This window comes from Spermophilus citellus (assembly GCF_964194105.1).
Source record: "Spermophilus citellus genome assembly, chromosome: 11".
Taxonomy (NCBI): Eukaryota; Metazoa; Chordata; class Mammalia; order Rodentia; family Sciuridae; genus Spermophilus; species Spermophilus citellus.
Window position 1 is genome coordinate 38,518,993 of NC_138192.1, and position 288,358 is coordinate 38,807,350.

Consider the following 288,358-nt stretch of genomic DNA (forward strand, 5'->3'; position numbering starts at 1 on the left):
TCTAGAACCAAGTTCTCTCCTGGTTCTACTATCTATATCAAGCTCCATAATACCTTCTCTTTCTCATAAATACAGCATTATATAAGGCCACAATACTCTTTTAATGTTATACGATCTTCCTAAATGGATTAAGGTACTATGGCAGTTCCAATTATCATCATCGAAGATGTTATATACACAGGGACCTCTCTGGGCTTTATACTTGTATTTCCACCTGCTGCACCAATCCCCATAGATGTCTTACAAGCCCTTTGAACTTAACATGTTGAAGACCTTCATTGATTTGGCTCACCTATTTATTTCTGATTTCTGGTTAGTGGCCTCACAATTCTTTCCCTTTTCAGTATAATACTTGTTTCACACTCTTTCATCTTCCACCTGTTTTCCAATCATTTACACAGTCTTGGCTCAAACCTTCATTATTTTTTGTTTTGCTTTTGTTTTTTAGATGGGAGTCTTGCTGTGTTGCTTAGGCTGGTCTCTCAAAGTCATGGGCCCAAGTGATCCTACCACCTCAGCCTCCTTGCATAACTGGGACTACAGAGTTGTGGCACCATACTGCTCAAACCTTCATTATTTTTTTAATTCGGATTGCAATAATTCAGCTCCAACAAATCCCTTCCTACCCTTAATCTGTCCTCCATGGAACTGTTTTTCCAAATCACTAATGTGAATCTGTCTTTCCTATCCATGGTGGTCCAATAACTCAGAATATATTTTAAACCCCTAACTCCAGTATTCAGCAATCTAAAAAATTTAGTTCCTTCTATATCTCCATACACTGGACACTCTCTTAACAACAGTTTCTCTTCACAGTTTGGCTTCAGGGGTTTTGCTCTAGCCTGAAATTCCTTCTATTTATAGGACCTAATCCTTGGCAGTCATCTAGTAGATGCCTTAACTGAAAAGAAAATAATTTCTTCAAGAAACCTTCATCAGGGCTGGGGATGTGGCTCAAGCGGTAGCGTGCTCACCTGGCATGTGTGCGTCCCGGGTTCGATCCTCAGCACCACATACAAACAAAGATGTTGTGTCCGCCGAAAACTAAAAAATAAATATTTAAAAAATTCTCTCTCTCTCTCTCTCTCTTAAAATTTTTTTTTTTTTAAAAAGAAACCTTCATCAAACCAGATAGTTTGGCGCATACTTGTAATCCCAGCAACCCAGGAGGCGGAGGCAGGAGGATTGTAAATTCAAGGTTAGCCTTGGCAACTTAATGAGACCCTTTCTCAAAAAAAAAGGTGGGGGGGAAGGTTGGGGATGTAGCTCAGGGTGGAGAGCCCATGGGTTCAATCCCCAGTACTAAAAATATAGCCTTAATTAAGCCAAGTGCCATGGCATACACTTGACAGGAGGATCATAAGTTTGAGGCCAACCTGGGCAACTTAACCAGACCTGTCTCAAAATAAAAATAAAAAAAAGGTCTGAGAATGTAGTTCTGTGGTCCAGCACTTGCCTATATGAGGTCCTGTATTTAATTCTTAGCACCATTAAAAATAACAATAAAAATGGGGGGAAAAAGCCTTCCTTGAATTATTCTCCATCTATAGCCTTCTAGAATGCTTCCATGAAGCTTCTTAGGTATTTCTATTATAGCTGTGGTCTGTGTTTATATGTATTCTCCCTGGAGCAGGCAGAGAAGGAAATTACTCATTTTTATATCTTCCATCCATGGGATTTTATATTCAGGCAATAAATGTTTGCTGAATGTAATCACAAACACATCCAGAGTACATGAATGAAATATGTTTTTTAAAAAAATTTTCTAAGGATAGTCTCTACTGCCTTATTCATCCATGTCTATAGTGAATACTTAAACAAGAACAGATGCCTCATCTATCAACGTATTGCTAAGATTTAGAGTTCTCATCCACTGAACTTGGTGTGCTGAAGACAAACCTTATGCCCCAGTTAGGCTGAACCTTTTTTTCTCCTCAAATGTTCAAGCCTTTTGCCAGTTTCAGGGGCTTATTAGTCTCTTGGGTTTTTGAAGATGATGTTTTCACCCAAGATAGTTTGAATGTATTAAGCAAAGATATCAACAGGCACCATTTGTGCTGGGTGGTGTTCTAGAAAAAAGCAAAAACCTACTGCCCTTTATGCACAAGAAGAACTGGTTCTTCATACAGTGTCCTGTGCTTAGTCAAATGTTAGCTAGTGGTCTGTAAGTATTGGTGAAGTTCTAGAGGGCCCCTCTGTCACTAGACCCAGACGTTTCTCTCTCTGTCACAGCCTGAGTGGATTTAATGATATTGATTCTGTGAGTTCTTTCTCTCCAAATACTCCCCTTGGCCTACTTTTCCAATTAGAGAACACCTTATCCCTTCTTCTAGTTCACTCATCTGTAAGATGAGGATACCATGGCATATCTCCATGTTATTGTATAGATTAAATGAGCTACATCTACAAAGGAACTTGCCCATTGTTTTTATGACTTTCATCTCTTCAGTATCCAGGCCAAACTCAGCATCTCTCTCCTCCCAGCACATTCTATTTTGGGGGTTGTTTTTGTAATATGGGGGAGGGGCAATCCCAGCGCCTGTGGATGATAGGCAAGTACTCTACTACTGAGCTACATCCCCAGAACAAGTACCACATTCTAACACTATCCCCACCCCAAGTGCAGCTTTGCTGGATGTGATGGGAAAACTCTAGAATGGTCTCTCAAGATCCCTTTCTGGTATTCATATCCTTGAATCATTCCTTTCCCTTGAGTGAGGGTAAGGCCTGTGACTTTCTTCTACCTAATGGCATATGACAGAGATGCTGAGATTTTCTTTCTTTCCCTTGTTTACTGAAAGCTCTGTCTTGCTACCCAGATCATTATAGAGACTCTCCTTACTAGCTTGATGAAGCAGTGATAAAGCCCACATGGCAAGAAACTACAAGTAGCCTGTAGGAAGTGCAGCAACATGTAGGAGTCAGGGCATCCTCCCACCAAATACCTGCAAGAAACCAGGACTCTCAGTTCTACAACAAGGAAATGAATTCCGCCAACAGTCAAGTGAGATTCAAAGTTGTTTCTTCCTTAGTTAACCCTGCAGATGACAACACAACCCAGTGGATACCTTGCAACTTCATGGGATCCTGAGCAGACACCTAGCACACCTGGATTCCTGACCCACAGGAGCTGTGCCATAATAAATGTTGTTTTAAGCCAAATTTGTGGTACTTTGCTCCACAAAATATGGCTAATACACCAAGTATAGAATCACATCCGATCCTCAAGACCCACAAGGCTCCCATGTGATGAGGGGGTCCTTCTGGCTTACTAATGGGTGTTTTATCATCTCCTACCTACTGACCTCTCTCTGTTTCTGCTTTTAGAAACTGCCTTTGACTGACAGTTGTCTCTGAAAACTCCATGCTGCCCTTTTCTCTTTTAAGGTTTCTGCCAATTCTTGACTCAGCTTTCTTATGGCTTCCATGGAGTTCAGGCTTCTCAGATCTGTTCCTTCAAGTCTCTCCACATCATTTTCAAATTTCTCCCACTTTGGGTCAAACTTTCATTCCAGACAGCCATATTTTCTGTCTCATCTCTGACCCACCCAGGAAAGGTTCTCTGATTTTAAGGACTCATGTGATTAAACTGGACCCACCTATATAAATTAGGATCATCTCCCTAATTTATCTCAACTACCATTCTCTTCATCAATCTATAGACTCTCGTTTTCCATGGAAGGTGATTCAATAACAGTTTACAGGATTGGGATATATGCATTTTGGGGAGAGGGTATTATTCTATCTGTCACACTGTATGTCTGATTCATTCCTGGGATTCATGGGACCTGATTTCTCTTTCAACTCTGCTACTAGTTAGCTTTCTGACACTTGTCAAATACTTCTATCTTTATGCTAGTAGGTCACAAAAGGAGTTCATGTCCTGGGAAGCCACGTGGACACTGCCTGCAATACAGCTTGATAGAGAAGCCTATTAGCTGTTTATGTTAGTTAACTTTTTTATTACTGTGACCCAAATACCTGACAAGAACAACTTAGAGAAGGAAAAGTTTATCTTGGGCTCATGGTTTCAGAGGTTCAGTTCATGGTTGGCTGACTTCATTGCTCTGAGCCTGAGATGAGACAGAATATCATTGTGGAAGGGAATGATGGAGGAAAGCTTCTTAGCTCATGGAAGTAGGGGGAAAGGAGAGAGAAAGAGAGTATATATTCAAGGGGCCAGAGATAATATATAACCACCAAGGACATACCCCTAGTGACCTACTTTTACCAGCCATGTCTTACCTGCTTTCAGTTACCACCCAGTAATTTATTCAAATAATCAATTTATTGAAATGGATTAATCCACTGATGAGGTTATAGCACTCTAATTGTCTCACTCTGAATATTCCTGCATTAATTATCGTGAGATTTTGGGGGGACATTTCTAGATCCAAACTACATCACTATTATATGGTAGGGCTAAGCCTAAAGAGGTAGAGTAGGAGCACTGGAGCTGGGGGATTTCCACAAAGGCCAAAAGAAGCTGGGCTATCAGAGCTCACCATGTTGAGGCAACCACACTGTGAGTGACAACTCAGTCAGCAGGACAGAGTCTCAGGCTCACACTCTGGGCCCTGATTCCCCTGCAAACTCTAGGAGTCTTTTGAGGTGCCCAGGTTGGCCCCTTTTGATTTGTAGTTATCTCATGGACTCAGGCCCTCAGAACAGTTGGATGTGATCGATTCCTGGACATGCAGACCATTTGTCCCTATAAAACCCCAGTGGATGCTTCTGGTCTGTCTCCTTTCCTATAAGCCATTGCTTGGCAAACTCCCTGGGGCTCCCTGATGGCTAGCCACATCTGCTGATCATACCTTTGGTCAGGAATGCCATAAATTCCACCTCTTCAGGAGAAAAACAATTCAAAAATAGACCTAATAGTCACAGGACCTGAGATAGGAAAAGTATAGATGGCTGGTTAGACAAGTTCAGACTGTTTGCCCCTGCTTTGATCCACATACCTCCAAGTCACGCAACAACTTCTCTCAAAAGGTATACCTTGATATTTCCTTTTTAAAATCATGAAACTTTTATCTACCCCGAGACACATGTTTTTGTGAGTGTAATGTCATTAATTTAGACATTGGTCAGCCTCTTTTTTATCTCTTAACTCAGTCTCCAATCTCTCTGCCACTCACCTAATCATCCCTGATGCTCTTCTACTTCCTTGGTGTCCTCCAACTTTGACAATTTCCCAGCCTCCTCCCTGGCACCCACCACCACCTCCACTATTATTCATAAAAAAAAAAAACCAACAACAACAACAACAAAAAACAGGGTCCTAAATAGGGACCCAACAGAGGAGTCCTCTGGGGAAGGGGTGTTGCCAGAATATTTCAAAAGCCAGACTATGTCCCAGCTTGGTGAGAGAGAAAGGGAAATGATTGCAGTATAGTCCCGACTAGACTGGACTTGCTGCCCAGAGATAGTGCTTCAAAACCCTGCACTGGGGGAAGCACTATATAGCAAAAAGGTGGAGGAGAAGCCACCCAGGACACCAGAAGTAGCACTCCCAGGAGTCTCTTGGGTGGAGGAATAGAAGGTAAAGGAAGCATCAAAGTGTGGAAAGACCAGGGAAACATTTTGTAATATTTACAAATGTTTGTATTTGAAACAATTTATTTTCTCATCTTAGGAATTCTGTACACTCAAAATACAATGCCATTTCTAGCTCTGGTGCTCCTGTCTTTAGTTAAAATGACAATACAAGACTTGACCTCTATTCCACCATTGCACTCACTTGGTCACTGCAGGTTTGCAAAATTAGTTCACATGGGATGAAAGAAGCTGCCTCCTTCAAATATGTTTGGAAAACCAACTGGGCCTGAGTGCTGGAGAGCTGGAGAACCAGAGAACAATGACCCTGTGTCAAAAAAAAAAGTTCTAAAATGTACATGGAAATGTAATATACTTAAAAGAGCCAAAACATCTTCATAAAGGAGAATAAAATCTGGGCTGGGGATGTGGCTCAAGCGGTAGCGCGCTCGCCTGGTATGCGTGCGGCCCGGGTTCGATCCTCAGCACCACATACCAACAAAGATGTTGTGTCCGCCGAGAGCTAAAAAAATAAATATTAAAAATTCTCTCTCTCTCCTCTCTCACTCTCTTTAAAAACAAAAAAAAAAAAAAAAGAAAAAAAAAAGGAGAATAAAATCTGAGGACACACACCATCTGATTTCAAGTCTTTAAGACTTACTTCAGAGCTACAATAATCACAACAGTGTGATATTCTTGCAGTAAAGATGTTGGGCTAGGGCTGGGGTTGTGGCTCAGCGGTAGAGCGCTTGCCTCACATGTGTGAGGCCCTGGGTTCCATCCTCAGCACCACATAAAAATAAAAGTGAAGATATTAAAAAAAAACTCTTAAAAAAAAAAAGATGTTGGGTTAGTAGTGTAGCTCAATGGTAGAGCCCTTACCTAGCATGCATGAGGCTCTGGGTTCCAAACCCAGCACCACAACAAACAAAATTAGGCATGTTGATCCATGGAATAGAGAACTTAAAAATGCACCCCTCCATATATATGGTTGATTTTCAAAGTGGCACAAAGATAATTTAATGAAGATATAACCATCTTTTTGATAACTGTTGCTGGAACAACTAAGTATTTGTGTGGAGAGAAAAACAAAGACCTTGACCCGTACCTCAAATTATTTGCAGAAATTAACTCATGCTGAATTTGTGGATAAACCCTTCTAATATGTTCAAGGAAAGAGAAATTTGTCTTTCCAATATCTTGTTGTGTGAATATTAACAAAATACTGCTGGTGCATGCCTGAAATCCCAGAAACTCAGGAGGCTGAAACAGGAGGATAACAGTTAGAGGCCAGCCTCAGCAACTTAGCAAGACCCTAACCAACTTGAAGAGACCCTGTCTCAAAAAATTAAAAAGGCAGGGGATGTATCTCCATAGTAAAGCACCTAGGTTCAATCTCAAGTACTTCCCAAAATTAACAAAATACCTTGTAAGTGTCATATATGATGACATAAAGTATGGCATATAGCTCCAGCCAGGTGTGCTGTTGTACACCTGTGGTCCTAGTGACTCAGGAGGCTTGGAGGCAAGAGGATCATGAGTTAGAAGGCAGCCTCAGCAACTTAGTGAGACCCTGCCTCAAAATTAAAAAAAAATAAATAAAGTAAACAAGGCTGGGCATGTAACTCATGGATAGAGCCGCCCTGGATTCAATTCCCAGTACTGAAAAAAAAATGTTTTTTCCAAAATAAAAAATAAAACTATGTAAATAAATTAAAAAATGTCTTCTATCATGCAATTGACTTTTGATAAGTGATAAATTTAAAATACTTTCAAGTGGGCTGCAGTAGTAGCTCAGTGGTAGAGCACTTGCCTACCTGTGTGAGGCACTGGGTTCGATCCCCAGCATCACATAAAAATAAATAAATAAATTATAAAGATTTTTAAAAATTACTTTCAAGTGACAATATATTTGATCTAATCTATGCCATTAACAAACATTGACAGGAATATTTATAGAATTTGCTGTTCACCTTGATGGTGTAAGTCTTGCAACCCTTTAATTCTGATATGTATACTAACACTATCAGATACAGTATTTGTTATTTTACTTATCACATATTTATTTAGTGCCTAATATGGACTAGGCATTATAACAGTGGTAGAAACATAAGATGAACAAAACTGACCTCTATTTGTGGCACTTATCATTGGTGGGTCTAAAATTAGACTCCAATACAAATAGACATTTATAGAATTGGAAAAATACAATGTTCAACAATGTAAGTCTAATATGTAAGTGAAGAATTCAAAGAGACAAAGTAGTAAATCTGACCAGAAAACAGCACAGAGCATTAATATATGCACGTTGCCAATAGCAGTGCTGATTAGAATCATTATTTTATTCGTCTTGAAATTCTGATGTCCAGAGAAATTTTGCTAATTCTCATGAAAGTTACTGAAACATTTAATGAAAGTTGTTCGTTCTATTTTGGTAAAGTTAATTTGCCAAATAGCCACATTCTAGACATGTACTATTCAGTGGCTAGGGCAAATCAGATCCACTTTCTGTATCCTACTGATGTTCGTGCTAGGAATAGCCCTAAATGTAGATATGAATGTAAGGATGAGAGTCACATTTTTCCAGTTGGAAAGCAATCTCATCTGGCAAATATTTTAAAGATTCTATTTGGGCAACAAAATTGGCCTCTTTAAATAAAAAATTTTCAGACATTTTTAAACTAAACTTGCAGTCACAGGGGAAGCATAATTTCAACACAGTCAGGCTATATAAGGGCTCAAAAGACATTACTATTACAGCAAGTTAAAAAAAAATATTGCCCCAGCTACAATATAAAAAAATATTACAATAAAGGTAGTTTTAACAAACAAAATTAGAAATATTGTTGCATCGTACATATATCTGAAACGTTTGCTAATAAACTTCCATAAGAATATTCGCAACATTAAAGAAACATGTTTATTTATTTATTTGGTACTGGGGATTGAACTTAGGGGTGCTTTACCATTGAGCCACATCTCCTGTCCTTTTTATTTTTTATTTTGAGACAGGGTTTTGCTGAGGGTCTCAAACCTGCAATCCTCCTGCCTCAGCCTCCCAAATCACTGGCATTATAGGCATATACCACCATACCCAGCTAAAGAAACATATTTAGATAAAATATTTATATGTTGATCATGGCATTTTACGGAAGGTGATTTTTTTATTTACATTTAAGGATGATTATAAAACATTAAGCAAAATGAAAAAATATCAACTGTCTGGTATGACTGTTGTTATTTCACCATACTGAGGGTTGAACCTAGGGCTACTTTGTCCCTGAGCCACATCTCCAGCACTGAATATTTGTGTACTGCTATCCAAATTCCTGTGTTGAAGCCTGAATCCCCGGCATGAAGGTGTTAGGATGTGGAAACTTTGGGACATACTTAGGTTATGAGGGAGAGGCTCTCATAATCGGATTTGTGCCATCATAAAAACAGACACAGGAGAAATGGTTCATGCTCATTCTTCCCCACCTCCCCCTCCCCCTCTCCCTCCTATCTGAGGATCCAATGAAAATTGGTTAAAACAGGAAGAGGAACTTTGCCAGACACTAGAGCTATCAGGGCCTCTAATCTCAGTCTTCCAGTTACTAGAATAAATGTCTAGAATAAATGTCTTGTTTAAGTCACCCTAGGGTGACTGTTACAGCAGCCCAAATGGGGACACTTTGTATGTAGAATGTATACATTCATTAATTGATATTATTATAGTTGTGGCACTGAAGATTGAACCCAGGGATGCTGTACCACTGAGCTACATCCCCAGCCTTTTTATGTATGTATGTATGTATGTATGTATTTTTTGAGACAGTGTAGTTAGATTTCTGAGGCTGGCCTTGAATTAGTGATCCTTCTGCCTCAACCTCTCGAGTCACTAATATTACAGGCATGCCTACTTCCCCAGCTGACACTGTTGTATTTAAACTCTAGTAAATCATATTTTATGTGTCATTGATTTTATTTTATGTTATGGGATGGATTGTTTTCTTCCTAAATTTGCATGTTGAAGTCCTAATTACAGAATTCTAGTACTTCAGAATGTAAATATATTTGGTGATAAAATGAAACTTCCAGGGCACACCCTAATCCTATTAATTGATATCATTTGCTGAGGCTGGCTTTGAACTTGGGATCCTCCTGCCTCAGCCTCTTGAGTCACTGGAATTACAAGCAGACACCACTGCTCCAAATATCTAGCATCCTTCTTTTTTTTTTTCAATTTTTTAATATTTATTTTTTTAAGTTATCAGCGGACACAACATCTTTGTTTGTATGTGGTGCTGAGGTTCGAACCGGGGCCGCACGCAAACCAGACAAACATGCTACCGCTTGAGCCACATCCCCAGCCCTCTAGCATCCTTCTTAGAAGAGAAAACTTGAATACACAGACTCCATTGGCATGCTGGTCACAGAGGATAAAATGCGTTAGGACACATGAAGGAGGTAGCCACCTGCAAGCCAAGGAAAGGCCCCTTGGGAGAAACCAGTTCTGCTCAGATCTTGAACTTTGGACCATGAGAATAAATTTCTGTTATTTAAGATGTATAGGCTGTGTATTTGATTATGGCAGTCCTAGCAAATTAATATATGATATGGAGTAGAGTTTCACCTTAAGAATTTGTGGTTTCAGTTATATGTACGTATATTAAAACATGGGTCTCAATGTAAGATGAATTTCCTGTTATGGACCACAGGTTAAAATATGTGAAAAACACTGAGTAGAAGAAATGAAGGATTTTGCCTTTCACCCTGAAATAAGTCAATTGACAAGAAGCTTTCACAAGGTAAACCTAGAGATATTCTGGGCACACATTATCTGGGGGAGGAACGAAGGAAAAGATATGGCCTGTATGACTTTGGATTCTGTATGAAAAAGACTTTAGAACAGTGTTATTTTTTAAAATATTTTTTTTAGTTGTAGATGGACACAATATATTTATTTTGATGTGGTGCTGAGGATTGAACCCAGTGCCTTACACATGCGAGGCAAGTGCTCTACCACTGAGCTATAGCCCCAGCCCTACAGCAGTGTTCTAAAGTGGACTTTGGGTATAGAATTTAGAGACAATCATCTTTTAGAATTCAGGGGGATTGTGATCTTGGATGGGAAAAAATTAGAAACTTTCATTAATATCTGTATGAAATTGCTACTTCTTTTCTTTTTTTTAAGAGAGAGAGATAATTTTTTTAATATTATTTTTTAGTTTTCGGCGGACACAACATTTTTGTTTGTATGTGGTTCTAAGGATCGAACCCAGGCTGCACATATGCCAGGCAAGCACGCTACGGCTTGTGCCATATCCCCAGCCCTGAAATTGCCATTTCTGTAAATGACAAATGGAAGTAACAGATTTCAGTCATATTAGCAGTATCTGCAACTTTGTCTCAGTAGAAATCACGTGTTTTCAAGTCACATTACAGAAACTGTACCTCAAATATAAAGTGCACCACTGGATCAAAGTTATATTGGTTATTAAATTTACTGATAAGGGTTGGTATTCAATGAGTTAATAAAGAAACACAGGTATACTATGCACTGAGTTATTTTTATTTATTTATTTTTTAGAGAGAGAGGAGAGAGAGAGAGAGAGAGAGAGAGGGAGAGAGAGAATTTTAATATTTTATTTTTTAGTTTTTAGCGGACACAACATCTTTGTATGTGGTGCTGAGGATCGAACCCCGGCCACACGCATGCCAGGCGAGCGTGCTACCGCTTGAGCCACATCCCCAGCCCCACTGAGTTATTTTTAAAATATATTTTGATAAAACCACATAAGTATTCAAATTGTTCCCTTTGGAGCCCTAGGTATATTATCTTATGCACTCAAAAACATTTTTGGGGATCTGGGGATGAAACTCAGCAGTAGTGCCCTTACCTAGCATGCATGAGGCCCTGGGTTCAATCCTCAGCCCTGAAGGGAAAAAAAAGAAAAAAAACGAAGGAAAAGGAAAAACAGCATTTTTTTTTGGGGGGGGGAAGGCTCCAATAGCTTCATGAGGGTGTCAAAGGTAGTCTGTGGCAGATAAAAATTTGAGAACATCTTCCCTATTGCTAACTTCTTATAGACTCAGGCCTTGCCTCCTCTGTATTTGAAGCTCAATCTTTTCTTATCTGCTTTTTCTAGCTTCTGTCCTTTTAACTATTCTTTTGATCAGTCTCTTCTAACTGAGGACTTCTTTGGTCCTAATTTTGACATCTTCGCAAACCTGCTTCTCCATTTACCACCTCTCCATTTACCCAAGGATAGAGGCCCTGTGCTGGTAGGTCCAGGAAATTACCCTCTGGGTCTGAGTTCAGGACAGTTGAAGACCATCCAAAAGAAAGTATGTTAGCCACTCTGGGCCACCTAAGTAACTGATGACCCTTAGAAAACCAGCTAATGTCATCAGCAGTATGAAATGGGTACTCCTTCCGTTCTAGGTCCTATGGAAAAGTGTTGGCTTTTTTTTGGCGTCCCTGACTGTCCCCCTGCCCCCAGTTCATAATCTGAATTTGTAGGATCACACAAGGTCCTACCCACCAAAGGCATCCTTTCCATTGCCCACTTTGCCCCACCAATGGTCAAATAGAATATCTCTATTACCTACAGAGTGTCCATGCATACCACTTTTGTCAGCCCAGGGTGGTTAGGATTGTCACTCCCTTGGTGTCCCCATGTACACAGAACTCCAATCCTGGCACCAGGCAAACATTTGAAGGCATTTCACGCTTCCACAGAATAGAATATTCCTTTCTGTCATGGGTAAGGACCTTACTAAATCTCCAACCAACTCCCCAAGTGGGAGAGGTCATACAGAAGAGAGCCATGTGCAGCAGCGGCCCCTGCACCACCCATGAGTCAGTGGCTCACATTGGCCTCTAGAGGGATCCCCAGGAATGGGGAAGAGGAGAGGAGCGGCCCAGCAGCCTGAGGGACTGAATGGGATCCAGAAACTTGAATCACCAGCTATTCTTGAGAATAGAGCTCAGCTCTTGGCCACACACCCTAAATGTACTGATGTCCTTTGCTATTTTTTGGGCAGGAATGCCCACTGTGATGTGCCCTGTCTGCTCTGTTTTCTCACCAGTCTTCACTTAGCACCACTTTAATCAATATCTCTCTCTCTCTCTCTCTCTCTCGTCTTTATTTTATTTATTCATTTTTTTTAACGTGGTTCTGAGGATTAAACCCAGGGCCTCGCACGTGCTAGGCTTTACCACTGAGCCACAAACCCGCCCCCCCACCCCCCCACACACACTTTAATCTTTTTTTTTCTTTTTTTTATTGTTGGTTGTTCAAAACATCACATAGTTCTTGACATATCATATTTCACACTTTGATTCAAGTGGGTTATGAACTCCCATTTTTACCCCGTATACAGATTGCAGAATCACATCAGTTACACTTCCATTGATTTACACTTTAATCTTTCTTTCTTTTTTTTTTTTAAGAGAGAGTGAGAGAGGAGAGAGAGAGAGAGAGAGAGAGAGAGAGAGAGAGAGAGAGAGAGAGAATTTTTAATATTTATTTTTTAGTTCTCGGCGGACACAACATCTTTGTTGGTATGTGGTGCTGAGGATCGAACCTGGGCCGCACGCATGCCAGGCGAGCGCGCTACCACTTGAGCCACATCCCCAGCCCTACACTTTAATCTTTCTGATGGTGACAATGCAGATAGATTCTTGATTGCAGAGGCTGAGCCTGGCCTATCAGTAAGTGCCCCCTTAATGGAAGCTCCAGATTTTGGCAAACAGAGCAGGGGGTGTATCTAGAAAGCAACCAATTGGCTGGGGTAATCCCAGCTACTTGGGAAGCTGAGGCAGAGGATTGCAAGTTCAAACCCATCCCTGTCTCAAACTAAAGGGTAAGAAGTGGCTTAGTGATACAGTACTAACCTAGCATGCAGGAGGCCCTGAGTGCGACCACACGTACAAAGAGCGACCAGTTGGGGGCAAAGACATACCTTCAGTTTCATCAAGTCTCCTGTCTAGAAAGAAACAATGCTCTGTGTGGCTTAGTTTTAATTTTCCGCTTTAAACTGACTGTAAGAAGCACTTGCATTATTTTTTCCCAGCTTTTTTTGAAAATTTTCAAACATTACAAAAGTTGAAGGTATCATATAATGAACAGCTATATCTCCTCCTCTTAGATTCAATAATTTTTAACATCTTGCACATCTGCTTTCCTTGTGCCCTCAACTGTTCCTCAATATGTGTGTGTGTGATTGTGTGTGCTTGTGTGTGCTATTAGATTCCCCCCCCCCTTTTTTTTCTGGAGCATTGGAAAGTAAGTGCAGCATAAAGTTGTTTCACTCTAACATACTATTCTATGTAATTCCAGTGGCTCAGGAGGCTGAGGCAGGAGGATCACAAGTTCAAGGTTAACATCAGCAACTTAGCAAGGCAGTAAGCAACTTAGCAGGACACTGTCTCAAAATAAAAAATAAAAAGGGCTGGGGGTGCCACTGAGTAGTAGAGAGTCCCTGGTCTCAATCTTCAGTATCCCCAATAAATAAATAAATAGAACAAAATACTGCATTAGGCATTCCCTAAGAATGAGAATTTTATCCTACAAAATTTATTTACAAAAAATTGACCTTGATTTGTTGTACTCTTTACTACTTTAATCTGTTTAACTTTTGCTATAAAGTAACATTTTCTAAAGCAACATAGAGCATCCCAGTCTGTCACATCTGTACCAGTCACAGTCCAATTCTGTCTTCAATTTAGAAAAATAGTCCCAGAGCCAGTGATACACGCCTGTAATCCCAGTTACTTGGGAGGCTGAGGCAGGAGGATCACAAGTTCAAAGCCAGCCTTAGCAATTTAGCAAGACCCTGTCTCAAAATAAAAAGAAATGGGGATATGGTTCTAAGATAGAACACTCCTGGGTTTAAAATCTAGTACAAAAAAAAAAAAAAAAAAAAAAAGATTCCCTGATGCAGAGGTATTCAAGGAATGTTCAATAATAGTCTACAGTTTTTAATTTTTTTTTTAAGTGTGGAGATGCGTGAAAGGTTTTTTCTTTTGGTACCAGGGATTGAACCCAGGAACATCTAAACACTAAGCCTCATCTCTGATCCTTTTTATTTTTTGTTTTGAGACAGGGTCTTGTAGTAGCACCCCTCCTCCACAGAAAATCTTAATTAAACTTCTCTAGAAATCTCCACCATAATTGATTTTAGGACTATCAGCAAAAGAGTCTCTACAATGTGCTTAAACTTCCTGTTTTCCCGTTGCTCTATCTTGCTTGGCCCCTTGCCTGGAAGAAATCACAGCTCCAGGTGCTGAACACCCCTTTAGTAGTTTTTCACAAACGTTTATACAGTATAGAATAGTATATACATAGTATCCAGTGTGTATGTATGTATGTGTGTGTATATATATATATATATATATATATATACACACACATGCACACACACACACATAGTATTCAGTATAGTAGAAGTGTGTTTGCAAATACCAAATGTGATTAAAAATTTTTTAAAAAGACAAATCCTTTAGCAAGGCCTCTGGCCTTAAGCTGAAGAAGCTTCACAGAGATGTCTACATTTCCGAGATAGAAGAAGTTACTAATTGGGCTCCATGGTACCAGCTGGCAGGGGGAGGGAAGAAAGGGGAGAAGAAGCTCTCACCTTCTCAGGTGTTGTCCTTGAAGGGTTGACTTGCCCAGAACAGTGAAAGAAAAAGCTGCTTTTATGTGAACTTCTGCAGACTGTGAACTTCTGAGCTCCTCCCCTTACACTGGGTATGAAGTTTTGAAACTACCTGAACTTGGGGTTCAGGCGATTAATTGATTACAGAGAAAACTGTACCCTCTAATCCTGGCTGCAGCCAAATAAAACTGTTTCCTGCTATCTTTGGTGCCTTGCCTCGTCTGTTCCTCCCAACAGTCTCACTAAGTTGCTTAAGACCTTGCTAAATTGCTGAGGCTGGCTTTGAACTTGTGATCCTCCTTCTAAGTCTCCCAAGTTGCTGAGATTAGGAGAGTGTGCTACCATGCCTGGCAAGAATAGTCTATAGTTTTTTAGTCTCTGCAATAGAAAACTTACAGCTGTAAAAGAATGGATAGCATTGGGACTGAAACTTGTCTCTGTTTTTGAAAATTGTGCAAGAAAATATATCCTTGCTATATATTTTTTATTTTTCCAAACAGAGTCTTATTATGTTGCCAGGCTGGCCTCAAACTCCTGAAATCAATGGATTCTTTTGCCTCAGTCTCCAGATTAGCTGGGACTACAAGGGTGCACCACTGCACCCATCTTATAATTTGGATCTGGAATGTTCTCCACAGGTCCATGTGTTGAAGGCTTGGTCTCTACCCTGTTGGGAGTTGGTGGGGCCTTTAGAAAATGGGGATTAATGAAAGAAATTAGTTCAGTGGGGCCCAATGAAGGGGATATTGGGGCCCTGACCACTTTCTGACTCTCTGCTTGCCAACCACCATGAGGAGACCACGTTGTACTCACACCATGATGTATTGAACTGATATGAGCCCATAGACAACCAATCCAAACAACCATGTACTGAGACCTCTGGAACTGTGAGCCAAAATAAACCTTTCTTCTTATGTTGATTGTCTCAGGTGTTTTGTCACAGTGATGCAAATCTAACAATCTCTCTCTTTTTTTTTTTTTAAAGAGAGAGGGAGAGAGAGAGAGAGAGAGAGAGAGAGAGAGAGAATTTTTTAATATATATATATTTTTTAGTTTTTCGGCAGACACAACATCTTTGTTTGTATGTGGTGCTGAGGATCGAACCCGGGCGGCACGCATGCCAGGAGAGCGCGCTACCGCTTGAGCCACATCCCCAGCCCACAATCTCTTTTTTTTTTTTTAAATGTGGATAATTACAATCTAATGCCTAGAATTACAAAGAATAAAACGAAATCAAAGATTTCTTGCTAGTAAAATGAAGTGTCGGTAACAGTATTAAAATATAGATCCTTACCCCAAGGATACTTACATGGAGCACAGTACAGTACCTATTAATAGGACACACAGTTTAAGGAGGAACCACACAAAGTTTTAATACCATTAAGTTGCTATGATGAATGCCAGGGTCTCCAAAGTACCTGGGTCATTATGCAGTCACCCAGGCCTCTTCTCGGAAGTTGGAGTAGCCTTCCCAAGTACTAGGTGCCAAATTGTTGTGTCTAGCAGTCTAGCAAGGGTCAGGCACTGGGCCTCTCTTATAATGGTTTAGCTGGGCCTTATCCTGATTCTGATTAAGAGGCCAGGTATTTGGGGTCTTGATTGTCCAGGAATAAATAACCCACTATAAAGGTACATACAGGCAAAGTCCCGTTGCTCCCATCTCTCAACTCCTCAGTTCCCCTCCCTGGAGGAAACTAGTTTTTTTTTGTTTTGTTTTGTTTTGTACCAGGGGTTGAATCCAGGGATGCTTAACCACTGAACCACATCCCCAGCCCATTTTATTTTTTATTTTAAGACAAGTTCTTGCTAAGTTGCTTAGGGCCTTGCCAAGTTGCTGGGGCTGGCTTTGAACATGCAATCCTCCTGCCCCAGCCTTGAGAGACACTGAGATTACCGGTATGTGCCATTATGCCTGGTGGAAGCCAATCTTAAAATTTATAACTAAAAGACAAACACACTCTGGTATTTGACTTCCAAATTGCTCTGTTGTTAAACTTAATCAAGCTTCCACAGCTAGCATTATATCCAAAGGTGAGAGGTTTCTACTACTGTAGACCGTCTATTGGTCACAGAAGATGGCATTTATTTGCCCAGGGAGCTTCATTTCTTACAAAGGGGATTCCACAAGAGAGTCCTGTCAAGCACTGTTGACAGAAATCAAACCCTGTTTAATGTGAAAGACAATCCTGTCTAGTTCCAAACATATTCCTAAGCATTATAGTACTGACACGCTCTTTACACATAGAAAGGCAGTTCAAACTTGTAGGATTTTGGAGCAAAGTCAAACCAACTTTTGAAATGAGCTATTCTTTATTTTTGAAATAGATCTCCCGAGTTTAATTATCACCCAGTTTTATTTGCGTATCCTGATCTGAGTGTTTTTGGATCCATGAAGCCATAAAGTTGATCATGCATACCAGTAATTCAACATCAGGTAGAAACAGTATATATGAAATTGTGCCTGAACATGTCCTGATGGCACAGGTGAGTTGCAGGAACAAATAGCCTTCCATGGTTGCTACTCCTGCTGTATGGATACTCCTCTCAACCCATATGTGGCTTCATGGAAAACTGCCTATGACTAATTGGCTGAAAAATACTTGTCTCTTTCTCAGGCCTAGTTTATAGATGGTTCTGCATGAGAAGCTATTACTTACCTTAAATCAAATTTGTTAATTATTAACTTATAATTTGGGCTTTAGATGACTATATATCAGAAGTAGGGTGAGGGTGTAGTTTGGTGGTAGAATATGTGCTTAGCTTGCTTGATGTCCGGGTTTCAATCCCTGGCAACCCCCAAAAGATGAATAAATAAATGAATGTATGTGAACTAGGAAAGGAACCTAGATTTAGAGTGATTTATGAGACCTGGGGGGCTCTTACCTTTTTAGGGAACCTGGGAGCATCTTTGATGGGTAGGGCTAGTAGCACGATGTTAGGCAGAACCTGGATGATGAAATTGCTGTTGATTGTTGGCATTTCTAAACGTGAGTGGAAGTGTAGGTGTGCATGCTGAGTTTTCAAAGCGGGGAACGTGCTAGATGGTCTGTTGTAAGCTTGTCATCACTATTGCCCCCTCCTACAGTACTCTCTCAATCACAGAGGAAAAGTCTGGAATTATGTGACCAGCATCCCTTTCCCCATGTTGTTCCACGTTAGACTCTGCCAGTGTACATTGTTTCAAAAAACTTTTGTTCTCTAACTTGTGTTTCTTGATTCTATTTTAATTTATTATTTATTTCCTTATCTTTCATGACCTTGACTTTTGATGAGTAATGGTCAGGTTTTGTTTTGTTTTGTTTTATGTTACTGGAGATTGAACCCAGGGGCATTTAACCACTAAGCCCATTTTATTTTTTATTTCAATACAGGGTATTGCTAAGTTGCTTAGGGTCTCCCTAAATTGCTGAGGCTGGCTTTTTTTTTAACTTCATATTAAATTTTTAAACAAATTATTTGCAAATTTGTGTTTTTTATAGTAACTGAGCAAAAAAATATAGATTAGGACAAATAAACATGTTGGGATATAATGGCTGAGACCTGCTGTTCTGAAGAATTTAACCCTGGATGGGTGGGTGAGAAGGAACCCAGGGTTTAAATACATGCACTAATGGTGCTATAAGTATGACTGCTCTGCTGGTCCTTCCTGGCCTATTATTGGATTTTTCATCTCTTGATACCACACATCAACCTTGGACCTGACCTCAGCAAGGTCATTTTGACCACATGCCTCAGGGCAGAATCCATGGATGCGGAGTTAGTTAGTTATATACATGGGATACATCATCCCCGTGGGTGGTTGTACCATTTAATTAAATGGACTGACCCACCTACTGTCCACACTCCAGAGTGATCAACATTATTGTATAGTGGCCATTGTAAGACAGTCAGGTATTTGGGAGAGTCTCTCTCCTATTTGGTTTTGTTTGATGTTTCCTTTATATTAGATTGAAGTCATGCATGCATTTTTTTTTTCTTCTCAGTGCATTTCATCACCACTTGGTTAAAATGGTGTGTTAGTCAGTTTCATGTTACTATAACAAATATCTGAGATAATCAACTTATATAGAAAAAAAGGTTTATTGTATTTCACAGTTTGGGACATTTTAGTCCCCAGTTGGTTAGCTCCATTGCCTTTTATGTGTATGTGTATGTGTGTGTGTGGCAGCGGGGGACAGGTCATCATAGTGGGGAGTGTATGGCAAAGCAAATTTGCTTAGGGGCTGGGGTTGTGGCTCAATGGTAGAGTGCTTGCCTAACATGTGTGAGGCACAGGTTCAATCCCAAGCACCACATTAAAACAAAACAAAACAAAAAACTAAACCAAATAAACAAAATTAAAAGTATATTTAAAAAAGATATTGTGTCTATCTACAAGAACAACCAAAAAAAAAAAAAAAAAGCATATTTGCGGTCCAGGACATAACAAAAGAGGATAGGCAGGGCCTAAGTTTCCATCATCCCCTTCAAGGAGGGCACCCCCAATGGACCTGAAGACCTCTCACAAAATTCCACTTCTTAAAGTTTCCACCATATCCCAATAGCACCAAGCTGGAGACCAAGCCCTAAGACACCGGCCTTTCCAGAATATTCCAGATATAAAATACAGCAGATAGTATTACCTGAAGGCCTCCAATGTAAAATTACTATTTTTCTTTTTCACAATTGGTAACCTATCTTGTGAGAGAATTTATAGTAATATTCTGTTTTGCCCACTTATTTTGGTATCCCTTGGTGAATTTTGCCATGATGTTTGCCTAGTTGTTATTGTACACTTCTCTTATTTCTTCTTCATTTATAATTGGTATAATACATTAAGGAAGAAATGTTCCCTCTCTGTGATTAGTTATGTTTTCAGTTATTTATTTTTATCAATATGGATACTTGTTTTTATTCTATGAGCTATTATTTACTACTAACATTTTTTACTTTCTTTTACTTTTTTTTTCTTTATTTGCTGTGCTGGGGATTGAACCCAGGGCCTTATGCATGCTAAGCAAGTGCTCTACCACTGAGTTATACTCCTATTCCTTAGTTTTTCAAATTGTTCCAGCTTTGGATGTTAAGAACTTCTCTGATTGGCTCTGGTTCTTTTTGATATTCCCCTGTATTTATTTAAGCATGTCTGTATTTTATGGTATCACAAGATATTTCACACTCATCTTGTATTTCCCTTGCATAATTTTTTTTTTTTTTTTGAGTACCAGGGATTGAACTCAGGGGCACATCCCCAACCCTATTTTGTATTTTATTTAGACACAGGGTCTCACTGTTGATTGGCATCTCGCTTTTGCTGATGCTAGCATTGAACTCGCGATCCTCCTGCCTCAGCCTCTGAAGTGACTGGGATTACGAGCATATACCACAGTGCCTGGCCTTGCATAATATTTTGAAGGTGGAAGATGGGTGCTCAGTAGTGGAGCCTTTGCTTACCGTGACTGAGGCCTGGTTTTGATCCCTAGCATCACACACATGAAAAAGTATTGAAGGCAGAAGTGAATCTACAGTAGCAATTTCTGGCAGATAAAGGGGAAATAGTAAGTTCTTAACCACTGTGGTACTGCAAATGGCTAAGATAGTCAGTAACAGCCTCCTAGACATTTACTCTTTGAGCCTTTGAATAATTGTTGTATTAGTTTTCTAATTCTTAAAAAAAAAAAAGGACCACAAACGTATAGCTTAAATTATCTCACAGTTTCTATGGGTCAGGAGTCTGGTCATGGCTTGGCTGGACCTCTGTTTCCAGTCTGTCACCAGACTGCAATTAAGTAGTTGGTCAGGGCTTCAGTTTCTTCTGAAGCTTTGATTGGGAAAGGACCTATTTTCAGTGTTAAGTGATTGTCATAATTTAGGTCCTTGTGGTCTATTGACTTAGGGCCCCAAGTTTCAGCTGGTGCTGGGCTGAAGGGCCACTCTCTGTTCTGTGCCTTGTAAATCTTTCCAATATGGCTACTTGTTTAATCCACATATGCAAAGAAAGAAGACAATAGAGGGAGTTTGCTAACAAGAAAGTAGTCTCAATCTTTTATAACCTACTCATCAAGGTAACATTTTTTTTAAATGTCACTAGAAAATGACATGTCTTTGTTATATTCTGTTGATTAGAAGCAAATTGCTAGGGTGGTCCACATTCATGAAAAGGGGGTTGCATGTGATGTGAACACCTGGAGATGGGCATTTCTGGGGCCATATTACTGTGCCTACACTACTTGACTTTTTTTGTGGACTATTTAGATGGCTTCTGCTTTCCTGGTGGAATTCTGATTGACCCAGCCACCCTGTCAGGATGCAGCTGTATCCCTTCTGTGAACTAGGAATTCACTCTCTGGCCTAGTCGAAACTGTGGCTATTGTAAAACCTTGTGGCTTCTGTATTACACACTCAAATAGCCTTCCCCAGCAGACCAGGCTGCTTGAATTTAAGCCCTACACTGTACTGCAACTACCCTACCTTGACATTCTTCAACTTCAAGTGGTGTTATAGGATTTGACCCAGACCTTCCCTGGGGCCAGTTTCAACACATACCCCTGAGCAGAGTGTGAAGAGGAACTCTTCTCCTAAGTCTTCTTATGTAAGGATTTGTGAGTTATTGACATCTTGCAAGGGAGGCTGGATGTCCACACTATGTATATCCCAGTGTATTTTCTAACAACCATATAAACCACACGAATGAGGTAGAGGCATAGCACCTAATGGGAAAAAAATTGAGAAGAGGTAGCGACTACAAAGGAAGAGACAAAGGTCTTTTTTATTCTTGATGAAAACTGCTGAAGTTCTGCTTGAGGTCTCATGGTTGCAGGTCTGAGAAGCCAGCACATGGCTAGGTTGAATAATAACTAACACAGCTGTGGGTTCCCATGGGACCAGAGGGACAAGAGAATACATGCCAGCAGAGCCACCCACAAAGGACATGGTGACTTGTGGGATGCTCCTGCAGCTTCAGCCCCATTGCTCTGGAAGAGCAGCAAAGAGATGGGATGCTCAGGGCCAGTCTGACAACCTCACATAACCACCACTGAAATAGAAAGTTGATGGTATCTGATGTTAATGAAACTTCTTACCATTAAAAACACCCTGAAGTGGGCTGAGGTTGTGGCTCAGTGGCAGAGCATTTGCCTAGCATGTGTGAAGCACTGGGTTTGATCCTCAGCACCACATAAAAAATAAATTAATTAAATAAAGATATTGTGTCCATCTACAGCTAAAAAAACAAAAACAAAAACAAAAACAAACAACAACAAAAAAAAAAAACCCTGGGGGCTGGGGATGTGGCTCGAGCAGTAGCACGCTCGCCTGGCATGCGTGCGGCCAGGGTTCGATCCTCAGCACCACGTACAAACAAAGATGTTGTGTCCGCCGATAATTAAAAAAAAATAAATATTAAAATTATCTCTCTCTTTAAAAAAAAAACTCTGAAGTATGTCTCTACTATCTTCTATTGTGCAATGGTAGGGAACCACTGATCAGGCCTGGTATATGTATATTTTTTATGTAGGAAACAAAATTTTAATAGGTAATGACTCTTATTGCATTAGAGTACAATAAAATATACCACAAACTTAAGACTCCCGGAGAGAGAAAAATAAAAGTCAGGGAAATTCAATTGAACTAAATAATTATTACTGTGCACAGTAAAAGACAAAGGTTCAAATTGACAAGTTAATCTGATCAGAAAAGAACAGAGGAGGGGAAAGATGAACTCAATAAAGACATTAATTACATTATCAAATTTCAGAGAAAGAAGAAAAGAGAACTTCTAAAACAAATACAAGAGGAATAAAGACAAGAACCATATTATTGCTTCAAATGAAGCAATTACTTTGCTAGAAACCTTTCTAGTGAAGTATATTTAAAATAGTTTATTTATTCAACAACTATTTTATTATGTCTACTTTAAGCCAAGGGGTGTTCCAGGCATAGGGAATGCAAGAATAAACAAAATAAACAAAATCCTTAGGCTCAGAAGTTTAAATTCTTAGAATAAATGAGTGGAGACAGAAAAGAAACAAAATAATTCACAGGTATAGCGTGATAGATAGTGAAAGAAAAAAGTAATAAAGGAAGAAAGGAGAATTGCTAAGAATAACTTGAACTTCATTCCCTTGTGTTTGGATAAATGTATCTATGATCACTATCATATAGTTTGCTAAGAATTGATCTGTGGGATAACTTATGGTCTATCCTGGAGAATGTTCCAGAGTGCACTTAAGAATGTGTATGTTGTGCTGGGTTCAGTGGTGCACGCCTGTAATCCCAGTGGCTCAGGAGGCTGACACAGGAGGATCTTGAGTTCAAAGCCATCCTCAGGGATTGGGGCTGTGGCAGAGGACTTGCCTAGCACATGTGAGGCACTGGGTTTGATCCTTGGCACCACATAAAAATAAACAAATAAAATGAAGTCATACTGTCCATATACAAATAAACAAACAAACAAACAAACAAAAGCCTCAGTAATTTAGCAAGGCCCTGAGCAACTTAGTGAGATCATGTCTCAAAATAAAAAATAAAAAGAGCAGGGGATGTGGCTCAGTTGTTAAGCATCCCTGGGTCCCTTGATACCAAAAAACAAACAAAAAAACAAACCCCACAAAAACAAAACAAAACAACAACAACAAAAGTGTATGTTGTTGTGTAGAGTGTTCAGTATATGTATATTTGTTGCTTATTGTGTTGTTCACATCCCCTATTTATTTATTTGTCTTTTATCAGCAATGTTTAAGTGTGCCTTTTCCCCCCCATCCTGGCCAACACTTATTGTTGTCTGTCTTCTTGATAGTTGTCATTCTGACTGGAGTGAGATGAAATCTTAAGAGTAGTTTTGATTTGCATTTTTCTAATTGCTAGAGATGTTGAACACTTTTTCATATGTTTGTTGATTGATTGTACATCATCTTCTGAGAAGTGTCTGTTCAGTTCCTTGGCCCATTTATTGATTGGGTTATTTGCTTTTTTTTTGGTGTTAAGGTTTTTGAGTGTTTTATATATCCTAGAGATTAGTGCTCTATCTGATGTGCTTGTGGTAAAGATTTGCTCCCATTCTGTAGGCTCTCTATTCTCTTTATTGATTGTTTCTTTTGCTGAGAAGAAGCTTTTTAGTTTGAATCCATCCCATTTATTAATTCTTGGTTTTAATTCTTGCACTACAGGAGTTTTATTAAGAAAGATGGGCCCTAAACTGACGTGATGGCGATTTTGGCCTACTTTTTCCTCCATTAGGCGTGAAGTTTCTGGTTTAATTCCTACGTCCTTGATCCACTTTCAGTTTTGTGTATGGTGAGAGATAGAGGTTTAATTTCATTTTGTTACATGTGGATTTCCAGTTTTCCCAGCACCATTTGTTGAAGAGGCTATGTTTTCTCCAAAAGTATGTTTTTGGTGCCTTTGTCTAATATAAGATAACTGAAGTTATGTGGGGTAGATTCTGTGTCCTCTATTCTGTACCATTGGTCTACAGGTCTATTTTGGTGGCAATACCATGCTGTTTTAGTTACTATTGCTCTGTAATATAGTTGTAGGTCTGGAATAGTAATGCCAGCAGCTTCATTCTTCTTGCTAAGGATTGCTTTGGCTATTCTGGGTCTCTTATTTTTCCAGATGAATTTCATGATTGCTTTCTCTATTTCTACAAGGAATGCCACTGGGATTTTGATTGAGATTGCATTGAATCTGTATAGTGCTCTTGGTAGTATGGTCATTTTGACAATATTAATTCTGCCTATCAAAGAACTAGGTAAATCTTTTCATCTTCTAAGGTCTTCTTTAATTTCTTTCTTTAGTGTGTTGTAGTTTTCATTGTAGAGGTCTTTCACCTCTTTCGTTGAGTTGATTCCCTAGTATTTTATTTTATCTTTTGAGGCTATTATAAATGGGGTGGTTTTTCTAATTTCACTTTCAGCAGATTTGTCACTGATGTACAGAAATGCCTTTGATTTACGGGTGTTGATTTTATATCCAGCTATTTTGCTGAATTCATTTATTAGTTCTAGGAGATTTCTGATGGAAAGTTTTGGGTCTTCATATCATCTGCAAATAGTGGTAATTTGAGTTATTCTTTTTCTATCAATATCCCTTTAATATCTTTCATCTGTCTGATTGCTCTGGCTAGAGTTTCAAGAACTATGTTAAGTAGAAGTGGTGACAGAAGACATCCCTGTCTTCTTCCAGTTTTTAGAGAGAATGCTTTCAATTTTTCTCCATTTAGAATGATGTTGGCCTGGGGCTTAGCATAGGTAGCCTTTACAATGTTGAGGTATGTTCCTGTTATTCCTAGTTTTTCAAACATTTTGAACATGAAGGGGTGCTGCATTTTATCAAATGTTTTCTCAGCCTCTATTGAGATGATCATATGATTTTTACCTTTGAGTCTATTGATGTGATGAATTACATTTATTGATATTTGTATGTTGAACCAACCATTCCTGGGATGAACCCTACTTGATCGTGGTGCACTATCTTTTTGATAAGTTTTTATATTTGATTTATGAAAATTTTATTGAGAATTTTTGCATCTATATTCATTAGAGATATTAGTCTGAAGTTTTCTTTCTTTTTTAAAATTATTATGTATTTATTTCATTCAGTTATTTTAAAAAGAGACAGAGAGAGAGAGAGAGAGAGAATTTTTAATATTTATTTTTTTAGTTTTCGGTGGACACAACATCTTTGTTTGTATGTGGTGCTGAGGTTCGAACCCGGGCCGCCGCATGCCAGGCGAGCGCACTACCGCTTGAGCCACAAGCCCCAGCCCTGAAGTTTTCTTTCTTTGACGTGTCTGTCTGGTTTTGGAATCAGGGTGACATTGGCCTCATAGAATGTGTTTGGAAGTGTCCCTTCTTTTTCTATTTCATGAAATTGTTTTAGAAGTATTGGTGTCAGTTCTTCTTTAAAGGTCTTTTAGAACTCAGTTGTATATCCATCTGGTCCTGGGATTTTCTTGATTGGTAAACTTCTGATGGAGACCTCTATTTTCTTACTTGAAATTGATTTATTTAGGGCTGGGGATGTGGCTCAAGCGGTAGCGCGCTCGCCTGGCATGCGTGCGGCCCGGGTTCGATCCTCAGCACCACATACAAACAAAGATGTTGTGTCCGCCGAGAACTAAAAAATAAATATTAAAAAATTCTCTCTCTCTCTCTCCTCTCTCACTCTCTCTTTAAAAAAAAAAGAAATTGATTTATTTAAATTGTGTATATCATCCTGATTTAGTTTATGCATATCATATGCCCCTAGAAATTTGTTGATGCCTTTGATATTTTCTATTTTGGAGTTCAAATTTTCAAAATAATTTCTAATTATCTTCTGTGTTTCTATAGTGTCTGTTATAATATTTCATGTTTCTTTTTTTTTAAAGAGAGAGAGAGAGAATTTTAATATTTTATTTTTTTAGTTACCGGCGGACACAACATCTTTGTTTTGTATGTGGTGCTGAGGATCGAACCCGGGCCGCACGCATGCCAGGCGAGCACAATACCGCTTGAGCCACATTCCCAGCCCCAATATTTCATTTTTTATCATGGCTGTTAGTAATTTGAATTTTGTCTCCTCTTTATTAGCATGGCTAATGGTTTATCAATTTTATTTATTTTTTCAAAGAACCAACTTTTTGTGTTTTCAATTGTTTCAATTTCATTGATTTCAGTTCTAATTTTAATTATTTTCTGTCTTTAGGGGTTGATTTGTTCTTTTCTTTCTAGGGCTTTGAGATGTAATATTAGGTCATTATTTGTTAACTTTCTCTTCTTTGAAGGAATGAACTCCATGCAATGAACTTTCCTCTTAGCACTGCCTTCATAGTGTCCCAAAGATTTCAATATCTTGAAGTAATCTCTTACAACCTGTATTTACTCTCTTATCTTTTTGTTGGTGTGATGGATGGTGTCCTGAATCTTCTCTCTTATCTCTTTGTTGGAGTGATAGATTTTTGCCTGTATCTGCTCATTTAGGTCATTTTTTAAATTCCCAAATAATTTTAGTCATGTATATTCTGAACTCCTTCTCTGACATTTCACCTACTTCACTATCCATGGATTTTATTGTTTTAGTGTCTTAGTTTGTTTGGGGTATTTTCCTCCCTTGTTTTTTCATGATGACTATGTGTCTTCCTCTCTTGCAGACTAGATCTGATGTATTACAGCTTCTGCCCTATTGTCTTATAGTGTGCATACAGGTTACCAAAACTTCACTTTTAAGGGAGAAATCAATATTATAGCACTCAATATACCCAATGTGCAGCCATATATCAGTTAGCTTCTATTTTTACATTTACAGTTTTGTCACTATACACAGAAATAATGAATTTGGTTATCTTCAACCATATAATCAATAAGTTTGCATAATGGTTTACAGTTTCTGATGGTGGAAGGGGACCTGGAGGTTGGGTGAGGTGTTTATGAGGTAGGCTGTGGGAATATGGAGGTATTAGATTATATGACTAGTGAGAGGGTAATCATAGGAAGTTGACCATTAGGAGAAACGAGAGATAAGCAACCTTATGCAAGATTCCCTGTTACCTCAGCAACAGGATAGCTGTTAGCATCCCTGGTAGACAAACCTCTGGTGCAGCCAGACCACAGGGACCTTGGTGACATCTTACGGGGACCTTATTGTTGTCTCTTGATAGAAGCGTTGATATCCCAGTTTCATGGTGGTGGTAGCCTCAAGCCTGCATGTTTCCTGATGTTGGGCTGTGGAGCCAGGCTTTGGTTCAGGGTGGCTATCCCTTGGGTGCAGGGTGGCTCTGCCCTGGAACTCTGGGCCGCTGTGGTGCGGGGCAGGGGGGCCACCTTCTCATTTTCTTTTGAGTATTCTATAGCTTTATTGTTTGTAACTACCATGGGGCTTACACAGGTCATCCTAAAGTTGTAATACTGCAATTTGGATTTTTGCTAGTTTAACTATAATAGTATACAAAAACTCCACTCCTGTACAGCTCTATATTTACACCCTCTCAGTTACTGATATCATGAATTACATCTTTATAAATTGTGTAATCCACATGGGCTAATAATTGTTTTATGCATATGTCTTTTATTTTTTTTTATTTTTTATTTTTTTAGTGAGAGGGGGGGGAGAGAGAGAGAGAGAGAGAGAGAGAGAGAGAGAGAGAGAGAATTTTTAATATTTATTTTTTAGTTCTTGGCGGACACAACATCTTTGTTGGTATGTGGTGCTGAGGATCGAACCCTGGCCGCATGCATGCCAGGCGAGCGCGCTACCGCTTGAGCCACATCCCCAGCCCTGCATATGTCTTTTAAATTACGTAGAAAATAAAAATGGAGTTAAACACCAAAATTCCAATATTGCTAGATTTTATAATTGTTCAAGTATTTAACTCTATTTATTTTATTTATTAAGGGGCACTGGGAATTGAACTCAAGGGTGTTCTATCAGGAAGCTACATCTCCAGTTCTTTTTATTTTTTGAGACAGGATCTCTTTTTTTTTTTTTAAAGAAAGAGTGAGAGAGAGTGAGAGAATTTTAATATTTATTTTTTAGTATTTGGCGGACACAACATCTTTGTCTGTATGTGGTGCTGAGGATCAAACCCAGGCCGCACGCATGCCAGGCGAGTGCGCTACCGCTTGAGCCACATCCCCAGCCCTTGAGACAGGATCTCAATAAATTGCTGAGGCTGTTCTTGAGCTCATGATCTGTAAAGAATAATAATAAAGGGAGATACAGAGACAAGGAGCAGAGGCAGGAAAGTGGTTCCTCATGAAATGTCTTACCTACCTCCTCCCAATCTTTTGAATGTAATGAGTCACTTTCTGGGTACCAAGGACAAGATGAATCTATTTCTGTCAGCAAGGCAGCAAGGTTATTATTGCTTATGGTATGTCCCACCTTGTGAAGGAAAAAGGAAAGCTCTGCCCGATGACGTCGTTGAGTATCCGATAGAGAATTTCCCATAGTTACTGTAGTTACTGATTAGGGATTGGTACCAGGTGATGAAAGGCGAATCAAAAGCCTATTCCAGGCATAAGTGACTATTCCCTTCCCCCATTACCTGACATGTCAACATCTGGAAGGGTCTCTATCGAGGCAGTTTTTGTTATCCCAAACTCTCTGTGGAGTAAGTGGCTATGTGGTGAGAAAAGTCTTCTCGGGCCCCATGTTGGGCACCAGTTGTAATGTTAGGAGCTTTGTGCAGTTCTCAAGAAAGTCCATTGTCTGAAGTTACTGTTAGGAGGGCAGATCCAGGAGCTTGGCGAAATATCGTAGTTATCTAGCAAATAAGTTCCTTTATTCCCAGGAGCTAAGTGCCTGCAATCAAGGTTGAGACTTGATGAGGCTCTAACACAGAGGCTTCTCAGGGCCTTTACCAAAAATAATAATTCAAAATGGCTGTGGGTAGCTATTCCACTCCTGGGTATTTTCCCCAAAGATTTAAAATCAGCATACTACAGCAACATATCCACATCAATGCTTATAGCAGTACAATACATAATAGCTAAATTTTAGAATCAACTGAGATGCCTGTCAATAGATGAATGGATTAAGAAATTGTGACACACACACACACACACACACACACACACACACACTGGAGTTCTACTCGGCCACTAAAAAGAATAAAATTATGACATTTGCCAGTAAATGGATGGAAATGGAAAATATCATGATAAGTGAAATTAGCCAAACTTAGAAACTCAAAGGTCAAATATTTTCTCTCATATGCAGAGGCTAGAGTAAAATCAAGGAAAGGGGTATGGAAGGATAAGTAACATAAAGAACCAATGAAATACAAATTAATAGATGAGAGAAAGAAAGTCTAGTAGAGAAAAGAGAAGCAAGAGGGGGAGGACAGGAGGGAAAAGGGGAGGAAAAAGGGTATATCATTAACTGAAATTGATTTTGATGCATGTATGAAACAACAACAAACAGGACTGTGGGTATTGTTAAGTGGTAGAGAGTTTTCCTAGTATGTGAGGCCCTGAGCTCCATCTCCAGTATAGCAAAAGCAAACAAAACAAACAAAACACCCCAAAACCAAACCCAGATTACCTATATACTTGAGTTTAATAGTATGGCAAGTCTGAAAAATCATATTCTTTACCTTCCTTAGGTTTTATCCTTTAAAACTTATTGTAGGATTTCTCTGTGCTGGATATAAGCCTACAATATAAATTTAAGATCTTCCTATGGCTTTTCTGAGCCTGTGTTTTTCCCTGGGCATGTAGTCACTTTGGAATACTCTAATCCTTAAGTGTCTGATGTGTAAAAGTGGAGAAAATGAAGGAGGGAAAAAAAATGCAAGACTGGTATTCCAATTCTTGGAAATAACTTTAGCCAATATAGCTACAGTAATGATGGCCTACCTTTGGGTTATATTTCTGTAATCCAAAGGAATCATCTGCCTGGCTCTTGTAGGCTGTTCTGGGAATGTTGGTATGGTGTGTTTGTCAGCTTTCCATTGCTGTGACAAAATACCCGAGATAACTTAAAGAACAAAAGTTTTATTTTGCCTCGTGGTTTCAGAGATTTCAGTCCATGGTTACTTGTCCCTGTTTTGGAGGTCCTGTAGTGAGGCAGAACATCATGGTGGAGGGTGTGGCAAAGGAAGCTCCTCACTTCTTGGCAGCTGGAAAGCAAAAAAGAGAGGGAGGTGTCCAGGTCCCAGTATCCCCTTCAAAGACATGCCTCTAATAGACTAACTTCCTGTCACCAGGTCCCACCTCCTATCATCCCCAAATAGCATCATAGGCTGGGGACAAAGACTTTAGCACATGGGCCTTTGGGAGACATTGAAAATTGAAACCATAATGTTTTCCTACCATGAGGCTGGATAGTTGCTACCCTGCTAAGAGTGGAAATTAAACACAAATAACTGTAGTTTATCAAAGCTTTTCTTAGGAAGCTGCAGGCCCTTCAAATGAACTCTAGAGTTCGACACTTGTTTACGTCAGAGAAATTCTACAGTATAGTTGTTGTTCAGGTGGAGACATGGATTCTTGGAGCTTCCTGCTCCACCATCTTCCCTGACATTTTCTCTAGCAAGTGTAATTTCATATAGAGTTGCTGATGAGCACCTTATTGCTTACCACTTGACAGGCATGGTGGTGCATGCCTGCAATCCCAGCGGCTTCAGAGGCTGAGGCAAGGAGATCATGAGTTCAAAGCCAGCCTCAGTGATTAGCAAGGCCCTAAGCAACTCAGCGAGACCCTGTCTCAAAATAAAATATAAAAACAGGCTGGGGATGTGGATCAGTGGTTAAGCACCCTTGGGTTCAATTGCTGGTACCCAAAAATATAAAAATGAAGGTAACACTTGAAAAACCTGTAGGTAGTGAAAAAGTGGGCTATGCAGGTAGACCAAGGGAAGAGTGTGTGCAAAGATCCTAACATGGTCATTGCCTATTAGATGGGAGGAAGAGCAGAGGAGACCAGGATAGGTGGGCCAGAGTCAGTGAGAGAAGAATGGTAAGTTCGGGCTGGGGATGTGGCTCAAGCGGTAGCGCGCTGGCCTGGCAAGTGTGGGGCCCAGGTTCGATCCTCAGCACTGAAAGAATTCCCCACGCAAAGACACTTTGCCGGGAGAATTCCAATTTTATTGCAAAAAGCTGTGTGCTTATATAGAACTAAAGGGGAGATGGTAGGGCTTAGATAAATGGCAGGCCACCCGTTTATTGGCAAGTTCTTCCAGATATCAGCTCCCGCGCCCAGGAATTAGCTCTCATTGGGGCTAAGGTTCCCCGCCAGCGAGGTTTGAAATTGGCGCCGGCGGGAGAGTTCACAAGGGTGGGAACTTTTTGCGCCACTGCAGAGAAGAAGAAGGTAGGAAGAAGTCCTTAGGCGCCATGTTGGGGTTTTTTCTCTGGGGTACGGCTGCCATTTATACTTTTCCCAACATTCCTCCCTTTTTGTTTTCTTAGGAATTGGGGCGTCGTTAGTCAGATCCGGCTGCTTCCAGCTGGGTGGGGGCGCCGTAGGGCCTAGAAAGGGAAGTGGAGGAATGTTCGGGGGGGGGGCAGGTCTGGGGATATCATGGCAGCCAGAAATAAAACCCAGTGGCTATAGACAGCTACTTCCATAGGGGTGAAGTCTATGAAAGTTCCCTGAAGCCACAAGTCGTCGATGGCATCGAACCAGTCCTGGATGGAGGAGATTGTTGGTATCAGCCACTGGTCCTGTAACAGAGACTCTAGGAAATACTGGAAGCATTGCCTGGACATGGCGTCACCAGCACCTGAAGAAGATCAGAGCGAATAAAAACAGAATGAAGATAAAAATTAAAGCAAAGGTCAATTTTTGGCAGAAGTTCCATGTTGGGGGACTGACAGAGAAGAGGCCAAGGGCCATGAGGAGGCTTAAAAGGACATAAAGACTTATGGATCCAGGATGGCAGATTAAGAGGTTCTTTGGGCTCGTTGTCTCCCGCTGTCTGATGTCCGTTGCATTCCATCGTGCCTGGTAGGGAGCTTCAGCATTGAGTGAACTGTTCTCTTGGAGATGTCGGGGGTTCATCGGTCATCAGAGGCTGGTAGTGCCTAAGCAGAAGCTGGTTGAAAGTTTGATTAGAAATTTTCTGCAATTGGGTTTGAAGGAACTTCATTATGCAGGGCAAGAGAGCACAGAAAAGGAGCATCCCAATAAGGGGCCCCAAGATAGGTAGTAAGTACGTGGCAAGAGAGGATTGAAGAACCCTGTTATGGGATTAGAGGAGGTGAGTTTGAGCAATTGGGTCGATAATTCCTGCAATTTAACAACATTTTTTTTTCTATTAGCCCAGACTCATTAACATAGTAGCAACATTCCTCTCTGAGGAACAGGCATGTACCCCCTTTTTCTGCAGTGAGAAGATCAATCGCTCTTCGGTTCTGTAAAGTCACTTGTGCCAATGAAGTAACCTGCCGCTGCAAGGAGCCCAGAGACTCAGCAGTGGTATCGAGTGCTTCCTGCAGTTTTTGTTGCAGGTCATTGGATGCCCATAGAGCATGACCTATAGCTCCACCGGAGAGTCAGAGACTCGCCACTGAGGTTGTTAAAGTGAGGCCTACCAGAACCGGCAGAAAGACTGCCCTACGGGTGCGGGAAGGTAGGGCCAACTGTCGGTATTCGGTGGGAGTATACAAAGACAGCTGAGGAACTACAGTGACCAAGAAACAGGTGCCAGAGACATTGATTGTTGAGGTACTTAAAGACCCGTTACACCAGAGGAAATGTCCAGGTTGCATAAACGCAGGGCTCGATGGGGTGCTATAGCTCAAGGAACAAATGGGTAAAGGATTCATTGTTGGCAGGTGGAAACAGATGAAAGGAAATGAAGTATTGGTGGAATAACTTTCCCATAGTGGGATATGTGTCACGTGTAGGGGTTGTCCTTTCTTAGAGAAATTGTAGGTTTCTGCTGAAATATTTCCTGCTGCTAATGGGACCGCTGCTAGAAGTGGACGACTAAGTGAAGCACAGAGAAAGCACTGAGAAGTAGGCACAGAAAGAGGGGTGGAGTTTAATAATCGAAGAGTTTGGTGTAGCAAATTGAGCCATGTGGGGGGGAGGCCTGAGGGGGTTGAAGGCTCTGAATCCTCTTTGGATGGGCTATGGATAAGATCTTGAAGTTTTGATTCTGACTCCTTGATGTGCTCGACTACCTGGATGGTGCCTTAGGTGGCGTAATCAGGGTGCAGCCAACAGTCATCCACCCTGTGGGTCTGGCTGAGGTTGTCTGAGCATAGACAGCAAACTCAACATAGTCCCAACGTTTGGCCTTGGGGTCAGGTATGTCTAAAGTATACCATCCATGGTTATCGGATGAAGAGCCTTTATGCCATTTTAGGTAACTAGAAGTCCATCCTACAGGGTAACCAAGTGAGTGGTAAGAATAGCTACCACGTTCATCATGGAACCTGCATGACCAATAGGGGCACCCATTATATATCTCAGGCCACCAATGGCAATAGCCTTTGGTTTGATCAAAAAGGAAGCAAATGAAAGGCCAGTTCCAGCTACCAGGGACGAAGGTCCTGGAAGGTGACAATTTTAGGGAAATAGAGGTGCAGTTGTGGATGAAGCAAGTAGTTGCATCCACTTCGCGGACCTTCAGCATGCCATGTTCTGAGTATCGTTCCCGAAGAGTGAATAGATACATGGTAGGAGAGGAGGGTAAAGACCGGTCCTGACAGAGCACAGAAAAGAAGCAGAGCACAAAAAGCAAGCAGAAAGAGAAGACTGAGGTGTTGGGAAAGCTCATTGTGCCTTCTTTAAGAGGAATTGGGCTGCGGGGAACACCGTGTGAGCCGCAACTTAAAGGGGTGAGATGGGTGTGGAGAGCAGGAGTAAAGGGGAGGTTCAGGAGGTGATTCTTGGAGTTCCTCTGGGGTGGTCCTGTCGTCAGCAGGTGGGGCCTCCTGGTGATATGGCTTCAACCTAGAAATGTGAATCCAGGGAGTGAGACGGTTGTCTGGTAAGGAGAGTTTGGCGGCGGTGGGGGTACAGAGAATGACAGGATAGGGGCCTTTCCATTTTGGGGTAAGAGGCCCTTTCTCCTCTGGGGAATTATAGTAGACTAGACTTCCAGGTGTTAAGGGGGGAAGTGTTTGGAGAGGAGACTAGGTCCGGAAGAAGCCAGTCTTGATATTTCCAGAGTTCCGAGCGGAGATGAAACAAGAGAGGCAAAGACAAATCTCGGGTGAGAGGTCCTTGTGAAACGACCAACCCAGGGGGTATAAGAGGTGTTCCATACATTATATCAAAGGGAGACAGTAAAGATGGTTTCTTAGGGAGAGCTCTGATTCGAAGCAAAGCCAAGGGAAGGAGTTTGACCCAGTCTAAGTTTAATTCCATTGTCAATTTGGTAAGGACTTCCTTTAGAGTCCGATTTACCCTTTCCACTTTCCCTGAAGCCTGGGGGCGATATGGACAGTGGAAATGCCACTTGAAGGAGAGGGCTTGAGAGACCTTTTGTGTGATCTTAGAAATAAACTCAGGACCATTGTCAGATTGTAAGGAAGTGGGCATACCAAACCTAGGGATGATGTCTGTCAGTAAGATTGAAGCTACAGTGGAAGCCTTTTTATTGGAAGTGGGAAATGCCTCAACCCAACCAGAGAAGGTGTCCACAAAGACAAGGAGGTATTTAGTGTGCCGTACTGTGGGCATGTTGGTGAAGTCTACCTGCCAGTCAGCAGCAGGAGTGTGTCCCCGAGCTTGGTGGGAGGGGAAAGGTTTAGGCCTTAAAGGAGTATGAGGGTTGGTCCGCTGACAGATCTGACAATTAGAGGCTATATTCTGTAGCATGGCTTTGTCAGAGGGGGTGAGGGAAAAGAAGCTCTGTAAAAAGAGGGTCAAAGACTGAGAGTTGGAATGGAATAGAGTATGAAGGAACTCGAAAAGATCCTTGTTCTTACTGGAAGAAGTAGGGGCTTCAGATGAGCTGTCTAAGGTGGCCATTATATGTCCCCCAGGGGGGCCATAATTGGAAGTGGTAGCAGCCATTCGTGCCACCTGGTCAGCCTTGGCGTTGCCCTCAGTGATAAGAGAGCTGTCCTTCTGATGGGACCTACAATGGACAACTCCCAACTGGGTGGGTAAGTGGGAGGCCTCTATCAGATTGGTTATAAGAGCCGAATTAGTGATCGCATTACCATTGGTGGTAAGTAGGCCTCGCTCCTTCCACATTGCAGCATGGGATAATAGAATATGGAAGACATATTTTGAGTCAGTATAAAGGGTGAGGGAGGGCTGGGGATGTGGCTCAAGTGGTAGCATGCTCGCCTGGTGTGCGTGCGGCCCGGGTTCGATCCTCAGCACCACATACCAACAAAGATGTTGTGTCCGCCGAGAACTAAAAAATAAATATTAAAAAAAAATTCTCTCTCTCTCTCTCTCTCTCTCTCTCTCTCTCTTTCTCTCTCACTCTCTCTTTAAAAAAAAAAGGGTGAGGGATTTGCCTTGAGCTAGAAGGCAGGCATGAGTGGCTGCTATGAGTTCAGCCTGCTGGTTGGTAGTTCCTGAAGGCAGAGCTTTGGCCTCTATAATCTCAGTGGCTGAAACTACAGCGTATCCAGAGTAATGAGTGCCGCTCTGTCTAAAGGAACTGCCGTCAGTGAACCAGATAAGGTCAGGCTTGGTGAGTGGTCCCTCAGAAATGGAAGGATGACAGGGGAGGAAATCATCTAAGGTTTCCAAGCAATTATGAGTTGGTGTGTCAGACATGGGAGTTGTTGGGAGCAGTGAGGCAGGGTTCAGTGCAGAGCAGGGGAGGAACATAATATTAGGGTTTTCCAGAAAGGAAGTGAGGAGTGACAGAACTCTGGATGGAGGAAGGGTTTGAAGGCCCTTATAAGCTAAAAGATCCTTCAAGTGATGTGGGGAGTGGATAGTTAAAGGGGCCCCAAAAGTCAGCTTAGAGGCTTCTTTTTGTAAAATTTGTCCAGCAGCCAGAGCTCCTAAGCAAGGGGCCCACCCACGGATGGTAGGGTCTAGTTGCTTGGACAAATATGCCACAGGTGCAAATGTAGGCCCATAGTTTTGACCTAAGACCCCAAGTGCTTGCCCCCTTTTTTCATGGACATATAGATGAAATGGTCTTGAAAGATCAGGAAGGTGAAGGGCAGGTGCCTTTAAGAGGAGTTGCTGAAGCCTGCGGAAGTGGTAGTTGGGGGAAGAGGCAAGAGATTCACTAGGGGGTCCCTTTGCTAGGTCATACAGGGGTTTGGCTAGAAGAGAATAATTTGGGATCCAGGCCCTAAAATAACCTGGTAGTCCTAGGAATGGTAGTATTTCGGCTTTCGTATGGGGCACTGGAAGATTAGAGAGGAGTTGCCTCCTATCCAGTGTTATTTCCTTTTTCCCGGGTATAAGGCGAAAACCAAGATAGATGACAGAAGACTAGGAAACCTGGGCCTTGTGGGGAGACACCCTATATCCCTTGTCTGCTAGGAAATTAAGAAGCTGGGCGGTGTGGGATTGAGAGTGTTCCCAAGAGGGACTACATAGAAGAAGGTCATCGACATATTGAAGGAGAGTAGAGTCAGGACAGGTGGGGTGAAAGGATGTGAGGTCCTGGGCAAGAACTTGGCCAAAGAGATGGGGGCTACCCCTGAATCCCTGTGGGAGGACAGTCCAGGTAAGCTGACGAGAATGGCGGGTGTGAGGGTCAGTCCACGTAAAAGCAAAGATATCCTGAGATTCTGAGGACAAGGGAATAGAAAAGAATGCATCTTTCAAATCTAGGACCGAGAAGTGGGCAGTAGTGGCAGGGATCTGAGAGAGGAGGGTGTAAGGGTTGGGCACTAGCAGGTGGATGGGGACCACAGAGGAGTTGACAAGGCGAAGATCTTGAACCAGCCTGTAGGACCCGTTAGGTTTTTTAACTGCCAGAATGGGGGTGTTGAAAGGAGAGTGTGTAGGCCTAAGATATCCCTTTCGTAATAAATCTTGGATGATGGGTTCTAATCCGAGGAGGGCTGTGGTTGTGAGTGGATATTGTGGTTGACTAATATATCTTGAAGGGTCCCATAAGACAATATGAATAGGACTGCATTTAGCCATAGAGGGTGTAGTTGTGTCCCAAACCTCAGGGTTAACTGGTTTAGATAGTTGTGGAAGAGTGTGTGAAGGAGGTGTGTCTGCCCCTAGGAACATCATGAGGAAATGAGAGGTAGGAGAGATGTGGGGTGATATGTGAATGGTGACTTTCAATAGTGAGAGTATGTCCCTTCCCAGAAGGGGAGTGGGGCAATGGCTCATAACGAGAAAGGAGTGTGTGAAGGACAAAAGGGATCCCTGCATATAACATGATAAGGGGGGGGGGGTTCGAGGGAAAATCTGTTTACCTCCTACCCCGACAATAGGAGTTTTTGAGGGTGTGGTAGGACCCCAATACTCCCTCAAGACCGAAAAAGCGGCACCAGTGTCTAAGAGGAAGGTAATGAAGCGTCCATCCACCAGGAAGGTGACCCTAGGCTCTTGCTTCTTGATGGTAATAGTCGGGAGGGAAGGCCCAGGGCTCCGTCAATCCTCCTCTGCCAAGCCCAGGAGAGGCTGGGGTTGCTGGGCGGCTGACCAACCTCCCTTCCGGGTTGTTGGGAAGTCCACCCCCCAGTGTCCCCTTTGGTGGCATTTTGGGCAGGGGGTGGAGGGTGTCCTTGGTGAAGGACAATCCTTGGCCCAATGTCCCTCCTTACCACATTTGAAGCAAGCTCCAGGGGGTGTCTTATTAGGACGGCGTGGTGATGACCTTCTCTGAATGACCTGGGCCAACATTTGGAACTTGGCATTTTCAGCCCTCTGCCTACGGCGTTCGCTTTCATCCTCTCTACCATGAAAAACCTTGAAAGCGACAGCGAGGATTTCGGTCTGAGGAGTAGCAGGGCCCTATTCAAGCTTTTTAAGCTTGGCTTTAATGTCAGGGTAGCTTTGGGCCAGAAAATATGTCATTAAGACATGACGGCCATCAGGGGTTTCTGGGTCGAGGTTTGTGTACTGTTGAAGGGCCTTGGTTAGTCTATCCAAGAATTCTGAAGGTGTTTCTTCCTTTCTTTGAATGACCTCCTGCACCTTTTGAAAGTTAACAGCCTTGCGGGTGGCCTTTTTCAGGCCGCCAAGAGGCAGGATGTAAAAAGGTCACGAGACTGCAAGCCTCCAGGGGTATTGTAATCCCATAGAGGATCCTGCTCTGGGACAGCATGAGAGCCCGTGGGGTGGTTGGGATTGGTCCTATGATTTTCATCAGCATGGGCTTGGGCTATTTATATGTGGTGCTGAGGATCAAACCCAGTGCCCCAGTGCTTGCAAGGCAAGCTTTCTACCACTGAGCCACAACCCCAGCCCCCTTCTGGAGATTTTTGAGCCAAGAAATGGCATGATCTGATTTTTTAAAAATTTAAAATATTTATTTACTTTTTTTTTCCTGTGGAAAGAATAATCTATTACTCACATTTTCTATGAGCATACCACGGAGGGCCACATGGGGTAGTACCAGGTTTGGGTCAGGTGGTAGAAGCAGGAGTAGGGCAAGCTGAGGCCATGACCTTGCTGGGGATTTCCATGGGAAAGGGAGGGTGGGGCAGAAATAGGATTGCTTTGTTTGAATAATTTCTGCAGGTTCTGGATTATAGGGGTGGATAGTTTCTAGTTGCCTGATATTTGTCCCTGGGATAACTTGGAGGGGAATTATAGGTTTTGTGTGTGAGTTGGAGAAATGGAGAGGTTGGAGGTAAAGTCTTGCAGATGAAAGTTGCATTCCAGTTAAGCCCTTGGCCATCTCTGAGAATTGGCTAGCCCTGGCAGAGCCAGTCTGTCTCCCTGGCCAGCAAAATTTCTGAGATGTCAAAACATGACATGGCACAGAAAATAAAAACTGTGGCTAATACAGTGGGGTCAGCAGAGGGAATGGAGGCTTTGAGGCCAATCCTAGGTACTCTGGTTCAGGCTCTGGGGTGAGAATGATGTTGGTTGTGGCCAGGGGGAGGTCTCAAGCAAGGGGGACTCTCATGAGTGAGTCATTCACAGAGGCAGGGTGGTCCAGGGAGATTCCCTGGGGCCAACCATTGAAATCCATGGAGATTAGGGTTGGGACAGGCCAAAGATATGGAAAGGGGTTATATTTGTATTGGTCATTTAAAATTACTATCATAAACTCCCTGAGGATGTATACCTTATACAAAAAGAGATTTGTTTTGACTCACTATTCAGGAAGTCCAAGGCCAAATGGCTGTATGTGGTTATGGCCTTCTTGCTGACTGATCCTTGAGTCAGGTCAGGGCATCAAGAGCCGGGAGTGTATGTGTTGTTTGGTTGTTGTTTTATAAAATTCACATAATATGAAATTAATAATCTTAAAGTGAAAAATTCAGTTTCATTTAGTACACTCACAGTGTTGCACAACCAATACCTTTACCTAGTTACGTAGTTTCATTACCTGTTCAAATAAATTAGGACTAAATAAATTGAGCCCAAACCTTTATCACCAATCACCTTCTGCCTCTATAAATGAATGTATTCTGGGTATTTCATATAGGTGGTTTTGTACAATATATGACTTTTGGTATCTGGCTTCTTTGTTTAGCATGTTTTTGAGGGTTATTTATTGCTATGGTTTGAATGATAAGTATTCTTTCCAAAAATCATGTTAAAAACAATCTGTATGGAGAGATCCAAGATGCTGGAATAGAGGAGTTTTGGATCCTGGCTGCTCTGTGGCATGAAACCAAGAAAGTAGACAGGCAGCTTCTCTGCAAGGTGGGTGAATAAAAAAAAGTGGCGGGAAGTGGGGAGGACTTTACTGGAACCTAAAATGACATTCAAACCAGACAGGGGGGAGGTTGGATATAATAAAATAAGAAAAAAATTCCTAGTGGCACAGCTGCTGCCACAGGTGGGCCAGAGATCCAGCCAGAGTGGTTCCTCCATGACCAGAGTAGAGGGATAAGGGGATTAAAGGAACCTGCATTTTTGGGAGGCTCAAGGCGTTCTGGGTCTGGAGTGTTTAGAGACCAAGGACATTGCCCAAGAACCTGAAGGACATGCTGCATGATATCTGTGTGTGGGGAAAGAAGCTGCCATCTCTCCAGGCCTATAGAGGATGGAGGAGGGAATCATTTTGCAGCTGTGGCATGGGTAGGGTACCAGCAACAGAGAAAACCAATTCCTGGCAAACTCATGTTTGTTCCAAAATATGGGCCCAGAAAACAGACGCTACATGACATAGGATGTGCTTAAGTGAGCAGGAGAAAATCAAATGTGGAGAGAGGTTCACACAGGGGACAACTGGTCTCAGAAACCCACCTGGTTCTACCCATCCCCTCCAATCTGCTGCTTGCAGGACCAGCTGGGAGAGATGCATCTGGCTGGAACTAGGAAGGGCAGGGACAGGAGAAATTGCTTGGAGACTGAACCTGAGACCAGGAAACCTACAGGTGACATAGGGAACTAAGTATTGGCTCCCTCACCATGTGAGTTGAACCCAGGGGAGATCCCTTGAGTAAAGTTCCAGAATGGACCATCAAGTAAAATCTCCAGACCATTTAGCATTCAGCAAAGAGTCTGGAGCCCACCTAAGCCTAACCCCCGCCTCCAGGAACTCTACTTTTCTCACTCCAGCAATCCAGAAGGTAGAGCATCACACTCCAGAAGACTTCACCTAAAACTATTATAGGAATTTGCAATAAATCACCAAGTCACTCTTAAAGCAGGAGACAGAAACTTTATTCACCAGCTGGAGGTCCAGATTTCACCAACTAATGAGCCAGGTGGCAGGCTGCAAGTCTACACCCTTCAACCCCCTCCTAGGGTTTGAGTACACCTTTTATAATCCAAAACCATGTTAATCATAAGTGGCTGTTGCTATGATTCAAAATATAAACAAATGTCATGAGATCTAAAATCATAAGCAGAAGGGGAAGTGGGTCAAAACGACCCTAGTTGATTACAAGTTAAAGAATGGTTACTAAAGTCTAGACAATCATTCTTTGACAGGATCCATTGTCTAAGAAAAGTGGGAACCAAAAATAGAACAATTTCACATTATATAAGAATTGCCATTTTGTGTTGCCAAACGTGCTATGCTAAGCAACTGTTGATGGGTACAGAGGTGGGGGGCTTCCCATGGGAGAAGCACTTCTTACTTGACAAGGAGTCTCAGAGCAAAATGGGGTCTGGTCATTGCCCATATAGCCTGGCCCATAACAAAACTGATGAGAAGAGAAGCTGAGAATATTTTGAACACCAATGGAAAGAATTCTTTAACTTTTCATCAAGGTTTTTATTCTTTTCTTTAAATTATTTTTAACTGTTTAATTGCAACCTTATTGGTACATGGACATTTGTACAGTTTCCTATTCCCCCCCCCACTCATCTCTAGGATTTTTGAAGCCCAGTTATTTTACATGGATTAGGTTTTTTTGTAACTAATGTGAACTAATCTTTGATTAGTATATTTTAGGTTTTTTTAATATTTATTTTTCAGTTTTAGGTGACACAATATCTTTATTTTACATTTATGTGGTGCTGAGGATCAACCCAGGCCCTTGCACGTTCTAGATGAGCACTCTACCACTGAGCCACAACCCCAGCCCTTTAGTTTTGTTTTATATTCTTTATTTTTATTTTTTTGGAAATTGCTTTATGTATTATATATTCTCCTACTAATCGGTCTCCCTTGATTCTCCCTTTTCTTCTGCTAACAGCCAATATCATTTGTTCTCTCCTTCACTCTTGCTTCAATATTTTACTTCTGTTTTCTCTCTTCCTCCCTCATAATCATCACATTTTATATCACTTCTGTTCTCTTTCTGTCCACCATTGGAAAATGTAAACCCTTTTGCAAACTTGCTGTTTTTCTTATAGGCAGTAACTGATCATATCATTTCTGTTCATTGTGATAATTAACATTGTGGATGTCATAGTAGAAACTATTTGGTTTAATGCTGTAAAAAGTTTGCATTCATTGTTGTTATTATTTATCTCCTCCTAAACAGTGAGGGACTGGAAACCTTCAGGGATAATAAAAGTCCACAGGCTTTACTGCATCAGATCCATACTGTTAGATGGGAAGACAGTCAAACACCATGAAAAACTAAGGGAACAAATCACCTAAGTAAACCAAGATAAACCAATAACAGAATCCATCGACACCACAGTGGAAGAAATGTCAGAGAAGAAGTTTAGAATGTACTTAGTTAAACTGATCTGTGAAGTAAAGGATGATGTAGAAATTAGGAAAACTACCCCATTCACAATGGCCTCAAAACAAACAAAACAAAACAAAACAAAACAAAACCTTGGGAATCAATCTAACAAAAGAGGTGAAGGACCTTTACAATAAAAACTACAGAACACTAAAAAAGAAATTGAAGTAGACCTTAGAAGGTGGAAAGATCTCCCAAGCTCTTGGATATGCAGAATTAACATTGTAAAAATGGCCACATTACCAAAAGCATTATACAGATTTAATGCAATTCCTATAAAAATCCCAATGGCATTCTTCATAGAAATAGATAAAGAAGCAATCATGAAATTCATTTGGAAAAATAAGAGACCCAGAAGAGCCAAAGCAATCCTTTGCAAGAAAAATGAAGCAGGAGGCCTCACAATACTAGACCTTAAATTATATTGCAGAGCTATGGTAACAAAATTGGCGTGTATTGGCACCAAAATCAATATGTACACCAATGGTATAGAATAGATGACACAGAAACAAACCCACATGAATACAGTTATCTCACACTAGACAAAGGTGCCAAAAACATACATTTGAGAAAAAGGAAGCCTCTTCAACAAATGGTGCTGAGAAAACTGGGAATCCATATGTAGCAAAATGAAACTAAACTCCTATCTTTCACACTACACAAAAATCAACTCAAGGTGGATCAAAGACCTTTAGGCACTAGAACATAGACCCTGAGCCTAAATTTCCAACATGTAGGCCCAAATCTCCACCATGTTGGCTTAGTAACTGACTTCCTTAAGACTCCTAAGGTGCAAGAAGTAAAATCAAGAATAAATAAATGGGATGGAATCAAACTATAAAGCTTCTTCACAGAAAAGGAACAATCAATAACATGAAGAAAGAGCCTACAGAATGGGAAAAAAATATTTTCCACACCTACCTCAGATAGAGCATTAATCTCAGGATATATAAAGAACTCAAAAAACTTAACACCCAAAACACCAAATCAATAAATGGGTAAAGGAACTGAATAGACACTTCACAGAAAAATAAATAACAATCGATTAACAAATATATGAAAAAAATGTTCAATGTCTCTAGCAATTAGGGATGTGCAAATTAAAACTACACTGAGATTCCATCTCACTCCAGCCAGAATGGCAATCGTCAAGAATATAAGCAGTGGGGCTGGGATTGTGGCTCAGCGGTAGAGTGCTCGTCTAGCACGGGCGGGACCCGGGTTCGATTCTCAGCACCACATACAAATAAAGGCATTGTGTTGTGTCCATCTACAGTTAAAAAATATTAAAAAAAAAGAATATAAGCAGTGGGGCTTGGAGTTGTGGCTCAGAGGTGGTCTAGCATGTGTTGAGACACTGGGTTCAATCCTCAGCACCACATTAAAAAAATAAAATAAAATAAAGATATTGTGTTCACATATAACTAAAACACAAATATTAAAAAAAAAAAGGAATACAAGCAGCAATAAATATTGGAGAGGATGTGGAGAAAAAGGTACACACATACATTGCTGGGGGCACTGCAAATTGGTGCAACCACTCTGGAAAGCAGTATGGAGATTCCTCAGAAAACCTGAAATGGAACCACCATTTGACCTAGCTAACCCACTCCCAGGTTTATACCCAAAGGACTTAAAATCAACATACTACAGTGACACAGCCATATCAATGTTTTTAGCAGCTCAACTCCCAATAGCTATTCAACCAACCTAGTGTCCTTCAACAGATGAATTGATAAGAAAACTGTGGCATATATGCACAATGGAATATTACTCAGCCTAAAGAAGAATGAAATTATGGCATCACAGGTAAATGGATGTAATTGGAGAATTGTATGCTAAGCAAAATAAGGCAATACCAGGGAACCAAAGGCTGAATGTTCTCTCTGATATATAGATGTTAATTCACAATAAGGCGGTGGGTAGAATAGAGGTATTTTGGACTAGACAGAGGGGAGTGAAGGTGGGGGACCATGCGTGTAGGAACGATAGTCAAATGAATCAGATATTACTACTCTATATGCATGTATGATTATATGACCTGTGTAACTCTACATCATGTACAACCAGATGAATGAGAAGTTACTCCATGCATGTATAATGTGTCAAAATGCATTTTACCTTCATGTATAACTAATTAGAACAAATGAAAAAAAACAATCTGCAGCATCAGTATTTAGAGGTGTGGAGAGGTGGTTAAGTCATGAGGGCTCTTGGCCTCAGAAGTGAATTTAATGCCCTTATAAAAGAAGCTTCAAAGTCTGCCTCTCCTGTGGTGTTGCCCTTCTGCTATGCGAGAACTGTGTTTCTTTCCCTTTGCCCATCTCTCTGCCGTGTGAGGATGCAGGGGCCGTCCTTTTTTTTTTTTGCCAGGTGAGGATAATGTATTCCTCTCTCCAGAGGCTGCAGCCACAAGGCAATTTTCATTCAATTCCTGGTGGATACATTGTTATAAAAGCCTGGAATCCTTTCTCAAGTTGGGGAAACTCTGAAGGATTGTTCTAGTTCCATATCTCCTTAGGAGATAACCTGAGTCCTCCATCATATCTGTATTGTAGTTAACTGTTCCTCTTCCCAATCCTACTTCCTCATTTTCTCAAGAAGCTGATCCCTGGGACACTTCCCCCAAACCTTTCCACTCCAAGGAATAGGATTAAAAACATCCAGACTAATACCATCTATTGATACAGATTTCTTTATTTAATAAGAACTCTATTACTGAATAAAATCATGGCATTTGCAGGTAAATGGATGGCTTTGGAGAAGATAATGCTAAGTGAAGTTAGCCAATCCCCCCAAAACAAATGCGGAAGTTTTCTCTGATATCAGGAGGCTGATTCATAGTGGGTAGGGAGGGGGAGCATAAGAAGAATAGACAACTCTAGATAGGGAGGTGAAGGGAGGGGGCAGGGGGTTAGCAAGGATGGTGGAATGTGATGGACATCATTATCCAAAGTATATGTATGAAGACACGAATTGGTGTGAACATACTTTATATATAACCAGAGATATGAAAAATTGTGCTGTATATGTATAATAAGAATTGTAATGCATTCTGCTGTGCCGCAGTCTGGCTGGGCACAAAATAACCAAGCCGCCACACAGCCTTGTAGGTTCAAACAGCAACTCTTTATTCCCGAACTCTCACCAGCACTCTACACACATTTCCTGGGAACACACTCCCTCCACTGGGCTCCGCGTGCCAATTCTCCCAGAACCCTGCAAGAACTCAATGGGAACTCCAAAGTAGCGGGTGCCCGAGGCTGTAGGATCCGCCCTAATCCTGGAGCCGCCCTATTCCCAGCAGGATCCACCCTAATCACAGAGCTGCCCTAATCCCAGAGCAGGGTCACCTTTCAACCATTCCCTCTAGCAAAATGCCAGGCATCATTCCGACTAAACTGTGGCTCTCAACACTGCTGTCATTTGTTTTTTTAAAAAATCAATTTAAAAAATTAAAAATAAATAAATAAATAGCTTTATTACTGCATGTGGGTTCAATAAGCAATAATAAATAAACAATAATAACTATTCCACGTGAATTTAGCATATATGGACCTCATAATTGTAAGCCATTTTTATAGCGCTGTGTAAAATCATAGAACCTTTAGCTGATTGGACAGATTCTCTTTACCTACTAAGTGCATAAATAACCCTATGATAGTTGCTTCAGAGAATGCAAAAAAAAATTTTTTTCATTAGATTTTCTTATACTGTCTGGTGGGAATAACACACACAAACATGGGGAGACAGATTACATTATGACACCTAATAGAAATATCTCAAAAGTTCTGTGACTTTCAAGGAAAATTATAAAATACTTGAAACCAAATGATAATCTATACACTATATAAAATTTTGTAGTATGCAGCTAAATAGTGCTCACAGTTGGGGCTGGGGTTGTGGCTCTGGGGTAGAAGGCTCACCTTGCACGTGTGAGACCCTGGGTTCAATCCTCAGCACCACATACAAAAATAAACAAGTGAAATAAAGATGTTGTGTCAACTAAAAAAATAAATATTAAAAAAACAGTGCTCACAGTGAAATTTGTAACACATGATCCTTTTATTAGAAAAGGAATAATGTTTAAAATCAATAGTCTAGGCTTCTACCTGAAGACATGAGAGAGAACTGCAAAATAAGTACAAATGGTGTGAGTACAAGAGAAGTCAAGGGCTGGGGATGTGGCTCAAGCGGTAGCACGCTCGCCTCGCATGCGTGCGGCCCGGGTTCGATCCTCAGCACCACATACAAACGAAGATGTTGTGTCCGCCGAGAACTAAAAATAAATATTAAAAAATTCTCTCTCTCACTCTCTCTTTAAAAAAAAAAAAAGAGAAGTCAAAATTGTGCTCCAGAAGCTGAGGTTGTGGCTCAGTGGTAGAGTGCTTGCCTGGCATGCATAAGGCACTGGGTTCAATTCTCAGCACCACATATCAATAAATGAATAAAATAAAGGTCCATCAACACTAAAACATATTTAGAAAAAATATTGTGTCCACCTAAATCTAAAAACTAAAAAATAAAAGTTAGAAAAAAATTGTGCATCATTTGCAAAAGAGCATTCTGCTGTCATATATATATGATTAGAATAAATACATTTTAAGAAGATTAATAAACTCATAAATCTTGAGCAAAACTCATTAGAAAAAATACAAAGAAAAATAAATATATTTTTAATAAATGGTACAGAAATAAATAGTTGTTTGTGTGGAAAAACATAAGCCTTTCTTTCTTTTCTTTCTTTTTTTTTTTTTTTGGTAGTTGGACAGGATGCCTTAATTTTATTTATTTATTTTTATGTAGTACTAAGGAACAAACCCAGTGCCTCACAAGTGCAAGGCAAGTGCTCTGCCACTGAGCCACAGCCCCAGCTTGGAAGAACTTAAATCTTTATCCCTACTCCCACCAGTCATGAAAAATAATCTAAGACGGTTCATAGACCTAAATATAACAAATAATTCTATAAAGCATCCAGAAATGTATAAATTTGGCATAAACTAAAGATTTATTACATAGAGTATAAAAAACTCTAACTAGAAAGTTAAAAAACTGAAAAATTGAGCTACATCAAAATTTACAACTTCTAATCATTGAACGACATTAAGAAAGTGAAAGTGGAATTTCTGACTGACCTAGAATAATTATGATTGCCCAAATCTGTATCTCCTCATATTCTCAAAAATAATAATAATGTTATTAATGAGCTATTGCTAATGTTTCCAGCTCAAACTTTTACAGAGAGAAGCTTCATTTGAGAGGGAACAAAGGTATTAGTGAGCTTCTGACTGATCAAAATCACCTCACAAAAGAAACTCTCATTTTTAGTGTATAAATATTGAGAAATTCATTCAATATTTTGATTGAATTCAGGGGCACTCAGCCACTGAGCCACATCCCCAGCCCTTGTTTGTATTTTATTTAGAGACAGGGTCTCACTGAGTTGCTTAGTACCTCACTGCTGCTGAGGCTGGCTTTGAATTTGCAATCCTCCAGTCTCAGCCTTCTGAGCTGCTGGGATTACAGTGTGCGCCTCTACGGGCTCATTCAATATTGATTTGAACACTGATTAAGAAAGAGACACCCCTGCCCCAATGTACTGGAATTTAACTGAAGGATGTTTTACCACTGAACTTCATCCCCAGCCCTTTTCATTTTTGTTTTGAGACAGGGTCTTGCTAAACTGCTTAGGGCCTCACTAAGTTGCTGAGGTGAGCCTTGAACTTGTGATCCTCCTGCTTCAGCCTCCTGAGTCACTGGGATTAAAGGCAGGCGCCACTGTGCCTGGATTTTATTTTTATTTTGAGACATTGTCTTGCTAAGTTACTGAGGCTGGCTTGAACTTGTGATCCTCTTGCCTCAGCCTCTTTAGTTACCGGGGTTATAGGTGTGTGCCAGAGTGTCAGAGTCAAGAAAGAGAATTAAAGGTCGGATGGTTTTTGTGGTAGCTATCTTCACAAAGTACCATTTTAGGAAGAAAGAAGTTAAAAAAAAAAAAAAAAGAATAGGGGGTTGAGGGTGCAGCTCAATGATGCAGCTCTTAGTTACCACAGGCAAGGTCTTGGTAAATTCCCCAGCACCCCCACCCCAAATTAAAACAAACTAAAAAGCTCTGGGGCTGGTAGAGATGCTCAGTGGTAGAGAACTTGCATTCTATCCCCAGCACCTAGGGGGAAAATAAATAAGGTGTGTGTGTGTGTGTGTGTGTGTGTGTGTGTGTGTGTGTAATGGGGGTGGAGGGAGGCAGTTATTATTGATGATTGGGTGATGAGGGGGAAAAGAACCGAAGGAAAATTTTACAATAATGATAGACAAAGACACCAAAAAAATTCAGAGGAACACTGAGGGGAAAAAAGTTATCTATTAAAGAAATTATACCATATTAAACTGATAGGAAGGAATGTCCTTGGACTAAGAATCTTGTAAACCACCCTAAATGGATGAAATGGACAGACAAAAATAAACTAAATCTGTATATAGCTATTACAGAAAGAGAACAGAAAATGGGAATCAAAATAGTTTAACCCAGCATGGCTACTTGTGCCTGTAGTTCCAGCTACTCAAGAGGTTGAGTAGCACAACTCAGGGGGAAATTCAGAGAACTAAGAAGAAAGGTCTCAAATTAATGATCAAGGTTTCCTCCTTCAGAAACCAGAAAAAGAAAGGCATATTAAATCCAAAGCATGCAGAAAGAAGAAAATGAATATAAAAGCAAATTTGAAAATGAAAACTGAAAATGAATAGAGAAAGCCAATAAAAAAACAAAGCTGCTTCTTTGAGAAAAGCAATAAAAAATTGATAAATCTCTAAGTAGACTGAGTAGGAAAAAAGAGAGAATATACAAATTACCAATACCAGGAAGGCAACATCTTTATAGAATCGACAGGCATTAAAAGGACAAAAAAGGAATATTATGAAATTTATGCCAAAAAAAATATTTAGAACAGGAATCACCAGATTGTGTCCCATGGGCCAATGGAGATCATGAACTAAAAATGTTTTTTTTGTGGATTTCTTTCCTTTCTTCCTCCCTTTCTTTTCTTTTTTCTTCCTTTTCTCTCCTTTCTTTCCAATATGGGGAATGAACTCGGAGCCTCATGCATGCTAAACACATGCTTAAACACTGAGCTACACTCTCCAGCTGGTCTTTACATTTTTATGTATGAAAACAAATACTTAAAACAAAATATAAATGAATGCTTACCATAGCTCTATTTATAATCAGTAAAACAACTCAAATATTCAAAAACTGGTGAATGGATAAACAAATTGCAATGCATCCATTCAATGATGAGAATGAATGCACTGCTTCATGCAACACATATGAATATCACATATATTTTTCTAAATGAAAGGAGCCAGATTCGAAAGACTACATATTGAAAGATTTTATTTTTATGACATTCTGAAAAAGACAAAATTATACGGACAAAAGAGTGGGTAAGGGTGGTCAAAGGGTTTGAATACAAACAGGCATGAAAATTTGGGGAAACTGATGGGACTGATATGCATCTTACTTGTAGTAGTCATTATATAACTAAATGTGTTTTTCAAAATACACAGAATTGTTCTTTAAAAAGAATGAATTAACCAGACATGGCAGTGCAAATCCCAGCAATTTGAGAGGCTGAGGCAGGAGGAATACAAGTTTGAGACCAGCCTCAGTAACTTAGTGAGACCTTGTATCAAAAGAGAAAATTAAAAGGGCTGAGCCTAGCATGTGCGAGAACCTGGGTTTGATCCTCAGTACCACATAAAAATAAATAAATAAAAGCATTAAAAAAGGGGGTGCTGAGGATGTACCTTAGTGGTAGAGTGCCCCTGGATTCAATCCCCTATATGACCACCACCACCACCACCACAATAAAACACATAGTCAAGGAATTTGTATGAAGTAGTGATGTCACATGGATTTCCAAATCTATGTACTGATGATCAGCTAAAGTTTTAAGGATTGGAAGATGGGGTTTGCATGTAAAATTTGCATGTTAAAATGAAATCTCCTCAAGAGAAAAAATGTCTATACATAGAAAAAAGAATAGAAGTATAGAATAAGGAAAAAAGAAGGAAGTGTCTTGAAAATTTAAAATGACTTGTGGCTAGTCTTAATTGAGTTGTGCTATAAGCATGGGACACATACCAGATTGATAAGATGTAGCATGGATATCTTATTAATAATGAGATTACTTTTATGTGATGACCTACTGAAATGATAATTTTAATGTACTGGGTTAAATAAAATACAGCATTAAAATAAAAAAATTAAATCAAAGATATATTTGGACCATGAAGGCATAGATAATGTTTTCTATATCTGATTTTTCCAAATTTGTTTTTTACCAGTGAGTTAATTTTTTTTATAATGAAAAGCATTACCATATAAAAGAAAGGTACACAGTGAACTGCTTAGTAGCTTTCAGTGCCGGCATTCAGTTCTTCCCAAAGCCCTCCCTGCCTCTACTAGCTGGCCAATGCTCCTCCTCAATGGGTCACCAGAGTCCAAGGTAACCTTTATCCTGGCCTTCTATTTGATAGCATCTGTATCTCTCTCCCTATAACCTTGGCTCCTTGAAGGCAAGCATTGTTTCTGACACAGAGTAAGCATCAGTTTACTACATGAATGAAAAAACTAGAAATACCATCCTTCTACCAAAAAACTAGAAAAGTGGGATAATTCTGTGGTGACAATGGATTTGGAGTAGGAGCCAGTGATATTGCTTCTGGATGTGAGTGGTGGTCACAGAGGCCAAAAGACTATGACGAAGCCTCACTTAACCTACCTTGTAACAATTGGCCAGTGATTGGGTTGATCTCTAAACAAAGGGTTTGGGGAACATGAGTCACCAATGCTAGAAATTCTGTAGAAAGTTTCTGTACAAGATGGCTTGGGGCCCCAAAGAAGATTCTTTGTGTACTAAATAAACAGCTGACTTTTTGACATCCCTCAGGTTCTTCCTTTCTAAACTGGACTCAGCAGAATGGCTCATGCAAAGGCAGGAGTAAGAAGAAATGCCAACTGTCCTCGATGAGGTGGTGACTCGAGAATATATCATCAATATTCAAAAATGCATCCACGGAATGGGCTTCCAGAAGTCTGTGGGCTGGGCTCAGGGGTAGAGTGCTTGCCTAGCATGCATGAGGTCCTGGGTTTCCGTCCTCACATTGCCAAACAAAACAAAGTCAAAAAGTGTATCCTTTAGGCACTCAGATCTGAAAAAGATCTGGAAGTCTACCAGGAGGGTGATGGAGACTCCAGATGTGTACAATGATACCAGGCTCAGCAAAACTATCTGGGCCAAATGATTAAGAAATGTTTCATATGGTTTCCATGTGTGTGGTTGTCCAGGAAATGTAATAAGTATGAAGATTCACTAAATAAGCTGTATGTTCCCTTCACAATTTTCATTTCCAAAAATCCACAGTCCATGGGGTGGAGAACTAACTGCTTATTATCAAAGTTGTAAAACTACTGAAAAACACACAACCCCTCCCTGCCCCCAAACCCCAACTTTCCCATTCAGGAGACTAAGTCTCTCAATATGACTAGGTGGTAGAGAGGAAATTCAGCCCAGTCTGATGCCATAACCTGGGGCCACGTCCAGGAAGATTTATGGTTAGATTCACAGTTAGCAATCTGGAATGGAAGAGCCGGTTTGTAATGGAAAAGAACTCAACTGATACGAAGCCCTTTCAAGACTGTGCTAGTAAGTTCTTAATCACTGTGATAAACTACCTGAGTTAGGGCTGGGGATGTGGCTCAAGAGGTAGTGCGCTCGCCTGGCATGCGTGCGGCCCGGGTTCGATCCTCAGCACCACATACCAACAAAGATGTTGTGTCCGCCGAGAACTAAAAAATAAATATTAAAATTCTCTCTCTCTCTCCCCCCCCCTCACTCTCTCTTAAAAAAAAAAAAAAACCTACGTGAGTTAAACAACTTAAAAGGAAGAAAGGCTTATTTTGGCTCACAAGTCAGAGGTTTCAGTCCATGGCAACTTGATCCCATTGCCTTTGGGCCTGTGGGAGCACAGGGCACCGTGACAGGAGAGATGGTGAAGGAAGCTGTTTATAGCATAGGGCCAGGAAGCAGAGAGAACTAGGAAGAGGACAGGATCCCAATGTCCCCTTCCAGTGCACACCTCCAATGTCCCAACTTTCTTCCACTAGCCTGTTGTAGTCAGATTTTTCACTGCTGTGGAAGTGCCCCCCCCCCTTTCTCCACAAAAAAGTCTTAACTGGGCTTCTCCAGAAAACTTCACCATGGCTGGACACCCCCTGACTAGTTTTTCACAAACATATTTAGTATAGTAGTTTGTGGAAATGTGCAAACAAGGCCTCTGGCCTTGAGCTGGGCTTCACAGAGATGTCTACATTTTTTAAGAAAAGTTACTCCATGGTAACAGCAGCAGGGGGAGGAAAGATAGAGGAGAAGAAGCTCTCCCCTTCTCAGGAGTTGTCCTTGAAGGGTTAACTTGCCCCAAACAGTGAGATAAAAAGCTGCTTTTATGTGAACTTCTGCAGACTGTGAACTTCTGAGCCCCTCCCCTTACATGTTGGGTATAAAACTCTGAAACTCCCTGAACTCGGGGTTCAGGGGATTGAGTTGTTACAGCAAAAGCTGTGCCCTCTGAACCTGGCTGCAGCCAAATAAAACTGTTTCCTGCTATCTTCGGTGCCTTGCCTCGTTTGTCCCTACAACACTGTGACTAAATGACCTGCCAAGAACAATTAGAGGAGGAAAAGTTTATTTGGGGCTCATGGTTTCAGAGGTCTCAGCCCTCAGAAGGCCAACTTCACTTCCCGGGGCTTGAGGTGAGGCAGAGCAGCTTGCTAGAACAGTACAGTGCCTCAGGACATGATCAGGAAGCAGAGAGAGAGAGAAAAATACTCCACTCTCCAAATACAGTTTTTTTTAAGAGAGAGAGAGAGAGAGAGAGAGAGAGAGAGAGAGAGAATTTTAATATTTATTTTTTAGTTTTCGGCAGACACAACATCTTTATTTGTGTGTGGTGCTGAGGATGGAACCCAGGCCGCATGCATGTCAGGCAAGCATGCTACCACTTGAGACACATCCCCAGCCCTAAATACAAAATTTATGCCCAAAAGATATGCCCCCAATAACCTGCTTCTTCTAGCCACACCCTACCTGCCTTCAGTTACCACTCAGTTAATCCTTACCAGGGGATTAATCCACTGATTGGTTAAGAATCTCATAACCCAATCATTTCACCCCTAAGCCCTCTTGCATTGTCTCATACATGTGTTTTTGGGGGACACCCACATCCAAACCATAACAAGGCCCCACCTAAATGTTCCATCACCTCCCAATAGCTCCATAGACTGGGGACAAAACCCCAACACATGAGCCTTGGGGGGACATTCAAGATCCAACCACAACAATGGCCCTCTGACCAAACAGCTACATTATTTTAATTCTGTGTAAACATGTCTTTATTCCATTACAGAAGACTGAGAAAAACGCACCTCATCAACACAGTATAGAGCTCAGTCACAGTTGCCCAGGAATAAACTGTAGCCGAATCCCAACATTAGACCACAGATTTTCTGTCTGCCACTTGAGGGTTTTTCTTTTCACGTCTACTGAATTACAAGTAAAGACTGGTTGAGGTTTGGCTCTTTTTTATCTTTGGTATTCCTCTGTGTTTACACCTAAACATGAGTCCTGTGTGTTATTGTGTGTACCCAGATTTATGCATAGACATTAAAACACCATCTGGAAGAGCAAATGACTCTTTGAAGCCTATGGAGAAAGTGCCAGATGGAGGTTTCTAAGGCTCTTGTTCTTCAAAGTCCTGGATCTAAAACATCCTCAAGTGTGATAAAAAAAATCCATTCAGTAATCCTAGTCTTTGTTATCAATAAAATGTGCATATGTAAGCTTACATCTAAAAACAAAGAAAAAAATCATTATTGTTGTTTTTCCATGTTGGGGACTGAACCCAGGGCCTTGCACATGCTAAGCAAGAGCTATGCCCCTCCCTGCCAGCCCCATAAGCTGACATTTATATGGCAATGTGATCTGCAGAATAATGGTACCCAAAGTTGTCCATGCTCTTGTAAGGGTCCGGCGGACGACGGAGGAAGAGACCACCAAGAGACCGACTCATGCAACAGCAAAAGGGGGTTTATTGAGGATCCAGCGTGCTGGGGCTCCAGGCTCACTCAAGAAGGGAGAGCGGCCAAGAGCCCCGAGCAGGGGTTGAGCAGTGCTTAAGTACACTTTTTGGGGAGGCCGGGGGCTTTGCATACATCAGAGCAAATCATCATGAGGCGCGGGAAAATCAAACAACAACTCTCAAACAGGATTAGCACATTCATTGGCGGGAACAGGTCGGGCGAGAGTGATAGGTCAGTCCTAAGGAGGGGGATACATTCAAACTGATTGGTTTGGGCCCTGAGGTGCCTATGTGCCGAGCTGCACTGGGTCCAAGTTGTTAAACAACTAAGTGGTCAGGGGGGATTATCTAATGGGCAGTCCCGGGAATTGTCCTGACAGCTACAGGAATTTCAGGCTTTGAGTGTAGCAAAGAAACATAACAATACCCGGTCCTTTACATTTTAACTTCAATTTCTTTTACTCTTTCACTCTAACTCTTGGAATCTTTGAATATGACCTTACATGACAAAAGTGACTCCTTGTGAGATTTAAGGGTATGGAGCTTCAGATAGGGACATAATCCAAGTGGGCACAATATAAACACATAAGTCCTCGAAAGAGGAGAAGATTTCCAGGAGCTACAGCAAATTCAAAAGTTCTGTGAGGGTGATAGTTGGGAATTATGTGTCCAGTGGCTATCTGAAAAGTATCAAGTGATGGCCTTACTTCCTGTGATGGGAGAACTTTGAGGTTGATTGCTGTACATGTGTCCTGATAGAGATGGTTTAGAAAAAATGGAGGGATCATTATGGTTTGGAGATGGCATGTCCCCCAAACACTCATGTGTTGAAGCCCTGTTCCCCACAATGTTCAGAAGTGGGGATTTGGAGAAATGAATGAACCATGAAGGGTCTAACCTCATCAGTAGATTAATCTCCTGCTGAATAAGTAACTGGATGTCATTTTGGTGAGTCCATTCTATACCTGGAAAGCTTGCTTAACTCAGGAGTACCAGCATGAAATGCATTTTAACAGACTGGTGCATATGGAGGTTGATCCCTGAATCCTTGGAAATGGGAGAACTGGTTCACCCTGGTTCTGTGATTATCCTAAAGGTCAGGCTTGATCAGAAGCAGCCCTGAGGGGCTGATGACTAGTCAGATTGTATAATCAGGGCTTCTTGAGTAGAGGAGGAAACCAGTACATGTGGAATTTATCACTCAGCATTGCTGGCTGCAGACCAGTCAGGCTTATGCCTGGTCTCACAGATGTGCTATGTAGCTTTGCATCTCTATAACAAAATACCTGACACAGGATATTTATGAAGTAAAGATAAGTTTATTATGGTTCATGGTTCTGAATGTTCAAGTTCAAGATTGGGAAGCCTTGCACTGGGGTAACACATTCCCACCTCTTCAAGGTCCATCACCTCAGCACTGGGGACCAAGCTTCAGCATGAAACTTTTGAGAACAGATTCAAAACCATATCCAAGCCATAGCACTTGCCCTACAGCCAATATTATAAAAACTCTCCACCATTTATGCAAATTGGGAATCCCAGCCATGACTCCCTTTGGAACCAGGTTTCTGGCCTTACCATCTGTATGAATATTGCTCATCTCTCTTTTTCTTGAGCATGTTCTTTTTTCCCCACTACCATTTTTTTCATCATTGCAGCTCAAATATTTAATTCATTTATACTTTTAAACCAGTCTCATATCATTCTCTAACAATTTGGCAAAATTATGAAGCTCTGTGGTACTATCTAGTGGTAGTTAAATAAGTAGTAGAAATAAACTGGGTGTGGTGGTCTATTCCTGTAACCCCAGAAGTAATTTTTTTTTTTTGTTCTGAGGATTGAACCCAGGGGTACTTTATCCCTGAGCTACATCCCCAGTCCTTTTAATTTATTTATTTATTTTATTTTTTGAGGAAAAGTCTCTCTAAGTTGCTGAGACTGGCCTTGAACTTTCAATTCTCCTGTTGCAGCCTCCCAAGTTGGATTCATTCAGGCAACCTAGGAAGCTGAGATAAGAGGGTCACAAGTTCAAGGCCAGCCTCAGCACACTAGCAAGATGTCTCAAAACAAAAGGTGAAAAAGATCAAAAAGATCGGGGAGATAATCTCAGTGGTAAGTGGTTCCTGGGTTCAATCCTCAGTACCAAAAAAAGAAAAAAGAGATGAGGCAGATACAATGAGTGCTGAGGGTTTAGAAGATAATGTGGACTAGACTTCCTCAGGAATAAGTGGGCACTGTCCTGCAGGGGCTTTGGGATGTTACAGTAAATGTGTGTGCATATTTGTGCAAGGAACCAGCAGTTATAAAAGGAGGCACAAGGGTTAAAAGAGAGATTATATGGCAGAAACAGGCCAGATGCTGCCTAGCACTTTAAATGTTAAGATGAACAACTGGAAATCCTCAAGAGAGTTCAGTTCCTTTTTCTACATTAGGAGCCATTATGGAACCAATCACCAAAGATGAAAGAGTAAGGCACTGGAATTTTTTTGGTAGAAAAACATGAATGGCTAAATTGCAGGGAGGAAAGTCAAATTAGTGTAGTCATAGAAAAAACAGTGTGAAATATTATAATATGTATTTATGATTAACATAGATGTCTATCTTTAGATACTCTATATTTACTATGCTTATAAAGTTACTTGCCAGAATTTTCTTCCTGAGAAACTCTAGCAAGAGCTTGGTTGGCTTAAAGTGTTGATGGGCTGGACCTGACTGCCCAGTAGCCCTGAAGGATCTAAATCTTCCATTGGGTCCATCTACTCCTAAGTCCACTTTTAAAAGACAATAGTCAATTTAAGTGTTAGTTTTCTTTCTTTCTTTTTTTTTTTTTTTTTTGTGGTGGTGCTAGGGATTGAACCCATGGCCTCATGCATGCAAGGCAAGCACTCTGTTAACTGAGCAATATCCGTATCCCAAGTGTTAGTTTTCTGAATAAGAAACAGCTTATAAATTGGGCATGTAATCTCAGTGGGGAGGCTGAGGCAAGAGGATCACAAGTTCAAAGCCAGCTAGCAAGTTAGTAAGGCCCTAAGCAATTCAGCAATACCCTTTCTTAAAGAAAGAAAGAAAGAAAGAAAGAAAGAAAGAAAGAAAGGAAGAAAGAAAGAAAGAAAGAAAGAAAGAAAGAAAGAAAGAAAGAAAGAAGAAAGAAAGAGTTTACAAACCTGGAGGATTCAATGCTCTATCTTGCCAGCAGCTCCAGGGCTGTCCCTACCATGGGCATTTCCCTTGTTCACAGGCCAATGGCCCAAGAACAGCAGCAGGACATCTCAGTTGACTGTGTCTCCGCGGATAGAGCAGGTTGCCACAGATATATTGTGCTCATTGGCTGAGCGCCATTCTAGGGGATGAACATGTAGCACTGAACTAAATGATGTCCCTGTTCTCATGGAGTGACACCTAAGGGGGGAAATGCATACTATAAAAAAAAAAGATAGCATGGCAAAAAGAAGGGGGACTTTTGTGGAGCCATCAGGAAGACATATGTTGACATAGACTGGGATGAAGAGTTGAGAAAATTTTGTGGGTAAAAGGGGAGGACTATTCAGGCAGTAGGAAAAGGAACAGTGGTGAGCAGTTAGCAGAGATTGAGTGGTTATTGAGAAACTATTGAGGGATGAATTGAAATGTACTCTACGAGCCAGACATGGTGGCACATATCTGTAATCCCAGCAGCTCTGGAGGCTGAGGCAGGAGGATTCCAAGTTTGAGGCCACCCTCAGCAACTTAGAAAGACCCTGTTTCAAAATAAAAATTAGAAAGGGCTGGGATTGTGAGGATGGCCTTTGGCCTGAGCCTAAGCAACTCCATGTTAAAAACTCCAGTTTGAAACCCACAGTCTCACCAGACACGCCTAATGGAGCCCACCAGTGTGGCCCTCAGCCACAAACAAGTTAATTCTCCCCACCCTGATAAACTCAGAGTGAAGCCCCTGGCAGGCTGTACTTCCCCATAAGAGGGAAAGGTGAAAAGATCTGGGTGGGAACCAGCAGACCAGAAGTTTGAACTCCAGAGTAAATGATGTCACTGAGAGATTGGGTGACAGCTGATAGGGACTGAAAGGGGGGGTCAAAAGCCCCCAAATTTGGTATAAATAATAGAGCAAATGAACAGACATTCAGCCAGCTGATACTGATGCCCTCACATTGAAGGCCTGATGAGGACCTGGACTGACATCCCAACACTTTTCATCATTTGCTGAGCCTCTGCATTTTTCTCACCACTCTCAAACTTACAGCAACTTCTTGACCCTGGGGAGAGCTGCAACTTCTCCCAATGACCCTTCCCCCAACCAGCCATCAGCTCCATCCAAGGAGAAGCTTGCCTTGGTTCCTAACCTGATCACTGAGGTCTGAGTGAGTGTGCATCTGCTGGAGTTAGAGCCTAAGGCTTGAGACTTTTGATCTGACACTTGAACGTAGCACGCAGAGGGAATGTCTGTCATGATTAAGTGTGTTTGCAGTGCTTAGAATTGTTTGCTATGCATTGATTATGTCTATTGCAGTGCCTAGCATTAAGGATTGTCATTTTCTTGATTAAGAAATTGTATTGAGTAATCTGAGTGAATAAAGCATTGACTAGGGGGGCTGGGGATGTGGCTCAAGCGGTAGCGCGCTCGCCTGGCACGCGTGCGGCCCGGGTTCCATCCTCAGCACCACATACCAACAAAGATGTTGTGTCCGCCAAAAACTAAAAAATAAATATTAATATCTCTCTGTCTCTCTCTCTTAAAAAAAACAAAACAAAACAAAACAAAAAAAACCAAACAAAAAAAATAAAGCATTGACTAGAGCAGAAGTGTGTGGACCTTCTTTATTTCTCCCCCTGAGCTACATAAGTCTCACCTTTTGCCATTGTGACAGGGATGTAGTTCAGTGGTAAAGCACCCCTGGTTTAATTCCCAGTACCAAAGTAAATAGATAAATAAAAAATGTAAGCTTACAGTGTATACTAGATTTCAAAGATGTGTGTGTGCGCACACACACACACACACACACACACAAAGAGTAAAATATCTTAACAATATTTTGTAATTATATGTTTAAATGACAAGGTATCAGATGTATTGGGTTTGGGTTGGGGATGTGGCTCAAGCGGTAGCGTGCTCGCCTGGCATGCGTGCGGCCCGGGTTCGATCCTCAGCACCACATACAAAGAAAGATGTTGTGTCCACCGATAACTAAAATAAATAAATAAATAAATTCTCTCTCTCTCTCTCTCTCTCTCTCTCTCTCTCTCTCTCTCTCTCTCCCCCCCCCCGTCTCCTCTCTCTTAAAAAAAAAAAGATGTATTGGGTTAAATAAATTGTTCTCAAAGTTAATTTTACCTATTACTTTGTACTTTCTTAATGCGGCTACTGGGAAACTTAAGATTGTATACGTGGGTTGGGGATATACCTCAGAGGTAAAGAACATGGTAGCATGAGAGAGACCCTGGGTTCAAGCACAACTGCAAAATGATGAAGCTGGACAAAGAGGTCTGTAATCCCAGCAGCTCAGAAGGCTGAGGCAGGAGGATTGCAAGTTCAAAGTCAATCTCAGCAATTTATCGAGGCACTAAGGAACTTATTGAGACCCTGTCTCAAATTAAAAAATAAAAAATGACTGAGCATGTGGCTCAGTGGTTGAGCACTCCTGGATTCCATCCCTGATACCGAAATGAGGATGATGATGATGATAAATAAAACCCAATAATATTGTGTATGGGCCCCACATATTGTTTTTATTGAACAGCACTGGTCTATTTTTTTATTTCTTTTTTTTTTTAAGAGAGAGTGAGAGAGAGAGAAAGAGAGAGAGAGAGAGAGAGAGAGAGAGAATTTTTAATATTTATTTTTTAGTTCTCGGCGGACACAACATCTTTGTTTGTATGTGGTGCTGAGGATTGAACCTGGCCCGCACGCACGCCAGCCGAGCGCGCTACGGCTTGAGCCACATCCCCAGCCCCACCCTTATATTTTTTGAAATATACACATCTCAAATTCAGTCATAGACAAACAAATGGAGAATGGACTTAATCATGAAGAGACATTTCACCAAAGCCTCTACAGATGGTAAATGTGCACTTGAAAATATGTTCAACAATATTAGCCATTATGGAAATACAAAGCAAGACCACGATGAGCCTTACTACAAACCTATCAAAACAACTAAAATACAAAATAGTGATAGTATCAAATGCTGATAATAACTCAAAGAAGCTTGATCTTTCCATCATTGGTGACTGGAATATAAAATGGCATAGCCATTCTAGAAAAGAGTTTGATAGTTTCTTAAGAAACTATCCATATGATCTAGCAATTGCACTCTTTGCCATTTATCTCAGATAAATGAAAATTTACATCTATCTGGAAAACATGCATTTTTAAAATATTTTTTTAGTTGTAGATGGACACAGTTTATTTATTTATTTATTTATTTATTTATTTATTTATTTATTCATTCATTCATTCATTCTTTTATGTGGTGCTGAGGATTGAATCCAGGGCCTCACATGTACTAGGAGAGCACTCTACCATTGAGCCACAACCCCAGCCCCTGAAAAACATGATATTCATAGTTGTGTTTGTTATAGCCCAGAATTATAAAAACCAATGGCCTTTAACTAGGTGTATAGTTAAACTAACTTGTAGGTGTCTATCATAGAAGACAGACAGCAATAAAAAAAGAACCAACTATTGAGACACACAACTTGAATACCTCTGAAGGACATTATGCTGAATGAAAAAATAAAAAATAAAAAGTCATGTGTTATTCCATTCACACACATTCTAGAAATGAAAACTTTTAGGTTTATCTATCAAATTGGTTGTTGCCATTGGCTAGGGAGTCCAGGGGGTAGGAAGACAGCTGTGACTATAATTGGTGTAGCACAAGAGAGATACTAGTGTTGCAGGAATAGTTCTGTGTCTTGGTTTTGGTGATGGTTACACAAATCTATATATGATAAAAATGACAGAAATATTCATATATACATTATACAAAATCAATTTCTGATTTTGCTATTGTACTACAGATATTTGAGATGAAAACATTGGAGACCAGGCTAAATAAAGGGTACAATGGAGACTCCTCTGTACTATTTTACAATTTGTGAATTTGTAATTATTTTTCAAATAAGAAGTTAAAAATATATGTTTCTGTTCAGATAAGACAGCACTTTTAAGGGAAAGGTTTAAAAAAAGAGAAGTACAACTTTCTTAGAAGCTCTGGGTTACTCTGGGTATGATAGGGTAGCCACCTCTTTCTTACTCTGCCTATGGTAACCACCTTTGTGTGGAAATTAATGCAACAAAGAATTCTTACTACCCCCCCCCCATACACAATAAGAATCTCTGCAGTACCATTTAGTTTTGGTTTTGTTCAGTATCATATAACAGACCAAGTCAACACAAAAGAAAAGGAAAAAAACTCCCACAAAACCAATTAAAATATTATTTTTTTTGGGGGGGGGCGGGGTGGGTATTGGGGATTGAGACCATGACTTCAGAGTGTGATAAGCAGGCTACATCCCCAGCCCCTCTTATTATTATTATCATTTTAAATTTTGAGTTAGGGTTTCACCAAGTTGCTCAGGCTGGTCTCTTACTGCCTCAGCCTCACAGAGTCACAGGGATTAGAGGTGTGTGCCACTGGCCTGCAACAATTCCTTTTTTATGAAAGCATCACCTGTCCTGATTTTAAGGGGGGTAGAAAACACACTATGGAAAGCTACTTACACAAAAATTCCCGCAGGAAATAAATTTTAAGACGCTTATATTCAAGAATTTTTTAAACTTCATTTTTTTTTTTCTAGAAAAGCTAACCCAACAGCTAGCTACAGAAGTTCATAAGAACAGTAGATACACAACAATTATGTTGAGCAAAGGTTTTTTAGTCTTTGTTCTGACATTTGCAGGGAAGGTCATCTTTGTGTCATATAATTAATAGTGAAAATTGTACACTTTTTAATGTGGTTTTCCAAGTGTTCTTGGCTTTTAGTTCACTGACTTAATAGTTAAAAATAGACCCTTCAGAGAGGCATTCACTTTTGCGTGCGTAAAACGATCTGTTCGGTGGTCACATATTCTAAAACAATTCCACACTGACTTATATTTGAAAAACAAATTCATAGGACAAAAATTTTCGTTCCTGTAGACTAAGTTGCCACTGCCCCTATGAGATAAACTAAAGGGCTCCAATAATTTAGTCTTTGTCCCTTACGTCTCACCCTAGTCCCCCTGGAACCGAAGCTGTCAAATTTTAGGTTTTCGAATAAAGTCTAAGATGCTCAGAAACATTAAGACAATTTGTCTTTTATCGTACAACAGTGGTTTTAATTAGGAGAGATTGGGTAGGCCACAGAGTCCAGATCGGAAAAACTGAAGACCGAACTCGCTTTCTGGCTTCCCCAGGGGGTAAAGCTTTCAGGTCTCGGCCGCCAGGGGTAGGAACCTTCCCAAGACCTGGCCGACTCGCGGCTGCCTTCACCACTCTAGGGGACGGGGCGGGACTAAGGAAAGGGGCGGGGTCTGCCTGGAGACAAGATGGCGGCAGCGCGACGCTCTGGACCGCCTTGGTCACAACTCGGTATTCGGAAGTCCTCCAGTCTTCGCCTTTAGGAAGCGGAAGTAGAGGGGCGGCTGGCTGCTAGGCTTTTGCTCTGGGACCGGCTCGTGAGCCGAGCCGCGGGAAAGGCGCGTGTCGGCTTCTCACTGGCGCAACCTCTGCCGCTGTCGCTGCCGCCCCGCCCCGGCGTAGTCACCGGCGCTGTAGTGGACTAAACGCGGCCGGTGCGTGGGCAGCCAGGGGGTAGCGAGCAGCGCGTGTGTCGCGGCTGCGCGACCAGTGACAGGTACCCAGGGGCGGCGTGGGAAGGCCTCGTGGATGAGGAGAGGGTCTGGGGCGCGAGGCGACCCTGTGCTCAGGTCACCTTGAGCTTCCGCCTTTAGCCTGACTCAGTTTCTCTTCCTTCGTCTCAGCCTTCCTCCTCCTCAGGAGCCCAGGTTGTCCGCAGTGGTCGTCGGTGCAAGGTAGCTCTTGCTCCGGCGTGGTGGCGGACTCTTGATCGGTCTCAAGCCTTCTTTGAAGAGCTCTCAGACCCACGTACGAAAGTGCAGATGGAGGAAGTGCCCTAACATGAATCTAGACCAAGCCTGACCCTAAGTAGGTCGAGAACCAGCACTTTGCAGGATTCTGATTGATGAACTATTTGGTCTTTTTTATAGGTTTCTGTTTTCCTTACCATGAATTCGGGGGAGGCATATTGGTTGCCGTTTTCATTTAATGCTAGGCTCTGTTGGCTGGAAATTGGATGATCCGGTTTCACTTTTAGTGTGGGACCTTCCAGAAGAATATCTGCGTGCATCGCCAATAAGTTATGAATGTTAACTGTTCTTGTTCCTTGGCCGAAATCTCTTATCTTGTTTGGCTTTTTTTACAGATTTGTGAAGGGACATATTTTGTTTATTCTTAGTCCTGGTGTCTTATACCTTACTATGCTTTGGAATCATTCATCGGTGCACTTGGTGAACAATTTTAGTATAAAGTGCCCTCGTTTCTTGAAATACCTTGTACCTGGCGACACTTGAAGGCATTTTATTTTTATTTTTTTTTTAAAGAGAGAGTGAGAGAGGGGAGAGAGAGAGGAGAGAGAGAATTTTTAATATTTATTTTTTAGTTCTGGGCGGACACAACATCTCTGTTGGTATGTGGTGCTGAAGATGGAACCCGGGCGGCATGCATGCCAGGCGAGCACGCTACCCCTTGAGCCACATCCCCAGCCCTTGAAGGCATTTTAAATAGTTTAACACCACAAAAGTGGAGATGATTGTAGCCTTTCCACTAGGTTTGCTTTTGATGAACTTATTTGAAACTTTTTATTAAGAGAAGTAAACATAATACGTTTTATACCCCCCCCCCACACACACACACACCACTGAGTCATATCCCCAGCCCTTTGTTGTATTTATTTAGAGACAGGGTGAGTCTCACTGAGCTAAATCGGGAGGCTGGCTTTGAACTTGTGATCCTCAGCCTCTGGAACAGCTGGGATTACAGGCGTGTGCTACCGTGTCCAGCTGCACCAACACCGTGTCTTAATGCAGGTTTAACTTCAACGGAATAAGTTTAACTACGAGAAAATTTAGTTATTACTTCTGCAGTTAAACTTCTCTGATCATTTTCAGGTTAAATACAATATACTTTTAGCTGAAATTAGATTTATGTTGTTCACGGCAAACGGCTTTGCTAATTGATATGCATGTATCAATGTAAATCTAATTAGTTGAGAAGTTAATTCTTAGAAGTTGCTTCCTAATAGTTTTTCTCTTTACTACCAACTATGTTGAAACTTAGTTGACCACATAAACTTGCAGATTGCAGGTTATTTTTAAAATGTTTGTTAGCTGTTCTCTCCACTGTAAAAATGGAAGATGAGAAAGTTGGTGATGACTTAACATCACTCTGCCAGTTGTTTTCTAAAAAATGAAGTATTAACCATACATAATTTTTCGTTTTATATACATATATTTTAATACCTTTATTTTATTTATTTTTATGTGGTGCTGAGGATCAAACCCAGGGCCTGCTTGTGCTAGGTGAGCACTCAACCACAACCCCAGCCCTAATTTTTCTTTTATATTTTCTATATCTTACTGTAGATAAATGAGCAAAAGGTATCATTTTAATTTAAGCATAGTAGTATCTTACAGATATTTGATGGTACAGTTGGACTTAGAACCTAAGAGTGTTTTCTATTTAGCCATCATAGTACAAGCATTGTGCCTGTGATTGTGCAGTGCCACACTGCACAGTTTGACAGCTCTTATCACTCAGACTGTTCATCTTTATGAGCAACATTGAAGAACCATTAGGATCTGAATAATAAAAGATCTCATAAGATGAAGACATCCACAAACAAACAAACAAAAAGCACTTGAGTGAGATTCTTCTGTTTCTTTGGACAACCTTTTCCTGTGGTGTTACTTGTAGAAACAATGTGGGGTTAGGCAAAACTCTTTAATGTGTACCTTTTCTCTTGTTCTCATCTCTATTGGTGTTGTGCCTTCTCAAAAACAGACACCTTCTCTTTAAATAGAACAAGGGGACCTCTGGGTAACTCATAGATATGTAGGATTTTCATTTTCATCTTTCTTATAGTCCTAGCCTGTTTGTATGAGCTTTATTCTTGGGGCCACACTCCCTTCTTTTTTTATTTTGTTTTTATTTTGAGCAGAGGTCTTGAACTTCTTGGGCTCAAGCAGTCCTCCTGCCTCAGCTTCCCAAATGCTGGAGCTATAGGTGTACATCACCATGTGCCTGGCAAATTTTAGATGTTGCCAAATAGCAATTTGGAGGGGGATGTGCTGGGGAACAACCCAGTTCCATACTTCTTTCTGTTCTATTGTTTTTTTTTCTTCCTTTAATGAATGAAGCTTGTTTATTTCAGGCCGAGTACCTCCTGTGTTCTAGGCAATATGCTAGGCACGGTGACCATGACAGAATTTCCTGCTTTTGGGGAGCTCACATTCAGTCCCTGAAGCTAGTCTAAGTATGGATTTGTCAGGCTTGTTTGTCAATTTGCTTTCATTCCAGGTTCAGGCCTACTTCCTTGGTTTTGGGTTGAAACTGTTCCTCTCTCAGCCACTTGTGTCCCAGGTTCTTGTTTCATGAAAAATCCTTGGATTTGCCTTGGTTCTCACAGTGAAGCCTTTGCTTATTCTCAGTCTGTGTGGTATGAATTTTTCTTTCTTCTAAAACCAGAGAACAAGGGGAGACAGGATGGTACTTTAGAACTTTAAAAACAGGTAGGTATGGGTTCCAAGGTGCTGTTTAGTAGTTGCCCAGTATGCCTTAGGTAAAAGCCCCTCTGAGCTTTTATTTTCTTGAAGTGGGGATGTTATTATCCATTCATGTAACATTTATGGACTGCCTACCATGTGCCAGGTACTTGTATTGTTTACTATTTTGAAGAAAGCAAACAAGGTTGCTACCCTCAAGGAACTTCAGTTCCCAGATTATTATGTAAAGATTAGGTAACATGGTACCTTTAGAACATCTTTTTTTTTTTTCCAGTTTTTTCTTCTTTTTTTTTTATTGGTTGTTCAAAACATTACATAGCTCTTGACGTATCATATTTCATACTTTAGATTCAAGTGGGTTATGAACTCCCATTTTTACCCCGTATACAGATTGCAGAATCACATCGGTTACCTTTAGAACATCTAACATGATGCTTAGCCCAAAGTCATTGTTCTGTAAAGGCTGAGGTTTCTCAGAGGGCTTTTATTGTGCCCTTAGTTCCCTAACCACAATCTACTTGCTGTCTGCCTGGGGTTACTGCGTAGTGGTGTTCAGTTGTCATCAGGAATCACCACTTTGTGGGTATTAAGCATCTAGGCCCTTTCAGGATAAATTGTAAACATAGCCAGAATCATAATAATGCTTCGATATCTTCATATGCTTTGTCTCCAATTTAGAAATTCAAGTGACTTTTTTGGAGGATTTTTTTTTCCTCCTAGCCACAGAGAATAAATTTCCAGGGCCTATTTTTGATGATATGCCATTCTATAATTTACAATTTGTTATGATAAAATGTTTTACTACAGTGAATGATTCTGGGATAGTAGTTTTTGCACTTTACAAAGTGATTTTCATATTGTCTTTTCATTTTCACAGTGATTCTGTGTGATAGATTGTTATTCCTATTTTATAGTTGAGAGTGATCTAAAGTTGTATGTATAAGTTGGGGTCCTTGCTCACTCTTCTTTGGGATATGTCAATAACTTTACTAGATTCCTGTAGCTGGTAATCACTCCTTTTTGGTTTCATTGTCAAATATCTGCTTTGGTTAGCTCTATTTTCCAAAGATTTTATTTTTTGCATATTTTCTTTGATAGCAGCAGGCATTCCTTGGCTTGCAGTATAATTGAATGTCTACCTGTCTTCACCTGGCATTCTTCCTGTGTCTCTTCATATTGTTTTCTGTTTCTGTGTCCAAGTTTCTCTTTTATAGCATTGGTTATATTGGATTAGCCCATCCTAAAGACCTCATCTTTATTGATCACTGTGTAAAGACCTTGTCTCCAAGTAAGTTCATAGTTTGGAGGTTAGGTTACTGGGGGTTAGGACTTCAACATATCTAGTTTTGGAAGATAAAATTCAACCCATAATAACCATCCATCATTTGTGTTCCATCTGTCTCAGCTTTATTGCCATGTTTTATAAAATCCGGTTACATGCAACCTGCTGTGCCACCCACTGACTTTTATATTTCTGTTAGTATACACTGGAGAAAGTGAACTGGACCCTCAGTAGGGAAGAATAAAATATTCTACCTGCCTTTAGTTATGTATCAGTTACTCAGAAAATATCTATTAGACTATGTAGCTATTAAGTGCTGTGTACCTTTCAAAAATGTTTGTTTCTGTAACTTTAATGTTATTTTGTGGCTCCTAGTATTAATATTGTTTTTTTTTTTAATCTCTAGGTACTAAGATTATTATTTTGTGTCTCCAAGTAATAAGATTTAAACTTTACCTTCTTTTTCCCCTTTTAGGGCTTTGCTATAAAATGGAACTTCTGATTGCACTCACTGGACTATGGCTGTTCTCTTCAGTAAAGGCAGATTCAAAAGCCATTACAACGTCTCTTACAACAAAGTGGTTTTCCACCCCACTGTTGTTAGAAGCCAGGTAAAAAGACATTTTTCTCTTTCACATATTGGAGTGTAAAAGTAGGCTCTGCCATGAATATTCAGGTGTTTTTTAGGGAGTGAGATTATGATCCTCAGATGCATTTATTAAGAGCCGCCCCTTTCAATGTAGACTATAATACCTCCCATAGAAAGCCTGTTAGGATACAGAACCTGTCTTTCCCTAGAACAGGGCTGTATTGATTCATAGAGACATTTAGGAACTTTCTTAAATAAATATTATGAAGTGATTAAATTATCATGTGATTTTTTTTTTTTGAAAAGTTTAAGTGTGGGAATAATGGAAGAGAGTATTATATTTAAAAAAAGTCTTTGTTTATTTGAAGAAATGTTTAATACATAGAATAGAAGAGAGGTTGTTAAGGTAGGGGAATGAATGAAGACACATTTTTCCTAAGAACTTGGAAGAAGACCCCAGGACAAAGGAGAGCAGGGGGAGGGGAAGAGCTGAGGAAATGACCATGCTTTACCTGTTCTAAAATGTACATTGTTTACATTTTAACATTTCTCAAATCAGGATGTGTTTTTATCAAATCAGGAAGTTATCTTTAATTAAAATTGGTAGTATTTTCAACAAAACTCTAGTATGTCTTCAAATCAATAAAATATATAGACAACAATTTCTTGGGAAATCTTGTATTCCCAGTGTGCTTTTTAGCTAGTGTTTATAATATAAATACCATATTTCAGTTACCTTCGTGGTTTATCTTTGTCATCTTCAACTTAGAATTTTGTCTTCTAATATTTTCTCCTTAATTCCTAAAAAAATATGAAAGCAGAATTTTGTTACATTGATTATTTATATGAGTAGTTGCCCTTTCTAAGCACAAAGCAACATTTGGTATTGCTAAGAGGGTCCATGGGCGTGGGGCACATAGAAGCTGAGTTGGACATGTTCAGGGCCTAATAGACTTTGCTTAACAGATTTTCCATTACTTCTTTGCGTCCCCTTTCCCATCAGTGAAATGGCAAAAAAGACAAAAAGCCCCACCAAAACATACACTGTATTTCATAGGATATTGCAATAACTAATTTGATAAATGTATTGAGCTCCTCAAATGTCAGAACTTCATTAGTAGTCATAAAATTGAAGTAACTGAAGGTTATTTGAGTACCTGAGCCAGGACTCTAGTAACTAAAGTTTTTTTGTTTCCTTTTTGCCAATTTAATTTTGGATCATTTGTCTGGTATAAATCTAAGTCATTGAGATTTGCTGTTATTCTCTGAATAATCTTGAAGAATTAACCGTAACAGATGTTTTGTGATATTCTGCTTAACATTCTTAACTGACTTACATCTCACTTTTTTTTATATTAACTAATTTCTTGGTATTTGTACTTTGTCCTAGAAGATTTTTATGACATATACTTGTGGATTTTTGGGAATGCCTGCTAAAATTGCAGCCTTAATTGCTTAATATTTTTTTCTTTTTAGTTTTTTTGATCGCTATGAAATAGGTAGAATATGATGTTTCCTTCACCAACTTCCTCATCACAAACATCTCCCCTTTTCATGATACCCCTGGTTGTTTGCCTTTTGGGTCATTATTTTTAGGCCTTTTCTGTGGCTAATTGCAAATAGATGTCCAAGGTAATGGGACTTATAGGCAACTCAGAATGGAACTCTTCTTATCTGAAACCACTCCATGTTTACCTCCAGAGCTATCTGAGGCCACTATTTTTCCCTCCTGTGTGTAATGATGGGTTATGGCACTTTGTCCGTTTGGTTGAGGATGAATGGTCAGAATCTTTTTCTACACATCAAGGTGTGTAGGTATTACAGACCGTTTTGCTTTCTTAGCCTTTAGCCCTTTGGGACTAAAAATATTCCTGCATATATTTTAGATTATGCCCAGTGTTTAATGAAGGGGGTTGTAGTTTCATGGTCACTAGTGTAATTATATGTATTTGATTGAAGTAAAACCCTGAATATAGTTTTTTAAAAAAAATTCTTTTTAGATGTTGATGGACCTTTATTTTATTAATATATATGTGGTGCTGAGAATTGAACCCAGTGCCTCACACATACTTGGCAAGTGCTCTACCACTGAGCCCTAGACCCAGCCCCTGAATATGTTTTGACAACTATAATTACTAATAGAAATGTTATGTAAATAGTTATTGCTTTAAAATAAATAAATATATATATATATATTTACTATCTTTATTTATATATGTGGGGCTGAGGATCGAACCCAGTGCCTCATGTATGTGAGGCAAGCGCTCAACCACTGAGCTACAACCCCAGCCCTGTAAACAGATATTTTTATGTTTTTTTTTTTTTTTTTTTGAGAGAGAGAGAGAATTTTTTAAAAATATTTATTTATTTTTTTAGTTCTCGGCAGACACAACATCTTTGTTTGTATGTGGTGCTGAGGATCGAACCCAGGCCGCACGCATGCCAGGCGAGCGCGCTACCGCTTGAGCCACATCCCCAGCCCAACAGATATTTTTAATAAAGTTGAAATCAATACTCATTTATTGGGTGCTTAGTATTTTAATGGCCCAAGAGTGTAGCATGATAGAGATAGAAATCAAATAGACATGAATTTATATTCTGGATTTTTTCATTTACTAACTCTGTGCCCTTAAAAAAAGTTTCTGTTGCCTTCAAATCACAGTTTCTTTATTTAGAAAATGCTTATAACTGCTGGTAGCTGTAAGGATTTGTTGACATTGATAGATATGCCAAGTATAATGACTGCTGCATAGCAGACCCTTCTTATACTTAAGTCCTTTCCCTTCTCCTTCTAGTCTTGTGTAGAAAATACCTCTTCTGATCTCCAACAATAACTTTAGAAATCTAAGAAAACAAGTTAACCACCAGTTTGTGCTATCTGATGGATAGTTAGGTTGTTTGCAGGTGTTTCTTTCTTTCTTTTCTTTTTTTTTTTGTCATAAGTGAAAAGCTTTTTATTATGAGATTTCTTTTTTTTTAAATATATTTTTTTAGTTGTAGTTGACACAATACCTTTATTTTATTTATTTTTTTATATGTGGTGCTGAGGATCAAATCCAGAGCCTCACACATGCTAGGCGAGCGCTCTACCGCTGAGCCACGCCACAGCCCCTTATTATGAGATTTCTTAGTAAGTAATTTTTTTCATGTCTTGGACATTTCTTTTATTTTTCCAGACTTTTGTTTTGTTTTTGTGGTGCTAGGGCTCAAACCTATGGCCTCTTGCATGCTAGACAAGTGTTCTATCACTAAACTACATCCTCATCCCTATTTTGAGACTTCAGAATGCTTACAAATGGAGAGAACAGTATAATCTGTTCTCCCTGTACCTTTTAGCAATTATTATTTGAAGTCCAGTAGCTATCACCACCCTTACCACCTTATCCCCTTCTCCACTGGCATATTTTTAAAGCAAAATCTCAGCTATTATATAATTTTCATCTATAAGACCGCAGATTTACTCAGTGAAATGAGTATAAGAAACAAAAGAAAAAGTGAACTTAGTTATGTTGTAGAAAAATGGCAGCCTTCTTTTTAATAATGTCTTCTATTTACCTCTTTCCTGGATTATTTCAGTAGATCCAGTAATTCATTTTCTTAAGACTCTTCTAAGTTAGACCTGTAAGACTTATTTATGTAGTGGGATGTAAAAGAATGTGTATTTCAAGAATTTTTCCTGTAATTGTATGAAAAGCACATATTTAGCCTAACTAAATCTTTGTTCTTATCACAACTGATGAGTATGTCACATACCACCCCTCTGCTAACTTATGAATACAGCTGTAATTCATGAATTTTGTGTTTATTTGCAAATCATGACATATGTTAGTACCTATTTTCTTAGACTGTAAGGTATTCTATGGTTGGTCTTATGTCTATGTCAGTTACTAGAAAGCTGAGAAAAATAGTACCCTCAGGAGGCACTAAATAATTTAATACATTATGATAAGAGGTGTTTTCAGCAACCTATTTTTAGAGAAGCTGTGCATTACCAGGAAATGTTTCTTATTTTTCCCATATTTCTGTGTCTAGCTGTGGAGTAGAGTGAGAGTTGTACACCCCAGTGTTGACAAGTAATGGGAAAGTCTTCCTTTGGCTAGGTAAGCAGAGATACAGATCTGTAGTTTGCTTTAAGACACTGAAAGATCACCACTGCATTAGTTCTGTGGCTTGGAAGCTAAGATAACCAGTTTACATGAATCATTCTTTCAGTTATTACATGCATTTTCTCTTAGGGATTTTAAGATTATTTAATAAAGGGAAATTCAGAGTGGTCATTATTTTAGGGTAATAGTTTAAGGCTGAAAAAAATATTAAGATAACATTAAGTTCTGAGATCTGATTTTGTTAGATCAGTGCTAATTTTAGATTCAAGTTTGATGATCTTGAAAATTTGGATTTTTGGATGTTAGCAAAATTTTAGTCTCCTAAAATTTTTTTAGGGTTCATGTTTTCTGTGGGAGAACCTTAGGCAAAACTTTTTATTCTTTGTAAGGTCTTTCAGAAAATCACAGCAGAACTAGTACTAGAATTATCAATTCCTAATTCTGCTTCTATTACCAGTAGCATTTTTACTAATGAGGTTTCATGAGCTTTCTTTATATTGGGACTTCCCTGTTAACAACATTTTTATTACTCCAGGTTTCTTAAGAAATAGCTGTTAACCTATTAAGTGAAAAAGTTATTAATAAGTTATTAATTGAGCTAATGAGCTAGTAAGAAAATATACATTGTATGTAAAAATGTATAACATATATTATAAATTAAAAGTCAAACTATGGACATTTGGAAACTTCAAAACCTCTTTTTATTCTCTGTAGTAATATATTTTATATTAGAAGATTTTATTAAGTTTTTTTTTCTGACATTTCCCCCTTTTCTCCCAGTGAGTTTTTAGCAGAAGACAGTCAAGAGAAATTTTGGAATTTTGTAGAAGCCAGTCAAAATATTGGATCATCAGATCATCACGGTAAAATTGAAGCAAATGCTTCTTTGACTTTGGTGTCTGGGAAAATATTAGAAAAAGTGATTTCTTCTATAGTATGTGTGACATGACAATTAATGGAAAACATTTTTATCTGTAAGGGCTAGAGTTGTGATGGTAGGCAGGAAGAGCCAACACAGCACACACAGTTATTTATTTTTGGTGTTAGGGATTGAACTTGGGGCCTTGTGAATGCTAAGTACATGCTCTACCACTTAGCCATACCCATAATCCCCATAGACTTATACCAATTATTTATTTATTTATTTTTTAAGAGATGGGATCTCTTACTGTGTTGCCCAGGCTTTGAACCCCCTGAGCTCAAGCAGTCCTCTGACTCAGCCTCCCGAGTGGCTGGGACTATTGGCCCAAATAATAATAATATCAATAATAATAATAATAATAATTATTATTTTTGGGACTGGGCATTTAATCCAGGGGCACTTTAGCACTGAGCTGTATCCCTTTTATTTTTGTATTTTGAGACAGGGTCTCACAAAGTTGTTGAGAGTCTCATTAAGTTGCTGAGACTGGCCTTGAACTTTCAATCCTCCTGCATTTGCTTTCCCAGTTGCTGGGATTATAGTCCTGGACCACTGCATCTGGCCCAAATAATTATTTTTGATGCAGTTTATAAATTTGAGTATAAGCCTTGACTTTTTGTCCCAGTATTTGTATTGTTCTTTTATTAGAGTGTGGAAGTACATTTTATTTTAAACCATTTAGTGTTAATTTAATATCCATCTGACCTGATTCACTCTCTTTTATTATAAAATAATTACACAAGTGATCTATTATCTATTAAGTTTTATCATTAAGTTCCTGCCATCCAGAATGTTTTCCATTATGCCTGCCAGCCACCCACCACTTGAGTGTCAAGGTATCAAATTAGTGATATATCCTGGGTCACTCATTACTGTTTATGATGTGCTTTCACAAACATTCTCTAATTTGATATAAGTGACATAGGATATACAGTCAAAGATGCTGATGTACAAGTATAGTCGTGCACTGCATAATCATATTTTGGTCAATTATGGACCACATATATGATGGTGGGCTCATAAGATTATATTGCCTAATGACATCATGGCTGTCTTAATTTGTGTTAAGTACACTGATGTTTACACAGTGACAGAATCGCCTAATGATGATGATGCAGTTCTCTGAACACATCCTTTCGATAAGTGATATATGACTGTAGTTCAAACCTTGAGCTGGGCATGGTGGTGCATGCCTGTGATCCCAGCAACTTGGGAAGCTGAGGCAGGAGGAACAAAAAGTTTGAGACCTGCCTCAGCAATTTACTAAGGCCCTAAACAAGTTAGCAAGACTCTGTCTCGAAATAAAAATTAAAAAGGGCTGGGTATGGGGCTCAGTGGTAAAGTGCCTCTGGTTTCAATCCCCAGTACAAAAACAAACAAAACAAAACAAAAACACCCAAAAAACCCCCAAACAACCCAAAAACAACTCATACCTTGAATATTACATTTACAGGTGTAAGTCCTTATTAAAGAAGAAATTTTGAAAACTATGTAACTGCTGTTAATTATTAAAATTGATTTTTAACTCTTTTTTTTTTTTTTTTTTTGAGATGTGGGTCTTGCTATGTGTCCAGGTTGGTCTTGAACTCATGGGCCCAAGCCTTAGTCTCCCATGTAGTTGGAACTACAGCCGTGTGGCACCATGCCCAGTATAACTTTTTAATTTCATTAAAATAACACCGATAGAATAATATACATTTTAATAGTTGTCTGAATCTTTTTTTTGGGATAGAAATATATAAAGGTTTTGAATAAGCATTCTTATATATATTTTAGAGTCAACTAGAATTAAGTTATCAAAAATCATTTTACTTCAGGATTTCATGGAACAAATTTATCAAAGTTGATTTTATAATGAGACTTGAAATTTGACATTTGAAAGGAAATTTCCTCAATATATTTGATATATGTTCTTGGTTAAGGTTTCAGGAGTATGAATTCTTGGAAGTGATCATAGAGTATATTAAAAATGTTATTTATTTGAAATATTCATATTTCTACCACCCAAAGATTGACACCATTAGTATTCTGGCAACATTTTGAGGTATTTCTTTCTGTTCTTTTTTTCTGTGTAAAAGATGCTAATATCTAATATTGTATAGAACCTTTTATATTCAGCTTTTTTTTTTTTTTTTTTTTTTTAAAGAGAGAGTGAGAGAGGAGAGAGAGAGAGAGAGAGAGAATTTTTAATATTTATTTTTTAGTTCTCGGCGGACACAACATCTTTGTTGGTATGTGGTGCTGAGGATCGAACCCGGGCCGCACGCATGCCAGGCGAGCGCGCTACCGCTTGAGCCACATCCCCAGCCCTATATTCAGCTTTTAAAAATGTTAATATTTTTCCTTTTAAAATTGAGTAATTTTTTTTTAATTTTTTACAATATACAGACACGTGTGTATGTATACACACACACACATATACACACACAGACAAGACAGATATATATCCTTATTTCTCATTCTTTTGGTAAAAAAACATAGTTTACTATGTACATTATTTAGTACCTTGTAGTTTTTATTTACCTGGGAAATTTTTCATACTAATAGATTATTTTATTCCCGTTCAAATAATTTGGTTCAACTTTTTGTTTAAATGTTTTTCAAACTTTATGAATTTATCAGTTTCTTTTAATGCCTTGTATTTTCTCATCACATTGCTCAGTTTCTATTTTTTTAAAAATTTGTTTTAGTTATTTGAGTAAATAGCATATGCTAGGTAGAAAACATATGCTAGGTACCCAGGATACCCAGATAAATAAGTCATGGCCTCTGCCTGTGAGGCCTGAAGTTTAGTTTGGTGGTAGATAGACAGTGAATAAATAATTTAGTAAATGATGTGAAAGCAAAGAAATATTCTGGGATCCAAGAAATACTGTAACTAGTTCATTGATGCATGGAGTAGAGATCTGGGTGACTTCCTAGAGTAGGTGATTTCACAGTTAAATTCTCCTTTTGAAAGTAGGGAAGAATAAGTCATCCAGGTAAGTGGGAAAATAGTCCAGGAAGAGGGAATAGTTTGAACCAAAGGATGAAGAGAAGAATAATCCAACTGCATTGTATATTCTAGGGAATTTTTAAGCATTTGACAAAAGTTCAAAAAACTATCTTATTTGGATATCTCATGTCAAATACAACTGTTTTGGTTAATTTTCTTCCTCAACAGGTACTGATTATTCCTATTATCATTCGATTTTGGAAGCTGCATTTCAGTTTTTGTCACCTCTACAGCAGAATTTGTTGAAATTTTGTCTGTCTCTTCGTTCCTACTCGGCTACAATTCAGGCCTTCCAGCAGGTAAATCTAGTGCTTCTAGCTAACAGCATTTTGAATGGTATATGACATGATAATTGGATAGATGACAGTTGTCCTGGAATTGAATTACAGAGCTATCACTTTTTTGCCTGACTTTTTCTGGGATTTGTGATTTATTTATAAATAATAAGCAAAACTGATGTTAAGTCTTCAAATCACAGATACTTAAAAATGTAATTTGCACTTATGTTTATATGAGAAAGGAAAAAAAATCTGCACAAAAAAGGGAACCAGATTTTGTGTGTGTCACACTGTCTGGGAGGTGTAATCTTGCTAAACTAATAAACCTAAATCTAATCACAGCCTTTAGATCTGAAAGCAGTTCACAGGAAATACAGGAGACAGGAAGTGTCAAGCAGCATCACAGGGATATAATCAGGAAAATTTATCATTAGGGAAACTTTTTGCAGTCAAGTGATCTGGTTATTTCAATGAATAAATGATTAAAGGAAAAGAAAAAGGACAGAGCAACTTCAGGAGAGAATTTAAAAAATGTTTAATGTAGTGCAGGAATCTTGTTTGAATCTTGACAAAGACGGGAGCAGAAGAGACAAATATGTGTACATTAAGTGGACATTTGATATGAAAGAAAAGTTCATTTAAAAACCATTTTGTAATATTAAATAGGTATAGAGAACCACTCACAATGGATATATAGTATAAAGAATTATTTTTTTAAAACCTCTTTAACCTCTTTTTCTTTTCATTCATTCATTCATTCATTTTAATGTTTTATGCGGTGCTGAGGATTGAACCCAGTGCCTTTCACATACGAGGCAAGCATTCTGCCACTGAGCCACAATCCCAGCCCCAAATGAATTATTTTAAAGTGAGCATTCTTGTGATTTTCACCTAGTCAGAGAAATAGGACTTAACCAGGCACCCTATAAGCACTCCATGTACTCTGACCCCATCACAGCCACCTTCTGTCTTCTGAAAGGAACCACATTGTCATGTTCTGTTGGAATCTTCTTCTATGGTTCTCTATCATTTTACTGTGTAAGCATGCACATCGACTCAATTTAGTTAGTTTTGCCTAGTGTTAGAAAATTTGATATCTTTGGAAGGGGTTTTCTTAATTTATAGGTTTTCTTCCATCCTTTTTCCATTGTATGACTTGGAGTGTTTGCACTGTAGATTTTTTTTTTCATGGACTATATTTTTTGATCACATACTTCGAAGTGACACATTTCAACTTTTTCCTCTGTTGTCTGTTTCCTACAAATTGGCAGTTGAGTCCAGAAGCTTGATCAGAATTGGGTCTTTGTTCAGTCTATAGGTAATGTTTTGTTCTTAGAGACACCTAATAATTGGTTTCTTTTTTTCTGATTTAGCAGTCATTATTGCCCTGTGCTAAATCTATTAATTCTTTGGGGGTTGTAAAGTGGTGATTCATCCTGTCATTTCATATTCATTTGTTTCTGGAATGTGATATATATCCTAATCTGGTATTGTTCGGTGATATTGTTCAACATAGGAAAGGCAGAACACCTACTTGATTCTTTGCCTTTATTTACCAGAATTCAATATCATCTTCTGGTTTAACCATTTAGGTTTTTGTTTATTTTTTCCTTTATTTTGGTAAAATACATATAACATTTATGATTTTTTTTTTTTTAAATCGCTTGTTTGGTTATTTATTTATTTATTTATTTATTTATTAGTTATTGGCGGACACAACATCTTTGTTTGTATGTGGTGCTGGAGAATCGAACCCGGGCCGCACGCATGCCAGGCGAGCGCGCTACTGCTTGAGCCACATCCCCAGCCCAACATTTATGATTTTTGCTGCTCTTAAGTTTAAGTGTACAATTTATTGATACTAGGTGCATTAATGCATCTTCAGAACTTTTTTCACCTCACAAAAAAAGATGTTATTTCACTGTTGGCCACATCGTTTTACATTGCCATTAATAATGCATGAGGGTTCTAATCTCCACATCTTCTTCAACACTTGGTATTTCCTGATTTTTAAATTGGCCATTCTAATGAGTTTGTAGTGGTTTGTTCTTGTGGTTTTGATTTGTGTTATCTTTAAGACCAATGATGTAGAACATCTTTTTATCTATTTAGTGTCATTCTGCATATCTTCTCTGGGGAAATGTCTTTTTAACTCCTTTGCCCATTTTTGAATCAGATTGTTTGATTTTTGTTGAGTTGTAGGAATCTTTATATATTCTGGATAGTAGTTCATATCATAATTTGATATATAAATCAGTTGACCATATATGCAAACATTTATTTCTGGGCTCTCTCTTCTAGTCTTTTGTTCTATCTTTATTTCCAGTACCACATTGATTGCTGTACCTTTGTAGTAAGTTTGGAAATCAGGAAGTGTGTATGTTCCACTATTCTACTGTTTTTTTTTTTTTTTTTTTGGTGTGTGTGTGTGTGTGTGTGTGTTTGTGATACTACAGATTGAACCCAGGGGTTGCCCTGCCACGGAGCTACATCCCCAGTCCTTTTCCTTTTTGTTTTGATACTTTTTTTTGGCTTACTTTAGGCTAACTCATTTCATCTTAGTTCTATAATTATATCTTTATTACTCACCACCAGTCTAGGCAAATGTCTCTAATTATTTAGCTTTTTTGATGTTGCTATTGGCAGATTCCTCAAGAATGGCTCATGGGAATAATATTTACTCAGTTTTTGTATGTTAAGGTAATTGTTTCTATGTGCCCTTTGCACTTGAAGTCTAGATATAAAACTTTGGTTCATATTTTCATTTCTTGGATATCTTAACCATTCATTTCTCTTTCATCATAGTCTTCCACATATAATGTGATAATAATCTCAGTTTCTTTCCCTTGAAAGTTTTTTTGCGCTATTTTTTTTGTCCATAAGTAGTGCTGAAATCAAACCCAGGGCCTTATTCATATGAGTCAGCTTCTTTACCTCTGAGCTATATTCTCAATCCTCTTTTTGTCTATTAAGTCCAGAGGATTTTTTCTTGTAAGTTATAATTTACTAGAATATTGGGGCTGGGGATGTGGCTCAAGTGGTAGCGTGCTCACCTGGCCTGCGTGCGGCCCGGGTTCGATCCTCAGCACCACATACAAATAAAGATGTTGTGTCCGCCGAAAACGAAACAATAAATATTAAAATTCCCTCTCTCTCTTAAAAAAAAAAAAAAAAGAATATAACTTAGTGGTGATTTTTATGGGTCAATATTATTTGGTATACAATATGTGCTTTTAGTACAGAATTTCAAATAGTTTCTTTATTTCAGATTTTTTTTTTTTTACATTATAATTTGTTCTTTCCCCTTTTACATATTTTCTCTGGTGATTCATATTATATATGTTGATTTTTCTTTGCTGATCTTCATTGTTCATCCTATTCTCTTGAATGTCTTCTTTCTTTCTTTCTTTTTTTCTTTTTTTTTTTTTTTTTTTTGTACCAGCAATTGAACTTAGGGGTGCTTAACCACTGACCCTAGCCCTTTTTTTTACATTTTATTTTGAGACAGGGTCTTGCTAAGTTGCTTGGATTCTCATTAAATTGCTGAGTCTTTGAACTTGTCATCTTCCTGCCTTAGACTCTTGAGCCTCTGTGATTACTGTGTGTGCCCAGCTTTTTTTCTTTTTTAAATTTAAGAAAATTGCTTTTGTTTCTTTATTTCTCTGTCTTGTGCTGGGAATCAAACCCAGGGCCTTATGTATACTAAGCATGCACTGAGCTATACTCCCAGCCATTATCTCTAACTTCTTTTTTTTTGGTTTGGTTTTTTTTTTTTTTTTTAAAGAGAGAGGGAGAGAGAGACAGAGAATTTTAATATTTATTATTTTTTTTTAGTTCTCGGCGGACACAACATCTTTGTTTGTATGTGGTGCTGAGGATCGAACCCGGGCCGCACGCATGCCAGGCGAGCGCGCTACTGCTTGAGCCACATCCCCAGCCCCATTTTTTGGTTTTGTTTTTGTGGTGTTGGGGATTGAATCTAGGGGATCAGACATAGGGCTTCACACATGCTAGCCAAGTGCTGTAACCTTGAGCTACTCTTAGTTTCTTTTCTTTTTTTTTCAGTACTGGAGATTGAACCCAGGGGCACTCAACCACTGAGCTACATCTCTAGGCCTTTTATTTTTGAGACAGGGTCTTGCTAAGTAAGCAGCCCAGGCTGGTCTTGAATTTGTGATCCTCCTGCTTTAGCCTTGGAAGTTGCTGAGATTACAGGCATGTGCCTCTGTGCTTGGCTGAGCTACTTTAATTTAAATCATTACTTGTTGTGTTTATTTTCATATTCTTTCTAGCTTAGTTTTTATTTCTAAAATGATTTTTTTAAATCTCTAAAATTCTTTCTTGAGTTTTATCACCTCATTTGTGAGTTTTTCTAACTTAAAGTTATTTTTTATGTCTTGTAATATCTTTTTTTATTATTTTGTTGTAGATTGACACAATGCCTTTATTTTATTTATCTATTTTTATATGGTGCTAAGGATCAAACCTAGGGCCTCACACGTACCAGGCAAGCATTCTACACTGAGCCACAATCCGTTGTATTATCATCTTAATACATTTTAACTTGTTTGTAATAGATTACATCTTTAATCTATCTTCTGGCTGTATATTTCTGACATGGTTTTATTGCCTCTAGCTATATTGTCCAATATGGTAGGCCCTGACAATGTGTGGCCTTTTAAATATAAATCAATTAAAGTTAAATAAAAAAAAATTACCTCTTCACTTGAACTTGCCACATTTCAAGTGCTCAGAAGCCACATAAGGCAAGTAGCTACCACTTTGGACAGTACAGATATAGATAATCGCTCTCTCTTCTTTTTTGTGGTAATAGGAGTTAACCCAGGGATGCTTTACCACTGAGCTTCATCCACCGCCCTTTTTTTAAAAATTTGAGACAGGGTCTCATTAAATTGCAGAGGCTTGAATTTAGGATCTTGGTGCCTCAGCCTCCCAAGTCTCTGGGATTATAAATTTGTGCCACTGTTCTGGGCAGATGTGAATGATTTCTATCCCTGTAATTTCTGTTGTATAATGCTCGTCTATAAATGTTAATTCTATTTCTTTTTATGCCCTTTACAATAGTTTTTTTAAAAAAAAATATTTATTTATTTATTTATTTTGGTTTTTAGCGGACACAACATCTTTGTTGGTATGTGGTGCTGAGGATTGAACCCGGGCCGCACGCATGCCAGGCGAGCGCGCTACCGCTTGAGCCACATCCCCAGCCCCCCCCTTTACAATAGTTTTGTATGGGATTTGATATAGAGACTTTTCTGCTCATTTTGTTGTGAGATTAGTTTTTCTTAGCCATTAGAAATTAACATTGCTCCCCCTGCTATTGATTTTATATGGTGTTAAGAAAATACAATGGCTTGTTGTTTGAGATCTCATTATTGTTCCCTTCCTGCATCTTTTTTTTTTTTATAACCTTAGTGTTTTCTTTTTTTTTTAATATATATATATTTTTTTTTAGTTGTAGATGGACACAACACATGCCTTTATTTTTATGTGGTGCTGAGGATCGAACCCGGGTCCTGCCCATGCTAGGCGAGTGCTCTACTGCTGAGCCACAATCCCAGCCCCCCTTCCTGCATCTTTATTTGGACCTTCTCTTCCATGGTTTCTGTGTATCTGGCCTCCTCAAGTTTTCAGCAGTTTCTCCTTTCAGTGGAGCTCTGTCCTGAAAGAGAGTCTTGGCTCATGAGTTTTGAGAGATTATACAGAGTGGCTATATCTCCCCAGCCCTTTTCAGCTTTACTACTGATGCTTCATGCTCACCTGTTGCTTAGTTGGACAGAAATCATTGGGCCACCTTCCTTTCCATTGAGAAACTATTGTCTGTTTTGGAGTTTTGTTGTTCGAAGGATCTTTACATCCTCTGTTACTTCCCACTACATGACCTCTGCATGTTTGCAGGTCTTATTGTATTTTGTGTCATAGAAATGTCTTCTCATGGAGCTTTGCTGTTTAGTTACTCTGTTTTTGTGGAGTAAATTAGGAAGATTGAACAACTATGAAGCCATTTGTCATCTTTGCAGAAGATTTAAAAAAAAAGTATGATAGTGGTATATTTTTAAAAAAGATCTCTCTTATTGATATAAATAAGAGACTTTATAAATAAAACATTATAAATAAGTTATTTGGGAATTGTGTCAAAGTGGAGTATGGTGGAAAGGTGGATGAAATAAGATTGACAACCAGTTGATATTTACTGAATTTGGGTGATGGGAATGTGAGGATTTGTTATATTATTCTTTTTTTGGTTCGTACTTTTTAAAAAAAAATTAATAAAAATAGAAGAATGTAATGAAAACGTTAATATTTTCAGATTTTTATAACAGACTTTCCATTTCTCCCCGTCTTTCTCAATTACTTGTATTACATATATAGAAAAGGACATCTTAACATTAGTATGTTACATAGATGATACGAGTGTACACACCAGGGCTTGTCATTATATCTTTTCCTTTTCCTATCTGTCCTCTTCAGAGTTCTTCTCCTTAAAGTTGCAGTTCATTGTCTCTTTTATTCCTTTGGTGTTAAATGTGTTTCACCCACTCCACACAAAAACTCATGTCTCATTCAGCCTTGTTCTTGAATATCTTTGTGCAGTGCATATAATTTTCCTTTCCATCTGAAGGGCTTTTTTTTTACTCAATTAATTTTTAGAGTCTGTAATTCTTCCTATTCAGTGAGGGGCTTAATGTTAATTTACATATTATCTTTAATTAGAACAGCATAATTATACCTTGGCACTTAAAATTGACATTTTGAGCTTCATTTTTTACATGCTACATTCTATATTCATTCCATAGATATCTTTCAATGTCTTCCAAGATGTAATTTTAACATTTATTTTGGAGAACTACTAGCACCTACCTCCTGATGTGGGAGGAACTGAGTGTATACGAAGAGCACTGGCCTGGAAAGCTCTTACTTGCCTGGCTCAGAGTGGGTGTTGAGTAGATGTTAGTTTTGCCTTTATTGGTGATATCTTTTTATAATTTAATCACATATTTAGAACATACATGTTTTTAACTTGACTTTGGTAAAAAGCTGTAAAAAATTATCGATATTGTCTTCTACAACAGATAGCAGCTAATGAGCCTCCACCAGAAGGATGTGATTCATTTTTTTCAGTTCATGGAAAGAAGACCTGTGATTTTCATACTTTGGAGACTCTTCTACTTACAGCATCTGAGAGGTAGATTTTGTGTTTTTTAAGTGTCATGCATTTTTTTTGTGTTTTTTTTTTTCCCCTGTACTAAGTCTTCCTTCTGATTTTTCTTTTCTATTTTATAGTCTATAGGTGTAATAGTTTATAGTGTGGATTCTGAAACCAGAGTTACTGGATGTGAATCTTGTTTCCATCACTTAAAATAATTTTGCAAAATGAAGCAAAGTACTATCTTTCCTATTCTTTCTTCAAAATGGAGATAATAACAGTATAAATATTCCTGTTGATTTAGTACTACTGTCTGAGCTATATTAACTTATTGTCATTAGCTTAGCAGGAAAACTGTGTGTATAAAATATAGTGCCTAAAGTAATAGTATTAATGATAATGATCTCTCATGATATTATTAGCTTAAGACAAAGTAAAAGATAATTGCAACCTGATTTTAAAATGAAATTGGTCTGGAGGTATAGCACAGCTCAGTGGTAGAGCTCTTGTTTATTATGCACAAGGCTATAGGTTTGATCCCTGGTACTGTAAAAAAAAAAAAAATCAAAACCAACCTCCACCCCACCAAATTAGGCTTCTTTGCCTAAAGAGGTTTAGGTTTCTGTAATAAACAGCAATAATGAGTACCTACTTTGCTGTCTGGCGGTAGCAGCAAACCCTCAGTACCTCCTCTAATGCTGCTGTAAATATAATATAGTGGAGGTCTGCTCTATCAGAAATGCTAATGACATTTTTGGTGGTGTGAATCTCCTTATGGACATTGTGTGCCCAGCTGTGTCTGCCCACCAAATGACATTAGTGCTCTTAGTGAGGTGACAACCACTGTATTAAGTGTATGTTCTAGGTAGCTCAGGGTCAAGTCAAGAACATTCAAGAATGGCTGCATAGTAAAATGGTGCTCTCTTGAGCAAACAAAATTAATAACTTAAAATTCTTTTAAAAACTTTAATCTGTTATAACCATAATGCAGACCTTTATAAAGAGAGCAATGGTGTCTCCTCTTCTGAGAGGCTATAAGTATTTTTCATAATTTGGCATTTATCCTATTAGATTTTTTTCATGGTAAGAGGCATCTTTCCATTTGGTACATTTAGGTGTACCTCAGTGTTTTAAACACAGGCATAAAACTTTTATAAAAATGTCTTACTGATGGTTTTTCCATTTTTTGTTTTTATTTCTTTCTGCTCTTCTAAAAAGGCTACAATGAACAACTTCATTCATATGTCTTTTCATTCTGTTGAATGCATCGTAGTAGGGATTAGTAGGTAGTACATTAAGATCTATTAGTATCATGATCACCCTTAGGGATTTTTTTTTTTTTTTTTTTTTTTTTTTTTTAGAAATTTTAAAACATGTGAGGAAACAGAAATGTTAGATCCATTAGTGGAAAGACTGTAATAGTTGCAATGGTACAGGAGAGACTTGCTATAATTGGCATCAACTTTGAAGCTTTTTGCAGTATTTGTACTTAGGTTTTTAGACAAAAGAATGATCATTTTTATATGGTTAAAAAATATCCTGCAGAGTTAGTACTGAGAGATTTGGATATGTATTATTTTTCTTGCCTTTACCCCTTCTCTAGGAATTGGTACAATTATTAATCTGTGTTTGTATTTATAGTTAGTATTTATATAATGTATTTTTATTTTTTGTAATCATGAACAAGTCAGGCTTGCACCTGACAATATTCTTACCAAGTGAAGACTAAGACTGTGATACCATTTATATAAAGATTCTTATAATCTTTACTTAAGTCATTTAGCTATACTTTACATTTTGTACCTTTTTTAATGTTTAAAATCTTTTTTAACTTGATAATTTTGAGCTTTCAATATTTATTTCCAGACCCAAACCTTTGTTGTTCAAAGGAGATCACAGATATCCCTCATCCAATCCTGAAAGCCCAGTGGTGATTTTCTACTCTGAAATTGGCTATGAGAACTTTTCTAATTTCCACCACCAACTTATATCAAAAAGCAATTTAGGCAAAATCAATTATGTATTCAGACATTATTTATCTGTAAGTATTGAATTATTTTTTAATTTTTGTATATTAATTTGCCTTCCATGACCTTAGAACATAAGCTCATAATTTCCCTTTTTATGAAATAACTTAGGAGCTGGGGTTGTGGCTCACAGGTAGAGTGCTTGCTTGCTTAACACATGTGAGGCACTGGGTTCAATCCTCAGCACCACATAAAAATAAATAAACAAAATAAAGGTTTTGTGTTCATCTGCAACTAAAAAATATTTTAAAAATAATTTAGTTATTTGAACTTCTTTTTGAAAAATCAAATAATTTTTATCAGATCTATTATTTGTGCATAGACATTGCCTGGCTTACCTTTTTGAAGAAATATAAAACAATTTTACTAAAAAAGTGGCTTAATAAAGTGTGCATTTTATTTCACAATTAATCATGTAAATAATCTTCGTTAAATTTAATATGGCTGTCATACTATGAAATTGATTTTTGAATTCAGTTCCTTTACATACCTTTTTTATTTTCCTTTTTGGCACCTTTTCATTTGTAGGAAAAGGAAGATTTCTAAAGAGGTGAAATCAGGCAGAATTGATTTAAAATTAAGCTTTTTGTAACATTTAGCATTTAAAATATTTTTATGTTAAGATTGTTAGCCTTTAAGGTTTGTATATAATGATGAGTTTGGTGAACATTGGGTGCTAAATCTGTACAAGTAAAATAAAATTTTAAATGAAAATTTAAATGAGCAGAAACAAATTTTATCAAAGTCGAGTTTTAAACAACTTTTCTCCCTCTTTCTTCTTGCTAGACCCTTGTTGGTTTTGAAATTTAAACGTCTGAAGGGGCCAGGCATGGTTCTTCAAGCCTATAATCCTAGCTTATGTGGAGGTTGGGCAGGAGGATTTCAAGTTTGAGGCTAGCTTGTGCAACTTAGTAAGACCTTGTTTCAAAATGAAATAAAAAGAGCTGGGGATGTAACTCAGGGCTTACATAGCCCTGTGCAATGTCCTATGTTCAAACCTTAGTACAAAACAAAACAAAACAAGTTTAAAAGGACCATCATTTATTAGGATGGTGGTGAGCCTGTGGCATTTTGTTAGCTCATGCCCTGCCAGAAGCATTTAAATTTAGTAAAAAAAAAAAAGGCCGGGTGTGGTGGTGCATGCCTGTAATCCCAGCAGCTCAGGAGGCTGAGGCAGGAGGATCTCCACTTCAAAGCCAGCCTCAGCAAAAAGCAAGGCGCTAAACTAAACTCAGTGAGATGCTGTCTCTAGATAAAATACAAAATAGGGCTAAGGATGTGGCTCAGTGGTTGCGTGCCCTTGAATTCATTCCCATTACCAAAAAGAAAAAAAAAATTCAGTAAAAAACATACATATACACATATGGTACTAACAAAGCCCTTCTGGGTTTGAGACCTCACCAGTTTTCAACCCTGCTCTGTATGTAGGTTCTAGAGCTACTTGTTTTCATTCTCCATTTTCTCACATGGTTTAGAATCTTTGCCCTTTCAACTGTCCATTCATCTGATTTTTGCTTCTACATTGGAATTTTAATTCTCACAGTCCTGGAGATGCAATATGTAAAGGAGGCTAGGATTTTCTGGAGAGAGAAACATAAAGTTGTAATTGATTTTTTTTTTCCAAAAATAGAATGAATATTTTAATGGTAGATAAGTGCTTTTATTACTGTTGGTATGTAGCAAACTCTCTTGAACACACAGTTAATATCCTTAAAAAAATAAGCTAAAGATATTTTAAGTACATGATCTTAAGTGATATCTAATAGATGCAATGTTAATGATGTACAGTCAAGTGTGCTGTGACACATAACAAACTTTTTTTTGGGGGGGGGCTTTACTGGGGGTTGAACTCTACCACTCTACCACTGAGCTATATCACCAGCCTTTTAAATTTTTATTTGAGAAGGGTCTTGCTAAGTTGCTGAGGCTGCTCTCCAATTTACTATCTTCCTGCTTTAGCTTCCCGAGTTGCTAGAATTACAGGCGTGTGCCACTGCACCTGGCTTATAACAAGCTAGGTAGTAATGATGGAATACTTGCTTTATCTGCAGAATCCCAGAAGGGAGCCAGTTCATCTCTCTGGTTATGGTGTGGAATTGGCCATTAAGAGCACTGAGTACAAGGCCAAGGATGATACTCAGGTGAAAGGTGAATTTGTAAAATTAAGACCAATGTGTTTTCTTTAAATATGAACTAAAAGGGAATTTGTTTCCATATGAAAAAGAACAGATTTAGGAGTCATTACTGCTGTTTTCTTTGTCCAATAATTCTTTGGAGGTTGACCTTAAAATAACTTCTCTAGGTCCTAATTTTCTCTCACTGTAAATGCAGGTGATGACAATATTCTTCTTTAAGTATTTTGGATGAATAAATAAGTAAAGAATTTAGCATAGTTTTTTGCACAGAAAGTTTAATAAGTATTAGTAGTAGCTGTTTTTTTGATGTTATGATTTGCAAATAACCGTTAATTTGTGATTACAATGTGAAATTTTAAATATTCTTTGATGAACAGTTTTATGTTCTTTATTATTTTCTCAACTTAAATGGTTTACTCTGAATTTTTCTTGTTCTAATTTTGTGGGATTTTGAAATCATTATTTCAACCACAAGTTTTACATGCTGTCTTTTTTTCTTTTTAAGCATAAAAGTTACCAGTTTGGGTAGTGAAGCAAGTAGAAAATAGCCTTGTACTCATTTTGGTTTTTCAATAATTATATTTAGGATTAAGTTGCCTAATTGCAGGTTCTTCAGAATTTTGATTTTGAAGAACCCTTTGTTCATAATATTAAAAGCTGTTAATTTTGAAATTCTAGCATCTGAAATTTTTTACAGTTTATGGGAAAAATATTCTTTTTGATCACAGGAAATGTTAAACACATTTTTTAAAGACATTGCAAAATGTTAATTGGGGTATTTACATTTTAAATGGTTTTATTTCAGGTGTTTCTGACTTATTTTTACATTACTCAAATTTTATCAAATTATAACATTTGTATTTCTAATCTGAACCATTAGACATATATTTACTGTTTTTATAGGAACTGAGGTAAACACTACAGTAATTGGTGAAAATGATCCTATTGATGAGGTTCAGGGATTCCTCTTTGGAAAATTAAGGTATGTATGTATATTCTATTTATTTCTAAAAAAATATCCTTTATTCTCTTTAAATCTTCAGAGTTCCCTGCATTCCTAGTGTCATCTTTTTCATGATTATTTAAGTACAGATCTAATAGCACTTTATATTTGTAGTCTAAACTGGAGAAATGCCCACTTTGCTTCTAATTAAAAGTGAGCAATTTTCAGTTATTGTGAAATTTGTTAATTTTATTTATTTATTTATTTTGCATTACTGGGGATTGAACCCAGAAGTGCCCTACTATTGAGCTACCTCTTTGTTTTATTTTGAGATATGTCTCAGCAAGTTGCTGAGGCTGGCCTTGAACTGGAAGTCTTCCTGCCTCAGCCTCCTGAGTAGCTGGAATGACAGGTGTGTCCCATCACACCTGACTAAATCTCTTTTTTCTTAAATGACCTGCCTGTAGCTTCGGTTAATTTTCTTTCCCTCTCAGTTAATGGAATAAAGTTAAATACCAGTTTTTGATTGAATAATAGGGTGAACCAAATTGTTTTATTTAATTTTTTTCTCATAGATGGGTGTTTAACTTGGAGTGATTGTAGCTATTTGCTTATCCTAAACATAATCTGAAAAAAAGTAAAAGATGTATAATAGATTTTGTACTTGCTCAATTAAAATATATTTTATTAGACTAGGCTTTATGAAAGGGGAGAGAAATTTTTCATTTATTTTATTTTTTTGTACTGAGGATTGAACCCAGGGGTGCTTAATCATTGAGGCACATCCTTAGCCTTTTTTATTTTTTATTTTTTATTTTTTATTTTGAGACAAGGTCTCACTGAGTTCTTAGGAACTTGCTAAGTTGTTGAGGCTGTCCTGGAACTTGCTGTCTTCCCGTCTCTGTCTCCAGAGTGTTTGGGATAAGGCTTGCACCACCATTTCCAGCTAGAAAATATTCTCTTTTTTTTCATACTGGGGATTGAACTCAGGGGCACTCAACCACTGAGCCACATCCCCAGCCCTATTTTGTATTTTATTTGCTTAGCACCTCACTTTTGTTGAGGCTGGCTTTGAACTTGTGATCCTACTGCCTCAGCCTCCCAAGCCACTGAGTTTTACAGGCATGTGCCCCGCAAGAAAATATCCCCCCGGGCTGGGGATGTGGCTTAAGCCATAGCTCGCTCACCTGGCATGCGTGTGGCCCGGGTTCGATCCTCAGCACCACATACAAACAAAGATGTTGTGTCTGCTGAAAACTAAATATTAAAAAATTCTCTCTCTCTTTAAAAAAAAAAAAAAGAAAATATCCCCCCCCGCCTTTTTTTTTAAAGAAATGTAAACAATTTTTTAAAACATTTTTTTAGTTGTAGATGGACACAATATCTTTATTTTATTGTTTATTTATTTTTTAAATAAATGTAAGCTTTTTAAAAAATATACCTTTATTTTATTTATTTATTTTTATGTGGTGTTGAGGATGGAACCCAGGGTCTCACACGTCCGAGGCAAGCACTCTACCGCTGAGCCACAACCCTAGCCCTGTTGTTTATTTTTTATGTGGTTCTGAGTATTGAACCCAGTGCCTCACATGTGCTAGGCAAACGCTCTACCACTGAGCCACAGCCCCAGATCCTAGAAAACATTCTTCTTCTTTTTTTTTTTTTTTAGTTGTAGACACACACAGTATCTTTATTTTTATGTGGTGCTGAGGATCGAACCCAGTGCCTCACGTGTGGGAGGCAAGCCCCTCTACCACTGAGCTACAGCTTCAGCCCCTCCTAGAAAATATTCTTTAAAACAAACAAAAAAATTTTTTGTGTTTATTTTTTTAGTTGTAATTGGACACAATACCTTTATTTATTTACTTAATTATTATTATTTTTTTATGTGGTGCTGAGGATCAAACCCAGGGCCTTGCATGTGCTAGGCAAATGCTCTACCGCTGAGCCACAACCCCAGCCCCTAGAAAATATTCTTAATGATACTATTTAAAGTTTCACAATTCTAAACCATTTTTATGAAAACATCATAGTATTTTATAAAGAAAAGTCTTCTTAGACATTATTTTATCCTTCTATTTATTTATTTTGGTTCTGGGAATTGAATCCAAGGGCATTCTACTACTCAACTACATCCCCCACCTCTTTTTTAAAAACTTTTTATTTATTTATTTATTTTAATTATATTTTCTTTTTCTTTTTTTTTTTTAATTATCAAGGCTCAAGTTCATATAGGTTTTTTTTTTTTTTTTAAAGAGAGAATGAGAGGGAGAGAGAGAAAGAGAGAGAGAGAATTTTAATATTTACTTTTTAGTTATTGGTGGACACAACATCTTTGTTTGTATGTGGTGCTGAGAATCGAACCCAGGCCGCACGCATGCCAGGCGAGCGTGCTACCGCTTGAGCCACATCCCCAGCCCCTAAACTTTTTATTTTAAGATAAGCTCTCACTAAGTTGTCCAGGCAGGCCTTGAACTTGGGATCCTCCTTTAGTTTCCCAAGTCATTGGGATTTCACCCATGTGCCACTGTGCCCATCTTCTAGAACCTCTTTCAAGGGAATAAATCCCATTTATGAAAGTTCTGCCCTCGGGCTGGGGATGTGGCTCGAGTGCAGCCTGGGTTCGATCCTCAGCACCACATACAAACAAAGATGTTTTGTCTGCCAAAAACTAAAAAATAAATGTTAAACTTCTCTCTAAAAAAAAAAAAAAAAAAAAAGAAAGAAAGAAAGAAAGTTCTGCCCTCATGATTCAATCACCTTCCAATGGCCCATCTGCTAATACTGTCACATTAGGGGTTAAGATTTCAACATGAACTAAGGGTGTGGTGGGAACAGTCCATCAGTCTGTAGGCATCATCTATAGATTCAAGATTAAAAAGGCATAATCAATTATCTCTCTCTTTTTTGAAGAAAAAAGAGAAATAAGTGTCACAGTAGAATGGGTAGAGAGAGGTGATGGGAGGGGAGGGGAGGGGAGGCGGGGGATAGGGAGGGCAGCAGAATACAACTGACACTAGGATTACTGTATGAATACACATGGATGTATAACCAATGTGATCCTGCAATCTGTACATGTGGAAAAATGAGAATTCATACCCTATTTGAATCAAATGTATGATATGTCAAGATCATTGTATTGTCTTGAGCAATTAATAAAAAAAAATTACGCTACAGAAAAAAGTGAAGAAAATACCCTCCCCCACCTCCCCCCCAAAAAAGGCATATCAAAACTGGATATGGTGGGGCTGGAATTGTGGCTCAGCAGTAGTACACTCGCCTAGCACATGTGAGGCCCTGGGTTTGATCCTTAGCACCACGTGAAAATAAATAAAGGTAATGTGTCCAACTACAACAAAAATATAAATATCTTAAAAAAAACCAAACTGGATATTGTGGTGTATACCGATAATCCCAACACTACGGAGGCTGGGTCAGGAGGATCCCTTGGGTTGTTTGGAAGGTGAGGGATCTGAGAGAATATTTTAATTTCTTCATTTTGCATTTAAGAAATTTTAAGTTTCTAGCTGGACTCATGTAATTCCAGCTCTTTAGGAGAACTGAGTCAGGAGGATCACAAGTTCAACTTCTACCTTGGGGATTTAGGAAGACCCTCTCTCAAAATAAAAAATTTAAAAAAAAGAGTTGAGCTTGTATCTTGGTGATTAGAGAAGGCTAGAGTACCTCTTGGTTAGGGGAATTGAGTTTTTAGCACTTAACAGAACATAATCTCCCAGCCATAAGTCTCTGATAACTATTTCAGTAGCTTTAAACGGATTGTACTGTATTTCAGTATAAGAATTCATAACTGAGTAGATAATTTATCACTATATATAGGCTGGAGGAAATTCATCTTGGGACTGGAAGAAATTTTTACCCAATTTTCTTTGAGAAATTAAAAAGATCTAGAAAAGTATAGAGAATAATATATACCCATACAACTCACCGCCCAGAATTGATTGTTGGTATACTTGTTTTTGTATTCCAGAGAACTACTTTGTAAAGTTTTCTTTTTTTCCAAATCCTAATATAAGACTTCTTTTACTTAAAAATAAAACAGTTCCAGTAAAAAACTACAGGTAAAGTTGAAGGCCCCATTTTTTTCTTCAAAAAAGAAACTCGTAGTTTCACTAACTTCTGCTATAGTTGGGAATCCCTATTATAGTGCTTTATATTTCAGTGTGTAAATTTTACCGTGTTTGAACTAACTGATTTCCTATCTTATTTTTAGAGGAATATAATTGTACTGTAATTTTTTTTACCTGTATCCAAGAAGGTTTTTTAGAGTTGAGAGGGGGAAATTGTGAAGTTGGAGTCCTTGTACAAGTGTACTTTGAGAGAGAAAAAACAATTGAGAGGAAAGGACTGATTTTATATTTCTTTCAGAGACTTACACCCTGACCTGAAGGAACAGTTGAAAGAACTCAGAAAGCATCTTGTAGAGAGTACCAATGAAATGGCACCTTTGAAAGTTTGGCAGTTGCAAGGTGATGAAAATTTAGAGAGATCGTTTCTGTCCTTATTTTATAAATTTTGTTGTATTAAATGCAGAATTTGAATTTGATTGAATGTATTCACATAATTCTAAGATTTTAAAGACCAAGCAGGTATGATTAGTTGACAAGAAAGCAAGTCCTTTTGTAGACAGAGAACATTAGGCCTTAAGTACAACATAAATGAATGTCAGATCTTTCAGTGATCAGACGTATAAGCTTGGATGTCAGAAATATGTATCTTGTCTTTATGTTCTTATATGTGTACTTTTTTGTTTTTGGTGATACAGAGGATTGAATCTGGTACTTGCTACGCAAGGACTCTATCATTCAACTACAACTCTCATTCCCCATTCATTTCTTAAAATATATACCTATATAATGTGAAGGAATATAGGGGGTAGAACGTGCGTGTGTACTTCTCTGTTCTGAAGAGCAAGTTACCAAGCCCCCCCCCCAATGTAATTTGCTAAATGTCTTAATGTTATATTGTGTGCTATATTGTAAATTCAGAAGAAGGAAAAGAATTTGGGCTTAATTTAGCCTCTTCTAAAGGTGTTAGTATGTGTCCTAGTGTTTTATTACAGAAAGATCAGGATTGGCTCAGTGAACACTCTGGGGATCCATGAGGTGGGAAACCTGAAATTGCACCATGGGCACTTTTTGGAATGGTTGAGTTCTATGACATTCTTTATTATCAAGAAAATAGTGGGAAGAAAAGGTGGTTTTTATGTGCTTCTCATTGTGTTAGGCTAATACTTTCTAACTTGTATCTGGCATTGTTGCAGACCTCAGTTTCCAGGCTGCTGCCCGAATCTTGTCTGCTCCTGTGGAGTTGGCTTTAGTGGTGATGAAAGATCTTAGTCAGAATTTTCCTACCAAAGCCAGGTAACATTGAGTAAGACTTTGATATGTTCTTCTTCTTCTTAGTGATATACCAATTATCTTCATATTTACATGCTAAATGACATAAGTAAAATATGAAAATGCTTAGAAAATATAAATTTTTATTCATCATCACTATTGTGAGTGGAACCCTCTTTGTGAGAAGAGAACAAGATCATGCATGGTGTGGTTGACAGATGTAGGCAACATTCTTGGCTATTTACTAGTTGAAGTGACTTTGCAAATGAACAATTTCTATTTACATCACTATCTCAATGATAGAGTGGGAATAACAATACCTGCCTTTTAGAATTGAGTGAGTCACAGAGTATAACATATGTTGATGTTACTAATCTAGAGTGTGCCACAGACCATGGCTTTCTCAGGGGTTGTACGGGTGTCATCTCATTGAATCTTGAAGAAGAAACTGAGTCAGGGAGATGAAGTGACTTGTTAATGGTGACAGAATAAGTTTTTTTTTTTTTTTTTTTTTTAGATTGTGCTGAGGATCAAACCCAGAGCCTTATGCATGCTAACCAGGTGCTCTAACACTGAGCTACTGCCCAAGAATAACATTTTGATTTTTTGTTAACATTGCTTTCTATTATTAAGATTATTTAAAATTGTTTTAAAAGCCAAATTTTTAGAAAGCGTTGAGATAAATGGTTGCCTGCTTCTTTCTTGAGTCACTGCAGTGTTTTGACTTTTGATGTGAGATGCTTTATAAATAAATTTGTTTTTTACTTAAGTGTTGTTGGTCTAGCATCCTACTTGAAGATAAAGATGGAGAATTCCACCTTCACCATAACTACTTAAAAAGGATGCACAATCTGCTGCCTTAGTTATTTAATATTATCTTTTAGTCTGTGAGCAGTAGAAATCATATATAGGAGCATGGTACACATTTAAGTAAGAACTTGGAAACAACTCCACTTGTTTCAAAGTACTGCTATTTGCTTCTTTTTTTTGTTTTGTTTTGTTTTGTTCTGTTCATTTATATTTTATTTGTTTTTCAGTACTGGAGATTGAACCCAGGGCTTTGTGCATGCTAGGCAGGTGATATATAGTGATTTAAAATTGGACATGTATGAGAGTAGAAGTATGTTTATCAATTGTATAGGTTTAAAATTTTGTTCATTTTTTGTAATTTATTGAACAATATGTTTTATAATTAGAAAAATAGAAACTGAAGATTTGTCTATTGTGAGCGCTGATAATGATTTTGTTCCTTAGAGCAATAACGAAAACAGCTGTGAGTTCGGAACTTAGAACTGAAGTTGAAGAGAATCAGAAGGTATTAACCATTGGAAAATATTGACTGTTTTGTATTGTACCTTTCAAGAAGAAGTCTGAATTTAATCAGTAGCATTTAATACTGCTACTTTTCATTTATCAAGGATGATGATATTTTGTTCATTTCTATCTTATGTTTTTAGTTTTTGACCAAAATTGAATATGAATGTACTTGAAAGATCAAGTGGTTCTACCACATTGTTTAAAAAACAGCATTATCTGATGTTTCACCCTGTTGAGTTCCTAACATGTTCCCTAACAGCATTTCATACTATGTTTACCTCTTCTTAGAGCATCCACTTTCAACTTTTAGCTGATTCTTCAGATAATTTTCTTCAGATTTCTAGTATGCCTAAGTTGGTATTTTATTTTTTAGCTTTCTATTTCAAGGATGATATTTATCTTTCTTCCACTGTCAAAACCCCTTAGTGTGCCATTACTTCTCCATATTGGTACTTGTCCCATTTCCTTAGCCTTCCCTATTGCAATTTTATCCAGTTTTGATCACTCAAATTTGGATAAGTTGCTTTTTATGTCAAATGTGTACAAGGCATCCTGGGGCTTTCCTTTAACCGCTTTTCTCGGGTTCCATGTCTTCTTTGTTTTTCCTCTCTTATTTTGATACAGTATATCCTTCTATGTGAGAAAGTTGCAAGGGAGGTCAATTTTAACCTTTGTAACATAAATTTTTCACTTGTTTTTATTGATCGGTTGCTAGGTATGTGGCTTTAGATTGGGAGTCAATTTAGAAGTTTGAAGGATTACTTCTTGAAATTTTGATGTCCATTGTGGTCGTCGAAGTTTGAAGCCTTTATATGAGACCTCTTTATGCTTCCTGGAATTATTTGTAACCTTTTTTTTTGACCCTAGTAATTTGAATAAACTGATTAGAAGCCTTAAGGATGAGACTTTTTTACTATAGGGTGTTCTGGTGTGGCCATTTCCTAGGGTACCTTGATTTGTAGAGACTGCCCAGGCCTATCAGATTCTTAGTGCTTTGCACTTCAATATGAGCAGTTAGCCACTTATCACTAGACACCTGAGGAAAGTCCCCAATACCAAAGACAAGAGACTGACATCCCAAACAGGCTGCTTTAGAGGAAGTGAGCTGGGCACTGTAGTCCAGCCACTAGAGAGGCTGAGGCAGGAAGTTCATTTGAGCCCAGAAATTCAAGGTGAGACTGGACAACATAGCAAGGCACTGTCTGGAAGAAGTGGGGGTGGAAACAAAAACAACAAAAAGAAGAGGAAGTAGGCATCGCAAAGAGAAGAAAACAAAGGCACTCTTTTCATCCTCAGAGAGCCATGAGAATACCAGCAAAGAAGAATTCAAGAGCATGAAAAACTCCTGGAATTTAAAAATTTGACAGCTGTAGGAAAACTCTCATCAAAGAGACTGATCAGTCTCCAGAAGATTTGTGAATTTTCTGCCTGGAGGGTATAGTCTGGCTGCCAGGGTTATAGAAACTTGGTAGGGAAGAGCATTTGGAAACATCTTCAATCTCCCATTTTCAGCAGGGACCCCTGTGCTTATCTAATTTCCCACAGCCCACAGATTCTCTGTTTTGCTCTTTCCAGGCCATGAGCCTCCATTTTTCTGGAGTGTAGGGTTCAGTGACAATAGTCACCGGGTTGTGTGGGATCAACAGGAGGGCCATGTCTTTTTTTTTTTTTTTTTTAGAGAGAGAGAGAGAATTTTTAATATTTATTTTTTAGTTTTCGGCGGACAAAACATCTTTGTTTGTATGTGGTGCTGAGGATTGAACCCGGGCCGCACGCATGCCAGGCGAGCGTGCTACCGCTTGAGCCACATCCCCAGCCCAGGGCCATGTCTTAAAGAGGCTTTCTGCCAGCCTCTTTTATACATGTGTCCTTTGGGCTGTGAATTCTTGAGTCTTTGGGTGCTCCACAGGGTAACTTGGGTTTCTTATTGACTTTTCCTACCTTCTACCTAGCAATAAGCTTTCTTGGAATTGCTAGTCCAGTTATTACTCACCCCTTTCCCTTCTGCTTCCAAAATTTGTTGGCCTTTTTCTTTTCTGTTCTTTTTGCCCTGTGAACTCATAACTAAAAAAGGTTCTTTTCCTGGCTTTTCAGTACAGTTTCAGGAGGGAAAAAAATACTTGTGTTCAATTCACTGCCTTTACACCAAATTTCCTTAACTTTTATGTGTAGGATACTAATTAATTAAATAGTTCTGAGAAATAAGCAAACCAAGTATTTCTCAAATATTGACTGACTTGACAAAACTATTTAATTCAGGGGCAGGGGATATAGCTCAGTTGGTAGAGTGCTTGCCTCACATGCACAAGGCCCTGGGTTCAATCCCCAGCATCAAAAAACAAAACAAAACAAAACAATAAAAACAAAACTATTTAATTCAAATTTCCAGAATAATAATATCAAATAATACTTAGGCTTTCCCCCACCAAGAAGACAGAACATTAAATTGTGCAGGATATATTGGTGTTTCCTGGGTTCTTATTGCTTTTGAGTAAAACATTTTATTAAAACATAAAGTACATAAAAAATGCATCCCAAAGTATAAAACATACAAAAATGTGCCCAGATCCCGAATCTTCAGTTTGATTAATTTTCCCAAAGTAAACTCATCTGTGTTACTAGTGTCCAGATCTAGAAACAGATAAAAACTGTATTTACCAGCTGAGAGGTAGTTTTTCTGACTCCGGAATAAGTGGACGTGTGTAGTTCTTCTCTCCCATGGAAGAAATGCCAATTCTCAATTGATGCAACTCTGCATTGTCCCCGTACCCCCCCTTTTTTTTTAAATTGGGAAGTATGTATTCGTGGTATACAACCCAATATTTTGAAATATATGTGTATTTTAGTATTATCCCCTTATCTTGCTTACTATTTAATCCTGATGGCCATGAAGCAACAGCTATGGCTTCCTCATTGTTTTGTTCTTTTCCCATGTGACACTAGATCTTAAAAGTATATTTTTTCTTAGTCTGCTGACAATTAGTGGGTGAAGGGAGCTCAGTGGTTCCCTCTCCAGCTGTAGGTTCCTAAGGGATTAAGTTTTGCTTCTGGTATCTAATTTCTTCTGGTTTCCACTATGTGGCTCAGTTTCCTGTGGTATAGAATATACCAATAATAGTTTCTTTTGAGAGAAAGAGGAATTGAATGGAAAGGTCATTATTAACAGATACTTCAACATGAAATCAGAGCAATTTCCATTGGCTCAGGCAAATCTCAGGGACTGCATAGCCATCTGAGTGCAGGACCGTCAGCATCTGGGGACTGGCAGGTGAAAGACAGCATGGAGGCCAGATCTAGGCAGCAGGAGGTGTTGTTGTCCCCAGCACAGCAGCTTAGTTTTTTGGTGTGCCTTGGTTTGATGGAAACCCTTTTTGGTGTGATCCCTGAACTTCATCAAGAGGGTTCAGCTGTTATTATTGACTGCTGTCACAGCCTTAATTGATATCACAGATAGGGAAAACAGCAGAAATGTAAAAAAGATAAGGGTAGAAAGCTTGCCCACTATTGTCTGGCACTGGTGAACAAAAGTAAGAGTCTTTGGGTGCTCCACTGAGTAACTTGGGTTTCTTGTTGACTTTTTTTTCAGACAGGTTTTAGAATTTCCCTTATCATCATTAGAATGAGGGAAGGAGGAAATGGAAGAAAGGTGTATGTCCTATGTATCAGCACTTTCATTTATTATATTGAATTCAAAGAAGATGTGTGAGAGTATATGTGAGAGTATATGGAAGGAAATCTTAACCCCGCCTTAGAATATCAAGATTTGTACAGACAGTAAACCCCAGCAATGCAGAAGGGTTTGTTCAACACTCTCTCACCATTCTCTAATAATTTCCTTTTCTTTTTCAGTATTTTAAGGGAACTTTAGGATTACAGCCTGGAGACTCTGCTCTCTTCATCAATGGGCTTCATATTGATTTAGATACACAGGATATATTCAGGTACAGATGATATTTTTTTTCTCATTTTGTAAGTTTTTATAATGTGTATGTGGCTCCTTGTGATGTGTTGTCCCTTCTTACTGTGGCATGAGGCAAGGACAATTTACCAGGCTGTACTCCCTAACCCCAAGGGTGTGGAGGTGGGCCCATGCTGTCCCTGGGGTGGACATTGTGATCTAGTGCCATCTTGTAACATAATACATGTTCAAGGACTCTGTTTTTCAAGGATGCCCTTTTAGAGCTAAAGTTTACCTGTTAAGGATAGCATCAGAAAAGACCTCTTGCTTTTGGAATAGTGCAAAGGGGTTTATTCAAAATGCTGTCTCTGAAGGCATTATTATTTGAAAACCTACTTTTTTGTTATTCTTAAAATGTAGTTTAAAACTATTTAGCCCCAAATTATCTTTATGATTTTAGTGGGAGGGGAATGGATAGTCAGGTAGAATTCAGATTTTTTCCCTTGGAATTAAAATCAAGACAGTTGTCACTGGCTTCCTAATTGCAAAAATAAAAAGTAATTGTTAATACTTCAGAAGTAGTTTACACAATAAAATATTTTCATATTAGTTATTTTAATTAAACATTTATGCCTTTTTATTGCATTATGGAGCTAGTGATAAGTCAGTTAAATGGATATGAATACTTTAAAAAAAATTGTTTTTATTGAATGGTTTATTAAAAACATATACAGTCCTTTTTAGTATATTAAAATGGTGTACTTGCTCATTAAAACCAATGCAAAATAATACAGAGATAAGGGAACTAAGATGTAAAATTTCATCCCATCTTATTTTATCCAACTCCCTTTCTTCTTCCCCAGCAATTCTCCAGACTTTTTTCTGTGGTCATGTGTGTGTGTGTGTGTGTATGTGTATACATGCCTGTGTCAATTAATATTGATATAAACATTAAAGATATATAATTTAGTATCTTTGTGGTGTTTTTTTAAACTTTATTTTGAGATAATTGTAGACTCACATGCAGTTGTTAGAAATAATGCAGGGAGGCTAGTGTACTGTTTTTAAAAACATGCAGTGTAGTGTAGATTTAGAGTTATTTCATCCTCAAATTGTATTTATACTTAGAGATAATCTATATATACACTGAGAAGTGTAAATAAATAGGAGCCAAGAAGCATGTTCTACCCCTCCTGTCTGCACACTTTGATGGGATAAAACAAGGGGAAAAGTTCCCTTGTTGAGTTTCTCAGTTTAATTTGGCACTGAGTTTGACCTGATGAATCTTCTTTTCTTTTTTTCCCCCCCACAGCAAGGATCTAAATTTTTCTTACTAAATACCTAGGTTTGCTTTTTTAATTTATTTTTCCCCCTAGTTTGTTTGATGTATTGAGGAATGAAGCCCGGGTAATGGAGGGTCTGCACAGACTGGGAATAGAAGGCATCGCTCTGCATAATATTTTGAAGCTGAACATCCAGCCTTCTGAGGCCGACTATGCTGTAGACATCAGGAGTTCTGCTATTTCAGTGAGTATTCCTTTGAGGTATCAAGGGGCATTCTAGTCAGGCATCTTAATTATCTAATTTGTCTTTTTTGAGAGTTCAGCTATTCCCACCATCTTTTGTGTTGCCATCATGTATTTGCAACTGTTTATGTGGAACTATGCATATACTACAAAGTAGCTCTTCTTTTTTTTTTTTTTTTCTTTTTTAGAGAGAGTGAGAGGGGGGGGGAGAGAGAGAGAGAGAGAGAGAGAGAGAGAGAGAGAGAAAATTTTTAATATTTATTTTTTAGTTCTCGGAGGACACAACATCTTTGTTGGTATGTGGTGCTGAGGATCGAACCTGGGTCGCACGCACGGCAGGCGAGCGCGCTACCACTTGAGCCACATCCCCAGCCCCCAAAGTAGCTCTTAAATGCTCCTAAAAGTTGAGTTATTGTCACTGCTTTGGTTGATAATGATCTCTGTCTACATCGTATCCCTAGGATTCAGCTGAGCACCTCTCAGGAAGGAGAGTCTAGTTTGTGTTTTATCAGCTACATATGGTCCTATGAGATTTTGTGGCAATGTGTGTGATTTAAAACTGCTAAATAATTCAGAATTTTGGAGGGGGGGAGGGCTAGGGAAGAATAGAGTTACTTTAAATTAGGTAGAAGGGAGTGAAGGGAGGGGAGGGAGTATGGGAGTATGAAAGATAGTAGAATGAATCAGGCATTATTTCCCTATGTACATATATGACTATATGACTGGTGTAATTCTACATCATGTACAACCAGAAGAATGAGAAATTATACTCCATTTATGTATGATGTATCAAAGTGCACTCTACTGTCATGTATAATTAGAACAAATTAAAAAAACTAAAAAAAGTATGATGTTTCGTTAATAACCTTCCTTTCTAGTACTTTATTACCTACTATGTGATCTCTCTGAGCCTTTGTCACCTTTAAGAAAGAATGTGGGGAGTAGTGTCATCGTAGGTGGTCATGGTAATAATAAGATTGGAGTAGACCTCATATGGCTAGTACATTTTAGCACCCTAGGAATTTTGATAGAAAAAACTGTTATGTGTTTTCATGAATACTGTTATGGCATTTGTTTTTATGATTAAAATGTTTTACTTATATTATGAGTAAAGAGAATAACATAAATATGACATATTTATTAATAAAGGGGTTAACAACTATATGAGCCATCTATATACTTTCTAAATAATCATTTTGTGTCAAATCTCTGGGAAAAAATATTTCAGTATTTCCCTTCCCAGTTTCACTTGTTTCCTCCATGAAAGTAATTATTCTCTGTAGTTGATATGCATTCCCCTGTCCCTTATTTTATTATGTTATTTCCTACTAAATATTTTAAATATTTGGATAGTCTATTCCCCTATCATTGTCCTTCATCAGCTTCCTTTTTTAAGCAAGTTTTTTCAAGACTTGTAGGTTGATGTTGATACATAGTTTTTTATGTTTTACTTTTTTAAAGAAAATCTTTTATACATTTTTAGTTTTAAAATATAAAAGCTTTATGTAGTGCAAATCGTTATCCAGCCATCAGTTTTCTCCTCAGAGTCAGCAAGGATCAGCATTTAACTTACATCCTTCCAGAAATACTCTATGCATCCATGAACAAGGAAATAAACACATAATTCCTTCACCCCTACTCTTTTTAAAGAAACGATAGGTACATAGATACATACTGTTTGTTCATTGTTTTCTCTATGGATATTAAGTCATTTCTAATTTTACTATTGAAACAGTGCTTTAATGGCTCTTTTTGTACATCTTCCCTTGAGCATGTGCATGTGAAATGTCTTTGGGGTAGATAACCTAGATCTGGAGTAATTAGGGGTAGGGTATGAATCAAGTCTTCAGCTTTATTAGGTCTGTTTCTCTAAAGTGAATGTTCCAGACGCAAGCATTGGGTGAGAGTTCATATTGCTGTACATTTTTGCCTGTTCTTGGATATTGACAAAGTTTGAATTTGTTTTCAGTGTTGTTTTAGTTTATATTTCCCAGATTACAATTGAGGGTATATACTTTCCTTGTATTTATTGCCCATTTGGATTTCTTCTATAAATTACTTTCATATTCTTGACACATTTCCTTTGAATTGCTTGCCTCTTTTTTTTTTTTTTAAACTGGTATTTCATGACTCTAGCCCTTTATTGTTTTTATTGGCTGAAATAATTTTATTTATTCTGTGGCTTGTCTTTTAGGCACTTATTTTTCTACTTGATTCTTATGTCTTTGAAAAGGGTCTTGTTCCGTGTAATTCTTCTCAAAATAAAGTCTTAACTGCAATTTTAGTAACTAGTGACTAAAGTATATGTGCCATGTTGTGTTATTTTTTTCTAGTGGGTCAATAACCTGGAGGCTGATAGCAGATATAATTCATGGCCTTCTAGTCTACAGGAGTTGCTTCGACCTACCTTTCCTGGTGTTATTCGGCAGATTAGGAAAAACTTGCATAACATGGTAAATGAAACTTCTACTTATTGTTTGCCTGTGAACTCTGTTTCTCCCTTCCCCTCTTCCTATCTTTTTGTCCTTTACTAGTTGCTTCCCCACAACTACTACCATCATCAGTTCAACTTCTTGTTCAAACAGAAAGGGCTTTGGAATATATGGATCTTTTATTGTGCTGAGATGCTACATCAGCATTGCAGCCTGTATCAGTGTGTGAGGAAATGCTCCGCATGTGTAACACAAAGCTTTAGATTTAGGCTACATCATTTTAGTTTTTTGTTTGTATTTGTTTTTGCAGTGCTGGGGATTGAACCAGACCTCACATATATGAGTCATACATTCTGCCATTGAGCTCCAGCCTCTGGTTTAGTTAACACTATTTTTTAAGAGCAGTTTTAGGTTCATAGCAATTTAAGTTTTGAGACAGTTCTCCTTTTCACTTAGAAGATGCATATTACTACTGGTTTTCTTTAATATCTTTTTTTTTTTTTTTCTGGCAGTACTTTTGATTGAACCCAGGGTTGCTCAGTAACTGAGCTACACACTTTAAGTGTGTGGTCTTTACTAACCACATTCTTTGACAAAGATGGATACAGCTGCTGGTTGTCTTAATTCCTCTTTTATGTGGTTCGGTAGTAGATACAAAAATCTTGGCTTCGTGTAAGATGACTAATTTCTATTGGCCCAGGAATATTTGAATAAATGTCATTTCATGGGTTCTTTTCCTTACCCTCTCCCTACAGGTTATCATAGTTGATCCTGCACATGAGGCCACAGCAGAGTTGATTAACACAGCTGAAATGTTCCTCAGTAATCATATACCATTAAGGTAACACTAGTATTGATTTGATAATCTCTCTATTTTAGCTGAGGTTTTGTTTGTCATTCCAAAGTATAAATCTGGGTGCTACTGAATTGTAGGGTAATTAATAGTGAGGATCATTAATGGCAATTTTACCTTCTACTTGGAATTGAAGCCAGTATCTTTTGGGGCTCAGAATTTGATTCTCAATGAATAGGAGCTTACCACCATTGAATTATTAATAAATACCTGTTTAAAAATAGTTCGTGGTTTCAGCTTGCTTTCCAGTGCAGGAGAGTTTTCCTAGGTTGAGTGACCACATCACAAAGCCAATTTCCACTTTTGGCAAACATATAGAGCTATGCCATAGTTGCTGTCAGACCATCAGGGACTAAATGTTACAAAATGTAACACAGCCTTTTATAGTGCAGACAGACACATTTATTTCAGTCATATCGCCAAATTTTCCAAATTTCTAGTTTTTTTTCAAGAATAAAAAATGTTTAAAGTTTTACATTTAAGTGTTAAGATATTTTTACTTTTATTCTGAATGCTTCTGATAATTTTACATGTTGATGAAATTTGTATTCTTAGAAAATCAAGAAAATAAAGATGGAAAGCACTGTTTAGCCAGCAAGTATTAGCATGTGTTTCGTGTCCAACACCAAACTGTTGTGGATGTTTTAAAAGCTGTATTCCTACCTTCTTGGAAGAAATCTTCAAGTGTATTTTCAAACCCTTAAGACTTCTAGAAGATCAAGTGCTAGATTATATCATACTAGCTATAAGTGCTTTAGAATTCAGGGAAACAAACAATAGACTGAGAAGTTTGGCATGCTCAGATATCTCAATCTGTGGAAGAAGTTGTTTTTCAGAGAGACTTTGAAGAAAACAGAATTTCAAATGCTAAGAAAGCAGAGATTTTTAGTTCAGTTAAAACATTTCATATAAAACGCGAATGTACTTGATAAGATGGAGGAATAAATTACTGAATCACAACCAGAGCTATATTTTGATTAAAAGGGACATCTAAGAATATGGAAGTGGACTCATGGTACACAGTGGGCACTGATGAAATATTTATTGATTGTACTGAGGGACAGGAAAAAGGATTGTGATCTTCAGTTGACAAAGGTAGATAAGAATAAGGCACCCAGACTCTGAGGCAACGAAAAGTGTGATGTGAACAGTTTTGGGGGAGACGTGAGCAGGCAGGCTTTACTTTTGCTCTTGGTGTGGGTGAATGTGGTCCTGCACTAAGGTTTTGGCAGGGGAGAGGTGCCTACAGGTTTTCAGACTACCTCCTGATATCTGTGGAGGGAGGCCCAGAAGATAATTCCTGGCCAAGCTAACAAAAAAACCTTTGAATCCTGTACTCCAAATTGGAAACTCGGGAATGAGGAATTAGTTGTAAGGAGATAGTAAGGTTCTGCTGCTCTAACTTGGTGTTAGCTCATATGTTTGCTTACATAAGAATATTAGACTGCTTTTCATGATTTCAATCAGAAGTGGGATTAAAAAAAAAAAAGACAGTTTTCAACTAAAAAAATCTTTCTATCTCTGTCCACATAAACATCCACCTCAGCAGAGCTAATCAATTTTAACAATTTGATATTTAACTTTATATTTTCCTGTTTTTAAGCTGTAAGCCCTCTATTCTAATATTAATAGATTGCTTTTCCAGAACTATGTTGATTAATTAATTAATATTGGTACACTAATATTAACTAAACTTCAAAGCTTCTATTAAGATTTACTGTTTGTGTGGCACATGGTAAGGGGTTTTGATAAAGGACAAATTTGGAATGTCAAGTATCTGTATTATAGTATCATATGAGTTCAAGTCACTGCTCTAAAAATCTACTGTGCTCCCCGTGTTTGTTTCTTCCTCCATTATCCCCAGAGCCTTGGCAACTATTTATCTTTTAACAGTCTTCATAGTTTCGCCTTTTATAGAATGGCACATAGTTTCAGTCATGCAGTATATAGTATATAGTCTTTTTTGAATGAGCTTCCTTGCATTGAAGATTCTTCTGTAGCTTTTTTTTTTTTTTTTGGTGCCTGGGTTTGAACCCACTGAGCTACATCCCCAGCCCTTTTTTATATATTTTATTTAGAGACAGGGTCTCGCTGAGTTGCTGAGGCTGGCTTTGAACTTGCAATCCTCCTGCCTCAGCCTCCTGAGCCATTACAGGCATGCTCCACTGTACCTGGCCTCCATTTCTTTGTGGGTTGATAATTTCATGTCTTTTAATCCCTTTTATGGATATATCACAGTTTATCTCTTCACCTGTTGAAGGACATCTTTGTGCTTCCAAATTTGGGCAATTATGAATAAAGCTTCTGAAAACGTCTGTATGCAGGTATTTGTGTGGACACAGATAACATTGCTAACATTGGCTAAATACCAAGCAAAATTTCTGGATTGTGTGATAAGCGTATGCTTAATTTTGTGCCCTCTCATTGTTTATCATCAAGGCTGACTCATCACCACTTTGTACACCATCAGAGATACAACTTGTTGTGGCCATTTGTCCCTATGCAACATCCCTCATGCACCAAATCCAAGTGGGTTTTTTGGTATATGTAGCTTTTATCTCGGTATTCAAGTCTTCTATCTTATTTGATTGGGTAATGAGCACAAATCCACTTATCCAAGGCAAATCATGATTTAATTCCACATGAGTACTAAAGAACACTGATGTTATTAACCTTAATATTAAAAGGACATCTGGCAAAATCATTCCTGTGGGCAGGTATTTAGTTTGTATGAATGTATTGTGTATTTTCCGGAGGAAGAGAACATTTTTGGCTCATTTTAATTTGTTAATATGCAGATAAATATTAGTGTTCCTTGTTTCAAATCTTCCATTTAGTGCCTGTGATGACTAAAAGCAGTTAGCCAGAATTCACTATTTATTCAAGTGCCTGTACAACTCAAATCAAAGGGCTGGTGTCTCTGTTGGTCTCCAGTCACAAAACTCTTCTGGGATGCTTTATCCCACCTCCAACCTTTTTTCTCTTTTATTGCCAACCTCACTCTCAAGGATTCTAAAACTAGCCCCCAGTTGACTCTCTCTCTGAAACCTATACAGAGATCACAGAAACAATATTGTGGCCACTGTTAACATTTATTTTGCTCCCAACGAGGCACCAGCGTTCCTCCATTAAAATGCTTCATTAGAATTAAAGAGATATTTGATGGGAAATGTAGGGATTGCTATGCTAGAGGCTCCCTTCATGGATATTACTTTAGGATGGGGCCAAGGAGAGAAGAAAAGGACAGGAGTGAGGAAATAAAAATAGCAAAAACAAATAAAACAAAAGTGTACGCTTAGTTGTCTTACAAAGTACCTGCACTATTTTGCATTTCTACTGGCAGTGAATGAGAGTTCCTGTTGTTCCACTCCATGCCAGTATTTCGTATTGTCAGTGTTTTTGTGTTTGGCCATTCTAATAGACGTGTAGTAATATATCATTATTGTTCTAACTTATAATTCTGCAATGACATAGGATGTTCCGCGTATCTTTTTTGGTTAAGTGTCTGTATAGATCATTTGCCCATTATAAAATTTGGTTGTTTTCCTAATGTTGTTTTCAGAGTTGTTTTTATATTTTAGCTACCAGTCCTTTATCACATGGGTATTTTGCTAAGATTTTCTGCCAGCCTGTGGCTTTTCCTTCTGCTTTTTATAGAGCAAAAGTTTTTAATTTTTTAAAATATAATTTTATTTTTATTTGTTCTTTTTAGTTATATATGACAAATAGAATGTATTTTGACATATTATATATGCAATGGCGTATAACTTCCCATTCTTGTGATTGTACATGATTTGGAGTTACACTGGTCGTGTATTCATGTATGAACATAGGAAAGTTACATCTGATTCATTCTAGTATCTTTCCTAATCCCATCTGTAGATGCATAATAGCATTTTTCTTGTGGTTTATGTCTTTATTTTAAAATGTAATAAACTTAACCTTGGTTGTGGCTTTTTGGTATAGGACAATTATAAATTTTTATCCATATTTTCCTTTTATCTATATTTCTGATGTTGCTTGTGTTAAATCTCAGAAGCTATCCTTGTTTATTTTTAGTGTCCAAAAGCTTTCATTTCTCCAATTTTTTGTTTAAAAGCAGAATAAAATTTCCATCTAGAACTAAGTAAGTAATTCCCTTCATGTCAGTAACGGAATCTCTGTGTGATTAGAAACAGCTTTCTTTTACATTGGAAAAGCCTACAAGAACCTACTCTTATTTTTGTATGTGAAGTGTGACTGCCTCTGTCAACTGGGTTAGAGTGGGGTGTGAACTGTGCTTTTCACTTACTAATTGTATCCTTATATTATCTGCAGTACCTGAGGATGGGATGCTGTTCTTTTCAGCTGGTTTTCATTCTTTGAGATGTTTCTTCTTCTTTCCCCTCTAGAATTGGTTTTGTATTTGTGGTTAACGACTCTGAAGATGTTGATGGGATGCAAGATGCTGGAGTGGCTGTTCTTAGAGCATATAATTACGTTGTCCAAGAAGTGGATGATTATCATGCCTTTCAAACTCTGACACATGTATGTTTTTGTTCAAAATGACATATAGTTTTTTAAGATTTAACTTGGTGTAAAGCATAAAATGTGGTAAGAAGGATTTTGTTTTTCTGTAAATTATTCACATAAACTATGTGTTTTGTATTTCAGGGATTGCTTTTACTATATTGATTTGCTAACATCAATATTAGATTGCTAAGATTTCATCCAAGATGAGATTCTTTAGGAGCCCTGCCAGAGCATCTTAGTCATCTGCCATTTGGTGCTTTGAAATCACTGGTTAATATCTTCTATCAAATATGATAGTCTCTACTTGTTTAAAAAAAGTTTACTTTTTTTCTTTTAAGACTGTCATGATTTTTTAAAATTAGGATTTAGCGTAACATATAACTCATAAAATTCTTATTGATCCTAGTCTTGTTTTTCTATATTTGTTAGAAAATCTGAAATGCTCTGACTTGTATGTATAGTCAAAGGATTTACTTATACAAGTTCAATCAGAATTCTCTGTTTTCTTGTTATTTCTTTTTTTAAAAGTTTTGAATATAAACAACTTTGTAAGTAACAGTTGTTTTGTTTTCAGATTAATGATAACCTTAAATAATACATTAAAGCGTTTATCTCACCACTTCTATCCAAATACATGATGTTAGTCTGCATGTTATTATATTTATTGTTTTGAGTTTCATTTGAGACATTTTTTGTTCATTAGAATGTTCACTTACTTTTTTGGCAAACATTTATTGAAGACCCAGCATGTGCCAGGCCTGGTACTAGCTGTGGCGAATAGAAAGACATAAGACTTCACCCTTGTCTTCAATGACATTACAACTTCCTGGAGGACAGATACAGAGAGAGAGTGTTCTACATTGTGGAGAACATAGCTGGCTATGTGGCACAGGGCCTTTGTTCCAGCTGGGAAGGTCTTGGGTGTTTTTGTGGAGTGGGAAGTTGTCCCAGCAGAGTCTAGGAGGAAAAGTGGTAATCAGTTAAGCAGTTGCAAGTCAGACATGGTGATTCCAAGTTGTTAGTGTGAGCTGGGGATTATGAGAGTAAAGTGGAAGGGGGAGCTATTCCTCAGGGCCTGTGTAGTGTAGGCAGCTGGGGTGTGTGGAACATGGCAGGCAGATTTAAAAACTCGATTCTGCTGCAATGTGGAGATTGATCTCATGCAGGGCAAAGGGAGTAACTGGGATTCTAGTTGATAAGCTGCTCTGTTATCTCCATGAGAAATTATGAGGAAGATAGTTAGCAGTGGGGTTGTGGAGAATGAAATAGAAAAAGAGGCCACTCAGAATAACAAATGTTTTAAAAGTCTGCTTTTCAAAGCCCCTCTCCCCCACCTTCCTGGATAGGCATGTTAAGGAAAGGATAATACAAATTTTATTTTTTTGTTTAATTTTTATTATAAAAATAATACATGTTTATTATTAAAAATTTCAAATAATATTTGTATCAGCTTAAAATTTCTCAGTCTCACCCCTTTCCCTTCCCTGATCCTCTTTAAAAGTAGGTATCATTAAAGGGTTGCCTTGCAGCCTTTTAGATGTTGAACTGTACACATATAGACACAATTTGCTATTTATTTCTTATCTGGTTTTTTTTTTTTTTTTCCAGTACTGGGGATTAAACTCAGGGCACTCGACCACTGAGCCATAGTCCCAGCCCTATTTTGTATTTTATTTAGAGACAGGGTCTCATTGACTTGCTTGTCTTGTCTGAGGCTGGCTCTGAATTTACCATATTCCTGCCTCAGCCTCCTGGGGTATAGGTGTGCACCATATTGCCCAGCTTTATCTGCTTTTTAAACACAGGGATTTAGCCATATATAATTTCTACCTTTTTTTTACCCTAAACATCATGGAAATGCATCCTCATCTCAGTGATTACTTATAAGTGTTCGGATTTTCCTTAATGAATTTTGCATTTGGAACTTAATGTGATTATGAATTGATTGGAGCACTTAACTTTTTAATTTAAACTTTTTTTGTGCCATTTCAAAATTATTTAGTTTCTCACCTAGGAAGGCATTTTAATGAAGTATTTAGAAAAGGGAGAATTCCTACTGTGTTCCAATTTGACCTCTTAATGGTTTTTTTTCTACATTCAGAAATCCTTCATAATGAACATTTTGAAATTTGGGTTTAAAAGTGTGGTTACCTGTTGGTTTCTTTGTTCAGATCTATAACAAGGTGAGAACTGGAGAAAAAGTGAAAGTTGAACATGTGGTCAGTGTCCTGGAGAAGAAATATCCATATGTGGAAGTGAATAGCATTTTGGGAATTGATTCTGCTTACGATCAGAATCGGAAGGTAATAAATTCTTTGATACATCTCATTTAACTGCAATATTGTACTGTCTTCTTTTGGGGAGGGTTGTTAACGGGGGGAGTGTAGTTGAAGTGTTCAGTACTTAACATTTAAAAATTTAATAGCTTTTGGTTTTCTTTTTTGAGCCATGGCCTCACCATGTTGTCCTGGTTGGCCTCAAACTCAAGATCCTCCTAAGTCAGATACTGCAGGCACACAACACTTGACTGTCTAGCTTTTAAAAAATTAGAAATGTGGTATATATATACAGTGGAATTTTATTCAGTTATAAATAAAATTGAAATGATGGCATTTGCAGGAAAATGGATGGAATTAGAGACCATCATGTTAAGTAAAATAAGTCAAACTCAGAAGGTTAAGTGTTGTATGTTTTCCTTTCATATATGCAGAAGCTAGAGAGGAAAAAGAAAAACAAAAATGGGGTTGGATCTCAAAAAAATTCAAAGGGAATTCATTTCCCTCCATGTTTATTATCCCGTTCCCCTCACAACCTCTTATATGTAATTTTGTATAACAATGAGGGTCTCTCTCCATTTCCATGCAATTTCCCTTTTTTCTCCCTTTCCCTCCCACCTCATGTCTCTGTTTAATGTTAATCTTTTCTTCCTGCTCTTCCTCCCTGCTCTGTTCTTAGTTGCTCTCATTATTACAGTAGATGGGGTAGAGAGAGACGATGGGAGGGGAGGGGAGGGGGGATAGTAGAGGATAGGAAAGGTAGCAGAATACAACAGTCACTAATATGGCAGTATGTAAAAATGTGGATGTGTAACCAATGTGATTCTGCAATCTGTATTTGGGGTAAAAATGGGAGTTCATAACCCACTTGATTCTAATGTATGAAATATGATATGTCAAAAAAAAAATTCAAAGGGAGATCTGTAGAAGGAAGAGACAATGGTGTGGGAGACGGGTAGGAAGAGTGGTAATGCTGGGGAGTGATATTGGCCAAATTATGTCATTATATTGTGTGCATGTAGGAATATGTAACAACAAATCCATTAATATGTACAGCTATAATGCACCAATTAAAAATGTGCAAAAAATTTAAAATAAAAAACCCTTAGAAACCAGATCACTTTTTAGTGTTTGAAAAAGTAGTTTATATTTCAGTTTTGTGAAGCTATCATTGATTTTAACTTGCATATTAACTATTAAATTGCAGAATAAATACTTTTTATAATTTAGTAGTAGTGCTTGTATGAAGTATGTTCTAGACAAAAACTTTGAAATGTCCAGCTGGGAGATGATATACAGCTTATAATATATATCATATTGGCTTTAATTGTTTGGGCTGGAGATGGTAATATATTAAGAAATGTGATAAACAGAAGTGACAAAGCGATAGTAAGGATATAATAAGGGAATTTAAAGATAATTATTTTTCTTATGAGACATTAAATACAATAAACGACCCTTACCTGTTATAAGCAGGAACAATTTGGTCAGCTTATTGAAAATGTATGTTAAGGCAAGAAATCAAAATACATTTCTGAAACATTTTAATTTAAAATATATGAGGTGGGGAGGAAGCAAGAGGGTAGGAAAGATGGTGGAATGAAATGGACATCATTACCCTAGGTACATGTATGATTGCACGAATGGTGTGACTTTATGTCCTGTACGGTTGAGAAATGAAAAAGTCTGCTCCATAGCTTTCTATTGTCATGTATAACTGATTAGAACTAATAAAAGAATAAATAAAAAAAAGAAAAAAAATTTTACCAACTTTTTTCCTTTTTTTCAATGAAGAACAAAGCCTTTTATTTCTTTGAGCTATCATTCCTTTATGAACCACAGTCAATGAGTTATTTATAATCTTTTTTCATTTGAGCACAGAATCCTTCTAGATTTTTATAATCTTCTTTCCAAGCATTTTAACTTGTCTGACCCATACTCAGTTTAGCCTCAGTTAGTTTTATCCTTATCTTTTTGAGTTTTCCAGTCATTCAGTTTGTAGGTAGAACAACTTTTTCTTTCTGTACTCATTTTTTGGTTTATGTAGTATTAAATTGTGTTATTTCACTAATGAAATAGTTGATTTGGGAACAGAAACAACTAATGGTTACTAAGCATGAGCCTTCTGGAGAGTTCTTCACTAGTGTTAGTGTTTTGGGTAAGACAGTGTTTACGGTTACTGTATGGGATGCATTGTGATGTATTCTACTTGATGTTCTTTTTTTTTTTTTTTTTTTTAAAGAGAGAGTGAGGGGGGAGAGAGAGAGAGAGAGAATTTTTAATATTTATTTTTTTAGTTCTCGGAGGACACAACATCTTTGTTGGTATGTGGTGCTGAGGATCGAACCCGGGCCGCACGCATGCAAGGCGAGCGCGCTACCGCTTGAGCCACATCCCCAGCCCTACTTGATGTTCTTTGATTTAAAATAAGTGCTTGTCACAACTTAGTAAGTAAATTTTGCAAATCACTAATGTTACAACCCATAAGTGCTCCAGAGCATTATCAATGGTGATATGTAATTTTAGAGAACATGTAGTCTTACGTCTCCTTAGAATTATCTCATGACAGTGTTCTATCTATTCAGACACACACACACACACACACCAAAAAAAATCCCATAATACAGCGTTATTACTACATATTCAGCCTGCACATGGTACTTACTTTTTTTTTTCTTAATAGTTGTAGTTGGACACAATACCTTTATTTTATTTGTTTATTTTTATGTGGTGCTGAGGATCAAACCCAGCACCTCGCATGTGCTAGGTGAGTGCTCTACCACTGAGCCACAACCCTAGCCCCAGTACTTAGTTTTGATGTGTTTTTATCACTTATCTTCTGGACCCAAGAATTGAGGGAATGACTTAGAGAAAAGATCCCTGAACCTTAATGTTTTCTGTCTCTTAGTGGGAATGATATAACTAGGTAAATCACTATACCTCTCTGAATTGTAATTTCATAATCTCTGAAGTGAATCTGATATTTTCCCTACTTACTTCATGGGATTATTTGAGGATCAAATGAAATAATATGCATAAAAAAAGTTTTGGTAAAATGTGCGGTATAGACATAGGTTCCAATTACATAGTTGTATGTTATTCCTTCAACTCCTGGTCCCAGAAGGTAAGTGATTTAAGCATCTTGGGTATAATCTAAACTCAATTTTTTTTAGTACCTCACCCTCATTTTCTTATTATTTATTCAACTTTTTGCAGGATATAACCAAAGACCTAATTCTAAATTTAGATCTCAAATTTATGCTTCTCTACCAATGAATATTCAAGGCCACAAATCATATATTTTTGGGGGAGACACTCTTTCTCTGGCTTTAGTCTAAAGGAACATTGGTGATATTAAAGACCATAGGGCTGGAGTTGTGGCTCTCTGGCAGAACGCTTGCCTTGCATATGTAAGGCACTGGGTTTGATTTTCAGCACCGCATAAAAATAAATAAACAAAATAAGTAAGAAAAATTCAAAAAACGTTTTTAAAAAAGAGACTTTAAAGGCCAAGGAACTTGAAGAGAAGTCAGAGGAAGGGACATAAAATATTAGTGAACTTTAGTTCTTTAATTTTTTTCTTTGGTGAGAGAGTTCAGTGCAGAACTTTAATGTAGCTGAGACTTGAAACTTTTGGAGAGAATGTAAACCTTGATGAGGTAATTTAAACTCAAATTTTTAAGTGCATTATTTTGATAGACCATGATCTTCAAAAACTTTGTGCTCTCCCAAAGTGCTAGAATTTGAATGCCAAAATCAAATTGATTCATATTCTGTCCATTAATGGTCTGTGGGTTTCCTTAAATGAAGTTAATACTTAAGTGTTCTGCAAAGCTGCTGGGGATCCAAGGCTCTAAGAGGACCACCTCACCATACTATAGTAGCAAGTGTTTATTAATCAGGTAATTTAGTTAATTGAGATTTGTTAGGAGATATGCTACTCGAAGGTGATTCAAGTTTTAGAGGGATTGCACAAAATACTATTTAGCAAGAACAAGACACAAGATTGTAACTAGAGAAATTTCAGAACTGTTTTGGAGTAAGGAATAAAGTTTGAATTCTAAAAACAGTAATAATACTGGTCAACCCCCTGCTATCAGCCCTGATAATCCTACTTTGGGGAATTCACACAGCTTCATTGGAAGAGACAAAGAGATGAGAACAGTATTGTTTTGATGATGGTGATGTTCTGAGTGTTCGCTCCTTGTTTGTGAAGGCCCAGTGCAGAAAAGGGCAGTTCTGTCACTTTGGGGCAAGAGGAAGCCTGAAGGTCTCTTGGGAGCACTGGTAAATGAGGTCTCAGAGTAGCCTGAGGATGGCTACCTTGTGTTCAGTCACTTACTTTTCTTTTCTTTTCTTTTTTTTTTTCTCCCTTGGGTACTGAGGATTGAACCCAGTGCGTCCAGCGTGCTAGGCAAGCATTCTGCTGCTGAACTACACCTCCAGCCCCTTTTCTGTTTTTTTTTTTTCAAAATAAAACAATAAAACCTAGTAATTTTTTTTCCATATTGATACAAAAACAGCAGGAATAATATTCTGTAGAAAAAGAGTAAGTGAAGTAAAGGAAAAGTGGGATCACTTTGGGAATATCAAAAATTTGAGAGAATTTATGGAATTTTCCCATTCATAACACTTAGAAATGTTTAACTTTCATTTTCTCTTCACCTATTGAAGAAAAAGTACAAGTGCCTTTTTTTTAATTTCCGATGACTGCTTTATCAAAAGTATTTGCTTTGGGGTTGGAGTGTACATGTCGAGTATATGAGGGTCTGTATTTAATCTCTAACATTACATTAAAAAGAGAAAAAGTATTTGCTTGAAAATTTTTGAATAGAGGAGACAAATTGGGAGAAAGGTTATTTTTACTTGTGTTTAAATCTTGCTTCTGCTAAAGATCTGAAGAGAATATCACAGACCAGGCTCTTAAGTACTTTCCCAGACTTGGCCATTTTCCTCATCTGTCTCAACAGATTTAAGCTGCTTAGTTTCCTAACTATTTAGGTAAAGTTCTCTCAAAGCAAGGATGTTGAGAAGATCTTAGAAGTCCTAAGAATCTAATGATTAATAAGAATTTTTAAACTACAAGAGCTTTACCTACACACACACACACACACACACACACACACACACACACACACATACACACACACGAACACGTGAACAGGTTCTTCTGAAATAATTAGTTTTAGGAAAAAATGACTGCTTTTAGCCTATATAATTGTACTTATGAATATATCTGTGCTTTTTGTTAACAAATCTGAAGTAATAATATCTTTTGTGTGTGATAAGTAGACAATGCAATTTAAGTAGAACTTTTTAGCTGAACAGATTTTTTTCTGATTAGGTGTATATTTATATCTTTCAAAGCCATTAGGAGAAGTTTTAACTTGTACATGCAAACATTTTACTTTTGACATATATAACCATGAGTATTAATCTCATTTGTCATTTGTGAGTGGCTCATTACAAGACTTTGACAGTAATTAATGGTTTTTAGTAATTTATCATTAACATTTCCAGTGATTTGTTTATAGAAAAATCTCACTTGTCATGCTTAAATCCTACTTTGCTAACTGGGTTGTTTTGTTATTTGTATTATAAACTATATACAAGTGGTAAAAAAAGAAAGCAAATTAGTTAAATTGCCTCCTTCCATTCCTGACTGTGACTCCAATACCTTTCTATATATAAGATCCATGTTACTTATTATTATCTCTTGGAATTATAATGTGAGGTTTTTTGTTTTGCTTTATTTTCAAAATTTGAGATGGGATCTTGTTGTGTTCTGCCTTTTGGTTTCTAACGTGGGCTCAAGTGATCTTCCAATCTCAGCCTTCTGAGTGCTGGGACTATAGGTGTGCACCACCTTACCTAACTTTTTTGTTTTAATTGGTAGAGGAGGATGGTATCAAAGCTCAAGTTATATTAAAATTGAGTTTTTAAGGACTTCTGTGATATAGTTGAGGTTTTAAAATAGAATTAATATGGTATGAGTTTGGAAGTGTTAATTTAAACATTTTAAACAATGAATGGTGGCTCATGCCTGTAAGTAATTCCATCGATTCTAGAGGCTGAGGCAGGAATATCGCAAGTATAAGGCCAGCCTGGGCAACTTAGGGTTGGATCCCTACATCAGTAGCCCAGTGGTAGAGTGCCTGTTGGTTCAATCCCCAGTACTGCACTGAATAAATACATACATACACACTGAAATCAACCTAGAAAGCCTTTTTGACTGTACTGTATTATACTCCATCGGTTACTTATTACTGGGCTAGATCTGACTAGAGTCAAATCTATTATTGATGACTAATATTAATTATTAGTTTTTTGTTTGGCCTATCTAAGAAAAAGTTATAAATTGTGCAACTTTCAGAAAAGATCCACTTAAAAGGTATTTGTTACATCTTAGGTAGTAATGTAGTTTTTAGTCAGAAAAGTTAGTTTGAGGGAACAGTACCCTTGTTGATAGGAGAAGTGTTCATTTCAGATCTATTTACCATTTTGTTGCCTTGGTATTTTCTTATTAAGAAACTTCTTTTGTACTAGAAAAGGTGAAAGATTTGACTTAGTATTTCTTGGAGCAATTTTTGAACCCTGTTTCCCCAGAAACCTTATTTTGTTTTCTACAGGTATAATTTTTTGATCGTGATATGGACCCTTATTTATTTTGAATCGGGTGTAAATATTTCAGGGCATTCTGCCCAAGAGTATTATTAATTTATGGTAGAAGCTAGCTGTGCTGAGTGGTTATGGTAACCCCCCAGCTATATGTGGTCTTTTAAATGGAAATTAACTAAAATTGAAGGTTTAGTTACTTAGTCATTGTAGCAATATTTGAAGTGCTCAGTAGCCACAGGCAGTTAGTAACTACTACACTGGACAACACAGAGTATTTACATCATTACAGGAAGTTCTGTTGTACTTATAATGTTAACCATAGTATATGCAATATGTAGCCTGCAATACACACATAACATTTCTAATTTGATTTTTGGGGGGTTTTATACTTCAAACTCATTTATTCCTATTAGAAGAGGTATGTAAGAAAAATAAGCTTTGTTCCATTTGTGTCATGAGGGGCAAAAAATGTACGGTTTTGTGCTCCCTTGTGTTCTAGGAAGGAAGAGGCTACTATGAGCAGACTGGTGTCGGTCCGCTGCCTGTCGTTCTGTTCAATGGAATGCCCTTTGAAAAGGAACAGCTAGATCCTGATGAGCTGGAAACCCTCACAATGCACAAAATCCTGGAGACCACTACCTTCTTCCAAAGAGCTGTGTACTTGGTGAGTAGCATTTCAGGGCTGACTTTGAAAGAAAAGAGTTTGCTTATGTTTTTGTTGCTTCTGTAGTTGGCAGTAAAACTCTCTTGCAAGAGAACAGTTAGCTTTCATTTTTGTAGCTTCTGTAGTATGCAGTAAAACTCTTTAAGCAGCACTGTTTTCTGTGTGCCACTAATTGGTTTGCAGACTCCTAGAAACTCTTGCTATAACTAAAAATATTCATAAAACTTCTGTATAGTATAATTGAAATAACAATTTTTATTGGTTTCAGGATTAAATATTTATTTTATTATTATTATTATTTATTTACAATGCTGGGAATTGAACCCAGTGCCTCATGCATGCTGGGCAAGCATTCTATCACTGAGCTATATCTCTGGCATTAAATATTTAAATTGTAAGAATTCCTAAGGGACTTTTTATTCTATTTGTAAGAAATTTTGACTTTGGAAAGACTGAAACATTTTTACTTATACATAATTATTGATTCTAGTTGTTGATATAATTCACATATCATAAAAACTCAAGTTTCTAACACATGTAAGTCAATGGTTTTGGGTATATATACAGAGTATCAGATGCGATCTGAGGGGCCATCTATGAACAACAAAGACACTTCTATCATTGGATTAAGAGGTTCTTACCTGGAATCAGGAATATAGACTATCTAAATTATTTGCTATGTACTGTCAGTTTTCTCTCCTTCTGAAGATGTGTGGATATTAATATTCTGTTGTGTCCTATATGTCTTTTTGCTTATGTTTCTTAGACAACCTTATTTGATTTATCTTCAAGCTCACTAATTTTGTTGTGCTATTTGCTATTGTTTGTTGGAGTGGCTGTTTTTTGTCTAGTGACTTATCTGAATAAATTCTTTGTCATGTGTGGCCTCTGAAGTTTTTGCTTGTTTGTTTTATTGATCAGCTAATGAAGCAACGGAGATTTTCTTAAATAGGATGTATAGATCTAAAAGTCCCCATTTTCCTCAAGAGTTTGTTTTTGTGTCAAGTATTCTTTCACGACTTAGGCTATAGACAACATTGTTGTTAGCCTTCAGTTCTTGCTTGCACAGTTTTAAGATTATGAGAGTTTAGGGCTTTTTGTAATTTTTCTTCAGTATTCACATACTTTCAGGTATCATGTATGGGGTCTTTTAGATTATAGGGAATAATATGTCAGAATTTTTCATATCCACTTATGGATATGTCATTTTTCAGCTTTTAATTTTTTTCCAGCTTAATATTACCCCATCTATTATCACCTAGGCAGCTGAGATGTTAAACAATTGCTCCTGATTCTTTTGGATAAATATCCCCTGGGCAAAGGCTGTTGGTACAGAGTAAAGTAATATATAAAGAGAACCTCCTGCAAATTCACATATTTTAATTGTTGTTGCCTTTATTATTGGGCTGTTGGTGTTCAAGTAATAGGGTAAGATAAAATGTCACAAAGGCAGCCAAGCATGGTGGCATACACCTGTAATCCCAGGCTACTATGGATACCGAGACAAGATTATCACTTTTCTTGAGGCCAGTCTGGGCAATTTATTGAGACCCTGTCCCAAAATACGAAATTAAAAAGGCTTGGATGTAGCTGAGTGCTTGCCTAGTATGTGTGAGGCGCCGAGTTCTATACCCAGGATTGAGTGTGTTGGGGGCGGTGGGGTCACAAAGGTCACTTTCCTACCGAGAGTCAGTTTTTCTTCAAAAAAAGTTCCTTTGAGTTTTGCAAGCCTTCAGTTAATATCCAGTTTTGGGAAAGGTGGTTGACATTTTTTGGTACTAGAGAGTGAACCCACGGTGTTTTAACATTGAGCTACACCCCAGCCCTTTTTATTTTGAGACAGGGTTGCTGTTGTCCTCAAACTTGCAATCCTCATGCCTCAACCTGCTGAGTTGCTGGGATTATAGATCTGTGCCACCATGCCTGGCTTGACTAGGTTTTCTAGCATTGTAAAAAGAATTTTTTTTTGGAAGAGAAACTTGTCAGAGGTCTTTACTTTGTCATTTCTGCAAATTGTCTCAAATATTTTAAATATCAAATGATGTTGATATAACAGTAACCCTAAGTAAAAATAAATGTATTTAAATTTGTTGTTGAAGTAAAAGTTACAAAATTTACCACTTTAAGTGTTCAAGTCAATGGCATTTAATATAGTCACAATCCTGTGCAACTTTCCCCTCTGTTTATCTCCAGAACTTTTTATCATTCCAAGTAGAAACCATCTACCCATTAAACAATCAATACCTACATTCTCTTCCCCCAGCCACTGGTAACCAGTGTTCTACTTTCTATCTTTATGAATTTGCCTATTTCTCATACAAGTGAAATTATATAATGTATGTCCTTTTGTGTCTAGTCTGTTTCAGTGTTTATCTACATTGTAGCATATATCAGAATTCCTGTGAGAGAGTGTGTGTGTGTATGTGTGTACCATATTTTGTGTGTAGCATACCATATTTTGATTATTCATGGAGCACTTTTCTAGGATGCACAGGTCCTGAGTTTGATTCTCAGAAAAAAGGATATATATATATATATATATATATATCAACATTGGTGTACAAATATCTGTTTAAATACTGCTTTCAGGTATTTTGGTCATAAACCTAGAAGTGGAGTTGCTGGATCATATATAATACACACACACACACACACACACACACACACACACATAGAATCATTCCAATATACATGCAGATACACATGCATGTTTCAAGGGACTGATGAAGGGAAGAATTTCTACTTTTTACTTTATATACTTCATTTTTCCTAAATTTAGCCATTTTTTAAATATGTGTATAAGCATATATGGCTTTTGTCATAATAAAGGAAAAATTTTCCTATTTGCCCAAGCAAGCTTCTCACCAACCAAACAAGTGGGAGCAGAGGAAAATCAGTAATCACCAAGGGGATATTTTTACATGGTTACTCTTATAAACAAAAGATATATTGGTATCTGAAAAACAGAAAACAAAAGCTCTTCTGATTTTTTTTTTTCTTTTTTTCTTTTTGTGGTGCTGTGGTTCAATCCCAAGACCTTACCCATGCTGGGTAAGCATTCTACCACTGAGCTATGTCCCCAACACTCTTCTGAATTTTTATAACTAACACTGAAGAAAAAAATTTAAACTTCTAAAAAGGAGGCTGGAAAATGTTTTATCTGTTTATATCACTTAAATAAAGAAAAATAATTACCATTTCTCCTAGAGGTTCATAACTTTAAGCAACTATGTCAAATTCATTCAAATGAAAACTTGTTTTCATATACCCATTCCAGTAGCTCCATGAAGAGCAATTCCTTAACACAACAACAAAGATCTACTCTGTTTTTTTAAATTGTTTTACATTATTCATTCTAATTTGTATTATATGACAGGAGAATGAATTTCAATTCATAGTACACATATTCAGCACAAATTTTCATGTGTCTGGTTGTACACAAAGTAGAGTCATACCATTCATGTCTTCATACATGTACTTGGGGTAATAATGTCCATCTCATTCCACCATCCTTCCTATTCCCCTGCCCTTCCCTTCCCCTCCCTACCTAAAGTTCCTTCATTCCTCCCATGCTCTCTGCCCCATTTGCATTATGGATCAGCATTTGGTTTCTTGGGATTGGCTTACTTATCATAATATTCTCCAACTCCATCCATTTGCCTGCAAATGCCATGATTTTATTCTCTTTTAATGCTGAGTAATATTCCATTGTGTATATATTCCAAAGTTTCTTTATCCATTCATCTACTGAAGGGCATCTAGGTTGGTTCCACAATTTAGCTATTGTGAATTGTGCTGCTATAAACATTGATGTGGCTGTGTCCCTGTAGTCTGCTGTTTTTAAGTCCTTTGGGTATAAATTGAGGAATGGGATAACTGGGTCAAATGGTGATTCCATTCCAAGGAGTCTCCATACTGCTTTCCATATTGGTTGCACTAATTTACAGTCCCACCAGCAATGTGTGAGTGTGCCTTTCTCCCTACATCCTTGCTAACACTTATTGTTGTTTGTATTCTTTTTTTAAATACTTTTGTTTATTTTTATTTTTTTTTTAATTATAGGTGATTTTATTTTTTACATAGTACTTTTGGATTTTTCAAGTAATCTATAACATATACGTTTTTCATATCACGGAAAAAACAATCACTATCATAAACTAAAGATGAGTTTTGGACTTTCCTTTATGCTTACTTTCACCAGTGTACAAATTATATATCTCCTAACACTCTTTTCTTTCATTTTGTCTGTTGGTATTAAAAAAAAAAAAATCTAAATACATAGGTAATCTGAGTATCCAACTAATGTTTTGTATAGAGAAAAAAAGTATGATATATAAAACATACAAAGCTGGCACTACCTCCCAAACACCATTTTTACTCTATATATCCAATTTATTTAAGTCCCACTTATTCCACTATAAGTGATGTTCATGTTTAACTGTTATACAATCTGATCTTGCATATCATCACTTTTCCAGGAGAGTCTAATATTAAGACAAAAGTTTTAAAAAGCATATACAGTTTCTTCACATATAAACCTGACCTTAATTGAGTATCCTAAAAGGATATGTAAAATAAGAATGAGTAAGGTTTAATATATTTTATAAATATACTCATATTAGAAAATGGCTCATATAAAGAACCTAAGAGCAGATAATTATTAATAACAATACTATGAACATAAATTCCATATATACACTTTCTCCAAACCCTTCTACCTCTAATATTCAATTTTAAACTGATAGAGAAAATAACTGATAAATATTTACTCCCTGATAATTATCATAGCATTCCAGCACAGCAAGCAGTGGTCTTATCAATTCTAGTTTTGTTTGTTTGTTTGTAGTACAAGGGATTAAACCCAGGAGCTTGTATATGTTAAACAAGTACTCTATCACCAAGCTACACTTCCAGTCCTTTTAAAATTTTGAGACAAGTTCTTGCAAAGTTTGTCCAAATATGCTGGGTGCCGCAGTCTGGCTGGGCACAAAATCACGAGCCACTCAAGTAGGAACAAACTTTATTTTTTGAAACTGCCGCCAATGCCCTGTACGTTCCCGGGAAGCTCGCCGATGGACACACACGGCGTTCTCCCGGCTCCCAAGAGGAAGTTCCTCCTCCGGAATTCTCTCCTCCCCAACCAATGGGAACTCTCCAGGAGTCCCAGCAGGCTGAGGTGGACAGCAGGAGTCCAATATCCATATGAATGCAAATCTTAACATAATCATATCATCTCAATGGCTAGCTGGTGTCACCTTTCAACCAAAAATGCCATGCATCATATTACTTGGCTGTGGCTCTTAGCATCTCCCCCCTTTTGTTTAATTAAGCAACAAGCAATGTGGCTAGGGACCGTGCCTGTTAGGTTTGTCCAATTCAACATATGGTTCTTACCCATCATCGGATAACTGACCTCTAGGCGTCAGCCTCCTGTCTTAGGTTGATACCACTGCAATTGGATCATACCTGTCACTGACTACCGGTCCAGCATATAGCCATACTTGTGGATAGGCCTATGTACCAGTGGGGGGGTGAGGTTCTTTGCCTCACCTCTGTTGGCCCCCAAATTTGGCCTTGGTGCCCATGGGGGGGTGAGGTTCTTTGCCTCACCTCTGTTGGCCCCCAAAATTAGACCATCACTAGTAGAAGGGAGGAGGATACAGAAATGCCACGACACCAAGTCAATTGACGGCTCTTTAGGAAAAATTGCAACACTGGCAACACATCAGCAAAGATACGCCAGCACTACCATAATTCGCTGCATCAACAGATAGAGCACAATGCATACAAGTGACACATAGTCCAGGCAAGTTCTGTAAGCAGTTCAAAGCGGAGGAATCTATCAATATGTCCATATCCTCCCTAAATAAATTGACTCCTTGAATGAGCATTACTTGTTGAGTTATTATTCATTGATGCATCAGTTTATACAGTTTGTTGTGATAACTATCGAAGAAACTGTAATTTGTTTTTATCTTTGTCTTCACCGGCACTGGGATGAAGAATGGAATTCTGACAATGATGCGTCTATCTGGCATTGATGCTATTGACATGCTTACTAAGACCGCAGTTGATACCTGCAAACTCTACACCTCTTCCTGTCTTCTTACATTTCAGTCCCCGGAATACTCAGGTCCATAAAACAGAGCATCTTCTTCCTACAAATTAAGTACCTGCTCCTGGAGCGGGCGGAGGGCACCAAAGCCGGAGCCGCGTCTATTTTGTTTATTTTTATGTGGTGCTGAGGATCGAACCCAGTGCCTCACAGGGGCGAAGTAAGCACTCTATCCCTGAGCCACAACCCCAGCCCCTGTTGTTTGTATTCTTAATAGCTGCCATTCTGACTGGTGTGACATGAAATCTCAGAGTAGTTTTGATTTGCATTTCTTTAATTGCTAGAGATGTTGAACATTTTTTCCTATGTTTGTTGATTGATTGTATGTCATCTTCTGAGAAGTGTCTGTTCAGTTCCTTGGTCCATTTATTGACTGGATTATTATTTTTTGGATGCTAAAGTTTTTGAGTTCTTTATATATCCTAGAGATTAGTGATCTATCTGATGTGTATGTGGTAAAAATTTGCTCCCATTCTGTAGGCTTTCTGTTCACCTCACTGATTGTTTCTTTTGCTGAAAAGAAGCTTGTTAGTTTGAATCCCTTCCATTTATTGATTCTTGATTTTATTTCTTGTGCTATGTCAGGGCCTAATCTGACATGATGAGTTTTGGGCCTACTTTTTCTTGTATTAGATGCAGTGTCTCTGGTTTAATTTGTAGATCCTTGATCCACTTTGAGTTGAGTTTTGTGCATGGTGAGAGATAGGGCCTTAATTTCATTTTGTTGCATATGGATTTTGAGTTTTCCTAGCACCATTTGTTGAAGAGGCTATCCTTTCTCCAATATATGTTTTTAGCGCCTTGGTCTAATATGAGATAACCATAATTATGTGGGTTTGTCTCCGTGTCCTCTATTCTATACCATTGGTCTACAAATCTATTTTGGTGCCAGTACCATGCCATTTTTGTTACTTTTCCTACGCCACCTGCTTCACTCTTCTTGCTAAGGATGGCTTTAGCTATTCTGGATCTCTTATTTTTCCAGATGAATTTCATGACTGCTCTTTCTGTTTCTATGAGGAATGTCATTGGGATTTTGGATTGGAATTGCATTAAATCTTTATAGTGCTTTTGGTAGTATGGTCATTTTGACAATATTAATTCTGCCTATCTAAGAACAAGGACGATCTTTCCATCTTCTAAGGTCTTCTTTAATTTCTTTCTTAATCATTCTGTAGTTTTAATTTTGGAGGTCTCTCACCTCTTTTGTTAGGGTGATTGATTCCCAAGTATTTTATTTATTTATTTTTTTGATGCTATTATAAATAGGGTAGTTTTCCTAGTTTCCGTTTTAGAGGATTTGTAACTGGTATACAGGAATGCCTTTTATTTATGGGTGTTGATTTTTGTATCCTGCTACTCTGCTGAATTCATCTAGTAGTTTTAGAAGTTTTCTGGTAGAATTTTATGGGTCTTATAGGTATAGACCATATGGTTGGCAAATAGTACTAATTTGAATTCTTCTTTTCCTATCTGTGTCCCTTAAATTTCTTTCATCTGTCTAATTGCTCTGGCCAGTGTTTCAAGACCTATCTATGTTAAATAGAAATGATGAAAGAGGGCATCCTTGTCTTGTTCCAGTTTTTAGAGGGAATGCTTTCAGTTTTCTCTATTTAGAATGATACTGGCCTGGGGCTTAGCATAGATAGCCTTTACAAAGTTGAGATATGTTCCTAATATCCCTAGTTTTTCTAGTGTTTTGGACATGAAGCGGTGCTGTATTTTGTTGAATGCTTTTTCTGCATCTATTGAGATGATCATATGATTCTTATCTTTGAGTCTATTGATGTGATGAATTACATTTATTGATTTTCGTATGTTGAACCAACCTTTTATCCTTTGGATGAGCCCCACTTGATCGTGGTGCACTATCTTTTTGATATGTTTTTGTATTTGATTTGTCAGAATTTTATTGAGGATTTTTACATCTATGTTCATTAGAGATATTCTCTTAAGTTTTTTTTCTTTGCTATGTCTTTGCCTGGTTTTGGAATCAGGGTGATATTGGTCTCATAGAATGAGTTTGGAAGTCTCTCTTTATTGGTATTCTTCTTTGAAGGTGTTGTAGAACTCAGTTGTGCATCCATCTGGTCCTGGGCTTTTCTTGGTTGGTAGGATTCTGATGGTGTCTTCTATTTCAGTGCTTGAAATTGATCTGTTTAATTTGTGTATATCATCCTGATTCAGTTTGGACAAATCATATGACTCTAGAAATTTGGCGATGCTTCGATATTTTTTATTTTATTGGAGTACAAACTTTCCAAATAATTTCTAATTGTCTTCTGTATTTCTTTAGTGTCTATCATATTTCCTTCTTATCATGGATGTTTGTAACTTGAGTTTTGTGTCTCCTCTTCGTTAGCATGGCTAAGGGGTTATCTTTTTTTATTTTTATTTATTTATTTATTTTTTTATTTATTTTTTTAAAGAGAGAGTGAGAGAGGAGAGAGAGAGAGAGAGAGAATTTTTAATATTTATTATTTAGTTCTCGGCGGACACAACATCTTTGTTGGTATGTGGTGCTGAGGATCGAACCCGGGCCACACGCATGCCAGGCGAGCGCGCTACCGCTTGAGCCACATCCCCAGCCCCAAGGGGTTATCAATTTTATTTATTTTTTCAAAGAACCAACTTTCTGTTTTTGTCAATTTTTTTCAATTGTTTCTTTTGTTTCAATATTATTGATTTCGGCTCTGATTTTAATTATTTCCTATCTTCTACTGCTTTTGGTGTTGATTTGTTCTTCTTTTTCTAGGACTTTGAGGTGGAATGTTGGGTCATTTATTTGTTGACTTTTTTTCTTCTAAGGAATGAGCTCAGTGGAATGAACTTTCCTCTTAGTACTGTCTTCATAGTGTCCTAGAGATTTTGATATGTTGTATCAGTGTTCTCATTTACCTCTAAGAATTTTTTAATATCCTCTTTGTCATCTTTTGCAACCCATTATTCATTTAATAGCATATTATTTAGTCTCCAGGTGTCAAGAAGCTTCTATTTTTTATTTTATCATTGATTTCTAATATCATTCCATTATGATTTGATGTAATGCAGGTTAGTATCTCTATTTTTTTGTATTTGTTTAGAGTTGCTTTGTGGCATAATATGTGGTCTATTTTAGAGAAGGATCCATATGCTGCTGAGAAAAAAATGTGTTGACTCATTGATGGATAAAATATTCTATACATGTTAGTTAAGTCTGAGTTATTGATTGTATTATTAAGTTCTATAGTTTCTTAGTTTAGCTTTTATTTGGAAGATCTATCTAGTGATGAAAGAGGTGTGTTAAAGTCACTCAGAATTATTGTGTTGTGGTCTGTTTGACTCTTGAACTTGAAAAGAGTTTGTTTGATGAAGGTATAGATGCTCCATTGTTTGGGGCATATATATTTATAATTGTTATGTCTTGTTGATGTATGGTTGCCTTGAGCAGTACAAAGTATCCTTCTTTATCCTTTTTGCTTAACTTTATCTTGAAGTCTACTTTATTTGATATGAGGATGGAAATCCCTGCTTGTTTTTGCAGTCCCTGTGAGTGGTATGATTTTTCCCAACCTTTCACCTTTAGTCTGTGTCTTGTCTTATGAGATGAGTCTCTTGAAGGCAGCATATTGTTGGGTCTTTTTTCTTTTTTTCAAATCTAATCTGCCAGTCTGTGTCTTTTGATTGGTGAGTTTAGGCCATTATTCAGGATTATTATTGAGACATGATTTGTATTCCTGGTCATATTTATTTATTTTTGGTATTTAACTTGACTTTGTTTAGTATTTACTTTAGTGTAATACCTCCCTTTGCTAATTTTCATTGTTGTTTTTCGTTTTCTCACAGAATATTTTGCCAAGGATGTTCTGTAGTGCAGGCTTTCTTGTTGTAAATTCTTTTAACTTTTAATCATGGAAGGTTTTTATTTCATCAAATCTAAAGCTTAATTTTGCTGTATATAAGATTCTTGATCTTCTAGATTTCAGGGTCTGGGTTGAACAATCTGTAGATATCTTAATTGGTTTTCCCCTGTATGTAATCTGACTCCTTTCTCTTGTGACTTTTAAAATTCTCTCCTTATTCTGTATGCTAGGTATTTTCATTATAATGTGCCTTGGCGTGGATCTGTTTTGATTTTGTACATTTGGTATCCTGTAAGCCTCTACGTATTTGATTTTTCCATTTCATTTTTCATGTTTGGAAAATTTCCTGATAGTAATTCATTGAATAGGTTGTTCATTCCTTTATATTTTGTCTTCTTTGTCTGAGGGCCTGTCTTCCAAGTGATCTAATCTGTTGGTGATGCTTCTGTTAAGCTTTTAATTTGGTTTATTGTTTCTTTCATTTCAAGGATTTGTTTCTTGTTGAAGTCATCTTTTGCTTCCTATATTTGTTTATTTAGCTCTTTTTTGAAATAATCTTTTGCTGCCTGTATTTTCTCTCTTATATCATCCTTCAATCCATTTTAGCCATGTACATCCCAATTTTAAGAATAATCATCTATTTTGTCTCCTAATATTGTACAGTGCTTCTAGATTTTCACAGTGCTACAGTGAATATTCTAAATGTATATCTTTGTACATTTTTAAAAATGAATACCAAGAATTAGAACTGTGTGTCAGAGTAGTGCACATTTTAAATTTTGGTCTAAACTCACTGTTCAAAAAGATATGCAATATAGATGGTATGAATGTCAAAATACATAAATAAATGTAAGGATATATAGTCACAAACAACATCTAATTGGGAGTTTTTAGATTTGTTTATATTCAATTAATAATTTTTTAAAAAGTGCTTTTATATTGAATATTTTAAGTATGATAAATTTTGCAGATTTCCAGTTACTAACTCTAAGATCACTTTTAAGAAATACAATTATTTCTATAATATGAGATGCACAAAAGAGTTGACTAAATGACAGATGATTTCTCCTCCCTGCAGTGTAATCATGACTTAAGAGATGCAGGATTACTTGAATTCCTGAGATTGATAAAAGCTACGAGCGATTTTATTACAAAGCATATTATGTGATTGATAATAGTGCTTTGAATTTCCCTTTAGAAAAAAGGGAGCTATTAGTAGATCTCAGTGAATTTCTGCTTGTGTTCATTCTATTTTGTGTCTACTTGGTGCTATGGATTGAACCTAGGGATGCTCTACCACTTAACTATGTTCCCAGTCTTTTTTATTTTTTATTTTGAGACAGGGTCTTAATAAATTGCTGAGGCTGGCCTCAAACTTATGATCCCTTTCCCCCAGCCTCCTAAGTTGCTGGAATTACAGGTGTGAGCCATTGCACTGGGCCTGCTTATGTTAACTCTTAACTGATTTGAAGTGCTTGCTTTTTCTCTGAGGAAGCACAGTAGTATGTAGAGAGAACGTTTGCATTTCATACTCTCTTCTTATTAGCTCTGTAACTTTTAGTAAGTTGCTTAACTTTTCTGTGCCTTAGTCTTCTGATCTTTAAAATGAATGTTAATAACATCTACCTCACATTGGTGATGTAGTTAGAGATTCTGCACATAAAACACCTATCTATCTATGCTTGGCAATGACATGTAACTTCTGTCTTTAGCTGTTATCAACACAAAGAAGCTATTATCAAGCTGATAGTTTTTTACTTCCTAGTGAATTATTATCGGAGATATTTGCATAACACCCCTGTCCCCTCTGTTTATTTTTTTACTGTAGGGTGAACTGTCCCACGATCAAGATGTGGTAGAGTATATCATGAATCAGCCGAATGTTGTTCCACGAATCAATTCCAGGATTTTGACAGCTGAGCGAGAGTACCTGGATTTAACAGCAAGTAGTAAGGAGCATTTCAGGAACAACTTTTGGATTTTTGATTTGTGCTTCAAATTCTTTTCATTTATTAGACTGTAATGTTAATAAGATAATGCAAGGTTATAACACAATTTGATTTTTTAAACTCATTGCACCTTGAGTTCATAATATGAGCTTTCAAATTCATAAGAATTCCCTTCTAAAGAAGATGAATTCTTCCTAGGTAAAACCAGAAAGTTTATCATTGGAATATATTCAGTGCCACTTAAATACCAACTTATTGGCATTCTTACAGTCAAATAGCAGTTGAGGTTTCTTAATTCTCTAGATTTAGTCATTTGTAATGTCAACAAATATCTCCAAAGATTTTACTCTGAGAACATAAGAATACCTTTAAAAAATATAGCAGCTTCATTGAGGTATAATGTATATGCTGTAAAACTCAACCTTTTTTTTGGTCTTCCTAAAGATGGAACCCAGGTTCTAACACTTGCTAGGCTATTCCTTACCATTGAGCTATATCCCCATCCCACAGTTTAGCCTTTTGGAGTGCACAACTTTATGGTTTTTAGTTCATTCTCAAAGCTGTGTGGTCATCACCACTATCTAACTTTGGAACGTTATCATCGCCCGAGAAGAACCCATGGGCCACTGTCCACCCCCCACTCCTCCTGTCCCCCAGCAGCCCAGTTCCTATTTTTCCTATTCTGGACATTTTGTTATTGGAAGCCTTTTGTGCTTGGCATTTTTCCTTTAGCATATTTCTGTAGCTCTTCTATGTTGTAGCATATCAGTAAATATTTCATTCCTTTTTAGTGGCTTAAATATTCCATTTTGTGGACTATTCCACCCTTTCCTCAGTTGATAGATATTAGATGTTTTCCACAGCAATACCTTTTAAGAACTTGGTTATGCCGTCATGCAGTTTGTTTCTTATTCTTTCCACTGGGACTCTGCAGGCCACTTCAGCAAACACCTATAAATAAGGTGAAGCTGTCATCATCGCTGGGGAAGGAAAGATAGGTGAAATCATAACCAAGTGTATTTTTTGGTGTATTTGGGTATAATTAAAATGCAAATCTATTTATAGTTCTTATGACTAATCTACTTGAGACTGAATTTCTTTCCTTTTAGGTAGAAAAAAATGTAAATTTATGCTTATTTGAAAAATATAATGTATTTATATGCACAAACATAACACACAGAGGAAAAATAAATATATGCTTATATGTTAAAAAGAAACTGCTCAAAAAGTGAACTGTGTTAGCTTCTTACTAGAAGTTTTTTTTTTTGGGGGGGGGGGTGTTGTGTGTGGTACCAGGGATTGAACTCAGGGCACTTGACCACTGAGCCACATCCCCAGCCCTATTTTGTATTTTATTTATAGACAGGGCCTCACTGAGTTGCTTAGCGCCTTGCTTTGGCAGAGGCTGGCTTTGAACTCAGGATATCCCAAGCCCCTGGGAATACAAGCATGTGCCACTGTGCCTGGCTTTTATCACAAGTTTTAGTAGAGCAAGGCAAGCAGTATTACCTACCGTGCTTTGTCCTGAGCTTTGTTGTTTTATCATTTTTTATTAGATTTGAAGGGTAGTGTTTGGAGTATCTATGCATAAGGAGCATGGTAGCAGTTGGGGGTTTGGGGATTTCCTTTTTCACCAAAGGGTGTAGTGATGAGCTGTAAAAGAGTGCTGGTCTGTAATGGCATAGCTGCAATTTGCACTTTGAAGCAAGTGCAGATATTAGTGAGCAGGCACTGGCATCCTCCTGACCTTCACCTAATCTTCTCTGGTCTTTACTGATTGGGACCTTTTAAGAAGAGTATTAGTCAGATTTCTGTCACCTGTGACCAAATACCTAAGAAAACCAAATTAAAAAGGAGGAATGGTTTATTTTGGCTCATGGTTTCAAAAGTTGTATTCCATGGTCAGTTAGCTCTGTTGTTCTTGGACCTGTAGCAAGCAGAACACTCTATTGGGAAGTGAATGGTGGAGCAACACTGCTCATTTCCTAGTGGCAGGAAGCAAAACAAGATGGGAAAGGCCTGGGGTCCCAATATCGCCTTCAAGTGTCCCAATCATCTAACTTCCTTTCACTTGGCCCCATCTCCTAAAGGTTCCACCACCTCCCAGTTGCACCGCAGGTTGACAACCAAGTCTTTAACATAGAAGCCTTTGGAGTACGTTTTTAAGATTCAAACCATAACAAAAAGGATCCTTGCTTTAAGACTGTGGTGTTCTTTCTCTACCCTGATGTGTGATGTCATGCGACATGTTTGCCAGTATAAGACAATCAGGATGCTTCAAAATTTTTTTTTAATTTGTTCCTCTTAGTTTTACATTACAGTAGAATGTATTTTGACATCATACAAACATATACTACAACTTCCCATTTATGTGGTTCTACATAATGTGGAGTTACATTGTTGTGTATTTATATATGAACATAGAAAAGTTATGTCTGATTCATTCTACTGTTTTTTCCATCCTCCCTTCCCTTCATTCCCTTTTGTCTAATCCAGTGAACTTCTATCCCACCCACACTCCACTGCCCACTTATTGTGTTAGCATCCAAATATGAGAGAGAATATTTGGCCTTTGGTGTTTTGGGATTGGTTTATTTCACTTAGCATGATGTTCTCCAGTTCTATCCATTTACAGGCAAATGTCAGCATTTCATTCTTCTTTATGGTGGAGTAATATTCCATTGTGTATATGTGCTGCATCTTCTTTATCCATTCATCTGTTGAAAGGCACCTAGGTTAGTTCCATAGCTTAGCTATTGTCAATTGAGCTGCTGTAAAACATTGATGTGGCTGTGTTACAGTAGTATACTGATTTTAAGTCCTTTGGGTATATGACCAGGAGTGGGATAACTGGGTCAGGTGATGTTTCCATTCCAAGTTTTCTGAGGAATCTCTATACTGCTTTCCATAGTGGCTGCAGCAATTTGCAATTCCACCAGCAATGTAGGAGTGTAACTATTTCCCCATCCTCACCAATAGTTGTTGTTACTCGTATTCTTGATAGTTGTCATTCTGACTGGAGTGACATGAAATTTCAGTGTAGTTTTAATTTGTATTTCTCTAATTGCTACTGATGTTGAACATTATTTTCATATATTTGTTGACCAGTCATATTTCTTCTTTTGTGAAGTACCCGTTAAGTTCCTTTGCCCATTTATTGATTGGGTTATTTGTCTTGGGGTGCAGGGGGTTAAGTTTTTTGAGTTCTTTATATATCCTGGAGATTAATGCTCTATCTGAGGTGCAGGTGGCAAAAATTTTTTTTCCCCATTCTGGAGGCTCTCTCTTCACGTTCTTGATTGTTTTCTTTGCTATGAAGAAGCTTTTTTAGTTTGAGAAAATCCCGTTTATTGATTCTCGATTTTCTTCTTGTGCTTTAGGAGTCTTGTTGAAAAATTCGGTACCTAATCCAATATGGTGAGATTTGGGCTTACTTTTTTCTTCTAATAGGTGCAGGGTCTCTGGTCTAATGCTTAGGTCCTTGATCCACTTTGAGTTGTTTTGTGTAGGGTGAGAGATAGGGTTCTAGTTTCATTTTGTTTCATATGAATATTCCAGCTTTCCTAGCACCATTTGTTGAAGAAGCTATCTTTCCTTCAATGTATGTTTGTGGCTCCTGTGTCTAGTATGAAATAACTGTATTTATGTGGGTTTGTCTCTGTGTCTTCTATTCTGTACCATTTGTCTTCATGTCTGTTTTAGTGCCAATACCATGCTGTTTTTGTTACGCTAGCTCTGTAGTATAATTTAAGGTCTGGTATTGTGATGCCTCCTGCCTCACTTTTCTTGCTGAGGAGTGCTTTGGGTATTCTGGGCCTCTTATTTTCCAAATGAATTTTATGACTGTTTTTTCTATTTCTATGAAGAATGTCATTGGAACCTTAATTAGAATTGCTTTAAATCTGTATAGTGCTTTTGGTACTATGGCCATTTTGACAATATTAATTCTGCTTATCCAAGAACATGGGAGATCTTTCCATATTCTAAGGTCCTCTTCAATTACTTTAGTGTTCTGTTGTTTTCATTGTAGAGGTCCTTTATCTCTTTTGTTAGATCGATTCCCAAATATTTTATTTTTTTAAGGCTACTGTGAATGGGAATAGTCTTCCTAATTTCTCTTTTAGTTGATTAATCACTGATGTATAGGAACATAATTGATTGATGGGTGTTAATTTTATATCCTGCTACTTTGCTGAATTCATTTATGAGTTCTAGAAGTTTTCTGGTGGAGTTTTTTGGGTCTTCTAAATATAGAATTATGTCACCCCCAAATAGTGATGGTTTGAGTTCTTCTTTTCCTAGTCGTATCTCTTTAATTTCTTTCTTCTATTGCTCTAACTACAGTTCCCAGAACTATGTTGAATAGAAGTAGTGAAAGTGACTATCAAGGTACTTTCTTTTCTTTCTTTCTTTTTTTTTTTAACTTGTTTTAATTATTTATACATGATAGCAGAATGCATTTTGGTTCATTGTACACAAACAAAGCATAGCTTCTCATTTCTCTAGTAGTATATGATGTAAAGTTGTACTATATGTGCCATCAAAAATGTACCTAGAGTTATGATGTCCATCTCATTTCAGAGTACTTTCTTGAGTGAAAAAATAGATGGGTTAGTGGGTGCACAGACAAGTAGATAGGTAAGCAGGCAAGCAGGTGTTCTTGGAGAACAGTAATGGGGAAAGGTGTGTGTATTATGTTGTAATAGGAATTAAGGTGGGGTAGATTGCTTGAGGCAGTCTTTTTATCATAGTAGATAGCAGACCATTTTATGGGAAGAAATTACTGGGTAGTTTACAGCAAGGGAATGACTTGATGAAACTGAGGTCTTAGCAGGAGTGATCTCATTAACCATGATAATAAGAATGCTACCTTTGGGAAATAATTGAAGAAAATACTTACTTAAAAATAGTGAAAATGACTTTTTGTTTCCATTAAGGTTAGAGAAAAAAATGTTATTTTCTTAGACATGGAAAGTAAAAATCAGATTCTTCTTATATCTTCCCCCTGTGATCTAGAGAGGAGTATACTCTAGTGATGAACTAGAATAAGGAGAGATGAATTGAGAGGATCTCTAAGAGATCTCTAAGAGTTGCAAAGTGACAGTGGAAACAGGATGCATTTAAACCATTAAACTGATGCATATGCATACATGATAGATTTGTGGGGCATGTTCATGACTCATTAACTTTGTGTCTTGAAGTTTGATCAATGGGGTAGGGATCATGCTGTGAACTTGTTCAGTAAACCTGGAACTTAATATGTTTCACTCGTGTATTTTTATACATCTTATTGTGATCAAAGCAGGTAATAAGTTGAATATTAGCAGTATATTGAACTGAAGTATATTAATTATACATCTATTTCATTTTTTCTTTTCCCAGATAACTTCTTTGTGGATGATTATGCTAGATTTTCTGCCTTGGATTCCCAAGGCAAGACTGCTGCTCTAGCTAATAGTATGAACTATCTGACAAAGAAAGGTAATTTTTTAGGGGATTTATCTTGGATTTAATATTTTTTTCTTGTTGTTTTGGTATTTACAAACATAATTTAATCTTAATATCTGGGGAAAGAGATCTCACAATTTCTTTTAACTTTTTGAGTCTATAGAAAATGCCTATTTAAAATTTAATTCTTTATATATGTTTAAAAATTCAAATGTTGTCTTTATAAATTTTATATTAGCTATTAAAGTTAAAAGGGAAAAATCCTTTAAGGTTCAAAATGGGAAAATATGATATAAAAATGGGTTAATGGATTGAAAATAGGTTTTTACTTGCCTCTTCAGTGACACCATAGAGTAATTTTATTTTAGAGTTTATAAGATAAACTAGGTTCTAGAAAGACTGGTGTAAATTTTTTAAACTGATTTTTTTGAAAATGTAGAGTTGCTTAATTAAGCTAAGATTGTGTAAAATGCTTTTTCACTAGCAGGGAGATTCTTTCCCTCTCTGTTCATATTTACTGTCCTTTCAAAAAAGCAATGCCTATCATTTAACATAGCTCCATATTTATCCCTGTGATGATCTTCTCTTAGGGAGGATTTCTGGTTCCTCGGGTATATATGAGTATAGGCAACTACCCTACTAGGTTCCTCCAAGAAATTGTTTCAGTGGTCCTGGGACAGTGCTGTAGCACTGAAGAGATTAAAGAACTGAAAGAAGCAGAGATCGTGTTATCCATCATTTAATCTTTTGACTCTTATAGTGGGCGTTAATTATAGAAATGACATTTTGTTTTTCTTCTATTCTTTTTCCTTCACCTTTGTCCAGGAATGTCCTCCAAGGAAATCTATGGTAACTCAAAACTTCAGAATGTTCTATTCTTTTTCTTAATTATCTTCAGAGACTATTGTTATTCAAAATTTATTGACACTTTATATGATGTTGCTGGAACCTGTGGGTAACAATAGGCTATATTAATGCAGAGAAATTTTGCAAAAGTTTTTGCAGAGCATAATAGTTTCTAGTTATCAGTTGATGTGATTAAAGTCTATTCTGTGTTACTCACATGTTTCATTCTATATGTTAACAGATCCCCAGATCTCCTAATTAATCAGTGCATGTTCTTCATTTCTAATTAAGTCACTTGAAAGTTTACTCTGCTTTCATTTTAGTAGAGAAGTTTCACTACTTTTGCTTTCTATCTTCATTAAACTGGTCATTTTCTTACTTTTTGCATGGTTTTTAGAAATTATTTGGCTTCGTAACAATATGCTAAGATGTGCTTTTTTCTTTCAATTCAGTTTGCTGGTTTTTTTTTTGTTTGTTTTTACAGATGATTCTTTTATCAGGCCAGTAACTTTCTGGATTGTTGGAGATTTTGATACTCCTTCTGGAAGGCAGTTATTGTATGATGCTATCAAACATCAGGCAAGTACCTAGGACTTCATTTTGTAATTTTGTTTGAGACTGCAGTTGTCCTCGTAAGTGTCTCTGTGCTGATGTGATCATTCTGATGGGTATTGGGAGCCCTGCTTGCTTAGTGCTTGAGGGGAAAGAGTGTTAGGTCTTCAGAGGTCTGTCAGCTCCTAAGAAATGAGATCAAAGACTGTAGTGTCCTGGCTTTATTTAAAGGAATACATTCTTTTAGGGAAAAAAAGAAAACTAGTGAGACCATATCAGACAAGTTTCTCTTGGGTGACTATGTTCTTGCTCCAGAGATGCTACGGAGATCTTGTGTATCACAGAGAGAGATTCAAGAGAGGCCAACTTTTCAGAAAAGTAGATCAAGTTACACAGAGGAATATTCACAGAGATGCTCTGAAAGATGTTGTTGAGTGAATGACAATGCTGAGTGGTTGACAAGAAGCTTTCTTCTAGAGAGTACTGTTGTCAGAGGATGAGGGGTCAAAATTATTTTACCTGAACTATTTGAATTTGCAGCTTCATTCATTCATTCATTGTGTCTCCTTTCCTTCCCGTGCCCTCAGAAAGGCTACTGAAATAAGGAAGTACATAGATGATTTCAATTTTATTATGGTGCCAAGTACGTCTATTGTGCAAGGTTAAGTCAGAGGCAGTTCTAGTGAAAGGTGATTTATGTATGAGGCACTCTAACAAGCTGATGAACCACTCAGATGGTATTTGAGTGGGAGAACTGGGAAGGAGAATACCGTTTCAAAACATATTTTTATTGAGGTAAAATAAAGATTAATAAGTGCTCAAATCATAGGATACTGTGTCACCCATGTGACCGCTACTCAGATCAAGAAAAAGAGAATTCTTGAATTCCTGAAATCCCTCCCCCACCAATTCCCTGGTTACTACCCACTCTCTTCCCTCTTCTCACATCACAGAACATCTATCTGTGTTTTTCTTTATTTAACTGGAATCTTAGTATATGGATTTGTTTATAATTGGTTTCTTTGCTCAGTGATATTTAGTTCTTTTTCTCTGTGTAGTATTATATCTTAATGGCTGTACCACAAAATTTTGTTCTTTGTGTAAACGGTTTAAGGGGCAACTAAGTTTTTAGTTGGGGCCATTGTGAAGAATGAAGCTATGAATATTCTTATGTGTGTCTTTTGATACATAAGAATTTATGTTGCATATATTCTTGATACAAGCCCATTTTAGGTTTTATGGGTTCCAGATATCTTCTTCCATGTTGATTCCTATCTTTTCACTCAAGGCAAGATTAATTTTTAGTAGGCAGGTAGAAAGACCATATGCATGAAGACAGATTTGAGCAGGGCCCTGAAGAGTGATTGGAACTTATGGGAGAAAAGATGGAATGTAGTTGAGGTCCACAGGCCAGCCTGAGGCATGATGTTTGTTAGAAGAATGTAAAATGTGTTGGGGAAAATCAGGCTCTGATGGTCTGTAATGTCTGCTGTATTACAGGGGTGGTAAGAAATTAGGTTTGAAAGGAAGGTTTGGGCCAGTTAATGTAGGATTTTGAAGATGTGACTAGCATCTGAATCTCATTCTGAACACGGAGGAGAACTACTGAGGACTTTTAAGGGAGCAGTTATTTCACTCTTAGAGAACTTATGATTGGTGTTAATGCTGCTTTTTAAGTCTGAAACATCTGCCTCATACTTCTTTATTCCATTTTGTGAATAGAAATCTAGTAACAATGTTAGGATAAGCATGATCAATAATCCAAGTGAAGAGATAAATTATGAGAACACTCAGATCTCCAGAGCAATCTGGGCAGCTCTCCAGACTCAGACCTCCAACTCTGCTAAGAACTTCATCACCAAAATGGCCAAGGAGGAGACAGCAGAGGCCCTAGCCATAGGAGCTGACATTGGGGAGTTCTCTGTTGGGGTAAGGCTCCATATGTTCCCTCTTCTGCCATAGCTGTTCACTCCCTTGGGCTGATGTGTCCTATTCAATATCAGGATTTGTGATTAGCTCGTGTCTCAAAGGACTTTTTTTTTCTTTAATTTAGAAGAATCTTTCTAAGAAATGATTCTGATGCGACCCTACTGTTGTTTCCCCCCCCCACCCCCTGTTCTGAGGATCAATCCCAGGAACTTGAATAGGCTAGGCAAGCACTCTGCCACTGAGCTACATCTCCTCCCTTTAGCTTTTAAACTTGCCTACATTTCAGAGACAATGCCTTTTATTCAGTTTGAAAGACAGACAATATTTGATTTGTTTATAAAGTAAAAAAAAAAATGGAGATTTGAGCCACTTATGAGTTACAGGCTTCTCTGTTCTTGATATCTTTCTAATAAAAGCCAGCATTTATTCATTTAGTTAATGTTACTTATTTTTGACAGTGTGTGTGGTTTTAAAATTTCTTATAAGATGCTAGATATACTGAGTTCCAGTTAGAGAAAATAGCTCTCTCTTGAAATTAACAAGATTTAAAAATGCAAAGTAAAGGTATGGAAAACAGACTGCCAATTGAACAAATTACATGATAGAATAGGAGAAAGGAATGGGTATTTTATTGGGGGGGGGAGTGGAGAATTGAGACATAATGTTAATTTTGAAATTCACTTGTCATAAAAGAGCATTATATGGTTTATTCATTGATTACTCATCATGGCTTGCTTAGTAACAATGACTTTTCCTTAAAAATGATTACTTCCCTAGGGCATGGATTTCAGTCTTTTTAAAGAGGTCTTTGAGTCTTCCAAAATGGATTTCATTTTATCTCACGCCGTGTACTGCAGGGATGTTCTGAAGCTGAAGAAGGGACAGAGGGCAGTGATCAGCAATGGAAGGGTGAGGATCTGTCAAGCTGAGACAAGCTTGACTTCACATTAGGTCCACGAACACTCTTTGCAGCATGCTCCTCTGACCTAGTAAACTCTTCCAACAGAGCCACCTTCTTTCCAAAGGTGATTAGGGCTTCTGAGGTGCCAGTGATATTTCTGCTCCTGTTTTCAGGGAAGTGTGCTTTTTGGATATAGAACCTTCTGCTGTTTGTGTCTTGACTGTGGGAAGTAGTGAGAGTGTGGTGGCTCTCAGAACCCAACTCAGTACCACTTTGATACATAGAAGTAGGCTTTATTACTGATATTTGGTGAGAATGAGTGAAGACTACATTACATTACTACTTTACTCTGGAATTTGCTTACTGTAAAATAATGTGAAACACATACATGTATAATCTATGTGCCTGAGACATTAATAAGTAAACACATAACTATGAGTTGATTCATGATTCATGCTTTTCTTTTTATTTTTTCACTATTTTTTTTTTTTTTTGGTTTGTACCTGCCTTGGGTCTAAGGCATTTGGTGTATGAGATAGCCTGAGGCCAGTAGAGGGGCTTCTTAGCTGCTGCTCATGAATGGCTTGTCTGCTCTGACCACTTACTCTTCTTTTCCTCATAGATCATTGGGCCTCTGGAGGACAGTGAGCTTTTTAACCAAGATGATTTCCACCTCCTAGAAAATATCATTTTGAAAACTTCTGGGCAGAAAATAAAATCTCATATTCAGCAGCTTCGAGTAGAAGAAGATGTGTAAGTTTAGTCATAGAGAAATTAGTTCATGATATAGAGTTTATATTAATTAGACTTTTCTCACTATATATTGTTCACTACCTAGTCCAAGATGTTTTATTTCTGGCTTTAAATTGTAATAATCCTCATGTTTTAATTTATCTTTCTGTTAAAACAGCTAATTTATTTCACAGGCTGCTATTTAAAGAACTGAATTCTCCCAGTTTTATTTATTTTTGATTCTGGTATGTTGTCAAACTTTTGATATGTAGACATAGCTTATTTATTCTTGGAATATCTACAGAAAGAGAGACTTTCTTATTTAATCTTATTTTATTTTCCTTCAGTTTTATTTTGTTCAGGAGAGGAAGGGCAGGTTAAATACTTCTTTTCCTCCCCTCCCCCCCTGTACAGAATACAGAGTTGTTGCTCTTGCATCCTCCAAAAGTGATGTTGGTTATTGTTGGCTTTTTATTTTAATTATTTTAATGCTTATTAACTAATGTATTTTAGTGAGTTATTTCTCTTAATGAAAGAAAATAAAGTATTTGAAAGGACCATGTACCTGCTATATAACTGGAACTTGTAGTCATACAAACCTGATTTCTACACTAAATATCACATGTATGTGTATTTTGAGGATATAGCTCTATATTTAATTGTTTTAATATAAGTTTTATATTTATTATTATTATTATTATATGTGTGTGTGTGTGTGTGTGTGTGTGTGTGTGTGTGTGTATTGCTTGGGATTGAACCCAGGGCCTTATGCATGCAAGGCGAGCACTCAACCAACTGAGCTATATCCTCAGCTACCTTTTTCCTCAGTGGCTGCACCATTTTATATTCCTACACCTAAGGGTTTCTCCGAATCCTCATCAACACTTGTTAGTCCCTTTTTTTTTAAGTGTGTGTGTGTGTGTGTGTGTGTGTGTGTGTGTGTGTGTGTGGTTTTAATAGCCATGTTAATAGGTTTGAAGTGGTATTTGCTAGCAGTTTGAGTTGCATTTCTGTAATCTTTAATGATGTTGGATGTCTTTTCACATGCAGATTGACCATTTGAATATCTTTGGGAAAATGTCACTTAAATTCTTTGCTTATATTTAATTGGGCTGTTTGGTTTTTTGTTATTGTTTAGTTGTAGGAATTCTTGATATATTCTGATGTCAGTTCCTTATTAGGTACATGTATTGCAGATATTTTATCTCGATTTTAATTTATTTTTTTTTGTACCAGGGAGTGAATTCAGGGGCATTCGACCACTGAGCACATCCCCAGCCCTTTTATTTTTTTTAATAATATTTATTTTTTTAGTTTTCGGCGGACACAACATCTTTGTTTGTATGTGGTGCTGAGGATTGAACCCGGGCCACAGGCATGCCAGGCGAAAGCGCTACCGCTTGAGCCACATCCCCAGCCCTTCTCTCCATTTTATGGGTTGCTTTTTCACTCTTTTGGTAGTATTCTTTGATTCATAGTTGGATGATATAAGATTTTAAAGTTGTCTTATTTTTCCTTCATCTTTTTCATGTACCATCTTGCTGCAGAGTTCAAGATTCACATTTTAGTGACATTTGACTTTGATAACTGCCAGAGTAGTGTATTTTTCAAGTCTCATGTAATCTTCTAGATTACATAATATCTTCTAGATATCTTTTTTAAAAATGATACCTAGGATCAAACACAGGGCCTAATGCATACCGGACAAATTGCTGTTCCACTGAGCCACAAATAAATGTTTTTTTCATCTTGGCCAATACCAGGGCAATAGAGAAAGAAGTTCCCTCCTACCTCCTACCTCAGTGGCTCTTGAGTGATGCCTCTTGTCCCAGGCTATGAAATGCTTCCCTTATGCAAACCAGGAGATACCTCATGCATTGAAGCAACTGTGTCACACCTAGACTTGGTTTGGCATGCCTTTGGAGCAATCCCTCTCTCTGTGGCTGCTTTCTGGGGAGCTCCTTATGTCTTTGTAGACTGTATAATTGCCAGACTCTTCCTATAAGACTCACCTTTTGCCAACAGGAAATGACCCTGGGTCTGTTCATCCCTATTTAGAGAAATAAGGTAGTCATGGAGCTTCTAGGAAATTGATACTAAAACTCAGAGTCTCAGAATTCCCTTGCCGGTGTAGGGTTTTTATTAGCACCAAAGCAGTTTCATTTTGGAGTGGCTGCTCTGTTACAGCCACAGCTTGCATTCATAACCCAAACCTAAAGCCATAAGGCTATTCTGAGCCTTCTGAAGCTTGACTGTGTACTCTTTATCCATGGTACTTTGTGAACCTTTAGGGAATTACTTGTTAACCTTCTCACACCATCCCACATAACTGGGTGTCCCTTGCCCTGTTTTGTGACCATGTTAAAGTATCACAGGCAGAAAATAGCCTGTTCTATCTGTATTCAGAATTAGTATTGAAAAATTAAACCAAAAAAGCTAATCTGATATAGTTCTTTTGTTCAAATAAAAATATATAAACTTGATTACAGTAGAAATATAGTCACAAGTGCTTTTTTTTTTTTTTAAAAAAAGAAAGTCTTAAATAAAAGATTATTTAGGCTCCTGATGTAGTTCAAGATCTTTCTTGGTTAGAAATCAAGTTTAGGGATGGAGGTGTAACTCAGTAGTAGAGTGCTTGCCTAGCATACTAAAGGCCGTGGGTTCATCCACCAGTACCACAAAAATAAAGAAGTCAACTTTAGAAGAAGTAGGGAAAACAAATACTTTTCTAAATTGTTCACTATAGTGTTGATTGCAACAACATACGTGTTTAATAGCTACTTGGTTTAATAGATTATGATATATGTATAGTATATTATAATACAGTTTTTGAAATAAAAATATATCCTTGTATTTATTAACTAATAAAAAGGTTTTATGATGTATTTTTAAGGAAAAGTTAGGTTATCAAATATAATCCCACTTTTGTTCATATGTATTTAAAAAGAATTATGAGTTACAGTATCATAGCTAATTTTTTGATGTGATTATTATGTGTAATCTCATGTTCTCCTTTGTATTTCTCTCAATGTTTTTCCAGTGAATTATTACTCTAATATTCACAGAAAGTAATAACATCATTTAAAAGCCAGTGAAGGAACTTTTTTTTTTGTTTTGTAAATAATATTGACAACCTGTCATGAATCAGGCACTATGCAAAGTGCTTGATATGTTTAGTCAGCACAGTATTTAAAAGAGTCCTGCAGAGTAGGGCTCTGTACTTCATATATGCAAAAAATAAGTAATGTCCTCAAGGCCATCCTCCTAATCACTTACAAAATCAGTACTGTTTTTTAATGCATGTTGGTGTGAGTTCATGCCTTCTTTATTTTTAAGTTGTAGATGGACACAATACCTTTATTTTATTTTTGTGTGGTGCTGAGGATTGAACCCAGTGCCTCACGCATGCTACCTGTGAGCCACAACCCCAGCCCCTCATGTCTTCTTTAAACCATCCTGGTCAGCATTCAGTATTTGGGCTGGTGATGTGTTTAACAATGATTAGAAAACCTATGGTTAAACTAATGGTAAGATTTCCTTAATCTCTTCTTTCAGGGCAAGTGACTTGGTAATGAAGGTGGATGCTCTCCTGTCAGCTCAACCCAAAGGAGATGCAAGAATTGAGTACCGGTTTTTTGAAGACAGACACAGGTATAGAATTAATGTTGAATTTGTACATGTTCTTGCATATTAAACTCTTAGGCTTACCTTTACCTTTATTTTTCTATATCAGGTTTGTGTATAAGTTGTTATAGAAATGGAAGATTTGGTGTACAGTTTTCATATAAACAAATTCATGTGAAAACACACACACACACACACACACACACACACATACACACACATACACATATATATATTTGTGACCATGTTATTTTTTTGTACATATAGGCATATGTGTGTGTGCATGAATCTCCTGAATACAGGAATGTCTTCCACAGTACTGATAGCTACCTCAGAAATTTAACTTTGATGCAGTAATGTTAATACACAATCCTTATTTACATTTCTATAGTGTCTCAGTAATGACCTTTCAGAAGTGCTTTTGTTGTTGTTGTTGTTTTGAACCTAATTACACACGTTGCAGTTAGTTCTCCTTTTAGTCTCTTTTAGTCCAGAAGAGTCCCCCTTCCCCTTTTTTGGGGGAGGAGGGGGGACTATTGTCTTTTATGACATTGGCTTTTTTTAAAATATTAGTTATAAGTGGACATAGTGCCTTCATTTTATTATATGTGATGCTGAGGATCGAACCCAGTGTCCCACGTGTGCTAGATGAGCACTTTTCTGCTGACCCGCAACCCCAGCCCCAACATTGACATTTTTTAAGAATCCAAGTCTTTTGTTTTGTGGAATGTTCTAGAGTCTGGTTGTTCCCTTGTGATTCCACTTAGACTAAATTGTTTTGGGGGAGAACTGTACAATTGCCTGGAAAGTATGTAATGTGATTGCATCTTAGAATCCCAGGAAGGCTTTAAATATGACTCTATATGTGCTTCTCTTGTGTGATTCTGACCTGATTTACCTGGCATGGATTGGTTGGTGTAGTCACTTGTGATTTCTCACAGCCAATTCTGGTGGGGATTAGATTGTCTGATGATGGCAGTTGGGACTGATCCCCTCTCTGCTTGAATTGGATGTGCCTCCTAATTGTGGGTGGAGACTTCTGCAGCTCCCATCTAACCCTCATGGAATTTTGCCACTAGCAGCCAGATTGCACCCACTTTGCACCCATCTTTTCAACACTGCATACGTCTTAATAATAATATATTATCTATATCCTTTTCTCCATGAGTTTTATATAATTAAAGTGCCCTAATTACAAATTTTATTACAATACAAATTACAATTAGAGAAATTCTTATTGGGGTTGTCTTAGCTAAATGAATGTTTTTTCATATTTAAATCAGAAATTTCTCATTTATGCTAGAATGAAAAGGTCTGGACCATAAGTTTGTATACCCTTACTGTCACAGTGTGGTCCATGCTTGTGAATATCATCATTAGTGAAACACAGTATTCTTGGATATTTGCTTTATTCACTCTAAGTGTGTATATATATATATATATATCTCAAAATCTTGTTCCTCTACCATGTTTGGCTTTTTTCCTGGCTTTTCTCTTACTAATACTGCAAGTATATTTAACTGTAATATCATTAGTTTATATTGTTCCCATTTGCACACCAACATTCCTCTCTTCTTTCGTTTTCTCTTGCCCTTTTCTTGTTGTATAGTGTGGGGGTGGCTAAAGGCCCTCACAGGATCATTGGCTGGGCATGCCTGTTGCAGATCATTGTGCTGGTGAGATCCTGTATCCAATGCCTCACACATGCAAGGCAAGCACTCTGCCACTGAGCCACAATCTCAGCCTTATAATGCTATTTTCTAATGAGCTTTTCTGCTAGGATTCCAAAGTAGCACAGAATTGCAAATTATATTAGTGCAGTAGCACTCAAATTTTGGCTTTTATTCAGAAGCTTTTAAAAATGCTGATTGTTAGACCTGCCCCCAGAGTTTCTAACTGAATAAATCTGGGTGGGAGCCAGAAAGTTTGATTCTAGCAAATGTCCAGGTGGGGCTGATGCGACTGGTTTGGAGCCACATTTTGAGAATAACTACGTTAAGGTAAAAATGTTTTGTTGTATTGGAATAATCATTGTAGGTGATTGAATCTGAAGTTGTTAATATTATGAGATTGCAAGCATCTGCTGCATAACAAGCTATTCTAAAGTGATTATTATTTCCAAATCACTTAAAATTTGAAATAACTTCATCAGCATCTAATTATTACCCAATTGTAATAATTATGTTCTGCTTTGTGTTATACTTTTGTTTTCATCCCACTGAGTAAATGCTCTTGCATATAAGAGTAGAGATCAGCATTGAACCACAAGAATATACTTACCAGGTTAAACAAAACAAAACCAGTCATTTTGAAAAATTGGGTGAAGTTTAAATCTATTCAAATTTTTAAACTTCATTAGAGGGCCTTGCTTCTCTTGAGTCACCTAAGTCAGTGTGACTTCAGAGGGAAACGTTGTAACAGGAAGCTTTATGTGAATAAATGTATATTCTTTCTAGAAAACCAAAGAGTGACCAGCTATAAGAACAGACAAAATATGTATAACTTAATTCTAACAAAGATGTGGTGTGATTCATTGTTTTGCCTTGCATATTACTATAGATCTTCAGGAAAAGCAGTTTAACAACGCATATTAGTCACAAAGATATTTGTATCCCATGACCCCATAATCTTCTGTCTAGATCTTCTTTGATTCTAAAGAACTTTGCAGATATGGAGAAGCTGTCTATACAGACTGTTTTTTTTTTTTTAAAGAGAGAGTGAGAGAGGAGAGAGAGAGAGAGAGAGAATTTTTTTTTAATATTAATTTTTTTTAGTTCTTGGCGGACACAACATCTTTGTTGGTATGTGGTGCTGAGGATCGAACCCGGGCCGCACGCATGCCAGGCGAGCGCGCTACCGCTTAAGCCACATCCCCAGCCCCTATACAGACTGAAAGGTTGAAAGCTGTCTAAATTTTCAGCATTGAAGAGTAATAAACTGTGGCAGTTTCACTTGGTAAATAAAATATCATTTCTTATTCAGGATGCTTGGTGTGTAACAATATGTGGAAATATTTATGTTGAAGTGGTTGGGGTTGGAGGAAATTATTTTAAATTTCCTAAGTCTATACTTAGAACTAATTTTCATATAAGTATCTAAAAAGGATTACATAGAAATGCAGCTAGTCATTGGGATAATGAGGTTTTTGTGATTGCATTTTTTTCTTTTTCTCGGTTTTGCATCTAAAAAGGATTACATAGAAATGCAGCTAGTCATTGGGATAATGAGGTTTTTGTGATTGCATTTTTTTCTTTTTCTCGGTTTTGCAGATTTTTGGAATCTTCTTATGTTCTTTTTAATTAATTTATTTTTGTGATAGTAGGGATGGAACCCAGGGCCTCACATATGTTAGGCAAGTACTTTACCACTGAACTGCATCCCCAGCTCTATTACTTTTAAAAATGATTTATTTCTTCTTTCCTCATACTCTTTTTGCCAGGAAGTAAAAATCAGCGTGATGTTCCAATAGTTGTAGAACCTAACATCAGTAGCTTTTAGCAGTTTGGGGAAAAATACTGTTTCAAGCTGGTTTTCTTCTCTTCATATACATCTTTAAAACATTTTGAGTAAGCCTGAGTTATCAGGGTTTTATAAACTTTAGTAATAGATTAATCTTATGGTTGGCCACCATCGTAGTATAGTTGTTCCAGATCTAAAGTTTTTTGAAATGTTGAAAGAGTAATAGGTTATCTTGAACCAAAACAAAAACATCACAATAACTTAAAGTTGTTTCCTGTTTCCTCCGTGTTAATGTTTTATCATTTGTATGTTTCATAGTGCAATTAAACTGAGGCCAAAGGAAGGAGAGACATACTTTGATGTCATGGCTGTCGTTGACCCTGTCACCAGAGAAGCACAGAGGCTTGCCCCATTGCTCTTGGTAAGGACCACTTTCATCAGTTCATATCATTTTTATCTGAAGTAGTCTTGTACTCTTGAATTGTCTGAAAACTTCCTTTATCCCTTTGTCATCTTCAAGGGTAATTGGAAAATGCTACAGGCATCTTCAGCAGAGTATTCATCATAAAGTTTGTAATGGCTTGGAAAACAACTTTATAACTTTAGGAAGCTGGTACAAGTTTTGTTGGCTATTTCATATAATTAAAAAAATTAGTAGCATCCTCATTCAGAGCAAACTATTTTTAAATTAATTTATGCTATATTTTAATTTCTAGTAGCAAAATCATAAATAAGGTAAAAGAATTTTGCTTTTCACTATCCTTTTTTATTATTACCATGGACTTTTTGTTGTAGCTGTCTTTTAGCTTTTATTATAAAGATGTTATAATTTTAAATACGTTTTGAAGGCGCTAACCAAAACACTTCAACATTTTATTTGGATTTTTTTAAGGTAATAATTTTTTTGAAGTATAATTACCTAACTGTGTGTGTGTGTGTGTGTGTGTGTGTGTGTGTGTGTGTCGGGGATGTTGGGGATTGAACCCGGGGATACTTAACTACTGAATCATATCCCCAGCCTTTTTAGTATTTTATTTAGAGATGAATAAAACTTAGCCTTGCTAAGTTGCTGAGGCTGGCTTTGAACTCACAATCCTCCTGCCTCAGCCTCCTGAGCCATTGGGATTATAGGTGTGTGCCACTGTGCCCAGCTATCACCTAGCCCTTACGTTTTCCTTGTGTAGATAGATATTTATCATGTATCTGATATTTGTCATGTATCTGTTGCTTCCCTATGACTTTGTGTTAAACTTCTTTATAAAAGGAGGAGTGATATGTGATAGCTTATTTCCCCCCCTACCCAAGTCATATGTATATGTGATGTAAATTTTGTTCAGGAGTTGTGATTTCCAGAAATTTCCTCACTACAGACATTATGTCAGTTATCTTTTTTTTTTCCCCCCTTTGGTATGAGGGATTGAACTCAGGGTCACTTAACAGCTGAGCCATATTCCCAACCCTTTTTACTTTTTATTTTGAGACAGAGTCTTGCTGAATTGCTTAGGTCCTCGTTAAGTTGCTGAGGCTGGCTTTGAACTCACAATCCTCCTGTCTCAGCCTCTCAAATTGCTAGGATTACAGGCATGCACCACTGCACCCAGCTTTATATTTTTTCTTGAGATATTAAGAAATGTTCTTGAAGAACAAAATCTCTGAAGAGAAAATTTTAATATTTTGTCATTTGATTTGGTCTTTTAGGTTTTAACTCAGCTTATAAACATGAACCTAAGGATATTTATGAACTGCCAATCGAAACTTTCGGACATGCCTTTAAAAAGGTAAAACATACTATTTAAGACAACAATTGGAAAAATGGAACCAAATCCAATAGGAGGATTAAATATTAAGGAGTTTAGTGGGTTTTAGGTAGACTTCATGCTTGAAAGGGTCATTTAATAAATGTTCAGTTGTGCCAAATCTTAGCTCTAATCTGAACTTCTAAGAACATAGTGTGGGCTTGGGAGTATTTAGGTGCTAGTGAAAAACCAGGTTACTTGTACTTGCTTTTCATCTTGAAGGAGTGGTCACTTCAGGTTGCAATGGATATATTAGAGGAAACTTGCTTAGGTTAGTTTACATGTATCTTGAAAAAGAGAACAGGCTTAGCTCTCTATTGTCAAAGGCTTTGGAATGGTTATTTATGGAAAAAGTAATATAAAAAGAATTAATAGTGTAGCATACATTCCTCAATTGCAAATGTGCTATGTTCTATAGGTTAAATTCTGAGCCTTTTGAAAGAGTCTTAGCAAGTGACCAAAGGGTTCCCAGCATTCACCATTGTCCTCCCATAAAGAAATGTTTAAATTATTATAGGTAGTGTTTTTTTAGGGCTAGCCTGAGAACTCAATCACCATTTAGAACTTGTTTGTTTGTTTGTGTACCAGGGATTGAATTCAGGGACTCTCAACCACTGAGCCACATGCACAACCCTTTTTTTGTATTTTATTTAGAGACAGGATTTCACTGAGTTTCTGAGGCTGACTTTGAACTCACGATCCTCTGCCTCAGTCTCCTAAACTGCTGGGATTATAGGCATGTGTGCCACCACACCTGGTTCAGAACTTAGTTTTTAAGGGGAAACTGGATTCTTCCCAAGGGAAATAAAGTGCTCAGGAAATGCTTGTGACCTTGACTGCAGTCACCCATATGAAGAAATGGCTCCCTCCTCAATCCTACTTCTCCTTCCCTTCTTCTGCATCTATAACTGGAAGCATCATTAACTTAAACGATAGTTTGGGAAGTACTTCTCCCAATCTGGAAGGATATTCCTCCAAATCTACTTTGTTTTAAGCTGTGTTTACTTGTATTGATGCTTGCAAATTCAAGGACTATGGTTGCCTAGAAAAAAAATCTTAACACTCTTCTTTTCAATTTCAGCTTTTACCGTTATGTCTTAGAACCAGAGATTTCTTTCACTTCAGATAATAGCTTTGCTAAGGGTCCAATAGCAAAGTTTTTGGATATGCCACAGTCTCCACTGTTCACTCTGAACTTGAACACACCTGAGAGTTGGATGGTAGAATCTGTCAGAACACCATATGACCTTGATAACATTTACTTAGAAGAGGTAAGAATGTCATCGCTTCCAAATATTTAATCATGTATAAAACCCATTTATGATGTTACTAGTGGTGGTTGACTGAATAAAATGAATCAAGGGACCTTTGAGAAATTAGTATCTGAGTAAAATGTATAAGTATTAAAAAAACAAAAAAAGTCATAGCTTTATTCAGATGTATTCTTATGCCCTCAAATTTACCCTTTGAAGAGTATAGGCCAAAGGTTTCACACAACTGTGCAGCCATACCACTAATTCCAGATATGTTTTATCACCCACAGAAGAAGCTCCATACTCATTAGCAGTCAATCCCTGTTCCCTTGGTCCAGGCAACTATTAATCTATTTTCTATTACTGTGCATGTACCTATTCTGACATTTTGTCTATATAGAGTCATGTAACACATGGCCTTTTGTGACTGGCTTCTTTCTCTTAAAAAATGGCTTCAAAGATTCATCCATGTTATCACATGTGTTGGTACTTCATTCTTTTATATTACCAGATAATATTCTTTTGTATATGTATACCACACTCTATTCATTCACAGATGGACATTTGGGTTGTTTCTACTTTGAGCTATTATGGGTAATGTTGCTGTGAATGTTAATGTACAAGTTTTTTACTAATCCATGACTGTAGGATGCCTTTCCATTTATTTAGGTTTTTAAATTTTTTCTATAATGTTAGGAGTATTATTCTATTTTTGCAATGACTTCCATGTTATTTTTTCTCCTTTCAACCCAATTTTTATAATTATACACAATCAGTAATCACCACGATCAAGATACAGAACCTTTCTTCATTGCCAAAAGGTCCTTATTCCCTTTGCAGGCAGTCCCCCATCTTGGCCTCAGGCAATACTGATTTGCTTTCTGTCACTGCAGTTTTGCCTTTTCTTGAATTTCATGCAATATGATCATGTAATATGTAAGTCTTTTTGACTTCTTCATTACTTTGTAAAAATGCATTTTGGACTTATCCGTGTTGTTGCTGAATAGACTCAGGTAATTTGATTTTGATATTGCAGGTGGACAGCATAGTGGCTGCTGAGTATGAGCTGGAGTATCTGTTACTAGAAGGCCACTGCTATGACATCACCACAGGCCAACCCCCACGAGGACTGCAGTTCACATTGGGAACTTCAGCTGACCCAGTTATTGTGGACACCATTGTTATGGCCAATCTGGTAAATAATCAGAGAATCAGGTGGTGAGGTGGCAGTCACATTGAGTTGGGCACTGTCATTTACGATGGAACAATCAGCATTCTGAACCATAAAGTGAGAATGCGATTCATAATCGACAGAATTTGGTTAATATAAAAATCATTAGTTTGCCACAAAGTCTTGGGTTCAACCCCCCATTGCAAAAATAAATAAATAGAAATTTAAAAATAAAATATTAAAATACAACATTGCTAAGGGTTGGAGATGGGAGGTAGCTCAGTGGTAGAATGTTTATCTAGCACGTGTAAGGCCTTCCTGGGCTTAATCCCCAGCACTGAGAGGAAAACAAAACAAGCAACATAAATATCATTAGTTTGGTTAAATTTGGAAAATAGAATTACATGTCAAGTTTTTAAAATAAAGCAAAAAATCAACATGCTGCAATACAATGCTCTAGCTGAATTGGATCCTGGAAATGCATTATTCATGAGCTGTCAACCTTGTTCTTTTCTTTAGGAAGTTTACAGCTTATTTAGTCATCGAACATTGACTCTTCCCTGAAGCACAGCTAAGGGCAGACTTCTTGGCTTGACTGAACTGTATTTTCTAGAGTTTCTAATGTGTAGTTGAATTATTTGGTTTGTTTTTATTTTTTTTGCATTGCCCAATTTTTTAACTATCTTATTTATAAGATAAATATCATATTTTAGACACCCAAAGGAGTAACTGTTCCTAAGAAACAGCATTTTGATGTTTTTAAAAAGGAACTAAAATTTGGCTTTTGTTTTTCTTCTCCTAGGGCTACTTTCAGCTAAAAGCCAACCCAGGAGCTTGGCTTCTCAGACTTAGAAAGGGACGGTCCGAAGATATTTATAGAATCTACAGGTAGGATTATGTGATGCAGGTACATTTTTCCTAAGCATTTTGAAATGAGAATCAGCTCTAATTGGATACTACCCTGGCATTTTGCCAGGCATCACCAATTTAATCTATAGTCATATGTGTGATACTTTTCCAGGAAAGTAAATGTGCTATAATTATTAAGAGAGAATTGAATAATAAGAGGTGTAGAGAGTAATAGTCAGGTATTATGCTTCAGTGATTCCTTTGTGCCAGCACTATCTCAGGATCAAATCATTTTATCACTATGATGCACTCTATAGGCAGATGAGAAATTTAGTCATTTGAAGAAGGGAGAAAAAAAGAAATTCAAACTTCTCTACCTGAAGAGTATATCCGACCTGAGAGATTTGCAAATACATAGGCCATATGAGCCTCAGCCATTCTGTCTGCTCCATTTCTTCCCTGTGGTGGTGTGGAAGAAGTAACTGTTCTAGAACATTTTGTCAGTAGCTGGGTTTTTGCCTTTAAGGTTTATGTCTCATATCTATTAGTTAAAAAATATTATACTGCCTTTAAATAAGTTTGGTCTAAATTCAGCTTAACATGATTTAAATTAGTTTTAGATTATGAAAAAAATTCCTACCGATTTATTTAGAGAATGGTCTTCATTAGAGTTTATTTGAAATACTCCCTTGTGTGTTGCCTTGGCTCCATAGCATTACTAACACACATGAAAGCAATGTAGATTAGTTCATATTTCTTACCCGGGAAATAGAAATTTGTATTATAATAACATTTTATTTTAAATAGTGGGTTTTTCTCCAAATAATGTTTTCTCCAGATAATGGTCTTAGAGAATTTTAATTGTGTTTCTAAATTCTCTCCCTTCTGTGTGTGACTTTCCTGTCTTCCCTCTTCCTTAGGGTTATGGCGTCCCCTTTCTTCCTGGCTGTCTAGCATTTGCCTCTGGGTAGATATTCTCTGATGCTGGAGTGTTTCATACTTCAGGTTTTTCCCTGTCAAAACCTTATTTTTGTCAGAGAACTCTGTTCTCTGCTGTATGGCAGCAAATATAGTGCATTCACATTATTATTGTGACCTCTGCACCTTGAAATTTGGTGTTTCGAAGTTTTAAGCATTACAATTGGTTGGTAGGAAAACCTTATGTAAATTTTTTCTTCCACTGTTGTGTCTGCCTAAAAATTAATTATAGTTCTTCCTGATCATAGTTCTTTTTACTGGAGGCACCAAATTGAGTTCAGGGCCTTGACTTGGCAGTTTATATACCTCCAGACAGAGGGAGAGTAGGCTTCTTTATAAAGCTATTCCAATTAAAAAGTAGAAGTGAGGTAGTTCTCATGATGGTTCAAAGTAGCCAACCCCTTTGTGGTTCTTTACTCAAAGTGCCTTGTGTGGGTCAGACCTGTGAGCACATGCTCTTGTTCAGTGCTCACCACGTGCGTGTTCCATGCCTGGGAACCTCTCAGTCTATGACAAGTGATTCGGAGGAGAACTTGTGAAGGAAGTTTGGGTACTCACCATATAGAGAGCTCAACAGGTGCTTCTGTGCAGCTTGAAGGGGTTTCCTTCAGGTTGTAAGGAAATTACTGGTTCTGAAAAACTCCTTTATGATAAAGGTGATGAAAAAATAGGGCATATTGTTGGCTGACCATCTACTGCATTTTGAGAATTATGGTTTGTAATGTCTGTATTGCTTTTCTCTCTAAGCCACGACGGTACAGATTCTCCTCCCGATGCTGATGAGGTGGTTGTTGTCCTCAACAACTTCAAAAGCAAAATTATTAAAGTGAAGGTGAGTTTGCTGTATGAAAGACAGCCCTCTTTATAGTTGGTCAAAGTAGTAGTACTCTGTGTTCAGAAGATAACATGTAAAAATATGGACAGCAGTTCCTCCTTAACCCTAGGATTCAGTCACCCACGGTCAGCCATGGTCTGAAAATACTACTGTTTTTCTTGATTTGAGAGAGAGAGAGAGAGAGAGAGAGAGAGAGAGAGACACACTACATTCACTTTAGTTTCATTATAATGTATTGCTGTAATTGTTCTGTTTTTTTTAATTGTGAATCTCTTACTGTGCCTTACTTATAAATTAAACTTTATCACAGGTAGGTGTGTATAGGGAAAAAGATAGTATACAGGGCTTGAGATTTTAGGCTCCACAGAGAGACTTGAGTCATTGAACATATCTCCCATAGATGGGGGGGGAGGAATGAGTGCTGAAACCAGCCCAAGGATTCTCTTTGGAATTTACTGTAGCAATATTAGGAATGTCGCTTTAAGCCACAATGTCTTTGTAAATGTGAACTGGTGATTTTCTTTTACCAAGAGATCGTACCTTTTGGGTAGTCTCAGTGAGCAATCATTCCCATTTTATATAAAATGTTTTCAGTAGAGAAGTGTTGCTATGTAGTCACAATTTATAGTATTATTCATGTTTTCATTCTCAGAATATTCGGGGAAAATGACAGTGAAAATTGAACAATGAAATGGTAGTTCTTCCTCAACATTTTGAAGTTCTTTGTGCCTTCAATTAAAGTAAAATGTATTTTGGAATAAATAATCATTACACACAGGAAAACATAGAGTCAGCCTCCATGGTTGAGCAGAAAACCATGCTATTGAGAAAATTCACCCTGTGTTTGTGTTAGTAAAACCTGAAAACAGGTCATGACCTAAATGTCTCTTTCCTAGAATCCACTGTTAGCTTGGTGACTTGTGCCTCTAGTTTTATTTAGACTACATTTTCAATACATCTGAATTTGAGGTTCTTTGCTCATTATACAAATTAAAAATGGTTATTTCATTAAAAGAGATGACTGTCTTCTCACTTAAGGCTCTAATGTAAACATCAGATGAAGGCATTTATGTTGAATTCTGATAGGCTCCATCTGGGGCTGTAACTGCTTATGAGAGAATTCACAGCATACATCCAGTGTAAGTTAGTTTTACGTCTCTTGGACATACTAGGAGGAATATAATCTGCCATGTACATTGCAGGTTCAGAAGAAGGCAGACATGGTGAACGAAGACTTGCTGAGTGACGGGACAAATGAGAATGAATCTGGATTTTGGGACTCATTCAAATGGTAAATTGGCATCATAAAATAATGTTTTTAAGGAAAAACAGATATAAGCACCATCCATCCCTCCTTTTGAGTTAGTATCTGGGACTTTCCATTCTGCTTCTCGTAGCCAGATTTGGAATAGGTGAGTATTCTTACTTTGGAATAGATGAGTATTTTCCAGTTAATTAACCAAAGGAGGTTAGTGTCTCCTGATGGACTTACTTCTGTTCCATGCTTCTTAACTTTTGTTGGGCTGTGCCTGCTCTTTGGAGAAGTGATTGATAATTGCTTAGTTTACTTCTGATTGTACAGACTGTGTCTGTGGAGCCTATGTGCCACCTATTCCTAAAGCAACATAATGCCTTGTTAACATGAGCATCCTCCTTGTTAGCCTGTGGATGGACTTCTCAGCCTTGTGCCTGTTCCCAGAGTGCTGGGTGCTTTGTGACACCTCTGCCCCTTCTTACCCTCTTGGGCAAGAATAGGAATGGGAAGGCACTCTCTTTCCAGCATCTCATGGAGTCTTGTTTTGTTGTTGTTGTTTTGTTTTTTAATAATTATTTTATTTGTTCTTTTTAGATATACATAACAGTAGAATAATGGAATCCTGTTTTTATCTCTTGTTACAGGGGCTTTTCAGGAGGGCAGAAGGCAGAGGAAGTGAAACAAGATAAAGATGACATAATTAACATTTTCTCTGTTGCATCTGGTCATCTCTATGAAAGATTTCTTCGGTTAGTCTTGTTGATTATTTTGTTGTCTGTAAGTGAATTTGTCATGGTATTCCTATTTAGAGGTTTTTTGGGATTCTGCCTGTTGTACTTAAGTGTATTTAGAGAACTCTGAGGACTTTGAGTAGCTTACTATATGCAGTCCTCTTTTTTTGATCTGGTCAACTCCATGAAGCCTAGTAGTGAATACCTCTATGGATATTGTAAGACTATGGATTTTGAATATCATGTGCACACTTTATAGATAATATTGTTTACTTGGCTACTAAATGTTAGGAGATGGACATAGAGAATAGAACAGGACCATGAACACTTCACCTTCTACAGAGTCAAGAGAAATCTTAGTTCATAGGTAAGAAAACTTCTGTTTTATACAAACTAAGACCTAGAGCTGGAAGGGACTTGCCTAGGTCACATAACCAGAGGCAAGAGGGACTATAGGTTTTGACTTGTCGACATTGAGGCCACCAGAGAGGAAGGCACTTGAGAGACTCGGTTCTGAAGACATCCCTTTGCCTGATAATCAGGTCTCTTTTTTCTTTTTTTCACTACAAATCTAGTATAGAAAATAATCAAAATGTCATTTTTATCCTTTAGTTTCTAAAAAACCTCTGACCTAAAATAATGACAATGGTAATGATTTATTTAATTAAATGCCTTGATTGAGGAATCTTGAGCCTGTACCCACTGTCCTCCCCTTGCTCTTCCTTGTTCTCCTTGGCAGGGCTCTCTGTGAAGGAGGCAATGCATGTATGTACATGTTCTCAGGACCAATGCTGCTGTGCCTTGACAGGGGTGTTGAGGAATGATATATTCAGTTACCACAACCTCTAGTGTTTACTTGTGCTGTAATTGATATATCAATTCATGAAGCAGTTTACTTAAAGGTACAGCAGAATTGACATTTTCCTCAGTTAGCTAGGTATATTTTTATAGAGAAATGCCCCTTCTCTCCCATTCAGTGATAACTTTACAAATAAGAATAAGTACATTTTCCATTACTAAGGGTCTCTGTTTGCTGTGCTGCCTTGCTATTGATTTTGCTTAATGTTATTGAGTTAAAAAGCATTGAAACATCATCATCATTATTATTATTATTTGTTTTTGTTTGGCAGCATAATGATGCTATCAGTGCTAAAGAATACTAAGACTCCTGTGAAGTTCTGGTTCTTGAAGAATTATTTGTCCCCCACATTTAAGGTTTGTTTCATAGGGAAAAGAAAACTGTTCTTATTAGGGAGATATTTACAATATTTTTTTTACTGATTTTGTTTTATCTTTATATTTTAAAATTTTTCCTTTTATTTGACTACCCTAATTTAGTTGTGTATGTCTATGTTGATTTTCCTTACAGATTGTTCTATGGGATGAACATATGTTACAAAACTATGACCTGTTTGAAACTTAGATAATATAGGAGAGTCTAATCTTTTTAAGAAGCAGTGTTTTAATGAAATAGCATTCCCTTCCTCTGAAACATGCATGTCTGACTTAATTAGAAAAGTCAGTGATGGTTTATGTGGAGGAGAAGGATTAGTTTTCTCCTGAACCACTGCCAGATGATGTGTGGAGTGATGCTTCATCTATGCAAAACAAAAACACACCTGGGAAGTTTTCTGCTTTATTTGTATCAGTTAGGATTTGTCACCTAAATTAATTTTTCCCCCTTTATCACACTAAACACCTTTTAATATATTCAGTAACATCACTTATAAAGAAATAATTCTGGTCCCCTAAACGTATTTGTATTTAGAATCTAAAAGTTTTATTTATTAATGACAATAAATTTATGTGTGGTTTTGGCTTTGCTATCTTATTCCCTGGTTAGAACTAACCTTGAGAAAAGCTTATAATCAAGCTCAAAAAATATTTAACTGGGAGCTGGGAGTATAGCTCAGAGGCAGAATGCTTGCCTGGAATGCCCAAGGGCCTGGGTTCAATCCCTAGCATCATCAAAAAAACCCAAATATTTTTATTTAAAAAAAATATTTTTACTGAAATCAGATTTAGACAAATGAACTTGAAGTTCATATGTCTTTAAGTGTGTGCATGTATGTATGCATGTGCGCGCCTGCGCGGTTTTAGATCTAAAGCCTTCACCTGCAGATTCTGTCATTTCATGGGGTAACTAAAAGTCAAAAAGAAAGGGTTTTGACAAGAGTTTTACATATATTCTTTAACGTAATCTCAAGTCTGTTGGTTTCCAATTTTTTTTGTTAGACTGCTGTTTTGGTAAATGTGTTTTACTTGTACCATAATCACAGTGGTTGACTTATATTATGAAGTCAGTTTTCTTAATCATAATGAATGATTGTTGTTCCCTTTGTCTAAAAAAAGGAGTTTATACCTTACATGGCAAATGAATACAATTTCCAGTATGAACTTGTTCAGTACAAATGGCCTCGGTGGCTTCATCAACAGACTGAAAAACAGCGTATCATCTGGGGCTACAAGATTCTTTTCCTGGATGTACTTTTCCCACTAGTTGTTGACAAATTTCTGTTTGTGGATGCTGATCAGGTAAGCTCTGAAAGTCCAGATTGTAATAATTTGTCTTAAAGGCAACAGACTTCTTTCTGTTTTTAAAATGTTATTTTCCAGTTATGAAAAAGTGCCTGCTTATGTTTACACTATTAAGAAAATATAGAAGGTATCACCCAGGTGTGATCAATTTTTAACTTTAATTTGCATTTATTATATGTTTTTTTATCTTTTTCTGTGTGTTTTTAACAGTAATTATGATAACATCATGAATGCAGTCTTATATTGTAATTCATTTAACAAAAAAATGAAAAATTAGGAAATAAAGTTTTAACAGTATTTGCCACCATCTTCATTATTCTGCCCCAAAGATAAGGTGTTATTGGTCTGGGTGATAGAAAAAGCTCAAGTGGATGCTTGGCCTTGATAATTAGGACTGCTACAGATATTCTTCCAGTTATCAGGATTTTACTTAATCACAAGGAACACATTTTAAAGCATACAAACTCAAATTGCATAAATGTACTTATGCCCTCCAGCCTTCTGTCTTACCCTCAGCTTGAAACCCAAGTTACCTGAATGAAAGTGATATAATGTGTGCAAAAGTCATGTGGACAAAAAAGTTTCACCACCTCTTTGGAACCTCTTGTCTCAGGTGGCTCAACCTGAAATACGTTTTCCTGATTGTAATATGGCCATATTCTGTCCTTGTGAGCACTTACATTGGAGAAGGCATTGTTCCATAGCTTTCCGTATGTTAACTTATGTCATTCCCCCAACAACACTGTGAGATTGGGACTATCATCTCCAGTTTATAGATGAGGAAACGGACGCACAGTAAACCTAAGCATTTTAAGTTTATTCTACTTCTTTTGAATAGTTAAAATATTATTTTCCATATACTAGGCTAAGTGTCTTCCATGTTAGTGAGAGCATCCTGCTACGAAGTGGAGGAATCTAGGCTTGAAGTGTGTCTGTTAGAGCCTGTGCCATCACTCACCTAACTGCCCTCCCTGTCACCTATCTGATGCACTCTGTATTCTAAGGAAACTGCATTAGAGATGTCTGCATGGTGGCTTAACAAATGACTTTTGATACTTTTTTCTCTAGATTGTACGAACAGATCTGAAAGAGTTAAGAGATTTCAATTTGGATGGTGCCCCTTATGGTTATACTCCTTTCTGTGATAGCCGAAGAGAAATGGATGGCTACAGATTCTGGAAGTCAGGGTACTGGGCTAGTCACTTAGCTGGGCGAAAGTATCATATCAGGTACTGAAAAAAGAAAATGCCTAATAATGTTTTGTAGTTTTTGTTCTTTAAACTTAATTATGTGTATTTAAAATTGCAAATAGGTGATACGTTAATATGGTTAAAAAAATGAAAATTGTGGGGGAGGGGAACCAATGGGAAAAAACCTTCCTATTTCTCTCTTTTACCGAGTTCCCACCCCCACAACAGATAACCTCCCCTAAATTTACTATCTGTTCTTCTGGAGGCTAATTTTTATATGAATAGCTATGAATGTATGTCCTTTTTTTATACAAAATATACCGTCTTTTTTAATACTATTTTGTTACTTTTTTTTTTAAACTAAATACCTTACCTGTAGATCCTGTGTCACTATATAGAGAGGGACCTTTTTCCCCTTTTTAAGCTGTATATTATTCGCATATGTGTGTTATTTGTAGTCTCTTCCTATGACATACCATAATGCAATGAATAATCTCTTAAATATATTATTTTGCATATTTCAGATATATTTATAGGATAGATTGCTAGAAGGAGACTTCTTAATTTAATCATTGTATACATTCATTGCATTTCTAATAAATTCTTCATTGTTTTCTCTGGGAAAAGTGTGATTTAGACTATATGGAGGGCAGGGGACCTACCTGTAGGAAGTGGCACCTACAGGTGATTGATGCAATGTAGTGACTAGTTTCAGTCTTTAGGTCCTGATCCAAAAACACTATAATACTGTAGGTATTTTCCTTTGTACATATGGGAATCATTAGGATATCTTTGACTAAAGGTTCTTTATCAGTTGTTGTAGCTTTATTCCAAATATGCTGTATTTGTAGAAGTCTTTTGCCAGAGATTATTTCCTTGGAAGACAAATAAGGAAGAGTGACCAAGATGAGCTACTGGGACAGAGTAGGAACTTTGCAGTAACTCTACTATAGGGCTGTAATCCACCTTTTCACAGAGAAACCAGAATGTTTGGCTATTCCATTATTTAGTGGGGTTTCTTTTTCTGCCATAAATCCATGGTTGGTTTTAACAAAAGAGGTCTTCTCTGTTTAGTGCACTCTATGTTGTGGATCTGAAGAAATTTAGGAAAATAGCAGCTGGTGACAGACTCAGGGGACAGTACCAAGGTCTGAGTCAAGATCCTAACAGCCTTTCAAATCTTGACCAAGTAAGTGGCCATTTTTTTATGGTTAATAGTTTCAGTGGTGGGTATAGTGTGTTGTGTCAGAAAAACAAAGTATTATTTGTGTCTCAAATCTCTACTCTCAGAGCTGTGTCTTATTTCTTCGTGAAAAGGTGTGTGTGTGTGTGTGTGTGTGTGTGTGTGTGTGTGTGTGTGTATGACATTTACATCTGACCTCAAGAGAAGGCATAGCAAGAGTAAAAAATGTAAGGAGGGAGTTGTCTTTTGGAACCATTACCTTATCTTTTAATTTTGTATTTAACCTCATCTGATAAATTTGTTTCTCTGCCTGTAGGGTCAATCCCCACCCCCCACCCCCCCCAGTTTAGGAACTAGATAGCTCAGGATTCACATAATTAAGTGTAGTATTGCAGTTTCCCTTTTTTTCTGTTAGAAACCATGATATGTTGCAAGAAAGTTAGCTGAATTATTGTTTATTAATGCTAAGCATTTTTCAGAGTTGATATTGGAGTTTTAAAAAGCTGTGATTTATTTATTTATTTATTTATTTATACATACATACATGGGTACAATATCTTTATTTTCTTTACTTATTTTTATGTGGTGCTGAGGATCAAACCCAGGGTCTCACACATGAGAAGCGAGTGCTGTGCCGCTAAGCCACAACCCCAGTCCCAAAAGCTGTGTTTTATTATTTATTTATTTATTTTTAAATATTTATTTACTTATTTATTTATTTTAGTTTTCAGTGGACACAACATCTTTGTTTGTATGTGGTGTTGAGGATCGAACCCGGGCCACACGCATGCCAGGCGAGTGCGCCACCACTTGAGCCACATCCCCAGCCCCAAAAGCTGTGTTTTAAATACATAGTTTCACATACTTGTTTTGCTTAAGTTGCCTTAAAAATTTTGCCAGGTATGGTGGCACACACCTGAGGCAGAAGGATCTCTAGTTTAAAGCCATCCTCAGCAAAAGTGTGGTGCTAAGCAACTCAGTGAGACCCTGTCTCTAAATAAAATATAAAACAGGGCTGGGATGTGGCTCAGTAGTTGAGTGCCCCTGAGTTCAATTCTCAGTAACCACCCCCTACCAACCCCCCCATTTTTTTTTTTTAACCTTGGCTGGGCACTGTGGAACATGCCTGTAATCCCAGAGGCTTGGGAGGCTGAGGCAGGAGGATCATGGGTTCAAAGCCAGCTTCAGCATCTTAGTGAGTCCCTAAGCAATGGAGCAAGACCCTGTCTCTAAATAAAATATTTTAAAAAGCTAGAATATTTTTCAGTGGTTAAGTACCTCTGGTTCAATCCCCAGTATAAAAAAAGAAAAAAAAAATTCTAACCTTTATTGTGCTATGCAGTGTCCATGGAGTGTACAAAACAAAAATATGCATATTCAAATACACCAAAGAATTATTTCAAAGCATAAACAACAACCTCATTTAGTAATCCCAGTGATTTGGGAGACTCAGGCAGGAGGATTGCAAGTTTGAGGTTAGTCTCAGCAATTTAGTGAGGCCCTAAGCAACTTTAAAAAATAAAAAGGACTGGCAATCTTGCTCAGTGATAAAGTGCCTCTGGGTTTAATCCCTGTACCCACCCCCAACCCACTGGGGGCAGGGGGAGCTAACCCTTTGTATTTTTATATAGTCTATATGTATTATGTGCCCATCAACAGATTTATAATTATTTCTTTTCATAGTTGTTTTTTAAACCAGATAGGAGGGAGAAAAGTTCCAAATAAGAAATGCATTGGTACTATCTCTAATATTTACTGTTATGCTCTTTTTATTTCTTCATGTGGATCCCAGTTACTCTCGAGTGTCATTCCATTTCATCCTAAAGGACCCTCTTTAGTATTTCTGACAGCGTGACTTCACTATTTGCAAACTTTCATAGGGCATGGAAGTTTCTCCTTTATTTTTGATGAGTTTTGCTGGGCATAGAATTTTTGCTTGAGGGGCTGGGGATGTGGCTCAAGCGGTAGCGCTCTCGCCTGGCATGCGTGCGGCCTGGGTTCAATTCTCAGCACCACATACAAACAAAGATGTTGTGTCCGCCAATAACTAAAAAATAAATATTAAAATTCTCTCTCTCTCTTTCTCTCTCTCCCTCTCTCACTCTCTTTAAAAAAAAAAAAAAGAATTTTTGCTTGACAGTTTTTATTTCTTTGAACCCCTTGAATATCTTGGCCTCTAAAGACTTCTAGCCTCCGTGGTTTTTGATAAGAAATTAGATGTAGTCTTAGTGAGATCCCTTGTACATGACATGTTGCATTTCTAATGATGGTTTCAAGATACCCTCTCTCTATGTCTCTCTATTGATCGTTTAATATGTTGAGGTGTGAGTCTATTTCAATCTGTCCTACTTGGAGTATGTTGAACTTCTTGGATATGTGTAGATTTTTTTTCATTACATCTGGGAAGTTTTCATTATTTCTTCTATTCTTTTTACACCTTGTTCTTCTTCTCCTCTTCCCTTCTTCCTTCTTCCTTCCTCCCTCTAGTTCCTCCTTCTTCTAGGACTCCCATTATTTGTATGCCAGTAGACTTGATGAAAAATATTTTTAAATTTTTCTTTGTGTCTGTTCAACTAGTATCAATTTTTTTTAGTTTTGTTGTCTATGTGTCTTTATTTTACCTTTAATATTATTATTATCTTTTGATGTTTATTTTTTAGTTATAGTTGGACACAATACCTTTATTATATTCATATATTTTTATGTGGTGCTGAGGATCGAAACCAGGGACTCACACATGCGAGGTGAGGACTCTTATCGCTGAGCCACAACCCCAGCCCTAATATTATTTTTAATCGTGGGGAAATATACATAAAATAGCATCTTTTCCACTTTTGGAAGTACAATTCAGTAACATCAGGTACATTCATAGTCATGCAACCATCACTATCATTCATCTTTAGAACTTTTTCATGTTCCCAAACTAAAATTCTGTGGCCATTAAATAATCCTCTTGTCTGTAACCCTCTGCCACTGTAAATTCTTTTCTACTTTATGTCTCTATGAATTTGGTTACTTCTGTGTCCCTCATATGAGTGGAATCATGTAACATTTGTCTTTTTTTTGTCTGGATTATTTTGCTTAGCAAAATGTCCTCAAGGTCCATCCGTGTTGTGTAGCATGTCAGAATTTCCTTTCTATTTAGTCTAAATAATATTCTTTTGTATATGTGTATACATTTTGTTTATTTATTCATCTATTCATAGATAATTGACTTATTTCTATCTCTGAATATTGTCTACAAGGCTATTAATGAACATTGGTATGCAAATATCTATTTGAATTTCTGCTTTCAATTTGGGGAATATACCAAGAAGTGTAATTGCTGAATCATTTGGTAGTTCTCTGTTTAAATTCTTGAGGAACTGCCAAAATGTTTTCTACAGTAGCCGCATTATTTTACATTCTTACCAGAAATGTACAAATAAATGTTCCATTTTCTCCATACAGTTGCCAAAACTTCTTATTCTCCACCCCTTTCCCCACCCAGTTTTTTAAAAAAAATAATTGCATCCTATTGGGTATAAAATGAGATCTTTGTTTGTTTGTTTGATTATCTGTTTAATTTATTCTCTTATACAATAAGCCATACATGTCCAGGGTCTAGTGAGAGGCCTTACATTGTTTTGCTAGGAACAGAACCAAAAACAAACAAACAAATAAAAAACAAATTATTTTCTATTACATTACTGACTTTTCTGTAATAAGAGCACTTTATAATAATTTAGAGAAAGATATTTTATCTTTTCCTGAGAAGTATTCAAACTTTCAAAGGAATATTCACTGATTTTTCACCCAAATATCAAATATTTGGGCCAAAGCTGTACTCTGGTGATCCAATTACCTTTTAAAATTATAAAAATTTCTGTAGAAAAATGCTTACTTTACCTGAACACCCAAAGTCTGTTTTCATTCATTGAATGAATTTAATTGTCTTTGAAAGCATTTTTTTTCTTTAAAGTTTTCAGTGAACAAAATCATCCTAAAATGAGATCTTTTTGTAGTTTTGATTTTTATTTCTCTAGTGGTAAAAATATTGGATGTTTTTTTATGGCCATTTATGTTAGCCGTTTGTTTATGATCTTTGGGGAAATATCTGTTGAAGTATCTTGCCCATTTTTAATTGATTTTGCTATTGTTGAGTTGGAGTTCTTTATATTCTGTATATTAACCCATTATCAATTGTGAGTTGCATGGCTAGGGGAGTAGCTCAGTGGTAATGCTTAGTATACGCTAAGTCCTAGTTTAATCCCTACCACCTCCAACCCCACTGTGCTTTTGCTGTCACATCTAAAAAAATCTTGCCAAATCCAGTGTCGTGAAGATTTCCCCTGTGTTTTCTTCTAAGATTTTTTTGGTTTTAGTTCTTACAGTTAAGTCTTTTAAACATTTTTTGGTTAATTTTATATATCATACAAGGTAAGGGTCCATCCAGCTTCATTCTTTTTCACTTATTCTTTTTTTCTTTTCTTTCTTTCTTTCTTTCTTTCTTTTTTTTTTTTTTTTTTTTTTTTTTTTGTGTGTGTGTGTGTGTGTGTGTGTGTGGTGCTGGGGATTGAACCCAAGTCTTGTGCATGCAAGACAAGCACTCTACCAACTGAGTTAAATCCCCAGCCCTGCAATTATTCTTGAAGAACATTTTCACTGACTTTAAAATTGCAGCTTGGCAGTTATTTAGTATTTCAGAACTTTAAATACAATTTACCTTTCTATTATCTTTTTCAAATATTTCCGTTATACATTATTTACTGCTCTAATTGTTTTTCCTTTGGAGATTATTTGTTTTTCTTCTGGCTCTGTTTAACATTTGTATTGGCTTTCAGCAGATTTCCTTACAATATATACCTACTTTTTCACTTTGATTTTTCTTACAATGTCTTAGGGTTTCTTAAATCTCTTGAGTGGATTTGGAAAATTCCCTGTGATATCCTTGTAATGCTCCTGTCCTATTCTCTACTTTCTAACATTCTAGTTACACGTAAGCTAAACTTCTGTTATTGAACTCTGAATTTCTCCAACATCCTTTTTTCTATTCCCTTATTTTCTTTCTGTGCTTCATTTTTATTATTTGCTATCTAATTTATTTAACTTTGTCTTTGTTTTTGGTTATTTTGGTTATGGTATTTTGGCTGTGTGTTCTCATTTAGATATCTTTGTTTTCAGTTCTGTGCTGAAATTCTCATTTTAAAATTTTTAAATCTTGTACATAGTGAATATCTTTCAAGTCTTTGTGTGATATCTGGTGTGTATCAATTATGGAGCTACCATGGATCTTATTTTCTTGTCTGCCATTCCTGTTCTCATCTCTCATGTATCTTTTCTTTTTTTTTTAGTGTGTCAGTCATTGTTTTTGCCCAATTATTTATGGAGATAATTTGAGGCCTAGATTAATGGTATCATTCAACAGAATTTATGTTTTATTCTGTCAGAAACTTGGGGGCATAGTTGTCCAGGATGATTTTAATCCAGGTTTAGGATTTTGATGATTTGAAGTTAGACAGTCTCTAGTGGAGCTGATTCTGTCTCTAATCATAGGGTGTGTTCCTTTAGTACACCAGCCCAAAGCTGGTCTCACCAGAACTCCCCTCAGCCACCACAGGCCTTATATACAAATATTTGTTACCTTAGGCCTGAGTTGCTGTTAAAAGCCTCAGGGAACCTTATTAAACTATGTAGCCCTGAGTGGAAAACCCCAGGTTCTAGAGTTATCTCTGTGGGTCTCTTTTCTCCTGTGTCCCCATAATTCTTAGTGTCCCTTTAGCTCTCCCATGCCTTCAAGTGCCTTCTTCTTCCTTTCTTTTCATTTCTTCTAAAGATTGAACCCAGAGCCTTGCTTTATTCCATCAGTGTTTTGTTCTGTGTAAGTCTTAGGGCAATGGAACATTTTTATTGTGACAAACTTGAAAAATGAGGGCCTCATCCTTTTGGGAGCTGAGCTCAACACATGAAGGATTCAGAGCTTCCCTTTTTTGAAAACTATAAATTTTAAGAACCACCTCTCTATACTCACTTTCAAAAGTAAGCAGGAGTATTTTTCTTATTATCGCCTCCATAGAAGGAAGTGTGGGTATAAGCCAGCATTTTTCTCTTGTTTATTATGGGTAGAGTTTTCAGTTGCTCATGGATTCTCTAGATTTTGAAATTTCAAAAAATGCCATAAATAAATTCCTTAATTTCTCTTAGTCTTTTAGTGAGGACCCCTTTAGTTCTAAACATTTATGTTTGGTATGGGATGCATAGTGAACATCTAACATCACTGCTTTGCAATGCATTTATTTAAATTTCCTCCAGAACTTTAGATTCTTGTGTTTTATTTTCTTTACCAAACAGGATTTGCCCAATAACATGATCCATCAGGTGCCAATCAAATCCCTCCCTCAAGAATGGCTTTGGTGTGAAACATGGTGTGATGATGCTTCTAAGAAAAGGGCAAAAACCATTGATCTGGTGAGTTGTCTATGATGTTCTTCTTCTTCACCCGCCCAGGTAGCTAACTCCCCTAGCATCAGATGGGACTGTTTTCGGGACTTACCTACTGCTGAGTCACTCTTGTCTTCTGGCTCATTTCTGTGCCTTTTAATTTTCCTACTGGACTTTTGCTTTTGTTGCCTTCTGGCAGCTCTCCACAACTTCTTCATAGAAGAAGTAACTACAGCTTTATATAGCCCACTCCCATATTGCTTCTGCTGACTATATCATTGAGATTCTCAGTATTGTTCATTTTGTCCAAGAATAGAGACTTATTTGGATTCTGTATGTTAATGCACCCTTTCTTCAACTCAGCTGAATTGTGTTTATTGGTTTTTACAGTGTAATAATCCAATGACCAAAGAGCCCAAGCTGGAGGCTGCTGTGCGGATTGTCCCAGAGTGGCAGGACTATGATCAAGAGATCAAACAGCTACAGAACCGTTTTCAGAAAGAGAAAGAAATAGGAATACTATATAAGGGGAAGACAAAAAATCAGAGCCAAGAAGGTAAGTGCAGACATTTGGCTTTGGGTAAGTGCTCTTCTGTGTTTCTGATTTGATGCAAAAATGACAGAATGATGAATCCTTCCATCAATCAATGTCTATTTTTCATTTTGCCTTCTATGCAATGTTTATTAATTCATTTGCTCACCTCCCTGCCTGTCTTCCTTCCTCCTTTCTTTCCTTTCTTTTGGTTGAGGGGGGAAAAGGATGCTTTAATCATGATTATTATTTAGCTTTAGGAGTTTTGTGCCATTGAAACCAAGCCTGATATTTTGGGAAGCTCTTCTCAGATTCCCAATTTTTTTTAGTTTAGGCAGTAGTGAATGAACAAACTTAGGTCAAGACAAAATATTGTATTGATTTGGAAAATATATTATTTATTTAAAATAGGCATATGGAAATGGATTTTTTAAAATAGTTCTCGGAGGTGGGGATGAAATGTTTCTATTTAATTCAAGCTAAGTATAACAAGGACTTAAGTCTTTATACTATGTTCTCCCTGTTATATTGAATGGTAGTCACTTGAAAAATATTCATTTGAATACAAAAGTGACTTTAAAAAAAAACTATTAATAAACCAGGCTCAGGAAGTTAAGGTTTATTCTGCTTTAAACTAATATATAAAAGCAAATGCAGAACATGGACCTGAATGATTTGCCTGTACATCCTGAAGACTGTACTATGATGCTGAAATGTTACATAGTCATTATAAAAATAATTCAAATTCATTTATAAAACCTCAAGGATTTCCATAGACAAATGGAAAAAGAATGTGAATACACTGTTCCAATAAGAGAAGAACACAAATACTAAGTGGATTTTAGCAAACAGTAATCAAGTTAAAGTAGTCTGTCATTAGTAAAAGTAGACATATTGACACATTTGTTGGGGAAGATGGTGATGAACTGTGTGTGTGCTTTCCCGAGGCTTTGTGTATTAGGATACCCTTGTTAAAAAGCAGTGTATTTATCACCAGGCTTTAAAGTGCTATGCCCTCAGATTCTTGGTTGAGAATCTATCTTAAAGAAATAATTCAGCACAAGAAAAAAATTATGTACATAAAGAAATTTATTATTATTTGTAAACCAAAAGCAATAAAAACTGTTTAAACGTCCAAAAGTGAGCTACGCTGATATGTAGAGAAATATTTATATTATAATAAGTGGGAAAAGAAGATAGCTGACTGAAAACACTGCTCATGTACTGAAAGTTAACGCTACACGGTGAAGACAATTCATTTGGAATGGGGTTTGCAGGCAGTTTCAATGTTTTTAAAAATAAAAGTGTCCTTTATTTTAGTTTTGCTTTCAAAAACATCAAACTAAAGCTCTTAAAATTAAAGAAAAAGTGATACAGTGGAGGTGGGGGTACAAATCATAGGTTATAAAAGATGCCCACTCTTTTATAACTAGAGGATAATCTGTTTTATTTTCCATTGTTTTCCTTCTCTATAGAATATCAGAAACATGAAGAATTATGATCTCTGGAGAAGATAAGAAATGACACCATTTGAAAAACAGTTTTATACTAAATGTTAGTTTTTTCTGATCTGTCTATACAACTGCTGGTAATTGACTAGGCAGGTGTGCCACACCTTTTGATTCTGAGCATTTGACTTTGACTTCCAGTGGATGCTGGATTTGGGGGGTTAAGGCTCTATTGGATTTGTACCTCAGAGGAAGACAAATGGCTGATCTTTTGGGACTCTGTAAAGAGCAGTCTTCTCACTAGAAGAAGAAATGGCAGCAGCAACTGGAAGAAAACAAGTCCTTTTTTTACCAAAATGATCACATACATGCTGTACTGTCATGGGAAGGAGACCAGCAGAGATGCCATGTTCTTCCTTACCTCAGCTTACCTGTAGCTCAGGCTGCACTGCAGATGCCCACCTGTTCTGGTTCAGGCCAGCAGAAGCCTTATCCAAGGTCTACACACCTGGAGGTTTATGCCAACATGTTTCTTCCTAGCCCCCTTCTCCCCACCCCTTACCAACCCCACATTGTTTTCCCAAGTGTTAGCATCATTGTTTAATTGAAACCCATCCAACAATCATGTATCTTTAAGGTTGGCTTGGTGCAGTGGCTAAGCAAATTAATCTGGGAGCTGGATGGGTGTGGGTTGGGGAGATGCTAGGGAAGATAGCACAGTAGAAGGGCTCTGTGTGTTGGGGGAGGAAGACTAGAAATTGGCCATCCTCTTTTATAAACCATCAGTAGTTTCGTGGCTAATTTGAAATGAAAACATTATTCCTGTTCTCTACCCAGTCCCAGTGAACTTTCTAGGTAATTATTTTGTAAACAGTTTTTGTACTTTTGAAAATCCTTACTTTTTCCTCCCACTTTCTTAAAAGAACATCTGTTATCAGTTTCCTGACTGGACACAGCCATAGTAAGTCCCTCTAGTGATCCGATCCATCTCTGAGGGCTTGGGCTCCCTCAGGATGGTCACCGTATTGTTTGCCCTTTCCTGCTTACACTTCTCTCAGACCCAGGGGACATTTGGCTTGGACTTTTCTTACCAAAATGCTCCTGCTTCTAAGTCGAGGAAGGATTCTGACTTCAGAACTTGTATTTTTCTCTACACTGTCCCATATCCCTTTTACTTTAGATCTGTTGGTTACCTTCAACTTCCAGAAAATGACTGAGTCCACACTAGTTCTGACACAATTTGACTGCATCACAAAGCACTGTCAGCCCTTTAGTCTATTTTGTGTGTCTTCACTGCAGTGGCTCAGTGTCGCCCCATAGGAGCAGCCTTTCCTAACCGATGGGCCGTTAGGTTCCTGGATGTGGTGTTGGCCTGAGCAGGTGTGAGGTGCCATCTCTGCCCAGGCGCGTGGAGTTCAGCAGTTTGTGCACTGATGGGCACCACATCTGCCTACCAGTTCACACAGGCTTATTCTTTCCTCTTTTGCCTGCTTTTTTAAAATATGAAAAAGGCTAAGGAACTCAGTAGTAGAGTGTTGGCCTAACACGAGAAAGGCCCCAGCACCACCAAGAAATTTTAAAAATGAGCCGGCACAAGTGCATAGCCACATCCTCACCCTTCTGAGCCAGGTAACATGCTGACGGGCAGTCTTTTTAAAAAATCACAATCTTACCACAAATACAAGTAACTTAATTTTTTCTGTTTTCAAATGCAGAAGTTAGCTTAGGAGCCTCCTAGTCAGTCTGAAGGAGCTTTTTTGACTCTGGTTTCATTATTTCATTAAAAATTGGGTAGGGGAAAACTCAGAAGAGAATTCAATAGATAAGTTTGTCTGAGACTAGAAAGGTCACTCAGAGTGGCTGCTGTGACGAAGGCTGTGGCATGATTTCACCCTGCCCCACCCCACCTCTCGCCTGGTCCAAGCAGCTGAAGGAATAGGATCAGTGGAATCAAGAAACATTTGTCCAGGTTTCATCTTCACATTTAGTTAAGCTTTCAGAGAGACTGCTGCAGCTGCTGTCTACAACTGTGGGAAGAAATGTGCATTTTCCCATTGTGTCGTCTGGGAGGTTGAGTAGGAAATGCTTGAGTCACTGGGACATGCTTTTAAATGCTGTTCCCACCAGCCATCCTTCTCCCGGCTCTCTGGTCTTATGCTTATTCTGCATGGAAGAAAGATATACAGAGTAAAATGTATTCTCTGTAGGGTGTGTGTCCTAATGTCATTCATTGCCTCTCTTTTGTCACCATCCTGACATCTGTCTTATTAATAGCTGATGCTGATTATGTGAGGCCCAGCTTCTAGAGTGGTCTAGACCTTCCTTCTGCCAGTTTCTTTCCTGGCTGCATGTGGCATAATCACTTCTCCAAATTAAACAAATGCTCCAGGAAAGGATGTTGCCACTAAAATGGGATCCTAATCAGCTTTGCTGTTGTCTCTACTGTGAGAAAGCATTCTGTGACTAAAAAAACAGTTAAGAAATTTTATTTTCCAAGAAGCAAGAGCTGATTGTGCAGAATGTTCTAGCTTCAGGGAACTGATCACAGCACATTGTTCTTAGAAAACATTTGTATGTAATGTTTTTTTTTCTTTCTTTTTCATCATGCCATAGTAGAGAGTTTCCTTTATGAATCAGTTGGCAGAGTAATATGAAATAATGTGACATGCAGGACTGTGAGCCTGTTTTTATGTTCTGTGAACAGTGATATGTGATTGACATCACTGCCTACTTCTTGGCTGGGGGGCATGCCACCATCAGAGTCTCTGGACTCCTGGGTTTGGTTAAAAATATGCTGAATACTTACCCACATGGACAGTGATAGCATGTTGGTTTTCTATAAGATTGACTGTGAGTCTGTCAGAATGTTGCATTTCAAGTTGAACATATTGATGTGTGCATATCTAAGCTATCTGATAGGCCTATGCATTGTGTTTGATTCCTGGGAGACGCAGATTACATGAATTATGTATATTAAGAAACAATTTGCATAAATGGAGCTTAATCTCTTCTGTTCTTACATCCTGTCCTGTTCTGAGTTTTGTTAAAACTCTGCTTGAATAACTTTTACCTGGTTTGGGGGACTGGGCCCCTGAATGAAGGCTGAGGGCTGGGGATGGAAGTCAGTTATTGAAAGACTGGCCCAGGTGATAGGGAGGAAAGAATTCCTAATTTAGGTAAGAAGTATACTTCTCTGACACCTTAATTTGGACACTACCTGAATTCTACCCACAAAAAAAGTGACTCCCTAACTCCCATCTCCCCCATGAATACATTTTTACTTACATGAAAGCAGTCCTTTTCTAAGATTGCTGTTCATTGCTCTTCCTAATTTGACGTAAGTTAAAAAATAGTTCAATTTAGGAGTTATGAGAGCTGATCCATTTTTCTAGATAGAATTTCATGGAAATAGAAGTGGAAATGTCCAGCCACCTGATGAACTTTGTCTTGATAACAAAAAAATGGAGACTGTATTATGTGCAAAGTTATTTAAATATATATTCCATTGTTATGTAATTTTAATAATTAGTGTTTTAAGTACTTGATTTTAGAGGGAATTTTGGGGACAATCTGAGGTAATCAACTGAAATATAGCTTGTCATATGCCTACTTTGGTAAGGTAATGGTTTTTTATTTAAATTCATATTTTTTCTGCCTTAATGTAGTGAGAAAAAGATCTTAATGAGGACTTTGGTAATTATCTGATTTAATTCAGGCGAATTAGACATCATTAGCTCAGGCTGTTACTGGTATTTCAAAGTATCTGGCGGATACACATTTCTCATTATTTGGTTTGTGATTCCTCCACATATTACAGAAACAGCACTTATGTATCATATAGTGGTAGTGAGTCAGTGAGTTGAGTACAGGATTTCTCTCCCCCAGGGTGTCACTGAATGCTAAGAACTTGCCAGAACAAACCACAAAATTAGCTTCAAGCAGTTGCATGCTTCCCAGAAGAAGTCCATAAAGTTTAAACTCTGCAGTGATGTTTTGCAAGCAAGAGGCCCTCTCCTGAGCCTTTCATATTCCTTAGCAGTGCTGAGGCCAGATGGGGGAAGGTTTAACTGTATTTATGCATTGCCTTACTTGTCACAATTTAGATTTTCCAAAGAAATGGGCACAATTCCTCTTAACAAAAACAAAAAGGCAAATTACCAAGGTTGACAATTTGGAACAAAAGAGTATCAACTACCATGTTTTCCCACCAATTATCCATGGAAATAAGGTAAACAGGGAAAATGGAGGTAAAGCTTAGAATTTTTAAAGAAATCATGTAGTTTTTAAAAATCTTTATAAATCATGCTACTTTGCTGTAATCCTGTTCCTTTAAATGCAACATCATGCTCAGGTGCTGCCTGCCCCTTGCTTGGGAACAGCATTGGGGTTTTAAATGTCTGCAGAATCTCTGCATCCAAAGGGAATTGAGAAAGAATTTCCTGATACTGTAATGAAAATAAGGTCTGCTCAACACAATAAACTTTTTCCTCTCTTCTTTCAAACTGTTTGGCCAGTCATTCAGTTTTTATGTCCAGGAAGGGCAAATCTATAAAGTCAAACTCCTTCATGTGACAGAAGTTGCACAGGAAGTGACGGGATGGAGGACTCTACCTGAAGTCTTGTCTCACTTAGCAGCTGGGTTCTGGTTGCAGCCAATGCTATGGATTCTCTGGGTAGCACCCAGGTCCCCTCCAGGCCCCAAACCTCTTAGGAGCTGCCCCAGGCAGAATCTAGCAGGCAGGCAGCCCTGACAGCTCCAACTTTGGTAGAGAGGGAGCCAAACCTTAAGACAAGGTGGCATCAGAAATAGCTGGGCCTTGCCTTCTTGCTGAGTTCTTCAGAGGGTGGCATGGTCTTTGTTTATTCTACCAGTTCTCTGAGCTCCTACTTTGTATAGGTCCACAAGAATATTTGGGGCTGGGGTTATTGCTTAGCGGTAGAGCGCCTAGCACGGGCAAGGCGCAGGGTTCGATCCTCAGTACCACATAAAAATTAAAAAAAAAAAAAAAAGGTATTTTATCCAACTACAACTAAGAAAAATTTAAAAGAAAAATTTTCGGAGCTGGGGGTGGCAGTGTACCAGGGATTGAATTCAGGGGCACTTGACCACTGATTCCCAGCCCCCAGCCCCCAGCCCCTTTTTTGTATTTTATTTAGTTGCTTAGTGTCTCACTTTTGCTGGGACTGGCTTTAAACTCGACATTCTCCTGCCTCAGCCTCCCAAGCTGCTAGGATTACAGGCGTGTGCCACTGTGCCTGGCTGTCCTAAAGACCACATTTGAATTTTCAACTATCAAAAGAAGAGAAATACATTGGGCAAAATTTCCATTTAAAGTAATGTACCTTCTGTGGCTCACAGGAAATAGGACATAAAATGAGGGACCAAGGTAGGTTAGGGCTGGCTGAGTAGCTGGAAGCTGAAGGGGGAAATCCCAGAAGGAGAAGCCCCAGACTCCCAGAATTTGCCTTACATGTTCCCCTGGAGCCCTCAGCTGCCTTCACTGGGCATAAACAGCAGGATTCTAAAAGGTCCAGTGGAAAGCAATACTGGGAAGGCTGGAAAAACCAAGTCAAGATTCCAGTAAGTACTGGGCACTGGGGAGGAAAAGTTGGGAATTTGTATCCCATTAAGTTAGAGGGACTTGATAAATATTTCAGGCTTTTTACTGAAAACTCAGATGTGGACCTTCAGCATATTCTGTTTTATTCCTGTGTACTTATTCTTAAATACCGTATGTTAGAACTTGGGTTCTAAGGCCCTAGGACTGGAGACAAAATAAATAGGCCCACTCTAACTCAAAACAAACAAACAAACAAACAACAACAACAAAAACACTACAGAAAAAAAGATGGATAAACTTGATGGCAATTTAATAGAAATTATCCAAATTGAAGAACAAAGAATTTTTAAAAAAGATTAAAAATAATTAATGAGCAGGGATTCAATAACTTGTGAGAAAATATAACAAATACGTAACTAGAGTCCCAGGAAAGGAGGGAAAATGTGGCAGAAGAAAAAAAATGTATTTAGAGAAATATGGCCATTTTTTTAAAAAGTTAAGATTTAAAATATCAAACTTGGGAATCCAAGCATCTCGGTAACTCCCTGTAATAGGTTGTATTTTTTAATGCTGTCTTGACCCAGTTTTGAGGCCCTGGCTAGAGGCCAGAGGACCAGTTAAGTTCACACCCTCAGCCACCTCCTATACTGGGTGCTCACCCTGCCATCCACATGGCCAGGTGTAGACGATCAGAGACCGCTCCCTCCTCGGGGATAAAAAGGATCCTGCACACATTTCTTCTATGCCCAGCCAATTCCCTCACTTCCCCTGAGTGGCCCTGCATTGGCATGCTGTTTCTCCCCAGGGGACTATGAGCATAACAAAGTTGTAAAACTGTTTCTCTTCGCCTTTATTAACACCTCTTTGTGTGTGTGTGTGTGCAGTCCTTGTTGTGGGCACTAGGGTTAAATTAGGGCCTCAACCGTGTAACCATCTTTTCTACCACTGAGTTACACCTCCAGCATCCCCTTCTACTTAAAGCAGGATATGCATGAGTATAAAGAAGAAACACCTAGTCACATTGTAGCCAAACGCTGAAAGAGAAAGAACATCTCTAAAAGGTTGGGCATGGTGGCACACACCCCAGCTCTTCATGAACCTGAGGCAGGAGGATTGCAAGTTTGAGACCAGTATGACACAAAACCAAGAAGAAAGAAAGCAACTTAGCTAGACCCTGCCTCAAAATAAAAAAAGGACTGGGGACATAGCTCAGTGGTAGAGGGCCCCTGGGTTCAATCCCCAGTACAGCAGGTGGCGGGGTGGGCTGGCGGGCAGCCTTAAAAAGTGGGAGCTGGGAAAACAAAAAATACCTGATACAACAATGAGAACGATAATTGACATTTCATTAAGAAAAATGGAGAACAGATGACAGTGTAATAGCATCTTTAAAATGCTGAAAAAAGAAAAGCTAATCGTTTTCCATATGCAGGAAAAATATTCTTCAAATATGAAGGTGAAATAAAACTCAGGGGCAAATAAATACTTACAGAATTCATTGCAAGAGATGGACACTACAAAAAAATGCAAAATGTTCTTTAGGATAAAAAGAAATTGATGCCAAAATTAAATTCAGATCTACAGGAGGGAAAGAAATAGTAGATATATGGGTAAATATGCTATTCTTTTCTTCAGTTCTTAAAGAGACCATTGATTTCATAAAGCAAAAATGATATGTATATTGTGGGGTTTATAACAAATATATGACAATTGCATAAAGGAATTTGAATTGTAAGATACTTAAATTATGTGTGAATGATTAAATCATAATGCACACACACACAATAATTACCCCAAAGCAGAAAACTTAGAATGCAATGCTAATTTTAAAATAACAACAACAATAAACCCAAAACATAAAGCTCAATCAACTCAAGGCAGGAAGAGAAAAAGAACAAAGAAGTTTAGAGAAGATAAATAGAAAAAACAAATAGCTAACTAGTAGCCATTAGATTGAAAGATATCAATGATTACATCATAAATTAAATAAAAGACTAAGATTTTCAGATTGACATTCAAGAAGCAGTTTACCAGAGATGCATATTAAGTGGAAATAAGTTGAAATCAAGAAATACATGACTCCAATACTATCAGTAAGAAAGTTGCTGTAACTGTTATATATCAGATGAAATGAACTTCAAGACAATATTACGAGAGGAAAAAGAAGGGCATCCTTTAATGATAAAAGTCAATTAATCAATAAATCAATAACCTAAGCAGTTCTGTGTTGCTTTACAATGAGGATGCATTGTGAGAAATGTGTCATTAGGTAATTTCATCATTATGTGAACATCAGAAAGCATACTTACACATCTAAGACAGACAAGACATCCCTGGGTAGTAGAATATGCAACCTCCATCACATATGCAGTCTGTCATGGACCAAAATGCCTTTATGATGTGCTTGTGGGTATGTACCTAATTATATAACTTAAGAATATATGAAGCAGGAATGATGGCTTGCAAATTTCCACAAAAGTCTACAGTGATCACTGCTCTGAATCATCTACTGATCTGGCAAGATCAATTGGAATCAACTGTTTGGGAACACTGGAACCTCTTCAGACACTTAGAACCTGTAGGGGGTGCTTCATGAAGGAAGAGGCATGAATTAACTACCACCCCCTTTCCTGGGTGCTTCCTTGGTACAGGGATAGCAGCCTGCATTCTTGGAGCACCTGTCTGATACCAGGGTAGGCAGTGGTGATCTCCAAAATTTTAGGTTTGTGCATTTTGGCTACCCTGAGAAACTGACATGGACATTTGTTTGTTTCCTCTTGGCAGTGGTGGCAATGGGCTACTTGGTGCTATCAGAAGATTTAAAGAGGTATGACCCCCACCCTCTGCACCATTTTTTTTTTTTTTCATGTTGGAGCCAGGCATTTGGGGAAATTGTCCTCAGGTTGCTGACTGACTATAGAGCTAACAAAACAGAGACTTCAAGACTACCACACATAACAAGAAATACATACTTTGCAAAAAAAAAAAAAAAGTAGTTTGGAAAAGTTATGCTTATTTGGCTCTACCCTCAATAAGCAAAAAATTCTGGGAGAATCAGGTTTCCGGAGTTAACATACAATAATACCCGGATGTCCATTTTTTCAATAAAAATTACAAAACGTACTAGAAAACAGAAGAGTATGGCACCATTACAGGAAAAAAAAATAATTTGAGCCATTTCTGAAAAAGTCCAGACATGGAAATTATTAGAAAAAGAAATTAAATCAACTGCATTAAATGTATTCAGTGAAATAAAAGAAAACACAAAGAATTAACATAAAGCAGAATAATGATGTATGAACAAGTGAAGATATAAAAGAGAGAAGTTACAACAAGGAACCAAACAGAAAATCCAGAACTGAAAAGTATAATAACTGACATGAAATATTTATTCCAACAGCAGATTTGGGCAAGCAGAACAAAAAGGATCAGAGAACCTGAAAACAAGATAATTGAAATTATCCAGTCTGGAAAGCAGAACAGAAGATGAGTAAAGAAAAATGAGCAGAGTCTGAGGGACTTATGGGACACCACCAAGTCACGTGCATCATAGGAGTTGTAAAAGAGGAGACAGTGACAGAAGAACAGAAAAACTATTTGAAGAAATAATAGCCGAAAACTCTCCAAATCTGATGGGGGACATGAATCTATATATCCAAGAAGCTCAATGAATTCAAAGCACAAATTGAAAGAGATCTACATTAAGACACATGGCCAAACTGTTGAGACTCAAAGAAGTTTGAAAGTGTTGAGAGACACTCCTCACATACAAATAATTTAACAACTGAATATTCATCAGAAATCTTGGAGATCTGAAGGCAGTGCAATCATATATTTGTGTCCTGGAAGAAAAAAAAATCCTCTCAACCAAAAAAAGAATATTATATACTAAACATAAAACTCTTAAAAAAAAAAAAAGAGGTCAATCTAGGAAAAATTATGCACACACCTAACAACATAGACCTAAAACATGTGACCCCAAAATATACAGAATTGATAGGAGAAACAGTTGTACAATAATAGTTGGATACTTCAATATTCCATTTTCAAAATTGATAGGATATCCAGGCAGAAAATCAATAAGGGTGTAATAGAAGAATTGAACAACCATTTAAACCAATTAGACCTAAAAGATACCTACAGAGCACCCAACACAGCAGCAGAATACATGTGTTCTTTTTCAAGCTCATATAGAACATTCTCCAGGGCACACCATGTGTTAGGCTCTAAAATAAATCTTGATACATTTAAAAATTGAAATCATGCAAAGTATCTTTCAATCAGTATTAGAAGGAGAACTGGAACTTTCACCAAAAAAGTGAAAATTAACATTCTAATAATCTAACTGTACATTTTAAAGAACTAGAAAAAGAAGAGTACATTAAATACAACTAGAAAATTGAAAGGAATCATGCTTATTAGAGCAGAGATAAATTAAATAGAGGATAATAAAGACAACAGAGACCATCAGTGAAACCAAAAGTTGGTTCTTTGAAAACATCAACAATATTGAGAAGGTTGCCAAACAGAACTCAAATAATCAAAATGAAAAAATGGAAGTGGTAATGGAACATTACCACCTGTTTTGTAGAAATAAACTGTATTATAAGAGAATGCTATGAACAATTTATGCCATTAAGTTGGGTAATCAACATTGAAAGAGAAATTCCTATAATTATACTAGTCACTAAAATTGACACTAGAAGGAATAGAAAAATCAGACCAGACCTATAATAAGTAAGGAGGTTAAACTAGTAACTAAAAGCCTCCTGGCCAGTCATGGTGACACATAATCTGGCAGCAACTCAATCCCAGCAACTCAGAAGGATAAGGAAGGAGGATCACAAGTTCAAGGCCAGTCTTGGCAACTTAGCAAAACCATGTCTCAAAATAAAAAATTAAAGGGTTGAGTATATAGTTCAGTAGTAGAGCGCTTCTTAGTTCAATCCCCTATACCATAAAATAAAATAATTTTTAAAAATCTTATCAACAAAGAAAATCCCAAGACTAGATGGCTTCACTGGTAAACTATACCAAATATTTAAAGATGAACCTACACCAATCCTTAAATACCTAAAAAAGAGGAGGGAACACTTTCTAATTCATCTATGAGTGTTGGTCAGCTTTCTGTTACTATGACAAATGCCTGATAAAAATTAATTTATAAAGAGGAAAAGGTTATTTTGGTTCATAGTTTTAGGTCTCTGGTGTTTCTCTCTGGATGGCGATGACAGATTGCACATGATGGAGAAAATTACTTCACAACCAGAAAGTAAAAAAGAGGAAGAGGAAGGGACCTGGATCCCTCTCAAGGACATTCCCCCAATGACCTAAAAAACCTTTAAATAGGCCCCACTTCTGGAATGTTCTACCTCCAATAGTACCACTCTGGGGGGAAAGTGTGTAACACATGGGCCTCTGGGTGACATTTAACTTCCACCTATACCAATGAGGCTGACGTTGCACTGATACCAAAGCTGGACAAGATTTCTACTAGAAAACTGGAGGCCAATATACCTTGGAAGATGAAAAATTCTCAACAAAAGACTATCAAGCCAAATTCTGAAGCATATGAAGTCCTATTATATACCATGAGCAAGAGCTGTTTCTTTCCAGAACCAGGGAAGTTTAACATACAAAAATAATTCATTTTAATAAACATTTCACATTAGTAGGATGAAGGAAAAATACTATGTGCTCATCTCGATTGAATTAAAGTAATTGATAAAATCTATGATGAAAATATTCACACAGGGAATAGAAAGGAACGTTCTCTACATGATAAAGGCCATATGTGAAAATCCACAGCTGACTTTATACTCTATAATAAAAACCTAAAAGCTAAAGATCAGGAACAAGACAAGGATGTCCACTTTATCACCTCTATTCAACGTGGTACTGGGAGTTCTGGCCAGGAAAATGAGGCAGAAAAAAGAAATAAAAAGTGTCCAAATGGAAAAATTTTTAAAAAAGTAATCTCTTTTCACAGATGATGTTATATGTAGAAAAATCACAATGAATCCAAAAAATATTAGAACAAAATAATGAATTCAGTAATGTTATTGGATATAAAGTCAACATAAGTCAGTTGTATTGTTGTATGTTACTGGTGAATAATCCCCAAAGAAATTCCACTTATATTGCATGAAAGAGCATAAAATACTTAGAAATAAACTCAGCCAATGTTATTGTTTGGGTATGAGGGGTTCCCCCAAAGTTCCTGTGTCAGTACAGGAATATTCAGAGATTAAATTATTAGCTTTTGAGATATGTAACCTAATCAGTCCACAGCTTGGACACAGCTGGAGGAGCATGACCTTGGGCCATGCCCTGAAAGAATTTATCTTTTTTTGTGATACTTCTGCTTCTTAGCCACCATGAATGGAGCCGTGCTCCTCCACCACCAGAAACAGTTCTACTGCCGTGATATTCTGCCTCACCTCAGGCACAAAGCAATGGAGTTGGCCCACCTTGGACTAAACCTCTGAAAACCAGGAGCCCAAATACTTTTCGTTCTTTACCATTGTTTGTGTCAGGTATTTTGGTCACAGTGACAAAAAGCTGCCTAGCACAGGAATTGGTACCAAGAAGTGGGTGCATTGTTGTGACTAGTCTGACCATATGGTTCAGAATCCTTGGGAGCTGATTAGCAGGAAGGATTTGGAAAAGTCTGGAGACGAAGGTTGCATAAGCCTTAGAATGTTGTAAGTGGAACTTCATGGATGGTTCTGGTAAGAGCTCAAAAGACCAGAATGCACACAGTAAAGACTGTGCTCATGGAGTTTCAGAGTGGAATGAGGATTCTATGGGGAATTGGACTAGAAGCCACTCATATTCGGCCAAAGAACTTCTCTACGTTTTGTCCATGTACTGAAACTTTGTGTAAGGCTGAATCTAAAGATGATGAACTAACTAATCTGGCAGAACCAATTTCAAGGCAGCCCAGCATTCAGGCAGTGACATGAATATTTCTGGCATCTTTCAGCCAGGTTTACTGTGACAATCAGGAATTGAAAAACAGAGCTGAAACAGGGTTTGAAAACTTGCAATTTGACCAGAAAAGTCTGGGTAAAACTGGGACCAAAAAGATGTGGTTGTTGAAGAGATTACAGCCCCCAAAAAGATGCTAAGTATTTTGCACAGATAGAAAAAAAATGGCTTAAAAGCATATCAGGAATTTGTAAGGACCACACCCACTGCAGGTTCAAGGATGCAGAATGGAAAATTCATTTGAGATCATGGAGTTATTCAACTAGGGGTCTAGGAAGTTTCATCATGCTCAATCACCCGAGCCCTCAGAGGCCACTGCAGCTATGATCCAAGGGGGGTCCAGCTACTACCTGAGTTGGTGGTTGATCCTGGTGCCATCCACACAGTGCTGATTCTGCAGGAATGCAGGATGCTGGAGTTAAAGGCTCAGGGAGGCTTCCACTAAGATTTTAAAAGAAGGCCTGTAGAAAGTGTAGCAGGGTCCACATCCCTGTGGACTGCCCCTGAGAGGGCGATATGTGAAGCTGAAATGAAGATTCCAGGAATTAGGAGATACATGGACAGTCTGCTGAAACTGCTGACTTCAGAGAAATCCAGATTGAAATATACCATGAAAGCTGCCACAGACAAGGCTAAACAGTACTGCTTGAGCCCTTTGGAGAGCACATCTCAACACCCTAAGTCCTAGATGCTATACGCAGACTCATAGGAACAGTTTGCCTGTCTGGGTTTCAGCCATGCATGGATCCCATTCCTTCTTTGTGTGTTCTCTTCCTCCCTTTTGGAATGGGAATGTTTACTCTGTGCCATTCATTGTATATGGAATATATGTAAATTGCTTTTGATTTTGACAGGAGATCCTTGTCAAGATTCTACCTTGAGTCTCAGATGAGACTTTGGACTTGGACTTTTGTGTAATGCTGGAACTGTTCAGGACTCTTGGAGATGAACTTTGTATTGTGAGATGGACATGATTAGTGCAGGAGGTGAATGTTTAAATTGTGAGATATGTAGCCTAATCAGTGTGTCCTTGTTTAAATGAACTTGATGGTAACTGTAGGCAAGTGGGGCGTGGCTGGAGGAGGTGGGTCACTTGGGGCATGCCCTGGAAGTATTCATCTTCCCTACAGCCCCTTACCCTTTCTCTTCCTGTTTCCTGGCCACCAAATATGGAGAAGTATTCTGCCACCATGAACTTCCACCATAATGTTGTGCCTCACCCTGGGCTCAAAGTAATGGCGTTGGCCCACCATGGACTACACCTCTAAAAACTGTGAGCCGATAAACTTTCCCTTCTCTAAGTGGTTCATGTCAGGTATTTTTGTTACAGCAAGAAAGAGTTGACTAAAACCCTAATGCTTTATAAGATTTGCAATTGGGAGGTGTTAGTGTTTCTACTTTGTTCTTTTTCAGTTTGCTTTGAATACTCTGTATCTTCTGATATTCTATTTTAATTTTTCTGCAAAAATAGATCTGAGATTCTGATAGGAATTGTGGTTGAACCTGTACATCAATTTGGGTGTGTTTGAGTCAGCTTTTTCACTGCTGTGATTTAAAGACCTGACCAGAACAACTGCAGAGAAGGAAAAGTTTATTTTGGGGCTCACAGTTTTAATCCATGGACAGCAGGCTCCATTCCTCAGGGCTCAAGGCAAGGGAGATCATCATGGCCAGAAGAGTGTGGCAGAGGGAAGCAGCTCACATGATGATCAGGAAGCAGAAAGAGGGAGAGAGGGAGAGGGAGAGGGAGAGAAAGGGAGAGAGGGAGAGAGGGGGAGAGAGAGGGACACAGGGAGAGGGAGAGGGAGAGGGAGAGAGAGAGGGAGAGGGAGAGAGGGAGAGAGAGAGGGACACAGGGAGAGGGAGAGGGGGAGAGGGAGAAAGGGAGAGGGAGAAGGGGAGAGGGAGAGAGAGAGAGAGGGAGAGGGGAGGGAGGGAGGGGGAGAGAGAGAGAGAGAGAGAGAGAGAGAGAGATTCCACTTGCCAGATACATATACCTCAAAGCCACACCCCAACGCCTCACCTCCTCTAGCCACACCCCTCCTGCCTTCAGTTAACACTCAGTCCCATCAGGTGATTAATTCACTGATTGGGTTAAGGGTCTCATAACCCAATCATTTCTGCTCTGAGTCTTCTTGCATTGTCGCACACGTGCGCTTTGGGGGACACCTCTCATCCAAACCATAACAGGGTGAAAATGCCATCTTAATAATTCCAATTCTTCCAGTCCGTGAACATGGACTATTTTTCTACTTATTTATTTAGATCTTTAATTTATTTGAACAATGTGTTATAGTCTTTAAGTGTAAATTTTACATTTATTTTGTTACATTTATTGTAAATGTTTTATCCTCTAGTTGCTGTTGTAAATCAAATTGTTTTCTTAATTTCATGTGCAGATCGTTCATTGTAAATATGTATGAATACTATTGATTTTTTTTTTTTTTTTTGTAACAGGGATTGAACCCAGGGTTGCTTTACCACTGAGCCACATCCCCAGCCCTTTTGTATATTTTTATTTAGACAGGGTCTCACTGAATTACTTAGGGCCTTGCTATGTTGATGAGGCTGGCTTTATCCTGTGATCCTCCTGCCTCAGCCTCCCCAGCCACTGGGATTACAGGCATGCACCATCATGCCTGGCTACAATTGATTTTTGTATATTGAGCTTTGCATTGTGTAACTTTGCTGGCCTAATTTCTTTTTTTGGTGGATTCCTTTTGGATTTTCTTTGCACAGGATAATATCATTTGTGAATAAACACAGGGTGACTTTCTCCTTCCAATCTAAATGCTTTTTATTTATTTTTATTTTGTAATTTTTCTGGCTAGAATGTCCAATACAATTTTGAAAAGAAGGGATTGGAGCAGATATCCTTGTCTTCTGCCTGGGAAAATACTCTTTCACCATTAACAATGATGTTAGCCCTTGCCAGGGGAAGTGGTGCATACCTGGAATCCCAGCAATAGGAGGATCACAGGGTCCAGGCCAGGCTCAGGCCTAGTGAGATTGTGTCTCAGTTTAAAAAACAAAAAGGGGGGCTGGGGTTGTGGCTCAGTGGTAGAGCACTTGCCTAGCATGCATGAGGCACTGGGTTTGATCCTCAGCACCACATAAAAATAAAATAAAGACATTGTGTCCTCCTTTTAAAAAAGGTGGGGGAACTGGGATATAGTTCAGTGGTAGAGAATTCCTGGGTCCAATGCCCAGTACCCTGCCCCCCCCAAAAAGGGATGATGTTAACTAATGCTATTGAGGAAGATCCCTTATATTCCTAGTTTATTTTTTTTTAATCATGAAAGCTCTTGAATTTGTCATATGCTTTTTTCTATGCCTATTGAGACATAAAAATGATGTTATTTCTCTATACTCTTGATATGGTGAGTTGCATTAATTGCTCTTTCAACATTCAACCAAACTTGTATTTCTGAGATAAATCCAATTGGTCATGAAATACAATCCTTTTTTTAAAAATGTTTTTTAGTTGTTGATAGACCTTTATTTTATTTATTTATATGTGGTGCTGAGAATTGAACCCAGTGCCTCACACATGCCAGGCAAGTGCGCTACCTCTGAGCCCCAGCCTAGCCCCTACAATCCTTTTAATATGTTGCTGTATTTTGCTTGCTAGAATTTCATTGAGGAATTTTTCATCTACATGCATAAGAGATTGGTCTTAGTTTTGTCCTGTGATGTCTCTGTTTAATTTTGTTTGCTTTTAGCTTTATATTGAATGGGACTTAGTAATATTTGAGTAAATATATCCATATTATAAATACGAATTTATTTGTAAGGATGTTATCAACACCCTTAATACTAGAAAATATACTATACTATACTATTATATTTTAATAATGTTCTGGAGATTTAATCCAGGGTCTTGAATATACTAAACACAAGCCCTCCCTGTGAGCTTCATCCCCGGCCTCTCCACTTTTTAAATAAAATTTGAAAAGGTTGACAATCAGCAAAACAGGGGAAGAAAATGATAAAATGATCTGATCCCACGACTAAATTTGATATGCAGGAAACCGACTATATTTACATACAGAAAATAAAAATAAAGATTCCACTTCGAGAGATCAACATTTTCACATACATTCACATATGCATATGCATTTCAGAAGTAGGACCCTGTTGTGTGTACCATTTTTTAAAATACAGTTTTACTTTTAGCAATTTGATGCATGAATGGAGTTGTATCTCATAGGATGCTTTCAGTGGCAAAGGGGAGGAAACCCCCTGCAGGCTGGCATCCCTAATCAGAAAATATGATGATGCTTCCACAGCAGAAGCTAGAGCAAAGACAGTCTCCTGGATGAGTGACTCAGGTGTTCATAGATGTCATGAAGGTCCCAGGCTCTTCCTGCCATCTGCCCATACATACCATCAGCTTTGTACTAGGATGGCTGCCCAAAGCATGTGACCATACAGGTTTCCTTGCCACATGGTGGGAGAACCTGGCTTCCCACAGAGACCACTTGCTATTCAGTGTCAGGAGGGGTCTTTCCAGAAGACTGGACAAGCCTCTTCTATTCTTCAGCCAGTCACTAGGTATCAATCCAGCTCACCTCTGGATCTGAGATCAATTCCCTCAGTGTCTTTGCTGCTGTGTCACAGGAGCCCAGGTGGAGAGAGGAGTGGATTATTAGCAGGTCCATCACAATGTCCACCGTGAAAACTTAAAAAAACCAAACAGTGCTTAAAAAACATGAAAACCAGCAGATTGCTGAGAGCAGTGTGCACATCTGAGATTCCAGTGACTCAGGAGGCCGAGGCAGGAGGATTTTGAGTTTGAGGCCAGCCTTGGCAACTTAGTGAGACCCTGTCTCAAAATAAAAATAAAGGTCAGACGTAGTGGCGGACTTTGTAATCCCAGTGGCAATCCTGGGGGCTTGGGAGGCTGAGGCAGGAGGATCTCGAGTTCAGAGACAGCTTTAGCAACTTCACAAGACCCTAAGCAACTCAGTGAGACCCTGTCTCTAAATAAAATACAAAAAGGGCTGGGGATGTGGCTCAGTGGTTGAGTGCCTCTGGGTTCAATCCCCAGTACCAAAACAAACAAACGAACAAATAAATAAATAAGGATTGAAAGTGTGGCTTAGTGGTAGAGTGCCTCTTGTTAAGTCCCCAGTACAAAAAAAAAAAAAAAAAAAAAAAAAGAAAGAAAAAATAAAAGAAATCAGAGGGTTGACAATTCAACTCTGCTTCATCCAAAGGCATATATATTTTGACTTTTTGTTTGTTTGTTTGTTTGAGGTGGGCTCTTCCAGTGTTTCCCAGGTAGGCTGCAAAACTCATGGGCTCAAGCGATCCTCTCAGCTCAGCCTCTTAAGTAGCTGAAACTATAGTTGTGCACCACCACATCCTGCTCTTTTTCAACTCTTTATGCCAGTTTTTTCCAGTATTCTCCAAATTTTCAAGAACATACTTCTATATTGTCATTGTCAACATATCTAGTATGAAAACTGAGGATTTTGCTCCCCTACAGCAACATCTTTTGCCTTCCCCTTTCTCCTCCTACGTCATTAAGCGAAGTAGCTATCATGGACTGTAACTGTGTTTCCCACAAATATGTTGAAGTCCTAATCTACTAAAATGACTGTACGCAGAGGCAAACTCTTTTTCCCAGGTCTGTCCCTAACCCTTCCTGTTCACATCCATTTGTGCAGCTATAAATATCCATATAAATATGAGAATCTAAGGCTGGGGTTGTGGCTCAGCAGTAGAGCACTCGCCTAGCACGTGTGAGGCCCTGGGTTCAATCCTCAGCACCACATAAAAATAAATAAGTAAAATGAAGGTATTATGTCCAACTACAACTAAAAAATAAATATTAAAAAAACGAGAATCTAATTGAGCTCTAAACATGACTTAAAAGGGAGTTCCAGTGTTTTAATGTACCCTCTACCCGTCCTTGCCTGTGGGGTCCTGGATGGGTCATGGTAGCTGGCTCTTATAAATGAAGATGCTGTGAACATTGATGTACAAGCCTTTGGGGGGACATGTTTTAATTTCTTCAGGGTACATATCAAGGAATGGAGAGTTGAGATTATGAGAAGGAAAGAAAAAAAACAACAACAAAACAAAGCAAAACCAATGGGGTAGCATTGGTTAGGAAGCACTTAAAATGGAGCCAGAAGCCATTGTTAATCCCATTTTAGACACGGTGCCTCTGAACCTTTGAACTGGACTACAGATATGCACTCCACCCCCTGTGCCAGCTGACTCGAGGTCTAGGTCAAGCTACAGATTCCTGAAGCACTGTTTATTTACATCTGCTGATCTTCTGTACAAGGGACCCCTTCTCCCAAACTACTCAGAGCCTGAGACCACACAGAATTCCTTTTTTACCAAGAGCTTAATTCTTAGAGCACAAATATAACAAGGAATGTAACTTCCGGCCCCCTTACAGCTTAAAGCAGAAATAGAGCCACCATTTTGCAGAAGCGCAAATACATTTTCAGGACTGTTGGTGTTTTCCCAGATTGCAACCCTAATTAGCCCCCAGATAAATGTAATTTTCTTCCTTCATGACTAGGTTGATTTTATTCTCAGGAAGGTGTGTGTTTCGCTTTTGGAAGAGACTGCCCAAATAATTTTTTTACCATTTTTCATTTCTACCAGCAGAGGATAAGATTTCCTGTTTAGCCAGGCATGGTGGGCCAGAGAATCACAAGTTCAAGGCCAGACATGGCAAATTAGAGAGATATTGTCTCAAAGTAAAATTTTTAAAAAGGGCTGGGGATGTAGCTCAGTGGTAGAACAGTTTCCTAGTATGTTTGAGGTCCTGGTTTCAATCCCTAGTACCACCAAAAGATTTCCAGTTTCACCACATCTTTGCCAGTACCTGGAGTGACCAGTCTTTTAAAATCGCAGCTGCCCTAGGAAGTTATACAACTAGTCCACAGTGATTAAGGTTTTAATCTGCATTTCCCTAATACTGGTGATAGTGAATGTTTTTCATGTGCTTATTGGCTGTCTGTATACTACCTCTGATGAGGCATCTGTTCAAATATTTTGTTCTATTCTTTTTTTAGAGCTTTTTGTCTTCTTCTGTTGTAAGAATTATTTATGTATTCTAGATACAAGCCCTCTGTTAATTATATATTTTTGAAATATTTTCTCCCAACTTATGACTTGCTTTTTCATTTTTGTAACGTGTGTGTGTGTGTGTGTTGTGTGTGTGTGTATGTGTGTGTGTGGTGCTGGGGATTGAACCCAAGTCTCCATATATGCATTTAAATAACTTTAATTTGGGGCTGACTGCTGTAGCTCAGTGGTAGAGCACTTGCTTAGCATACACAAGGTCCTGGGTTCAATCCTCAGGGAAATTTTTATTTTAAAATAACTATGGACTCAAAATTGAAAAACCTATGAGTCCCATTTACCTTGTTTCATTTTCTCCCAATGGTGACACCTCATACAACTAAAGTGTTACATTGAAATCAGGAATATGATATGGTACAATCTTGGTAATTAGAATACAGACCCAGTCAGCTTTAGTCAGTCTGTTTTTGCAGTACTGGGGATTAAACGCACGGCTGTTCTACTACTGAGCTGTGTCCCAGCCGTTTTACTGATTGATTATCTTCAGCAGAGTCTTGCTAAATTGTTGAGGCTGGCCCTAAACGCACAATCCTTCTGCCTTAGTCTGCCCAGTAGCTGGGATTAATAGCATGTGCCACCACACCTGGGTAATCAGTTTTGATACGTACTCACATCTAATACATGAGCCTAGTTTGCAATTTGACCTCATGTATAAATTTATGTTGCCACCACCACAATAAAGACATAGAAATGTTCCCTCACCAAGAAGAAATTCCGTTGGGACACCCTTTACAGCTGCTCTCAGCTCCCACATCTCTACCCCTATGACAAATCTGTACTTAATTTCTATAATTTAGTCATTTCCCAAACACTATCAGACAGAAAATGGAATCATAGAATATGTGACTTTTGATATTGACTTTTTTCTCACTAAGCATAATTCCCCTTAGATCCATTTAAATTTTGTGTATCAATATTTTGTTGATTATTAATGCTGTGTAGTATTCCACTGTATGGATATAATAAAGATTTTTTTAAGCCATTTGCTTATTGAGGGAAATTTTAGTTATTTTCAGCTTTTAATACTATTAATAAAATTGGATGAATATTTGTGTACAGGTTTTGGGGTAAAAATAAGTTTTCATTTCTTTGGGATAAAGGTCCAAGAGTGTGATTTCCAGTTGTTTTATAAGTACATGGTTAGGTTATAAGAAACCATCCAACTGTTTTCCATCCAACTGTACCATTTTCCATTCCAATCAGAAACATAAGACATCCCATTTATTTATTCCCTTACCAACATTTGGTATTGTTATGACTTTTTATTTTAACTATGCTAAAAATGTGTAGTGATATCCTGTTATGGTCTATATTAATCTGTTTTGTTTCCATAATGGAATACCTGAGATAGGCTAACTTTAAAAAGTAAAGAGGCTTATTTAATAAGCTCACAGTTCTGGAGTGACAGATGTGTCACAGTGGAGCATGGGCAGGGGTGTGTGTGGAAGAAAAAGATCATAGGACTAGACAGGAAGCCTGAGAGAGGTAAGGGCCATACTTGATCCTTCCAAAGCAACTTTCTTGGGAGAACTAACTCAAAGGTCCCGTAGAACAACCTCAAGCCCTTCTGAGGAAATTTATGTCTAAGTTCATGAATATTGGTCTATAATTTTAAGTATGACCTTTCTCTAGTTTTGGTTTCAGGGTCTCATAAAATGAGATGGGAAGTGTTCCTTACTCTTCTATTTTTCTGGAAGAGATTATATAGATTTGGTGTTAATTCTTTAAATGTTTGGTAGAACTCTCTAGTGAAACTATCTGGGCATGGAGATTTATGGAGGCTTTTAAATTATAGATTCAACTTATTTAATAATTATAGGATGTATTCAGGTTATCTATTTCATCTTGGGAATATTTTGATAGTTTCTGGTTTCCTGGGATTTGGTACAATTAATCTAAGTGATTGGATTTCTGTGTATATAGTATTTTAATAATGTTCCCTTGATAATCTTCTTAATAGCTACAGGGTTTGTACTGATAACCCCTTTTCCATTTGTGATATTGGAAACTCTATCGTTTCTCTTTTGCTGTCTGTCAGGTTTGTTCAAAATTTATCAAGTGCTTGATCATTTCAAGAACCAGTATTTGTTTTATTGATTTTCTCCACTTTTTCTCATTTTCAATTTCATTGAAATCTGCTTTTATTTATGTATTTATTTATTTTTGGTACCAGGGATTGAACTCAACGGCACTCAACCACTGAGCCACATCCCCAGCCCTATTTTGTATTTTATTTAGAGACAGGGTCTCACTGAGTTGCTTAGTGCCTCGCTTTTGCTGAGGCTGGCTTTGAACTCATGATCCTCCTGCATCAGCCTCCTGAGCCTCTGGGATTACAGGTGTGTGCCATGCTCTTATTTATATTCCTTTTTTCTTCTAACTTTGAATTGGTTTTGTTATTCTTTTCCTAATTTCTTGAAATGGGAACTTATATTAAGGACATAAAATCCTTTCTCCTTTGTGATGTAAGCTTTTATTGCTGTACATTTCTCCCTCAACATTGCTTCTGATTTATCTCAACAATTTTGATATTTTGTATTTTAGGTTTCATTCTATATATTTTTTATTTTATTTGAAGTTTTCATTTTTTTTACTCAAATATTACTTAGAAATGTATTGTTTAGTTCCCAAGTGTGTGGAGATTTTCCCTCTTTTTATAAGTATTTTTTTTTAGTTTAATTACATTACTTAATTTGTAATAACTTGCTTTATGACCTAGAATATGATCTGTCTTGGTGAATATTTCATGGGCACAACATAAGAACATAAGAATGTTCTGTTATTGGCTGGGATATTTTGTAAATGCCAGTCTAACCTTGTTTGACAGTTTTGCTTTGTTCTTGCATGTCCTTACAGGTTTTCTGTAGGATTGTTCTATCAGCTTCTGAAAGTGAGATGTTGAAGCCCTCAGCTATGACCATAGGTTTGTCTACTTCTTTCATTTTTTGTTTCATGTGTTTTCAGGCTCCTTTGTTGGGTGTTTACATATTAGGATTGTCATGTCTTCCTGGTAGGTTGATCTTTTTATCCTCGTGTAAATTATAATTTGTCTCCAGTAATGTTCTCCCTGTGATCTACTTTACATAATATTAATAGAACTAACCTGACTTAAAAAAATGCTTGTGTTGTTTATCATTTTCCATCCTTTAACTTTCAACTTACCTATGTTGTTGTTTAAAATAAGTGTCTTGTAGATAGTATGCAGTTAGATTGTAGGTTTTCTATTTACTCTGCCTATTTGTCTTTTTTTTTTTTTTTTTTTTTTTGGTACCAGTGATTGAACCCAGGGGCACTTAATCACTGAGCCACATCCCCAGCCCTTTCATGGATTTGATTTAGAGACAGGGTCTCACTGAGTTGCTTAGGGCCTCACTCAGTTGCTAAGACTGCCTTTAAACTAATGATCCTCCTGCCTCAACCTCCCAAGCTGCTGGGATTACAAGCATGTGTTACTGACCCTGGCCCATTTCTGTGTTAAGTGGTAATTTAAATACTGTAGACTTAATCACTGATATTTTAGGGTTTAAGCTACCATGTTATTAGAGGTGTTGTGTTTGTTTCCTATTTCTCATTCTTCTGTTTCTTTTTTCCCCCCTTCCTATGGATTATCTGAACTTGTTTTTTTTTAGAAATTCATCTTGACTTATTTATATAAATATAATTTTAAAGCTCAGTTAATGCTGTGGTTTGAGTACAATTTGTCTCCTCTGAAATGCATATTAAATCTATTGTAAGGTATTAGGAAGGTAGAAACTAAATTCAATTATATTATTTAGAGGTGGGGTTTGGGGGAGGTAATTTGGATTAGATAGGATTGTCAGGATGGGCTTCCTGAAATTGAATCCTAGTGGCTTTATAATAAGAGAGAGACTCTCTGAAGAGACATATAGACACATATGCACCCTGTTTTAGTCAGGTTTTGCATTGCTGTGACCAAAATATCCAACAAGAGCAACTCAGAGGAGGATAAGTTTATTTGGGGCTTGTGAGGTCTCAGTCTATAGATCCTGACTCCATTACTCTGGGTCCAAAGTGAGGTAGCACATCACTGGGGAAGGGCCCAGGTAAGGAAAAGTGCTCAGTTCATTATGGGGCCAGGAAGGCGGGGGAGGGGCCACAGGAAGAACATCTTCTCCTTGGCATACCCACTGTGACCCACCTCTTCTAGCCATGCCAATCTTCTTATAGTTAGTCCATCCAAACTAAGATGACTGATTAGGTTACAGAATCTAATCACTTCACTTCTGAATATGCCTGCATTAACACAAGAGGTAAGAGGGAACACTTCATATCCAAACCATAACATCCCACCTCTAGCCTTCCAAAGTATGTCTATCTCATAATCCAAAATGCATTTAACCTGTCTCCAGGAGTCCCAGAGTACTTTTTGCTGTTGGGGCATGGGGGGGCGGGGGTGGAGGAAAGGGATTAAACCCAACCCTCCTCCACTGAGCCACATCCCCAGGCCTTTTTATTTTTGGTTTGAGACAGGGTCTTGTTAAGTTGCTGAGGGTCTCACTAAGTTTCTGAGGCTATACTCAAACTTGCAATCCTCCTGCCTCAGACTCCTGTGTCCCTGGGATTACAGGTGTGTAGCAACATACCTAGCGAGAGTCCCATAGTCTAAGTTCAAAGTTTCTTCTGAGATTTAAGGCAAACTCTTTGCTGTCTCTGTAAAAATCAAAAGGAAGTTACATAAATCCAATACACAGTGGAACAGAGTGACATTCCCTTTCCAAAAGAGAGGAATGTGGGCAAAGAAAGAAGGGAAGGGTCAAAGCAAGATCAAAATCCAGCTAGGCAAACAGGTACAGGAACTCTGCCTACAACTCTACTACAGCTATGAGATGTGTTCTCCAAAGGGGTCGAACGGACCCACTTTGGCTATGCCTGTTGCAGTGCAGATGGACTTTCTTTTAGCCTGGCTTTTCCCACTGTCAGCAGCTTTTCTCAGCAGACAGACCCCCATAATTCCTGGGGTCTCCATTCTTGCTTTTGCTCACTTTTACAGCTTCATGCATTGCCCTCCGGGGGTGGGGGCAGCCCAGGGACTCTGGCCCTGCTACTCTTTGCCTGGCCTCCCAGGCCTTCCTTTGAAATCTCGGTGGAAGCCTCCATGACCCCTTAACTTTCCCATCCTGCCTCCATAACCAGCACGATGTGGATGATACCACGGTCTGCTACCAGCTGTTGCAATACTGGGCACCCTGGAATCATGGTTGCAGTGGTCTCTGAGGGATCCTGTGGCTCAGCATGGTAAAACAACTTCCTAGCCTCTCCCCTCATGCAAACAGAGTGCCCCCATGATTTAATCTCAAAGGAATTTTCCCTTTTAGACTCTTGAGTCCACAATGGATGTGGTCATACAAATTCCAGAGATGCCCTTAAACTATTTTTCCTACTGTCTATGTGCAAAATACTAAGTGTCTCTTTAGGGGTTATAATCTCTTTAACAACTATACCTTACTTGGTCCCAGCTTTAAATGAACTTTTTTGGTCAAACTACAACTTTAAAAAAATCTTTTTTTTTTTTTTTTTTTGTTATTGTTGCACCCAGGGCCTTCTACCAACTGAGCTATATCCCCAGTCCTAAAAAAACCCAAAAAGACAAAAACAAACAAAACAAAACAAACAAAAAAACCCTTTAAATTCTGTTTCTTGCTCCTGATGCTCATAGTAAACCTAGCTAAAAGCCGCCAGCAATATCCAGGCCACTAACTAAATGCTGTGCTGCCTTGAAATTTCCTCTGCCAGATTAATCAACCCATCACCTTTAAATTCAACCTCACACAAAGTCTCCAGGGGCAAAACATAGCCAAGGTCTTTTCTGGAATATAAATGAATGGTTTCTAGTCCAATTCCTAATAGGGTCCTTGATTCTTTCTGAAACCTCGCGAGCGTGGTTCACTTTCTCATTGGCATTCTGGTCTTCTGAGCTTCCATCAGAATGGCCCATTAAGTTTTGCTAACCACATTCTAAAGCTTTTCCAGTTTGCATCTCATAAATTTCCAGAACTTAAGCTGCCAGCCAGCTCCAATGGCTTCTGATCCACAGGGTCAGGTTAGCCACAGCCATGATCCCACTTCTCAGTACCAGTTTCTGTTTCAGTTAGCATTTGCAATCCTGTGACCAAAATACCCAACAAGAACAACTTATAGGAGGAAAAGTTTATTTGAGGCTCATGGTTTCAGAGGTCTCAGTCCATAGATGGCCAATTCTATTGTTCTGGGCCCCAGGTGAGACAGCACAGTCATTGTGGAATGGTCCAGCAGAGGAAAACTTCTCAGCTTGTGGTGGAGTCAGGAAGCAGAGAGAAAGAGGGAGAGGAGGGGACACAGGAAGAACAACCCTCTGTTACCACCCAGTGAGCCCATTCATACCAGGATGGCCTGATTAGGTTTCAGCTCTCAAAGTCTGATCATTTTACCTCTGAATATTCCTGCATTAACAGGGGCTTTTGGAAGACACCTCTTGTTCAAACCATGACACACCCTGTCTCTCACCAGGTGAAGTCCTATGTTACCTTGGAAATCTGCCAGAAAGAAAGCCAGCACCAGATGCAGCCCACTGACTGTGGGTCAGATTTGTAAGCCAAAAGAGTCATCAGTTTTTTTGGAACCTACCCACTCTCTAGTATTTTATTATTATCAGTAGAAAACAGACTAACACAGGTAGTATAGTCCATCTAAACCTAAGTGCTCCAGGGACATGGCCCCAAAGAGGTGTACATATCCAAATAAGAGTATAGAGTTCATCAGTATTTCAAATATTTCTAATATTGCTCTGTTGTTCTTTATGTTTCTTGTTCCTCTGTTTTTTGCTCTCCTCTGGATTACTTAGATCTTGCAGGGGGGCTTCCATTACTATTTCTCTAGAGATTTTTGTAAAACTTATCTCTATGTATACTTTTATTTGTGTGTGTAGTTACTCTAGGTATGAAAATATACATATAGAACTTCTCACAGACTACTAGTACTTATGTTTTACTACATAAAATGTAGAAATAGTCCTCTCATTTAGTTATTTTACCCTCCTTACTTTAAAATATAATTGTCTAAAGTATTTCTTTTACATATATTGAACATCAGATCATGTTTTAATTTTTACTTCAGATACCAAATATGATTTTTAAAAAAACTATAAGGAATATGGTTTGTTACATCTGCACATTCCATTCTTCTTCTTTTTTTAAAAAAAATTATTTTTAGTTGTATTCGAACACAACACCCTTATTTCACTTATTATTATTTTTTTTAATTTTTAAAAAAAATTTAGTTGTAAAATTTTTTAGTTGTAGTTGGACACAATGCTTTATTTTATTTATTTATTTTTATGTGGTGCTGAGGATTGAACCCAGGGTCTCGCATGTGCGAGGCGAGCGCTCTATCACTGAACCACAAACCCAGCACCACCCCCACTCTTCTTTCTTTAACATTTTTCTTGCTTTTCTTTTTGAAGTTCCAAGATTCCTTCTGTTATTGTTTCCTTTCAGTACAGAGAATGTCTGTAAAGCATTCTTTCAGGGCAGGTCAGCTGCTAACAAGTTCTCCCAGCGTTCCTCTGTCTGGGAATGACTTCATTTTTCTTCATTTTTCAAATGATATTTTCATTCAGTGCAGAGTTTGGCATTGACAATTCTTTTCAACATTTGGGAAATATTGAGCTATTTTCTTCCATCCTCCATGGTTTCAGATAAGAAATCTGCTATCACTTGAATTGTTCTTTTATGGGTAATGCATTATTTTTTCTACCTGTCTCAGAAATTTTTCTTAGCTTTTAGTTTTCAGAAGTTTAATTATGATATGTCTTGAGTGGGTTTCTTTATGTTTCTCCTGTTTGGGATTCATTCATCTTCTTACTAGGTTTATGCCTTTTATCAAATTTGGGGAATTTTCAGCCATTACTTTTTTCAAATATTTTTCCTGTCCTACACTTTATGCTCTCCTTCGATGACAAAAATAATAGATCTTGTTTTATTTTCCCACAGATTTCTGAGGCTCTGTACATTTCTTTGTCATTTATTTTCTCTATCTTGGTCAGATGAGGTAAATCCTATTGGTTTGTTTTCAGAATTTTTATGTCTCCTCTCCAACCAATTAATTGTCAGGTCCAATCAGTGTGTTTTAAATTTTGGTTATTGAATTTTTTATAGTATCCACTTGGTTCTTCTTATATTTTCCATTGCTTTACTGAGATTTTCTATTTTCTTTTGATTTGTTTCAAGAGTATTGAAATTGTTCACTGAAGCATTGCTATGGGATCTGTTTCAAAATCCTTGACACATAATTTCAACATCTGAGACATCTCAGGGATGGGATTTGTTTGTCTTTTCTCCTTTCAGTCGCAATTTCCTTGGCCTTTGGTATTGCAAGTAATTTTAAAAATTGTATTCCAGACATTATAGCTACTATACTCTGTGACCCTGGGGTTTATTTAAATATTTATTTTAGAAATACTTTATTTTATACTATTTATGTATATTTACATGCTATATTTATTCAACATTTTATTTTAGCAAGCAGTGATCCATAGGTTAGTATGTTGATTCTGGTCTACTTTTTGAAGGCTGTAGCTTCCTGTTGCAATTTTTTGTTGTTACTGATTTTTGGTACTGGGGATTGAACCCAGGGGTGCTTTACCACTGAGTTACATTCCCAGCCCTGTATTATTTATTTATGTATTTTATATTTTTAGACGGTCCCAATACCTTTACTTATTTATTTATTTTTATGTGGTGCTGAGGATCAAGCCCAGTGCCTCACACCTGCCAGGCAAATGCTCTACCACGGAGCTACAACCCCAGCCCCCCTTTTTATTTTTTGAGCCAGGTTCTTGCTCAGTTTCTGAGGGTCTGGCTAGGTTGCTGAGGCTGGTCTTGAATTTGCAATACTCCTGCCTCAGCCTCCCAAGTCACTGGAATTACAGGTGTGCACCATGACACCCAGTTCCAGTGACAGTTTGGTTTCTATGTCCTTGCATGCTCCTCTAGTCTGCTTTCTTGGTGTGATAGCTAACGGTTGCTCTGAAAACCTGTATCTCCAATCTCTCAGCAAATTCACTGTGGTCAGTTTCTTGTGTGCATTGGTCAGCCATCAGCTCAGGATATCCTGTGCAGATTTAGAGAATCCCTTTCCCAAATTTTCTTGTTTCTATAATCCTCCTGTCTTGGGAGGGTGACAAGTAGCTCTGCCTGCCATGGTTGGGTGGGAAGTACAAGCACAGGCTTCCCACTGGGTTTCCACTGGTGCCGTCCTTGGGAAGGAAGCACTACTTTGGACACTATGATGCTGCTGGGCGGTGGATGGAAGTGCAGACTCCTCACCTGGCTAATGCAGCTGGTAGAGGTAGGGGAGAAAGTGCCACCTGTATCATCTGCTATCCCTGTCCTGCCATAGCCCATCTGCTTCCACTGGGTGGGGTGGCTGCAATCCTGAATGCCCACCTGGTATCTGGGGGCACCAAGCCTGTGGGAGAGGAATATATCACATCCTTTGCTGATTGCCTCTGCTGGCTGGAGGGAAGTCTCCCGACTCATTTTCTATGGATGGCATGTTGCCAGGGCAATAAAGTGCTGTCTCTAGGCTGCTTGTGCTGCCTGCTATTGTCTAGAGTCAGCCTGCTTTCCTCTTTGCATCTTTCATAGTCCGTTTTGAGGGTCTTTGTTGTCCTTCGTGGAAGGAGCAGGGAGAAATGGGTCTGTAGCATCTTCTCTGAAACTCCCATGCAGTTAACAACTCCTCCTCCTCCTCCTCCTCCTCCTCCTCCTCCTCCACCACCACCACCACCACCTCTTCTTCTTCTCCTTCTCCTTCTCTCTTTTTTTTTTTTTTCTAGTTCTGGGGATTAAACCCAGGGGCAGTCTACCACTGAGCCACAGATCTTTTTATTTTGACAGAGGGTCTCATGAAATTGCTGAGGCTGGCCTCAAATTGTGATATACTTGCCTCAGCCTCCCAAGTAGGTGTGTGCCGCTGCACCTGGCTTCTGCTGTGGTTTTTATCAAAAAATGAATTTTTAAATTCTGATTATAAATCTGATTTATGTGAGGCCCTGGGTTCAATCCTCAGCACCACATAAAAAATAAATAAATAAAAGTATTTTAAAAATCTGATTTATGAATTTTTTCTATTATACTTTATGTCATATTTTGTGTCATATTTTAAGAACTTTTTGCCAAGCTCATTGTCACTGAGTTAGTTACCATATAATAAATTATGCTCAAGATTAGCATCTTTAAACAATAAACATTTTTATTACTTCACAGTTTCCATGCATCAGGAATGTGGGAGCAGCTTAGCTAGGTAGTTCTGGCCACCCAATCTTTCATGAGGTTGCAATCAGCTGTCCCTTGTTTGTGGGGGTCGTGGTCATCCTCAGGTTGGTGAGGGGACTATCTGCTGCCAAGCTCATGTGTGAGATCGATGGTAACCCTCCTGCTCCTCACCACAAGGGCCTCTTCCAATAGCAAGGCAGCTGATTGCTCTCTTCCCTGGGAGTTTCATGCTATGGCAATCGGTGTCCCCTGCAAAGTCAATAACAAACAGAGACAGACAAGAGAACCCACAGTGAAAACTGCAGTTTTTTTATACACTAATCTCAAAACTGATGTCCCACCACATCTGCTATATTCTTTTTGCTAGAAGAGAATTTGGTACCAGGGGTTGAACTCAGGGGACACTCAACTACTGAGCTACATCTCCAGCCCTATTTTGTATTTATTTAGAGACAGAGTCTCACTGAGTTGCTTAGCGCCTTGCTAAGTTGCTGAGGCTGCCTTTCAACTCACTATCCTCCTGCCTCAACCACCTGAGCTCAATGCTGGGATTTACAGGCGTGTGCCACCAGGCCTGGCTAAGCTCCACCTCTTGAAGGGAGGAGTGTCCCTTTAAAATTTGTGGACCATACAGTTGCTAAGTTTCCCTATTATCTTTTCTTCCAGAATTTTTTACTTCTTCCAGCAGTTTTATGCTTTTAGTTTTCCAACTTACATATGTGACCTATTTCACATTAATTTTTGGAAATGGTGAGAAGTAAAGGTTAGGCTCAAATTGTTTTATATATTGCCGCAGTCTTGGCTGGGCACAGAATCACGAGCCACCACACACCTTGTAGATTCAAACAGCAATTCTTTATTCCCGAACTCACACCGGCCTCTACACACGTTCTGGGGAAATCCAAGTTCTGCCGCCGCCCAATTCACCTACTCCACGAGGCTTTTTTTTCCCAATACTTTCTGAATCTCAAGAGAACTCAATGGGAACTCAAGGATCGGGCGTGCCTGAGGCAGCAGGATACGCCCTATTCCCCCGCAGGGTACACCTTAAACCTGGAACTTCCCTAAACCCAAGGACGGGATACTCCCTAAAACCTGATCAGCTCTAAACCGGATCCGCCCTGGTCCTTGAGCAAGGTCACCTTACTAAAGCATACATGCAATGTCCCAGCGAATGTCCTCTAAGCAACATGGGGTACGCTGGCAAGGAAATTTCGATGCGTCATTCCTACTTGGCAATGGCCCTCAGCAATATATGGCTATTTCTTAAAAAAAGATTATGCTTTCTCTGTTGAACTGCCTTTGTTGACCATTAATTGACCATTGCTATAGTTTGGATCTGGAATGTCAACCAGAGTGTTAAAAGCTTTGTCTCAGGGTGGTGCTGTTGGGAGATGGTAAAAACTTTAGGAGGTATGTAGCCTGGTGGGAGATCTTAAATCACTGGGGCATGCCCTTTAAAGGGGATGCCTCAATCATCTTTTTGTTTCCCAGTTTTCTTCTTTTTAAGTTGATATACCTCAGGTACTTGACAGAGTAACGGAAGGCTGACAGATAAAAGCTTATATGATTGGGTCTATTTCTGTGCTTTCTATTTTTTCCTTCTTTTTATGGATCTTTAGATCCATATCATACTGTCTTGATTTCTACAACTTTATAATAAGTCTTGAAATCAGGTAATGTAAGTTCTTTCTTAGAGCTATTTTGGCCACGATAGGTTCTTTACATTTCCATATCAATTTTACAATAAACTTGCCAATCTCAACTAAAAAGCTTGCTGGGATTTTGATTAAAACTGCAGTAATCTTTGCCAGGTACACACAGGGAGCACTGGCATTACTGGCTACTGGGAGGCACCTTTATTAGGTGTTCACCTTTATTAGGTCAAGTCATGCTGTGTTCTAAAATGATCGCAACCTATTCACATTTCCACCAGCAGTGTCTTCAAGTTCTTTCCCCTAAGTCTTTCCTAACACTCTATGTTGGTAGAGGTTTTGCTAATCTAGTGAGTGTGGGATTGCATATCATTGTTTTAATTTATATTTTCTTGATAACAGATGAGGTTAGGTATCTTTTCACAGTTAATGGGCGTTCTGGTTCCTTTCTAGGAAGACCTGCTCTAGGTTTTAATTTGATGAGTTGTATCTTGGTTCATGGATTTTTTCCAAAAAGGACATATATTCTGGGTATAAATCCTTTTTCAGGTATATGCATTGCAAATACCCTCCGTATCATTGTTGATTTGCTTATGAAGTCTTTTAAAGAACATAATTTTAATGTAGACTTCATTTCTTTATTATGAATAAGTTAATTTATTTTTGGTGCTGGGGATTGTTAGGGCCTCCTGTAGGCTAAGTACGTGCTATACCGCTGAGCAACCTTCACTCCAAACGTGGACAATTTTTTTTTAAAAAAACAATCTTTTGCTTTTTATCTTATGCTTGTTTTGTCTTAACTCTCTTTCCCTCTCCAGAGTAGACGAGATTCGCCTTTATGCCCTTTGAGTTTCTTTGGGATGCTTTCCATATTGAGGCTTGCAGATTTTCACAGTTCACAAGTGTCCCTATCCCCACACCTCTGGGAGGCTGGACAGCTGCCTTTGTTGCTCTGGTGGAAATGAAGCCCTGGGAGCCAGCAGCCCATTCAGCTTGGAACCTGCAATGACTTGTTTCACCGTCAGGGCAGGGGCGCGGCGACGGCCAGCAGGTGTCGCCCTATCCCGCGCCCCTCCTGCCGCCTCTCGGGCACCCGGGAGCTGCTTCTTGCTACGTCACCCTGGACTCTGTCTCGCTGGATCCTATCTTCACAATGCGCCCTGCCCTCAGGGCTTTTATGATTAAAGATCATCCTGCCAACAGCTTCCTTCCGAGCCAGGTTCTCGGGGTCCCTGCGCTCCCTACTGCCTTGGGCTTGGCCCCAGGCTGCGCTGCGCTTGGAAACTCCCCTTTTCAGACTTCAGTCTCCATAGGTAGCGAGGAGTCCACGGTTTTGTTCTAGTGACACCTGCAGAAGTTTAGCAAACTTCAAAGGTGCAGAAAAAGGAAAAATACCCTATAGTTCCCAAAATAGTGTATTTCCCTTCTTTCTGCAGAGCGATTCTTTTAAACATTCACTGCAGCACCCACTGTGTCCCCAACAGCGTGAGAAGCCGCCCACCCCACCCCCCCCCAGCTCCGGGAGGCTCCCTGACCCTGCAGACAGACCAACCCGACCTTGGCTTCTCTGTCAAGTGGCTTTTCCGTCCCCGCGGCCCGTCGGGGTTCTCTGCGGGCCACCACCGGAGCCCCCTTCACGCCCCAGAGTCGCGTCCACCACAACTGACCCACCGGCTTTCTTGGGACAATGGCCATGTGATCCTCCTGCCTCATCCTCCGAGTCGCTGGGGTTCCAGGATGGTCACCACTCCTGGTAAACGGGTTTCTTTCAGTTTATGTGTATCTCATCTATCCATGGGGTCCCTGGAGCATGGATCTCTGTGCCTATGCTCTCTGCTAGGGGCGACCCCACAGCTAGGCGCTTGGTACAGGACCCACCTCTGCTTCCCGCCGCGTCGCCCTTCCCTGATTCCTGCGGGTCTCAGAGGCTGAACCGGCCAGTGGAAAAGTAGGTGGAGGGGAGAGACTCCGCTCTCTCTGGCTCTGCAGCGCTCTGTTCGGAGGGAAGCACCGAGCCCTCTGCTGGTCAGGGTGCAAACCCCCATCAGTCTGCGTGCTGTGGACACCACCGCCCTGCCTCTGCACAGGTGAGCTTAGTTCCACGTGGAAATCACCGTGGGACAGGCAATCAGGGTGGGCGTCCACCAGGCCCTCCTATCCCGGGGATGTTTTGGTACCAGGGTTGATTGAACACAGGGGGTGCTTAACCACTGAACTTGTTGTTCTTCTTATTATTTTATTTTGAGACAGGGTCTCCCTAATTTGCTGAGGCTGGTCTCGAGTTTGCAATCCTTCTGCCTCAGCCTCCTGAGCTGCTGGGATTACAGGATTGCCACCACTCTCAGCCAACTATTCACTTTGAATTGATGCATATCTCTTTCTCAAATGCCTACATTATTGTCCTATAGATACTTGTTAAGAGGTTTGGACCAAACTACTTGATAAACAAACTAGTTTGTTTCCTTTGTCCTAGGCAGTGCTGAAAATTGTCTGAGACACCTAGGCCTCCATGAACTGAGGGAGTTTGGGGGCCTCTGCTTTGTAAATGAAAAAATTAACATCTGCCCTCAGAGGCACAGATGTGTGTGGCTCCCTAGTTCCCTCTAGACAAGTAGGATACCAAAGAGGCCTGATACCAGGAAAGACAGAGCAGCGGTGACCTTCCATTTTGCCCTTATTCTGCTGGACCACTAACAAATGGCAGCATCTCTTCTCTGAAAACCAAACTCCAGAAAGGGATTTTCCGTGTGGTTTTATCTGGACCCAAGCAGTATTGCTGAGTCAGTGAGGTCTAGCTGGGCCTGAGAAAGTGGGGGAAACAAGCCCAGGCAGGTGGCACACATCTGTAATCTCAGTTACTCTGGAGGCTGCCGGTAGCAAGGTAGCAAGTTAGAGGCCAGACTGGGTAATTTCCTGAGACCTTGTCTCAAGATTAAAATAAAGAAAAAAGACTGGGGAGTAAGGCATGTGGGGTTTGCCTGTCACCCGAGTGACTCAGGAGGCTGAGACAGAGAATTTCAAGTTCCAGGCCAGCCTCAGCAACTTAGCAAGACCTTACGCAACTTAGTGAGAACATGCCTCAAAATAAAAAGAGCTGGGAGGGCTGGGGATCTAGCTCAGTTGGTAGAGTGCTTGCCTTGCATGTACAAGACCCTGGGTTCAATCCCCAGCACCACACACACACACACACACCAAAAAATAAATAAATAAATAAATAAAAATAAAAATAAATAAAAAGAGCTGGGGATGTGGCTCAGTGGTTAAGCACCCCTAGGTTCAATCTCTGGTATGGAAAAAAAAAGACGAACTGGGCATGTAGCTCAGAGATAGAGTGCTTCTGGCTTTAATTCCCAGCATTGAGGAGAAAGAATAAATAAATAAAAAGAAAGAAAAAGTAAAGAAAGTGAGAGAAACAACAGGACATGGATTTGTCAAAGGCTTTGCACTGAGCTGCGTAGAATGTGTGGGGACCTCCAGTGACAGACCTGCACAGCTGCGGGCCCTGTGATGTCAGTAAGAAAAAGGTCCAGGTCTTTCCAGGGCTGTGCATCAAAACCCTTCAAAAGCCCTGGGACAGAGTCTGTTAAAATTTGAGATGCATCTCTCCTCAGACCTAGCAACCCCACTCAGGACAAGTGTACCTAGAAGTACCACTGTATGTACTTCTTTGTACACTTGGTATTGGTATTGTATTAGACAGCTTTTATAGTCAGCTTTTTTTCCCCACTGTGACCAAAAGACATGCCAAGAACTGTTTTAGAGGAGGAAAAGTTTATGTGGCATTCATGGTTTCTGAGGTCTCAGTCCACAGACAGCCACATCCATTGCTCTGGGTCTGAGGTAAGGCAGAAACCATGGTTGGAGTGTGTGGAGGGGAGAAGCTGCTCAAGACATGGCAATCAGGAAGCAGAGAGGGCTCTGCCTACCAAGGACAAAAGATAAACCCCAAAGTCATGCCCCCAGTGACCTACCTCTTCTAGCCATACCTTACCAACCTATAGTTATGGCCCAATTAACTCATAGCAGTGGATTAATCCACTGATTAGGTGAAAGCTTTTATAACTTAATTATTTCACTCCTGAAAATTCTTTTTTTTAATATTTATTTTTTTTAGTTTTTGGCGGACACAACATCTTTGTTGGTATGTGGTGCTGAGGATCGAATCCGGGCCGCACGCATACCAGGCGAGTGTGCTACCACTTGAGCCACATCCCCAGCCCCCTCCTGAAAATTCTTGCATTGTCTGTCACATGAGCTCTTGGGGACACCTCATATTTAAACCATAATAAAACCCAAGTAGGTGAGGCTGGTGTACAGGGAAGTTACTACTGACCTCAACTTAGTAGCAAAAGGCCTGCCCATCACCAAGGACTGAATAAGTAAGTTATGGTCTATTAGGGACTATAGACTATTGGGGTACTATGTAGAGAATGGAGGATATGTGGAATATGATAGGTTACTGATATAGAGTATGTGAGAGCAGAGAGGTAGATGGTAGAAGAAAAATGAAACAGAAAGAAAGTAAATCCAAACAATATCCACATTTCACACATATTTATAAGGTAGCACATACATGCATACAGACTCTTTATGGTAGAATGGGTTTACATGAAGTTGCATCACAAAACATAGAGGTGGACAGGGCGTGTAGTTTCTTGGTAGAGCATGTGCTTAGCATGTGTAAGGCCCTGGGGTCAGTTGCCATTGTGCACACACCCACCCACGAATGTAGTGGCATAAAAACAATCACAGCTTATGCCCTCAGAGTCTGTGCATCGGTTGCTTGGGGAAGACTCAGCTGGGCTTGCACTTGGTATCTGTCACTAAAAGCCATAGTCATTTGAAGGCTCTGCTGGGGCTGGAGGACCTATTCCAAGGTGGAGCACTCATGAACAGAGCTGCCTGTTGGCTTCTCTGTGGATCTACTTGGTATCTTTGTGGCGATATCTAGGGTGATCTCAGAAGAATCATTGTGGCTTGAAATAATCACAGATAATAATAAATGCATGGGTGTGGCTATGCTCCAATAAAACACCCACAAAATCAGGTTATGAGCCAGATTTGGTCCACGGGCTGTGATTTGCCAACTATTGGCAGAGCCTCTTGTAGGCCAGAGTTTGGACTTTGGCTTATTCTCTGAGAAATGGGGAGGACCAGTGGAAAAACTTAAGCAAATAAATAACCCGGCATGGCTCAGTATGAACAGGGCCACTCTGGATGCTGAATGGAGGAAACAGAGAGGCCCAGAGGGAAGCTGGAAGGCCAGAAGGGAGACTCTTGCCGTGACCTCGTGGACCAGAATGGTGGTGCCGGAGGTGAGAAGCTATGGGTTCCTTAGGTGTGCTTTGAAGCTAGACATAGATTGGTTGGTCGACTGTTTCACTGAGGGAAACAGAAACAAAACACAAATCAAGACACCCCATTAGCACTGGGCCCTATGTGGTCAGCCTGAGCCTGGGGCTAAGGGCTAAGAAACTTAGCAGGTGAACGTTGAGTTGATCATTCTCAAGTGCTGACAGGGCAGCTGTGGCCGGAAATGGAGTGAGATGGAACAATTCTAGTCAAGAGGGAGAAAGTGTGTGCAGAGGGCCCAAGTGCTGAGGACTGGATTCCTGGTGTGTGTGTGTGTGTCCATATGGAGGGGCCAGCAGGTCAGCCACTCCTGCAAGAGCTGCTTTTTGTGGCCCATAGGGGCACATTGATGGTGCCGTCCAATTTGGGCAAACCACACTAGCCAATCCCTGGCTCTGCAGCTCTGTGGAAAGAAATATGTCAATTTGTAAGTCAAAATGAAGTTGTAGAGTCAGGTGCAGTGGTGACTCAGGAGCCTGAGGCTGGAAGATCTCAAGTTTGAGGCCAGCTTGGGTAACTTAGTGAGACCCTGTCTCAACATAGAAAATAAAAAGGATAAGGGATGTAGCTCAGTGGTAAATCTCCCCTGGGTTAAATCCAGTTGTGGGTTTTGCAATTCAACCTGCAACTTCTAGTCAGTGTTCTGCTTAAATAAAAGTTCAGCATCAGTTTTTTTCCCCCCAACTTCTTCCAAAAATTTTCTTTCCTTTTTTAGAAATAAATAAAAAAGGGCCTCACACTTTATCTAAGCTATACTCCCAGCCCCATGAAGAATTTCTAATGCATATAAAAGTTGAAAGAATACTTCAGTAAAAACACCAAGTACCTAGATTCATCACTTAACTTTGCCAGATTTAGTTCATCTAGGTAATTTCAGTATGATTTCAGTTATAACAAGAAGGTTGAGAAAAATCATTGCTAAACAAAAGTTCACTTTTCTCCAGGCATCTAACAAAAAAAATCATTGATAAAAAATAAGATGTGACACATTCAGATTTTGATTTTCATAGTTATCTAAAATTCTGAGGACTTGATTTGAACCTCCACTGCTACGAGATTGGATATACAAACAGACAATGGCCAGATCGTATATAAAAATAGAACTTGGACTTGAAGCTGCAGCAACATACCAGGAAACCTACCCATCACTTATAGTAACCAGCCTAGGAATCTACCTGGATATCTATAGCATACAGTGCAGGAAACTAAACTATAACCACTGTAACAGTCATCTCAAAATGGCCAGGATTTGATTAGCAACTTCATGCTTCCCTAAATTTTGTCCCCACTTCCAATTTGGGACCAATCAGAGAAGGCCAACTACGGATCCTGGGCTGGGGCTTTAGCTCAGTGGTAAAGCGCTTGCCTGGATGTGTGAGGCACTGGGTTTAATCCTCAGCATCACATAAAAAATGAATAAGTAAAATACAGGTCTTGTGTTCATCCGCAACTAAATATATATATGGATCTCTAGCCCATCCTAGAATGCCCTGCTTCTAGTGAGCAGCCTCCAGCCTCCCCAGTCAGCAGCCTCCAGCCAGGGTACCCCTGGAGCTGTCCCTTACCCACTGTGATGCTTCCTCAACCCTCTGCCTGCCTTCAGACACTCTGCCAAAGCACAGGTGAGGGTAGCTGACTCCCTTGCTATTGTAAGCTCTGGAGAAGTAAACTTTGCACATCTCATTTGGTTCATCATCTTTGATTTCCACAAGGGGATTATAATTTCCTTCTGGGTGAAATGTGCTAAGTAAATCCACCTTTGAAAACCAGGAAAAAGATGGTGGTCCCCAAATTGGACTCAGAGATCTGTCAGATGAGCAGATGTTATGGGCAGGGTCGGGTGGAAAGGGGCTTGATTTGGGGATGGTGGCCTTGGAGGGGACCCACCCTGCCAGGCCCGGGATCCGCTGAGAGGAGTGTGGAGCTGAGGCCCAGGACACCTCACTCATGTGCATTTCTGCCCCATCCTGGCAGTCCAGAGGGAACCTCGGGCTGTAGGCACTGTCCTAGTCTGTTTGGGAGGCTGGGGAGGCTTACACAACAGACATTCGCTTCTCCACAGTTCTGGAGGCTGGAAGTCCAAGGTCAAGGCATGGTCAGGGCTGGTTTCCTCAGAGGCCTTTCTCCTTGGCTTGTAGCTGGTCTCTTCTCTGTGCACGCTCATCCCTGCCCTCTCTTTCTCCTCTTAGAAGGATATTGTTCCTGTTGAGATTTCATTTAACCTTTGTGTAGGTTTGATTTGTGTTGCTATAGCAAAATATTTGGGACTGGGTAATAATACATAGATTATTCAGCTCACAGTTTTAAGAGCCTCAAAGTTGAAGATCAGGTGGCCTCACTTGATTGGCCTCTGGTGAGGGCCCCTCCACCCTGGCTGCCTCACAAGACGGTGAAGAAAAGGAAAGGGAAATGGGGGTTGTAGAAGGGGTCAGGCTCACAGGGTGACCTCACTGGAGAATATGCAGCTCTCACAAGAGTCACCTCACTCTGAGACCAGCACTATCCCTTTATAAGGATGAGGATGGACCCCATGATCTAATTACCTCTCACTGGGCCTGACGGCTTCAGCGTGCCACACCTCTCAACATTGTCACACACACACACACACACACACATATGTGTTTCTACCACATGAAACTTTGGGAGACACACTCAAGCCATATCCAAACCATAGTACTCTATTTTATTTTTATTTATTTATTTAAAATTTTTTTTAGTATTTATATTTTAGTTGTAGCTAAATACAATACCTTTATTTTATTTATTTAACTTTATGTGGTGCTGAGGATCGAACCCAGGGCCTCACATGTGCTAGGCAAGTGTTCTACCGCTGAGCCACAACCCCAGCCCCTCTATTTTATTTTTAATTTTAATTTTTAGTACTGGGGATTGAACCCAGGGGCACTTAACCATGGAGCCACCACCCAGCCCTTTATATCTTTTATTTTGAGACAGTATTTTCCTAAATGGCTTAGGGTCTCACTAAGTTGCAGAGGCTGGCTTAGAACTTGAGATCTTCCTGCCTCAGCCCCTCAAGCCAACTGGGATTATAGGCGTGTGCCACTGTGCCTGGCTAGACCCTGTCCTTTCTAAGGAAGCTTCCTGGAAGTACTCCGTAATGTTCATGCTTACATTTCTTTGAACCAAAAAGACATTAAAAACACTAAACAAAAAGACACACTGAAAACACTATCCAAAAGACAAAAGAAAAATTGACAATTTAGATTTTATTATAACTGGGATTTTTCTCTTCATCAAGAGAATAAGTAGTTAAGCCAAAGACGGGGAGAAGATACTCAGAAAACAATCTTACAAAGTATTCTCATCAAGAATATTTAAAGATTTACTGAAAATTAACATGACTGTCTAATTTTTAAAAAGGAACAAAAGAGGAAAGTGGACTTTTAGTTTCAAGTTCCACATGGGGAGCTTGGAAGTCACCACTGCATCCTAATGACAAGAGAAACGGTTGCCCCAGACAAAGGGGGGTGTCGCTTACTAGAGTAGAAACCCAGAGGCCATGGAAGGGGGGACACGAGTGTTGGGGTAGGAAATCCTGAACTGTCACTGGCAAAGTGATGAAGGCAAGTGTGAATGAGTCAGAGAGTAAAACCTCCAGTGGACTCAGTCAGGAGAGTGGGGGGTCCAATGTCGTGAGATTGACCTCTGGGTAGGTCCCCATAGTGAGCAGAGGAAAATTCCCTGTGCTTCTGGCAGAATCATTTGAAATAAGCCACAGCACTGTTCTCGAGACTAGGTAACCCCAGGCTAACTATCACCGAGCAATTCCTCTTGCCCACATGGCACACTGTAGCACTGTGGGCGTCCGTACAGCAGTTCCTATTATTCAGGACCTCATGTCCACCACCAAGAAACAATCACAAGGCACACCAAAGCCAAACGAAACCAAATAAAAAACAAACACAGTTTGGAGAGGCAGAGTAAACATGAGAACCAGAGTTGGCAGGGATATTGGAATTGTCAGACAGAGAATTTAAAACAATCACGATTACCCAGGGCCAGTGGTGTGTGCCTGTAATCTCAGCTACTCTGGAAACTGAGGAAGGAGGATTGCACGTTTGAGGCCAGCCTAGGCAATTTAGCAAGACCTTATCTCAAATTAAAAAAAAAAAAAAAAAAAAAGAGATGGGGGTATTGCTAAGTTGGTAGAGTGCTTGCCTCGCATGCATAAGGCCCTGGGTTCAATCCCCAGCTCCACAAAAAAATAAAAATAAATAAATAAATAGATGGAAAACTAAAATTAAAAAAATAATAAGAAGGGCTGGGGTATACCAAACACCCTTGGATTCAATCCTCACTAATACAGACATACACACACAGTACTCACTAAATAAAACAACTATGATTAATATGCTAAGGACCTTAAAGTAGCAAACATGCAGGAACATATTGGCAATGCAAAAAGATAGAAATCCCAAGGGGAAAAATGTTAGAAATGAAAAGCCCAATAATAGGAATGAAGCCTTTGATAGTGTGTAGGTAGTCTTGTGTCACTGTAACAAAATACCTGAGATAATCAACTTATAAGGAGAAAAAATTTATTTGGCTCACCACTTCAGAGGTTTCAGTCCATGGTCACTTGTTTCTGTTGCTTTGGGTCTGTGGTGGCACTGTACATCGTAGTGGGAGCACATGACAGAGCAGGCCAGTTCACCTCATGGTGGCCAGGAAACAAAGTGAGAGACAGGGGGCTGGGGATGTGGCTCAAGCAGTAGCGCGCTCGCCTGGCATGCGTGCGGCCCGGGTTCGATCCTCAGCACCACATACCAACAAAGATGTTGTGTCCGCCGAGAACTAAAAAATAAATATTAAAAATTCTCTCTCTCTCTCTCTCTCTCTCTCTCTCTCTCTCTCTCTCTCTCTCCTCTCTCCTCTCTCACTCTTTCTTTAAAAAAAAAAAAACTGAGAGACAGGAAGGAGCCAGGATCCCAATATCCCCTTCAAGGGCATGACCCCAATAACCTAACTTCCTCCCTCTAGGCTCTACCTCCCAATAGTGCCATAGGTTAGGGGCCAGCCTTTACCATATGATCCTTTGTGGATATGAAAGATCCAAATCATGGCCAATGGGCCCATTAGAAGACTGGACACAGCTGAAGAAAGACTCTGTCAGTTTAAGAATATGAGGGGTGGGAGGGGAAGGGAGGGGACGGCATGGGGTAATTCATGATGGTGGAATTTGATGATCATTACTATCCAAAGTACAGGTATGAAGACACAAATTGGTGTGAATATACTATGTATACAACCAGAGATATGAAAAATTTTGCTCTATATGTGTAATAAGAATTGTAATGCATTCTGCTGTCATATATAAATTTTAAAAATTACATAAAAAAGAGTATATTAATAGAAATTTCCAAAACTTGGGGGCTGGGGTTTGGCTCAGTGGTAGAGCTACTACCTAGCATGCATGAGGCACTGAGTTTGATCCCTGACACCACATAAATATACACAAAATAAAGGTATTGTGTCCATCTACAGCTTATATAGATATGAAAAGCATAGAGAACAAACATCAAGGAAAACAAATTAAAAAACCAACAGAACAAGGATATAGTGGGACAGCTATTAAATGTAGACACATAATGGGGACATCAGAAGGAGAAGAAAGAAAAAAAAGAACAGAAGAAATATTAGAAACAATAACAATGGAAAATTTCCCCTAATTAACATCAGATACTAAAGTACATATCCAGGAAACATAGAAGACAGAACACATGATTAAAAAAAAACTCTTCCCCTACACATTTTCATTTTCAAACTACAGAGAATTAAAGCTAGAGAAAGAATTTTGAAAGACTCCAGATGGGGGAAACACCTTACCTATAAAGAATAAAGATAACAATCACATCCAATCATTTCTCAAAAACTATGTGTGTATAGTACGTAACACACAGTAGTGTACATGTGCTGCACAAACCACATGTAGCGTGCCACACATAAAACACACGACCTGCTCATGAAACAATGTCATGTGTGCATGTGCACCATGGGATATGCACACCGCACACTACAACGCCACACAACACGCAGCAGATGTGTGAATGTATAGCATATAACATGACGTGTGTATAATGTGTAACATATTTACCGCATATATGTATGGCATTTGTATGCATCACGTATCCCGCATGGTGCATAGCGTGCATGGTGTGTGGCACAGAGAACATATAACACAGGCACACTGTGTGCCGTACACAGCGGGGACAGCAACGCCTATGGTTTGACCTTCTGCGAGGCACTTTTCTCCTGGCCTAAGGGTGGAAATAGCTTTTTCTAGCACACATAATTAAGCCTGGTTGACCCCACCCTCACTCTCTACCCTTTATTTCCTTCTTAGGACCTGGCCTGAACCAGCCGGGATGAAGAAGGGCCCTTTTGTAGTGTGGCTTTGAGTGGACAACAGCCTGGGAGGCTCTTTTCTGCACCAAGTCACTGGAGTCACGCAGAGTGGTCACTCTTGGCAGGCCAGGCCCTGGGCTGGGTGTGTGAGGGAGGCCCGCTTCCCTCCCCTCCATCCTGCCACGGTTTTCAACAAGCGGGGAGCAGCGTGAAAAGAGGGCTTCTGGTGGCTGCTCTGAATTCAAGGTCTCTTAGATAGTGTCCCCCTGAAGTGGCCTCTATGAGGATTCCACTGCAAGTAATCTATTCCAAAGGCCCCGCTGGACTCTCCCACAGGTAAGTGCGGAGGTGAAGAGCATCTATTCAAGCAGGTCCTCCTAGCAACTGGGGTCAATCCCCTTGGGAACCTGGGAGATGTATCCTCATCTCTGGCCTTTACTTCTCCACCTGCTACACAGAGAGGTCCAGGCTACAGCTTACCACGTGGTCACGTGCCTGTATCCAGACCTGTCATTTTAAGTAGAAATACATGCTCAGGGAGTGTAAGTGCAATACACTTAATACTGGTTAGTAGAGGAGCTACGGGTCGATTTTCCACATCAGCTTCTAGGCCAGCGTGAAGGCCTATGGGAGACAAGCAGGGGCTGGACTCAGGGGCAGTGGGCACACCCTCCTTCCTGACCCTTTAGCAAGTGAGTAGAGTGGAACTGAGGGCAGAACTGTGAGGCCCCCACTTCTGACTCGGCACCCCTCTCAGTGTGACTCCTGCCTAATCTGACCCTCTGTGTAAAGGACCTGCAGTGGATCAACCCGTGGAGAGGCCAGGTCCCATGCAGGAGAAGCCATAGTGGCCTTCCAAGGATAGGTTCTCAAGGGAACTGAGAAAAGAAGCAAAATAGGTGATTGTAGAGGGGAGATGGTGGTGGTTGTCCCTCCAAAAGATGGCCCCAGCCTGGTGAGGAGCAATTGTTCTCCCTTGCTGGGAGAGTCCAACGTATTAGGTGTTGGAAGGGCCTGGACAGAGGTTTTGGTCTCCATTCAATGCTTGCCATAAGCCTGTCCTGAATGGATAAAGTTGGAGGCGCCAAGGACTGGACATGCCATTCTTTAGGTCCTCACATCAACGTTCTCAGTTATTGAGTCTGGAGAGTCTTCAAATGGAGCCTCTCTTGGGTCCAAAGGAAACGTGGATGTCTGTCCTGGTTAAGGATAACTCAGCTTGGGGGTGGAAGTGTAGCTCAATTGCAGAGCACTTGCCTAGCATGTGCAAGGCCCTGGCCCCTAGCACTACCATCAATCAATCAATCAATCAATCCTCAGTTTGGATAAAATAAAATTCTGCTGGATAGAGTAAAATCTGCTTCTAGAATATGGAGTAGATGTGCTTTTCCCTTTTTCTCCTACAAAGTAAAACCGAGTTCTGCGGAGTGGAGAGAAGAGCACAGGAACAGTTTTGGCTAGGGACCTTGAGACCTGATGAATGACCTAGTGATGTTCTGAGTTTTTTTTTTTTTTTGCCTCATCTATCCTTGGAGCAGAACCAACAAGGAACCCATAAATGCCCATGGGCACAGACGAAAAAAAATCCAAGAAAGCTTATGTCTTCACCAAAAGACCACGAAAGCCTGAGTCTAGCAGAAAATTCTTAGCATTAGCCACTCTAGTCCAGCTAAACACCTCAGAAAAATCTGTGGGCCCCAACCTACTCCCAACTGGAAAAAGGGCAAGTGGAGACCCTACACTATAACAGGGCACCCTGATGCCCCTGCTGGGGTGCTGTCAGAGAAGGCCAAGTGGGGGCTCAGAACTTTTATCCCCACTAGCTGGCTACAAGTCCCCTCCTCCCAGGTTTCAGTGAGAAGGAGACCCCACCTCAGATACCGAGAAAGGTCATGAAGGGAACTGGGCTTCTACCTCCACCTGAAAGTAAGAGGTCCCTCTCCCATGTCCCAGCCAGAGTGCTAACAGTGACATTGAGGCCACACAAAAGGTTTAAAAAAGATCCAGAGTAACATAATGTAAAAATGTCCAGGTTCCAATGGAAGACGACTCATCCTATCCAGAGCCAGGAAAATCTCAAGCTGAGTGACAAAGGACCATCAGGAACACAGGGATGTCACGATTACTGGACGACCCATTTGACAAAGATGTCTAAAGCAACCATGAAAAAATGCTTCGTTGAATTATTATAGAAACCTCTTGAAACACATAAAAATAGAATGTCCCAGCAAAGAAATAGAAGCTGTAAAGAAGAACCCAGTGGAAATTTCAGAACTGAAACACAGTGACCAAAATAAAAAGCTCAGATAGGCTCAAGAGTAGAAGGGAAAGGTGGGAGGGATCAGTGAGCTGAAAGACCAACGATAGAAACTACTCAATCTGAACAACAAAGAAAGAAAAATCAGGGCTGGGGTTGTGGCTCAGCGGCAGAGCACGTGCCTAGAGTGTGTGAGGTGCTGGGTTTGATTCTCAGCACCGCGTATCAATCAATAAAACAAAGGTCCACTGACAACTAAAATATACATCTATAAAGAAAAGTCAGATTTAAGGAAAATGAACAGAGCTCATGGGACTCTAACAAGATCTTAACATCATCAGAGTCCTGGAAGGAAAGAAGAAAGAGAGTCGACCTGGCAAAGTATGTGCACATACACTGGCTGAAAACTTTTCAAATTTGGCAGAAGGCATAAGTCTACCTAGTTAGGAAGCTGAATGAATGAATGCCCAACTGGATAAACACAAAGAAATAATTCCATGATGACATAATTAAACTTTTGAATACTAAAGAAAATAATGTTAATAGTAGCCAGAAGGATGGAAAAAAAATACATTATCTATAGAGGAAAAAAGATCCAAATGTCAGTGCATTTCTCATCAGAAACCACAGAGGCCAAAAAGAAGTGGCATATTTTTCGAATGCTAAATGAAAAATATTGTTAATCCAAGATCCTGTACCCAGCAAAAATATTTTTTAGGAATGAACCACCAAATTCTCAGATAAAGGAAAACTATGAGAAATTGCCAACAGCACACTTACTTCAAGGGATTACTGAAGGAAGGTCACTGACCAGAAAGGAAACAATAAAAGAAGGAAGCTTGGAACACCAGAAAGGGAGAAAGGACATGGTAAGCCAGAATGTGGGCAAATACACTAAATGTAAATGGTATAAATACACCAGTTAAAAGGCAATAGTTGGGGCTTGGGATATAGTTCAGTTGGTAGAGTGCTTGCCTCACATGCACAAGGCTCTTGGTTCAATCCTCAACATTACACAAAAAATGGCAATAGTTGACTGAGCATGGTGGTGCATGACAGGAACTTGGGAAGCTGAGACAGGAGGACTGAAATTTGAGGCCAGCCTCAGCAATGAAGTGAGGCTCTAAGAAACTTATCAAGACTTTGTCTCAAAATAAAAAATAAAAAGGGCTGAGGATATACCTCAGTGGTAAAGCATTCCTGTATTCAATCCCCAGTACCTCCATCCCCCAAAAGGGCCATGAATGGCAGAATGGTTTAAAAAACATGCCCCAACTCTATGCTGCCTCCAGGAAATATAGACAGGTTGAAAATAAAAGGATTAAAGAAATATAGACAATTTGAAGGTAAAGGGATGAAAAAAAGTATATGATGAAGTATTAATCAGAAAAAAGCAGGAGTGGCTATAATAATATTAGAAGGTATATTCCAGAGCAAAGACAACTTTCAGAGACAGTGAGGACAACATGTTAATGGGTCAAAATTCACCAGGACGGCATAACGATCTTAGGCAATGATAAACTATGTGACATGAAACTGAGTAGACAAATGGAAATAACACAGATTCACAACTACAGTTGGAGATTACAATGTCCTGCTCTGAAATATTGATACAACAACCCTGCACCTACTATAGAAGAAAACATAGGCCCAACTTTCCATCATAGCGGCCAGGGAACTGTCTTCCTCAACAAGACTCCTAAAGCACAAGAAGTAAAATAAAGAATCAATAAATGGGATGGCACCAAACTAAAAAGCTTCTTCACAACATAGGAAACCATCAAGAACTTGAAGACAGAGCCTACAGAATGGGAGAAAATCTTTGCCACCTGCACCTCACATAGAGCATTAATCTCTATTAATCAAAAAACTTAACACCCTCAAACCAAATAACCTAATCAATAAATGGGCAAAGAAACTGAACAGGCACTTCACAGAAGAAATCCAAATGGCCAACAAATATATGAAATAGTTTTCAACATCTCTAGCAATTAGAGAAATGCAAATTAAAACTACAATGAGATTCTTTCACTCCAGTCAGAAGGACAATTATCAAGAATACAAGTAACAATAACTGTTGGTGAGGATATGGGGGGAAAGGTACATGTATACATTGCTGGTGGGGTGGCAAATTGGTGTAACTACTCTGGAAGGCAGTATGGAGATTCCTCAGAAAACCTGGAATGGAACCACCTTATGACCCAGCTATCCCACTCCTAGGTTGATACTCAAAGGACATAAAATCAGCATACTATAGTGATGCAGCCATGTCAATGTTTATAGCAGCTCGATTCATGATAGCTAAGTTATGGAACCAACCTAGGTGTCCTTCAACAGATGACTGGATAAAGAAAATGTGATACACACACACACACACACACACACACAATGGAATATTACTCTGCCATAAAGAAGAATAAAATTATGGTGTTTGCCAGTAAATGGATGAAACTGGAGGCTATCATGCTAACTGAAATAAGCCAATCCCCCAAAACCAAAGGCTGAATATTCTCTCTGATATTTGGATGCTAGCATACTATAAGGGGTGGTGAGGGAAGAATAGAAGTTCATTGGATTAGTCAAGGGGGAATGAAGGGAAGGGAGGGGGAATTGGAATAAAAAAGACAGTAGAATGAATCAGAACTTTCCCATGTGCTTATATAAATACACAATCAGTGAAACTCCTCCCCCTGTACAACTGCAAGAATGGGATCCTAAGTAGAGTAACTTATATTCCATGTATAAAATATGTCAAAATATACTCAACTGTCATGTATATCTAAAAAGAACAAATTTTAAAAATCTTTAAATATGTGCTAGGTAGAATATATTTTTAAAAATTTTTGATGTCTTTACATGCTTAAAAATTAAACATTAAAAAAATTAAAAATTGATAGAACAATAAGACAATTTGAAGTGATAATAGAAGAAATAAATGCCTAGCAGTCTTAGTTTGCTATTTATAGAACACTCCGCCCCAAACCAGCAACACATATCTTCTTTACAAGTGCTCATGGGACATAAACTGAGATAAGGCACATGCTTGATGATAAAATGAATTTCAAAAAATTTAAAATAATTGGAATCATGTAGTGGGTGTTCTTGGACCCTGTGGAATAAAACTGGAAATTAATAACAGAAAGAGAATAGAAAAATTTCCAAACATTTGGAAACTAGATATCCTTCTAAGCAATCCATGAATCAAAGAGGACATCTCAACAAGACAAAACAAAACAAAACACACATTGAATGGAATAAAAATGAATATGTAACGTTGAAATTCATGGAATACACTTAGAACAGTGCTGAGAGGGAAATCTGTAGCACAAAATGCTAACATTAGAGAAGAGGAAAAGTTTCAAATCTAAAATACAAGCTCAAACCTCAAGAACCTAGAAAAACCCAAAGCAAGGAGAAGTATAAACAATCATAAAAACAAGAGAAGAAATAAATATGCAGTTGTTTCTCAGTATCCCTGGGGATTGGTGCCAGGAGCCCCGCTAGGATACCAGAATCTGCTCATGTCCCTTATATGAAATGGAATAGTGCTTGCATTAGAACATATATACAGGCTCCCATATACTTTTGTCTTCTCTCAATTACTTATAATATCTGATACAATGTAAATCCTATGTGAATAGGATACACTGTTTATATTGTTTAGGGAACAATAACAAGAGTCTGTACATATTCAGGACCTTCTTTTTTTGGAGGGGGGGTACCGGGGATTGAACTCAGGGGCACTTAACCACCGAGGCACATCCCCAGCCCTTTTTTGAGACAAGGTCTTGCTAAATTGTTGAGGCTGGCTTCCAGCCTGCAAGCCTCCTGCCTAATCTTCCTGAGAACCTGGAATAAAAGGCATGCAGCACTGCTTTGGCCCACCCCTTTTATTTTTTATTTGTATTCTAATTTGTTATGTATGGCAGCATAATGCATTAGAGTTCATATTACACATATAAAGCACAACTTTTCATATCTCTAGTTGTATACAAAGTATTTATTCACATAAATTTGTATCTTCATACATGTACTTTGGATAATGATGTCCATCTCATTCCACCATCATTTCTAACTCCATGCTCCTCCCTTCCCCTCCCACCCCTCTGCCCTATCTAGAGTCCGTCTATTCCTCCCATGCTCCCCCTCTCCACTCCACTATGAATCAGCCTCCTTATATCAGAGAAAACATTTGGCATTTGTTTCTTTGGGATTGGCTAACTTCACTTAGCATTATATTCTCCAGTGCCATCCATTTACCTGCAAATGCCATGATTTTATTCTCTTTTAATGCTGAGTAATATTCCATTGTGTATATACGCCACATTTTCTTTATCCATTCATCTACTGAAGGGCATCTACGTTGGTTTCACAGTTTAGCTATTATGAATTGTGCTGTTATAAACATTGATGTGGCTGTGTCCCTGTAGTATGCTGTTTTTAAGTCCTTTGGGTATAGACTGAGGAGAGGGACAGCTGGGTCAAATGGTGGTTCCAATCCCAGATTTCCAAGGAATCTCCATACTGCTTTCCATATTGGCTGCACCAATTTGCAGTTCCACCAACAATGTATGAGTGTGCCTTTTCCCCCACATCCTCGCCAACACTTACTGTTGTCTGTATTCTTAATGGCTGCCATTCTGACTGGAGTGAGATGAAATCTTAGAGTATTTTTGATTTGCATTTCTCTAATTGCATGGGAGGTAAGCACTCTACCAACTGAGCTATGTACCCATTCCCCCATCTAAGATGTTGAACATTTTTTCATTTATTTGTTGATCGATTGTATATAATCTTCTGAGAATTGTCTGTTCAGGTCCTTGGCCCATTTATTGATTGGGTTATTTATTTATTTATTTATTTATTTTGGTATTTAGCTTTTTGAGTTCTTTATATACCCTAGAGATTAGTGCTCTATCTGATGTGTGAGTGGTAAAAATTTGCTCCCAAGCTGCAGGCTCTCTATTCACCTCACAGATTGTTTCTTTTGCTGAGAAGAAGCTTTTTAGTTTTAATGTATCTCATTTATTAATTCATGATTTTAATTCTTGCACTATAGAAGTCTTATTAAGGAAGTAGGGACCTAATCCGATATGATGAAAATTTGGGGCTATTTTTTTTCTTCTATTAGATGCAGGGTCTCTGGTTTAATTCCTAAGTTCTTGATCCACTTTGAGTTGAGTTTTGTGCATGGTGACAGATAGGGGTTTAATTTCATGTTGTTGCATATGGATTTTCAGTTTTCCCAGCACCATTTATTGAAGAGACTATTTTTTCTCCAGTGTGTGTTTTTGGTGCCTTTGTCTAATATAAAATATCTATAATTATGTAGGTTAGTCTCTGTACCCTCTGTTCTGTACCATTGGTCTACCAGTCTATTTTGGTGCCGATATCATGCTGTTTTTTGTTACTATTGCTCTGTAGTATAGTTTAAGGTCAGGTGTAGTGATGCCACCTGCTTTACTTGTCTTGCTAAGGATGGCTTTAGCTATTTTGGGTCTCTTATTTTTCCAGATGAATTTCACAACTCCTTTTTCTTGGTTGGCATCCATTTTGTTTCAGAGCTTGGTGTATGTTGTTCCAGGATCTTGTAGTTTTCAGGGTCTGGGTTGAAAAATCTGCACATAATCTAATTGGTTTTCCCCTGTATATAATCTGATTCCTTTCTCTCATGACTTTTAATATTCTCTCCTTATTCAGTATGTTAGGCCTTTTCATTATAATGTGCCTTGGTGTGGTTCTGTTGAGATTTTGTATATTTGGTGTCCTATCAGCTTCTTGAATTTGGTTTTCCAATTCATTCTTCATGTTTGGAAAATTTTCTGATATCACTTCATTGAATAGGTTGCTCATTCCTTCGGTTTGGAACTCTATGCCTTCCTCTATCTCAATAATTCTTAAATTTGGTCTTTTTATGCTATCCCATATTTCTTGAATGTTCTGTTCATGATTTCTTACCATCTTCACTGTGTGGTCTACATTCTTTTCAAGATTATATATTTGTCTTCATTGTCTGAGGTCCTGTCTCTCAAGTGGTCTAATCTGTTGGTGATGCTTTCAACTGAACTTTTAATTTGGTTTATTGTTTCTTTCATTTCAAGGATTTCTGTTTGGTTTTTTAGAACCTCTATCTCCCCACTGAAGGAATCTTTTGCTTCCTCTATTTGTTTATGTAGCTCTTTGTCAAAATGATCTTTTGCTGTCTGTATTTGCTCTCTTGTATCATCCTTCAATTTGCAGAACATTAATTATGTACATACTGAACTCCTTCTCTGTCATTTCATCTGCTGTTCTGGCCATGGATTCTAATAATGTGGTATCTTGATTTGTTTGGGGCACGTTCTTCCCTTGTCTTTTCATATTGCTTGTGTGTCTGCCCTTCTAGCTCTGTGGATCCCAGGCTTATAGTGCCCCTGTAGAGTTTCAATACCTATCCTTTGAGGTGAAGGACAATGTTAATAGATCCCAGTATAAATAATATACACCCTAAAAACAAATGTTTGCTATTAAGACTTTTGCAGTTTGGTCACAATGTACAGAAATGTTGAATTCAATCTTTATCTACAATATACTCAGTAAGTTTGTAAAAGGGTTTACAGTTTCTGATGGTGGACAAAGAACTGGGGGTGAGGAGTAGGATGGTATGCCAAGGAAGTAGGAGGTGATGATGGATGTAGAGTTATTAAATCTTAGGAAGTGTGAAAGAGGAAACTAAGAGGAAGATTAGTAGCAGGAGAAGAGACAGGAAGTAATTTTTGGTAGACAGGTAAGTGGGAAGACAGTAGAGGACATAAAACAAGCATATATATATCAAGAAAAATTAAAAAGAGGTAAAAATAGTAGAAATTGGTGGGAAAAAAGGGAAAACAAACAAACAAACCTATATATATATATATATCAATCACAATTGTAATATCCTATTCAGTCCTCCCTGTCCTCAAAATCCTAGTTCATGCAAAGTACTTGGTTTCACAAATGTTGGGGATGTGAGGGCCGGAGAATAGAGAGGAAGAAGAAGAAAAAAATCTTGAAGGAAGAAACAAGGATATTTTTGGTTGGAGATCAGTATCTTTCCTGCTTTCCTTCTCATCCAATATTTGGGTGGTCTGTTGTTGGCTGGCATCTCCGCCCTCGGGATGGTGAGGGTAACCAGAATGTCACTGTGCTGGGATAGTGGCTGCTGGGGAGGGGGGCAGTCAGACCCTGGGTACCTGGCCAGTCAGAGTTCCAAACTGGGAGTGGCCCCTACTGAAGATGGTGATGAGGTGACCCAAGATGGAGGTCATTGCTTTCAGCCATGGGGCATGCAAACAGGTGCTCAAACAGAAATAATGCAAACAGGTGCTCAAAGTCCCGCAGCTGCCACCAGCCACATCCCCGACTCCCCAGTCCTGGTGGGCTCCTCTGTACACATCCTGGGAATCCTTGGACCCAGGTGACAGTGCCCCTTTCTGCCTCAGGACTCTGAAGACTAAATTTTAACCGTAGCTTTTGCCTCCAGGCAGACTTTTAACAATTGCCACTTTTATTTTGAGTCATATAAGATCATGCAGAAAAGTACAAAGAATGTTTTTATTTTCTAGTATTTATATGATTAACATCATCATAAAATATTTATTTATATACAAATATATAGATATAACTATCACCCATCACCCAGGAGTGACAACTGTCCCTTTGCCCATCTTACTTTCTAATTAAAATATAGAAAATGTTACAGATGAACTTTGTATCTTTCCTTCATTCCTCCAAGCTGGATTCCCACCCTGGCCTCAATCAGTAACTTGAAGAAAATTTTGCTTTAGTTTTTATTTTTAGTCAGATACTGTTGAATAGGTGATCCATTCGCATTTAAAATTCAATAGACAGAAAAGGAAAAAATATCTTTCCATTCTCTGCATATTAATGCTTCCAGATAAATGAGGCCAGGAACAGGAGGGGGCAGGCTCTAGGCAGTAATCCCCAGCAGTGTGAATCAAGGGTGCTGTTACTGGGCTGCGGCCTTCAATTGTGTTTTCTTTGCAGCAATTTGATCTTTAGTGATTCTTTCATGTATTACACCATTATTAAGATTAGGTTCATTAGAGAATGATGGAAACCCCAAGAGACACTGTCTTCAACAAGGTACATGGTTACTTCTCTTGTACACAGATAAAGTCTTAAAGTGGGCAGTCCAAAGCAGTTAGGGTGTTTTTACAATCTTCAGGGACCTGCTCTACTATTCTCACAACATGATTTCTACTTCTTGGTCCAATATGGATGCTTGAGCTCCAGACATCACATCCTCAGTCTAGCCATTAGGTAGGAGGAAAGAAGAAACAAGGCCAGCTGCTTCTCTTTCAGGATTGTTTCCTTAAGAACCAAGTGACATTTCCTCTGATACTCTGTTGGTCATAGAAGGGTGGTGTAACAGTGGTTCGCTTTGCGCTTTGAATATAGCCCTTGCTGCTTGGCCACTGTGAAATGAAGTAATTCAGACTTTGGGGATGGCACCAGAGGATCTAAGAAATGACTCTCAAATTAGCAAGTGAATTACATCTCCAGACTGGGAACACTTGGAATGTAGCCTTGGAATCACCTCTTTAAAAGCCCCTGTTTCCTTGATGGGCAGAATCACAAACTCTGGGATGAGTCCCCTGTGTTTCTCCCTTGTTGACAAAGCAATAAACATTCTTTTTCCTTTTCCCCAAAACCTCATCTTCATGATTGGATTGGCTTTGGGGACAAGGACCGAGCTTTCAGGAATGGGGGTGAACCACATCTCATTGTAAGGGAGACTGGGAAGTAGAGGCTGGCCCACTGGTCTGTGGAGGTTCTACGACTAGAAGGCACAGAAAACAGGTTCTGCTGCAAGGCCCCAGTTTCTAATCCTTTCAAGAGGAACAGGCCCTTACGGCAGGGACAGCCAGCTGAAAATAGGCAGGTACCCCTCAGGCAGCTTGCCGCAGTGCCTCAGGACATCCTCTGGAAACACAGGTTCAGACTGCTTCCTAAATAAGACTGAGCAAGTCCCACAGGAGGGTCCTTTGTTAGGCCCAGTTCAAGCCCTTTTTCTGAGCCAAGCGCCCCCTCCAAGCTCTTCCTGCCCCCCCACCCCACCCCACCCCAAGGCTTTGTCATACCACGCCACTCCCTGGAGAGGGGACTGTGGAAACACCAAGCCCCTGTCATTCAGCATCTCAGGAACAATATTGCCTGAAGTGCCCCGGGCTGGCTTAGGGCTTGGGGAAGGGCGGGCTCCTTTGGGAACAAAGAAGCTTTGCTGAGCTGGAAGCCAGAGGCCCACAGCCGACTCCCTGGAGTTTCGGCCTCTGGGTCTTGAATGCCTGGCTTTTTGTTTGAAAAAGAAAAGTGTTTTTGCAAAGTCCCCAGGCTGCCTCTCACATAGAAATCAGGGCTCCGAGGAGCCAGAGGGAGGGGGAGGGCAGGGAACAGGGAGGACTGGGGGAAGCTGCCAAGGTGCTGGGAGCTGTGGGCACTGGGGCAGCGAGGGAGGGAGACACGTGGTCCCTGCCAGGGTGGAGGCAGTAGGAACAGGTGGAGGGGCTGAGAGCTGCCAGTCTGGAAGCCCAGGCCGTGCAGTGGAACGGAGGGGTCAAGTGACAGGGGGATCCTGTGTCCCGGAGTTAGAAACCTGTGCTGAGGTGGGGACTCAGCAGCCGAGCCTTGGATGGGGCAGATGGCCCCAAGGAGGGCTCTCTGTGCCTTGCCTGAGCCAACAGGGGAGACCCCTGAGTTCCATCTGTCCTGGGCACCCCATGGGGACAGGGACTGGCATCCTGGCCAAGGCCCTGACAAGGTGGTGGGGGGACCCTGTGTGGGTAACTTGTCACTGCTAGGGGTTGAGTGTGCCCCAGAGTGAAGGGGAAGCAGAGATGGAGAGGGGACCCTAAAAGACTGGTTCAAACCAGCAGAGACATCACTAGACTGGACACAGTTTGAAAAAATGTAAATCATCCTTCAGGGAATGTGAGGGGTTTCTTTAAAAAGGGGATATTTAGAGCAAGTCTGGGCAGTGCTGTGTGTCTAGACCCTCCTCAGCCTGGGCCAGGAACCCTGCTCCACCAGAGGGCCTGGGGCGCTGGGCTGGGAGTGGGCTGGTCTGGTCTGTTAGACAGGAAGCTGGAGTGAGCAGAGACCCAGGGGGCAACATAGCAGGCTATCTGCTAGGAGAAGATAGGACAGAGACCCACCCAGCCCTGGAGGGCAGAAAACAAGATGACCGGATCAGGCAAGGTGGGTGGAGGGTGATGGGTGGGAAGTTCTCAGCAATTTGGGGAGGAAAAAAAGGGGTGGCGGGGAGCTGAGTATGGTGGTGCCTGCTGTAATCCCAGGGATTTGGGAAACTGAGGCAGGAGGATTGCAAGTTTGAGGCTAGTTTCAGCAACTTGGTGAGACTGTCTCTCAAGATAAATAAATAGAAGGGCTGGGGGTGTAGCTCCGCCCAGCGTGTGGGAGGTCCCAGAACTGCAGGAAAAGGAATCCAGGATGGTCCTCAGGTAGGAGGGACTGGGGTCCACGTGGTTTTGCTGCGTGGTGGCCCACGCCGTGGGTCTGATCCCATTGGTTCAGGTTAACACCAGGACTCTGCTTTTTAGTGAGCCCTCCTAGGGAGGGGACTGTCCCTCTGTCATCAGGGCTGGAGACTGTCTTCACGGCAGGAGTGGGCCCAGGGCGAAGACCTTGCCAGGCCCAGCTCCTCCACTGGACGTAAGGAGGCGGGATCCCCAGCAGCATTCCCAACTGACAGAGAGAAAATGGCAGCCCGTCTGTCCGTGGTCCAGCTGGAGTCCGGTCCTCCATGACAGAGCAATTCCTGAGAGGTCTCTGTTGATGCAGTGTGCTGGGGAGGGGAGCGAGACCAGGCTTTCCCACAAGAGTGGGCGTCCCCTTGCACCCCCGAGGTGAGGCCTCCGTGGGAAAAGCAGCCCTGTCACCCAGTGTCCTCCTGGAGGCCTTCTAATCTTGAGGGCACCCAAGACCACCTGCATATTCCCAGAGGGGACTTGGGGCTCCCATCCCTGTGAGGTTGGCCAGAGGCCAGGCTTTCCTCTATGCCCCTGTTAAGGGGAGCAGGGGTCCTAAGCTAGGCACCTGTGAGACCAGGCCTAGAAGGGGACAGTCAAGAAAGAAAAGAGGCAGCAAGTGTGCAGAGGTGTCCCCGACAGAGAAGGGTGAGGACAAGCCAGGCCTGCTGGGGACTGAGAGAAGACAGCAGGATTGGGCTGGGTGACAGCCAGTCGTGGTGTGGGTTTGATGGTAGGCGAAGAGGGTTCTGCTTTTGTCTGAACCCAGAGATCTGGGGAGGAAGGAAAGATGTGGTTTCTCAACATTACTGGAAGGTGCAGGGGGCCACCAGCAGGTGGGCCTGACCTCATCAGGAGCCGTGCACCAGAAGTGATGAAGGCTGGGCTGGGGGTGACTGGAGCCCCTGGATCTGGCTTCAAAGTAGTCTTCAACTTGACACCGACAGAGGAGGATGAAAAAAAAAAAAACCCTGTTTTTAGGAGAGCTATTTTCAGGACTGATTTCAACTCTGATCACAATACCAGCCCTACAGGGCTGAATGGAGCCACCAAAAAGCCACCCTTTCATCCTGGTCCTCTGTAGCAAGAGCCGGGTGGAGGTCTGGTCCACAGCATCCCAAAGAAACCTCAAATGAAGGGTTTAGGAGGGGCTGAAGCCCCTGGAGATCTCTGCACGTGGAGGCAGTTCCTTAGAGTGGCCGCTCCTTCCTTACTTGGACCACGTGTTGGGGTCTGAGGCTGGGCTCTGAAGGGGCAGCTTCATCCTCCTCCTGTTCTGCTGGTGCCATGATTCTTCCAGAAAGGCCCGGTCTGCAGGTCTGCAGGAGGTGCTCACTTTTGTTTGTTTTGACTAAATTGCAGGCACAATAGGAAAGAGAGTCGACTAAATCAGACTTCACTTGCCTGTGTGCATAGATGATGGCTCGACCAGTGTCATTCTACATGATGGACAACCAGAGAGTGAGAAGTTGTACTCCATATGTGTAATATGACACATGAGTAATATGTCAAAATGCATTCTACTGTCATGCCTAACTAGTAAGAAAGATCAAAATATATATATATATATAAAAAATTGCAGGCACAAGCCCCCAGGTGACCAGCTCCTAGGGGCTCTGCTGAGAGCTGGCCTGGGCTCCCTGTGGCTCTTCTAACTCCTCCTCTGCAGGCAGCCAGTAGGGAGCAAGCAGGTGTACCCCTGCCCCAGCAGAACAGAGAAATAAAACTAACACCAGAGCGTTCACCCGGAGAACCACCTCCCCTGCCTGACATTCAGGCCCAAGATGTTAACCAAATCCAATCATGAGGAAATGAGGACTGACTTAGTCAAAAATATCAATATTAAAAGAAATAATGCTGGGCACGGTGGTGCGGGCCTATCACCCCAGGGACTCTGGATGAAGGAGATGAGGGGAGTCATTAGCTGCACTGTGAGGTCCTGGGGTTCCAAAGGTCTTCTGAAGACATCTTTGGGACAAGACGAAACTCTGGTTATAGATCCTTACATAATGATATATCAATATTAAGTTTTGGGAATGTGATAATGGGGTTGAGTTCTGTAGCCCGATATCGTTCTTAGGGGATAGGTGTGGAAGCATCTAGGACTGAAGTATTCTTTTTTTTTTTTTTAAAGAGAGAGTGAGAGAGGAGAGAGAGAGAATTTTTAATATTAATTTTTTAGTTCTCGGCGGACACAACATCTTTGTTTGTATGTGGTGCTGAGGATCGAACCCGGGCCGCACGCATGCCAGGCGAGCGCGCTACCGCTTGAGCCACATCCCCAGCCCGGACTGAAGTATTCTGATGAGCACAGTCTGTTTTCAAATGTTTCATGTGAGTGTGCACATTGTGTGCATGCCAGAGACAAATGGGAGTGTGAGCACAGAAAAAATGTGCCAGCACAGTACCTGCAGGCTTGCTGTGGTTGGATACCGTTGCTTGTGTTGAACTCAAGCCCAACTGTGACGTGTCAGAGGGTGGGAACTGCATCTGACCATAGAGGCCACAGGTGGGGCCTTTGGCGGTGAGTGGGATTAGACAAAGTCTAATCAGGGTGGAGTCGTAAGTTCCACTCCTGCTGGCTTTATAGAGACAACAGAGGACACACAGATTTCCTCTCTTGCTGTGTGATGCCCCGTGCCACAAGGCAGGAAGGACTGTGCCTGTGAGGCCATCATCAGATGCTGTCCCTTGACCTTGGACTGGAACTATGAGCCCAAATTAAACCTTCATTCCTTTGTAACTCACGCAGTCTGTGGTGTTGTGTTATTGGCAACATAAAAGGAACGAATACAGAGCTTCCTAGTGTCTATGTTAGATTTTTTTGAAGTCTTTCCAAATAAAAGTTGAAAAGTTGAAGAGGTCATTGCCAATGTAACCAAGTGGTATCACCGTTCCTGTCAGCCTTCTTCTGTCATCTTTCCAAACACTGTAATAAATGATTAATGCACCGTTCCTCTCTGTGGTAAGGACAGTCACAGTTTTTATGTTGGGCACATCTCACTCCATGTTACTGCTCTCCCTGGGCCCTCTGCACCCACAAGACCGCCTGTGCTCAGGGATGCTATTTTAATCACATGGGGCAGGCAGCCACCATGCCAGGGACTGCTCTGCCACCACAGACCACAGCACACAGCCTTCCTTTTCAGAGTTTATTTCATCTGCTAACATTCATTCTCAACCTAGACAAAAACAATTAGATGATTATGACTTGCCTTTCCATTATCAACTCATTTTTTTTGTATGAATAACCAAAAGATTTCTTCTCAACACTTTTTTTTTTTTTTAATAAGAAGCTATAAATAAATAAAGCTTTTAAACGCTCCTGGGTTCAAGTTAAACAGTTCCAGTTCCCAAAAAGTTCAGACGTGTTGATTGGACAGTTCTGCTGTCCCTGGCTCCCCTTCCAGGAGGGGACATCTGCAGGTCTGTAGGGTGCTTGTGACCAAGTTGTTAGCTCACTGCCTGCTGGCTTCTGTCCTCTGAGTCCTGGGACATCTAGGTGCTGTGGGCACAAGGAAACTTTGCCCCCAAAGCAGGTGGCCTGAGTGGGAAGTGCTGGGTTGGACGGCCGAGGAACTGAGGGTACCTCAGCCTGGTGATGGCCTGAGAGGGGGCTATTTTCCCAATGCAGCAGATATTGAGGAGAGACCCATGCTTCCATGAGAGTTGGGACAGCGGGGTGTAAGTGAAAACATATTCCAACATGTACAAATTAGATCCTACACTCAGGCCCGCGCACACGGGAAGCACACCAAGGAGAGGCCATCTTGAGATTTGGGTACCCACTTGCTGTGGCCTGTGAAAGACTGCAGGGCTCCCCCAACAAACTCGTCCTCTCCCTACGAGTATGCCCACCCCAGACAAGCATCAGAACTGATCCTTCCACGTGGTTTGGCCTCTCTTTAAAAAGAGCCACCCTGCTGACTCACCTCGGTGCCCACCTCCTCAGTGTGGCCACTCATGCGGGAGGTGGCTCTGGGCTGGATGATGCCCACCTAGAGCCTATCTTGCCTTGGGACACCAAAAAGTCCCTTGCCCCCTGCCTGTGGCAACAGATGCCTTCATTCCATGGTGGGACAGCAAGGGTGGCCAAGAGAAACCCGGGGCAGGAAAGAGGTCCCTGTCCTGCTTTGGGGTCAGCCTGCAGCCTCTGGGCACATGCACATGCCCTCTGCAGAGCCAGAGTGCCTGACACTCAGGTGAGGACTCCCCTACGCCTCCTAGAATGAATGGGGGACAGGGCACGGGTCAAGTGTTCACAACATGGCTTCTAGTAGGGCCACTGGCTAGCCTGCGGGGCTGCTGGAAACAGGGCCTGGCCAGTCTTTGTGAGGAGCAGGGAAGTGCAGAGAGCCAGGGTCGGGAGGGCTGTGTATCTGGGTACCAGAGCTGTTTCTTCCAACCCTAGTTGAAAATCGGAATCTAACGCAGTTCTTCCTGGCCATCCAGAACTACTGTGGCCCCAGGGTGCAGCTCAGGCAGCAGTGTGGTTCCGCCTTCCAGCCAATGGAAGCTTATTGTACTTTTATACTCAGGGTTGTAGGAGCAGTGGGATGTGAGCCCTTGACTAATTGCCCCAGTGATGGGGTTGGGGGCAGAGGGTCAGAAAGAACAGGGGTCGGGAGAGTTCTTAATGCCCATGCCTTTGCTGTCTGAGCCTGGTCTGCCTGGGTGGTCACCCCTAGAGACCAGGTTGGACTGAATTTTGACCAGGGGCCAGAGAGAGAAGTGGGCTTCCCAGAGGCCACGAGTCTCCTCTGCTGCAGCCTGGGGTGGCTTCTGACCGTCAAGCAGCTATGGATGGCTGAACCTAGAGTTCCGGTCCTGAGGACACTTTAGACAGCTGCCTGGGTTCCCAGGGATACCCTTCTAGGACCTGGGGGTATCAGCGCCCTCAGAGGCCAAAAAACTTCGGGTTGGTTGCTTGGAGTTGGTCTCTCGACCCTACTGGCCTGGACAGAGGGCAAGAGAGTACAAGTGTGTGCATAGTTGGTGTGGGACTCATTCCTGGCACATCCTCACTCTGATGTCTCTCTTCTCCAAACTTCCTGCTGTTGTGACAGTGATGTGGGGGTCAGGAGAGCAGAAGCCCAATCATGTCCAACATGCCTGGGGCATCCCAGCACACCTTCTTCTGACCTACAGGGCTGCACACGTTGTCAGGCCTCCAGACTGTGGCGAACAGCAAGACCCGCCCTGCCTGGCTCACCCTTTCCCCACTCCGTTTTTTCCCAGGATGTATCTGCCTTCTGATAAACGGGTTTGGGATGCTCCCCTCAACAGTTTTGGGTGGGCCCTTTTGTGTGTGAGTCTGCGTCCCATTTCACCCCTGCCCCTGCGAGGCCTCCCCAGCGGCCGCCACCACTACCACTTCTCGATGATGTGGCTCATGTAGTCCTCGGTGGGCACTCGGCCTGGCTCCTCCGCGTCCTCCCGTGGCAGCGCCTCCTTGGCGCGATGCAACAGGCGCTCCTCGCGGCTCTTGAGGCGCTGCTCCCGGCGCTCCAGCTGCCGCTTGTACTGGTAGCGCTGCTGGAAAAGGTCCTTGGCATAGTCATAGAGCTGCATGTCGAGGTCGTTGAGCTCTTCGATGCGCCGGATGGTGTCCTCGTCCACCTCCACGCCGCCCGCCCGCGTGCTGTTGTACTGCATGAAGGGCCGGATGAACTTGAGGTTGAACGTCCGCTCGAACAGGTACTGGGTCTTGCGCTGGAACTCGGTCAGGCCGAAGAAGGCCATGCCGCGCAGGTTCTTCTTGGCGCTCTCCAGCAGCAGCTGGGCCCTCTTGCCCTCGGGGATGAAGGACAGGTTGTAGCAGCCCACCAGGCTCAGGTCCGCCAGCATGCGCACCTGGCGGTTGTTGGCCAGGTTGTACGGGCAGTCCATGAACTCCTGCAGCGTGCAGCCCGACCAGTCCGTGCCCTCGTAGCAAGGTGGCAGCTCCTCGGGCGTGGGCGTGCGCCCATCACACATGTGCAGCGATGTCTTCCACGTGGCCCCACGCTGCACGTGCCGCCACTCACTCAGGTAGCGCGACACGGGGTCTCGTAGTAGGGTGATGTAGTAGAACTTCCTGCAAGGAGAAGGAGACCAGGAGAGGAGTTAAGGTAAGACAGGTGATGAGGCGGGAGGGAAGGAGGCTGGAACTGTGACTATATGGGTCTCCACTGCAGGACTCGGGAGCAAGAAACCTCATCCCTGATACTAACTGCTGTATTTAGCTGTCAGAATCCAATTTCTGGAGTCTGAGATGTGAAGGAACCCATCCGGGGAACAAAGGTACCAAGTGGGACCACCAAGGGGTGTCCTGCAATGCCTGACCTCTGTGGCTAGGCTATAGGCTGGGGGTCGTTCCCAGGAGCTCCTATGACTATCCTCACACTTAGTTTTAGTGACATCTGCTGCTCCTTGCCTTCTTCGTGTACCTCGCTTCTAAACTCCACCTTTAACAAGAAGAGTGACAGTGTTCCTGTGTCTGGGAGCTGCAACAAGGAATCTGGTCAAAAAAGCCCTTGGGAAAATGCTCCACTACGTTGATCACTGAGGCAATGGCATGTTAAGCCATCAAGAGATAGCACTTGAGTGACAAGAAGGAAAAATCTGGCCAATAGCTGGGCATGGATGTAGGATGTGAATGGGGACAGGTGTTTAGGGTCTTCACCGGAAAGCTCAGCATGCACACACCCCATGACACCTCCATTCCTCTCCGAGGCAAACATCCCACAGAAATCTTGTCATGTGCAGCAGGAGGCAGGGATAAGACTGTCCACAGCAGCATTGCTGGTGACTCCCCTAGACACCTACCCTATGGCATGGGCACATCAGTGGTGGCATATTCTGGAGGAATACTACTCAGCTGTTCACAACATGGGCAAACTGGAAGAATAAGACGTTGTAGGGAAAACAAGAAAACTTCACCAAGTATATGTTTATCAAGTTTCTCAGAATAAACAAAACCCAAGAAAAATTAGTGACACACATATATGAAAATTATCAAAAAGTGTGAAAGATGACACATATGGAAAATTTAAGTCAGAGGCTAGTCCTGGTGTGTTCTGGGGGCAGGAGAGGCCAGGCACGGCACCAGGGGTGCTCATGGCGGCTCTGATCATGTCCCGATTCTGGAGGGGGGCAGTGGGGATACAGGTGTTTATTATGACTTATTTCTTACGTACATCGTGCAAGTTCTGTATGTACCAAACATGTCGTGACAAAAGATTTAAAGAAGGGAAGGAAGGCAGACAAGATAGATCCTGCAGGACAGTCCAAGAGGCTCCCGCTGCCTCACAGGGAAACTGGCCATCTTGCCAGAGCCAGAGCCTTGGTCTCACACAGCTTCCCAGGCCACTTTGCACCTTTGCTCCTGCTGCGCTCTCTCACCTCCAGTGCCCAGCTACCTCCACATCTCCAGCATGTCACCTCCCTGTCCCTTCTATGCCAACACTACTGCAGTGAGCCCGGAGGGGGAGGCTCCTGTGGGTTTCAGTGATGGGGGAATGTCTCCACTTCGGGATGGCAAGGGTGGCCAGCTGCCAGGTCAGCTGGGGCTGCCCTGTGGTTTGTTAACTAACTGCAGTAATGAGCCTGACAGCTCTGTGGCTTCTCCATGAAGGAAGCTCAGGTCTCACCGAGCCCGAGCATCCGGCTGGTGGTTGGTCTCGTCATCCAGAGGGACTTGGGGATGAAAACAGGAACAGCTCTGACCCCAGGGACTTCACTACTTCTAACCCAGAGGCAGGGGATCAGGGACCCTGTTCAGTAGCAAATTATGCTCTTTCAGGGCGACAGGCCCCTGGAACCTTCTATGAGCACATTGGTCCTCCCCTACATAGTACCCACAGCACACTGACCTCCACTGCAGGTGTCTGGATGCCTACTGTGTGCCCTTCTGGACTCTCAGCAGTCACCCTGCAGTGGGTCATGTACTGGTCACCCAAGGGTAAAGAGGTGGCCCTGCCTATACTTCTTCCTTTGAGCCTCCCTTGCAACTCTGGCTGCTTATAACCACCCTCCAGTCTGTGACAGGATGAGCTGTGGGCAGCACCTCTATAGTTGTGGGCATATTGTCCCTAGGCCTGTATGTGCCAGCCAGTCCTGGTAATTCTGGGACAGCTCATGCTGCCCAGGGTGATGGGGGAGAGACTGCTGAGAGTGCCAAATGCCCACATCAGTCTGAGGGCTAGCTGGCCTTGGCCACAGGGCAGGATGGGCCTAGGTGGGCTGCATAGGAAGGGATCCATCCACCTGGGAGGGGCCAGGAGCATTGGGAAGCGGAAATGGCTGTGCTGTCAGTATTTGGCCTCCAACCCTTTAGTTGGCCATGAATTCATATCTGGGCAGCTCACTGTTGTCACATGGGAACTGGTGGACTGTTGGCCAGCGGGTTCTGGGATTGGATACATTGTGGGGCTGACATGGGGTGAAGTAGTAGCCCCTGTCCTGGCACCTAGGTGGCCCGTGGGAAGGCAGGTTCTAAACCTCCACACTAATGCTTGACAAAGGACATGAAGTAGCAATGCCTCTGGCCCTTGATGACAGCAGCCAGTACTTGCGTGTCTGCTTAGGGAGGGCAGGCATTTCTCCTGTTCCACAACGGGGTGTCCCAAGGCTGAGAGGTGGGGTATGTTGGCTTTCCAGTACCATTTCCAAGTGCTCTGGTTTGGGTGGAGTAGGACCAGAAGAGAAAGGGAGGTGGCGATCCCTGGGGCTGTGGGCACCAATCTCGAATGTGGGGGGACAGGGGGGCTTCTTAGAGGAAGCCTTACAGTGGGGGCGTGGCCTTGTCTCAAGAAGGAAGTGCAGTGGAGGCTGGAGGCTCAGGCAAAGCCAGGCTAAGGAGGGTCTTGCCTATTTTATAGAAAAATAAGCTCAAATGGGTAATGGCCCAGAATGCAAAATTCACATGGAATTCAAAGATAAAGCATGAGACCTCAAAGAACTTCTGCCCTGTGGAGTATTTCTCCTCTGTGTGGAAAGCAGCTTCTCCTGACAGCCCATGGGATTTATCGCTGGGATCATGCACTCTGGCATTTAATTATGGCTGTTCTAATGCATTCTCTGACCTTCGGGTGTTCTGACATTTTTGTGGGCACTGGTTTAAAGTGCCCTACAATCATGTAAGATCCTGGTGGGTAAGGAGGACGTTTTCTTCTTGAGTCTGTTAAATAAGAATTATAGGAGGTGGCTGTTTTGGACAAGACTCCTACACTGGCCCAATGGACCACACTAAAAACCAAAATGGAGTGACTCATGCTAAAATTCCGTATCACCAAACACAAGCTTAGTTGTCAAACTTAGCTGATGATTTGGAGAAATTAGGAGACAGCAACAAACAAATTTCCCCAACAGGCCAGTTTCAATGGGCAGGATAACAAAAGTTCTCTTTGCCTTAATTAATCCTTAAAAAAAAAACCCAAAAACCTAACCTGATATTAACCAGTCAGTTATTTCCCCTTCGTTAGTCTGTCTCCTTGCCCCTGCCTTACAAGGAAAGTAACTTTAAAATGACCAACTGCTGGGACGAGGATTGTGGCTCAGTGGTAGAGCGCTTGCCTAGCACGAGTGGGACCTGGATTCGGGTTTGATCCTCAGCACCACATAAAAATAAAGGCATTGTGTTGTGTCCATCTACACCTAAAAGATAAATATTTTTTAAAAAATGACCAACTGCTCTTTGTTTCTGCTTTCTTCAGCCTTTTCTCTCTATAAAACCAACCTCCTCTGCTCAGATCATTGGATCACTCATTCTATTTTATGGAATGAAGTGCTGCTTCATTTTAGAATCATAAATCGAGTTAATTGAGATGTTTAGTTTAAATTAGCTTCAATCTGGTCTTTTGACAGTTGTGAAACTGCTAGGGCTCCAATGAGGATTGGATCAAGATGATTCTAGCACCACTAGACCTTATAAGTGATGGGAAAACTGGGTTCAGTGCCAAATGACCCCAGGCCAGAGCAGGCAGCTTTGCTGATAACCCCCCCCCCCCAAACCTCTGAGATGTCATAAATTGCAAAGGCTGGAGGAGGATGGCAAAGAAGAGAGAAAAAGAACTTAGTTAATTGGCTGAAAGAGGAGGGCCAAACCAACAAGACTGTTTTCAAATTCCTGACTTAAATCTCAGGACCAGGCACCACCATGCCTTATTTACATATAAACTTTTGGGACTATTAATATCAATACAGAAGCAATAAGTAGACTTATTTATGGACTGTGCACCTATCTCAAAACTTTCCCTTATTAACATAATCCTGTTCCTCTTATCTACAGCCAACTAGGTTCAATGTGAACAATTTATGTTTTCCTTCCCTCAATTTTCACTGTGACAATAGTCTTGGCTCTTAGGTCCGGGGAGGTACTTCTAACTGCTACTGAACTTTGCTGCTGGTGGCTATGGAATCTTGTCCCAAGACCGGTCCTTTCCTGGGTAGCATCTGAAACAGCTCAGTAAACCCTTTTATTTCACAGATCCTTTAGTCTCAAGAGTTTTAGTGAAGAGATGGGGGGGGGGGTGTGGCAGTATAGCTTAGAGTCATGCCTAGCATGCATGAGACCCTAGGTTCCATTCCCAGCACTGGCTTAAAAAAAAAATAAATGGTTTTAGTTAAACACTGGGCACAGCAGTGACTGGAGGTGACTTCATTTTCCCTCCTCTGCCCGAGAGGATTGGTTTGACACAAATGATGCCTGCATCTATCATTCCTAACTCTTCCTTGGAAGCCCAGGACTCCATCCAGAAACAAGACCTTAAATCTGGCTCAGGAGACACAGTGGCACACACCTGTAGTCCCAGCTACCTGAGTGGCTAAGGTGAGAGGGTTGCTTGAGCCCAGGAGTTTGAGGCCTGCCTCGGCAACACAGCAAGAACAATATCAAAAGACCATGAATCTGGCTCAAGGCATGTGGAAAGTCCAGAGTTGGGGGTGCTGGTGGCTTGGTGAGGGCCTTGCACAGTAATTCCACCTGGAAAGAAGGGGTGAGGTATGGCCATATGGAGCATGTTTCCTACAGTGCTCTGTTCCAGGGAGACATGGAAATACAGGAGGAAGATGAATGAACATACACCATGGACTCTCCTGCAGCCCACAATAGAAATGCCTGCATCTACCAGAGCAGTGATAACTGCACTGTGGTCACAATTTTGTAAAAATTATATATGTTCAGGAAAAACGAACAAACAAACCAACCCACCACCCAGGATGGTAATGGACTACTCAATGGTTGCTTCAGGATTGGGAGGTTGGGATCGTCCCCCAACACTGTATTATAAACATTTTCAAGCTTACAACAAAGTTGAAAGTTCAGTGAAAATCTATCAACTCAAATGGGTGACTTTAGCATTTTCTTTATGCATTTCTGCACTGTCTGCAACTATGAATTATATGTTGAGCATCCCTAACTGGAAATTCAAAATCTGAAATGCTCCAAAACCTGAAAGAAACTAAGAGTACAGCATGATACCACCGATGAAAAGTCTGACCTCTGTCAAAACCCAGGCACACTAAAAATGTTCTATACAATCAACCTCCAAGCTATGTGCATCAGATGCATATGAAACAAATGAATCTACTCCTTACGTAGGTACAAACATTCCAAAATCTGAAAGAATCTGGAATCTAAAACACTTGTGGTCTCAAGCATAAAGAATGTTCAGTCTGTATATGAATAACTGAAGTAAGCTGGGTGCAGCGGTGCACACCTATAGACCTAAGAACTCAGGGGACAGGAGTATCCCAGTGTGGCCAACTTGGTGAGACCCTGTCTCAAAAAAAAAAAAAAAAAGAAAAAAAGGGATGGGTGTCACAGTGCAAAAGGGCTAGTTTTGTAGTTTTGCAAGTTCTGCCTTCGACTGCCCTTTTGGGGGGGGGGGAATGCAGCATTTTATGAGGGCACGCTGCCTCCTTGGGCCACTCAGACTGTGCCTCCTGCTCCACCCAAGGGATGGACCTGGGGCATTTCGAGAACAGGGCATGACCTATGAGTTCTACACTCAGACCCTAAAACAGAGGCACTTTCCTATCAGTGCCAGCAGAGTCTCATCACCCCCCTCTTTTGAGTGAGAATGCTATTATTTAGTCAGAATGACAAACCCGTTTTTAAAAGGAATATCTCAGCATAACTTCTGAAGCAGGCTCTGGAAGGAAGTTGATGTCACGGTTCACCAAGAGTCCTTGGGTGCTAGTTTCAGTTCAGCAACGAGAAGGTGTTGCTACATTCTCTCCGCCAGGACAGGCTTAGCAGGGTCAGAGGGAGGCAGGAGATGGTCTGTGAGGGGCTCCAACAATCCCCATCTACTGTGTACGCTGGTCTCCTGGGACCCAGGGGACCCTTCACAATGACAAAGTCCACACCATTAGGATTAGATTCAGACGACTGGTTTTTAAAACCACACTCCAAGGGGTATCAGTAGTTCCGAGGGCAGACACAGGTCATCCAGGAATGCTTGGGCGCTTGGAAGCAACCAATGATGGTACCCTGCTTCCCCAAGACTGTTTTGCTGCTCCCCATCCCAAGGCTCATGGGCATCACGGAGCAGGGGAAGTGATTGTGGTAAGTGACCAGACTTCAGACGTTTAGAAGTGACAACATTCAGGAGACTGTCAAAGCTGGGGAAATCCAGGGCTTAAGGCACCTGGGCCAGCCCCTTATCAGTGCTGCCCACCTGCCAGGTATGAGCTGTCTTTGTCCTGAGATGGCCTCATGTAACAGCTACTGGCAGCACTAAGTGGCCCAGTTCCTGCTTAGTTCTTTAGAAAAATGTAAGTCTGACTGTGCACGGTGGCACATGCCTATAATCCCAGTGGCTTGGGAGGCTGAAGCAGGAGGATCTCAAATTCAAGGCCAGTTCAGGAAACATAGCAAGATTTTTTTTTCTTTCTTGGTACTAGGGATTAAACTCAGGGGTGCTTTACCACTGGGCTACATCCCCAGCCCTTTTTATCATTTATTTTGAGGCAGGGTCTTGCTAAGTTGCTTGGAGCCTTGCTAAGTGGCTGAGGCTGGCCTGGAACTTGTGATTCTCCTGCCTCAGCCTCCTGAGCTGCTGGGATTACAGGTGTGCCCCACCACACCTGGCTGACAGTAAAAACCTGCCGCAAGATTTAAAAAACAAACAAAAAAGGGCTGCAGATGTAGCTTAGTGACAGAGCACCTCTGTGTTTAATCTGCAGGGGAGGGGGAGAAGGAAAAGAAAAATGGAAGTCTGATTTTGGCTCAGAGTCCCGCTATGAGGTGGAAGCCTTGTGGGTCCAGCTATTTCCTCCCCCTTCCTGTAGCAGGAAGGGGCCCACAGCGGGAAGATCCCCAGGGCTGTAAGGCTGTGTCACTTCCCTGCTAATAGGGCTCAGCAGCAGATAGAGGAGGCGGCAAAGGGCACAACCCAGAGGAGATGACCTGCTCCCAGCTGCCACAGGAACATGCTGCTGAACAGGTTCCCCATGGGCACCGGCTCCATAACCTGCATCTCACCTCCTTGCACCTGACCTGTATGCAGGAGCAGGTTGCTCTTCTTGGTCCCTGCAGGAAAATCCAGACCACCAACTGGGGAGCCCATCTCCAAATGCAGGGTGGAAAATGCTGCTGGGCACTGTCCCTTCCTGGTAACATCTGCATGACAGCAGGGGTTATCTTTGTCGATTAACTTAATCTGCTTCCCAAAACACTCAGGTTCAGAGGCAGGCCTCATGACCTCAGGGATCAGGTGCCGTGTGGGCACAGGTGTGGGCAGCGCTTGCCCATGAGCTTCCTGGGAAGGCAGGGCTGCCCAGCCTTCTCCTAGGGCCCCCTTTGCTTTGGGAGGCCCAGGGCAGACAGAATGTGCAGCTGGCAGAGCCCTTGAAGGTCTCATTAGTGACCCGTGAGATCTGGGTGCCTGGTGCAGACAGGAAAAGAGGGGCAAATGAATGGCCCAAAGTCCCCGGGTCCCTGGAGGATCCCAGCTTCAGTGTAGCCCCTGGAGCACTGACCTTCCTACAGGAAAGGAGCATGGCCAGGGCAAATCCCAGACATAGGAGACCCCGGATCCTGGGCAGGACGGGCTAGCTGCGGCCCTGCTGGCCTCACGACTCTGCTCCCTGCCTCACCTGCCTCTAGCAAAGTGAGGAGGGCTCCCTTGGCCCACCCAGGTAAACTGAATTCTTATGATGGTCGGAAGAAGACTGTCTAATACAAAGAGCTGTGCTCATGTGCACTGTCCTCCAGAGATAGGTTCAGGAAGCAGCATAGAAGTCCCTAAAGAGGAAGCAGCCCAAGAGCCAATTCCCAGCCAGGTGTGACTGTGTGACTAAGTCTGGCCATCCGGATGTCCTTAGAGACATCCTTCTTGGTCCTGTTTTTCCTCCTGCTGGCTGGAATGTGGATATAACTGCTGAGCATCAGCAGTCATCTTGAACCATGAGGTGGAAGGTCCACTTTCTGGGGCTGATGGAGGTGAGAGAAAGATCCTGGGTCCCTGGTGTTTCCCTAGCTGAACCCCCAGCATATCCTGTCTCTGCTAGTCTCTTTTGCAAAGGGAGGGAAATTATAGCCACCCTGTTTTGGCCTCTGAACCTGATCCATCTACTCAGAGCCATGCACTGAAGACCTAGGCATGATCAGAGGGTGAGCTCTGGAGGTGGGGTGGTGGAGGTTGGGTCAGCAGGGCCTGTGGTGTCAGGGTGGCAGCAATGCCAAATTAATGACTTAGCTGAACTGCTGGTGCTCTACCTGGTCATCCTGACCACTCACTCACACCTGTGGGCAAGATCGATTCCCATTTTGCAGACAAGGAAAGTGAGTCCTAAAGGGGTCCCGACAGCTAACTCGGGCCACAGAGTTGGCCAGGCAGTGTGGGTGGAGGCCAGGCCCACTTAGACCTGGGCTCTAACTGTCTGGTAAGAACAGCTCACTACTGAGCCACCACCTGGCTCGTGCAGAGGCTGATCTGGACAGCCCCTGGGAGGCCAGGTAAACTTGTCCATCAGCCTGTCCACAATGCTGGCCTGGGCACCCTGCTGACCCATGTCCAAACTATGGCCAGAGTGGTAGTGTTTTTTAACTTAGCTGTCAGCAAAAGTCACAGGCTATTTCCTTTCAAGCACAGTGAATTAGTTAAGAGGCAGAGAAGTCTTCTGGACCTGCAGGGAAGACACACCAGCACAGGGCTGAATGACTCTAAACCTCTAAACAGAAACCAGGACAGTCCTGGGTGGCATGGGGACAGAGGTCACATCCTGGACTTTGACCCACCCTGGGCAGTACCTGCTGTGGGATGCTGGGGCGGGCCACCTCCTCTGGCCTGGACAGGTTCCCCTCTGGTTACACACCCCATGGCCCTACCCTACCAGGGGACAGGGAAGATGTCTCATGACAGAGATGCCAGCTCACTGGGTGGAGTCCTATCAGCACTTTTGCCCCCTGCTGGGAAGGCAGGTGGGTGGAGACGTGGAGGCAGGAGGGCATGCACCAGTGTGAGGCTCTGCCATGCATGGAACAACGGGAGAGGCTGCAGTGAGCCCCTACCTCAGGGCCTCTTCAGCTACTCCAGCCCCCTCCCAACTCCACCACACAGACCAGCGGTCAGGCCAGGGTGGGAGTGCAGGACAGAAGCCGGGGCCACCAGGAACTCCATCTGGAGAGGGACCAAGCCTTGTGGGATAGCAGACGGCTCAACTCAGAAACCTGAGCAAGCCCAGGCTCCAAGCCACCCCAGCCGACAGACCTCAATGGCCACTATTTCCTGGGCCTTGGCTACTCAAGGGACCAGACAGTTCCAGGGACAGGCTTACTTCCCTGTCACACTGTCTCTACTTTGACACACTCAGCAACACCTCCAGGTCACCTTTCCAGCAAACAGCTAGGCCCATAGCTGTGTGATCCTGGGTGTGCCACACTATGAGCCCACCTCCCAGCTCCTGCAGGGAAAATGGGGACAGGGTTCTCCAGCTTCCTCCCACATGGTGATGAGCTGGGGAGAAGGTGACAGCAGCCCAAGGGCAACACACTAGAATCTGCTCACAGGATGGAACACGGTGAACCTGTCACTGTCACCTTGCCAAGCATCTACGGGTCTGAGCAAGAGAGACCCTGGAGGAACTCTGACTCTGATGTTCACTCAAGGTCTCCTTCTCTTGTGGAAGGCATCCCTGAGCATCCCAGAGACCCCTCATCAAGGGACTTGGTGGCCTGGGAGTCACTGTCTAAGCTATTCCAATGTGAGGCTCTGCCATGCATGGAACAACCAAGAGGCCTCCAGGAGGAGGTGACCCCTGGGCCAGGTGTCCAGGGTGAGCTAGTGGCCTCTAGCAGTGGCACTACATCTGGAACTGTGCGATCTCGAGGGAGCTGAGCCCTGTCACAGGTGCCCACTCTGCCATTAGTATGTGTCTGCCACATTCTCCCTTCCTTCTGTCAAAAGCCAGCAGGGGTGGGTTTTGGCTCAGTGCAGGTGCATGGTGCCCGGGGCACACAGAACTCTGCTCCCTCTTGGCAAAGGGCTGGCATCTCTCAGCTGTGCTAAGCTCCGAGGCAGCTTCTACCCCTGCAGAAACATCTCTCCCACCCCAAGCTTGGGTGGGGGTTACAATCACCTCCCAGGACTGTGGGAGACCTGGAGATGAAAATGATAAAAATGAGCCCCCCAGGCCTAGCCCCTACGTTGTAGGTCCAGAGAACAGACTGGGGAAGCTCTCCCCTGGCAGGGGACACAGGCCTGGGCCAAGCTGCAGACGGGCTGGGCAGCCCCCACCCCCTTCAGCTCCCTATCGGCCAGACCCACAGGCAGCCATCCTCCTTCCTGCTCAGTGCTCTGGGGCTTCCTGCTGGGAGCAGGCTTCCTGGCTCCAAGTCTTCTCAGGCTCCTGTGGCCAAACGTGAAGCCGGGTGCTCGGAAAAGGCAGGAATTCATGGGCCAAACGTGAAGCCGGGTGCTCGGAAAAGGCAGGAATTCATGGGCTTAGGCATTTTCGTGTGACCCTCCCTTGGCCTCTGTGCCCTGGATTGGCAACAGACATCTTTCCCTACCCCCACTCTAGGACCTTCCCTCCCATCTGTTGCCATCTGTCCCTCACCATAGTCTGCCATCTGCCCTATACACTTTGCCATCTGCCCTACACATATCCACAGGCATGCGCCCAGCCCCTGCCCCAGGACCTCCCCCTTTCCCTGGACACACCAGCACCTACCACGCTAAGGAAGTATGACTCTCTGTCCCTTAAGAACTGAGCCTGCAGGGGATGTGGCTCAAGCGGTAGTGCGCTCGCCTGGCATGTGTGCGACCCGGGTTTGATCCTCAGCACCACATACCAACAAAGATGTTGTGTCCTCCGAGAACTAAAAAATAAATATTAAAAATTCTCTCTCTCTCCTCTCTCTCTAAAAAAAAAAAAAAAAGAACTGAGCCTGAGAGGGTGTGACTTTCCTCCAGTAAGGATGATACAGCTGGAGCCCCTTATTGCGAGGCACCTTGGAGTAGCCTAATCTGAGCACAGCCTTTATAGATACCCAGTATCTGGTCAAATGGGTCCTCGTGCTGGCCCCCAGGATTGCCTCCACTGCTGTCCTGCCACTCACCAGAACACCCCCAGGGGAGTGAACCTATCTCTGGTCTTCAGGAAACCTGAGCATACCAAAGAACCTGTACTGATTAAGCACTTACTTACTGTATGTACGATCTGCCCACTAGCTTTGGGATTCTGGGCCACTTCCGAGGACCAGGCTCAGGGAGACCGAGCATGCTGATTTGAACTCGGGTCCTGCTGCTTTCAGACATGGATGTGAACTGCACGTACTGCATGACTACAAGTGAACACAGGGGTGGGTGGTGCCAAAGGCCCCACCTGGGCCCATCAGGTCAGGTGGTAGAGGCCGGGGGCCAGAACTGCCAGCTTCTCCTGGGGAAATCTCTCCTCTCTCTCACAGTGTTAGCACACTGTTTCTGACCATGCCTGCACAGGGCTCCGGCTGCTGAATTTTCTGTGAACTCTGGCAGATTCTTGTGTGAAGGTGATCTTGTTTCCTGGAGCCAGGGTGATGTGTGGTCCAAGCTCTCTGGGCTCTGATATTCCTCTCTGGGGTCCCCAGGCCAGAAGTCTGGTGGGGACCCATGTTCTCTGTTCCCTGCCAAACTCCAGTGGAACCCAAAGAGCCTCAGCAGGCACAGACTCGGGGGTGTGTGGGCCTGCACTGCTCCACACCAGGTGCTCTGTGCTCGTCCTCCCAAGACCTCATCTCATCGTAAAGCATGGTGCTGTACAGTGACTATGGAAGCCAGCAAAAGCCTCAGAAGAGAAGGCTTGCGCCAGGTGTGGTGGTGCACATCTGCAATCCCAGTGACTTGGGAGGCTAAGGCAGGAGGATCACAAGTTCGAGGCCAGCCTGGGCAACTTAGTGAGACCCCGTTACAAACTAAAAAAATAAAATTAAAAAAAAAAAAGGCTGAGAATACAGCTTAGTGGTTGAATGCCCCTGGGTTTGACTCCAGTATCACATATACACAGAGAAAAGGATGTGCAGGCAGAGCCCCTGTGTGGGGGTGCCATTGGGTCCCATGGGAGTTGTGGCCAGGATAAAGGGTTGTTTGAGCAGATGCTGTATTCCAGCAAAGCTCCAGACAGCAGAGGGCCCCTCCAGCATCAGCACTACCCTTGTTTTTGCCTCCACACCCCCCCCCCCACCAGGCTAAATCCTGCCCCAGGCCTGGTGGCATCTATTATCTTCCTATCCAGGTGCAAACTCCTGCCTGCCAATTATTGCCTGGTGACAGCTTAGGCAAATGCCCCCCCAGGGGGCCTGGGCCTTTCTGTATGGATGGGGGGTAGGGAGGAGGTATAATGGTGGGAAGGGGGTGCTGGGAGCCTCCATCTCCATGTCTGCCCCCTCCTGGGTCAGCACTGAGACAGTCTAGCTGCTCCATCAGCTCTGTCCTGAGGAGGGAGAAGACATATAAAAGGGAGCAGAGCAAGGAAGAGGTCTCAGAGTCAGACTGATGGGCAGGTGGGACTGTGCTCTGTCAGATTCCCCCAGGTGGCCTGGGGACAATCACCTGGTCCCTCTGAGCCCCTAGCTGTTTTTACTAAACAGATTGCCAGAGCACACCTACTTCCTAGGTCCATAAGGACTGGTGGAAGGATGTGTATGGCAAGGATCCAAAGGTGAGGAACTCACTCATCTACTCACTCATCCCAAGGAGGTACAACCTGCTCAGGTGCCAGGAAAAGGGACAGGTATCAGCAGTGTCACCTCACTCACTTCAGGGATCAGCTCCCTGTCCCCTCTGGTCTGCCCTTCACAGGAGGATTCACTGAGTGCTTGCTATGTGCAGGACAGGGGGACACTCCTTCTTACCAGCAGCCTCAGGGAAGGCAAGGAATACAGCTGCTAAATAACCAGATAAGCAAGAACCATGGGAAGGACAGCATCTCCTGTGGCTCCTGGTCAGGCAGGGCCTCCGAGGATGAGAGCTCTGAGCTGCAGAGCAGCAGTCCTGGCAAAGGGCAGGGCGAGAACATTCCAGAAAAACCCATGGGAGACAGAGACAGGGGTGTGTGTCTAGACCTGGCAGGGCACCCAGGTGCATGGGTGGGTGAGAAGAGGAAATGAGTTCCTGGTTTCAAGGATAGGACATTGTTAGGAAATGGTGGGAAAAATGAAATTTCCCATCCTTGTTTCAAAATACCCAATTGTTAAGAAAAAAAAAAAGACAATGCTAGCAGTCTTATGAATTTGGGCGTAGGATACACCTCCAGTCTTCTCCCTCCTAACACCATCTATAATTAAAGTGGGCTTCTGAAAATCTTCACTTGTTTTATGAATAGGTTAGTGTTGTAGTTTGGATGTGGACTTTTCCCCAAAGCTCATGTGTTGAAAGCCTGGGCCCTAATTGGTGGTGCCACTGGGAGGTGGCAGAGACATTTGGAGAGGGAGCCTAGTGAGAGGAGGTAGGGCATGCCCTGAAAGGGTATGTCTTGTCTCTGTGTCTGTCTGTCTGTCTCTGCACAATGAGCAAAGTCTGAGGAAACACAGTGGTCCGTTATACCAAGTGACTCCCTGCAGAGTCCCACCCACACGGGCAGAGAAACTGAGGCATCATCTGGATGCATCATATGGCATAATGTCCTCAAGGCAGGCAGACCCTTCGAAGGTATCCCAGAAGGCCCAGGCCTCCTTGGGGGAAGCCCCAAACCCCCCTCACCTGCATAATCTCACTAGACCATGAGAAGGCCCCAGGAGAGCCCTGGGGAGTGGGTGACTTTCTGTCAGTCAACATACCTGCAAGGGTACACCTACCTGTGCATGGGTAGTAAGGGGGAAGTAAGTGGGGAAGGTGCTGGGTGTAACCCCTGGCCCCAGCTTGTGTACTGGTCACTCTCCATTCCTAGGAGGGTTCCCTATTCCCCACACTGAGGGTGCCTCAGTGGACTTGCTCAAGACCTGGGCCCCCCTACAAAGGCACAGGTGAGGTCCCTTCCCCCTGGACACACTTCCCAGCTGTGTCCCCATGCATGGCTGATGCAGACTCACAGCAAGTCCCTTACTCAGGTACCCAGCAGACTGGGAGGCGGGGTTGGGATGCCAGGCCCGTGAGTGTCCCCATTTGGCAGATGTCAGGTATAGTTGGAGGTCCCAGGAGCCCTGCCTAGGGTGGGATGAGGAGGTATTGGTCGTGTCCTCTCAGCAAGGCTGGCCAGCAAGGCCAAGCTTGAGGGTACTTTCCATTAGCCTTCTCAGTGAGCAGGGCTCTCTTGGTTGGACATCAGAATGATGTTCTGCCTGGAGGCTGAGTATAAGCAGCGGGTGGTGAGGACCAGATCCCTCTGCCCTCCCAACTCCCAAGCCCCTAATACTGCTGGGCAGTGCTCCAGTGAGTGGACCCTGACAAGGAGGTGAGCCCAGCTAGGCCTCAAGACCCCAAAGGGCTGCCATTCACTCATATTTTACACCCACCTGCCTCGAACTTTCTGGCTTCTGATACCCACAGTGAGATGTCACTTCTGTCTGAATGCACACACTCACTCCTTGGGGAAGTGGAGGGGGGGGGCAGGGAAGATGATGGTGCTTTGCTCCTCTGCTGGATATGGAGTTAGGTAGCCAGGCAGCAGGGAGACCTGCCTCCAGGGCCCTGATCTCTTCTTGTCCCTGCTAAGAGTATTGGGGCTCACTCTTTCTGCTTCCTAGCCTCTGATAGGGTTGTTGTCCAGGGATCAAACTGCTCTTCCCCCATGTCCCCACAGCCTGAAACTTCCACCTACTCTACAGCTACCCAGGCCCAAGGGGGGATGTGAAGACTGTGAGGTTGGCTGAGGCTCTGCCAGGGTATGCAATATACTGGTCCTTGGTGGCCAGTCTCCACCTGATCCTGACGCCCACGATTAGGCAGATCTCTCAGCAGGTGTGTGTCAGGCATAGACCCTACCCAGCATAACCATGGACAAAGGGACCACACAGTACTCTGCAGCTTATTGGAGACTGTCCTTGCCAGGTTCCAAAGTGCTCAGGGGCTAATAAGCAAGGGGTCAAGGGCATGCTAAGCCTGGCAATTCCATGGCAACCGGGAGGCACAGCCCTTCTGGGGCATCTGCAGTAACCCAGGAACATTTTTTTTTTGGTACTGGGGATTGAACCCAGGGTTGTTTTACCACTGACCCACATCCCCAGCCCTCTTCATTTTTTTATTTTGAGATGGAGTCTTGCTAAGTTGCTTAGGGCCTCACTGAGTTGTTGACCCAGGAGCAAACTTCTACATGCACAATGAGCAAGAGTCACACCAAGCTTGGAGATATACCCTTAGGCCAATGCTCTGCCAATGAGGCACAGAAGAAAGACAGGGCAGAATCACTAATACCATCTGGGTGGTAAGAGGCTTGTCCCTGCCTGGAATCCTGGTCAATTTTTCTTTTGCTTTTTCTATATTTCTCCCATTTTATTCAAGCCAAAGGAAGAAAGAATCAAACAAAAAGGTAATGTCCATAATTGAATCTGATTTTCTTTCTGAAGAAGGTGTGGTCAGGGAGGCCTGGGAGGCTCAGGGTGTTCCCAGCGGCCTCTCACGAGGCCACAAATGATCTCCCTTTCTGAGGGTCAGGAGGGCCAGGATTTGACTGAAGACCACAGGAGTGTCCTAGGATCTCCTCCAGGCCCAATCTGTGGACCCCATAGCTGGTGTGTGGCTCCACACTCCAAAATGACCTCTTCTCCCAAGATCCCAGGTAAAAGCTCCTGGTCTTGCCCCTCTTTCCAGAGAAGATGGGGCTGACACCTGCCCCTACCATCTACCCATATAAGCACAGTGGAGCAGGGGACAGATGGCCTCAAATGCTCTGGAGCATTGGCTATTTTACTCTAGATAGAAAAAGTCAGAGCCTCAAACAGTACACTTCAGAAAGAAGTCACCCCAAGTCCAAATCGGCAGACCTACTCTGCTTTCTACCACCTGAGGTGCTGTTGACCTGGCTCTGTTCACAGGGTGGTGGTAACCTCCTCTGGTTGACGCACTGGCAGAATTATCACCTCAATAGTGACCTTTGGTCCTGCTGCCTCGGGAGTCCTCCCTCAGCCCACAGGGCCACTTAGGGCCCCTGTCCTATCAAGTGTTTTTGTGGTTGGTACCTCCAAGGGGGAGTGAGGCCTGCCAGGCATTCCCTTGCTTTGTTCCTGTGACGCCTGCTATGGTCAACATTATTAGACCCCCCTCGGCAGATGGGCAAACTGGCTCATCTTCCTGCACCTGAAGACTCCCAGATCCCAGATCCCAGACCACATGCCTGGTTTGTGTCTGCCAAGGATGGAGCCCACAGTGTACTCATAAGAACTGGGAGTGTTGTTATAAGCATCAGGAAATACATCTCCTGCTTGCCAAGGGCTGTTACTGAGCAGCCATGTGGGCATGACAGGTTCCCCAAGAAACACCTCTGGCACTGTTTTTCTGAGGTCCATAGCTTGGTGCCCTGCATGAGGTGGGGTCTGGTCCAGCATGGAAAGGAGAGGAAACAGCTGTAATGGACTTACCTGTTCTCGCCAATTGAAGGACGGCACCAGGAGAGCATGCAAGAGACAGAGAAAGAGAAAAGCCGTCAGATAATCTGCATAAAATGTTCAAATGTACAACTCATAAATAGCTCTATAACTTCCAAAGAAAGGTCAAAGCAACAGTTTAAAAAGCTGTGGGAAGACCCACAGCTTACTTTAAAAATGTTTATGCTAAAAGCAAACACACCTATGTAACCACACGCAAGTGTCCATATACGTAAGCATATTTGTTATCTACAGGTCCACATATGTATGTAGAAAGTGAGCGAGTACAAATAAAACAAAATGTTTTATTTTGTGGATCTAGGTGAAAGGTAAAAGTCTCATTTTACTACTATTTCAACTTCTTTGAAACCGTGTTTCGACTTCTTTATAGGTTTGACATTTTTCAAAATAAAAGTGGAGGGGAATATTTCTACAAAGAAAATTCAGACTATTTCTACCAAATTATATTTTCCAAAATTAATTAATTATGTAGCACTAGAGATTGAACCCAGGGGTACTTTACCACTGAGTTACATCCCCAGTCCTTTTTAGTTTTAGACTGGGTCTTGCTAAGTTGCTGAGACTGATCTTGAACTTGAAATCCTCCTGCCTCAGCCTCCAGAGTTGCTGGGATTACAGGTGTGTACATGCAGCTTCTACCAAATTTATAAGGAATAGATTATCCAGTTTTATGGAAATTCCTCTAGACAGAGTACAGGAGTGAATACTCCCTAAGTTATTCTATGAGGCCAATGGAACCCCAATACCCAAATCAGACAAACACAGAAGAAAGAAAAGTTACAGTCCATTTAATCCACAAGAAAAAAATCCCAAACAAAACATCATATCAAATCCAAAACATCATATAACATATACTACACTATAACCAGGTTGGATTATCCCAGGTATGCAAGGATGGTTTAATATGAAAAAAGACACATTTGTGACTTACCCTAGAAACACATTATAGATCTCAACAGGTGTACAAGAACCATTTGCTAAAACTGAATACATATTCACAATATAAATTCTCAGTAAAATAGGAATAAAAGAGAACTCCCTTAATGTAATGGAACACCCCAAAACTCAGAGAAAACATAGTCCTGTGGGTAAGAGTTAGATGTATTTCTTCCCAGATCAGGACCAGGACAAAAATGCTTCCTCTTCCTGCCAGCAACTTTCTGCATATGGGGGCCTAAGCTGATATGACAAAATGCCAAGGTACTAGAGACACAACTGTTGACAGAGTTCCCTCCTATATGCAGGCATTACTGGTCTGGGTGCTTTACACACCGTCTCCTGGGTCAACTGGAGCCACCAGCATGGGAGAGAGAGACTTCCCGTACCCTCTACCCTTGCCCAGGGTTCCAGAGTGCCTGACATTAGGGATATGGTTTGCTCTTAGAAGGCTGGAGATTCTGGAGGCCCAGAGCAGTGGGAGGAAGCAGTGGCCTCCTCTGCAGAGTCCTTCCTGTGATGGACCTCCTGGGGTGCTAGGTGAGCTCACAGGTGCGTCAGTCAGGGCAGCCAGCTTCCGAGCAAGCTCAGTAGGTCCTAAGGGAGTTCTGGTGTGGAAGCCGGGGTCTCCCAGGGCTGGCTGGTGCCTGCCTGGAGCAAGGTGGATCTAGGAACCCTGGTGCGTGCTGTGCTCTGCCTGGCATGGCCGGGCTTTTAAAAGACACACTGGTGGGGCAGGGTCTCTCCAAGATTTGTCCCATGGCACTGGTCCTGCTGCCATGCTCCACCTGGAGCCTTCTACCATGCCAGGATGTGTTCAGAGCCTTGTAAGCTGGCTGCATGCCCAGACTCTTCCACTCATCCCCGAGTGAGCCTCAGCCCTCCTCTCCCATTCAACTCCCTCATTGTGCAGGGCCACAGGGACCTCTGAACGTACGCCTCTGCCACTGCTGCCCAGGTGACTCTTGCACATCAAGCTCTTCTATCCCAAGTGGCTATAAGGGGAGGGTCTGGCTCAGGAGAAGGGCTCTGGATCTCTGGAGAAGCCTGGGCTTGTCTTGGAGGTGGGGGCTGTACAGGGCAGCAGTGAGGAGAGCTGGGAGAGGAGGTCAGAGGGCAGGGCCAAGCAATACCACCAGAGACTCCAGCCCTGCTCTGCTTCAGGTTCTCTCACTGCTAGAGACATCCCCTCAGTGCAGATGGGGAGAGAGGACCCATGGGGGCCATCCTGGCTGGACAGGCTTGCCCACTTGCTGCACGCTTGTTTTCCCTGGGGTTGGATCCTGGCAGGCACTGGTCTGGATGGGCTCTGGGTTGTATGGCCTGGACCTGCTCTGACGTAGGGTGGTTTCCTGAGAGTAGTTGGGCCCAAGGCTCTGGCCCATCTGTGGACTGAACACTGGGGGCAGGGATACCCACATGAGCCTGAACACAGAGCCAACTCAGGGCTAGTCTCTCACAGGGGAGGAGGATATGTGTTCCTCACCCACAAGCTCCAGGGTCCTGCTTCCAAGGAGGAGCAGGCAGAGAGCCCATCAGCCAGGGCTTCAGGGCAGGATGCCAGGGCTCCAGTACCCTGGCTACAGGAGGGCTGATGGACTCACAGGAAGAGCCTGGCAGAGGGGAGTGTGAATGGACAGTGGGAGCACAGGAGGCCGGGACTGTACTGCAGGGGAGGGATTGTGATGCCCTGAAGCAGGGGAAATGCACCTGGATCAGGGAGCCAGGCCCCTGATCTGGGGCACTCAGGCTGCAGGCCAGGGCACATGGCCCGGGTGGGGGAGGGGGCAATGACTCATGAGAGCAAGAGGAAGGGTGGCTGGGTGCTGTCAGCTGATGGATTCCCAGTGGAAAAGACCTGACTCACACAGGAGGGCGTCTGAGATAAGAGAGGGAGGACCAGTACACAGAGTGTGAAAAACCCCTGGTGTCCACCTCCTGCAGCAAGATCAAGAAACTACAGCACAAGGTCCCTACACCCTTCATGCTGAGCAGAATTCCTGAAGTGGGAGATGGGCTGAGGTCTATTGATCCTATGCCACTAGCTGGACATGACTTCAACTCCACCTCCTCTAAGGGTTCATACTGCCACCTTGAGGGTCAAGAGGGACCCCACGCCTGCTGCTGTTGGGCATGGCCCATGGTTTCCCTCTGCATGACAGGCTCCCAGACAGAGACTCCTTGGGACCACCTCCCACCTGTCTGGCCCTCCTGTAGTCTGCTCCTATTCCTGCTGCAAAAGGGCCCTGGAGATCTCCCAGGTGACTCTGGGGTCCTTGGTGTGGCTAGAGGCCCTTACCTGTGCACAGCTTGTGTGATTTCTGTCTCTGGGTCTGATCGAGTTGCTCCCTGGCTCAGTTTTCCTTCCCGAGTGCCCAATTCTGCACTCACAGTACTAGGTATCTAAGTACCCCACCCCGGACCTCATACCCTTGCCAAGGAGTGCTGCCTGCAGGCACCTCCCACTCCCAGGCCAGGGGCACCTCAGGCAGTACCATGCTGTTTTCCTCTCCTTGCCTGTCTCCCTGCTAGCCTGGTCCCATGGGGTCTGGGCAGAGTGAGGCCTCAGAGTGGCTAAGGCTTCGAGGCTTAGAAAGAAGCTGACCCACTAGTGATCACAACAGCCACTCCATAAAACTTAGAGCAAACAGTGGCAGTGACTGTCCCCACCTAAGGAGCACTTGCACAAACCCTGGGTGGAGCCCGGCACAGCCAGAACAGCAGCAGCAGGGGAGGTCAGGAAGGAGGCCTGCAGAGCAGCTTCCTATTTCCCAGAGCTACGGCTCCTCCCACCCCCTCCCACCCCGAGGGGCAGGGCCTCTCCAGGTAGAAGGAAGCAGTGAAGGACCTGGGATCCACAGAAACAGGTAGCTGGGACCAAAGGAAGTACCCAGAAGACAAATGCTCCACATTTATGAAACACAGTATCAAGAATACCAAGAGGACAGTGCAGAGGTCCTGCCACATCCTCCTGCATGCACCTTTTCTGCATCTCATGACTAGCCCTGGCCTGGGGCTCCAGTGTATCCATGAGGAGGTGAGAAAATACATTTGCAAAATTTACCACATAGGGGAATAAATAATGTGGTCTAGGTTGGGTCTGGAGGCTTAGTCAAGAGACTGTGGCCACACAGTCTTGAGGGCCCCTTCCTGCCAGCAGAGGCTCACACCTGTAACACCTGGGCTTCTGATGATAGTAGCACCAGCTGCTGTGTGGGAAAGGGGCTTACACTTGACCATGGAAGCAGGGAGGCACAGGCTCACGGAGCCTGCAGACCTGTGAACAGTGCTGCTGGATGGCCACAATGACCCTGTGTGGTGCGTAGGACAGGAGTAGTTGGTCTATTATAGCCTAAGACCCTGGCAGTTTCACGATCCTCCTGTCTCCGCCACATGAACTGCTAGGATTACAGGCATGTGCCACCATGCCCAGCTGATGCTGGGAGTTTCTAGATGCTGATCCTTGTGCGCAGGGATCCCTGAGAAATCCAGATCCTGACAGTGAGAGGTTCATCCACTGGTCTGCACTCCTAGCTTCACTGGTCCCATAGGACAGATGAGCAAGGAGAGGACATCAGGGTGGCCTGAGGCCACCATCAAGGGAATCCAAGCCACAGGTGCATCTGAGCACCTGCTTCTGAGTGGCCTGCAGGGCTGTGAATGTTACCAACCAGCCTGGAAGGCAGGAAGCTGAGGGAATGGGTGAGATCTATGTACACGGGGTTGGTAGCCACCTGGGGCCCAATTAGTCCCTAGACCATGGAACTGCCATGCTGGAACTCCTGGGGAGGCGAGGCAGCGTGGTGGTGTGGTGGCCTGGCTGCAGATCAGGGGTCCAGGCTAAGACCACTCAGGGCCACTGGGAAGACCCAGGCCACAGAGCTGGTACACTTAAGCTGTGGTCTCAAGGGCAGAAGCCTTGCCCTCTCTCTGCATCTGCTCTATTGGCCCAGACCTTCTGCTGCATACCTGCACAAACTCCACCAAACACTGTCGCTGCACCCTCAACCCCACCACAAGACCCCATATTGGCTCTTGGTCCTGGCACTGCTGTCTGTGCTCTGGGCCCTCTTTTTCTTTGTGCTCCTCTTTCTCTCCTTTTTTTTTTTTTTTTTTTTTTTTTTTTTTTTTTTTCGGGGAATGGGGTCTCACTCAATTTAGCTCAGGCTGGCTTCAAACTCCTGTGTTCAAATGATTCTCTTGCCTCAGCCTCCTGAGCCGCTGGACAGGCATGCTCCACCCTGTCTGGCTTACACTGGGCTCTCATAAACTAGGCCAGTGAAACCTGCAACTCTATTGCATCTTTCAGAGGAGGCAGAGATGGGGTGGGCTGTGACTGAAGGTCCTGGGACCTGCCCCAGGAGGTCCTCAAACCCTAAGCACTGAGGTCACTGCCCGAGGTGGAAGGGCTGGGCTCCTCCCAGATCTTGTTGTGGGCAATCCTTCATTCTCCAGCTGCCAACTCTCCTGGGCAGGGCCTCATGCAAGCTACTTTGGGGAAGTCCACCAGGGTCAAGAGGTCTGCTGGCTTTGGGGTAGTGGCTCAGGCTGGCCCCCCTGGCCCCCAGAGCCGTGGCGATGAGCTACTTTCAGCACAGTGTGCTCCTCCAGCCTCCAGGATCGAGAGGTAGAAGACCTGATGAGAGGGTAGGCTGCCTGAGGGGAAGAAGGTCAGGATGCTGGCCAGAGGCCATTAGGAGATCCAGGCCTTAAGGGTGTATGTGTGGGGTGGGGGACACACAGGTCTCCTGACCACGTTCTCATACCCAGGCTCCAAAAATTGCCTGGTGGTGACTCTCAAGAGTGTCAGAGTAGGTGGACAGGCTCTGCCTGCTGAAACCTCTTCCTTCAGGGATGTTTGTGCTGACCTTCCACAGACACAGACTGGCTCCTCAGATGGGCTCCAGGAGGAGCAATGAAAATACAGAGAGAAGCTTCCAGGATACTGGCTCTAAGGCTCAGTGGGCCCTACACCTGTCCCACCTGCCCCTCTTAAGTCTCCTCCTTGGCAAGGCAGGGAAGCAGGGGTACGGAGACAGGGGACTGGAGGCCCCAACAGAGCCAATGCCACCTGAGCTCCCGGTCCCTCTGAAAGATGACAGAGCTGCCGTAGTATGGGCTGACAGTGCTGGCCGACAGCATATCCCGCATCCCTGGTGCTCCCCTGTGCCGGGCATCTTCTAACAGCTCATGCCTACTTGCTCATTTGGTCCTCACCCCCACCCCAGGGTAGGCAATACTGATTCCTTCCTGGCACCCCGGGAGTCTACACCTTTTCCAAACTCTTCCCAAAGACTGCAGACTCACTCATTCTATGAGGCCAGCATTAACCGGATACCAAAGCCAGACAAAGACACAAGAAAACTACACATCAATACCCCTTATGAATATCAAACTCCACAGCAAACCTGCCAGCGGAATGCAACAGCATATTAAAAGAATCATGTCTCATGACCAAGTGTGATTTATCCCTGGAATGCAAAGATGGTTCCACATATTCGAATCAATCAATGCAATATGCCAGATACACAGATCAAAGGGGAAAAACCCATGTGATGATCTCAACTGATGCAGAAAAAACACCGGACAAAATACAATATGCTTTCATGATAAACAACATTCAACAAACTAGGGAGAGAAGAAATCTACCTCAATAAAGACAACTGCTAGACTGAATGCTTGTGCTCCCTCAAAACCCATTTAGAGAAGCCCTAATCTCCAATGTGATGGTATTTAAAGGTGAAGACGTTGGGAGGTTGTGAGGTCATGAGGGTGAAACCCTCATGAATGGGATTAGCACCCTTATAAATAGGAGACATGAGAGAGGTCTCTCTCTGGGCCATGTGAGGATACACACAAGGTATATGACAAGAAGTGTCAGATGCTAAATCTGCTGGTCCCTTCATCTTGGACTTTCAGGTCTCCAGAACAGTGAGAAATAAAGGTTGTTTAAGTCGCCCCCAGTTTATGGTATTTGTTACAGCAGCTGGGATAAGATAGCCGTATATGAGAGACCAGAGATAATATCACCCATAATGTTCAGACACTGAAAGCTCTTCCTTTCACATCAGGAACAAAACAAAAATGCCCACGTTTGCCACCTCTAGCAAACAGAGTACTAAATTTAAAAAGGAAAAGAAAACACCCCAAAGTTATGAAACATTGTGCTCTATGTGTGTAATAAGAATTGCAATGCATTCTGCTGTCATATATAAATTTTTAAAAATATAGTACTAGAAGTTCTAGCCAGAATAATTACGCAAGAAAAAGAAATAAAAGTAATTTAAATTATAAAGGAAAAGGTAAAGTTATCTCTGTTTGCAGATGACACAATGCTATATGTAACAAACCCTAATGATTCACCCCCCCCAAATCTGTTAGAGCTAATAAACTAATTTAGCAATGTTGTAAAGACAGAATTTAAAAAAAAAATCAGGTGTCTTTCTACATACTACCAATAAATTATCCAAAAGGAAGTGATTTCACTTACAATAGTATAAAAAAAGAATAAAATGGGGCTGGGATATAGCTCAATGGTAGTTGTTCAGCATGCAGACGGCCCTGGGTTTGACCCCCAGCACAGCAAAACAAAACAAACAAAAATTTAGGAGCATACTCAACTGAGGATGTCAAAGACTTGTATCATGAAAAGGATGACAATGAAAGAAATTAAAGATGACATCAATACATGAAAAGACAGCCCATGCTCATAGATTGAAAGATATAATAGTGTTACAATGTCAGTGCTCCTCAACTGGATCTACAGATTCAACACAACCTCTGTTATACCCCAACAGTATTTTCTTCATATATAGAAAAACTTATTCTAAAATTATTGGAACTCCAAGGGGTCAGAAATAACCAAAGCATTTGACAAAGAAGAATAAAGTTGGAAGACTCATATCCCTTGATTTCAAAAGTTACTACAAAGCTACAGTAATCAAAACAGTGTGGTATAGGCATAAAGACAGACACAGGGACCAATGGAATAGATTAGAAAACCCAGAAATGAACCCTTGTATATATGGTCCAATGATTTTTGACAAGGGTGCCAAAATCAATTCAATGGGGGAAAGGACATTCTTTTCAACATGTGGTGCTGGGAATATTGAGTGTACAAATATGTTAGACAGCCACATTCGAAAGAATGGAATTGGATCCTTACTTTACACCACATATAAAATCTAACTAAAAAATGAACTGATGATCTAAACATAAGAGCCCCAAACACAAAACTCTTTGAACACAGAGGAAAGTTTTATGACACCCAAACATACAACAACAACAACAAAAGTAGTTACGCTGGACTTCATCAAAATTAAAAAAACAGAAAACAAAAACCTTTTATACAACAAAGGACACTCTCAACAGAATGAAAAGCCAACCCATGGAAGAAATGTTTGCACATTGCAAATTATATATCTTATAAGAGACTAAGATCCAGGATATATAAAGAGCTCTTAGGACTTAATAAAAACATCAAACAATCCAGTTTAAAAAAAGGACAAATATCTCGAATAAACATTTCTTCAAAGATATACAAATGGCCAACAAGCACATGAAAAGATGCTTAACATCACCAGGCATTAATGAAATGGAAATCAAAACTGTAATGAGATCCTAATTCCCACCTATCAGGAGGCTATTAAACCAACCAAGCATGGAGGTATGCACTAGCAGTTCCTGCTGCTTGGGAGGCTGAGGTAGGAGGATGGCATCAGGTCAGGAGTTCCAGGCTACAGTGGATTGTGGCTGCTGGGGGTCTATACTAAGTATTCGCAGTGGGACTGTGACTATGTATAGCTGCTGCACTCCAGCCTGGGCAATAGTGAAACCCAGTCTCTCAATAAAAAGCAAAACAAAGGGGCTGGGGTTGTGGCTCAGTGGTAGAGCGCTTGCTTAGCATGTGTGAGGCCCTGGGTTCAATTCTCAGCACCACATACAAATAAATAAATTAAAGGTCCACTAATGACCAAAAAAAAAAAAAAAAAAAAGAATTAAAAAAAAAAAAGAAATTAAAACAAAACAAATGATCCAGGAAATAAGAAATGCGGGCAAGGATGCAGAGAAAATAGAACCCCCGTACATTGCTGGTGGGACAACAGTAGGGTGGGTTTCTCAAAAAATGAAACACAGAATCACTATATCATTCTGTATTTCCCCTTTTAGGTCCATGCCCCAAAGAACTGAAAACAGGAACTTGAACAGGTGTTTGTACACTTATGTTCACAGCAGCAATCATTCACAGCAACAAAATGTGGAAGCAACTCAAGTGTCCTCTGATGAACAGATTAGCAAGATGTGGTCTATGGACACAATGGAACCTAACCAGCCTTAAGATGGAAGGAAATTCTGACATGTGACAACCTGGGTAAACCCTGAAGACAATATGCAAAGCCAGTCACAAAAATACAAACATCATGAGGTACCCGGCACAGTTAAATTCCTAGAGATAGAAAGTAGAATGGTGGTTGCCAGGGGCTGAGAAAAGGGGACTGGGGTGTCCTGGTTGAATGGGTAATCTCAGTTTGGGAAGATTTAAAAAAAAAAAAAGGTTTGGGAGATGGATGGCATGAAGGCTGACAAGGGACATAATACCACCGAACTGTACCACAAAATGGTTCACTTCATAAATTTCACGTTCTGTGTATTTTACAAGTGAAAAACCAAAAGTTTCCCTACAATGGAGTGCCTGTTGCAGGCTTCTCAGGAAAGATGGTGGTTCTTCTCTGGGTGCTGCCATCCTGGGGACCCTCAGTGACTGAGGACACATGATGTCTGCTTGGTCTAAACCTGCCACTCACCGTCTCCTAGACTCTCTTGGAATGATAGGACCAAAGGGAAGACTGAAGGCACCAGAGCTGGCCTTGGATGGGGCAGAAGTGCACCTGGGCATGGTCCAGGATGCAGGTGTGACCTGGAGGAGAACCTGTCTTTGTACTCTGGTCAAACAGCAGGGGCTTGGTGAGCATACCTCCTCCTGAGGGGCAGAGAGCACATCCCTGGCAGGGATGGGGACAAACTGGAGGCTAGGAAGGCCCCTTCCCTCCCTAAAACCAACACTGTAGCTGCTGTCATCCAATGTGTGGCTTCCATAGTCAGCCTGCCCCCTATCCCTGTACCCCTCACTCCTCAGCCGAGTAGCTCCAATGGCTACAGTCCTCCAGCCTCTGCTAGGTCCATCCCCAGAGGCCACTCTCCAGTGAGAAGGGGAGGGGCAGATGCCCTCTCTGCCATGACTCTCTGTCCATCCAGCCTCCCATTTGTAATTGATCTCTTCAACCAGGCTTAGAAAACACCAGAACCTGAGCAGTAGCACACGCCTGTAATCCCAGTGGCTCAGGAGGCTGAGGCAGGAGGATCATGAGTTCAAAGCTAGCCTCAGCAACTTAGTGAGGTGCTAAGTAACTCAGCAAGACCCTGTCTCTAAATACACTAATTTTTAAAAAGGGGTCCGGGGATATGGCTCAGTGGTTGAGCACCCCTGTGTTCAATCCCTGGTATCAAAAAACTAAACAAAAACCAAAATAAAAGCAGCAAAAACAACTGGGACCTGGCATCCTGCTAACACTGCCAACCACACCCTCAGCACCCATACTCCTGGGAGGGCAGAAGGGAATCCTAAGAGGACACCACTGGAGTCTGGCTTTCTAGTGCTTTCACAGCCTCCTGTAGTCACCCTCATGGGCAGGAGATCCCACCCCACACATGGAGGCTCCAAGTTGCCCCCCCACCCCCTTTTCTGCAAATCACCTGTGAAAACACTTTTCCTCTAATATCCTGGCTGCATTTTGAGAGCTGGGGATTTAGGAGCAGCCCAGCCACCGAGTGGAAAATTGCTCAGCTTTTAGTGGGAACTAGTGGGAAGGAATTTCAAATGGGAGGAAATGTCTCAAGTGCCAACCACTTGTAAAGAAAAAAAGGAATTCTTGTTCCAGAATGTTTGAGTCACCGCTGGCTTTGAGGCCTGAGCTGCTCCTGGGAGCGTGCACACGTGTGCTTGTCGGGGGGTTAGTGCCTTGTGCTGCCCCTGGTTAGCCCTGGGACTCTCCCAACCTCTTGCCCTTGAGGGCATGCCTGTACAGGTGTAAAGCCTGTGGCTGATCCTGCCAAGCAGGGCCCAGCCCCCAACAGGATTCCCTGCACTGATGAAAACCGTGGCAGACAGTCTTCTTGGGGCTCCACTGGCCTGTTCTTCCACCAGCTCATGCAGGCAGCAGTGAGGCTGACGACCAGTCGGGGACACCTAGCTCACCAAGATCACAGATGGCACGAGGGGAGGGAAGGCAAAGGACTGGACTCTCCGTGGTGCCCTGGGTGCTCTCCCTACATAATAAAAGACATTTGTGGCTGAGCCATGAAGTCAGTCCTGCCCTTCAAGAACACCCACCAGCACCTGCAAATACAAGGTGTTGCTGCACATGGGAAAACTGAAGAGCAGAGTGCTGTCCAGTGGCTTCCAGCAAGGCCTGCATCTTAAGCTGGTGCTGCTGCCAGGGCCACAGCAAGGGGAGGCCACCTGTTGAGCTGTGGGACCCCCAAGTTCACAGACCGGGAAGTCAAGAGTGCTGGCGCCAGCATGCCCGGGTCAGGCAGGGCTGGTCTATGCAGCCAAGGCCGTGTGTACATGTATATGTGTGTGTGTGTGTATGGCAGTTCTCACTGGGCCTCCTACTGAGAACATCTGTGACCAGAGCACTCCGTCCCTCACTCCTCTGCAGCTCCGTCAGGTTTGGGCAGCAGCTCCTGAAGGATAGGTTTTAGTTCCTTCTGAAGGCCCAGGGAAGGCTCTGCACAGAAGCACTTGGTTGTCACTTACCTCAGCTTCCTGTGTTGCCTCCTTGACCTGTGGCTGGCTCTCTTCTGGTCAACCCCTGGGACGCCTCCCCACCTATTGCTTGGTTTAAGGCACTTCCCAGGGCTCTAGGAACTAAAGGGTAGGTGGCCAGGCTGTGCAGGGCTCCTGTGGGTCACCTTGTGGGAAGGCTGCTGCTCTGTGCTTGGTCTCTTCCTAGCTGTACAAATGGTAAGGGACACGGCCAGCCTCCTGGCCTTCTAGATCAGACAAGATGGCCAGCACTTGCTAGCACTTACTCTGCCATTTGCTGGGGATAGTTAAGGCAACCCAGGGATGAAGTTCTGGGGCACACCTGTGGGGGACCCTGCCCTGACCCCTTCAGAACCTTTCAGGTCTTGCTGATCTGCTCCATGTGCTGATTCCTGGCTTCATTTCACCCTTGCCACAGCTTGGGGTGCACAACCCTGTTTTGTAGACTAAGAAACCAGAGGAGGCAAGGCCCAGCCTGATGGTGGAGCAAGGGAGAAGTACCCAGGAGGAAGCAGCAGCAGGGGACAATGTCTGCAGGGTACACTGCAGGGCGGGGGGTGGGTTCCTCCCCTGATCTTCAGCCCTAGCAGGGGGTGGGCTCTGCGGGGGGCCTGGCCCTAGAACTGCTCTGCTTCTTTGCTGTCCAGGGCTAGCAGAAACCCTGAAGGTGATCCACTTATATACTGCTGGCCACCAAATCTCTCCTGCTGAGGCCAGGAAGCTCTTGCATACATGGCTGGGGACATCTGCTACCTGCTGAATATCTTGCCAATATCCTATTACTTTGTAATACCCAGCTTGCCTGCTGGAGGGGGTCATTAAGTGGGTGCCTCAAAATACATGACCAAGGCTCTCTCTGAAGAACACTGCTGCCACTCTGGCTGCCCCACCAAGCTGTTGCCCAACACTTGTTTCCATCTCAGGTCCCAACTCAAAGGATCTAGTAATGGCTAATTTTAGGCGTCAACTTGATAGCAGGAAGGATACCCCCCTAGCTGGTAAAGCACACTCTCTGGACATGTCTGAGAGTGGTTTCAGAAAGAGAGGAGCATTTCAATCAATGGACCAAGTAAGGAAGGTCCACCCTCACCCAATGTGGGTTTGCACAGATCAAAAAGGCAGAATCTGGGCATATTTGCTCTGTGGAGCTGGGACACCTTCCTCCTGTCCTTGGACATCAGAGTTCCAGGTTATCAGGCCTTTGGTCTTAGACTGAGTCATGCCACTGGCTTCCCTGGTCTCCAGCTTGCAGAAGATTACCGTAAAACATCTGTCACTATAATCACATGAGCCAATTCCCATTCAACCATTCACCCACCTACTCAATCCATCCACATACCCATGCACCTATGTACCGATTTACATCCTATGGGTTCTGTTTCTCTGGAGAATTTACAGCTGTCCCTTGGGGGATACCACTAGCCATGTCTACTTATCTAAAGCATGCTGACCCTTTGGAAGCTTGATTTCCCCAGGGCTTGGTGGTCCGTCCCCAGGAGACAGGGATGGTGCAAGTGCCAGGCCTGACAGCAGGAGGGCCATGAACCCCTTAGGACAGAGACCACTGCTATTCCAAGTACCCTTTTGCTGAGTACTGCATGGGGCTGAACTGTCTACCTTTGGTTAAAGGAGCAGGTGGAAGAAATAAGGGACTGTCATAGACGGCAATGTTCTGGGTCTCTGACAGGCTGCCTTGTTAATGGATGTCAGCACAGGACTCTCCAAAGACCTCTGGGCTAGCTGGGGTAAATCCCATTCTGCTGATGATTGGTTCAGTCCCTTGGTGGAGTCCCTCAACTCTGAGTGGTTCTCCCACCTGAAAGTGGTACTTTCAGGTACTCACCAGAAGACTGACAGGGAGGGCTTTGCCCTGGATGACTCTCACACAGGGGCAGCTGCTCAGAGCTGATGTCCCTATACCATGTCATCTTCCCAGGAGATGGCTACTTGCTCCCTTTCCTCAGACCAAGTATCCTTGCACCCATGAAGGCCATCAGCTCTGTAGTAACCCATTGAACCAAGGTCTTCCTGATGCCCCAGAATAGCTTATGTGATGTGTCACATGAAGGGGTCACTGTCATGCAAGAGGCCAGCTGGGCTCGGCAGTAACTTTACTCCATACCCCCCACCCCACGGGCTGCACCGTGAGGGCAATGCTAAGTCATCACCATCCATATCCCCGGGGGTTACTTCCTTCATGCTCAGTTCCTCCTCAAGCCACCTCTGGTCTGGCTGGCAGAGGACAAAATAGCACTATGTATGGTTTACGGGAGTCACAGGTCTGCGGCCAACGTGTAAAAGGAAGTGTAAAAGGTCAGGGAACAGTGACCAGTGACAGTAAGGTTCAGACTGGGTAGGGTGCAGAGAATGAGGGTGGGCAATAGCGATTGGAGTGGTCTGCTCAGCTAGCCACAGTTTTGTGATGTACCAAGTAATGCCCATCTCCCTAGCTGTGGGGGTTCCCTAGTCCGGAAGGCCCCATCCGATGAATTACTTGCCAACTTGGATGGGGCTGTGGTGGATGAGGGAGTCCTGACACTGGCCACACAATCTTTGCTTCTGGAGACTTCTGAGCATCTCATAGGCCAAAGCAAGGGACCTGCAAAGTAAGAGGGGGCCCTGTGCTGCAGAAGGAGCCAGAAAGAAGATGCCTCAGGTTGGTGGGGCCCCTCAGCTCTTTTACTCAGGGATTCTTCATCCTCTGCTGGCCTGAGTACATTCCACACCCCTGAGAGTCTCTGGCCTGAAGCCTGCCTGGGCCCCCTTTCAATCCAAGCGCTTGAGCAGTGGGGCTGGGGGCTGATGTGCTGCAGCCCTGGAGTAGCCCATCAGTCCCCATTCCTGCCTTTTACCCACTTGGCTGAAACCTGACCACTCTTTATGAAAACTATGTTTTCCCCTGGGCACGCTGCCAGTCCAGCTTCCAGGAAAGCAAAGGAATAAATCTCCCTTTACAGGACTCTGCTTCCCGAAGGGCATGCAGGAGGCCCTGAACTTTCTCAGGGTTCAGGAGGTGGGCCCACAAACAGCTCTGCCGGGACTTGCACAAACAAAGCCGACCGCCTGGACCTGCCGGCCTGCCAGAGGGAGCAGGCGCTGGAGAGGAAGTGCTGAAGGAGCCCCTCTGAGCCCAACCCTGGAGGGACTGGAGCAGGCAAGGAGGATTCCAGCCTGGCCAGCTGAGGTCTTTGTTCTCCAGGAAGGGCTGGAACCTGTAGGCTTCGTGCCTGGGCAGGGCCTCTCCTTCCAGGTGACATCAGATACCTCCAAATTCCCCTGAGAGACCATCTGCTCTGCCTTCCCCCACCCTGCCTTTGGATCTCTCCAGGGAGCCGCCATGTTAGACCTGATGACTTGGCTGTTTGGGGCCAGGCAGCCAAATTCATTCAGCTGGACTCTGAGAAGTAGGGGCCGGTGGTCACTCGGGGAGCTCTCCTCAAGACCTGGCAAGCCCACCCATGAAGCAGCACCATTTGGTGGCCATGAGTCCACACTCTGACAGACTTCTGGCTCTGTTGGCACGGAGAACTGCCTGGCTCCTTGCCATGGGAAGGGCTGAGGGGGAACTGTGGAGCCACAGGCCTGTGTGTGAATCTGGCTCTGCCACATGGGATGTTAGATGACAAGGTATGTAGGTCCTCTGCCCCTGGGTTTATTCAGCTGTAAGATGGGGCCCTTGATAGTGTGGCTTGTATGAGGAAGGCTTGGCACCAAGTGAGGGTGGCACTCATCCATAGCCACACTCTGCTCCTAGGACTGTGACCTAGGGCAGGGATGCCCACGTGCCTCCGTTCCCCGGCTGTGCTACCTTGGGCAGCTTTACCCCACATGATGGCATCAGGACTCCACAGAAGTCATGGTGCCACACTCACACCCCCAGGCTCACTGCTAGGAAAGGGCATCCCCTCCTGCCTTTTGCCATGGTGATGCAAACACAGAACCTCAGTGCTGGCAGGTCCCCATTTCCCAAAGATGCCAAAGCTCCAGAGAGGTAAATATTTACATGTGAGTTTTGGCACTCATTACTCAGAGGGGAAACGCTCTCCCTGCTTCCCATGGGCTGCTAGTGGGTGCCCGTGTTTGTTCTTGGGGTCTTGCAAGCCCTGCAGCGGCAGCAAGAGCTTTCTTATTTTGGACAGGGACTTGGGGGCTACTCACCCCCAGCCAGCAGGGGGTCCAAGTTGAGTGGAAGTAGGTTCCCAGGTGACCTGGTGATGGGTTCCTCTCCTGGATGCTACTTATGCAGTGCTGGCACTGTCACTGGGGGAGACTGAGGCCCAGGGTGAGTGTCCAGCATCAAGGTCAGGTTGAGTGGGTAACAAGGGCAGGCCTTACCTGGGCAAGGCCCACTCAGATCTCCATGTGGAAGGGGGAGGGTCCTGTGAACTCCAGAGCAGTGGGTTCCCAGCTCTGTGCTTAGCTGTTTTCTTCCAACTCAATCTCACAGGAACCCTTATAAGGGGGCCAATACCAGAAGGCCCTGATGGCTTCACTGGTCCTCCTGGGCTCAGCCTGTACAGCTGCTGCCTTGGATACTATTGAGCATCTCCAGGGAAGGCCCCAGGGGTGTCCACACTGCAGTGAGGACAGCAGTCAGCTGGCCATCTGTCCACCCATTCAGCCTTGAGGCCTCTGGCTGAGATCCCATGACCAGCAAGGTCCCAGAGGGGTTCAGAGGTCATCAGGCACACCCCTGCCCACATGTACATGACACTGGACAAAGGACAGGGTGTGCCTGGTCCAGCTCGACCCCTACCTGGTGCAGGTGCCATAAATCACAGGTCCACAGAGTGAACGGGCTCGTGGGAGGAGATGCCTGCTGGGATTATCACTCACAGAGTCTGACACCAAGATACACAGAGAACACTGTCCCAGATCCATAGGGAACTCCAGGGAAAACCCAGACCAAAGACACAGATAACTGATGGTGAACACCTCCGTGGCCAATAAACACCCCATGAAGATCTCACTAGTATAGCGCAAATGTGCACTGAGACCACAGTGGTCTCCGTTTACAGCTCCTGGATTGCAAAAATGCCCACGTCCGTCAGCCAAGCAGGGGGGAACCTGACACAGCACAGGTGTCAGGTGGAGGAACCACTCTGGGCTGAGGACAGAATACCCTCTGACCCACTGCTAGGGACACACAAGAACCAGGTGCAGGCACAATCACTATCACCAGGATTGTGACAGTCAAAGCCAAACATGCTCCCGGCTCTTTTCAGAACAAAGCAGAGGGAAAGGGAGCTATGTCTAGACAGCGATGACAATAAATCCGGCAGTGGATGGATTAAATATGCATGTCATGGACCAACACAGATACATCTCAGAAACGGGCTAAGAGAAGACAGCAGGTTGTAGAAGGTTAAATACAGTTTGATACAGGGTTCTAGAAAGTCTGAAACCTCAAAACAGCACTACGTATGGTTTAAGGGATTCACAGGTCTGCGGCCAACGTGTAAAAGGAAGTATAAAAGGTACTTGAAAGAGAAGATGCTGGATAGTGGCAATAGGGTGGGGTGTCTGGAGACTTCTCCTTCACCTGCAGTGGGACAGAGATATACACAACCCACAGCCCGAGGTCCCAGCTGCACCACCCGCAGACATCCTGTGGAAGTGATCCAAGCCTGGGCTCAGCCCACAGCTGGAGGGCACCAGGGAGGGGAAGAACTGCCACTTCCTGAGGAACAAGACTCTCACATGGTGTTTGCGTCCCTTTAGCTTCTAGACCTTTAGCTCCTCTACATCTGGCTACTGGCCAGAGAGGGCAGGGGCTCTCTAGAGATCGAGGGAGCAAACACTGCAAAGCCCTTTTGCTAAGTAGGCATTGACAGGAGGCCTGGGTGGTTCCCAATGCCACAGCCCAGGGTGAGATGACGACCCCATGGCTAAAGCAGGAAACATCCCAGGTTGTCACCTTGAAAGACCTGTGTTGATACGTGGAGGATGTCCCAGATAAAGGGACCCTACCTGCATAGATTTTAGTTGCTTTAAGGGAAGCTCTGGGCTGGCCCTCAAGCACACCAATTCATGGTAAACTAAACTCCTGGCTTTGGCTTGGAGGCCCCTTTCCTGTCCCCCCAAAGAGATAAGACTCATCGCAATCTTTTACAAAAAGAAGCCCACAGTGGGACTGCATGCACAAATCCAAACACCTTCTCCCATGGCAGAGAAGTTGCAGAGCTAGAGAGGCACCAAGCTGGGGCGTCCTTCCCCTTGCTCTTGTTGCTGCCTGAGGAAGTCCTGGTGGTCCCCGGCTCCAGGTGGCCCATCTCCCCAGCTGGCTTCCCTGCTTCCAGGCACTCATACCACCTTCTGTCCTGGGCTCTGCCCCCACCACTCCACAAGGCAGGGAACATAAACATGGCTCAGAGGGTTCCAGGTGGGGAATCGAGTCCAAGCTGGAAGCCGGTGTTTCAAGATGCACCTCACACGTGGTGCCAAGCACTTTCTGCAGAATGGCTTCAGCTGACCAGAGGAGAGGTCCTCCCAGGGACCCCGAAAGGACAGGACCTGGGCCTGTTACCCTGACCTGGAGGCCCTGCCACGGGGAGAGAACTAACAAGGGGCCAGCTCCTGCCCATGACCAGAGGGGGTGGGTGACCCTGGCCACTGACCTCTGTGGGCTCCACAGTTCTGTAAACAATTAACTCCTCCTGTGTTTTAATCTCTCTAGTCACTATCTTGCCAGACAATTACAGATTTGTTCTGATGTCCCCCCTGGTGGGCCTTTTAGTGTTCCCTGTGTAAACAAACAGAGGCAGCTGCAGCTCTCAAAGGACAGATGCGGAGAGCAGGTTCTCACTGAAGCTCCCTCCGGCGCAGTGCACCAGCCCGGAGCCTTGCCACCTCACCAGGGCACTGTGGGCAGCTGCTGACAGCCTGCTTTCCAGAGGAGGAACTGGGCCTCCAACTGCACCGGGAAATTCTAAGAGGTTATGTGTGTCAAGGCTCCCATAAGACATGGGACTGAAGGTACCATAGCGTCACAGGAAATCACAGATAAGTGGTCACTGGTGTCTCTATAGAAACAAATGAGAGAAAAACATCTCTATCTCAGAGATGGGAAATCTGAGGTCCAATATTTTTCCCCCCGAGCCATGAGCCACCCTGGGAGGAAGGCTGGCTCAGGGGGTTCCTCTTTCCAGAAGGACCCTATCCCAATATGCCCCACGGGCCTAAGCAAGCAGGTACGTCTCTCTGTTTCCTCCCCTGGAGTCTGAGAGTCCTGTCTACAGAGAGGACCCAAGAGCTCCTGTGCAGCCTGTGGTGGAACTTGGGATCTGTCACTGCAGCAGGCAGCCTGCCCAGGCCAGGGTACAGGGCTGAGTGAATGATATGAATGGACTGACAGCTGGGTCTCCCCAATGGTCCAGCTGCCCTGGAGAGAACTTCAGGCCTTTGTAGGAGCAGGTCATGCTGCAGGAAAGGCCATCCACACCCCCATGGGCTGTGTGTCCTCAGCAAAGCTCCCAGCACCCACAGAGCTGGCTGGGAGCCTGGCCTGGGAGGAGCTCCCTCGGGCACAGCCAGCGGGAGTGGGTTCCTCCAGGTCCCAGCCTCTCCTCAGCACTGGGGTAGGATGTAGGTTGCCTCTGTGTCCAGACACTCTCTGTCCTCTGCCTGCCTCTGATGTTTTCTTTTCTTTTTCTTTTTTTTTTAGAGAAAGAGAGAGAGAGAGAAAGAGAGAGGATTTTTTTAATATTTTTTTTTTTTTTTTTTAGTTTTCAGCGGACACAACATCTTTGTTTGTATGTGGTGCTGAGGATCGAACCCGGGCCGCACGCATGCCTGGCGAGCGCGCTACCGCTTGAGCCACATCCCCAGCCCCTCTCTGATGTTTTCTAACAATGTCCACTTGGAGTCTCTCCTGTGTACATGGGCATGCCATGTTTTCCCAAAATGAGAGCCCCTACATGCAGGGGACTTGGGACAATACCACACCTGGAAGGGGGCATTTTACCAAGGGATGAATAGGACCACAAGTCACATAGCCAGGAACTAACAGTCCTGCATTCCAGGGTAGATGGACACCAACACCTGGGCCTCTGTTATCCTGTCCCAGGGCTCTCTCTTGCTCCCATTCATCCCCACCAGCAGCTGTGGATCTCAGATGACATATATGAACCCTAACTGGTTCCAGAGTACTGCTTCCTGTCTACACTCTCATTTGTCCTGCAAAACCCCAGAGGAGGGTCTTTTCCATACCCCTCAGACCACCCCTCCTGGTACCACCACACACACTCAGGTCTGTCATTGTGGCTAGGGCAGCATCTCAACCCCAGAGCATAGGCATTCTGTGAACCTAACATGTTCTTTCCAAAACAAAAAACACACACAGTAAAATCTTACCAGGTAGGGAAAGAGCTAACTGTTCTTGAAAACGCAAGAACAAGAATCTTTAGAAATGAAAAACAAATACACCCAAAACATTTTACAACCACATGTCACCCCCAAGAGGGCCAGAGGTACGGGTCTCAATGTCATTTCTGTTTCTGGTTGGTTGGGGAGTTGGCTTGGCCTATAGTACCTGCTCCCCAAAGTGTGCCTTCTGTTGTTTTCCTTTTCAAATCCCTCAAACCCACGGCACACATGAGGTGAAGGGGGATCCCAGCTCCAGAAGCCCCCCCTCCATGATTTTGTGCTGCTAGACATCTGACCTGGAGACATCCTGCAGTCTTTCACATAGGGACTCAGCTCAGTCCCACAAGGTTTCAAGAGAAAGGGTGAGGACACCCAGGGAGGGAGGCCTCCTACCGTCTACCACCCAGCAGGGCAGAGCACAGACTCAGAAGCTGAGGGGCACAGGCCAGCGGGGCTCAGCCCCAGCTTTGCCAGGTTGCCAGCACTGCCTCTCACATGGCCCATCCTTCCAGGTCAGGAGGTGGACTCAGCCGTTCTTGTCCCAAGGACCACCTGGGAACCACCTGACCACACAGGGGAGGTGTGGCAGATGCTGGCCAGGCTGTGCTATAAGTTAAGTGCCCTCGTGGATGGGCTCTGCTGACCCTCAGCAAACCTCTCTGGTGCTCCCTTTCCAGAGCCAGGGGAACGCGGCCCAGTTCTCATCCTGCAGCTACTTGAAGGCTGCCAGATGTTTTCCAGAAAACCTGATGACGCAGGTCTGCGTGTGAAATTGTGCGTGTCTGCCCAGGTCTCAGAAGGCAGGCCACCCATTCTGAATCCTGTGGCTGCCATGCTCATCTGGGGATGGTCCTCCCCACCAGAGGGTGGGGCACGGCACGGCATAGGACTGGGCCAGGCATATGGGCTTCAGGACAGATAGATGTCCAAATCCTGGCTCCTGGTCCTCCAGGCATACGGACTCAAACTTCTTCAAACTCAAACAAGGTCTCAAACTTCTCTGGGCCATGACTTCCTTTTGTGGAAAACAGGCCACCCTTCACACACCTACTTTGCTGCCTTGGTCTGTTTTCCACTGCTACAACGAGACACCTGAGACTGAGTACTGAGTAAGAAAAGAGGGTTAATTAGCTCACAGTTCTGGGAGGTTTAAAGGCATGGTGCCACCTTGGATCTGGTTAAAGCCTCATGGTGCATGGTGTCAGGGTGGAGCTTTGAGAGAGATCATATGGTGAGACAGGAAGCTAGAGAGCAACTAGGGAACTAACCAGGGTCCCATGAGAACTACATCAATGCCTTCTGAGGGCAGTGACCCACCTCTTAAGGGTCCCACCATTTCAGCACCACCAAATTGGGACTAAGCTTTCAACATACAAACCCTTTGGTGGTGGTGGTGGGGGCGCATACGCAAGCAATATCCCAACTATATCAAGGGCCAAATGAGATAACCCACTCTTAAGTACTGCTGAGAACTCAGGGGACAAGAACAGTTCACCAGCCTCCTTATTTACCCCCATGGCCTCTTGCCCGGCTCCCTCCGATTCCAGGCTGCACCCCTCTCTAAGTAAGGGTGATGTAAACATCTGTGAGCAGGTGGAGAGGCAGCTGGGGTGACTGAAGCACAGCTGCCCCCAGTCCCCTAAAGTGCTGGGCCACCCCAATGGTGCCTGGGTGGGGCAGGACTTTGGAATAAAAACAAGATAAGCACTTTTTGCCGATTTAAGAAAGCAAACTTTAAACAAACCCACCACAATAATACCAACAAGGGTGCTGCTAAGATGGGTACTCCAATGCCATGGGCAAGAACTGGATAAGGTGTGAAATTTCTAGGTGTGAAAAGTAGGTTAACACTCACATTCAGAGCATTAAAACACTCAGACAATTCAACCCAGAAATCCCACTCCTAGGAATTCCCAAAGGAAATCAGAGCTATGTAAAATATCTGCACACAAGGATGTCCGTGGCAACATTCCTTACAGGAGCAAAAAAATTAGAAATCTGCACATTCAACGTCTGAGAGCCAACTGCAGAGCACAGAGAAGGGGGGATCATCTGCAGTCACTAAAAGTAAGTTTTGAATCACATGGAGCAACACTCATGGTGTGTAATTTACACTATGGTTTCAATTAGAGAAGAAAACGTACTTGTGGGAAATAGTATGGTTTCTCTTTTCTCCCTTGTACTTTCTTTCCACTTGCTACCGCAACAATAATAAAAAAGTGTGTGTGCGTGTGTGTGGCACGTGAAAGAAAGACTCAAGTTCTTACTGATAATAATGCCAGCCCCTTCCTCCTCCCTCCCTACTGGCCTAGTGGGCTCCAGTTCCAATATGGCCTGGACCACCACTGCCAGCCTCACTCCCAGAAGGGGAGCCAAACAGCTCAGATCTTCCATGGAGAAGGACAACCAGTTGAACCCATAATGTCCCTGCTGTTCCACTGGCCTCAGAGCCCAGGGTGGGCACTGTGTCCATCAGCAAAGGGCTCTGTGACTCAGGAGGAGACATGTCCTCAGTCCAGAGTTGGCCCAGGCTGAACACTGGAAGTGCCTAGAAGCCCTGGCTGGGCTCATCCTTGGACACAAAGACAAGAGAAGTGATAGTGCAGATGACCTCCTAACCAAGAACCAGCTAAGATAATGACAGTCTGCCTTCTTATGTGTCTGCTTACGAGGAAGGAAGGAGTTTTTTTGTGGAAATCTAATTTGGAATAGCTTGTCCTCAGATTCCCTTCTTCTCTCAGCCAAAGGCCTCTCAAGGCCATGTAGGTCTGGCCCCAGGTCCTGGTCACTGGCTCACGGTCACAGGAAACAACTGTCCCCATTGCAGTGGATGCCGGTTTTCTCCCTTGATCTCAAAGAAAGTGACTGTGAAGGCCCTTTAGAGATTGTTGAGTGCTGTAGGAATGCTCTGACCTAAGCCCTACCTGTCCTGGCTCACTGAAGGTCCCTGGGTTCTCAGCACAGCACTCAGGGACTCACAGGGAAAGGCAGGATGGAGCACAGATCCTGGAGGAAAATGTTCTGGTTGGTACCAACAAGAGGGCAGCACCTGTTCTGCACTGGGGCACACACAGCCAGTGCTCATGTGCTATGGATGTGCCAAGGTGGCAGATGGGAGTGCAGCTGAGGGCACTTAAGGCAACAGAGACCTAGGAACAGGAAGACAGGGAAGGCTTCCTGGAGGAAGGGGCATCTGAGCAGCAACTGAAGTCGGTGGAGTAACCTGGAGGACAGTGGGGGAGGTGGGTGCCATGAGGCACAGGGGGAGTTCAGGCTGGGCACCAGGTAGGTGCTGGAACCTGGGGTGACTTCAGGATGATGGAGGTGGGGCAGCACACAGTCAAAGATGAAGCTGTAGGCACTGACAGGACATGTCACTGATGAGGGACCACTGGTTCTACTGCTCCCATGAGGAAGCACAGCCCCTGAAGGAGGTATCACAGATACTAGGAGCCCGCTGCGTGTTCCCAAGGTGCCCTGCTGCAGAGAGGATGTGACCTGAGCCCAGCCAAGGTGGGCCAGAAGCCATTCTTGGTCCCCAGATACCCTCTGTGGTTCTTCCCAAACGAAGCCCAGATGATTTCAGGGACATTTCCGGGTTGACCCAGGCAAGATCATGACTGTATTTCCTCTAGTGACACCTTCAGGCAAATGGGAAGAGGAATAAGGGGCATTCTGACTACAGGTGCACCATTTGGACCCTCTGAGGTGACACCAGAGTGTGGAGTGCCAACACACTGACCAGAGTGGCCTTGGCCCTGGTGTCTGTAGGCAGCCACATCTCTCCAAGCTGGTCAGTGAAATTCTCTTTTCCTTCTTGGCTGTTTTCACAAGTGTCCTAGCTGATGGCAGCAGGCAAGAGCCCCCACAGTGAAGGGGACCACAAAGTGACCTGCCAACACTTTGCTTTCATACCTGTTCCTCTATCAAGGCAAGAAGCACTAACAACTGCTGGAAGTTCCAAACCATATTCCAGGAAGGAATTGAAAACCTGTCCATCTCCATTTGTCACCTGTGTGCCCAGCTCAGAGAAAGCCTGGGTGGACGCCGCATCATGGGGTGGCTGGGAGCTGAGCAAAGCCCACTTCCCCGTAACTTAGCCTACCTCTCTTAACCCCCCCCCCCCCCATATTGTGGATGGTGGCACCAGAAGTGAGGAGAAGAGGGGACTCAGGGCAAAGGTTCCTGAAATGTGCCTTTGTCCAAGCCCCACGAGAGTCCCGGAGGAGGCAGAGGAGAAAGAGAGGTCCCAGACCTAAGAGGGCCTGTCAGGGCTGGGGAGCAGGCCCACACCCTCCTCAGTTCACCAGCTGGATGGTTACATCCACGCACACAGAGCACGGGAAGGGCAGGTGAAGACAGCAAGACAGCAAGGGTGACATCCGAGTCCTCTGAAAACCCAGTGCTACTCAACACCAGTCATCCTGACATTGTGGACATTGCCCTACGCTCAGAGTGACCAGTCCCTGGGCAGGTGGAGGAAGTGCACCTTGGCCTCCACAGCACTGAGGCCCAGCTCCAGCCCTAGAGGTCCCTCAGAAAGTGACCTGGGGTGCAGCTGAGATGTAAATTTACAAAGCCAAGACTTCCTGTGCCTCCCCAGTCAGCTCATTATAAAAGCAATCTACCTAGATCTAGCCCTGGGAACAAAAATGAAAAGAGAGGGGAGGGAGAGAAGTAACATGGAGACACTGTCACCTGTTTGGTGGCAAGGCAGAGGAGGGCCTCCTGAGGGCCCTGGCAGCCCTGCCCCCATTCAGCCTCTGTGCTGCTGAGCCAGCGACTCTCAGACCCAGGGTTTGGTGGTCTAAGAATTAAGAGGCATCTATTTGACTTTGCACCCACACAGGCTTCCCAGGCAGGAGGTGCTGGGGCCTCTCTCGTGTAGCACCCGGGGCCCATCTACCTCACTTGCTCCTTCCACTCCAGGGTGGGAGGGCAGCTGGAGCCTCTTCCTCTGGGGCCTCCAGCTCTGGGGAATAAACTCTGGAGAAAGGAGACCAGAAGCCTCCCAACCCTGGGGGCTCACAGGGTTGCAGAAAGAGCACCCTGGTTGCAATCTAGGTAAGCTCACTTCTAAAGCCCCAGCCTCTTGGCAACCCCAGGACCGGTCTGCACACTCCCCTGGAGCTCTCCTACAGATAGGATTCAGCCTCCCGCAGGCAGGAATGTGTCCACCTGGGCTGGTGAGGTATGTCAGTGTTCAGCTCTGGAGCCTACAGCCCTGGTTGGTGGAAGGGTGGATGGCCACAGCTGCCAGGCACAGCTCTGTCTATAGCACAGTGCGGCTGGACCACGGGGTGTGGGGGGGTGGGTCCTGCACCAGGAATGTGCATCTGTGCAGGGCAGATTGGGCAGAAACAATCTTTCAGGACAGGCAGTTCTGTAACCATTAAACTAAGATCCCAGAACACCAATTCTTAGCTGCTGAGGGAGGAATGTGGTACAACTAAAGGAAAGTGGGAATATTCCCTCAGTTTCAGGATCCCTATTATCTGAAAATCTGAGAAAATTCACAGGAAAAAAAAAAAAAAAAGGACTCAGGGAAAGCAGTGTCATGGACCAGCCAGCTCTAGGCTAGCCGCATCCTTCCTGTAGGATCTCCCAAGCCCACCTGGGAGCCCGTACCTTTCTGACCCAGGAGTGCCTAGGAATATCCTGTCAGTCACAGGCAGGCTCACTGCATCCCCCCCCCCCCCCAATCTGTTTGCAAATTCAGTCCTAAGGAAGAGAAACAGAAACAAAAGGCAGGCAAGAAGGCTTCACTTCTGGTCTTTCCCAGCTCTGACATCTGGGGAGAAGGTCCCGTAGGTGCATCCCTGCAGAACGGGAGGAAAACAATCCCAACTTTATGTGCCAGATGCCCAGCACTGCCAGGGGATCTGTTATAAAGTGTTTTCCAGGAAACCCCCAGCACCCTTGTCCACACACAGGTCAGCCCCGGGTCTCTCAATCTTACACATACAGGGGGAAGGGGAGCCCTGACAAAAGGTGTCTGCTTGAACAGGTACTACTGGAACAGCTCACCCGCTCTAACCTGGCTGTGGGTTCCCTGGAAAGGGAGCCCCCAATTGGCAGCTTTTGTTTCTCTTTCTGGGCTGGGGAGGGCAGGTAGCACAGCCTTCTCCCCGCCCCCAGGCCCAGGTCACTCAGGGCCTTTGTTCTACCTGCACATACCGGCAGGCAGAGCCCACCCCTTCCCGGGCAGCTCCTCCCCACCCCGCTGAAAGCAGGCAGGCACTGTTGGGCTGGGGGCACCGTTGGGCTGGGGGCACCGTTGGGCTGGGGGCACCACAGGTTCAGGGAGAGGGACCTCACTTCTCACTCCACTTTTGGTATTAGAGGGACGCGGGGAGGTGAACTCTCCAGGTGAGCTGTATACACACCAGGGAACACGCTTCCCCTCCCAAAGACCCACCGGGCTGTGTGAGGCCAGCCTGGACCGTACCGTACCCTGGCGGATCAGCTCTCCTGCCGGCCAGCGGTGCACAGCAGGTGGGGCAGCCAGACCGCTGCAGCACGCGCTGACCCAGAAGGAAGTCAGGGCACCACGCAGCCAGGCCGGTCGTGGAGCAAAGACAGGCACAGAGATGTTAAGAGGGAAGTCAGAGGGAAGGGGTGACAGCTGCCAGAGCTGACGAGCTGGGAGCCTTGCGCGCCTCGCCTGCAGGTTGGAAAGGGCCGAGGCGAACGGGGGCCCCAAGAGGGTAGAGTTGGCCCAGCTCTGCCTGGCGGAGCCAGGACCCAGGCTCCAGGGCGCCCCGCGCGCTGAACATCCCCGCGGCCCTGGGTCCCGACCGCGCTTCCCGCAGCAGGCGCTCACCTGGGCGTGCGCAGCGCGGCGGGGTCGCGGCGGTCCAACACGCCGGGAACGCAGTTGGTGAGTTCGGTCCAGTCGGCGTGCAGCCCGCAGCTCCAGCCCGTGGAGAAGCGAGAGAAGAGCCAGGTCTCGCGACGGTTGGGTCGGTAGCAGGTGCACTTCTTCTGGCCGGGTCGGCAGTCGCAGGGCACCTCGAGGCGCACATTCTGCACGAGGTGTCGGCCGAAGGTGGTGCCGCCTGTCTTCTGGATGTGCAGGAAGACTATCACGTCGTCGCCCTTCATGTCGAAGCGCAGCGAGCGCTCCAGCTCGCGCACTGGGAAGTAGTACTTCTTCTCGTAGTGCGGGTCGGGCGTGGGGAAGAGGTCCAGGTCGTCGGGCGGCGCGCGGCCGCCGGGCGCGCCCAGGCTCAGCCCCGGGCCCGCGTACTGGTACAGGATGAGCATGAAGCACGCCGAGCCCGCCACCACCAGCACGAACTTGCTGGCGCGCTCAACCATGGTCCTGCCGCCGGCGCGCCGCCGCCGCATGTGTCACCATCGCCGGCGGCCCGGGCGCGGGGCGCGGGGCCTGGGAGGGCGGGGGGCGCCGGCGCAGCTGCCTCCGCCGCCGCCACCCGCGCTCCGGCCCGGCCCGGCTACTCGGCGCCCAGGCTGCCCGCAGCGGCGCGGGCCCCGGGCCTCCGCGGCGCCATGGGTGCTCGCTGACCGGCTCCGGTTTCCCGGGCCCGTCTCCGGCTTGGCTCCCGCTCGGCCGCGACCCCCCCGCGCCCCGCGCCTCTCGCCCTCCGCACCAGCCCGCTCTGCTCCGCGCCGAGAACGCTCTGCGCCGCCCCGCGCGCCGCCGCGTCTCCGCAGTCTGCCGCCGCCCCGCCCCGGCCCGCCCCCGGCCCGCCCCCGCGGCGCCTCTTGTCGTCGCCGCCCGCGCGGATCCTCGGCTCCGCCTATGGAGCACTGGGGGCCACAGGCCAGTGCTGGGCGCCGGGTTTGGTGTCTCTGGCGGTGAAGTCGCAGCCAGGAGGCGGGCAGCTGTAAACCGGGAACTGATTCCAGTCAGCAAGAAGCGTCGGGAGCGACTAGGGAGCGTGGAACCGAGGCCCGGGCGATCCTTCTGGGCCCGGAGCACTCAGCGGCAGCGCCTCTGGGGATTGGGTCCCCTGCTCCTCCCCAGGTCTGGAGGCACCCTTGTCCTCACCGGAGGAGAAGCCTTGACCTTGCATGCTGGGCACTCAGAAGTTCTAAATTCAAGAGGGCTCAGCTACACTTCGAGAGACCAGGGGGTCGGGAGCACCACGTGGGTTGGGGCGACTGAACTAGGGCCAGGAACTGAAAGGGAGGGTAGGGAGCCGACCCAGAGCCTGGTAAGACCCCTTCCTTGCTCCCTGCCCCCTGGGTAGCTTTGGGACCATCACTGGGAGTTCTTCTGTGAAAAGATGTTGAAATGTCTGCAGAGGCCTGCGGGCCAGTTTAATGCAGTCTCTTCTTGTTTGAAAAGAATTTCAACCAATGTGCATTTTTCGCCTTCATGTTTATACTCCAATAAAAGAAGTTATAAAAAGCGGAGCCAACATTTAAAAATTGTGAGAGTCCAGAGCAAATTCTAACTTCTTGATTTCATGGGTGGGTTGGAGGGTGTGATGGTGTCCTGGGTCCATCCTGTGTTGGGTGGTGTCCAGCTTGGGCCTTCCCGTTGGTGCACACCTTGCAAGATGGGGTCTCCAGTGGATCCCAGGATGGAAGGATCTGGTGTAGCCTGGTGCACACTGCAGCTCTGAGAGTGGGCCACACCCAGTACCCTGACTCCATGCAGAGGTTGTAGACCCTCCAAGGAGCAGGAACTGGGGTGGGGTGTAAAATGATGGTCCAGAATCTCACAGTGGCATGGGGAGCCTGCCTGGCCTGCCAGTGTGGCCTCTGGGAGTGAGTTTGACTGTCAGGCCTGGGTTAGATGTCCACATCAAGCTCTGCCATTTTCCATTCTGTTAGGGACCTGAGTGCAGGTGGGGGTCCTGAGTGCTTACAGCATGTCAATTATGTCTCAAAAACGCTGTTAAAAAATATGGTAGATCACACCAAGAAATCCTCAAGAAGGAAACCCAACTAAAAGGGGAGATGCAGTTTTCCAAAGGGATTGAAGGAATATCTGGTCCACTTAGAGGGAGGGGTGCAGGGCCCTGAGCACAGTATAGAGTGACCTAGAGGCTGGGGGGGGGGGTTGTCCTTGGTGAGATTCAGGACCTGAAAGTCCTGCTCATCTTATAATCTGCTTTAAAACTGTCCTTGACCACGGAAGCCTGGGGGCAGCTTGATCTAGCTTCTCCAGGGAGAATGTTCATTCTTGCTAGGAGTGTGTGTGTGTGTGTGGGGGGGGGGGAGGGGTGGCACAATGGAGCACAGCAGTGTGCCTGGTGCTGTCTGCTTCTGCCTACAGTCCCTGGACTCCATCTGTGGCTGAGGCCTGGGGAGTCTTCCTGCACAGGGCTGGAGGCAGCAGCCCAGAGCCACAGGGGAGAGCTGCCCTGTCAACCCACCAGGTATCCTTACCCAGATGGAGCACTTTTTCAAGCAGCAGATTGTAATTAAGGGTGTTCTGTATTGAGAGCTCTGGGTACCAGGTTCTTTCTTATAGCTGTGTCTTTTCCATCCTCATGAGCAAGCCCAAGTCTATGATACACATTTTACAGAAGAGAAAACTGAAGTTCCAAAGTATTACTATACTGGTTCTGGGGCCAGCCGAGCTTGGGACAGTTACCAGAAGTGGGATCCTGATTCTGGGCTGCCTGGTTCCAGAACCCTTCCCTTCCCTGGTGCTCAGGTCTGAAGTGGGGGACAGCGAGAAGGTCTAGAGAAGCCACTTCTCAGTGCTGGTAATAGTCACTGCTGCCAAGTGGGAATATGGTCCCAGAATGGTCAAGAGAAAGCTGGGATACTTCAGGAAGGCCAAGAAAACCTTCTGTGCTTGATCTGGGACCCACCCTGTGATGACCTCTTGGTCACAATGGGGAAACTGACTCCAGAGAGGAAAGAAGGGCCTGGTGTAGGGTCCCCAGTGAGTTGTTGCCTATGTGACAATCTGCAAAGGGAGCCAGAACAGCCTGACCCATGGAGCAATGACATCTACCCCAGAGGGGTTGAATCAAACTTCCTCCTTGCCATTGTAGCTAATTGGGACCAGGCACAGTGGTGCATATCTAAATCTCAGTGGCTTGGGAGGCTGAGGCAGGAGGATCGCAAGTTCAAAGCCAGCCTCAGCAACTTAGGAAGGCCCTATACAACTTATCGAGACCCTGTCTCAAAATTAAAAAAAAAATAGAAAGGACTGGGGATGTGGCTCAGCGGTTAAGCGCTCCTGGGTTAACCTGGATTGAATCCTGGGTTCAAGCTTCTGTACAAAAATAAACAAACAAATCCCGAAACCACCAGGGAAACCCAATTATTCAGGAAGCCCTTCCTTTCTTGAATTCTTTTAGAAGGAAGAAAATCTTCCTTGTTGGCTACAGGATTTTACTCAATCTTCCACTTTGACTTAAACCTGGCACATGCACCATGAGATTTCAGGGGGTGACGGGTGAGTTTCTAGGCTCTCAACATCAGGTCAGATGAGTCACAAGCCTGAGGTCAAGTTGCTTTACGAATCATTGAATACTTGAGAGCATCGTGGAATGTAGGTGCTAGCCCTCACTGCCTGGGCAGCTTTCTTCAGGTTGCTGCCTTTGGTGTTCACACATCCATTGAAAGGTTGCTGTGGATTTCCATTGAGATCATACAGGCACAGCCCGGGCCTGACAGTCAGTGGGTGCTTCTATTTGCGGTTTCCTTTTCTTTTTACCTGATTCTGCCCAGTAGCCAAGGTTCCCCACAGGTTGTATAAGATTGTATAGGACCATAAGGGAAGTGGTTTGCTGGAGGCAGTGCTTAGAGTGCATGCTTTTGAGAGTTGGGAAGAGTTATCGCTGCTCCTGGGCTCAGTGGCTATCTTGGTCCCCTGAAGACACACTTCATCAATTCTTTAATGCATTGTCTCTGACTTAATGTCAAGAAAAAAAAAAAAAAAGAGCACCGCTGGTGGAAAGATGTGATGATCCAGTAAAAGCAAGTCACTGTACGTTTTTGGCTCAGGAAAGTGCAAGGCGCGGTAAAGATTTCGACTTTAGGAACCGAACATTATTCCCTACCCAAGATGCGTCCTCAGAGTCTGAGAACCAGGAGATCAACGGCGGCGCCCCTCCCTCCCGGGATGCAGTCCCGCTGAGTGACGCGCGGGGGCAGCACGGAAGCCGCTGGCTCGCCGAGCGCCGAGCAGTTGACAGTGCAAAATTGGGGGATTTTCCACACTTGCTTCCCTGGTTCTCTTTCGGCCGGCTGCCCATTGTTGTTTCCGAAGGGGTGGAGGAGGGCAACCGCGTCTGTCCTCAGAGCCTCCCGTGGCGAGGCGGAGAGAGGGGTTTTGTTTGGGGACAAACTTTTAAAAGGGTCTCGCGATCTCGGTGGAATCGGAGTCCCCTGTAATTAGACCAGCCCTGGCTCAGGGTCCAGTGCTGACTCCAGAGGTGGGACAGTGGGGTTTCAAGCGAGGACCTATTGTGCCTCTTACCGTTTTCCCCTCCACCCCTCCAAGTACCCGCTGCTGTCCGGCCTCCGGCGGGGGAGCGGTCCTTCCAACTGGTGTCCCCAGCCTCCTCTTCCAGGGAGGCTTCCCTTGCGCAGCACCCCTGGCCAGGTGTCCCCTCCCCCCGTAACCCGAAGTACAGGGCGCCTTTCTCTCCAGCGGGCGCAGAAGCCCTGCCCAGTGTCTTTTCGGGGCCCCCAAGGGACACGTTCTAGTCGGACCCTTAGGGAAACGCTGGGTTGTCCTGTGGGTTAAAGGACACGGACTGGAAGAAACCACCAGAGGCACTGGGACGCCTGCTGTCCCCGCCTCCTCCTGAGCTTTTGAAGGGCCTGCTGTGTGCCAGGTGTGTGTGTGTGTGTGGGGGGGGGGCGGCGGTGTAGACTCCCTCCCCGCCACCGGAGCCATCCTGAATTCTAGATCTCCACCAGGTCAGATGCTGGGTAGGGGCTCCAATGACTATGTTCCCTAAGGGCAGAGCCCAGCCAGCGGAGCAGCACCTGCCACTGCCCTTCCCACGCCCCTGGCCGCCTTCCTATGCCTTGGCTCTCACTTTTCTTTGTGTTCTCTCCTGTTGAATTTAAAGGTCTCCTTAAATTCTTATAGGGACAAGGTGAGAATATAAATAGATTAATGAGAATCTGAGCAATTCAAACAAGGAGACATGGCCCTGGTCTTCCCCCTCATCCTGCGGTTGCAGACCATGGGGGACTGCACTGTGACCCTTCCACAGCCCTCCCCTGCTGGTTCTGGGCGACTGCTCATGGTAGCTGGCCACTCATCCCACTGCCATTTCTAGATCTCAGTGACTCCTCTGTCAAGTGGGGCCCAGGACAGGTGGGTCCTGCTGGGTGGGACCTGGCCTACTTCTGGGTCAGAGGCAGAATCTTGTGGTGGAAGTTCTGCGTTTAGGTCTCCACAGGGCCCTTGGGACTGAGTCGTGGGTAGGGTAGCTCCAGGCCCTGCAGGGAGAGTTCTGCCAGCTTGGTAAGGCGTAGCCCAGCGTGACCTTTTTGCTTGGAACTTATTCTGCAGGGCCATGCTTTGAGAAATTCCAGGACAGAGATTTGTGTCCTGGGAGGGTGTGTGTGGCAGGGTGGGATGGGGAGGGGGAGGTGACTGTGTGTAGATCCAGGATGTCCAGGGGAAGCTCCTGGATTTGTACAGTTTATTTCTCTGTCCAGAGGGGTCCTGACCCAGCTGGTATGTGGGGGCCACCAGGGAGGCAGTGGATAGTGTGAGAAGACAGAGGGAGGAAGATATCTTCTGGGGGTGGGTAGGGGCCCTGTTGAGGATTAAAAGGGATAGGCAGAGACAAGGACCATTGGGGGCACTTGCTGCTCTGTCCCCTACCCTGGCTTCCTGGAGCCACCTGGAGCCAGGGCATAGGTTGGGGGGAAGAAGGCCTCTATCCTCAGCCCCAGTGCAGTGCAGAGCCCTGGGGAAGGGCCATCTGGCAGCTTCTATTCACTTGGACTTGTGACCGGTTCACGTCTGTCCTCTGTTTCCTGCATGGTGGTTGTCCCCCCTCCTTCTCTGCCTGTGAAATTCAGGCCACCCTTCCTGGAAGATAACATCTGGCCCCCTTATCTGGCCTCGCTCTTTTTAACTCAGCTCATCTCCACTGACATTCAAGATTCACTCTCCTGATACATTAATGTCAGTTGGGACAAGTCAGTTGACTGCTCCCCACCCCCAGCTCCTTTAGCGCCATGGGCCAGGCTCCAGGGCCTTCATGGGGTCTGGGTCCTGGTGGGGGCACAGATATGGAGAACATTGAGGTGCTTTATGGAGAAGGCCTATGTTTCAGAGAGGCTCCCCAGCCTAGCAGGACCCTGGCTGTCCCAGTGGCACAGTGGGGAGGGGTCTCGCCTATCCTGAGCCCAGGCCTTAGTCTCTACAGCTGTTAGCCTGGCTGGCCATGATCCTTTCTGCTTTTATTGCTCCAAATAGCAACATTCCTCCTGTCCATTTCTCTCCCTTTCCTTCTTTAACTCTCCTCCTTGAAGGAGGAGATTTTGTGGTAATTAGACATTTAGGGGAAACCTGGCTCCAGCTCATCAGGGGCTTTGAGCTGCAGGAGGCGGCTTGTGTCCTTCTCTGGGTCCCCGAGGGATGACTGCGAGGTAGTTGGGCAGCCACCGTATCTCCTCACTCCACAGCTCCTGGGAACAGGGGCTGCACCGTGTGTGGTGCACTGGACTGTCCACCTGGCTCAAGACCCACGCTAGCGATAAGGCTCTGTTGTGGCCAGGGCAGCCGCCGTGCCGACTGGAAGGATGGAAGCCAGTTTCTGAGTAGCTAGACACAGGTTAGCTTTTCTTCAGCAGCAAGGATGGCATACAGCTCAGGCCTGCGGGGTCTGGGGACTGCCGCCCAGCTCAGAGCCTCACCCTCCTAATGGCCAGGGGAGTGCTGGTCTGGCTGGGCCTAGTTAGGCGGGGTCTCCTTTAAGCCACAGGGCAGTTCTTGGGAAGGTCTTTTTGCAGATGATGAAGCCAGCCTGGGAGGCAAGGTCACTGGCAAGGTCACGGAGCCTGGGGCTGCGCCAGGGCCTTTTATTGGGTATTTGTCCCCTAACTTGATATTTGGGTGACTGGGGCTTGGAACACTCCTTCTACCCTCAGGCGGGTCCCGGGAGGCCCACCTTGGCTGAGTGGTCCAAGGAAGAAGGTCTTGGACCTATCCTATGAGGTCAAGTGGGGCTGTTAGGAAAAGGGTGTGGGGTTCATATCTTAGCTTTGCCTACTAGCTGTGTAACTTACAGCCAATTACATAACCTCTCTGAACCGTCCCATGTTCAGGCACCCAGCCCTCAAGGAACCCAAGAACTGGGTTCTATGGCAGGACACATCCTCTGGCTGTGGTGCTTGGAGTCTCCTTGTCCGGCAAGGTTTGGGACTTCTGTGTGCCTTTCAGTTGCTCCCCTGGCAGAGCCATCCCTCCCCCTTTTTAATATTTATTTTTTAGTTACAGGTGGACACAATATATTTTATTTTTTAAATGTGGTTCTGAGGATCGAACCTAGTACCTCACGCATGTTAGGTGAGTGCTCTACCTCTGAGCCACAACCCCAGCCCCCCATTTCCCCGTTTTTATGGAAGTTTTTTTTTTTTTTTTTTAATTCTAAGACACCTGTCTCATTTGAATCTCCTAGTCCCGACATCTCCCTCTTTGGCTGGAAGCTTTGTTTGCCTGGGGTGGTTTTGGGCCTGCAGAGTGAGCCTGTTCAGCTTCTCGATTCCAGAATCAGGTGCTCTGAGTTTGCACCTGGCCATAGGCTTAAGAGGTGAATTTTGCTTGAGAGCTGAATATTTTCCAAATCTTCTTTCCCAGGGTGTCTGTGAGGGCGTTTCAGTCCCTTTGGGGCCTCTGGGTGGGCAGCCTGTGATCACAGGGGAGGCCTGGAGGGACACACATGGTGACTTCCGTGGTCGAGGTTGGGAGGGACTGAGGAGCCCTCCTAGGCAGTCCTGGGAACCTCTGTGGCGGGGATGGGGCCTGGAAGTTCCTGTGCCACAAACAGGGATGCAGAACTCAGAGACATGGGTTGGGGCAGGGGGCTGCCCCTGGGCCAGACTATTCCCCTGCTACCCGACTCTGGGGGGCTACAGCAAGACCCAGAGTCCCTTTAGATTTGGGCCTGGAGCCTATACCCAGTGCACACACCCCCAGGCTGTGTCTGAAACACTGAGCTGGATCCAGACATGTGGTGTCTGGGGTTTACTTTAAATGGTCTATTGCACCAGGGGCCAGGAACTCTCAGGAAACCTGATGGGCCGCTGGTTGTGGATGTTGGAGAAGGACAAGTGGGATCTTGATGTCACCGACTCTCCACATCTGTGTGAGTTTAACTTTTCGTAAACAAGAGCTAAGACATAAAAGAAATCCTTAGCAATTATTGGCTCAGACGGGGATCACCGGGTGGCATTACGTCTTCGGGTTTTCTCTGCTCACAATGGGATGGATGAAAAGCGGATAGACGGGAGCAGACAGAGAAAGGAAAAGCAATTGGTCCAGTTCGGATCCCGACAAGCTGGTGGTGACCCGTTTCTCCTGGTTCCTCCCTGCTAGGCACAGGAGTATCCCCTGGAAATGACCCCAGAGAGAGCCAAAGGAGGGTGCTGACCAGTGGAAGAGGAAGGTAAGCCTGTTTGAGACCTCAGGCCTGGAGGAACAGAGGCAAGTCAATTCACAGCCACACCTGGCAGAGGACGACGGCCTGGGGGGACCTGCCGTGCTGCCAAAAACACCAGGGGGGAGCCTCAGCAACTCTAAGGAGTTTGAGAATTGATGGGGTGAGGTGCAATGGCTGGTCCCCACCAGCAAGGATACCCACCCCACCCAGTGTCCCATCCCGGGAGTCTCTTCATTTCCTTGGACTGGAGAATCTCTCTGCCTACCTAGAGGTACCTAAGCCTGGGGATTCTGTGTCCTGCAGCCCCAACAGGGACCCATGGAAGGAATCGGGTAAGCCGTGCAGACCAAAATAGTGTCAGAAAGGCTTAAAAAATGAGATTGTTATTGGAACCACAGACCGCGAAGTGGATCAGGACCTGCTTGCTCAACCTAAACAGGGGGCTGACTGCTGAAGTCAAATATTTAATAATCCACTCAAGACTCCTAACATAATAAAAAAAAAGTCAAGGATACAATAAAAAATTCAGTCATTACACCCCAAATTGGGAAAATTTCAAGTTGAATTTGAAAAGAAAAATCAATTGATGCCAACACAGAGAAATGAATCAGGTGTTGGAATTACTGTTAGCCATCTGAGAAGCGCTTCAATAAGCAATTACAAATGCTCTTGGAACAAATTTATAAACTGGAAAATCTCAGCAAAAAAACCCCATAAAAGTTATAAAAATGATACCCCCAAAAATACAACAATGGAAAATTTTTTTTTTAAAAGCCAGTAGTACAGTGGAGATGGCAGAGGACAGAATCAGTGAACTTGAAGATAAACGATAGAATTTTCCCAATCTAAATAACACAGAATGCAGGGCTGAGGATCTGGCTCAGTGGTAGAGGGCTGGCCTGCCATGTGTGAGGCCCTGGGTTTGATCCTCAGCACCACATTAAAAAGAAATAAGTAAAATAAAGATATTTAAAAACAAACAAGATCAAAAACCAGAAAATGGACTAAAACCAAGCATGGTGGTGCACACTTATAACCCCAGAGGCTCAGGAGATTGGGGCACAAGGATCCCGAGTTGGAGGCCAGCTTTAGCAACTTATCGAGGCCCTGAGTAACTTAGTGAGCCTCTGTCTTAAAATAAAAAGGGCTGGGGTTGTAACTCAGTGCTTAGCACCCCTGGGTTCAATCCCCAGGACCAAAAAACCAAACAACAACAACAACAAAACCCCAAAAAACCCACCCCAAATCAAAACAAACCACCATCATCTCAACAAAAACAAACAAATGAACCAACCAATCAAACAAACAAACAAACAACAAAACCCAAATTGGACTTAAAGCAATGAACAGAATCTTCAGGACCTGTGAGACTCTAGCCAAAGATTCAACATCTATCTCACTGGAGTTCAGCTGGAGAAAGAGAAGGGGACTAAATGTGTATTTGGAGAAATAGTGAGTGAAAACATTTCATATTTCATATTTGATAAAAAGATATACATTTATGGATTCAAGAAGCTGAGTAAGCCCCAAATATAACTGCATGTCTCAGCACACTACAATTAAACTTCTGAAAGCTGAAGACACACACACACACACACACACACACACACAATCTTCCTATCAGAAGCAATACAGAGGGACTGACTCATGATAGTTTGACTTAGGAATTTTCCAATTTACCATGGTGTGAAAGTGATGCACATTTAGTGGAAACAAAACATCAAAACTTGAGTGTTGAGCTTTTCCTGGGCTAGTAATATGCCGTACCATGCCCTCTATACTTGATGCTGGGTATCGATAGTGAGCGTAGCCACCCGTCAGCCACTTAGTCATCAAAAATTCAATTGGCTGAGGTGGACTGGGCTATTAGGCTAAGGTGGGGGTAGACATGTGCTTTTCACTGGGGGATATTTTCACCTTAGGTGGGGTTTCTGGGACAGGACCCGACTGTAAGTGAGGAAGTATCTGTGCATTCCCTGCAGGGCAACAGCCATGTGAGTGGCAGGAGACCTGCTATGAGAAGCCGTGGGACAAATACCTAAGGAAAGGTTTCTTGTGGCTCAGCGGTTCCAGCTCATGGTTGGTGGACTCCGAGGCAGATGGATCACGGTGGAAGATGTGGTGGGGGCAAGCCGTTCATTTCACGGCAGCCACCAAGGAGAGAGAGGAGAAGAAGGAGAAGGAAGGGAGGGGAAAAGGGGAGAGAAGAGAGAAAGGAAGGAGCCCCTCCAGGACACAGCCCGAGTGACCTCCTTTCTTTAACGAGGTCCCACCGTCTACAGTTCCCAGGGATGACAACCAAGTATTAATCCCCCAGTGGACAGATCCACTGGGGAGCTCAGAGTCTTCAGAATCCAGTTAATAGCCCCAGTCTGAATACCACTGCCTTGGGAACCGAGCTTTCAACACACGAGCCTTTCGAGGACATTCCAGAGTCAAATCATAATACCACTCTCTACCTTGAGTGGCAAAATGTTGAAATCAGTAGATTGTGACAAATCGTATTTTTTTGACAAATCATATTTGTATATCGTGCAAACAGAACAACTACTACATGTACCTAGGGTAATGGTGTCCATCTCATTCCACCATCAAAAACTATACAGACATATACAAAAAATACTACAAAGAGGTCAAGTAAGAATCCTAAAAATGTTCAGTTAACTCACAGGAAGGTAAGAAAGGAAAATGAGAACAAGAAAAGGAAACAAACAACAGCAACAACAACAACAACAACAACAAAACAACGAATAATAAAATGGTGAATTTACACATAATAGCCCCAAACTGGAAACAGACAAGATGTTCTTCAACAGGCAAATGGTTAAACAAACTGCGGTATGGCCATTTCCTTGAGTATTATACAGTCATGAAAAGGAATGAACTACTGTTAAACACAACAACTTGAAAGAATCTCAAGGGAATTTTGCTGAGTGGAAAAGACCTGCCCAAATGTTAAATATTGTGGGATTCCACTTATATAACATTCTCAAAATGAAGAAATTATAAGAATGGAGAACAGATAAGTAGTTGCCAAGGGTTAAGATTTATAGTTATTAAAAGACATTGGGGGCTGGATGTGGTGGCACAACCTGAAATCCCAAGGACCCAGGGGGTTGAGGCAGGAGGATCACAAGTTTCAGGTCAGCCTCAGCAACTCAGTGAGGCCCTAAGTAACTCAGTTCTACCTGTTTCCAAATAAAAAAAAAGTGCTGGGGATGAGGCTCAGTGGCTAAGCATCCCTAGGTTTAATCCCTGGTTTTAAAAAAAGAAAAAGGACAACAGGTAGAACTGTTTTGTATCTTGACTGCTGTGGTGAATGTACAAACCTACACGTGATAAAATTGTGTAGAACTAAACATACGCTA

At 41.5% G+C, this 288,358-nt stretch overlaps 2 protein-coding genes and 1 long non-coding RNA gene across 9 annotated transcripts; 2 read left to right on the forward strand and 1 right to left on the reverse strand.

Moving 5' to 3' along the window:
- Positions 1-63,392: 63,392 nt before the first annotated feature.
- UGGT1 (UDP-glucose glycoprotein glucosyltransferase 1) lies at positions 63,393-174,702 on the forward strand. 7 transcript variants are annotated; one of them, XM_081261700.1, is made up of 42 exons: positions 63,412-63,717; positions 68,484-68,619; positions 73,484-73,566; positions 76,789-76,919; positions 83,993-84,105; positions 85,933-86,107; positions 88,145-88,241; positions 89,132-89,210; positions 93,558-93,658; positions 94,453-94,552; positions 95,783-95,843; positions 99,695-99,786; positions 101,120-101,270; positions 103,603-103,722; positions 104,457-104,542; positions 108,946-109,081; positions 111,238-111,369; positions 118,460-118,624; positions 130,410-130,530; positions 134,875-134,919; positions 135,913-136,011; positions 136,804-136,827; positions 137,309-137,403; positions 139,099-139,305; positions 140,083-140,214; positions 140,829-140,959; positions 144,494-144,589; positions 148,340-148,442; positions 149,720-149,799; positions 150,899-151,088; positions 152,107-152,265; positions 153,044-153,129; positions 154,816-154,900; positions 156,106-156,194; positions 156,803-156,907; positions 158,020-158,104; positions 159,242-159,424; positions 160,496-160,656; positions 161,692-161,806; positions 168,131-168,247; positions 168,611-168,776; positions 170,228-174,702. In XM_081261700.1, the coding sequence occupies exons 2-42, from the start codon at positions 68,498-68,500 to the stop codon at positions 170,251-170,253; spliced, it is 4,644 nt and encodes a 1,547-aa protein (XP_081117826.1). In that variant the 5' UTR covers positions 63,412-63,717; positions 68,484-68,497; the 3' UTR covers positions 170,254-174,702. The 7 variants fall into 7 exon arrangements, 6 of the variants coding, with proteins under 6 accessions (XP_081117826.1, XP_081117827.1, XP_081117825.1 ...); XM_081261699.1 differs by having other exon boundaries at positions 63,415-63,779; XM_081261701.1 differs by lacking the exon at positions 136,804-136,827 and having other exon boundaries at positions 63,414-63,779.
- Positions 174,703-229,426: 54,724 nt separating this feature from the next.
- On the reverse strand, positions 229,427-277,085 carry HS6ST1 (heparan sulfate 6-O-sulfotransferase 1). The gene is made up of 2 exons (XM_081260427.1): positions 276,248-277,085; positions 229,427-232,364 (listed from the first exon to the last, which is right to left on the reverse strand). Exons 1-2 carry the CDS (start codon positions 276,772-276,774, stop codon positions 231,656-231,658), a joined length of 1,236 nt encoding a protein of 411 aa, XP_081116553.1. The 5' UTR covers positions 276,775-277,085; the 3' UTR covers positions 229,427-231,655.
- A 3,548-nt stretch (positions 277,086-280,633) lies between these two features.
- LOC308631081 lies at positions 280,634-287,104 on the forward strand. Its single transcript, XR_014018107.1, has 3 exons — positions 280,634-281,198; positions 284,927-284,996; positions 286,973-287,104. It is a non-coding gene; the product is annotated as an uncharacterized lncRNA (long non-coding RNA).
- The last annotated feature ends 1,254 nt before the right edge of the window (positions 287,105-288,358 follow it).

What these genes read in the sequence shown, in the direction of transcription:
- UGGT1 (XM_081261700.1), top strand. Translation starts at nt 68,498, where the DNA reads ATGGAACTTCTGATTGCACTCACTGGACTATGGCTGTTCTCTTCAGTA. An exon ending in TCAGGAGTTCTGCTATTTCA is followed by an intron (nt 101,271 to 103,602) that starts GTGAGTATTCCT and finishes ATTTTTTTCTAG; the next exon opens with TGGGTCAATAACCTGGAGGC. An exon ending in GATATTTATAGAATCTACAG is followed by an intron (nt 153,130 to 154,815) that starts GTAGGATTATGT and finishes TTTCTCTCTAAG; the next exon opens with CCACGACGGTACAGATTCTC.
- HS6ST1 (XM_081260427.1), bottom strand. Translation starts at nt 276,774, where the DNA reads ATGCGGCGGCGGCGCGCCGGCGGCAGGACCATGGTTGAGCGCGCCAGC. An exon ending in GCCGCGCTGCGCACGCCCAG is followed by an intron (nt 232,365 to 276,247) that starts GTGAGCGCCTGC and finishes TTCTCCTTGCAG; the next exon opens with GAAGTTCTACTACATCACCC.